Here is a 288,358-nt window from a genome sequence, read left to right as displayed (position 1 = left end):
GTCAATTCAAAAGATTCATATCAAGGTTCATTTTGTAGTTGAGAAAATAAACGTGTCAGCATTCAGTATTTAAGCTTTTATTTTATGAAGCCTGTTCCCTTAGTTCGAAACCGTTGGTTTCGTAAATAAATCAGGCAACTATTAAAATAATTAATACTAGTCCCCTTCTGGGACATAACAATATTTTATAATAATATATTAATATAATTGTAAATTGATCGATTAAACACTTATAAATAACTTTAAAACATCATTTCAATAGGAGCTTTTTTAATGGTTTTGAATGATATTTTTAAAAAACTTAAAATAAATATTTTTAAGGTTAAATAGATAATAATTTAATATCTAATATACTTTTCAAGTTATTTTAAGAGAAACGAGAAAATAGTTTTAAAACTAATTTGAGAAACTTATAAATATTAATTAAAGTTATTTTTTGAGGTTACGTTGCGCACCGGTTGAGGTTTTAATCGTTTTAATGATTTTAATTAACGTATTTACAGTCTTTTGACAGAAAAGTAAGATAAAAATGTATAAAAATGATACACAGAATCTTCTTTACTTACTAAATAAAACATTTATGAAAAATATTTGATTTTTTTAAGTGCACAAAATAGCCCCATGGAATCCTGGTTTTTCAGTTTTTTCCACTTTTCTCTTAAAATAATGAATAAAAAGTTAGCGCATTACGTATGTATCATCACAACACAATTGACAACAAATATCTAACTCAGTTTATGAGACACATTAAAACTCTAGAAGATCTGGTATAATTTTTCCGAACTTTCAAAATTTTTGACACAAATTTTCCGTTTTTAGGAATGTTTTTCTCTTAATTGACAAATAATTAAATAATAACATTTAGTGCTCTCTATTGTCATGTAATCAAACTTTTATTTTACAAAATAGCAGATTAAAATAATTCATTTTAATAATTTTATTCATTAAAAAACTCGCGTGCACAAAATAGCCCCAGATGACGGTATATTAAAAAAGTAAAATAAGAAAATTCACGCGAGCATTATCGCGCGTTATTTGTGCTATAGTTAATATAGTAATGTTACACTAAAAAAAATTATATTGTCAATTCTGACATACGAGTATGGTTAGGACGTATAGCTGAAACAGAAATACTGTATGTCTGTTCCATATCCACCAGGGTCAGTCCACTGACTTTCGTCTAGGGGTTGTGGTGGCTATATTTTGAAAAATCTGGTTTCAATATATTTAAAACTAGAAGACTTCCTGATTCCATTAACCATAATATTATTCCGAGAATTTTATTTTTAAAAATTTTATTATTAAACAAAAGTTGGACTCTCAGAGTGTTATTTTGTAACCTTAAATTTTGAACTTTTTTAAAATCGTTTATATTCAATAACTATTTTATGTCATATACATCAGAACTTACCAAAAGCATAAATCATTTGATGGTGAATCAGGAATCGAAGCAATTACTATGAAAATATATTATTTTTAATTAATAAAGCGAAATTGAAAATTTTTTTCACAAAAATATATTCTGATTTTCTAATGACTATAACTTTTTACTCAATGCTCCTAAAATTTCAATCTTCTCCGTATACCTTAACAGTAATATAATTTACTCAATATTAAAATTTGACGTAGGTGTTTTGCTTTGTTTTCAAAATATTAATTTTTTAAAATAATCCACTTAAAAAGGTTAATTTTTGGACTTGAAGTTAACCGACCAATTTCACATCAATATTCTTTTGTGAAAAAAATTTTCGATTTCGCTTTATTAATTAAAAATAATATACTTTTATAGTAATTGCTTCGATTCCTGATTCACCATCAAATGATTTATGCTTTTGGTTAGTTCTGATGTTATGACATAATATAGTTATTGAATAAAAACGATTTTAAAAAAGTGCGAAATTTAAGGTTACAATATAACACTCTGAGAGTCCAACTTTTGATTAATAATATTAATAATAAAATTTAAAAAAATAAAATTCTCGGGATAATATTATGGTTAATGGAATCAGGAAGTCTTCTAGTTTTACATATTTTGAAACCAGATTTTTTCAAAACATAGCCGCAACAACCCCCACAACGAAAGTGAGTGGAGTGACCCACCAATATAATATTTGAGAATTGGACATATTTATGGTAGTACCAAAAATATATTTTTTTCAGTGATAGTAATAGGTACAAAAACTACCCCTATAAATCCTAAAATTTTTTTAAATTGACTTAAGCGGAAGTAAGGTAATTTTTAAAATATTTTTTTATTTTTCAAATATTTTTTTATATTAATGTATGATATCTTAAAAATATTGTGTGAAAATTCCAAGTCGATTTGAACAAAACTAACGAAGATATGGGATTGTAAGTCTCCGCCTCTCGAGTCATAATCTGCGTGCAGTGAATTTTCAATTTAGTTTTTGTCGTGATTTTGCATTTATAATTGCCAAAATGACAACAATTACGCGAAAAGCCATTCGCTTTATGAAGCTGGAATCGATAATTCAGTGTAAGTACAAGAAAAGCATTTTTTTTTGTAGTGTAAAAATCATTGAAACTTTTAAAAGCGTTTTTCTCAAATTAAGGATTTTCAAAGTCGGTGTCCACTGTAGCTCCGAATATACTGCACCGATCTTTTTAAAATTTTGCACACTTTTTCTTCACATAAATGACGGGACAGCAACGTCGAGTTTTTAAAATTCTTTCTAAATTTTATCTTATCTTAAAATAGCGATTTTTACGAGTTTTTTTAATAAAAAAATCGATGTTTTGACTTTTGAGTGATTTAAAAATTCGAAAAATCAAAGAAAAACTAAAAACTTGACGTCATTGTCTGCTAAAACTTATTAGTTAATAAAATCATTATGATTTTTTGAGTATAGTTGATCCAGTGACGAGGTATGAGGGACACTGTGATGGAACTTCATTTCGAGACGTCAGCGAAGATTCGCTGTCAGCGGCTCGAGGCGCATGAAAAGTCTCCAATTTTTATTTTCCGAATCTTTATTTTATGGAAATTCTTTTTATCTAATAAGAATTAATTATAATTTCATTTAATCGAAAGAATAATTGTCAAAAACATTATTTTTTTGAATGACTAATCAACAGAATGTTTAATACTGCGAAAGAAAATTTTTTATAATCTTCAAATAACTGAATTATCATTTATAAAAATTATTATTTTTTATATTTCTTATTTACACTAATATTTTTATTTTCGAAATGTCAATTTTGATAAATATTATTTTATAGATTTGTTAATAATTATAATAATTATATTCCCGAATTATTATTCAATATAATTCAAATATTACTGAATTACCAATTCTTAAAAAATTTATTGTTCCTAATAATATTTTTTTATAATGTGTAAATGTTCTATATTTTAAAGTTTCTAAATTTTATTTTTTCGAAATATCATTTGTTATAAAACTTTTTTCTTATAAATGTTATTCAAAATAATTTTAACTTTTTCGAATTAACATTACTCATAATTTTCTTTACTTCTAATCATTCTTCTTTATAATTACTATATTTTCTAACATGTATTAATTTCTTCTAACTATAACTTTACCGAATTGTTACTTCTCATAATTATTATTATATCGAAATATTATTTTCCAATTTTTTGTAATATCTAATAATTTTTTATACAAATTTTTTTATTGTAATATAATAACCAGTTTTTATAATTTTATTTTATTCGAATAATTATTTCGTATAATTTTTTTCTTACCGAAATTATATTTTAAATAATTTTTTTGAATCGATTTTTTATTTTTCCTAATATTCATTTTTCCAAATGATTCTTTTTCATAAGTTTTATATTTCCCAATTTCGTATTTTGCATAACATACATTTTTTTAAGATTTAAATTCTCTAATTTATTATTTTCCTAACCTATAAGTGTCATAATAAGAATTGCACCGAATAGTTATTTCACCTACAGAATATCCGGTTTCGACGTTTCCCATCTCTGAAGAATATGGCGCCAAATTTGAAAAAGTTTATTTTTTTATTATATAACAATTATTAATTATTACAAATATTGTTTAAAACAATTTCCCTAATGATATTTAGCGTAGTTAATTGGTTTAAACAATGTTTGTAATAATTAATAATTTTTAAATAATAAAATAATAAATTTTTTTCAAATTTGGCGCCATATTCTTCAGAGATGGGAAACGTCGAAACCGGATATTCTGTAGGTGAAATAACTATTCGGTGTAATGGGGTTCACTATACGTAAAGCTAATCTCAGATGGCAGCACCATAACAAGATTTGTCTAGCGCTTAATTTTTGATTTCGCGAAAAGTCATATTTGTTTTACAAACAAATAAACGAAGTAAATAAATACTTTTTGTAGAATTGTGAAAAGTTAAAAATTGAATTACTTGAGCGAGGAATTTGTGTCACAGGAAAAAAGACGGTTTTGCAAGGCACAGTATCGTAAAAGTATAGATAAAAAAAATTGAGGTTATGTTGCCTGTCATTAAAAATATTGTAAACACATTTTAATTTTGAATCTCTTAACATCTTTAAATAGTTTTCCGTATTTTATTATAACCAATATTTCTGATCTAATGATTTTATTCTTCATTTACATGAACAAAAACCATTTATATTGTTTAATTAATATTATGCAACAAATCACATTTAAAATTTTGCGCCATAAAATCTTATAGTGGTGCTGCACCCTACTGGTCAAGTTTGGCTGTGTGGAACCCCATTCTTATTATGACATTTATAGGTTAGGAAAATAACAAATTAGAGAATATAAATCTTAGAAAAAATGTTTGTTATGTAAAATACGAATTAGGAAATATAAAAATTATGAAAAAGAATTATTTGGAAAAATGAATATTAGGAAAAATAAAAAATCGATTAAAAATAATTATTTAAAATATAATTTCGGTAAGAAAAAAATTATACAATAAAAAAATTTGTATAACAAGTTATTAGATATTACAAAAATTTTGAAAAATACTATTTCGATATAATAATAATTATGAGAAGTGACAATTCGGTAAAGTTATAGTTAGAAGAAATACAAGTTAGAAAATGTAGTAATTATAAAGAAGAATGATTAGGAGTAAAGAAAATTATGAGTAATGTTAATTTGAAAAAGTTAAAATTATTTTGAAAAACATTTATAAGAAAAAAGTTTTATAACAAATGATATTTCAATAAAACACATATTTAGAACATTTACACATATTAAGAAAATATTATTAGGAACAATAAATTTTTTAAGAATTGGTAATTCGGTAATATTTGAATTATATTGAATAATAATTCTGGAATATAATTATTATAATGATTAAAAAATCTATAAAATAATATTTATCAAAATTAACATTTTGAAAATAAAAATATTAGTGTAAATAAGTAATATAAAAAATAATAATTTTTAGAAATGATAATTCAGTTATTTGAAGATAATAAAAAATTTTGTTTCGCAGTATTAAACATTCTGTTAATTAGTCATTCAAAAAAATAATGTTTTTGACAATTATTCTTTCGATTAAAAGAAATTATAATTAATTCTTATTAGATAAAAATATTTTCGATAAAATAAAGATTCGGAAAATAAAATTTGGAGACTTTTCATGCGCCTTAGCGGCTCATATCTTGATAAAAATTAATGAAAATTTCACACAATATTTTTTAAATATCACTTTATAATGTAATAATTATAATTAAATAAATATATATATATATATATATATTAACTGTGTTGTCAAAAAAATTCTTTTGAGTTGCTGCTTACGAATTTGGTGATAGTTTTTCAAAAAACAAAATGGCGGATCCAAAATGGCGCACGACTTTTTTAAACATCGATCCAATTTCCGTGAGGGGGCGTCCATAAATTACGTGAGACATTTTTTTAGAAAATTTGACCTCCTCCCCTCCCCCCATCGTAAGATATTTTACATACATTAGCGCCATTTTTTCTATTGTTCGTAAGATCTATTAGACCCCCCCTCCCCCTAAATGTCTTACGTAATTTATGGACGTCCCCTGAGACTCATTACTTGAAGTATTTCGGGGTTGCTTATTATGAAATTGATGTTAGAATTTCAAAAAACAATATGTGACATAATGTATTTTTACATGTGAAATTGCATGAAATTGTATGACAGGGGGGAGGGGGGTATAAAGTCCTGAAAAATTGCGTGACATCATTTGTGAACGCTCCCTTACAGCAGTAATTGAAACATGCATATGTTTCAATTACTGCGACCAACGTAACCTCCAAATATTCGTTATTTTTGTCGCAGTATAACTGACATGTAACAATTGACACAAGCGCGTAGTAATAGATGCTTTTGTTATTTTAAGTTTTACGTCCGTCCATAAACTACGTTACCAATTTTCCAGTCATTTTACACTTGTCTGGATTACTTTTTTAAACTTTTATTTTCACCCCAAAGAATTAAAGAATCTAATAATTTATTAAATGAATAAGAAAGTGACCGTGTTAGTTGTATTAGACGAAAGTGACTAATTAAGATTTGGAAAATGGATTTGAGAAAGCAGAAAGGGTGAAAAGAACGATGCTGAGGGAAATGGGTGAAAAAGTGATGAGGTGAGGTGAGGTGTGGGTGGTAGCGATATTTCACGGGTTTCGCGTGCTGGCGAACTTTAATAATATTCGTTCCATCAGGTATGGCCGGCTTCATATTAAGTCGGTCCACGATGGTGGTTCGGGGGGTTACGGAGAAAGCGAGGGCATAGAATGAGACGTGTAATAAAGTGAGTTTTTAATTTCCACCGGTGGCGGGTAGTTGGCCCCCACGTCGAAGGGTGGGAGGGGAGGGTGCCTGCCCGTGGCCTGGGTTGGCTCGTGGCCTGTCGGCTAGTATTACTAGATAAATCACCTAACAGGCAATAACCCACCCGCGCCCAACCATCCAGAGCGTACCGCACTCTCTTCGCCCCGTCGTCACAGAGTCAAAAGAGGGAGTACTGAACACCGCGTTGAGCTTTCATAAACGTGACGTCCGATTCGCTCGGCTCGTTAATAACGTTAAAAGTATATATATATTCCTCCGCGTGGAAAACAGAATTCTTATGACTTTTTATTTCTATTGTGGCTTGGCTTGCTACTTTTGTATTTGTCATTTTTCACGCTCCTTTTCTCGTCTCCCTCATCGTTATTAAGGGTTTCTTGCGTTTAAACGAGTTTGTATATTGCATTAATGTATTCTTCGTTATTTACTGTTAAATTTCTTTTTTTTCCTATAAAGGTTATGTTAGGTTATTTTGGTTAAAAGAGCGTTCACAACTGATGTCACGCAATTTTTGGAGATTTTCGACCCCCCCCCTCCCCCCTGTCACGCAATTTCACATAAGAAAAATACATTGTGTCACGTTTAGTATTCCAAAGGGGTCGTTCAAAAAATACGTAACGCTATTTTTCGGAAATTTGGACCCCCCTCCCCCCATGTAACGCAATGTTGTATACATTAGCGCTATTTTTTCTGCTGACCGTAACAAATAGCTTGACCCCCCTCCCCCCTAAAGCGTTACGTATTTTTTGAACGGCCCCCAAAAGCGTGACATCATTTGTGAACGCTCCCAAAGGGGTTAGGTTAATATGTTTCAAGAAGACGTTATGGAAGGGGGATTAGAATCAATGAGAGAAGGACGCAAGAATAAGTTCTTTCTTCTCTTAAGGCGCTCGCACAGCTCTACTGCCTGCCTACAGGTCGTCATGGTAACACATAAGAGTAAGAGAGTCAGAAAATTCAAATCAAATGTTTTTTCTCCCTTAGTCTCATTGATAGAGGCCTTTACTCCCTTTACCGCAGGGTTGGGAACGTAAACTACCTAAGGTAATCTACGTAGTTGTTTACATGTAGATTACTTGGTAATTTACGTCAAGAGTTTTCTACGTAATTTACATTAATGTATTTTGTCACGTGATATAACCTGAAAAGCAAACTTTTCAAGAGGTTATGCTATGTTTTTTTAGTCGTTTAATGGCCACCATCTTGAAAATGTAAATTACATGGGTTTTTTACATTGTCTACGTAAATTACTTATTCTACGTAATCTACATCAGAAACCAAAATTGACGCGTCATTTTCCAACCCTGACCTTTACTCAGGCTGTTTTCGGCACTCGCCCCGAGTTAACTCCGGGTTAATGGTGATTAGTCAAACCAACAGAATGTTTTTGATGATTGGATAATATTTAACTCTGGGTTAACCCTGGGTGACTGCTGAAAACAGCCTTAGAGATGCCAACGACCGTTACCAGTAGCAATTGCGCTTGCGCCACTATAAGTCTTCAATTGGTAGGAAAAACCGCGCTTATTTAAATTCTTCTATATTTAAATGTAAAAGAATAACAGGGTTGTCAAAGAATATTCTGATTAGGAAAAAAACCATTAGGAAAACGGTATTTATAAGTTAGATATTATTGACTCTGCTGCTGTAGCATCGATAATATGTTTCTATAAGAGGTTGCGTCAAAAACTCTAAGAAATCTAAAAATCACTATGATTTCGTTGTCATTATCAAAACATTTCCTCAACATAACCTCACTTTTTTCTGATCAAATATCATCCCAGTGAACACAAATAACATGCATATAACAATTCTGTAACAATTCTATAAAAATGTCAGCTTATACGTGTAACCTGATCTTTCACAATTCTGTCAAGAAAAAGAAGAAACCATTAAGAAAGAAGAAGAAAAAGAAGCAAGAAGCACCATTCTCCTTGTAGGCCACACTAAAGTTTGTTTATTGAAAATTAATCTTTTAAGTCGAGACTCAAAAGATTCCCTATTTATGCGCACTTGTAACACACAAATAACTCTTGTGAGTGAAACACAGACGCACATAAAATCTTGGTACGTCTTAAGAGAAGGCAGGCACGTTTTTAAATAATTCATCAGACAGTCAAGGTCTATTAAGAGATCGACGAGGTTTTTCATATAAATTGGTGACGTACCACAACCGGTGCCCTACTCGTTTTATTAATGTCAATAAGGCAATTATTGCTTTGAATGATGCGGGCGCAGGCATCTCACTCATATTGGAGTCTGAACGAATTACTTATATTATACCAAAAGCCATAGTGATGTATAGAAGCACAAAAATTAAATCTAACAATAAGTGGACGGGATACAATTACTTCATATTATAAAATACACTGAAAAAAATATATTTTTGGTACGGCCATAAATGGTCAATTCTCACATATTATATTGGTGGATATGGAACAGCCATACAGTATTGCTGTTTCAGCCATACGCAGTGTAGAAAAGCCATACGTATGTGAGAGACAGTAATATATATGAGGCATTCTTTCTCAAGTGGGCCACCCCTTCTCTCCATTTCAAATTTAATCCAAAAATCTTTTATAATAGCTCAAATTAAAGGTAAATATGTCAGCTTTTCAATGCCGTTGGGCCCTTTTTGAAATATTAATTTCCTAATGAACTATATATAATTTAATGACAAAAACACTATGACCAATTCTTTTTCATATTAAAAAAAGAAGAAAAACCCAATTTTAAAAATGCTACAGGGCCTACAACATTAAATTATATGATAAATTAACAAAATTTCATATTATTTCCTAAAATTAAAGATGGCAAATCTAATATGGCGCCCAAAATTAGAAAAATTTATAATTTTTGTTCAAACTCACCATAAAGGGGTTTTTGGGATCGCTGATGACGAATTTGGTGTTAGTTTCTTAAAATTCAAAATGGCGAATCCAAAATGTCGGACTTAGAAATTAAAAATCAATCGAATTTGACTAAAATTTGTTATTTGAGGGTTTTTGGGATCGCTGATGAAGAATTTGGTGTTTATATTTCAAAATTCAAAATGGCGAATTCAAAATGGCGGACTTTAAAATTAATCGGATTTGCCTAAAATTTGTTATTTGGGGGTTTTTGGGATCGCTGTTGACGAATTTGGTGTTTGTGTTTCAAAATTCAAAATGGCGGACCTAAAAAATTAAAAATCAATCCGCTTTGCCTAAAACCTGTTTTTCGGGTGTTTTTGAGATCGCTGATAACGAATTTGATGTCTATGATTAGGAATTTGATGTCAGCTTTTGAGAATTAAATACAAATTGGACAAATTATCGTTATTTATTTATTTAAAAATCTAAGTTCTTTAGGGTTATTTGAGTATCGCTTTATTCATAATAATTTCTATACAAAACATAAAAATCAGCAGCAATCACATAGCTGGCAATTAATATTTCAGCGTTATTGCATTCAAAATATCGAATTTCTAATACTCAATATAGAATCGGCAATCCCAAAAATATCACAGTAATGAATTTTTAGCAAATCTGATTAATGTTTCATATTACGTTAACTATATTAGATCCATTATATTGAATTCTGAAAAGCTGCCATCAAATTCCTAACCATAGACATCAAATTCGTAATCAGCGATCTCAAAAACTCCCGAAAAACAAATTTTAGGCAAAACCGATTGCTTTTTAAATTTTTAAGTCCGCCATTTTGGATCTACCATTTTGAAGTTTGAGAATCTGACATCAAATTCGTAATCAGCGATCTCAAAAACCCCCAAATAACAAATTTTAGGCAAATCTGATTAATTTTTAATTTTTAAGTCCGCCATTTTGGATTCGCCATCTTGAATTTTGAAAAACTAACACCAAATTCGTCATCAGCGATCCCAAAAACCCCCAAATAACAAATTTGAGACAAATCCGATTAATTTTTAATTTCTAAGTCCGCCATTTTTGATTCGCCATTTTGAATTTTGAAAAACTAACACCAAATTCGTCATCAGCGATCCCAATAACCTTTTTATGGTGAGTTTGAACAAAAATTATACATTTTTTAAATTTTGGGCGCCATATTGGATTCGCCATCTTTAATTTTAGGAAATAATATGAAATTTTGTTAATTTATCATATAATTTAATGTTGTAGGCCCTGTAGCATTTTTAAAATTGGGTTTTTCTTCTTTTTTTAATATGAAAAAGAATTGTTCATAGTGTTTTTTGTCATTAAATTATATATAGTTTATTTGGAGATTAATATTTCAAAAAGGGCCCAACGGCATTGAAAAGCTGACATTTTTACCTTTAATTTGAGCTATTATAAAAGATTTTTGGATTAAATTTGAAATGGAGAGAAGGGGTGGCCCACTTGAGAAAGAATGCCTCATATGTATGTGAAGAACATCAATACTGTATTTGAAGAACAGAAATACAGTATTGCTGTTTCAGCTATACGTCCTTGCCACACTCGTATGACAAAATCGACAATATAATTTTTCTCAGTGTAGTTCGCTTTGTTTTTTGTAATTCATACTTTTTACTAGTCAATTCTTATCACTTAATTTTTGTATCTAAATTTACATTTTCCAATTTCTAATACTCTTTAATTCTCTAAAAAAATAATGCGAATTACTTAATAATAATAAGAATTAGAAACTCAAATCTGAGAGACGAGAAACGTATTAAAAATGTTGCAAAACAACGTTTTGCAATTTGATGTCGTTAGAAAAACTATGCTTCCACTACAGAAGTAGACTTTTAAAATTGAAAAAAAGCAAAAAGAAAATTGCCAAGTGGAATGAGAAATATAAGAAGACTAATATAACGTAACTGCGATCTACTATAGAATTTCGAACAATACACAAATAGAAAGATAAAGTATATTAAAAAGGGGCCAGGTATTTCGATTTAAAATTACATTTGTTGTGAGAGTATTTATAATTTATTACAGTGAATTGTGACAGATGAAATTATCATTTGAAAGAGAAAACTCATGAGAAACTCAAACCCTCCACTGGAATCGCGGATAAAAGGGATTGGGTGAAGGGGCAATAATATAGGAAAAAGGGGTTTCTCCAGTCTTCACTAAGCAATATCCATTCACTCCACATGCCTGTCTACTTCTTCATATTATCGATGTGTACAGGCGAGCTCTCAGAAATTTATTTATTACCGTTCCGGACTCACTATTATTGCATTTTTCAAAATTATTGTACGAACTCGCACAGATCCACGTTGACTGACGTCGACACTCCCCAAGTGGAATCTAATAAATCAAGTGAGACTCCATAATTAAAAACCAACGATATTTAATATATTTTCATTACTTGCGTCTAACTTCAATATTACACTAAATTTACCAAAGATCAATAACGATTATTAATATGAAAACGTTTTAAAAAAAAAATTGTTTTAATTCTTTGACGAACAATCCATTTGGATAATAACTTCATTTAGAATTCCATCAGATTCCATCAAATTTCTGACAAGTTTCCAATGGAATTCTGGAAATTGACTGTGTAATTTCATTTCTACTTTGACTTTTATTTTCATTTTCACTTTTGTGGAATTTTCACTTTCATTTTGGCAGATTTTTATTTTTACTTTCATTTTCACTTTCATTGAAACTTTCTTTGGAAAAGAGAAAGTACAATGATTTATCAAAGTGACCGTGTAAGTCAAAGTGAAAATAAAAATCCATCAAAGTGAATGTGATAAAAAGTCTGACAAATAAAAAACTATCACAATAAAAATGAAAGTAAAAATAAAAATCTATCAAAATCAAAGTAAAAATGAATGTAAAATTAAAAATTTATCAAATTGAAACTGAATGTTAAAATGAAAATGTATTGTGTGATTCTCTAATTTCACTTCACTTTCACTTAAACTTATCTACATTTTCACTTTATTTTTACATCTCTCCACTACATTTTTAATTTACTTTACTTTCACTTCACGATCACGATCTTTTTGATTTCACTTCATTTTCACTTCACTTCACTTTCACATTACGGAAATAATAACGTGAGAGTGAAGTGAATGTATAGTGAAATCAAAATGAAGTAGTAGTTAAATGAGAGTGATGTGAGAGTAAAGTGTAAAAAAAGAAGTGTTATTTCAACAAGAAATATGGTGTTAAAACTACGCGCAATAATTTTAACCCTCACCGTGTGATTTTAACACTATAGAGGGTTAAAATAACACTAGAGTGTGTTGAATTAACATTAGAGCGTGTTACAGTAATATATAATAGGTGCTCACTTTCACTTTACTTTCAATTTATATCCAAAATTCACTACCTTTTCACTTCACTATCACATTAATAATTACGTGAATGAGAAGTGAAAATAAAAGTGAAATGGAAGTGAGAGTGAGAGTAAAATGAGACAGAAGTGAAATTATTACAGAATCGCATTGATTCCAGTGTGACAATGACGAAAAGTTACGATAAAATTCCGACATAATTTTGTTACCAAAATTTTTTCAAAAATCTGCTAAGAATTCAATAGAATTAAGATTACTATCGAAATTTTGTCGTAAACCAGCCACGATGGGCTTGAACCAACTATAAATAAAAAGTCTTGCGAAATGAGATTTTTTTTGTGGATTCCAACACTGGAGACCTCCCTGAGTATTTTGCAACAAAAATTAAAATAATCCATCGGGCCGTTTTTGAAAAAAGTAATTTTTAGTATTACCATCATGAACTCTGTATACAAGCACTTTAAAAAAAGGTACAAAATCAAATTTAATTTTAATTTCATGAGTGTACAATAGTATTTTGGATCGCAGAATCTGAATTTGATGTTGGATTTAAGAATTTCAAAATGGCAGATCCAATATGGCAACCAAAAAGTTTAAAAATTGTTTAGATCTACTTGGGCCTCAATACTTGAGGGTTTTCGGGGTCACTTAATCTGAATTCAATGGTAGGTTTTGAAAATTAGAAATGGCGGATCCTATATGGCGACCAAAAAGTTTAAAAATTGTTTAGATCTATTTGAAACTCAATACTTGGGGGTTTTTGGGGTCGCTAAATCTGAATACAATGTCAGTTCTTAAAAATTAGAAATGGTGGATCCAATATGGTAAACAAAATTTTTAAAATGGTAGGTGGATTTAATGGTCTCCATTGTTGAAATATTTTTTAACCCTTGAGTGGGCAAGCTAAAAAAATTACGTAAGCGGGTAAGCACTACGCTTTAAAAAACGTAGATCTTTGCATATTTTGTTTCCTTTTTATTATATTATGAATTTTAATGCATTAAATTTAAAATATAAAAATGATGATTAAGATTTTAAATTTAAAAAACTGTTAGATTTGTGAAGTATCCTGGGAAATACACACACCGTAGTTCTGAGTGCAAGCCCGAGTCGAACTTTTAGACCTGCTTACCTCCTGGTAAGTATAATTTAACCCTAACCTGCACCTAACAAACCCTTGGTGTTTTTTTCCTCCTGCGTAAGTTCTATTTGACTCTGACAACTCCTTTTTAAGTCCTAATTGAACCTTAAACCCTGTATTGCTTCTACCACATTCTTACGCAATAGGAAATGTTACGCGCGGTACAAGATATTCAACTTATTATTGTTTTGCAAATTACAAAATTTTTTATTTTGAAAATTTCACGAAAGAATTCAATTATTTTCTAAAATTTTAATAAATCCTTCGAAAAAATTCAATTATTTTTATAAATAGTAAAATTCTTTGCAGGAATTTAATTATTTTCAAAACAATTTTAATTGAATTCCTTAGATGAATTCAAATATTTTAAAATATTTTCATAAATTGCAATTATTTTCTTAAACTTTAATAAATTCTTCGAAATAATTCAACTATTTTTATAAATACTAAAACTCTTTGCAAGAATTAAATAATTATTAACCCAATTAAAATAAAATATAACGAAAGAATTTAATTATTTTAAAAAATTCCCATAAAATTTAGTTTCAACAAGAATTTAAAATTTTTGAAAAACAATTTAATTATTCTCAAAATATTTAAAAAAAATTCTATATAAGAATTAAATTACTAGCTCAATACAATTTTTGAATATATTCGTCAAAAGAATTGAAATAATTCTATTATTTTCGAAAAGTAATTAAAATTCTTATGATGAATTCAATTATTTTGAATATACTTAATTTTAATAAAATTCTTTAAAGAAATTCAATTATTTTCGAAACAACTTTAATTGAATTTTTTTTTAAATATTTCTATAAAATTCTTCATAAACAATTTAATTATTTCTTAAAATTTTAATAAATTCTTCGCAAGAAATCACTTATTTTCAATACAATTTTAATAAAATTCTTCTTCATAAAATTCAATTGCTTTCGAAATTTTCAATTAAAATTATTAAAGAAACTCCATTAGTTTAAAAAAAAATTCAAAGAAATTTTTCAAAAAAATTTAATTAGGATTTTTAAAAATATTAATAAAATTCTTTGCGAGAATTTAGTTATTTTTCTAAATAAAGAAATTCTTTGAAGGAATATTCTATTATTATCAAATTTTTTATAAAATTCTTTGCAACAATTCGAAGATTTTCAATACATTAATTTTAAAATTGAAAATATTTGAAAAGAAAAATTAAAAAAAGATTAAGAAACCAAAATGTAAACGAATAGGTTACCGAAACATGTACTTTTTTATTATTAATTTATAAATATTATTTTTAACTGACATGTTTTGACATTTTTTTTAAATAATAAAAATATTAATTTATGAATGTTTAATGGTCATTATTATTAAACAATTTATTTATTTGCTGTAGTGTATTAGTGTCAATTAATGCTTTATTGAATCACTCAACAAGTCACTGAAAATAGAGCCTCTGTGTTCAGTTAGGTTCCGTAGCATAGTGGTTAGGGCGTTAGTTTCGTAGTCCGTAGTTCGTAGGTCGTAGGTTCAAGTCTCGCGTGCGTTAGATTTTATTTATTTCGTAGGTTTGCGTTTATTCCGATTTTTCTGTATTGTATAGGTATAAGTATGCAATTTAATGATTATATACACCGTTAAATAATTTAATTAACAAATATTTAGTTTAAAAAATTTTTTTTATATATAAATGGATATGTATTAATCCTCACATATATACTAACATTATTTATGAATTCGCTATTAGTCACAATTAAATTAAAAAAAATTAAAAATCATTAAATAATAATGCCATTTATTAATAATTAAAGTTATTATAAAAATTAGTTAAAAATGATCTCAAATATGCTATGAGCAGTTTTTCCAGGGTTTTGGGAGAGGAAAGAATTCTGTAAGTAAGGGTCAAGCAGTATTTAATAAGGTTCTAGGAACACCTGCTTTCCTCCTTTTACCATCTAAATTTGTCGCTAACCAGGGGTTTGCAGGAGGTAATCAGAGTTAACTTGCAATGCAAATAAACTCTGCTTTCATCCTATTACATCCTTACAAACCCTCAGTTTTAAGGAGGTAAGCAGGTCTAAAAGTTCGACTCGGGAGGCAGGATTAATTTGTGTAGGCACAAATTTCTTGAAAGAAAAACACTATTTTGTTATTTGTATATAGCACAATTAGTACAATTTTTATCCTTATGACATTGCGGGGTCCTCTGGACCCCGCTTGCCAGTTCGTGCCGGTAAAATGTTTTAACACCTATGTGACATTATTTACAGTTGGAATATGAAAACTGTAAAAATATTTAGATTATTCGGTTGTACTTTTAGTCTATTTAACAGATTTTCTAGGATGAACTCATTTTTTTATACGGATTCGGAGAAATTTGAAAAATAGATACTTACATTGTCTAAAGGACCCCGCTTTCCCGTCTAAGGATTAATCAAAGCAGTTTTAATTGATTAATTATTCCAGTGCTATAATGTGTAAATAAGTGTTAATTTTAATTGTAAGTGATGTCATTATTTCTATAATCTTATTTGTCTATTTCCATTTTAAAAAAAAGTAATTCTTTCAAATACGGAAATTCGGATTCAGATTCAGCGATACCAAAAGCTTCGAAGCAAATCTGAACAATTTTTAAACTTTTTGGTCGCCATATTGGATCCGCCATTTCTAATTTTCAAAACCTACCATTGAATTCAGATTTAGTGACCCCGAAAACCCTCAAGTATTGAGGCCCAAGTAGATCTAAACAATTTTTAAACTTTTTGGTAGCCATATTGGATCTGCCATTTTGAAATTCTTAAATCCAACATCAAATTCAGATTTTGCTATCCAAAATACTATTGTACACTCATGAAATTGAAATTAAATTTGATTTTGTACCTTTTTTTAAAGTGCTTGTATACAGAGTTCACGATGGAAATACTAAAAATTACTTTTTTCAAAAACGGCCCGATGGATTATTTTAATTTTTGTTGCAAAATACTCAGGGAGGTCTCCAGTGTTGGAATCCACAAAAAAGTACCATTTCGCAAGCCTTTTTATTTAAAGTTGGTTCAAGCCCACCGTGCAGCACTGAGAGACCTTTGGGACTGTAACGGAACAACGTATGTGACAGCGGCTCTACTACAGTTTTGGTGCGCTGCGGTACAATTTTAGGTGTGTGACTGTCCAAAATGTTGGTAAGCAGCAGTGTGTCTGCAAAATCTATTTAACATTCTAATCTGTTTGAGACTAGATTTATATTTCCCAGCGTAATTTTTTTCGGAAATCTGTCGGAAAGTCAATAGAATTGTAATTAATGTCGAAAATTTGTCGGACATCTTTCAAAATTCCAATAGATTTCAGATTCTGACTAAAATCAGAATAGAATCGAGTATTTAGGTATTCCATTACACAGCCACACAAAAAAAAAAAGTTCTGATCTGGGGGTCTCACTATGTAGACTTTATGTTTTTTGGGTCGCTGAATCCGAATCCGAGGTCCATTTAACCCCATCAGATCAGGATTTTGACATAACCTCAAAAACCAATATGGCGGACACATTTTTGAAAAGTTCATTGGATTCGCTTCAAATTCGTTACTCGGGGGTTTTTGGGGTCGCTGATTACGAATTTTAAGTCTGATTTCAAAAATTCAAAATGGCGGATCCAATATGGCGGACACGTTTTTGAAAAATTCATCGGATTCGCTTGAAATTCGTTACTCGGGGGTTTCTGGGGTCGCTGATTATGATTCTGATGTCGGTTTTTCAAAATTCAAAATGGCGGATCCAATATGGCTAACACATACATATTGGATCCGCCATTTTGAATTTTTGAAATCTGACTTCAAATTCGTAATCAGCGACCCCAAAAACCCCCGAGTAACGAATTTCAAGCGAATCCGATGAACTTTTCAAAAATGTGTCCGCCATATTGGTTTTTTGAGGTTATGTCAAAATCCTGATCTGATGGGGTTAAATGGACCTCGGATTCGGATTCAGCGACCCAAAAAACATAAAGTCTACATAGTGAGACCCCCAGATCAGAACTTTTTTTTTTGTGTGGCTGTGTTATCATTCCGTTAAAAATGAATGTTAGAATTTTGTTAGAAAACTATCAAAAATAAACTAAAATTTTAATCTGTTTCAGAATGAAACTGCAATCGAAACAAAATTAAATTCATGGTCGGAAATTTGTCAAAAATCTTATAAAATGCTGATCTTTTAGCATAAGATGTCAAAAATTTTTTTAGAATTAGATAAAATTCTAATGAATATCGTAATTTCGACTTGAATCATATTAAAATGGGATTTAATATTGTAGTTTTATCGGAAATTCGGTTAAATTCTAATAATTAACGAAAATCCATTGAAAATTAAATAAAATTCTAATCTGTGTCATAATTTTGACTATGTAACCGATTATATAGAAAAGCCTATTCTTGTCCGAACAAGAATATGCTTTTCCATTGGAATTCTGGAGAAAATTTAACTTGAAATCGATAAAGTGTTCGATGTGAGAATTTTATCAGAAGTCAAAATTTCCACACTAACATCGAAAAATAATTTTACTTTTATTTTATCAAAATTCTGTTAGAAATATCCTAAAATTGCAAAAGCAATTTTTTTGAATTCCGATGGAATTCTATCGGAATGCCCTCAGATTTCCAGTTGGTTTTCATTGAAATTCTATTTAAATTCTTTGACATTTATTTTTAACATTTATTCTTATTTAACCTTCTGGAAATCTAACGAAATTTTACAAAATTTGGATAAAAACTTAACGAAAAAACGGATAGAGTTCCGAAAGAAATTGTCATTCGAATTTCTACGGAATCTTCAAAGGAGACTTTCAATGGAATCTTTCCAGGTTTCCAAGTAACTATTTACATTATTTGTGTTCCTCACACATAGGTATTTAAATTATCTATAATGTTATAACTTATTACATAATGTTTCATTATTAATGAAATTAAAATTTTGTCGAGAAAAAAGAAGAAAAAATTTGTCGAAAACGTTTGTAAAATGAAAAGCTCTCTATTTCAAGAGTGATCCCCAGTTGCCTCTCCTTTTTAAAAAGGCAAAGTATAAGTAACTTGACGCGACGAAATGTGTGAATTCGTGCATGACCAGAGTAGATGGCAACTATGGCAACTCGAGCAAAGAAGACAGAATAGAAAGAGAGTTCGTAAAAAATTCACGGAGTGAATAAATCAAGGATCGTCGCACGAACCTACTCTCAGCTCTTAGTTTAAGTATTCGAAGTGGCCTTCCATTTCTTTGTGTGTGTAAGTGTATATGCATTTTATCTCCTAGAAAGCGTGATAATGCTATATACATACATACACACAAAATCTGTCAAACAATATATACCCTTAATGGTGTTTATACATACTGCATTAATGTGATATCCATTTAAAATCTCTCTATTGCAAATAAATAGTATTATCTTCTATTTACTTTTTACATTTTAAAAAGACCGCAGGTAGTGACCCTCATTTTCTTCCCTATATACTTCTATATTTCTTCTATAAAAATTCGGCTTTAGCTGCGGGAAAAAATATTCCAATACTGAAAATATTTCTTTCGCAACTATTTTAAAAATATTCGAATGGCAATTATTCTGTTGAGGGAAAAATATATTTGAAAATTTGTTAATCTACACTGAGAAAACGATTTATTTGATTCAAATAAAGTTTAAATCAAACTTAAAATATCTAATACAGTCAAACATATTTAAGTTTAAATGAAATATATTTTATATTCATTTAAAGAAATAATATACCTGGTGGATTCCACGTCAGTTCAACACACTTATTTTTATGACTTGTTGGGATTTGGCTGTACTTTTGTAAATTTATTACTTTTATAGTAATAAACAACTCCACCAAATATTTTTTCAAAATTTTAAAAATTACCAAAAATATGGCATTTTCAAAATTTTTGTATTTTTTTGAAAGTGCTATAACTTTGGTTCTAATTAACCGATTTTGGATTTTAAAAAAAGGATTTCTTTGGTTTTAAGTATATTTTAAGTTAAAATTAATATTAAAAAAAAAATCAAAAAAAATTTTTTTTTGAAATTTTGAAAAATTAAAAATCCGTTTTGAAAAAACATCATCTTTGATTTTTTTTAAAAATTTTACTAAATGTTAGAGCAAATGTGCTTTACATGTCCTGTAAGTTTCATCTTGGGATCTCAATGGGATTCGGAGTAAAAAAATAAAACGTAACCACAAATTACGAACATATGGGGCAAAATTCCTCAACTGCCCAGTTAAAAAAATTAACTTTTTCTAAACTTTGCTAAAATGTTACCCAAGTAGAAATGTAATACTGGCATAGTACTGATCTTGTACTGACTGCCAGTATTGCAGTACTGACTCCAGTACTAAGTCAGTACTGGGAAAACCCTGGCTGGTAACGCTGTCCAGTACTGATTTTTACCGGCGGTCAGTATAAGCTCCTTATTTAATTATTAAAGCATGGGGAGTAATTTATTGAATACTAATAATTATTATTAGTATTAATTATTATTAATTAATTATTAGAATTCCTTTTATTAAAATAAGTTTTAAAAAAATATTTTTCTTATTTCTTCATTATTTATTTAAATCTTATTTATTTAAATTAATGACTAAATTATTATTATTACTGGTTATTAATTATTTAAACTTATACTTTATGTAACACTGTTAAGAATTATACACAAAACACTTAAAACTAAGACGGAAAAATATCGCACGCACGGGGGACCGAACCCTAGACCTCGAGGACGCAAGTCGAATACACATACCGCATAGCCACGCAAGCTCGGGAGTTATCTCGCATAAACTTCCTTTTGAATTGTGGGACCGATATATACAGTGCTTTAATAATAAATCCACTGCATATTATATTTATTTCAAGAAAAATTATTATACATATATCTTTATATACATTTTATCAAGTCATTATGTAGTAATTAATAGATACATCATAATAATATGGTAAAAATTATTAATATAATTATTTATTTATTATTTATAATCTAATTATTTATTAAAATAATAATAAAAAAAAATTTATTTAAGAAAAATTTTTGTTAAATAAATAAATAAAAATATATATACAGCTTTAAAAAATAAAATTTTTTTTATTATTAATAATACGTAATAATTCTAAAAATAATTAATTAATAATAATTTATTATTATATTATTAAAATATATCTATTAGTTAATAATAAATTAATAAAATGTTTGATATTATTGTTGATGAATAATGTTTTTACAAATCTTTGCAAATATTTTAATTACATTATAACAAATTTTGATTGTTTTTTTAACTCCTTCGCAGTACTGATTTAGTGTTAAGCCAGTTTTCTGCCAGTACTGATTTTAGAACTTTTCTAACTCCGACATAGTACTGATTCGGTTTTGGAGTCAGTATACTCCCAGTACTGATCGGGTTCCGAAAGTCAGTACCGACGGTCAGTACTGAGTCAGTACCATGTCGGTGTTTAACTCCGTCCTAACTCCGGACATTTCTACTTGGGTACTATTATTAGTAGAAGTGTAAATATTAATTTTTTTTTGAATTTGATAAAATATTTTTTGAGTTATGGAGTTTCAAAATTTTGATATCTTTGAAAATATCTTTTTTTCGATTTAATATATTGATAAGTAAAATTAATGAAATTTAAAGTATGAATAGTGATTTTTAAAGGGGTTTTCACGGGCTATAAGCTGGTGATCTTTTTTCTATGAGCCATGTAAAAATCAGAGTGTGACCATGAGAATTTTTGAGGAAAATAATAATTTATCATTATTTTACATAGAAAATGATGATTTATAATTAATTTCTTCAAAAAGTTCCATGGTCCCACTCTGATTTTTACATGGCTCATATGAAAAAAGGTAAGCTTTCGATTGGGATAGGTTACAAAAAAATAAAAAACACCGATTTTGAGATACAGTAGAACTTGGTTAATACGATTCTGTAGGGACCGCACTAAGAATGCGTCTTATGCGGAAAAACGTATTAGGTGGGATATAAAATGTATGGCTTTAATTGCAGGGACCACCATAAATGAGCGTCTTAAGCGGGAAATCGTATTAAACGGGATCATATTAACCGGGTTCTACTGTATATTGAAATTAAGAATTTGACTTTGAATTTCAAGGTCAAATTGACAGAAAACAACTTTTTTTTCATCACCAGCTTATAGCCCGTGAAAACCCCTTTAAAAATCACTATTCATACTTTAAATTTGATTAATTTTACTTATCAATATATATTAAATCGAAAAAAAGATATTTTCAAAAAAATCAAAATTTTGAAACTCCATAACTCAAAAAATATTTTATCAAATTAAAAAAAAATTAATATTTACACTTCTACTAATAATAGTAACATTTTAGCAAAGTTTAGAGAAAATTGAATTTTTTACCTGGGCAGTTGAGGAATTTTGCCCCATATGTTCGTAATTTGTGGTTACGTTTTATTTTTTTATTCCGAATCCCTTTGAGAGCCCAAGATGAAACTTACAGGACATGTAAAGCACATTTGCCCTAACATTTGGTAAAATTTTTAAAAAAATCGAAGATGATGTTTTTTCAAAAACAAATTTTTAATTTTTCAAAATTTCAAAAAAAAAAATTTTTTGAATTTTTTTTTAATATTAATTTTAACTTAAAATATACTTAAAACCAAAGAAATCCTTTTTTTAAAATCCAAAATCGGTTAATTAGAACCAAAGTTATAGCACTTTCAAAAAAAAAATACAAAAATTTTGAAAATGCCATATTTTTGGTAATTTTCAAAATTTTGAAAAAATATTTAGTGGAGTTGTTTATCACTATAAAAGTAATAAATTTACAAAAGTACAGCCAAATCCCAACAAGTCATGAAAATAAGTGTGTTGAACTGACGTGGAATCTACCACCTATGTAATTCAAATATATAAGCTATGATTGGTTTTAAATTATTTATAATCAACTATTAATAATATTTTTGAATTAAAGCAGTTAGATATTTTCTATATATTTGGATTAAGCTTATAAACTGATTTTATTTAAACAAAATCACTTGAAATTATTTTTGTATTTGAATTAAGTATAATATTTTCTGAGTATATTCTAAATGTTATAATTGAGTGGTAGAGTTAAAAATAAATTTTTGTTTACATTATTCCTATTGTAGAACTACCGTAAGAGACCTAAATTTTGTGGTATGTTTCCTTCTTGACCTAAGTTTTGAGATTATGTTCGTCATTTGACAAGATTACTTCCACTGCAGACTTATCCTAAATAACCTTTAAATTTCAAGGTACGTTGTTCACTTGACTTTGTAATTTATATTTTTAAAGGCTGGATATTCTTAAAGGGATTTTATCCCTTTTGACCTTTATTTTGAGAATTGCGAAATTGTATTATATTGACAACATTAATTTCATTGTAGAATCACCTAAATTTTGTGGTTATGTTCCCCCTCTTGACTTATATTTTGGGGTTATGTTCACTTTTTGATAGGATATATTTATTCTAAAAGATCTAAATTTTGAGATGGTTATGATCTTATGTAATAAATTAAACTAAAATTATATTTTTAAAATTAAAATACCGTTTTTTCAGTGAAGCTCTATTTTTTGTAACTCTAAAAAAATTCTCCACAATATACGGTCCCGTGCAGAAATTTTGACCGGGGCCAGGTCGGGGCCAGATCGGGACAAACCGGGCCCCGATCTGGCAACCTGACCTGGGCCCGGCATGGTTGAAACACTAAAACCGACCGGGGCCATGGCACTTTGCCCGATCTGTCCGCCCTGTCGGGGCCATGGGATTTCCCCCGATCTTTTCGCTACCCAGGTAGAAATCCAATACTGACTGCATTTTATTATAATAAAGCTCGTTATTTGATTATTAAAGCATGGGGAGTATTTACTTCAATATTAATAATTATTAGAATTGCTTTTATTGAACTAAGTTTTTAAAAAAAATATTTTTCTTATTTTCTTTCATTAATTTAGACAGAATATCTTATTTAAATTAATGCCTAATTTATTATTATTATTGTTAATAATTATTTAAACCTATACTTTATGTAACATTATTAAGAATTATACACAAAACACTTAAAACTAAGACGGAAAAATATCGCACGCACGGGGGATCAAACCCTAGACCTCGAGGACGCAAGTCGAATACACATACCGCATAGCCACGCAAGCTTGGAAGCGACCACACGGAGAGAAAAATCAAGCGTTTGTAGTATGGACAGTTAAGCTTATTTCGTAAAAGAATGCACATGCGCAATATGCGTAAAACTTCTGCTGTATTTGTATAAATTTCTACGTTATCAGCATAAAAGTTCTACCTGTAACGCATGGGACGTCAGTATACTACGATTGCAAGAGATCCATGCTTTTTTAGTATATGTTTCATGCAACTGAGGTATAAAAACATGCCTCTTTAGCAGGACGTTCATACAAAATTAGCATAGGAAGTCTCCATACTACAAACGCTTGATTTTTCTCTCCGTGCACGCTTAAACTTCCTTTTGAATCATGGGACCGTTATATACAGTGTTATCATAATAAATTGACTGTATCATATTTATTTATAGAAAAATTATTAAAAATGTATGTTATATATATATAAATTAATATGTTTATCTATATTAATAAAATCAGACTTCTGTCTGTACAATGCTCCAAGCTTGAAAATTTTTATATATTTCTTCGTTTTGAGACATGAGAATTCGAAAAATGTAAAAAAAAAATTTCTGTCTGTCTGTCCTTCTGTCTGTCTGTCTGTCTGTCTGTCTGTATGCAAAACTTTGTTCGCGCATCACTTCAAAACGGTTTAACCGATTAAAGTGAAACTTGGCAGTCTATTAGGTATTAACGTAACTTAAAATCATAGCCTTATCCGATTAAAAAATATTAACTTAAACGAAAGTTACGACATTTGTTCAAAAAATTCGAAAAATCAAAAAAATGAAAAATTTTTATTTTTTATAAAATGGATGAAAAACTATCCTTAGCTAACTTTTTAGATAAATACAACCCTTTTCTATACTAAAATTTCAAAAAAAGACGTATTTTGAAATTTTTTTCGATTTTTCTGATCAAATTTTTTCTACAAAAATGATGATTTTTGATTTTTAAACAAGCTTTTTATGGAAAGTTATTAAACTTTTTTTATTTAAAGACCAGTATTTAAAGCAAGAAATTTGCCTCATTGGACCAAAAAAATTGTTTCGATATTCAGTTTTTAAAATCAAGAAAGTTATACAGAAGTTAACAAAAAAATGTTCATATAAATTAAATGTATCACTGCTACTCAAAGGGTTAAATATTAATTAATTCTTGCATTAAGTTGGTATTGATATTTTCTAATTAATTAATTAATTTGTTTTCTTGGTAATTTTAATTTCAATTTTATCATAAAAATAGAAAAAAATAGGAATTTTAAATATAAAATTTAAAAGTTTAAATATTTTTACCCATAAAAATTGAAAATATTAATATCTAATTTTTTTGATTTTACCTACTTATTACTTCTAAATAAGATGTTTTTTGTTTTTACAAATTATGATCCAAGATAATTTAGTAATACTGAAATAAAAATGTTTCATATTTTTTATCGAATTTAATTAACAAGAATTTTTTTTTAGTTTTACAAAGCTCCTGGAGAATAATCCCGAGTAGAAATTTTGACAGGGGCCTGGCCGGGTCCAGACCGGGGTGAAACAGGGAACCCGCCCAGCGCCATGACGAAAAGCCCGATTGGACGAGCTACCAAGCCGGGGCCCGGTCGGGTTCCCGGTTTCATGCGGGGTCAGGGCCCTGTTAGGGTAATTTCTGCACGGGATTTAAAAACTTGCCAAAAACAACCAATAGTGGTCACCTCCACGTGGTGCTTCTCGGAAAAAAGATAATAAATGGTTTTTTATAAGCTCCAAATGCGAAATTCTAAGACTGCAAAACGGGCCCGTCAGCACTGAAAAAATTACATTCTAATTTTAAGAAAAACTTCTTAAATATGCGCCAAGAATATTCCCCGCTTAAATTAAGTAGGAAATATTCTTACAATACTAATTTTCTTCTTATTGTAAGAATATTTCTCACATAATCTAAGTGGGGAATATAAGAATATTAAGATTTTAATATTAAGATTTTCTTAAAATTAAAATGTAATTTTTTCAGTGAATGTCTGCAGAAAACTGGCAAAAACTACTGGGCCTATACTGGCATTCAAAACGTCTCATTGCTGGTAACGGGACTTAGCACGGACCAATAGTGGCACATTATTATCAGACTATTAGGCTAAACTTTTCTATTTATGATGGCAAGTTGTAATTGAAAGTATTGGATAAAACTGAATTCTCGGATTTTTGGAAAATCCGTGACAAAAAAATAAAAATCACAACTTTCCTCGCCTCGAATCCTCTTGCAATTTTTTTAAATGGATTCTGATTATTAAGAGAAAAAAATGCTTGCGAGGCGAGGAAACAATAATTTAGTTGAATTTCCAGGAATTTCGGGAAATCCGTGATCCTTTTGTAATTTTTTTAAAAGGGTGTTAATATTAAAATAAGCAATTAGCTAAAGTAAAAATTTTCGTCGAATAAACGTTGGTATTTTCAGTTTCAGAATATTGGGACGTTGATCGGCTCAGTAATGGCACATTAATAGTAAAAATTTTGTATCTGCAATGATGGCAAAATATAATTGCCAATATTGGGACGTAGTTAATTAATAAAAAATGGAATAATTTATATTAGTTTTTGTATTTTGCCAATACTGGGAAAGTAATGGCAGTGAATATTGGGCCATTAACGTCTGCCGACGTCAAACCGTAATTAACACCACAAGAGTAGTCCCAATAATATCGACCAAGACTAGGTGACAACTTTGCCAGTACTGGGCCGTTATTAAGCCATGATAGTTTTCACATTTGGGCGATTTTAAAAATTGTAAACATTATCTTTTTTCTTTCCTTAAAATTTCGTTTTCTTCTTCATTAATTAATATTAATAATCATCAAGAAAATTAGTTTCAATGTAGTTGGTTAAATACCAATCAATACTCAATATAGAAAACTATAAAAATACTAAGAAACACGTCGAAGACGGGTATCGCAGCTATTAATATATAAGTAGGAATAACAATAACTAATAACCCGTCGAAGACGGGTATCGCAGCTAGTCATAATAATATGGTAAAAATTATTAATTTAATTATTTATTCTCTATTATTTATAATTTAACTATTTTTTAAAATAATAAAAAATTTTTTATTATTAATAATTCACAATAATACTAAAAATTATTAATTAATAATAATTTATTTTTTTGCCTTAAACATGGAATTTCAATTTAAGTGTGAAAAATAATTAAGAGTTTTTAAGAGTTATAAATGTCAAATATGTACATCTTGAACAAAAGCAGGATTTAATCCTTTGAGGACCAAATTTTTCTTAAAAAATCGCGTTTTTGACTTTTAAACAAGCTTTTCAGGGAATATTATTAAGATTCCTAATTTGAAAACCAGTATTTGCAATTGGAAATTTACTAGATTGGATAAAAAATATTGTTATGTATATTTTTTATTTGGTATTGACCAAATTTTCAAGAATTTGTTGTCTCCGATGTCTCTTAAGGGGTTACATGGGTTAAAGCGACCTGAAATTTCAGGTAGAAATTTGTCAAGTATTACTTGTTTCCTTTCAGTATTTGTAGAGTCGAGAGCGAGTTTTACTTGCCAAGATAATCTGGCCAGTCCTGAATAAGTGACTGGCTAGTTCCACTGGATAAAAACAATTCCCCTTTGTGAACAGTACTTTTGTCAAGTCACTGACCAGAAAATCTGATCATAATCGTGATAAGAATTTCTTTCCAGACACTGGCCAGTCACTGATTTAAAGAATTATTTAAGATTCCATCTAGAAAAACTGGTCCACCACTGATCAGAAAAACTTCCCGAATCATATTAAAAGAATTATTTTAGATTTTTCCAAATCTCTAGCCAGAAAATCTTGACACTATCAAAAAAAAGAAAACCATGATCGTTTCACTGTCACGTTACCAAAGTTTACATTTTTATAAATTTTGACAAGATAAGCCGTCAAGTCTCTGACAAGTGACTAAACAGTTTATCTGGTCATGATTTCTGATCATTACGTCTGACAAGTCACTGACTGGCCAGAAATTCTAGTCACAATCGGAATAGAACTTTAGTTCTTAAACTTGTAGTTATGGTAAGTTACTATCTAGTCACCGTGGCTGCGTGGTAACTCACATGCGTTGTGTCTCCAGGGTCTAGGGTTCGATCCCCCATGCGTGCCAATTTTTCATTCTTAGATTTAAGTGTTATTGGTAGAGTAATTGTTCATTAGTCTAAAATATTTGAATAAACACAAAAAAATAAATAAATATGTAATTATAAACAAAATAAAAAGAGCCAGGAAAAATTATATTTTATTCTAGATTTTGAGCAGAAAACTGTCCAGTTACTGGTCAGTTACTTGTCAGTCACTGGCCAGATAATCTAACCAGTGACTGCTAAAGCACCGCGTTACATTTCTAACCAATCACTTGCCAGATTTTCTGGTCAATCACTGGCCAGAATCTAGAAAAACTTCCCAGTGACTGGTCATTATAGAGTTGAAATTTCTACCTGGGAAACGTATGTTTTTTTAATAATTTTTTTTTATCAAATCTAAATAAATTATTTTATTTCAACACTTTGATATATTAAATTACACTACACTGAGAAAACTGGAGAGTCAAATTCAGAGGTTCAAAAAGTGTATGTTTCCTTTGCTTATGAAGAGAGTTAAATAGTCCTTCTAAAATAAATTTTGAATTGATAATGGAAATCTACTTGTATATATTCTCTCCCATTATATCTGAGGGTTAAAAGTTGCGCAGAAAATGTGTACGATCTGATGTGCGCGAAATTATTTTTCTGACATTTTATGTATTTAATTTAGGGGTTAGGTTGCCATATTTATTCATTTCGCGCCGGATAAGGAAGGGATTTTTCAAGATGGTTAATTTGTCCCTCTGTTATAAACTCAATTTCCCTCCAAGAGAAATGGCACGAATATCTGTCAATGGTGTATTTGAACATTTAGATTGTTATCCAATAGCTAACTCTCAAATATCAACGATTTGTCCCTCCAGATGTTTAGTCCAATACTCCAGTTTTCTCAGTGTATTAAATAAGAAAGATATAAAATTTTTGATATAAAATATTAAAAATCAGGCCCGTAGCAACAGTTCTTCTGGCCCCTTTCCAAAAAAATTGCTTTTGCAGTGGTCAAGATATCTTTTGACTGCTTCATTTAAAATCAAAATACAAAAAAAATTTTGTTAGTGGGTGAATATAATATACTATTTCCATTATATTTTTATATAATAATTCAACTAATTAATTAAAAATTATAAAATGTTATTACATAATTTTTTATTGTATTCCATTATAATATATGAGGCATTCCACGCCAAATCGGAAATTATTTTGCTTTTGCATCTCAAATTTTTTCTAAATATTTTTTTTCTTTTAGTACTCTTTGAAATGAGCTACCTTGATTTTTTTCAAATTTTTTTATAAAGCGGTTCAGGAGATAAAGATTTTTGAAAAATGACATTTTATACGTAAATTTTTTTTAAATGCTTATAACTCGGTCAAAAATTGATCAAATTGGACTTTTTATAATGAAAAGTTTTGTTTTCACCCGTAGTTTGTAATAAAAATATTTTTAAAAATTTTTTAAATAATTTACGATAAGATTTTAAAATTTTTAAAGTAAAATTTCATTTTTAACAATGTATCGATCAATTTTTTTCAAAATTTTTTGTAAGAAACTAGGTAGCACTAAATTAACAATTTTTAAGCCTTGTCCGATTGTGGGCAAACGATCGGATCTATTTATTTTGAAATTTTTATATACGCAGTGGTGGCCAAATGCCTAACTTGCCATTTGACAAAATTACACAAAATTACACAAATTACACAAATTTAGTGCTACACCGAAAAAAATTTCGATGGTATTATTAACTATGAACCTATAGGTTCATAGTTAATAATAAGGATTCCTAATCATTGTGGTTAGGATCTCTTGGTTGATTCAACAAATCCAAGCCTTGTAAAAACAACCCTGTAAATCCTGGCGTAAAATTGGCTAGGATATTTAGTAATTTTGTCTATTTCCATAATGCGCATGCGTCTGCTTCTGTTTTGATAGTATTTACCTGTAACGCTTTCGTGTGAATTATCGTGGTTTCGTAAAACGATTGTTTATTATATTTCGTGTCTACTTTTTGTACATAAAATGGGGTTTTCACATATATCAAAATTGCTGTTTTCTCGGAACCTTATTGGAAATATAGATAGTTCGTGTTTTAGAAATTAAACTATTTAATTATATTAGTCAATTCTTTCAGACTTTTTTGGTTAGGTTTCAATGTAAATCGTTGAAATTTTTACGCACGTGGTAACAAACTTTTTACTATTTTAATCGCGCAGTGTGTTTGAAAGTTTACCATTGGAATAATTTGTGTATTAAATTTTATTTTCATTTAATTGGCATAAATAATTAAAAATTAATAGTTTTTGACAAGTAGATAAAATTGTGTACTTGAAAAATATAAAACATCATCTGATTAACTATTGTATTTTGACTCGAAAATCTAGTGTCTATTAAAAATTGACAATACCAAGTCGTGTTTAGTGCAGTGGTTATCGTTCCGGGTTTCAAAGTGCGTATTCGTTAGGTTCAGGTGTTCGCGTCCCCCCTGCGTCAACTATTTATTTCACAGGTTGAAATTAATTCTAAGGTTTATAAATACAAAGTCAAATATAAATATGTTCAAATACAGTAATTAATTTTTTTTAATTTTAATTAGTTTTTCTCTTTTATTTGATAATAAGAATTTGATTAGCAATTTTAAATAATTATGATACACAGTGTAAATCTAATATTATTCTCCTAGTCAATTTGACTAATTTCTCTGGTCACTTTAACTATAATGCTTGAATTTTATTACTTTGACTAGGATTCTATAGTGGGTTCCTCTCGTAACTAGGAAAGCTAGTCAATTCCTGGTATACGTGTTCTAGGCATTTTTTTCGGTGTAGTTTCTTACAAAAAATTTTGAAAAAAAATGATCGATACATACATTGTTAAAAATGAAATTTTACTTTAAAAATTTTAAAATCTTATCGTAAATTATTTAAAAAATTTTTAAAAATATTTTTATTAAAAACTACGCGTGAAAACAAAACTTTTAATTATAAAAAAGTCCAATTTGATCAATTTTTGACCGAGTTATAAGCATTTAAAAAAAAATTTACGTATAAAATGTCATTTTTCAAAAATCTGTATCTCCTGAACTGCTTTATGAAAAAATTTGAAAAAAATCAAGGTAGCTCATTTCAAAGAGTACTAAAAGAAAAAAAATGTTTAGAAAAAATTTAAGATGCAAAAGCAGAATAATTTCCGATTTGGCGTGGAATGCTCCATATATTATAATGGATACATAAATTTTCCAAAAATATTTTTTATGGAATTTTTTTAGTGGTGAATAGAAATTTTATATTAATTGCATGAAATAAATGTGTTAAATACAGTAAATCTTAATATTAAACAAATTTTCAGTATTTTAAAAGAATTAATTTGTCTAGTTATTAGCCAGTTGGCTAGTGAAGTAACTAGACAATTTCAAGTGCGACTGGACAGTTCCTTTATAATAACTAGGACAAATTTCTAGGATTATACACACTTTTATGCATTATTGAGTAATATTTTAGGTTTTTATAAGATTCTTGGCATTTTCTAACCATTGTGGAACGTTTTGAACGCTAGCACTGACCGAATAACTTTTGCCTTTTTCGACAGACATTACTAGACCAATGTTGAGCCATTTTTACAGTCTGGAAATTTCGCACTTAGGATATAATAATTTGTGGAAGTGGTGATAAATAAATTAAAGCTTGGATTAAAAAATATGACAGATTGGCGTACATATATCCTTTTACATGAGGATGTAAATAGATTTGTTGGTGTGAGTATCAAGATAGATCTATATATGTCTCGCAAAATGTATGTAAGGGAAGAGAGTGTAGGTGAGAGTGGTGGGTCAGAGGTTAGGGAGTTAGAGGAGATGGCAGCTCATCTTGTAATGGACTCAGGAGACAGTCGAGTTGGCTAATGGACCCTGCTTTTCCCAGAAAGTCTCTTAGTATCTGTGCCACGCTAGTATCAATACCATCGGATTCCAGGCTCTATTCCGAAATCTATGAGTGGCTGCATGTAATGGATTTCAGCATTGAGAGATTGAAAATTCCTTTTATAAATCATCTTCTTTCTTATTATATATATATTAAAAAAGATTTTTCTCTAACTGAAGATGGTGCATTAACATAAAGTCTATGACAGTATTTCGCATATCGTATACATATCGTGTAGAAATATGATTTTGCAAGTTTTATTTTATATTTGTAATTTATCAAATTATTATATTTTATTATAAACTTTGGATATATGTATAGGGGAGAGTGGGGCAAACCGGACCTACTGACGGTTTTTGACTCTTGTGACTAAACGAATCAACCGATTTCATTTTTCGATGACTTGTTTGAAAGCTCATTTAATTGCGCAACTTTTTCCCAGAGACACCTATACTTTATCTTTTATTGTTTAGTTGCTGTGTTAACTTTAAAAAATTTTGCAAAAGGTCCGGTTTGCCCCACCCCCTGGGGTAAACCGGACCGTTTGGCTTTTTATTTATATAATATTACATTTACATAATCTACAATAATAAAAAACATAAAGAATCATGTAAACAATGGTTGTAGTAATGAAAATAATAATACGGGATTGGATTTTAATTAAATAAATATTTTTTTTAATAAAAAAATAAAAATGTTTGTCATTATCAGAGAAACAATATTAAAGGGTCAAATTCTCATTGGAAGACAATTATTTTTCATTGTAAGTAAATATTTTAATGAAAGAAACATTTAATTTAAAAATAATTTTTATGAAACTTTATGTCAATGGAAATATCCTATGGTCGGTTTGCCCCACCGAAAACGGTCCGGTTTGCCCCACAGGCCCATTTTGAGAATAAATGTTTGTCAAAAAGAAACGCTTTGTAAATTCATCAAAGTTTTTGGTTGTAAATATTCCTGAGGTGTGTACCTTCAAAACCTAAGACCTAATATTTGGAAATATTAGACGATTTCCTCAGAATTTCCTTAAGAAAAAATTCGTAAAAGTGTAGAAAAAAACTAAAAAAAAACTTTTGCTTACAGCGTTGCACAAACAAAAGTAAAAAATGTCAAATTGAAAAAATAAGGTATACTACACATGGTTGTTTTAAATTTGTAAACAAAACTTTTGACAATTTCGCCATTTTGGAAATATTGAGACCGGTGGGGTTTGCTCCACTCTCCCCTATTATAATTTTTTATATTTATATTTTACGTGTAGAAAAATCTATTACAGACTTATCGTGAATTTTATAAAATAATAACTTCATTGCATGGAATTGCCATTCAATGCAATTTTCATTTATTACAAATTTCAGTAATAAAATTCATATTTAATGGAATGTTTAATGGAATTTTTGGAATAAAATTTTATATTCGTGAGGATTATTATTTTATAAACTACTAATTTTTCAACTTTTTAAACCTTTCCCACCTTTTCGTTATCAATTTTACATTTTTTACATTCTCATCACAGGGAGCGTTCACAAATGATGTCACGTTTTTGGGGGGAGGGGGGGTCTCTACTAAACGTGACACAATGTATTTTTACATATGAAATTGCGTGACAGAGGGGTGGGGAGGTCTAAAATCTCGAAAAATTGCGTGACATAATTTGTGAACGCTCCCACATGAGAAAATATTAGTTTTGGTCAAATTTTGACTTTTTCAAATTTTATGAAATCTTTACGTTTTGAGGTGCTCTGAACCAGAAAAACATGGTCCGACATTTACATCCGTCTGTAGGTCTGTGTGTCCCTGTGTCTGTCTGTCTGTAGACGCAAAATGTTGTGCGCCTGATAACTTTTGAAAAACTTATCGGATCGTTTTTAAATTTAACACATAAAGTTGGTGTAAAAATGAAAACTAAGTTCGTTAGCCAGACATTTTCGTCAAAAACTACAGTAGTTTCAAAATTTTGAAAATTCAATTTTTTTAAATTTCAAAATTTTTATTTGCATATTATTGTAGCTTAGAAAAATACAAACAACTTTTCTCTAGAACATTTTTTGATAGAAACTTAAACTTTTTTTTCATTTTCAACTTTTTGACCTATCTCTCGGGAAATAATTCATTTTTTCCTATTAATTTAATGAAAAGATTTTTACGATTGTTTTTATTTTCTTATAGTTCAAATTTTTTTTTTTTGAGTTGCAGATGTAATTTTTTACTGTTCTTTGAGAAGTATTATAATTTTGATTGTTTTGTTAGTCACTTTTGTGTTGTTTTAAGTTACCTTCATTTAATTTTTTATAAGTTCCTTTGTAACTATATTTTAGTTATTTTAATTATATTGAGATATCATATTCTTCTGAAAAAGAAGTTTGATATTAACTGTTGGCATATATGTAAAATTTTGTATGTATTTTCTAGTTTCGTCGCTTTTGTTTCTGGAGGATCATTCGAATTACAAGTCTTTTATCGCGAAATACGTTTCATATCTACATCTTATTTTAAGTTTACAGTGTTCTAAAATTTAACAAGATGTGAATCCAGATGTTCATTGCATAAATATTTATTATTGACATTTGAATCTTTAAAACTCTCAAATAATAATTTTTGATGTTGTGCGTCGATGCCAACTTCAGGGACCTAAATTTTTTTAGCAAAGTTAAAAAATAATAATTCTTGGGCTTCATCAAGCTTAAAAGCAGAATTATAAATTATTTAACCCTTATTTTGTTAATACTTACATGTAATTTATAAATTTTTATGTTTATTAAATAATTTCTCTTTCAAATATTAATTACTTTCTTCTTTACAAATTTTTCTCAAGACATTAACGAGACCGAGACCGAGACAAGATTACAAATTTTTAAGTTTAACAATACCGAGACAAGACTTTTAAGAATATCGTCTTGTCTCGTCTTGTGCGCAGCCCTATCTGGAATTCTCATAGTTTTTGAAAAACGTAAAAATCAATTCTTCTTTAGGATCATCAAGAAAATTTGCTTCCTCCTGCGGAGTTCTCATGTTTTTTGACAAACGTAAAACTCAATTGGATTTATATAAAATTTGTTACTCGTAGGTTTTGGGACCTACATTGAGAAATGCTATTGAATCAATGATATATTTGTTTGTCGCAACAAACACCATATTCAATATAGTTCGAATACAAATATTATTGGTTTAATATCATGTGCTATTGATTATTGCACTATAGATTTAAATTCATCTTGCATTAGGGTAAATGCACCGTTTTTAGCCATGCCACCGGTTTTGGCCAACCACACACTTTTATTAATTTTAATAATATTCTGTTACCTTCAGTTTATATTTTTTTATAAAACTTTATTTTACAATTAATATTCTTGACAAATCTTTTGAATTTTTGTAATAATTGTACTTATTATTTATGAAAATAAAATAATTTGAAGGAGGTGTTGACAAACGGCCAGTTGCTAAAAGTAAACCGTAAGACAGTGCACAAAATATAATCACTAATATCGTTTTTAAAGGTAATAATAATAATATAAATTTATAGGTTAATTATAAGAGTCGTTTAAATTATTCAGTACATACGAAATAATTTGTTTAAACCTTTTTATTTAATAAAAAATAGGGTGACCAAAACAGGAACAGTTTTTTGTTCATTTATCTAGTTTTGGCCATACATGGCCAAAACTGGATATGACGTTAAACTAGTTTTGGCCACCCTCTTGAAAAAAGCTTATTGACATTTCTTGATTTATACTAAATTATTATTATTTATCAAATATAATACACATCACATTTATTTAATTATAAATAATAATAATAATTATTATAATTATAATAGTACTAAAATAAAATACAAATTTATATGTTTATATAAACATTATGTCAATAACCAAAAATATTATAAATGAATTAAAAGAAAAATTGTGTTTCAAAAGTAAAGAAGAGATAATAGATTAAAAGTATTACTTATTTACTGGATATTTATTTAAAAATTTACTGTAATATAAAATAATAATTAAAATATACTAAAGCTTACTACATTCTAGTAACCTGAAAAATGTGAGTACAAATAATTGTTTTTTAGAATCATTACAATAATATTCGTTTACAAAAAATATCATGTATCATAATATTATTAAGTTAAAATACTATTTTCTGTGAAATAATAGTTACTATTTGCTTTTATTTCATGCCTGCATGAGTTTTATATTAGTTTTTTAAACTGGCCAAAAATGGTGCCAAACGGTGGCCATAAATGGAGCAAAAGTGGCCAAAACTAGCAAAATTGACATTTTTATTTATTTATTAATTTATTATATTATTAATACTTTTTTAACCTTTAAAAACAAGAAATTCTGAAACTAAGAATGATAATTAATCTATTAACAAGTTTTGGTATCTCATTTTTTATAATAAACATAAGAAAAAATGACCTAAAAAGTCAGAAATTCCTTAAAGTGGCCAAAACTGGTGCATCTACCCTATATTATTACTGAAGTTGTAGTGTTAACAAAAAATGCTATAATATCAAGAAATGCATTCCCAGTGTGCAAAGTTACAGAATAATTCTATAACTATTCTAGAACAAAAAGAACAAGTTCTGTAACTGGTGAGGAACAGGCAGGTCAAAATGTCGTCCCTCTGGAGGCACAAAATAGGAACCAAAGTCTGTAACAATTCTAGAACAAAACTAGAACATTGTTTTAGAACAAATATATAACAATTCTATAACAAAAACGATTTATCATAAATAATACTCAAGCAGAAATTTAATAGTTGCATAGAACAAATAAATGTTTATGAGTATGAATAAAAATATGAATAATTAATAGAATATCTTTTTTTGCAAATAAGTTTTTAAAAAATATTTTTCTTATTTTCTTTAATAATAATTTAAACAGACTATCTTATTTATTTAAATTAATGACTAAATTATTATTATCATTGTTAATAATTATTTAAACTTATACTTTATGTAACAATATTCAGAATTATACACAGAACACTTAAGTTGAGTCTCCAATATGACAAGGTGCGCATCGATGTTCATAGCTATAGATATACCGAAAGTATGTTGTGGTATATCTATAGCTATGAACATCGATGCGCACCTTCTCTCACATTGGAGACTCAACTTTAAAACTAAGAATGAAAAATTTCGCACGTACGGGGGATTGAAACCTAGACCTAGAGGACACAAGTCGAATACGCATACCGCATAGCCACGCAAGCTTGGAAGTGATTTTACTTCAACTTCCTTTTGAATTGTGGGACCGTTATGTGCAGTGCTAAAATTATAAATTGAAATGTAACATACTTAATAAAAAAAAACTATATATGGGGCATTCCAGGCCAAATCGGAAATTATTTTGCTTTTGCATCTCAAATTTTTTTTAAACATTTTTTTTCTTTTAGTACTCTTTGAAATGAGCTACCTTGAATTTTTTCAAATTTTTTCATAAAGCGGTTCAGGAGACACAGATTTATAAAAAATGACGTTTTTTACGTAAATTTTTTTTTAAATGCTTATAACTCGGTCAAAAATTGATCAAATTGGACGTTTTTATAATGAAAAGTTTTGTTTTCACACGTAGTTTTAAATCAAAATATTTTTGAGATGCAAAAGCAAAATAATTTCCGATTTGGCCCGGAATGCCCCATATATATATATATATATATATATATATATATATATATATAAATTTTTTTATTACAAATAATAATATATAATTATGCTACAAATAATAACAAATTTTAATTAATTAGTTAATAATAATAATTTATTATTGTATTTTTATGATATACCTATTAATTAATAATTGATAATAAATTAATTAAATATTTGATGTTATTGTTGGTGAATAATGTTTTTAAAAACTTGAAAATTTATGCAAGCTGACAGTGAAAAATTATTTAATTTTTTACGAATCATCGATACGAGTCTTTCTAAGTATCTAAATTCAAAAGATTTTTTGTAATTCATGCAAAAACGCGGCTGCACTCTACACTTGTAAAATACTTTTATAAAATTTAATAATAACATCTTTCCGTGTAGTGAAAATAAACACGAAGTTATAGTGAAAGAACAGTTATATTACATTTTTGTAACAGTGTTCTAGAACACTGTAGGAACAATGTTACTTCAAAATTCTATAACTAATTTAGAACAAATGTTACATGTCTGTTATAGAACAGATACAGAACAACTGTTCCAGAACAAATTTAGAACAAAGCTCTAGAACTGTTCTATAATAAAATTGTAACACTTATTCTAGAACACTGTTCTTTTTTTGGTCTAAAACAGTTATAGTACGTGCACACTGGGTTTCGTACGTATAATTTAATCAATTCAATAGTGTACTAGGGATTTGATTTCTATTTTATTTTGAATCAATAGTATATGCTATTAAGTTTGCTATTTATTTATAACATGATGCTATAGTTTGAATGATCAAAAATGTTGCTTTTTTTAAAAAAATGTTGTAAGAAATACACACTTTTTCTGGTTTCACACACAACATAAACAATTTGAGATAGAAATTCTCAACTTGATCTAAACTCACAATTTATCGCAATATAAAGTTAACACTCTATTTAACATTACAAATACATACAACCCAAAAGTGTAGTCCTATAGCGTACCAACAATGGTCAGCAGCAGCCTATCGAAAGTCTGCTACTGATCCAAAGGTTTCTCAGTGTAGGTATAGCGAATATTCAGTGGCAAAAAAAATTTAATAGCCTAATTACAATATTTTATAAATCTTCTTTAATCTTTATTTTTATCATTGTTGAATAAAGCTATTTTTTTAAGATTATAGCATGATATTTATGTATGAAATGCAAATACTATGAAATAGTAGAAATATAGTTTCTTACTAAAAAATGCATTTTAACAAAACAATACCTAACATTTTTAACTTTTATAAGTATAACTACAATTTTAATGCACACATAGATACTATCAATCCTTATTAATAAAATCAGATGTCTGTCTGTACATTGCTTAAAACTTCAAAATGTTAACATGATTAGTTATTATGGACATCAGGGATTCCAAAAATATTCTTAAAAAATTTAATGTATGTACGTATGTATGTACGTATGTATGTACGTATGTATGTACGTATGTATGTACGTATGTATGTACGTATGTCTGTCACAAAAACTTTGTACCCCAATCACACAAAAACATGTAAATCGATTTAAGTCCAACTTGGTAGGTTATTAGGTATTGACCCAAGGAAGGTTTATAAATTTACAGATTTAAAAAATATTAATTAGAACGGGAGATATTCAATTTCTTCAAAAAATTCAAAAAATCGAAAATTTCAAAATTTTTAATTTTTTCATGGATTGCTTTTAAAGTTTCTATACTTGAGTATCACATGTTATTTAGTCACATTTTAGCATAATTTTGCAAAAAATAAAGTCCTATAACTAATATGTAAGTATACAAATGTTTTCAAAAAATCAAAAATTTCAAAATTTTACATTTTTCATGGATTGCTTTTAATCTTTCTATATTTGAGTATTACATGTTATTCAGTCACATTTTAGAATAATTTTGCAAAAAATACTATCCTATAACTAAGATGTAAATATAAAAATATTTTCAAAAACTTCAAAAAATGGAAAATTTCCAAATTTCACATTTTTAATGGATAGCTTTTAAACTTTCTAAAATTCAATATTATATGTTATTTAGTCAGATTTTAGCATAATTTTGCAAAAAATACTATCCTATAAGTAAATATAAAAATATTTTCAATATCAAAAAATCGATACTAATTACTATGAAGTTTAATTCAGTAGTATTTTTGGAGTCTCTGATTATTATTTTGACGTAAAAATAGTGTAATTGAGAATTATTTATCAAATTAATCTAATATTTTCAAGAATTTCAGAAATATTGAAAATGCAAATTTTTTATGATTAAAATGATATTGCAGGATGTCAAGAAATTGTAAGTCACTTCTGATACAATACAAGCATATTATATGCCACTAGGCAAAAACTTATATGTTAAAACGTTTTTTTTATTTTAACTCTAGATTTAACTTTTAGAGATGTTTTGAGCAATGTAAAGACAAAAGTTAACACGGTGTCTATTTTATTTAACAAAATTTCCTGCTTTGTCCTTTTTCACGGTTTATCTTTTTTTTGTTAAATTTAAATTTACTTGATTTTATCCATAAATAAATCTACAAATAGCTATAAAAATTTACTTATTTTTATGAAAATACTCTTTCTTAAGTTCATATAAAATATAGATTATATTACTAGCTGTCGTACCCGTCTACGACAGTTTTTTGTTTCTACTAATACATTTAACAGGGTAACTACCAAACGGGGAAAACTGGAAAAAGCTGGGAATTTTCCAATCAAATTAAGAAAAAGTTTCATTATATTAATTCGCTTTTAAAAAATTGCTTTTTACTTTAATTTTTATTGATGTATAATATTTATGAAAACAGACCCGGGTCAAAATTTAAGCCCTACTTTCAGTCTAAAATATAGGTCTTATGTTAGGTTTTAGCAGTCGTAACCTTTGCGATACAATTAGTTCCAATTAGACTCTACTATAACTCCAAAAACTGGGTGGGAAATTTGATAAATTTTTAATGCATTAATTAAAGTACTACAAATTGACAAATATTGTTCTCTGCATTTGAATTGGTTAAAATAACTAATTTGATAATAAAAAGTCAATCACTGATTCAAATAGTAATATTTTCCTACTGAAATAGCTATAATGGTACCTAACTAATTATTATTTTTTTCCGGTCAAATTAAATTCCTGAGCTATTTCCTTATTTTCCAAATTGGTAGACACACTGTTAAATGTATTGGTAGAAACTAAAACTCGTCGAAGACGGGTACGACAGCTAGTTTTATATATATTTAGCATTTGCTTTTGGACGTTTTTTTTAAATTTATTTGAACGTATTTGAATACGTAATTTATAATAACAAAAGCATATTCCATCGTCTAAAATATACATCTATACAAACTGTAAATACTGTTTTTTGACCTTTACAACATTTTATTTAAAATAATTGGAACACTATATTTCAAACTAATTAATATTTTTTTAATAAAATTATATCAACCCTGCTTCTCAACCATTTAAAATATTTCACTAGACAACATTGTGCTTCTAGTTGAAATTTATAAATTATTATATTTTAGTAATATATTTACTTAATTCAATACATAAATTATTGCTTCAAAAAAATGGAATATATAATCGCGTTGGTGTTATTAAATCAATAGTTTTTTTTTCATAGTAGTATCGTAGCCGTAAATCCGATCCCCTTTCCTCTAAATTGGTGACATATTTGTTGAACGAGCCCTAATCAGCAATGTCAAAAACCCTCGAAGTATACCATAATTTCGTCGATTTAAGTGGATTTTTCAGGGGCGCATGATTATTGCCCAAAATTCAAAACATCGAAATTGTTATTATCGAAACGTCAATTCATATAATTTTCATATTTCGAAATACCATTCAACATAATTGTCATTTTGTCGAATAATCATTTATTCTAATTTTTAAATAATCGAATTGTTTTTTAATATAATTTTCATTCTGTCGAAAAATCTTTTGACATATATTTTATTATTCCTAATGACTATTTGTCATAACTATTAATTCTCCGAATGACTACATAACCTAAAATTCATTCACACTAATCGCCATTTAATATAATTTGTATGTTTGAGAAACGTCAAGTCACATAATTTTCATATTTCGAAATACCATTCAACATAATTTTCATTTTGTCGAATAATCATTGATTTTAATTTTTAAATAATCGAATTGTTTTTTAATATAATTTTTATTCTGACTAATGTCTATTGGTTAGAAGTATTAAATGTTCGAATTATCAATTCATCGAATGCTCAAAACATAGAATTGTTAATTCGTCGAATGCTCAAATAGTCGAAACGCCATCTGTTCGAATTGTCAAGTAGTAGAATGGTAAAGTAGTCGAATGTTCAAATAGTCGAAGCGCCAACTGTTCGAATTGCCAAGTAGTAGAATGGTAAAGTACTCGAATGGATATGTGGGGATTGGCCAATAGATCTCGCATCTACGCCAATTTTCCATATAGATCTCTCACAAGTGCAATACGGGCTAGTCTTGTAGCATATATACAAGTTCCAAATTTGCTTCCCCGTCTAGGGCAGGTCTCCCACTACGTAGCCTTACTGATGAGTCCAAGTAGTGGGGACCGGGACGAAACGATATAAAGTGGTCTTCATACCACTCTATGGATGATATACTTTTAAATCTCCATAGACAAATAGTCGAAACGCCATCTGTTCGAATTTTCAAATAGTAGAATGGTAAAGTAGTCGAATGTTCAAAACGTCGAATCGTCAATTCGTCAAATGCTTAAAACATCGAATTGTCAGTTCGTCGAATGCTCAAAATGTCGAAATGTCAATTCGTCGAATCGTCAAAACGTCGAATTGCCAAAATTTCGAAAAATTTGTTTGATTTAATTAAACAAAAGAGAATTAATTGCCAAAATTTTGAAAAATTTGTTTGATTTAATTAAACATTAACTTAAAACAAACAAATGTTAACTTAAATCAAACAAATTTTTCGAAATTTTGTCAATTCGACGTTTTGACGATTCGACGAATTGACATTTCGACATTTTGAGCATTCGACGAACTGACAATTCGATGTTTTAAGCATTCGACGAATTGACGATTCGACGTTTTGAACATTCGACTACTTTACCATTCTACTATTTGACAATTCGAACAGATGGCGTTTCGACTATTTGTCTATGGAGATTTAAAAGTATATCATCCATAGAGTGGTATGAAGACCACTTTATATCGTTTCGTCCCGGTCCCCACTACTTGGACTCATCAGTAAGGCTACGTAGTGGGAGACCTGCCCTAGACGGGGAAGCAAATTTGGAACTTGTATATATGCTACAAGACTAGCCCGTATTGCACTTGTGAGAGATCTATATGGGAAATTGGCGTAGATGCGAGATCTATTGGCCAATCCCCACATATCCATTCGAGTACTTTACCATTCTACTACTTGGCAATTCGAACAGATGGCGCTTCGACTATTTGAACATTCGACTACTTTACCCTTAAACCCCGAGTAAGCATTTTAACCCCTTAACTGTTTGAGGAAAATACAACATGATTGTCCTAAAATGCCCAGCGGAATCTGATACTTTTTCAAATAGTATAATATATTTAAACTATAACTAATTATTCAATTATTGTAAAAATATCATTAATGACCCTTATAATGTCTTATAATATTGATATAAACAAAAATATCTATTAACTTATATACAAATTATATTTATTTTGAGTGAAAATGAACACGACCCACGGGTGGGTCGGAAACAGTTATGGACAAACTTTTTTACGACCCAACCGTGGGTCGGAAACAGGCAACGGGTTAAGCCAGATTCATTAACTTTACAAACTTTTTTTGGTCGCTATTTTACCACCGAATTAGCATTTTCTGACAGATTCGTAAACTTAAAAATTTTTTTTTCGATGCCATTGTAGCGATCACTCAGGAGGAAATTTTCAACTGGCGCGGATCCTAGCCCGTACTGACGCCGGTGTAACTGTACTGGGGGGTCGATTACGTAACTTTTTCCGATTCCACATTCCACATTCAGATTCCACATTCCGATTCCACTTCCAACATTCCGATTCCACATTCAGATTCCACTTTAAACATTCCGATTCCACATTTAATACTCCGATTCCACATTCAGATTCCACTTTCATCATTCCGATTCCACATTCAGATTCCGCTTTCAATATTCCGATTCCACGTTCAATATTCAGATTCCACATTCAGATTCCACTTTTCACATTTCGATTCCACATTCAGAATCCACTTTCAACATTCCGATTCCACATTCAGATTCCGATTCCACATTTAGATTCCACTTTCAAAATTCAGATTCCACATTCAGATTCCACTTTCCACATTCCGATTCCACATTCAGATTCCACTTTCAACATTCCGATTCCACATTCCGAATCCACTTTCATTATTCCGATTTCACATTCAGATTCTACTTTCATCATTCTAATTCCACATTCAGATTCCACTTTCCACATTCCGATTCCACATTCAGAATCCACTTTCCACATTCCGATTCCACATTCAGATTCCACTTTCCACATTCAGATTCCGATTCCACATTCCGATTCCACTTTTAATATTCCGATTCCACTTCCAACATTCAGATTCTACATTCAGATTCCACATTCAGATTCCGGTTCCACATTCAGATTCCACTTTAAACATTTAGATTCCGCATTAAAATTCCACTTCCAACATTCAGATTCCACTTTCAACAATCCGATTTAACTTTCCACATTCCGATTCCACATTTAGATTCCAATTTCAACATTTGACTTTCAATATTCAGATTCCACATTTAATATTTAGATTCTACATTCAGATTTCACATTCAGATTCCACTTTTAACATTCCGATTCCACATTCAATATTCAGATTTCACATTTCGATTCCACATTCAATATTCAGATTCAACATTCCGATTCCACATTCAATATTCTGATTCCACATTCAGATTTCACTTCCAATATTCCGATTACACATTCCACGTTTAGAGTCCACATTCCAATTTCACATTTCTCATTTCGATTCCACTTTCAATATTCCGATTCCATATTTAATATTACGAATTCACATTACACACTCTGTTCAACATTTTGATTATAAATTTCAAATTTCACTCCCATTTCCTCATTTACTTTGAAAACTTACTAATTATTTGTAAATGAATAATTTGCAACTAATTCTTTATACCATTTCGATACAATTTTTTATCTATGCTACATAAATTCGACATACTATTTTTCTTCATAATTTTTTTTTGTGAAAAATTACTTTTTAGTCAGTTTAAATCCGGTTCGCATATTTGTCTTCTAATTTTGTTTAAGAAAACTCCTTCCAACAATGATTCAGAAAAGCTCGTTTAAAATGATGAATTTTATGATAACCCATGCAGAACTACTTATCAAATTTAAAAAAAGTGATTATAAAATATGATGGTGTTAAGCATGTTTTTTTGTAGATTACTCGTTGAAAGATACACCTAACTTCAAAATTTAAACAAAATCGGTAAAAAGTCTTCTTTCTAGAGAAAGAATATTTTCTTGATTTTTTTAGGTTAATTGCAGTTATTTCATTAAAAATTAAAGTATTAAATTAATTTTTTATTTTTTTCTTAGATGTCTCGTGAACAATTTCTCATAGAATAAAACTTAGTTTTAATTCAATATTTTTGGAAGCCATAAAATTATGTAAATAAAAGATGTTTGATTCTTCTGTTTGGCCTAATGGCTTAATTTAATTTAATTTAATTTAATTAATTTGACCATTAGGCCAAACAGAAGAATCAAAACATCTTTTATTCAAAACTTAGTTTTGTTGATAATCGTCGTTAAAATTAAATAAATTCTCAAAAAATCTTGTTTTTTGCGATTTTTGGTTTATTCCTTAAAGTAAATGTAGAAATTCGCTTACTAATGTGAAGCGTTTTAAAGTACGTATTTCTTTTTTATCTTCAAAGCAAAAAGGAATTTATAACATTTACTTCAAATTATCAATAGTTACAGTATTAGTAAAATTGAAAAGCCAAAATTGTTTCGAAAAGAATAGGTGTCAAAGTCGATTGGATTTTTACAATAATTATAAGTTTCATGCTTGATGACAAAAATTTAGCAAAAGGAAAACTTAATGATGGAAATGATTATAAAAGAAGAAGATGGTGATAATCTAAAACTAGAAGAAGTAACTACAAATGATTTAAAATTAAATTCGAAAATTATTTTTCATTTATATCAATTTTCTTATTCTTACTACTTTTTTTTTATTATTTATTACCATTATCATTATTGCTACTATTATTTATTGTTATTTTCATTAAGTCATTATGTATTTTTATTATTTTTTATTTTTGCATTAATCATGTAAATGATTCTAACAAAAAATGGTGATATAACCAATTTTGGAATTGAAAGGAGTAATTGAAAATTATTTGAAAATATAGTTAAAAAAGATTTTGCTTTAATGTCTATTTTTTCTTATTATTTACACTACCGTCGGGAATTATCGGTACGGCTGCACGCGCACGGCCCAAAAACATACCAATCTTTAAATCACTATTTGTTTGTAAATACAAATGTCAGAAAATTAACAAATATACCATTCGAAAGATTATTAAATTCTACGATTATTGATACATAACTGAAAATTTTAATAATTTATACAAAGATTGCAGCAATCGACAAATTTGACAAAAAAAAATAAAATTTTTGTGGAAATTTTTTCAACCCCTTCATATGGAATCTGAATGTGGAATCAGAATGATGAAAGTAGAATCTGAATGTGGAATCGGAATGATGAAAGTGGTATCTGAATGTGGAATCGGAATATTGAATGTGGAATCGGAATGTGAAATCGGAATGTTTAAAGTGGAATCTGAATGTGGAATCTGAATTTTGAAAGTGGAATCTAAATGTGGAATCGGAATCTGAATGTGGAAACGGAATGTTGAAAGTGGAATCTGAATGTGGAAAGTGAAATCTGAATGTGGAATCGGAATATTGTACGTAGAATCGGAATATTGAAAGCGGAATCTAAATGTGGAATCGGAATGATGAATGCGGAATCTGAATGTGGAATCGGAATATTGAATGTGGAATCGGAATGTTTAAAGTGGAATCTGAATGTGGAATCGGAATGTTTAAAGTGGAATCTGAATGTGGAATCGGAATGTTGGAAGTGGAATCGGAATGTGGTATCTGAATGTGGAATGTAGAATCGGAAAAAGTTACGTAATCGACCCCCTGGCTGGGAACCGCCTGCCAACCGAATGAGAATGGACATTCTACCGATTAGTGACTAGACCAGGAGCTCGCTGGCAACCGGCTCGGAACTGGCATTCTACCGCCCGCTGACCCTCCGGGAGAAGCCGTTCCGTGTATAATTCAACCGGCTGGGACCTGGTACTCTACTGTTGATTCCACACTTACCCAGTCGCTCCGCTTTTCCGTGGCGCTTCGCGTGAGACAGAAAAAGATAGTCTCTGTCTTTTTCTATCTCACGCAAAGCGCCACGGAAAAGCGGAGCGCTGGGTAAGTGTCTTCACTTACCCAGCATGATTCTAATCAGCATTCCGACCGCGGATTTTTCATTTAATAGCCAGCTGAGCGCTGGCATTTTACCGACTGACAACCGGTTCGGATCCAAATGATAATTTCAACAAATATGAATAAAAAAAATAATAATTAATTGCAAAAGATAAATACTAATGACAATTCATTGACAGTTCACTTTACACATTTTTTAAATTTTTGTATACACTTAAACGCAATTTTTTATTACAAACACATTTGAAAGATCTTAACGCTTGGGGGTACGAACCCTACGCCTAACCGAATATTTACGCACCGAAATCACGCACGCTAACCACTATGCTACGTTCGCATGGGACTCTCAAATCTTATATACTCTCAAGTGTCACTAGCTCAAATAAAACTTGTAGAATTACTAAGCGGCAATCAACAATTTTCGAATACGAATTGATGTTACCGGACATTAAATATGTTATGAATATTTCAATCTTTTGTTTTAAAAAAATGTTACATTTTTATTATTCTGTTTTTTTATAATTAATTAGGTAAATAATTTTATTATGAATAATATATTGCGTACTATATTTGTAATGTTAGAAAAATATTGCTAATAGTTTTCAAATCCTAGAATTTATCTATAGTTAAATACAATTAAGTTCTTTACACTAACCTAAAGTAAATGATTGTTATTTAATTTAAATTAATTATTTAATTTGGTGTTAAGAAAGAAACAATAGAGGAAAAAAAATATTTTATGTTTATTATTTTATAATAGTATTATAATGCAATTGGTTATTGTAATAATTATTTAGTTATGACACATTTATTAAAAAGAAATTCATAATGTGATTTATAATGTGACAATAATAATTGACGAGATCCGCAGTCGGATCCGGCCCAGCACTGAGCCAGTACAGACTTAACATATCCGTCATTCTTCCGACGCCGCAGAAGAATAAGATCCGCCGGCGGAAGAAATCCAGTACCAAGCCAGTACTGACAATAGTGGGAAGACGGTTCCGACAGTCGGAGCATAATCTGAATACTCTCTAAATCTGAATTAGTAGTTTTCTACTAATGAAATAGTGCGGATTCGTTTACCAATTTAATTAGTAACTGTTTTTACTAATTTTTAGTAGTTTTTTACTAATTATTAGTAGAGAATTTACTAATTTTAAATAGTAAAAAATACGTTCTACTAATTGAATTAGTAATTTTCTACTAGCAATTAGTAAAAAACTACTAGAAGTTAGTAAAAAATGTTACTAATTCAAATTGGTAAACGAATCCGCATTAATTCAGATTTAGAGAGTACTGCGCCGGTTGCTTTTTCAGATCCGAATCGGTACAGACCGTCGGTACTTGCGGTCTGTACCGGCGCGGATCCCAGTCGGTTGTAAATTCCGACATTCGTCCGACTTTTCCGCCTGGGCATGGACATACTAGGACATGACATTTTTGTGCCATTGTAGAGGTCAGTGACAGTGAAGGGGTTAAATAACCGGAATATTTACTCTAGACAGTACAACAGGGGTAGTTTAGTACCCCAGACAATTAAATTAGAATTTAATTGTCAACATTCGTTGATTATTTAACATATTATATAAAGAAGTAAATGTATATATTGATCAAAGCCTGAGCGAATTGCGTACACTGTATATAAGGCTTATATTGAGATGTCGAAAATATATATTTAGGAAAATTTGATGGTAAAGTTGTCCGCTCGGACAATTCTCGATATTGATATCTGGAAGGTTTTCTCTGTCACAGGAAGTAGAAGGAAGAGCTTGGTCCTTCGTTTCGGGACTTTAGTCGAGTAGGGAGATAGAGTGTATTTTCATCTCTTTCTTTTCTCTTTATTCGCAGGATGCGAAACCCCCTTTTTCAGTTTCTACATTCCTTCTCTCGCTCGCTCGCACTCGTATGAACTGAACTTTCTCGAGATTTATTATGCATGGGGCTGATGTATCGGACATCAGACGTACGAGGTCGGTGGACTGGGATAGTACTGGACCGAAAGGGAGGATACTCTCGAGAGTGGACCGGGATAAGAGCAAGACGGAATAAGGGGCGAGCTAGACTGCTCTTTCTCTCTCTCTCTCTCTCTCTCTCTCTCTCTCTCTCTCTCTCTCTCTCTCTCTCTCTCTCCCTCTCCCTCTCCCTCTCCCTCTCCCTCTCCCTCTCTCTCTCTCTCTTACCTTCACTTACCAACCTACCACCGTTTTCCGTCTTTATTCCTTTTTATTTTCTATCCTTCTCCCCTTTTACGATTGTCTCTCTTTTTCTCTCTCGGCATCACGATCGACCATCGGACTTATTACTTTGCGAGCTACGTTACGATAGATTGACAGGAGCACCCTCAAGTCCCTTGACTTGACTTCCATGTTCACTTTATATTTTTATAATCACATTCGTTCGAAATAGACCATTTTTTTACCATTTATAATCGAATAAAAATTGTTATGTAATAAATGTCACTGGGATAATAGTTAAATTTTATTTCCGAATGTGTATATGGAGAAGGGTGATAATATTTTGGTAATAACAGAAAGAAAGGGTGGTAATAATATTTGTAAGGTACAGAGTAAAAAGGAATTGGATAGAGGGTAAAAATAATAAAGGATAAAAAACTTAGATAAAATAACTTCCCTCAAAATAATATTCGAAATTATTTCGGTATTAATTTTTCAATAATTTTTTGAAATATAAATTTGATTTGCAAGCGACACTTCATGGATGGAATATCACTATTCGAGTAAATTATTATACACTATTTAGTTATAATTTGTGATCAGGAACAAAAATTTAAAAATAAATTTAAAAAATAGATATTCATAGTATTATTTTTGCATCACGTAGTACATTGTGCAACTAGTACCTCAACGAAGCTTTCGTAAAGCCTGAACCCAGCGTCAGTTCTCATCTGGGATTGTATACTATAGTTGAGTATAGTATGCTTTACAGAAAACAGTACAGAAATCAACAACTTTTTGTTGCATTTACATTAAAGTATAAGTAGCACTTTTCTTGCACGTGTTACACAAAATAATTTTTGTTCCGAATACTCTTTTTCTTGTCCTGTAACATTAAAATAAAGATTTTATGTAATGATGCCAAAAATGATTCAAACAGAAAATCTCACTAAAAACGTTTACTTCATTCAAATTCAATCTGTAACGCTTTTTAGTACCTCACAATTTACTGTGTCCAGCAATAAAATACGTATGAGTGATAAGTTTATCAAATACATCTAATTAATTCTTTGTTTTATTGGATCCAACATTTAACATTTTTTAAATGTAATTTCAGATTTGTAATCAGGAAGCCAAAATTCACTTGAGTAGCAAATTTGAAGCAAATCCGTTTCAAACTTTTTTATCCTCTATATTACATCCGCCATTTTTAATTTAAAAATCTGACTTCAAATTCGTAATCAGCAACCCCAAAAACCTGCGACTAATAACTCTCATGCAAATCCGTTGATTTTTAATATTTTCGTCCGCCATATTAGATCCGACATTTTGAATTTTTAAAATCCCACTTCAAATTCATGTCTAGTCTCGTTATTGGACAGATCTAGTCCCCACCGCGCAATTCGAAGTACATATTCAGATTGGGAAAGACAGACCGACCGTATAGCTGCTGTTATTACACGCTGCGACTCAATTGCGCAATTATCTCAAAAACCTGACGCATAGTGAAAAAACGGACTTTTGTTGATTCGAGTTCAGCGTTCAAATTTACCTTTTAGAAACAGGTTTTCGTTGCTCGGGTCCAAAACCTTGTAAACCTGTGGCTACATTATTTAAAGTTTCCAAAGATAAAAGTGTATTGAAACTTGAAATAAAACATTAATAATTGAAAAACAAATTAAAGTTTAAATTAAAGTAAAAATTAATCTGCAAAATTTTCTTCAGTATGATCGAAATAGTAAATTTTATTTTTTATATGTTACAGATTTCAGTGACTCCATTAGAGAATTGTGAAAATAAATCGTCTGAAGGATAATTTTTGTGATGAAATATCAGGTATTTATTCCATATTTTTATTAAAATAAAATTTTATTTAGAACAAATATAATTTATTTGAGTTTAATAATTAAAAATATTATTTGTCTTAGAGCCGAAAAGAATTATTTATTTGTTTTAAATAAAATTTAGGTATATCAGAACTAAACAAAATTTATTTAAAACAAATAAAAAATTTGGCAGACTCTAACTGAATTAGGGGAGAATAAGTGCAGTTGTTACAATTTTGATAAAAACAGTTACTGTGATTAGAGTTTAACTCCAATTCGTTTGGTGAAACGATTAAATTAAAGGTATATTATCTAGTTTTAAAAGGCCATAATTGATTTAGCTCTATATCTATTATTTAATTAACTACAAGCATTTGAGTGACAGCGTGTAAATTGTAACAACTGCACAAAGTGAATGTCAGTTGTTACAATACCAAGAATCATCTATAACATTTCTAAATTGAAAACAAATAATTTCTTATAACAATTTTTATTAATTATTCATAATTTTTGACTCAACGTGACAGTTCCATAGAGATGGCAGCATTAATATTGTTTCGAAATGAAAGAAACTTAAAAAATGTTTTTTTTCATTAATTTTGAAGACGAATTTAGAAAAACCATGAGATTTTCATAAAAAATTAGTGTGATTACATTTTTGACAAATATTTTACATTTCAAACGAATCTGCTGAATTTAGGAAAAAATATCAGTTCTCATTATCACTTGTAACAACTGCACAACAGGTACATTTTTTACAATAAAACACTTTATTAAAAAAGTATACGGCTCATTTCATTTAAAAAGTAAAATATAGTCTGCAGGAATGTTAAAATGTGAATTTTCAATTTTGTATTTGTAATCAAGTTTTCTCCCAGGCGCGAAAGACCAATGCTGACGATAGATTAAAGGTTGATTGAGTCTTGAACGCTAAGTGTGGGTAACTCACAGTAGAAGCAGTCTTTACATCACTGTCAATCAATATTAGTTCAATATTGGTTCAACATTGGACCCAATGCTCGTCCCATGCTCGATTCAAGACTCGGTCAGTCTTTATGAGAAGAATCAATCTTTACTCAATATTCAGTTTATCTTTATTTATTACCGTGTTCACCTAATTAAATAATATTATAATAATTATAATTATAATAATTGTTTCAAATAATAATAATAATAATTAACATTAAGTTATCAATTGATAAATAAATATATTATTAATTGTAATATTCATATTTAAAGAAAGTTAAATGGAAAATTTTTTTTTATAAATGTTTTCAAAATTATTATAGATAATTAATAAATAATAATTAAAATGTGCAATAAATATTCCTGACACTGCATTATATTTAATCATTTTATTAATTATGTTAACTTTTAATATTAATTTAATTAATTATTATTTATTTATTTATTTATTATTATAATTTTAATAATTATTATTCAATTAATAAATATTATTATAATTAATAATAATTATAATATTTAACATTATAATTCATTATTATTCCAAATTATATTTATTTACATAATATATTATTAATATATCTAATAATAAATGTTAATAATTTTGTTACTGAATAATAAAAAATATCAATTATTTATCGATGTTTATTAAATTATCCATTAAATATTTTTAATTGTAAAATGTTTTAAAAGTTGAATTTTGTAATGATTACAATTTTATTATGAATTATTTAATATTCATTTTTAATAATTAAAATAATTCAGGATTAGTATGTGTAAAATTTTTAGTCATAGTTTTCACTTTGCCCTTATAAGTAACAAAGTATACGGCACTGGCATTAATATATTACATTAGCCCGAGGTCTCATCGAGACTCAGTGGCCGTGCGGATTAAGTGGTTGCGTCTAGGACTTCCGGAATGCGTTTGGGGCGGGGGGACGTGAGTTCGATCCCACATGCGAGCGGATTTTTTCATTATAAGCGTTTCATAAAATAATAAAATTACTATTTAATCTGTACCTATAATTAATAAGTATTGTGAATAAAAATTTGTGAACATGTTTGTAAATAATATTAAAAGTCTGTTAAAAATGAAGTTAAAAAATGTACAAATTATCACAAATTGTCTTTTTTTGCTAATATTATTTTTCAATATTATTATATTAAATGACATTTATTGTTAGTCATATAATATTTATATGAAAATAATATAATTATTATAATAATAACTTATTGTCATTAAATATGTAAATACATATATATTAATAACAATACTGTTTATTATTAATAATAATAATTAATATATTCACGTTATATTGAATGAACGCGTGAGAAGCGTGTAAATTTGGGAACAGTGGAAGCAGTCTTGTTCAGTCCTGCTTTCGGTTTCCGCAGCATTGATTGAAGATTGAACGCCAGTCTTCAACAAAGACTGAGCGTCAGGTTTACATCGATGTTACTATTCCGGACTCAAGTAGCCTTGCTTTCGCTGTCCCACCAATCTTCAACCAATACTGACCAAGTCTCAATCAAGCTTCGTAAAGCCTGAACTCACTGTCAGCTCGCGCCTGGGCTATATTATTTAATGTTCTAAAAAATCGAAAGGGATAGTGGTTATAACATTAGACGTAAATATTTTTTTTTAATAGCAGACAGTTTTTTGGCAGAATATGATTAGGGGAGACCGAGGTGAGTTGAAACGATTTTTACATTATCCAGTATAACTCAGCCAAAAATTGTCCTATTTTTATGAGTTTTGTATTTTTGGATAGGTAATTTTGTGTAGTATGTGAATCAAAAATAAAAAATTTAAAAAGTTGTAAGGGTTTACTAAAAGATTGCAAAATCTAAAACTGTTCCCGGTGTTACCACTCACCTAGTACCAAGGTGAGTTGTAACACATGTCGACATTAGTTGTAACAGTTGCAAATTTTGTGATTTTAATGAAAAAAAATCATTTTTAATGCTTAGTTTAGTTAGTAAAGTACATTTAATTAGTTAGTAAAGAAATCTTATTAATAGAAACGAATAAAACACTCGTTTTAATACCTTCATTTACTTTTGGAATTATGTTATCACATATTTTGTTTTCTTTAACACTAATTAGATATTTTGAATCAATCTTTGGTATTTAATTACAATCTATAATAACAATTTGAGCTTTATAAAAGCTAAAAATAATATTATATAATATATTTTATAGAAATTTAAGAATAATAAAATTTTGTCTGCGAATTTTTAAATAATTAAGGAGTAATTAGAGTAAGAAAATTTATGAGATCAATATAAATCAAATTAAACCAAAAACTAAATTAAAAATAAGTAACAAGGTCAATTATAACAAAAAAACCTAAAAGTAGAAATTATTTTTTACTTTTGTATATGAAAGAGCATCTCGAAAAATGTTTTGATTAATATTTTTTTCCTTTGGAAAATATGAAAGTGATTTACACGAAAATTTGTAAAATTTTAAATACTTTTAAAGCCATAATATAAAACAATATACTTAAGCAAAAATCCAAACAGTCTCTATTCGATCAAGCACAAATTTGCGTAAACCTAGGTGAGTTGAAACAGCCTGTTACAACTCGCCTAGGTTAAAAAAATTGCCTAGGAAAAATTGTGCATCGGTTCGAATAATTATTTTTTATCTTAAATTTTGAGACTGACACAAAAAACAAAACCATTTCATGAAACTAGGATATCCAACAGTTATTAAGGTAAATATTAGAATAACAAAAATCTAATATGTGTCGAATAATAAAGTATCAAAATTTCGGCCGAAAACTTACTTTTAGCAATTTTATTGCACACATATAACATACATCTCATAAACTTTTCTCAGGTGGTCAAGTAAATTTGCATCAAATAGTGAATCAAAAATGTAATAAATTCACGCTTTTCAAAATTTTTAAAAGGTCATAGCTTTTGAGAAATCGGCTTTGTTACAACTCACCTCTGTTACAACTCACCTCGGTCTCCCCTACCCAGGCGCGAGCTGACAGTGAGTTCAGGCTTTACGAAGCTTGATTGAGGGTTGGTCAGTATTGGTTGAAGATTGGTGGGACAGCGAAAGCAAGGCTGCTTGAGTCCGGAATAGTAACATCGATGTAAACCTGACGCTCAGTCTTTGTTGAAGACTGGCGTTCAATCTTCAATCAATGCTGCGGAAGCCGAAAGCAGGACTGAACAAGACTGCTTCCACTGTTCCAAAGAAGCGTGTACGCTTCTCACGCGTTCATTCAATATAACGTGAATATATTAATTATTATTATTAATAATAAACAGTATTGTTATTAATATATATGTATGTACATATTTAATGACAATAAGTTATTATTATAATAATTATATTATTTTCATATAAATATCATATTACTAACAACAAATGTCATTTAACATAATAATATTGAAAAATAATATTAGCAAAAAAAGACAATTTGTGATAATTTGTACATTTTTTAACTTCATTTTTAACAGACTTTTAATATTATTTACAAACATGTTCACAAATTTTTATTCACAATACTTATTAATTATAGGTACAGATTAAATAGTAATTTTATTATTTTATGAAACGCTTATAATGAAAAAATCCGCTCGCATGTGGGATCGAACTCACGTCCCCCCGCCCCAGACGCATTCCGGAAGTCCTTGACGCAACCACTTAAACCGCACGGCCACTGAGTCTCGATGAGAACTCGGACTATTGTATATTAATGCCAATGCCGTATATTTTGTTACTTATAAGGGCAAAGTGAAAACTATGACTAAAAATTTTACACATACTAATCCTGAATTATTTTAATTATTAAAAATGAATATTAAATAATTCATAATAAAATTGTAATCATTACAAAATTCAACTCTTAAAACATTTTACAATTAAAAATATTTAATGGATAATTTAATAAACATCGATAAATAATTGATATTTTTTATTATTCAATAACAAAATTATTAACATTTATTATTAGATATATTAATAATATATGATTTAAATAAATATAATTTGGAATAATAATGAATTATAATGTTGAATATTATAATTATTATTAATTATAATAATATTTATTAATTGAACAATAATTATTAATAATTATAATAATTAATTAATAAATAAATAATAATTAATTAAATTAATATTAAAAGTTAACATAATTAATAAAATTATTAAATATGATGCAGTGTCAGGAATATTTATTGCACATTTTAATTATTATTTATTAATTATCTATAGTAATTTTGAAAACATTTATAAAAAAAATTTTCCATTTAACTTTCTTTAAATATGAATATTACAAATAATAATATATTTATACTAAATAAATATAAATATTTGTTTATCAATTGATAACTTAATGTTAATTATTATTATTATTTGAAACAATTATTATAATATTATTTAATTAAGTGAACACGGTAATAAATAAAGATAAACTGAATATTGTGTAAAGATTGATTCAAGCTTGAATCAAGATTAGATGTTCGAACTTCACTCATAAAGATTGACCGAATCTTGAATCGAGCATGGGACGAGCATTGGGTCCAATGTTGAACCAATATTGAACTAATATTGATTGACAGTGATGTAAAGACTGCTTCTACTGTGAGTTACCCACACTGAGCGTTCAAGACTCAATCAACCTTTAATCTATCGTCAGCATTGGTCTTTCGCGCCTGGGTACTATTGTTTGGTTTTCGTTCAACTTTATTTTTTTAAATAAATTAACTTTTTTCTTTTTTTGTGTAAATGTTAAGATGCGTTTATATAAATAAATATTAATTTCATTGCGTGGACAACAAACTTTTTTTGTTTTTATACAAAAAATGAGAGAAGATTGGTTACGGTACTTCGGGACAGTAGGGGACATTTGAAAATGAAACAGTATATAAAAAAAGAACAAATATTATATTAAGAATATCTATACTATATTCATATAAGTAACTTCTTATCATATAAAACCAAGTTCCTGTTTTTTATACATTGAATTTAAAAACTCTTACCCACATAATAAGAATAAAGCTATTATACGGGACAGTAGGGGACATTTTGCTCTTTTCTTGATTCACAACATAAGTATGTTATTTAGAAAGCAATAGAAGCTGTCATATTTCTTAAAGAATTGAATCTTTTTGCTAATAATTGACTTATAAGAGATATAAAGTATTTACTTACCATTTTACTGACGGGACAGTAGTGGACAACTATGTTACAACCGTTAATCAATTATTTTTCTGCTCCACTATATAATTTGTAGGATAAAGATCAGAACCACGAAGTAGGATAAGGAGACCTCACGCGGTTTAAAAGTCAGCCCACGATTAGGGGGATACAGATCTAATGTATTCTTGGCGAAAGTCTCCTTTCTAACATTTGCGCCTCTTTCGTGAAAATAGAGAACTATTTTCCTACTGTTTTAGTGTTTTAAGGTGTGTCAACCGCTTGACATAACCTCATAACCTAATTTGTACAACTTAATCTTTCAGAATTGTTCTGACAGTTGGCAGTGCCTAAAGTCATTTAAGAAGAATTAATTCTTAAGAAGAATCTTTTAGAATTTGGTGAAATCATTTTAATTATAGCTTCATTTGCTGTTAAAAATTACTTTTTAGTTTGAGGTTATGTCAAGCGGTCGACACTCCTGATTGCATGTTAGTATTTGTGTAAAAAATATTATTTTATAGTTTTGTAGTAAATAAAAATGAATTTCATAAATACATGCATATCAGATTGCGTTAAATAGAAATTAAATAAGATGTTTAATAAATAATAATTGTTGTATTGCAGTCTGATTGTAATTAAACATAAATATTGTTTTATATACAGATAAGGGGGGGTTAGAGATACCTATGGCTTTAAATGAAAAGTCTCCTCCCTTACATCAGCGCTCCGTGGTGAAAATATAAACTATATAAAACAATAGTGAATGTTGTAGACCTTATTGTTAAAATTCAGATAATATTTTTGTGGCCTTTGGTCTATTAAATAAGAACGGTGTTTTTGTTCACAAAAGAATTTTCATATATTTAGAAAAAATTTGAATTCGTCTATGCATTTCGTCGTGATATTACGACTCTTCAAGACTGTAAAAAATACATATAACAGATGAGAAGATTTCGTCGAGAAAAGACAAAAAATAATAAAGTAGAAAAAACATACCAGCATGAGAATTTCGAAATAATTAATAATAATAATGGGATTTTTGATCAAACCATTATATACAATAAAAAACATAAAACATGAAAACAAAAATAAAAGATGACAAAAAAATTTCTTTGAGGTTAGAATTGATGTTTTTCGTTGAGATTTTTGTTATGTGTATATGCATGTCACTGAATGTAAAAAAACATAGAATAAACACTCAACATTAAAAAATAATAAACACAAACAACACATTATATAAAAAAAAATATACAATTAAATAAAAATAAAAATGTGTGGTGTAAAAAATGAACATGCTGTCATCTTATGGCACAGAATATTCTCCATAGAGGTAGGAGCGTGAGAACAAATTTTTGATGCGGCTATACACTGTGAGACAAGCTTAGTGTTTACGAAATACGGAGATTTAACATTTTTATAATGCGCTAGATACGAAGATTACAAAAAGCGCGAATATTCATTTTAAAATATAGGTATAATATACTAGAGTGCTAATTGAAACAATTTAAGGTACCTATAACATCATGGTAAATTATGGATAGTCCTTCGGTGTCAGTTCTAAAATTAATGGCATTTCCATTTTTTACAATGTGGTACATTTCAAGAATATTTCTTTTTTTAAAATAATTAGCACTGTCTAAGATTTTAATATTATTAGAATTAAAATCAAAACTATGTTTAAAATTATGTGCATGTCTGCATAATGCAGTTTTTGTGTGGTCTTTATTTTGAGAATAATTATGTTCATAGATTCTCTTCTTTAATTGTCTACTAGTTTGTCCAATGTATACACTGTCACAATTTCCATATGGAATCTTATATACCACATTTGTTCTTTCAAATTTGGGGATTCTGTCCTTGGATGATGGTAAAAGAGAATTTTGGAATTTTTTAGTTATAGAAAAAAAAATAATGAAATTAACTTCCTTGATTTAAAATTAATTTTTTCTCAAGGCTTTATCGAAACCGACTGGTGCCAGAAACCTTATGCTTCTGGTCGCCTTTTAAATTTTTTATCTAACCATCATATAAACCATAAGAGAGGTATCATATTCTCTCTTGTCGATAGAGACTTCACACTATCCGAGGAAAGGTTTCTTAATAAAAATATGGACATTGTCTTTCGATTGTTACAAGAAAACAATTTTCCATATGATTTCATAAAAGATAACATCGAAAAAAAAATAACCTACTTGACAAATAAGAATAACAATGATATAATTACCCAAGATTTTGACTTATCACGAACCCTAGTCTTACCTTATGTTTATTATATTTCACAAGCAATAACTACCTTGTGTAAAAAATTAAAAAAACATGATATTTTTTCTATAACTAAAAAATTCCAAAATTCTCTTTTACCATCATCACTGTCACAATTTCCATATGGAATCTTATATACCACATTTGTTCTTTCAAATTTGGGGATTCTGTCCTTGGATGATGGTAAAAGAGAATTTTGGAATTTTTTAGTTATAGAAAAAATATCATGTTTTTTTAATTTTTTACACAAGGTAGTTATTGCTTGTGAAATATAATAAACATAAGGTAAGACTAGGGTTCGTGATAAGTCAAAATCTTGGGTAATTATATCATTGTTATTCTTATTTGTCAAGTAGGTTATTTTTTTTTCGATGTTATCTTTTATGAAATCATATGGAAAATTGTTTTCTTGTAACAATCGAAAGACAATGTCCATATTTTTATTAAGAAACCTTTCCTCGGATAGTGTGAAGTCTCTATCGACAAGAGAGAATATGATACCTCTCTTATGGTTTATATGATGGTTAGATAAAAAATTTAAAAGGCGACCAGAAGCATAAGGTTTCTGGCACCAGTCGGTTTCGATAAAGCCTTGAGAAAAAATTAATTTTAAATCAAGGAAGTTAATTTCATTATTTTTTTTTCTATAACTAAAAAATTCCAAAATTCTCTTTTACCATCATCCAAGGACAGAATCCCCAAATTTGAAAGAACAAATGTGGTATATAAGATTCCATATGGAAATTGTGACAGTGTATACATTGGACAAACTAGTAGACAATTAAAGAAGAGAATCTATGAACATAATTATTCTCAAAATAAAGACCACACAAAAACTGCATTATGCAGACATGCACATAATTTTAAACATAGTTTTGATTTTAATTCTAATAATATTAAAATCTTAGACAGTGCTAATTATTTTAAAAAAAGAAATATTCTTGAAATGTACCACATTGTAAAAAATGGAAATGCCATTAATTTTAGAACTGACACCGAAGGACTATCCATAATTTACCATGATGTTATAGGTACCTTAAATTGTTTCAATTAGCACTCTAGTATATTATACCTATATTTTAAAATGAATATTCGCGCTTTTTGTAATCTTCGTATCTAGCGCATTATAAAAATGTTAAATCTCCGTATTTCGTAAACACTAAGCTTGTCTCACAGTGTATAGCCGCATCAAAAATTTGTTCTCACGCTCCTACCTCTATGGAGAATATTCTGTGCCATAAGATGACAGCATGTTCATTTTTTACACCACACATTTTTATTTTTATTTAATTGTATATTTTTTTTTATATAATGTGTTGTTTGTGTTTATTATTTTTTAATGTTGAGTGTTTATTCTATGTTTTTTTACATTCAGTGACATGCATATACACATAACAAAAATCTCAACGAAAAACATCAATTCTAACCTCAAAGAAATTTTTTTGTCATCTTTTATTTTTGTTTTCATGTTTTATGTTTTTTATTGTATATAATGGTTTGATCAAAAATCCCATTATTATTATTAATTATTTCGAAATTCTCATGCTGGTATGTTTTTTCTACTTTATTATTTTTTGTCTTTTCTCGACGAAATCTTCTCATCTGTTATATGTATTTTTTACAGTCTTGAAGAGTCGTAATATCACGACGAAATGCATAGACGAATTCAAATTTTTTCTAAATATATGAAAATTCTTTTGTGAACAAAAACACCGTTCTTATTTAATAGACCAAAGGCCACAAAAATATTATCTGAATTTTAACAATAAGGTCTACAACATTCACTATTGTTTTATATAGTTTATATTTTCACCACGGAGCGCTGATGTAAGGGAGGAGACTTTTCATTTAAAGCCATAGGTATCTCTAACCCCCCCTACAAAGGGCATACTTTTAGCGCTACGAACTATGGGCGTGAGGTCTCCTTATCCTCCTTCATGATCAGAACATTCTAATTGCTTTGATGTTTTGAGGTTATTCATTTATTACTGTAGCATCGATAAAACAGTGAGTGTATGCGCGTAACCTACTCGTAGTGAGCGTGTAAAAATGAATTCATTTTGGCAGAATATAAAATATGAAAATAAGTGACATGTTTTTAATCATTTCTTAAAATGATATTCTTGAATTTTATATGAAGTAATTAATGAATTTTAAAATGTAAGATTTAGAGATTATAAAGAAGTTTTGTTTAAATCTAATACAAAAGAATGTATATATTAATTATTAGAGGCAATGTAGTGCAAGTGCCTCGAGGACAGGGACAGTAGGGGACATTTAGTCTGCTTTTTAGTCTGTCATTTCGTTTTAAAGCACCTTAAAGTTTTTCTATAAGTTAATAAAAAATTAGAGTATGTTAGATATTAATCAAATAAACCAAACAATATTCATTTGCTACCTAAAAACTTTTTTTTTGACCAAGGGACATAGATTTTACATTTTAAATGAAATGAACCATACACTAAATGTGGACAACCAAGGCAGTTTTCTAAAGCTTAACTCTCATAGAAATGATATTAAAAAAATTTACTTTGTTATGTATAAAGGTCTATTAATTATTTAAAAAATATTTACTTTTGGCCTCTAAAAACCAATGTGCCTATTTTTTTACTTGTAAAGCTTGCATAAAATCTTTAAACGTGTTGCAGTAAGTTCGTACATAAAAACTAAACATTTTTCTCTTTGGAACCCCATCTCTATAACTAACTGTTTCTGAGATATTCCATTTGTAACAACTGCACAGCGTAACAACCGCATCTAGTCTCCACTAATATGTCTCTTTTTGAATGAAATTAGAGCCGAGTTCAGGTATTAAAGTAGAACCAAATGACTATTTCATACTCTAAATCTGCTGTAAATGACTTATTTTTAGTAAAAATTAACTAAAAAATTAGGTAAATTTGACTAATTGAATCCGTTTTTAGAGAGTAGGGTAAGTGCACTAGTTCCTGCGGGATTCGAGCCAAGATATTTTTTGCATAGAAAAAAAATATTTATAACAAACACTGAGAAAAATGGATATTAAGCTTTATTATCTAGATATTATATTAAGATTTTTAATATCTAGTTTTCTCAGTGAAGGAATTAAATTTAAAATTTATTAAACTAATTGTTTGTATTCTTAAGAATTTTTTACAAAAATTAATAGCCTAAAAAATTAAAGCATTTGATTAAATTTAAATAATTAAAAAGAATATCAAAAGCGTCTAATTCTGCGTGCTGTGATCGCCTGAGGCCTTTTCTTCATTACGACAACAAAATTAATATTTAGAAATATTTATCAACATATTAAACTGAAATATCATTATCTTCATGGTTTTTTTTATCAAAATATTTTGTATAATTTTAAATATTGAAAAATAATATCTGCGTTTATAATTGTGCGCAAAAATGAAATATTTGCCTAAAATGTATATGTAGTGGTTTCAACAACAAAATGTAAAAGTTTGGTCCCGATAAAATTTTCTGAAAATAAAAATGAAGCAGAATCGTTGTTATTGAATGAAAATGAAATCTATAGATAAAAAAAAGATGAACGGAAAAGAAATCTTTTGAAAAAGAAAATAAAAAAGAGTCGAAGGCCCGTTTAGTTTAATGCGCGTAATGATACTTCGTCGGTCTTTTCTTCGAGACACTCTACTTTCCAACAGGGCAGGAGTAGTATAAGTCGAGGACAAAGTAGACGGCGTACAGAAAACCTCCATTAAAGTCCCTAGAAGTGATTAGTACTCTACCTCTTCTCCTCCCTCCCCTCATTCCTTCGTCTCTCGCCTCACCCTTGAATTCAACCTATTTCCCTTATTCTTTCAGTATCTCCGTCTCTCTTCCTCACTCTCTTTCTCTCTTGTCTGGCTCATGCTCCGAGAGTGTTAAGCCACCAGCACCATCAACAATCCTCGGAATAGTGGAGGCATTAGAATCGACTCACCTCTTGCGACTCAATGCTTCATGACTAATTCATAAATTGTTCTCCCATTCGCTGCTCTCTCAAGCTTCTATGTCCTTATTTTCATTTAAAATACATCGTTATTACATTCTTCTATTGTTCTAATTAATATGAGAGTTTGCAATTCTCAAGAGCACTTTCTTTCATTTCGGAAAGCAAAGTGGTTTGGATTTTATCATTCTGATACTTTTAATTTAATTTTTTTTTCTCTCTTCAATTAATATTCTCTGTCACTTATCAATTCGAATTCTTTCCTTCTATCTCTTTAAATTAAAACAATGTTTTTTTTATTTTCTATTTTATTTCGAAAATTTTACTTTTTATTAATTAATTTGTTATTATTATTATTTAATATTATTATCATACTATTATTTTACTCAATAATTTTTTATTTACTATTTATTGAACTCTCTAATTTACTGCTTTATTCTAAATTTTAATTAGTTATTCATTTTATATTATTATTTATTATCTGTTTATTATTTATTTTATTATATCTTTAACTTCATGTAATCAAAATTTTAAGAAATTCTTCAAAAGGCTACACAGAAAAAACGATAATCTAATTTTAAGTAGTACTACTTAAATAGGAGCCAAGAATATTTCCCACTTAAATTATGTGGGAAATATCCTTATAATAAGAATAATATCAATCTTATTGTAAGTAATTTAAGTTATTTATACTTAATTAAAGTATGGAATATTCTTGAATCCTATTTAAGTAGAGCTTCTTAAAATTAGATTATCGTTTTTTCTGTGTAGAAATATAATAACTTTTTAGAATAAATTATCCGTCTTCTTTTAATTAAAAATTAAGAAATAAAGTGTAAAATGGATCATTGCGTTAGCTTTATAGCTAAAATCATCAATTTACATAAAATAATTTGCTATTATGGTTCAAGACCGACCTCCAGTACACCGAAAAAATAATATACTGAAACTTAGTATTTCCCACTAACATGAAGAATACATCCCCCTAAAATAGGTGCCAAGGATATATTCTACATGTTAGAGGAGATTCACCTAATGATCAAGAATATATTCTAATGGGAAGTGTATTATATTCTTCACCTACCGATGATAATATTTTGGCATGAAGAATAGAATATTCTAACTTGAAGAATAGAATATTCTAACTTGAAGAATAGAATATTCTAACTAGAGGAATAGAATATTGTATTGACAAAAAATTAAAATATTTTTATTTAATTAAAAAAGACACTTAAAATAATATTAAAAATTATTTATTCAAAATTAGAAAATCTTTTACAATAAATGTTTAAAGCTAATGTATTGGTTTCCATCACCCCCTGTGCGAAGGAAATAAGGGTGAAAAGACAAAACTTCATTATATGAAGATAAAAACCACGTTTGTGTCGGAGTGACATCGTAACAGTGTAAGTGATCATTGAAACCAACAGTATGTAATGCAGTTAAAATAAATTGTGTATTGCCATTTTCTTGAGGAGTTATAATAGTCTCTATAACGCCAAATAATGGCAAATCGTTTTCGTAGCGTATTGCTAAAATAAAACCTTGCTTATAACACGTGCCACGAATAAATATTTCTGATACAATTAATAAATCATCATGTTGAACAGGTAAAATATGCTGAAAATTTTCGTAGTTTTCTGCTTCGATTATAGTGTACTTTTCTGTTTTGCATTCAATATCATGAGGAAATCCAGTTTTAGAGAGAAATTTTGCACAAACATTTAACGCGTAGCGTTTCGCAATTGATAGAGGAAGATTTTTTCTACATGTCATTGATTTCGCGGTTTGTTTTATAACTGGACGATGTTTGCCTTCGAATCTGAAGCACCAAATATGTATTAAGGGGCCAACCAGTTGCATAAGACGAGGGTAATGCACCATGAAGTGGTGCTTTGGCTTTAGAGTATTTCCAAAAAATCCAGTGTATATCGCATGATGAACGTCAATTAAATTAGCTAGGTAGACGCTTGAATTATTTATAACAAAAGGAGCTAATACAAAATCTAGAATTTCAATTAAAACTTTATACAGTTTCCACCCTTCGTCGTTATCCGGAACTAAATCGCCGACCATTAATCCGAAATTTCTAACAAAAAACATCATTTCGGACGCAGACATTTTTAACTTTTCTCCTCTAATATGGTCTCTTGTGATCAAAGTTGGTTTATTTCCATAGTCAGGCCCATAATTAAAATTTTGAATACGTTCATTTAAAGTCTGAAGTGTGAAAAATTGGCGAAAAAAAATAAGATAGTCCAAAATTGCACATAGATCATAATGGCAAACGCCCTCAAATAAGTCATGCATAATGTCGACCATCAGATTTTTAACAATATGAAACGAAAATAAACTATTAAAAATACACCGAGACTTTATACCAGTAATAGAGAAATTATCAGTACGTAAATCTACTTCGTAATTTATTATATTTCTTAACATTTCGAGGTTCTCTTTTTTTTGTTGTCGCATTGTAGTTCGATGTTCTTTGCAAAAACGGCAGTAGTAATTGGCGTTGAACGATTCGACAAATCCATTAATGGATTGAAAGCCCTTATTATCTCCTAGTAATAAGCACAAAGCAAAGAATATTCGACGCTCGCCTTCTTCGGTTTGAATAAGAATACCTGTTTCTTCTAAATATTTTAAATCATTAAGAGAGGGTCTGAAAGCTTCTTCATTAAACAAAACGCGATCACTACTCAAAAATATTGACGATACAAAAATATTTTGCAGTTTCGAAAGTAAATGTTGCGGAATGCATGGGATTTCGTAATAAACAGCACCTATACTATGGTCCCCTGAATGTGATCCAGTTTGATTGTCGGGTTCCGCATCGTCAAAATATAAGAATAGAGGAAACACTGTCTTTCCTTGAAAATGGGTTTCTTCTATTTCTCTCCATAAAGGACTTTGAATAATGTTTGTGAATTTTCTTGAGTTTTTCAAACTGTCAATATAATTTAAAGTTTCATCAAGTACTCCGGGTAGTTCGAAAAATGACTTTAGCACACGTTGCATAGGAATATGCTGTCCGGTTAAATCAAATGGAGTTACAACAGCTTGTCCATTAATATTTTTAATTTTTTCTCCAGGTCCGATGATATAAGATACGGGACGAATGTAACAATCATGATCCTCAAGAGCATTCATTCTTAAGTATTCGGTTTCTAATTTAGAAAACGGATTTTGCAGAACTGAGAACATTTGATTTAACTCTCGAACATCTTCCTCTCTTTGATTAGTGTCGCGTAGCATATTATCAACTCTTGATTTAAGGTCCTCTAGAAAGCCACTCGAAGAATATTCTTTCATATAATCAATCACATCTTGAATTTGAGCTCTATTTAAAGTATTAGACGAATAAAGTTTTGCTGATAAGGCCAGAGATGAATTATACAAAGTATTTCTCAGAATCACAGATGTTGCAGGTGCCCGATCAATTTCATTATGCTCTTCATTATTACCTTCAACGGGCAATACAATTGCAATATCTCTTTCTGGATTGTTAAGATCGATTTGTTCAAAATCTTCCACTTCTCTTTCAGGATTGTTAAGATCGATTTGTTCAAAATTTTCTACCTCTTGATGTTGAATGGGAAAAGGATGATCCCGATTTAAATGTTTTCGGAAAGATTTCGCAGTGCCGTACTCTCTGTCACAGCCATTTTGACCACATTTAAAAACACTTAAAACATTAAAGCCATGTATAACTTTCAAGTGGTTACATAAACCATTAATAATAGGGATAATTAATCCACATTCACTGCACACGTACATTTTGGTGATTTATTTCTGTTGCTGTCCCAATCCTCTGAGTGAACTAATGACTGCACTCACTCTCTGTATTTTCTCATCTCCCTTTAAATAAATATCGAAGAAATAATTTTGGATAAAGTAAAAGACAGCTTTGCACGGTGTTAAATACGCAGCGTCGAGAGCGAAATGTGATTTAAAACAGACATCAAGAGCCTTAATCGGTGTCCTCAAAAGGTAACGTACACCATTTATCTGCACATAACTTGCAGAAATTTCCGATAAAGTTGGTCCAACTAATATGATGAATGGTTGAAGACTCAAATTGAGATTTTTTAGTTTCTTGGCATGTTGCTCCACGGATCTTTGCAAATCTCCAGGAATCTACAAATAAAAAGCATATTATATGAATGTAATTTTTTTTAACTTGTATAATAACTTGTTCAATAATTTGTGCAATCTCACCTTAACATGAAGAACAAAAGATATTCTTGCTTCTGCAAATGTTGTCACATCAGATGATTCTTTGCGGCGAATTCTTTTTGATAGTAAAGATGGTAACATGTGAATAATTATTGAATCACGTTTTCCTTTTCACAAAATTAAAATATATTATTATTTTTATATAAATAATTATTTTATTAACATATTTTTTAGCATATTCTTTGGGCAACATACCTTCTGGAGCGGCGTCATAATCCTTCAATAATTTCAAAGTGTGCAAATCTGTTTTAGCTACTTCTTTTTTAATCAGATTAACAATCAATATTTTTCTAGTTTCCCATCGGGCGAGCAAACCGTCTTCTTTTCCAGGGAACAATTCTTTAAAATCTTGATCCAGCTAAAAAAATTTATTAAAATTTAACCAAATTATTGTTAATCAATTTTAAGGTAATTTAATTTAAGTTTAAATATATCAATAGGAAAATTAAAATTCGAAGCACATTACATTGTCCAATATACTAAGAAGAATTTAAAAATAATATACAGGCTTCACACTGACCCTATAAATGTATTTTAGGGGAAATAGGGGACTGAAAATTTAAAAATAAGGGACTTTTAGGGGACCATAAAATTGGTTAAATTAAGATAAAAATATAATTTATTTATACAGGGTTGCTACTAAGATTTCACTTTATTTTTTCCTGACCCTAAAGAATATTTTGATTTACTCTAAAAATTATTAGATACTCAAAAAAAGTTCTATTAAAATTTACAAATTTCTTCAGACGTAAATTTATTTGAAAACATCAATAGTTTTATTTAAAATAAATATTTAATCTTTTTTTTTTCATTGGAATTAAGTTGTTCAAAAATTTCAAATTGAACAACTCACAAGAATATTATTATAAAACATAAAGATGACAGACTGACAAAATCATTATTTTATTATTTCAAGAATATTATTACCGTAATTTCTTCAAAATTATTTGTATGATTTCGATTCAATTAACATATTCTAGAATTTTTAACTAGAATTGTACAACTATTCCAAATAGATTAATTCTACAGAATTGTTAGTTAAAAGTACGAAAAAAAATAATTTAATTCTACGAGAAATCAATTATTTAAATACAAAAATAAATAATATTGAATGTTTTTTAAAATTTAATTTTTACAAAGAATTGTATTAACAACTTTTAAAAATAATTAAATTCCTGAGAAGAATTTAAGTAATAATTTTTGAAAACAATTGAATTCATGAGAAGAAATATACTTAAAATCTTGAAAGTATTTTTGCCAAAAATTTCTTTATTTTTGAAGAAAATTCAATTCGTATGAAGAAATTTATTTAATATCTTGAAAATAACTGAATTTTTGCTAAATATTTCTTTATTTTTCAAAAACTTGAATTCCTGTGAAGAAATTTATTTAAAATCTTGAAAATAACTGAATTTTTGCTAAATATTTCTTTATTTTTCAAAAACTTGAATTCCTGTGAAGAAATTTATTTAAAATCTTGAAAATAATTGACTTCTTAAGAAGAATTAAAAAAAAATTTCGACAATAATTTAATTCTTGAAAAGAATTTCGCTATCTATTTATAATGATAATTCAATTTCTGCAAAGAATTTTATTACTTTTCAAAGGAATTGAATTCTTGTGATGAATTTTTATATTTATCAAAATAATTGAATTTTGGAAAAGAATTTTATTAAAATTCCTTAATATAATTGTTTATGGGAAGAATTTATGCAATTTTGTTGTTTATCAAGCTAATTGAATTCTTTTGCAAAATTTCAAACACATTTTTGAAAATAATTGATTTTGTGTGACGAATTAAATGTTATTTATGAAAATATTTGAATTAAAAAAGGGGGACTTTTAGGGAAATAGGGGACAGACTGTGAAGCCTAATATAAAAAAATATTTTTTAAAAATTAAATTAATTAGTTAAAAAGAATTAAGAGTTTTAATAAAATCAATGAATTTTAAATGCATTTATTATTCTTACCAATGAAAATCCATTTGCAAGCCCTAGAATTGTCCATTCTTGAAAATAATCCTGGATATAGTTTTGTTCTTCTGCATTATCAACTACATTTTCTGTGGGTCTGCTACTTTTTAATCTTTTATTTCTGAAGGCATGTGTAATAGACCATTTTTTAAGCAATACGGGCCATGAATCGCAACTTTCGTGTTTTAGAAAAGAAATAGCTGCTTTAACAGCGTCGTCATTATTGTCACTGCTCCCTGAAAAATAAAACTTAATTTTAATTTACTAATTTAATTAACAATTTAATTTTTAATTATATGAACGTTTTAAAATAATTATTAAAAAAATGTTCTTATAGATTTACATTTTTAAAATACCTGTTAATTGAGAAGGTTCTGTGAATTTTAATTTTGTCGATTCTGTGCCTGATGTGGAAGGACAACCACTCCCCTGTTTTGCCAATTGATATTTGATGTTTTTAATCTTATTCGGCAATTTGCCGAAAGCATTCCGATGTGCAATATCTGGAGGATTATAATAAATTTCCTACAATAGAAACAGAAAAAAGGATGTATAATAAAGATTCTAGTATAAAGAATTATTTTTTAAGAATCATACTATAATAATTATTATAATTACCTCACTTTCGCATGGAAAAAGTTCACAAATTTTTGTTGCAGCAGTTTTGTACTCAGTGTGACCTGGCCTAAACACATAAAAAGTTAAAAGTATTTTGTTATTACAAAAATGTTGCCATATTTAACTTACGTAAAATTTTTCCTCAGAATAGCTTCAGCTACAGCATCACAAATGTGCGATCTATCCGATTCTATTAAGAAGCCATTATTTTCATAATTTTCTACAGCAATTTGTGATGTAATTGAGAATTCATTTAAATACTTATGTAAATCCTGTAAACGTTTTTAAATTATATTTTTCAATTTAAAGATTTATATTTAATGTATAAGTCAATTAAAAATTTTAATTACCAAATTCTTAAGAAACTCGGTTGCACTCCATGAAGCTAAATGTTTGTTCTGTTTATTTTCATCACATCCAGCCGAACGTTTTCTTTTCTTGCTTTGTGATTTATTCGTATTAGATTCTTTATTTATATTTGCAGAGTTCTACAATTTGAAAAATTAAATATTATAAAAAAGTGAAACAGTCAGGGTGGCCACCAGACCTTGAAACCTTGAAATGGACGTGAATTTTGTCAAACCTTGAAAAAACCGTGAATTGGACGTGAATTTTTTTAAAAACCTTGAATTTTAGTACTATATATTATTAAAACCGAAAAAAAAATTTTTTGACCATTTTCAAAATTTTATTTTTTGATCAGGGAATTCAGGGAAAAGTCAGGGAAAGTAAAATTGGTCAGGGAAGTCAGGGAAAAATCAGGGATTTTTATTTAAGTAACTGGAAAAAATTGAATTTTGGAGAAGTTGCAAATGATTGCAGAAATTCAATTATTTTCAAAAGTAATAAAATTCTACGCAGAAATTCAATTATGTTCAAAAATTTAAAAAAATTCTCATAAAAATTCAATTATCTTTAAAAATAATAAAATTCTTCTCCAAATTTCAATTATTTTCAAAAATTTTAATAAAATTCTTTGCAAAATTTCAATTTTTTTCAAAAAATTTTTCTCAATTCAATGATTTTCAATATCTACAGTTTTAATAAAATTTTTCAGAAGAATTCAATTATTAAAAAAAAAATTTTGATAAAATTCTAAACAAACTTCGCAATAATTCAATTCTTTTCATAAATAATAACATTTTTTACAAAAATTCAATTATTTTAATAAATAAAATTCATCATAGAATTTCAATTATTTTTAATACAATTTCAATTGAATTCCTCGAAAAATTTTATTATTCTTGAAAATTTTATTAAAATTTCTCGACAAAAATCAAATTTGTTGATAAAATTCTTTATGATAATTTAGTTTCGATAAACATTCATTTATTCAATAAATTATTTATTTTTATATTTAAATAATTGAATTCTTGTAGAATTTTCCAATAAAAATTAATTTTAAAATGAATATTAGTTAAAATTTTAGATAATAATTGAATATTAAAAGCATTATAGCATGAATTTTTAAAAATACATAATTGATAAAATACATAGAACATAATTGAATTCTTTCAAAGAATTTGCTTAAAATTGTATTAAAAATAATTGAAATCCTGTGAAGAATTTTATTAATTTATGAAAGTAATTGAATTCTTGCAATGAATTTTTTCAAATTTTTTTTTAAATAATTGAAATAATTTAAAGAATCTTATTATTTATGAAAATAATTGAATTCCTGCATCGAATTTTATTACATTTTTTTAAATAATTGAATTATTTTGAGAACTTTTATTAAAAAAGTAGATTGTGAAAATCTTTGAATTTCAACGAAGAATTTCATTATATTCGTGAAATGTAATTAAATTCTTACAAAAAAATTAAGAGAATAATTCCATTTTTCTAGGAATTCAATTTAAATTGTATTATAATTAATTGAAATCCTCAGAAAAATTTTATAATTTATGAAAATAATGGAATTCTTACAACGAATTTTATCAATTTTTTTTTAATAATTGAATTCATGTGGAAAATTTTATTACTTGTAAAAATAATTGAATTTATGCAACGAATTTTATTACATTTTATTTAAATAATTATATTCTTTTGAAAACTTGTATTAAAAATGTAAATTTTGAAAATTTTTGAATTTCAGCGAAGAATTCCATTATTATAATTTTTGTAAATAATTTAATTTTTTTTTTTTTGAAAAATTTTATGGAAATTAAAATTTTTATAAAACATGAATGATTTATAATAATATTGATTCTTATAAATTGTTTAATTTTAAAAATGTTTGAATTTGAATGTTTTGAAGAATTTTAATTCCTATGGAAAAATAATAATTAAATACTTATTTAAAAATTTAGTTATTGATGTTTGCGAATAATTTTACAATTTAAGAAATTCGTAAGTAAATGTAATAGAATGTTTTTAATAATTTTTAGAGGGAATCAGAATATTCTTTATGGTCAGGGAAAAAGTGAAAATTTTGTCTGGAAATCAGGGAAAAATAAAATTAAATATTTGTGGCAACCCTGAATTTTTTAAAATCTATACGATTGATTGTTCAGAATCGTAAGAAAAGCCTATAAAAAATTCGGCAATAAAAAATAATTAAAAATGTGGAAGTAGTTGAATTTTTTAAGTATTACTATAGTAAAATTTGAACCAACAAAAAAACCTTGAAAATTTCCTAGAAACCTTGAAAAAACCGGGAAATAGACGTGAATTTTATTCACGAGTTTTGGTGGCCACCCTGAACAAGGAATAATTACCGAAAATGATTCGCTTTAGACAATACCTCTTCATCACTGATTGTAATTTCTTGCGATTCCTTTGAAACTGCCAATTCTTCAGTCTCTTTAACATTCTTCGACGATGTCGGTTTATTAATTTTTTTTCCAATTTCCTCTTGATTGTCTGTCGTACTTGGCACTGTAATCAATGGATTTAAGTCTCTTAATTCGTCCTTCTCACTTTGAAACAATGATTTGTCGGTTGCGGAACTGAAATCTCCGTTTTCAACCTGTAAATTTAATCAAAATAATTTTGACACCATAAAATATACAAATAAATAAATATAGCATTAAAATACTTAAAAAACCAATCATATGTCGATTTGCAATAATAATTTAAATACCTCATGTTCTAATTTTAGACACTCTATTAAATCTAAACGAAGTCCAACTTCTGGAACGAATTCTTTAATCAAAGCCTCGTTCAAACCACGCAACCTCTTCATAGTGTTTATTTTTTGACCTAACACAAGCAAAAAGCGAAAAACAAATTCCCAAGAAAGTATGAAGAAAAATAGTAGCAAGAAATTTAACAGATAAAACGAAAATAAATTAAAATTACAATTAAATGTTATAATATTTAAATAAATAAAATTAAAATAAATAACAAATTGCAAATGCAAGAAGACTAGACATAATCAAATAAAAATTCTCTCAATTAAAAAGCGAAAAACAAATTCCCAAGAAAGTAATAAGGAAAATAATGGTAAGAATTGTTACATTTAAATATATAAATAAAATTAAAATACATAACAAATTGCAAGTGCAAGAAGACTAGACAAAATCAAATAAAAAATCTCACAATTAAAAAGCGAAAAACAAATTCCCAAGAAAGTAATAAGGAAAATAATGGTAAGAAATTTAACAGATAAAACGACAATAAATTAAAATTACAATTAAAGGTTGTAACATTTAAATAAATAAATAAAATTAAAATACATAACGAATTGCAAGTGCAAGAAGACTAGACAAAATCAAATAAAAAATCTCACAATTAAAAAGCAAAAAACAAATTTTCAAGAAAGTAGGTAATAAGAAAAATAGTAGTAAGAAAAACAGATAAAACGAAAAGAAATTAAAATTGCAATTAAATGTTATATCATCTAAATAAATAAATTAATTAATTTAAAAAGAAATAAATGAAATTAAAATAAATAATAAATTACAAATGCTAGAAGACTAGTTTGCTTGTGCAAATGTTTACTTTTCTAACCTCAAAATGAATGAAAGAGAAATTGAATGCATTGTACAAGTTAAATGAGTGATACAATAAAAATTTACTTACATTCAAAACGATCTTCTAATTCATAAAGCCCGTACAATCGAAGCCACATTTTCACTTCTTCCATATTAACTGTATTTTAATAAAACAAATTGAAAATAAACATTCACGTGCCCGCGCGAATCTCTGCACTTTATAATAAGTTTCTGCTATCGCCCGATTGCACATGCGCATAACGCCTCTCCATACAAGTATATATTCTAATTCCTAGAATATATTCTTCTTTTAAGAATATCAACTAATATTGAAACTATTTGATGGAAATATACTAAAAGTTTTAGAATATACACTAAAGAAAATAGTCTAGAATATTTTATACTTAGTTTCAGAATACTTTTTTTTCGGTGTACATATTTTTTAAATTTCCAAAAATTAAATTTGTTAATTAAAATTATTTAATATCTTTGCGTATATGAGTAGGTATTGAAATTGAAATTAATGTAATAAGAATAAATAACATTAATATTTGTTTATCGGTTAATATATTAATTTATTTATTCCATAAATAGAAAAATAAATATAATAATAAATAAAATTAAAATGAGTTAATATAATCTCTCTATAAAAAGATTTCGCAGCCAGATTCAGTGCACTGAAGTTGACCTTAAATGACCTCATACTCTCTGAATTTGGCCTCACATGACTTTGAGATCAAATTTTGAGGTTATGTACGACCTTTGTACTCTGAAGTTGGCCTCAAATGACCTCCTATGACTTTAAGATCAAATTTTGAGGTAATGTTTGCCTATTGTCCTCTGTAGTTGGCTTCTGACCTTTGCCCAATTTTGAGGGTTTTGCAAACTGATTTATAACTTTTGACCTAATTTTAAAGTTACTACCCAGCAAACACGTTATATAAGTATTCTATAACAGTGAGGTTACAGTGTTATAGAACATTTGTTCCTAACTAGTTATAGATCTGTGATAGAACCTGATTGTAACAGAGTTCTAGAACATAGTTACAAGTTAGTTACAGAATAGTTCTGTATTATGCTTATGTCACAGTTCTATCACAATGTGATGTAAGAGTTACATAACTTTAATGTCGCAAATTTTCTGTAACTGTTGTTCCAACCTTGTTCTATAACTGTGTATGAACATTGTTGTGTAATTGGTCTAAACATCTGTTGCAATGCAGTTCTGTAATATACAGTTTAACATTGTCTGAACAATGTTAAACTCTTCTAACAAATTTGGTGTAGTTCATATTATTTTTAATATAATATAATATAATTCGTAATAATTTATAAAAAATACCTATATGGGTGATTCTTCATTAAGTGGTCACTTTTGCTTCCCCTCTGTTTCCTATTTAATAACTTGAAAAATTGTTACCTAATCTACTTCAAACTTTTGCGCATAATTAATCTTCAATATGTTTTTTAGTAATATCATAATCGAAAATTTTTTTTTAATTAAAACAAAAGTTGTAATTCAATTGCAAATGTTCAAAAAATGCACATTTGTCGTTTCTCCACACATGAATCATGAAGTTTAATATGTTTTATTTTGCACAAACTTTATTTTAAACGTTTTTTTATTATTATTCTATTCGAAAGTTCATCTCAAAAACTAAGTTTTAGTGTGTCGTTTTCTAATTTCCATTAAAAAATCTGTGTAAAAATATTTTTTTAATATTTTCCCCAATCTTTTTTTATTTAGAACTGGAGTTTACAATTTCATTGATTTTCATTAATTTTATTCCCTTTTTTAGTGCGATTTTATTTGCCATTAATATTATTAAGTTAATAAGTTGTATTTATGTTAAATTTGCAAAAAGAAATATAATTTTTAGATTTAAAACTACAAAAGTTACTATTATTTTATAGCGTATTTTAATGGTATGTAACTCCATACCCGACAAAATTGCCGAATTCTAAATGTATAAAAAAAAATAAAAATAATAGTGATTTAGAGTAAGCAAATCTCTTTAATAATCTGCAAAAATTGTTTATTTTATGAATTTTTACGGTTTCAATGAATTTTTTTCTTTGATTTGTAAACTCCAGTTCCTGTAAACTCCAGTTCCTAATTTCGTTTCGCGTAATGGAAGTGTTTTGTTTTCTTGAATAAATATTATTATCCTCGATTAACCTGTATCAAAACAAGTAATTTCAATAACAGGTATGAGTAAAAATATTATTTATTTATTTATTAAAGCAGTTTAAAGTAATTATTTGCTTATTTACACTATTTATAATTATTCACAGTCGAAAATTAACTTTTTCAAATAAATTATTTAACCTTTAAATTATAAAATTTTTAAATTGTTTGTATATAAAACTAAAGAAAGAATTAAACTCAAATATCTATAAAATAATCATTTTCAAGCTTTATTAAAAAGATCTAAATAAAAAATTTCCAAAAAATTTAATTAAAAAAGAAAATTTTAACATATTCAAAAGTTACCACTTTGTGGAGAATCACTCATATAGTAATTATTGACAACAAATTGCTTTCTTATTTCTTTTATACTACTATCAGTAGCATTTTTTACTCTATCTTTAAATTTTCTTCAGTTTTATTATTCTTCTATTAGTGACTATTTAAACAATATTATTATGTATAAAAGTCTCATAAATGTTTTAAAGGTGCATGTAATGTAATCGAGAATGTAATTATTCGTTAATTGTTTGACATTATTATTATTCGTAATAGCAAATTTTTTTAATTAATTAATTTCACAAAGAATTTTGTAAAATCTATTTATATTTAAATGAAAAATTATAGAATATAAATTTGTTATAAAAAAGTAGAAATTTCATTAATTAAGCTTAAATTTATTGCTTTAATCTTTCATTTAAAAAGTAATTTTTAAGCCTTTCCTTATGCTTGTAACTTTGAAAATTTACATTTTTCAATTAACATTATTAAATATAATGTATATTATACATAACATAATTATACTATTGTTGCAAATACAGTATCCTTTTTCAAGTTACAAAGCACATTTTCATAGTTCCTTCGTTATATATGTAAATTCTAAACTTCCTTTCATGAGCCTCCGTGGCGCAGTTGGTAGAGCGTTTGATTTATAATCCACTCCTAGCTGCGTCTTGCGTTCGAGACCTCGTGGTTGTAAATATTTAAATAAATAGCAAAACAAATTTTCTTCGACATGTATAAATATTCCGGGTATGTATGACATGCGAGAACAGCGTGGAATATTTTTTTAATTTTAATTAAAATATTTTTTAATGACAGATATGAGTAACAGAAATTTGTAACTGTTCTAGAACTGTGACAAGTATCTTCGTCACCATGTTACAGATCTGTTACTTAACTGTGACAACCTTCTGACTACGACATTTTGCGTACCCAGTGAGTCCCCTGTGAGTCACCAGTTACATCACATGTTCTTCAATTATTTGTCACAGTTCTGTAACAGATCTGTAACAGTGTTTGCTGGGTAGCACTTCCGAAGGCCGCAAGCGACTGTCTACGGTGCTAGTTATGTCCATTGTCCAAGTCTATTATTTTCTTACTAATAATAATAATAATATTATTGATATATATTTTCAGGGATGGGTTCGAAAGTTTAGTTTCGTTTTAGTTTCGAAACGTGCAACAAAACTAAATGGTCGGTGTATTTAGTTTTGGTGCCAGATTCGAAACTAAAAGGTCGGTATATTTAGTTTTGATTCTGGATACAAAACTAAAAGGTCCGTGTATTTAGTTTTGGTGCCAGATACATACGAAACTAAAAGGTCGGTATATTTAGTTTCGTAGCGTCTAAACTATTTAATCAATCAATTTCGGGTTTGCGGCTAATTAAAGGCAACTAAATTCTACTGGGGTTATACCTTTAATATGATAAAATTGTTAACAATAGAGATTTTTACAAGAGGTCAAATATGGAAAAATAATGCAAAAACGCAATTTTTTTAAAAATGTGTCCGCCATTTTGTCATTTTGTTAACTTTTTAACTATTTTATAGGTATAACTTATTCTTTAGGATGTCATCTTTACAAAAAATTTTGAGTTTTTGTTAGACTCAAAATTGCGCAGTGTAGAATGCCCACCGTTTTCCCTATTTAAAAAAATATTATTTTCTAGATGCGCCATATTGGCCGCCATTTTGCATTTTTTTAAAAATGAAATATATGTTTTAAAAGTTCAAGAATGTATCTTTATTTAGCGAAAAAAACTACTTTGCTAAGTCATAGCCGTTCCTCGCAAAAAATTGTCAAAGTTTGTGTTTATTTTGGCCTCCGCAATGAGAATCTCCCCTTAAGCGACCCCAAAAACGTTAAAAAAAATTTCGTTCAATTTTTTTTCATTAATTTTGGCATTTTTATTTATATTATTTGTAGGTTCATGATTTTGTTGACTTTTCTCGCTTATAATTAAGCCGTCATATTGAATTTTCAAGATCGCCCAAAAAATTAATTCTAAAATTAATTAATAAAATAAATAAATAAATAAATAAATTAATAATCGTCTGAGTACTAAGCCAGTGGTGAACATCGGCACTACACTGGCATTTCCTATTGGGTTAATATCTTTTGCTACTCAATTTAATTTAATTTAAAAATTAAAAAGAGAAATAATGCATAAAAAATTAGAATTAATTATTTAATTAAGTAATTATTATTAACTAATTAATTGAAAAGAAAGGATTTTATAAAAGAAGTATTTCACTATTTTATTTATTTAAGAATTAATCACACATACATATTATAATGTTTACTATTTCTTTAGAGGAAAAATAATTTTTGTAAATTTTATTTTAATTCGTAATAAAATATAGTAATAAATAATTGATTTAAACGTTTTAGATTCCGGATGCCTTTGTGCAATTGAAGCTTGAGTAATTTTTTTTGTCGTCTAATCATTTATACATACAAGTTCGCGAGCAATGTCTGGGTTTAGCCTGATTCTATGTTTCCTTATTAATATAAGGACGATCGCGAGAAAAGACGTTCTACGGAAACTGATGTTGCCTGTATGCCAAGGAAGTCTCGGGCCATACGTACTAAATTCGGGTAAACCATTTGATGATTTCGCCTCCAGGAGAGAATTTCTACAGTTTCATCAGCTCAATCAGATGACAGATAGGGGAGAGTCTCTAGTTGTGAGACACCTCCAGTTGTGAGAGAGTCAATTTTTTTTAACATGCAATATTAAAAAGCCGATTGGTTTATATAAAAACATTTCTTTTTGTGTGTGATAATCGACTAAAAAGCGTTTTTTCAATAAATGCAAAGTACTTTTTTCCAAGTTAATTAATTGGAAAAGGTACCCTCTTAGCAAAAGGATATCCCAGGGATATCTTAGAGATATCTTGCGGGATATTGGGATATCATAGGGACATCCCTGGGATATTTGTGACATCTCAGAGATATCCCTGGGATATCCAAATTTCCATCCCATGGGAGACTCGCGCGGGATATCCAAATATTCTCCACACGGGATATGCCACGTGAGAAATATAGTAATATGTTGAGAAATAATTAGAGCTTTAAAGAGTTGAAAAACCATTATTAAATTATATCCAGAGTGAGAAAAAAATTATTTAAAAAATAAAAGATTATTTGACTAATATCAAAGTTATTTTTTGTGATTTAATAAACATTAGTTGTCAATTTATTTCGTCTATTACTGATAAATATTTATTGGTTAAAGATTTTTACAAGAAACTGAAAAAATGTGAAAGTTAAACATATTAAACAGCAACACTTATAATCACACAGTGCAAAACACACGCTTCTGATCTAATGACGCGACGCCATGGTCGCCATGACACTCAACAGCTGGGAAGGTCGACGCATGTGCGTGTAAGATTATATGAGTACATACTTATAAAATTTTATTTCTTCTTGTTTAAAGGGGAAAATATACTGGATTTTCAGTAATTAATCTAGTAATTTATGCAGTATTTGTTTAGAATGTAGTTAGAATAAATATTTGAATAATTTAATATATATCACCTTCCAAAAAAAGTAACTAAAAAATCGTACACTTTAAGCTGAATTGATAAATATATTTATTTTCCACTTTCGTTAATTTAATGCAACAAATATCTAAACAAACTTTTTCTAATTTAAATGCGTTAAATATAATTTTACAGGTCTTTGACACACACTCTTTGACACTTGGAATGATTGCATTTCGTTTCCTGCGCATGCGCTTACATATCCCACGCGGGATATCCCACACGGGATGTCCCACGAAAGAAAACTTTGCATATCCCGTGGATATCCCAGGGATCTCCAGTGGATGTCCTTGGGATATCCAAATTTCCGTCCCGTGAGATATCTCATGGGATCTCCCTGAGATATCCTAGGGATATCACGGGATGGAAATGGGATATTCGCGGGATTTCCCGTGCTGTGAGGGTAAATGTAATGCATTTTCTTTTAGTGTTTTCCTTATATTTTGTGATGCAATATTTCATTGTTCCAATTTACGGTTGAAAATAATTTAATTTTCCTTTTTCAAAATAACGCCAATTTCTGGGTGTGAGACACAGCATATCACCAGTTGTGAGACGGTGTCAACACCCACCTGGGCAGCATAAAAGAATACGACTTTGCAGGCATACTATTTAAATGTTGTTTTGATTTTTTTTCTAGTATTTTTGGGCATGTCAAGTGAAAAAAAGTCAATTGATTTAGAAGAAATCAATTTTAATGCTCTTGTTAAAGCTATTAAATTGTGTTTATTTGATAGTCATATTTTGGCGAATAAATATTATTATTTAGTATATAATAATATATATTATTAATATATTTAATTATTTATACTAAACATAACGTTTTATGTCAAACTTATTAAATTTTAGCAATTTTTAATGAGTGTCTCACAACTAGAGACATTTTTTTTTTTTGACAAAAGGGATGTGCTTGGAAAGTGTATCGTAAAATTTTTTGAGTTCATCGAAACACTACACTTTCTTTTAATAAAAGTTGCGTATTTCTGTTACCTTTCGAACGGTGTATTTTATTTACAATTTCGTTTACCCGTTTACAATTTACGGGCCAAAAATAAAACCCGTCTCACAACTGGCGACTCTCCCCTACTCATTAATTTCTTTTCTCCATTTTTCCAAATATTTATTTTTTTGATTTTTCCTTTTTTGCTCCTTAGCAGCATAATATTTTTTGTATAATTCAAATATATCAATTTCGTCATCACTATACTTAACACGTCATCTTTTCCTTTTTCACAACTCAATTTTGGTTGATTTGCGTTTTGATCATCTTCAATGTAATACTGTGTCTCGTAAATGTCTTCAAATTTCTTAATCGATTCTTTCTTCATACTTCTTCCCCACTCTGTTTTGTCAAAAACCTCAAGTTTGTGTCTAGGATCTAGGATTAAGACCCAATTACATTTTCGGTAATGATTGAGTAATTTGATTTGACAGGCGTGAAGCGCTTTTTTAATTCTTAGGTCATTCAGATTGAGAGCAATGGAATCTTTCATTTTCTTTTCTAAATCTTCAATAGAGCTATCGATTTTATCCAAAAGTAAATTGAATGCGACTATCACTAACGGGAGAGTCGTGTATTTTTCTCCTGAAAGAGTTTTCGAAACGTATTTAAAATGTTTTAAATGTTTATGAGCTGCAACCAGAAAAACCCAGTCATCTTCGCTCAAATGATAACCGTGTAGTTTTGAATCCGAATCACATAGTAAATTAATTGATTGTTTCATTTTCAGTGCTTTCAATATCATGTCATGAGTTGAATGCCATCTAGTTTTAACGTCATTATTAGGCGATATCATTTTCACGTCCGATGTGATGCAAAAACATTCCAATTTTTTTTTTAATTGGTCACTGTATTTTAATTTTGTTGGCATGCAGATTATTTAGAGCAGGATGTAGTCAATAATAATACCCAAATACGGATGAAATCGGTCGTTTATTAAGAGCTCGTAGACGATCGAGACGTTCACGGTCGAAGCGATATCGAGAAGAAGAAGGAGTGCGTGCGCACACGGCAGTGACGTAGAATCAACTACTGTTAGAGTCAAGCGAGATATTAAGCGCGAATATACAATATTCCAACACTCCTTCCCGAGATCAATTTTAGATCAATTTTTTATCAATTTTAGAAATTTCAAGCTAAAATAATTTATAAGGTTCTCAATTTATTTTAAATATAGTCGTTTCAAGTCCATCCTTTCTCAAGTTAAATATTCTGGACATTTCAGCACTGTCGAATTTGATATATGTATTTTCTGTAAATCTTAGGACACCTTTCGAACAACTCATCTACCAATCTACCAATCATTATGTCTGAGTTTCATTCAGTAACTAAAAATTATTCAAAATAATTAATTTCGTCATTTAAGGGGGGCGCCTACTTTATCGGGTCAAAAAAATCGATTTTTTAAAAGTTGTCTTAACTGAAAGTACAACTATAAGAGAATATGTTCTTAAAATATTACGTCAAAATACAAAGTATTTTTCGAGTTACAGCTTGTAGAACGCAATAAAGCGCGTGGCCTGGCGCTTGGCCTGGCGCGCGATTCCACTCGCGGTCTCGAATACTTTTCATAATTTGTCGCGCTTATCTACTATTACACCTACCATTAAAATTACCATTTATCAGTAAAATGTCTTCTTATCCAAGAGCTACACATAAAAAAATAGTCGTTCATCGAGGCCGCGAAACAGCATTTATATGTTTTTCAATCACAGAAAAAAGTGAGTGTTATTTTAACACTGAATTCGGTGTTAAAAGTGTCTGCATCAAACTTTAGCTCGGAAGTGTTATTTTAACACCGAAAATAAGGTAAATTTTCTATTATAGAAAATTTATCCTCACTAAAATTACCCTACCAAAATTTACCCGCATCAAAAACAACACTCGCTTTTCTCTGTGATCTTTAAACGCGTTTTTCTCAAAACACTGTTTTTGTAGTTTGCGTACACGATAGACAAAAATCTAATCAACCGATAAGGGTCTATTTGGGCTTGTTTTGAAGATAAAGAGTGTCTCTTCTGTATGAATTAAATTTGTTTTTGATAGAATTAAATTTAATGCTTTCTTTTAAAGAAAAAATGAGATTTTTTTTGGCAAAAATTACATTTTTTTTAAAGTCATGTAAAAATTTCAGTTTTTACTTTCTACTGAAATCTTTTAATTCATACAGAAGGCAATAATGTATATTTAAAGAAAAATTTTTTTTTGTTTTAGATAAGAATTGTGGACCCTAGGTTGTACGCAATGGGAAAATTTCAGCAGCGAGGCGTTATATATATGGCGTTTATTTTATTATTAAATTCTATTTTCATTTAATGAAAAAATTATATTTCAAAGGTTTAAATATATAAGAAAATATACACTAAATCTCGCATCGATTTATTTAAATGTGTTTGAGAAAAAAATTCCTGAAATGTACGCAGTTTTTTACCTTCTAAAGTAGGCGCCCCCCTTAAGTATATTTATCACCATCGTCACATATCGTATACTGTCGTGTATTTCAGTTGTTCATTTAAATTTTTCTTAGAAGAACTGTCGTTTAATCATTTGTTTATTCAAACTGTCTAGAAGAGAAACTGTCTTATATATTAGTTGGTTTTTTTTAAATTACCTAAGAGGAATCTGTCGTTATATATATAGTTAGTTACGCATTGAACTTTTATCACACAACTTTGTTGTTCGTTATTATATCAGCCAATTATTATGTAATTGAAAAACATTCGATATTTACACAATTGTACTTAACATATTATTTTATACATTCTTCATGAACATCCGTCATGTCATATGCCTTAATTTATTTCGCCAATAGTTTTGTACATATCGTTGCAGCTTTATTATCATATTTAACTAGTCGTTTGTAAATAAAACTTTGTCAAACTTTTTCGTCGGGGATTCGCTTATCGTCATAATTTTGTTAAAATATTGACTTTTATCAATAGTAATATTCAATCTCAAATTTCAATAAACAATGTAAATTTGATTATTAGTATTTCAGGAGCTAATGTCTTTAAACAGTCGCATTACAAGAATCACATCTGAAAAACATTATTTGCTATTAGCAAAAACTTATGTTCAAATTAGCAAACAGATCGTTTCGTCTACTTATGAAGTTAAAAAATAATTTTAATTTCAGTCAAACGTTAAATTATTCAGTTGATCAAGTTCCACTCGTTTCAAGTAAGATTATAATATAAATTTTATCTTAACTTATAGTTTTATCTACGTGATAGAAAAATAATCAATTGTTATTCTTTAAGAAATATCAAGAGCTTTTTTATAGAATTCGAAACTGTCATTTGTTTCCACGTTCCTTTTGTACTTGATTTGATAACTGTTCTAATACATTTGTTGATTTTATAAAATTTATTAGCTGATCAGAATTTCGTTCACATCTGCTTCTTGTATAACTTTCATGCTTTTTGTTGTCTCTAAGTCGTATTTTTATATCTAACAAACATTCAGGTTCACATGAGTTTAATTAAGATTGTTATGAGTTTTCGTTGTTAATACTGTTCGTATAAAAATTAATATTTAGATACTGTCGCATAAATTTATTTTAAATCGTATAAATTTTTATGTTTTAAATATTGGAATTATTGACCTTGATTTCAATTTAAGAGATCTTAAACGGTCGTATTTTCGATTAAAAAACTCATCTTAAATAAATATTTTGACTTTTTACTATTTTTAACTATCATTAGTTAATCTATTATAGAATATAATTTATACTTTGTCGTCAAATACAATTCGCTTTTGATTTTCACTTGGCTTTTAAGTTGATATCTATTTTCCTTTGTCGAACTATTCTTTATTTTTATTACCTCCGTAGACACAATCGTTATATATATATTTTTTTATTTTAATCCAAATTCCTTTCGTTAACAGTCGTCGAAGAAATTAGTTTTCTGGAATTTTCATTCTCCTTCGTATACAAAATGCTTTAGCCACAGTCGTCTCGTGTCGTAGCAAAAATCATTCGTTCGGTAACATATTTTCTTCTTTAAAGGGCCTTTTTGAAAAATTCTTTCTGTCTTCTTAAACACTTCGTTTCCAATCGTTAGAACACTTTTTATAGTCCTGAGCATACACTGTATCACAATGGCTTCCGCGCGACAAGTCCATGCACGCCGCGAGCACGCCGTACGCGACGAACCGACTTTTCGTTAATTTTACCGAAAACTACATCCAGCGCAGTTGAATCATGCCTGGGTCCATAACCTGTTGGCATGCAGATTATTTAGAGCAGGATGTAGTCAATAATAATACACAAATACGGATGAAATCGGTCGTTTATTAAGAGCTCGTAGACGATCGAGACGTTCACGGTCGAAGCGATATCGAGAAGTAGAAGGAGTGCGTGCGCACACGGCAGTGACGTAGAATCAACTACTGTTAGAGTCAAGCGAGATATTAAGCGCGAATATACAATATTCCAACAAACAATTTTCGTAATTTTTGAATGGGCAAATAATTTATAATCGTATCATCGTTTTCTTTTGAATCCTCTGGTTCCTCGTCATCGGGATTTTCATAATCAGAGTCAAGTTCAGTTTCGTTTTTTAGTTGCAATTCTTTTAAAAAATCTTGAAAAAAAAAATCTTGAAAATCTTGAACTAGATTTTTCACATGTGCAATACATTTGAAATGTTGATTTTTTACATCAAAGTCGATACCGTCTTCATCCATGAGTAATTTAAATTCTGCGATAAATTTGGTGTTGCTAGCAGCATTGTCCAAGGTTATTCCTTGAATTTTTGATTGAAGATTATATTCTTTCAAAAACTTTTGGAAAATTATTGCAATGTCCTATCCTGTGTGAGCACCATTTGAAGGAGAAAAGTCTAATGTCAAAGACTGTAAAACCCAATTACTATCGATGTAATGACTTAAGAAAATAATAAAGCAACTTCTATAATTTTTAATTTTTAACCAGCTATGAAGTTTAATTTTTATTTATTTATTTATTTATTATTATTTTTTAAATAAATTTTTAAAAATTTATAATTAATTTTTTATTTATTTATTAGCTTAACCTTTGAAGTTTAGTTTTTATTTATTAATTAGTAAATTAACTATTTACTAATAAGTAATATTCAAATATTGCCACGTGTTAATGAATCCAGGTTATTATTTGTATTTAATATATATTTAGTTAATAAATTTTTTTAGTTATTATATGTAATTATTATTTTCTAATTTATTATATATTTATTACTATTTTATATTTATTATTTTTTTAGTATTATTTAATTAATTATTCATTAGTACAAATCTTGTTATGGAAAATTAAATGTTTCAGATTTTAATTAACATTAAAACATTTTGTCTGAATTTTTTGTCAATATACAAAATCATTTATCGTAACGATATTATTTAAAATTATTTTACCCGTGACTCCATAAAAGCTGGAACCTGAGACCGAGGTACGACCGTCTAAGGTAAAGGATATTTTCGATTGATTCCTATGCAAATTGTCCATTACATCTTGTGCATTTCACTAAATCTCGCGGAAATCAATGATCTTAGAGCATTTTTTTGTGGAAGTTTTGCAGTTTTATTCAAATACGCAAAAAACTCTTGAGTCATTTCGTCATCGAAGAAGCTAATGGGAAGATGTTTTTTTGACACCAATTCTACCACCATTTGATTCAATATATTCTGATCAAATATCTATAAAAAAGGAATCTAATTATTTAACATTATTTATTTATATATTTATTTCCTAATTTTGTTGTAGAAAAACAGGTGGTTTTTGAGATGTTTTGATATGTTGACGACGCCAAAATTGTTTCACAATAAGATATTTCTCTTTAGCATATTATTTATGAGTTCAATAAAGAAATGTTCAGATTTAAAATTAAAATAATTAAAAAGCTTATTTTAGTCTATATAAAATAAGGTTAAATTATACGTATTTTGCCTTTTGTTTATCAATTAAATTAATTTATATTGTGTATGACACTTATTTATACAATTTATTATTTGTTTTTTTTATTTTAGGTTATATAATTTTTCATATTATCAAAACTAATTACTGGTTTTTTTTGCTGTTCAACATTATCACCGAATAGTTTTTGATATGTTTCTACATAAAATTTTTTTAAATGCCTTGTGCCGGTCGTATTTCCATCCGTCATTTTTATGATTATAGTGGGTTATTTTCCGTTGAGCATATTTTGCATTTAGCAAATTTCTCTTTACTTTCTGTGAAAGCGTATTCGAAAATTCCATTTAATGTTTCTTTTTTTAATTTCTTTTTACAAACATTTTCATTTAAAGCATCTTCTGCACTCTGAGACTCATCTCGGTGTATTCCACATCAGTTCAACACAAAAAATTTTATTAGGTTTTGGGATTCGGTTGAAATTGGGTAGATTATATCCTCTGGTGGTAATAAATCAAATCCCCAAGCGATTTTAAAAAATTTCAAAAATTGGCAGACATATTGGATTTTTAATTTTTTTGTACTTTTTTTTGAAAAATGTATATCTCTGCTTCTTCTTAACGGATTTAAGTTTATGACCTCTTAAATTGTTCGTATTGAAATATACTTTTATTTAAAAAATTAAAATTAAAAAAATTATTTAAATTTTTTGTTTAAAAAACTAATTTAATTTTTTGAAAAGCCATAGAAAAAATATGCTACCTTCAATTTTGATCATTTTTTTACCATTTGTAGCCATAAATCTGTTGAACTTGTCCTGAAATTTTCATCGTGGGACAGCCAGTAGTTTTTAAGAAAAAAAAATAAAACGTAAATCCTCGCATAGCGCTGTAGCGGTCAGTTTTAATGCCGCACGATTGTAAATGGAACTTTAATAAAAGTACGAGTTTATATTAACCCTAAAACTAAAATATGATTTTTTTATAGACTAACGAAAAACTGGGGTGGTTTGGTACCCCAGATTTGAAACAATTGTAAAAGGTTACCTTTTTTGTAATTTTTTTAATTTGTCAACAATGTGGCTAATTTGAAAAAATTAAACGGATTTTAAAATGTAAATAGAGACAATTTCATTTTGATTAAGGCAACTTGAAAATTTAAATATTATTTACAATATATACAAATGTTAAATGATTTTAAAATAGAATAAAAATCATTTATTACAAAGAAGGTTTCTATTTTTTACGGGGGAGTTTCCAAAGTCTTACAGTTTTTCTTTATTTACCTTTTAAAATCCGTTTAATTTTTTCAAATTAGCCACATTGTTGACAAATTAAAAAAATTACAAAAAAGGTAACCTTTTACAATTGTTTCAAATCTGGGGTACCAAACCACCCCAGTTTTTCGTTAGTCTATAAAAAAATCATATTTTAGTTCTAGGGTTAATATAAACTCGTACTTTTATTAAAGTTCCATTTACAATCGTGCGGCATTAAAACTGACCGCTACAGCGCTATGCGAGAATTTACGTTTTATTTTTTTTTCTTAAAAACTACTGGCTGTCCCACGATGAAAATTTCAGGACAAGTTCAACAGATTTATGGCTACAAATGGTAAAAAAATGATCAAAATTGAAGGTAGCATATTTTTTCTATGGCTTTTCAAAAAATTAAATTAGTTTTTTAAACAAAAAATTTAAATAATTTTTTTAATTTTAATTTTTTAAATAAAAGTATATTTCAATACGAACAATTTAAGAGGTCATAAACTTAAATCTGTTAAGAAGAAGCAGAGATATATATTTTTCAAAAAAAAGTACAAAAAAATTAAAAATCCAATATGTCCGCCAATTTTTGAAATTTATTAAAATCGCTTGGGGATTTTATTTATTACAACCAGAGGATATAATCTACCCAATTTCAACCGAATCCCAAAACCTAATAAAATTTGTTGTGTTGAACTGACGTGGAATAGGTACACCTCTCTAAAAAAATTTTTTATTGTATAAGCTACATAAATTGATAAAATAATTCCATTTTATAAAAATTTAACAATGAGAGTCGGCGTGGACATCCCATGATTTTACCATTAGTGGTCCATTATTGGGTGCCAATAATAATCCTAGAGAAAACCAATGGCTCCCAATATTGGGCCATTAATGCACCAATGGTAGACTAATGGCTATTTTCCATTGGGAATAAATAATATCGAAATTAGTTACCTATATAATAATAATAGAAATAGTAATAAAAAATTAAAATAAGTTAGATAAGCTATAGTATAAAATTTCTCACGATTGATTCGAAATATAAAGTGAAATGACAGATTAAAATATAAAAATGGTATTAAAAATTGCAATAAAGAAATAATATAAAAATGTCAATTAGAAATTTGAAATATAGACGCGATATAATAAAACCGTAGCTAATAAATATAGATTAAAATATCAATCATCCCGAGTGATGGTAAAAAAAACTTATAAAATATTAAAGAACAAGAATTTAGTACAATAATTCTTCTCTACTAAAGAATGATATAATTGAAATAAAAAAGTGTGTATAATTAATTAAGTGAATTTAAATCAAGTCATGTGTATGTGTGTGTCAATATGAACATTGTGTGACATTTGTGTCAAAGGGAAAAAAAGAAACAAGGATATTTTTATAATGAAATAAGTGAAGCATAACACGCCACCGCCATTTCCTCCCATTTAATCAGTGCCTTTCCGTAAATCACTTAGTAATTAAAAGAGGGCATCGATAAAGGTGGCTGTACGGCCTAATCCATTTCGCGGACCTCTCGTGTATATAGTCAAACGCAATGGGGTAGAAGGGTGAAAGAGCATGGAGGGGGTGAATGTAGAAAAAAGGTCGTAGCCTTTCTAATTTAATCTGGTGAATGATTCCGTGATTCTCGAACACGGCGGCGGACACAACCCTTTCATTACTTAGTTTCCACCCTACGGGTCACCCTCTGCAGCGCCAACAAACTAACCCCCCTACGCAACACTAAATCAGCGACCAGTGTAATTTTTGTAATGGGAGGTGTGGCCTTGCAGGGATAGTCGTACATTGGTGGGGTAACATTTTCAGTCAAGTGGGGATATTCACCCCTCTTTTGCACAAAGGTTGGGGAAGTTTGATGGTTTGGTAGAGGGAGACAGAGAGGGAGGAAAGGGGTTAAATCCACAACGTTAAGAGCGCTCGTCTGTAGCTATTTCAACTTCCGGAACAAGTCGATTTGGCTCATGACTCCACTTGCGCTTTCTTAATTTACTCTGTATTCTCTATTTTCTTCTATGAGCGGATTTAATTTATTTTTCGTGAGTCTTTCTTTTTCATGTTTTTTTTATTTTTAACTTTTATTATTATTCACTATATTATTTTACTCTCTTTTGACAGTTTATTAAATGTTTATTACTATGTTATGAGCGTGGAGATTTATTAATTACTAATATATAAAGTACTAATGTTAAGTCTTAATTACTAACAATAGTTATTATTAATAGAACTTAGGTATTCCGAAAATAGGGAAATTAATTCCGGAAATAGTAAAAATTTACAAAATTAATGAGTAGACAAAATAAAACAAAAAAAAAAGGAAATTATTGAATACAATTTTTTTAAGAATAAAAAAGACATATCACAACATAATATTTTACTTTAGGCATAACAAAGGCATATTATGGTCACTCTTCGCCACCTGTGCCGGTGCATGCCAAGTTCCTACATGTAGCTGGTCAATAAATTATTACGCTAGGTTAATGATGAGTTCTTTATTGATCTGTGACAATCGGTCACACATTATTGATATCCATTATTTTCCTAGGGTAATAATGGGTACTTTATTGACCGCTGGGCTATAAAAAGGAATATTTTATAATATTAAACAAAAAATCAAATAGAGTAACGTTTACTAATCATACTGAAATTTACTTTTGGAAAATAGTTAAATATTCCTTTAAAAAATAGTAAAATTCTCTTAAAAAATAGTAACATTTATTCTGTAATTATTAAAAATTATAAATAGCTTAAGAACTAAAAGAAAACTTTTTTCTCATCAATTTATTGCAAATTAAGACTTAATTTTGGGAATTTTTTGCTGAAATTCAATAACTTGTAATTTAACAATAAGTTGTAATTCGACCACTATAAATTTATTAGTAATATTTATCGATTGAAACTAATTTTTATATGTTTCTCGTATAAATAGAAGTTATAAATAATATTTAGCAGTCTGCACATGGTGATTAACAATTTGTTGTTATTAATTAATTCTTGTTTATTAATATTTAGTCATTTCTTGCTAATGTTTAGAAGCTTATTTCTATAATTAACCAATTTCTTTTACTAATATATAGTAGATTAACTTATATTTTATATTTACTAATATTCATTAGTATTTTGTTTAGTTTCATTAGTTTTTTATATTTGGTAAATTAAAACTAAATATTAGTCAAATAACTACACTCTAAATCTGAATCAGTGGAAATTACACTGAAAATCATAGTAAAACTTCAATTTTTACAAAAACGCTACGCTGACAGACAGCACTGGCATAACTCTGGGATGATAACGCTGTCTAACGCTGGCGAAGTACTGCCTGCCAGTGCTGCCAGACAGCGCTGGCGCAGCACTGGACCAGTGCTGGCTGAGAATATTGCCGCAATAAATGCCGTATTGTTATTAATTAGTCGTAAATTAATAATTATAAATAATTTAACAACAAAATGGTAAATAATATTAATAAATAGTTATTATTCATAATATATTTACTCTTCTTAAAGAAATTGTATTAAAGATGGAGACTAACAATGGATATATAGTAAATGAAGTAGAAAAAAATTGTTTATAACATTTAAAAATTAAATAATAAACAATTACAGTAAGTGTGCATTAGATTTTCATATTTTAGTACCTAACTAAATTTTTAATAATTAAATTACTTTACTTTACTTATTGCATTTAACATTTTACGTAATTCTTAAATTATGTGGTAATTTTTTAATAATTTTTTATTCATAGTAAAAAGTATAATAGTATTTTAATAGGAACCAAATTATTATTGAGATTAAAGTTTAAATTTTGTTTATAATTTTAATTTGCTTAAATAATTTATTATTTACAAAATTAGACAATTATGTTAAATTATTATTATTAAATTTAATAAAAATAAAAATGAACAACTGAAAAGTAAAATATTAATTTTTTTCAATAAATTTATATTTTTAAACATTCATAAACTTTTTTTATAATTTTTTTCAAGTTTATGTCAAAAAAGCAATGTTGGCAAAGAGCGTCGTGAACAATTTTTCTATACTCAGCCAGCACTTGCCGCCGTGGCTTGTCCAAGCTTTGGCGAAACAAAAATTCTGTACTGCGCCAGCACTAATTGTCGAGGCTCGGCTAGACTACGCCGAACAATCGTCTGAGTACTAAGCCAGTGGTGAACATCGACACTACACTGGCATTTCCCATTGGGTGTTATAGGTAATAATAAAAAATAAACATTATTAAATTAAGTTATACAAAATTTGCAACATTTTTATATAAATACAACAATTTAGAAACGTGAAAGAATTAAAAAAAATATTTGCCAACAAATGGGAAATTTATCTGAAGGAAAAAAGTTTAAAAAAACAAAATTTCGAAGCATTTCAATTGTGCATATATTAGGTATTTTTAAATGATGATAAAAACTATTATAAACGAAGCTCTCCTTATTATATTCCGTGCATAATCCTCTTTTTGAATTCTAAAGCTAATAAGCCTATTAAATGTAAATGTAAAGATCGACTTTCCAGATGCAGCAGCTGGACGTACTATTTATACAGATTAGCTATTTTTATATAACGCACAATATAATCGGTTTTTTATTCAACACATTTTCTTCTCGTGTGTTTTCCATCAAAAGCATTGACCCTCCAACTCTTCAACACAAACACACACGTGTTTATATTATATATGTCGCGCTTTAAATCGCGTAACTGCACCCTTGATCGAAAAGAAGGGGGGTATAAATTGCGCTGTATATATATAAAGTGGTGGGGGAATTATCTCCATATGGCGGGTGGTGGTAGAGGAGTTGAGTGAGTGGAGGGGATGTGAATACCCCTCGAGGGGTAGCGAAACCAGACGAAGTGGGGATGGCGTGTCGCTAAAGAGGGGATCGTGAGGGTTAGAATCTTTGGTGGGGTGAGTTTATCACTGTGGTGGCGTGCCGTCGTCGCACGCGACAGTATACTACCGACTGCCGCAGCGGCTGGTTCTCGAGAATACTCTCGTTCAAAGTATTCTTTCATTCCAAAAAAAACTCACAAAAATAAAAACGTTTTCGTGTAACATTCAAAGATTTTATTACAATTTTTCCACTAAGTCGTTGATAACAATTCTCTTTATCATCTTAAGAAGAATTCTATTGTTTTTAAGTTTCTTTCTTTTTGACGAAAAATAGAAATTTTACTCGTCCGCGTGGAATAACAACTTGTGTGTTTTGTTGCAAAAAAAGAAGTTATATTTCTTGTTGATTTGCTTGTGTTGTTGATTATTTTTGTTATTGTTATTGTTGTTATTTTGTATAGTGAAGTGGGATTTTTATTTTTCGATAGAGAACGCACAGAAATCAAAATTGCTCCGAACGTGAAGGCTGCACATGATTCGACAACGGATCCAGGTAATTGATACCACGTGGAAAAGTTAATGTTGATTTTTCTGTCGGACTTTTTTTTCTTTCTATTAAAACTTTTGTTCATTAGCCAGTGATAGTTAACAGTTAATTAGACAACTATGATATGCATATCATTAACAGTTCACTGTATAAAATGAACAAGTATATTATGAATTTGACATCAAATTGTTATTTGTGTTTTATTTATTATTATCATTTACCATCGAAGTTAATTTATTATTTTAATAATGAATAGTTACAATTTTTATTCCATTTTGAAAAGAATGCTTGTGAAATTAAGTGAAAACCAATTTTACTATAAGTATACTATTACTTATAATTATTAACTTTTTCTACTATATTAAATTACTAGTAAACATTAGTAGTAAATACCGAGGTAAATACTGAATATAATAGTAATAACTTAATATTAATAGTAATTATTGAATATTAGTAGTAAATTGAAAATATTAATAGTAAATCCTACTTAATATGAGTAATAAATACTAATAGTATTTAGTAATTTTTGACAAGATTTAGTACTTTGCTACCAACTGTTACTTATATACTATCATAATACAATACTAAATGATTGTAAAAGTTACTAAATCCTAAATTCGATTTGTAAATACAACTAAATAATAGCGCTAAACATTAGAAGTATTTATTAATTTTTACTATAATATTTTGTGACTAATTACTAACATTTATCACTTATAGATAATTCTAAGTAATTGATACTATAAGAAAATATATTTCACTAAATGAACTAATTGTAATTAAATTTTAATTCAATTGTTTTGTACAACCGATAACCGGTGTTTCGCAGTAGAAAAATTTTTCATAGCAAGACGTCATTATTAATTTTTAAAATTCATTTTGAAATATCTTCTTATTCTGTGACTAAAGTTCGTGGGAAAAAATTTTTTTTCACAAGAAACGAATATTTTTTTAAGTATTCTAAAAAAAGTGTAGTCCTTTTTTTCTTTTTCTTTCTCGAATGTTTAGTGGATTATTTGTCTCGTGTGTGTATATGTGTAGCGCTAATTACAAGTGACATTCAACACTTTTGTCCCTGTATGGTTTCCGTCATCGATACGGATTCCTTAAAAGGTTCCTCTCTCTCTCTCTTTCCTCTCCACTTCGCAGTGATGTGTTGTTGTATATACATATATATACATATAGTATATATACCTTCTCGTTAAGACATTTCTGCATTGCGTTACTATACACAGCAGACGAGAGGGTTCAGAACTTTGCAAATCTCATTTGACCTTAATCAGATATTGGAATTTCGTGCTTTGAAGTTAACTTGCAATTCAAATTTAACGATCATAATTAGCTCTCCGGAAAAGGAACATAGTCTCATTAAACTTTTACGCCCGAAGTCACGTTATTAATTAAAAATGCAATGTGTTGCTTTGGCAAAATTATTTATATATATATATATAAAGCTTAAATAGGATATATATATATAATATTGGAGGCAGGGCTAAATTTTATTACAAATAAATATATTTACAATATATTAAATAAGTACAAAAACGTATGAGCATTTAATCTCTTGTATATAAAGCAACTGCTGTCAAATAATAGTTTCCACTGAGCATTCAATTCAATTCACTTTACTTTTAATTAATTAAAATAAGTTAATATTTAATTAGTACAAGGAGAAATGTAATTGATTTTAATTATTACGGAAATTAATTAATTCAAATTAATTAATAATAGTTCGTTCTTTCTAATAAATGAAATAATTATAATGTATAATGGTTAATGAAAACATTTTAATTATGCACAAAAAAGAAATTTTATTAAAAATAAAAAAATATATCGAATAAATAGGGGAGACTGGGGCGAAAAATTAAATTTTGCATAAATGATTTTTTTTTGGCAATATAAGCCGCTTAGATGCAAATATTTGTATATCAATATTGTAGGGCAACTTGTCCTCTACAACTTTCAATAAAAAAGTTCCTGATATTTTAGCAAAAAATACATGTTTTCTCCTTTTTTGAAAATTTTGTTTTTTTTAACTTTTCGCCCCATGCTGGGGCGAAAAGTTAAATTCTATTTTTAGCATACTAAAACTATTTTCTGATAGGTGATAAATAGTAGATAAGTTAAAGTATACGTAAACAAGTAATTTAGTAAATAAAAGATATTTGTTTATTTGACAAAAGCTTTAGAATAGTTGTAAAGTTAAAAAATTGAAATTTCAAAAAAAAAAAAAAATTTTTTTGGTTTATTTCATTTGAACCGGCTTATTTTTTGACAGAGTACTTGCCAAATGTTAAATAAATAATGTTTAAACAAATAAACCCAAAAAAACGAAAAATAAAAAAAAATTTTTTAACAACATGTAAAAATACATTTAACTTTTCGCCCCAGGGTGCGTTTTTGGCTTTAACAACAAATATAAAAAATCTGACTAAAGATATTTAGAAAATACATGTAGGTATCTCTTCAGGGGACCCAAATAATGAAGTAAAAAAATCGCGGTGAGAAAAAATGCAAAAAATATACTTAAAAGTTGATATTTTCTTTTTCGAACAAATTTTCAAAAGTATAGATTGAAAAAAAACTTTTAATATTGACACCACAAAAATAAACAGAATTGCACACAACTCCGGACATTTATTTAGGGTGATAACACCCTTCTATAATTAAAATTGCAATGCTCTAACTATTTTCGTTCGAAAGATAATGAATTTTAACGGTTTTGGCAGTTTAACTTTTCGCCCCAGTCTCCCCTACACATTAATTTTTTTATAACTTAAATGTCAAAAAAGTAGGCACAACTTTACTCAGTTTAATTAAATTACATTATATTTAAAATTTACAATTGTATAAAATTTATTAAAAATTTCTTTACAAAATTCATTTTATACGAGAGCCTATGTTAAACAGTTAAAATCTTTCGAATGGAAATAGTTATAGAGCATTGCAGTTTTGACTATATAGAAGGGCCTTATAAGTTATAACTCTAAATAAATGTCCGAAGTTATGTGACATTCTGTTCATTTTTTTGATGTCCATAATATGAAGTGTGTTTTGAACCTACCTTAATTGTAAATGTTTACGTAAAAGAAAATTTCAACTTTTAAGTATATTTTTTGAATTTATTCTTATCACTATAAGTATTATAGCCTATACTTGGGTCCCCTGAAGATGTACCTATAAAGGTATTTGCTAAATACTTTTAGTCAGATTTTGTATATTTGTTGTTAAAGCCAAAAACGCACCCCGTTAAGTGTATTTTTCCCATGTTTTTTACATTTTTCGTGTGTTTCGGGTTTATATGTTAAAAAATTATTTATTTGACATAAGGCAAGTACGCGGCCAAAAAACGAAACCGCTCACGTGAAATAAACCCATAATTTTTTTTATTTTGAAATTTTAATTTATTAACTGTATATATAACTGTTCTAAAGCAATTGTTAAATAAACGCATATATTTTATTAACTAAATTTGAAAAAGGACAAAACATGTATTTTACGCAGAAATATCAGAAACTCTTTTATTGAAAGTTTGTTGAGGACAAGATGTCCCTGTCACAAATTATATTTGCATCTAAGCGGATTTATTGACTAAAAAAACATTTTTGCAAAATTTACCATTTAGTCCCAGTCTCCCCTATGTATTAAATCAATTAAAAAATTAAAATTAATTAAATTAATCTAGATTAGTTAAAAATAAGCATTTGATAGTAAAATCTTGTCTGACTTTTTGTTCTCTCAAAATTGGACAAAGAGAAATTAATATATTAGTCAAAAGAATAACTAATTTTGATTGGGGTACAAAAGTTCCAAAACGGAAGTTCCAATCGAAAAATTCCAAGAAAAAAGTTCCAAAATGAAAAGATCCAAAATTTATTTTTCCAAATTACAAAAGTTCCAAAGTCCAAAATGTCCAAAATATAAACCAAAGTGTGAAATTTCCAAAATAAAAAGTGTTGAATTGTTAAATAAGTGAAAAGTATTGGAGTTGTTTGAAAAAATAAGGCATCTCCAAGATTTCACATTTTTTCTATCTGAATGCTTGTAATACAGAAATCCTTCGATATGTAAATAATTTTTTTCCGACTTGTATTAATTCTACCATAATTAAAATTTACAATTAATATAATTTCACTGTTCACTATTTTATAGTTTAAATAAAATTTTAAATTAAAATAAAATTTTTAATTTGACTAATTTACAATTTAATCAATATAATTTCACTGTTCACTATTTTATAGTTTAAAAAAAATTTCTAATTTTACTAATTTACAATTTAATATAATTTCACTGTTTACTATTTTTAAATTTGAAAAAAAAATTTTAATTTCACAACTTAATTTTGGAATGAGCACACGTTGAATGAAATTTTTGATTTGAAATTTAAAAAATAAAAGAAAACAATGTTTGGAAAAAACGACTATTGGAAAAATAATACTTTGGTAAAAATGGCCTTTAGAAAAATAATACTTTGGAAAAAATATCATTTGGGAAAATAATAATTTGGATCCTTCGGAATTGGAACTTCTGTTTTGGAACTTTTGACTCCATACCTTATACACACAAAAAAAATATGGTAAATTTGACTACTTTTTTACTATTTCCTGTAGTTCCTATAGGCGCCCGTAACATTATTTAGTAAAATGAACTATGACAGAATAGTTAGTCTAACTGTAAAATGTAGTAATAAATACCATTTTTACAGTAAATTTAACTACTAAAACAGTTATCTTAACTATTTGTTGTTAGTCATACTAACTGCTTCATTTAGTTGCAGTAACTAAATTTTCATAGTTCCTATAGGCGCCCGTAACAAATTGTAGTTGTAACTGTAAAAAATAGTTAAATTAACTATTTAAAGTAGTAAAATGAAATTATTTATTTGTTTTTTATTATTATTGAGGTCCATTTTTTTATATTTTCTCTTACCTATTTTTGTTCATATATAATTTATATATTAAGGGGGGCGCCTACTTTAGAAGGTAAAAAACTGCGTACATTTCAGGAATTTTTTTCTCAAACACATTTAAATAAATCGATGCGAGATTTAGTGTATGTTTTCTTATATATTTAAACCTTTGAAATATAATTTTTTCATTAAATGAAAATAGAATTTAATAATAAAATAAACGCCATATATATAACGCCTCCCTGCTAAAATTTTCCCATTGCGTACAACCTAGGGCCCACAATTCTTATCTAAAACAAAAAAACAAAATTTTTTCTATAAATATACATTATTGCCTTCTGTATGAATTAAAAGATTTCAATAGAAAGTAAAAACTGAAATTTTTACATGACTTTTTAAAAAAAATTTAATTTTTGCCAAAAAAAATCTCATTTTTTCTTTAAAAGAAAGCATTAAATTTAACTCTATCAAAAACAAATTTAATTCATACAGAAGAGACACTCTTCATCTTCAAAACAAGCCCAAATAGACCCTTATCGGTTGATTAAATTTTTGTCTATCGTGTACGCAAACTACAAAAACAGTGTTTTGAGAAAAACGCGTTTAAAGATTGAAAAACATATATAAATGCTATTTCGCGGCCTCGATGAACGACTATTTTTTTATGTGTAGCTCTTGGATAAGAAGAGATTTTACTGATAAATGGTAATTTTAATGGTATAGGTGTAATAGTAGATAAGCGCGACAAATTATGAAAAGTATTAGAGACCGCGAGTGGAATCGCGCGCCAGGCCAAGCGCCAGTCCACGCGCTTTATTGCGTTCTACAAGCTGTAACTCGAAAAATACTTTGTATTTTGACGTAATATTTTAAGAGCATATTCTCTTATAGTTGTACTTTCAGTTAAGACAACTTTTAAAAAATCGATTTTTTTGACCCGATAAAGTAGGCGCCCCCCTTAAATTCTTATACACCTAACAGAGAAAAATCCCAAAACGCCGGGGATTGAACGCACGACCCTAACATTCGCAAACCGATAACCTAACCACCTAACCACGCTCGCACTCTACGATGACTGGCATTGTACTTGAGGACATTCTTCTTAGATTCAGTCATAATAACTACTCCGTTTAGTTGCAGTAATTAATTTTTTAAGCTCAAGGACTTAGTTGAAATGTAGCCAGCATATGATTTTAAATGACTTAACGATAGTGCAGTAGTTAAAAGTACTGTTGAAAATAGTTATTTTCAGAATTTCTGTAGTAAAATTATCCACTTTTTACTAGTTATAAAAAAATTAAACTTACTATTTTCATATAGTAAAAATAACATAAAAATTGTTAATTTTATGACTTTTGTAGTTATAAAAATAAATGTTTCTTACCACCATAGAGATAAATTATTAAAAGCTAGTAAGAATTGGTTCTTTTAACTACATTAAACACAAAAATAACAAATTCCAGCGGTTGTTTTTACTCTTTGGAACAGTAAATTTTAATTTATTTTGCAAATAGCAAGAAATGGATATTTCTACTACAGAAATTCCGAAAATAACTATTTTTAACAGTACTTTTAACTACTGCACTACACTGAGAAAAATGGATATTAAGCCTTATTATCTAGATATTAATGGTCAATATCTGTGACAGTGAACTATGTAAACTTCTTAGATGTTCAAATTTAATATCTAAGATATTGGAAAAAGACTTGTTCAAACATAACCTCACATTTTCAGATTATACTTTTTAACATCTGAGATATTAAACCATAACATCTGGATGATATGCATTAGCATCCCCAGGCGCGAAAGACCAGTGCTGACGATGGGTTGAAACTTGACTGAGTCTTGAACGCCCAGCGTGGGTAACCCAGAGTTGAAGCAGTCTTTATATCATTGTCACTCAATATTGGTTCAGCATGGGACACCAATGTTCGTCCCATGCTCGATTTAACACTCGGTCAATCTTCGTGAGTGGAGCTTCAACATCCAGTCTTTATTCAAGCTTGAATCAATCTTGATAGTTTATTTATTACCGTGTGCACTTAACAGTATTAGATATAAATATTTATAAATTATTTAATATTAAAATATTATTTCTGATAATTTTTAGTAATTTTTTATACTATTTAAAAATTATTATTATTAATTATTATTAAATAATATAATAAGTATTATTATTATTGTTATTAAGATATCAATTGGTAAATAAATATTAATATTTATTTAGTGTATAATATTTATATTAATTACATTAGATTCATATCAATAAAGTTAAATTATTATATATTATTTTTTTTCTTGCACAGAGTCAAATATTATTATTTCAAAGTTCAAGAGTTTCGTTTATCTGAAAAATTTTCAGTGAAAAAAATGCTCATTAGGTAGTAATAAATATTTATGCCTATAGTAGTTTTACACTAGGTTTAACTGTTTACTGAATATTATCAAAAATATATTTTTCGTCAAACGCGCGCGACTAAACACAAATAACCTTGAGACGTTGCGATTGTCGTGCTCCCACCATCCCATCTACTCAATGCTTTCCCCTCATGACGTCACAGGCGGGGAGTGTATTGAGTAGATGGGATGGTGGGAGCACGACAATCGCAACGTCACGCTGTAAAGTCTCAAGGTTATTTGTGTTTAGTCGCGCGCGTTTGACGAAAAATATATTTTTGATAATATTCAGTAAACAGTTAATCCTAGTGTAAAACTACTAGGCATAAATATTTACTACTACCTAATGAACATTTTTTTCACTGAAAATTTTACAGATAAACGAAACTCTTGAACTTTGAAAATAATAATTTGACACTGTGCGAGAAAAAAAATAATATATAATTTAACTTATAAAATTATCAGAAAAAATATTTTAATATTAAATAATTTATAAATATTTATATTTAATATTGTACAGTGCACATGGCGAGAAGCCTTCCAGCCTTCTGTGGCCGAGCGGTTTAAATGCGTGCGTTGAGAACTTCCGGTATGCGTTAGGGGGGCGGGGTGCGTGAGTTTCGATCCCACATGCGAGCGAATATTTTTCATTCTTTGTTATAAGCGTTTATATAAAAAAATAAAATTGTGTGTTGTGTCGTGAATAAAAAATGTGAACATGTTTATAAATAATGTTAAAAGTATGTTAAAAATCAAGAAAAAAATGTAACGATTAACAGAAAAATTGTCTTTTTTTACTAAAATTATTTTTTTAAAATTACTATTCAAATGATATTTATTGTTAGTAATATATTCTTATTTATATGAAAATAATATAATTATTACAAATAATAACTTATTGTCATTAAATGTATATATACACACATACATGAATTAAAATAATAACAATAATATTTATTATTATTATTAATAATTCATATATTCACATTATATTTCATTTATATATATTTCACATTTATATTTACATTATATTTACATTATATTTCAAAAATATAATTATTTACCGACAACCATATCGGAATAATTATCTTAAGAATAACACCTGACTCTAAACCAAAGAGTTCAATTGACGTCTAATAGATGTCACTAATTGCTGATATAGTCGAAATCTTCCTTAATTAAAATTCTCAATCAGCAAATAATTTCCTACATTAACTATACAGCTCTTCGACTAGTGTATGGGCTTGATCTGAGATTATAAGAAACGTGAACGTCCAGGCTGTGTTGGCATGGTGCATTGGTAGGCGTTAGTCCCGCGAAAGGCAGCTATTAACTGGGGTTCGAGTCCTCACAGATGCACAGTGCAGTCGTTCACGCAGCTTATTTTTTCAGATCAAAAATTAAATTCAAAAATATAATTATTTACCGACAACCATATCGGAATAATTATCTTAAGAATAACACCTGACTCTAAACCAAAGAGTTCAATTGACGTCTAATAGATGTCACTAATTGCTGATATAGTCGAAATCTTCCTTAATTAAAATTCTCAATCAGCAAATAATTTCCTACATTAACTATACAGCTCTTCGACTAGTGTATGGGCTTGATCTGAGATTATAAGAAACGTGAACGTCCAGGCTGTGTTGGCATGGTGCATTGGTAGGCGTTAGTCCCGCGAAAGGCAGCTATTAACTGGGGTTCGAGTCCTCACAGATGCACAGTGCAGTCGTTCACGCAGCTTATTTTTTCAGATCAAAAATTAAATTCAAAAATATAATTATTTACCGACAACCATATCGGAATAATTATCTTAAGAATAACACCTGACTCTAAACCAAAGAGTTCAATTGACGTCTAATAGATGTCACTAATTGCTGATATAGTCGAAATCTTCCTTAATTAAAATTCTCAATCAGCAAATAATTTCCTACATTAATTCATATATTCACATTATATTGAATAAACGTGAGAAACGAGTAAATTTGGGAACAGTGGAAGCAGTCTTGTTTCAGTCCTGCGTTAGGCGTCCGCAGCATTGATTGAGCATTGATGTCCAATGCTGAATCAAGGCTCGCTCTGCAGTCTGGAATCGGTGTTACATTAAAGCTTCGATCATTCCTGCTCTCGCTGATTCACTCATGCTCAATCAATGTTGACCAATGCTCGGCCAATCTTTATAAAGCCTGAACTCGGCGTCACTTCGCGCCTGGGTCTTTTCTTAATATCTAGTATATTAAGAGTTTTAATATCCAGTTTTCTCAGTGTATTGTTGAGTTATTCACAATCATAACGTGTAGTAGTAATTTTAACCACACAAAACCTACTATTCAATTTTAGTTCCACTAACTATGGAAGATTAGTTAAAATGCTGCTGAATATGGTAGTTTTAACTATATTTTTTTAACTGCACATATGTGGATGTTTTTACCACTCACGTTTTTTCTCTGTAGAAAAAAATGATCTTTTCAACTGCATAAATAGTAAAAATAACTATTTTCAACAATTGATTTTACTATATGAAAACAATAAATTTCTTTCTTTCTCTGCAACTAGTAAGAAATAATTGTTTTAACTACATAAATCATAAAAGTAACAACTTTCAGAGGTTGTATTTACTATATAAAAACAGTAAGTCTCATTTTGTTTGTAACTAATACAAAATAGTTATTTTGCTACCACAATAGTAAAATTAACTATTTTTAACAATAGTTTTTACTACTACACTATAGTTGAGCCATTTACAAGCATCTGTTAGTTATTTCAACTACGTAAAGTAGTTATTTTAACTACATAAAACCAACTACTTCATTTTGGTTCCACTAACTGAGGAAGTGTAGTTAAAATGCTGCTGAATATGGTAGTTTTAACTACTTTTTTCTAACTACACAAATGTGGTTGTTTTTACCATTCGCATTTTTTTCTGTGTAGACCAGTCCTGTATTTCTCCAGGAATTTATTTACAATGCTGATTTTGAAAGTCTCACAAAAATCGTTTCGTAATTAGTTCGGAACGATTCAGATATACTTACATTGAATTTCTAAAAATTTCTGGAACTTTGCACAAATCCTCAATTATGGAACAAATTCAGGAATTCTTACAGAATTTATTTTTTCCGTGTACAGAATAAATTATTGGTAAATAAAATTAAAGACTTTAGTTAAAGAATACCTAAGTCTTAAGTACAAAAATAGTTATTTGTGAAAATAACCATTAATATTTAGTAAAAATGGACTAATTATTACAAAAATTAATAATAATAAATCTGTAATTAAAAAAATAAGTAATGTAAGTACAAGAAAAATTATTAGCAAAAATAAAGACATAAATATACTTAAATCAAATGAAATATTAAAGCAAATATTCAAAAAAAATTAGAAATTTTTAGTAAAAAATAATTATTAATAAAAATTAGAGATGCATTACGAGCGAGACTCGTCTCGGCGAGAAGGAGAATCTCGCGAAAAAGACAATGCCCAATGGGAAATTTACAACTGGCGTAGTACTGCGCCAGCACTGGCAGCACTGGCGGCAAGGCTGAGAGCCAGCACTGGCATGGCACTGGGATGATAACGCTGTCTAACGCTGGCGAAGTACTGCCTGCCAGTGCTGCCAGACAGCGCTGGCGCAGCACTGGACCAGTGCTGGCTGAGAATATTGCCGCAATAAATGCCGTATTGTTATTAATTAGTCGTAAATTCATAATTATAAATAATTTAACAACAAAATGGTAAATAATATTAATAAATAGTTATTATTCATAAAATATTCCTCTTCTTAAAGAAATTGTATTTATTCGTATAATTTCGGGGAAATATTTTCAGGCAAAACCGTTCGGGCGAAAAAATTCGGGTAAATTTCCATTCAGGCGCATATCTATTCGGGCCAATAAATTCGGGTGGGTATTTTCGAATGGGCGTGTACCATAATAAATAATAAAATAAAAGTAGACTATAAAGAGACCAATTATTATTAGGGAAAAAATAACTATAAAAAATGGAGTTAATTTTGACTGATTTTAATAAAACAGTTCTACTAATTATTAGTGGATTTCAGATAAGCAATTAGTAAAACTTAAATTAGTAAAAATACTACAGATGTTTATTAATTTGAATAAGTGTCTGATTTTTTTGCTTTTGAATTAGTTAAGTTTAATAAAAATTAGTAGAAATTTCTATTTATTAGTAAAAATAAATTAGAAAACCAAATTTTACTAATAAATAGTAATTTGTACTAATTTATTATTTAATCAAACTAATTCTAAACAGAAGAGTGTCAACTTTTTCAAGTTTGACTCTCCTCATAATAAATTTGATTATTCTTTTTTCTCCATGAAAAGCAAAAAGTCAGTCACTATTTCAAATTAGTAAACATTTTTACTAATTCAAATTTAGAGCATAGGTAGGTACTAATTTAGATTTAGAAAGTACTTGACAGTTTTTCGACATAAAATTAGTATTTTTAAGCAATTTAAATTGATAGTGTAATATACAACCTAAGAAAAAATGAAATTAACATTCAATTGATAAATGGTCAAACTTACAGTGAAATTATTTTGAATGAAATACGCACAGGTATAAATTTTCTTTTTCAAAAGCAAAGAAAAAAAAAATGAAAATGAATGTGAATAGAGCTGGTCATTAATTGTTGGATATCGAGAATTTTCGCGTATTTTAACGATTTTACACAAACAGTTAGACTTGATTCTGGCAACTGATGATGAGTCGTTGAATTTGAACCCTTGAAATAATGAAGCTCTCTGGTGAATTGACGAATCCACTGCGTAGATGGATATATCCGAGCATTTGGATTTCGATAATTGGCACTAGTTTCAGCGCGCGCTGTGCTCGTTAGCCGCTGAGCTAAAGAGAATGGCTTAATTATTTCGTTTGAAGTTTGAGAAGGGTTAAGATAGCTATATAGATTCCTACCCCCCCTCTCTCTCTCTCTCTCTCTCTCTCTCTCTCTCTCTCTCTCTCTCTCTCTCTCTCTCTCTCTCTCTCTCTCTCTCTCTCTCTCTCTCTCTCTCTCTCTCTCGACTATATATACATATAACGCGTGTACACATAAATTTGAGGACGGGCAAACGTTTATTTTGCTCCGACAAATTGGTGCGGCTAATTAGTGCGCTAAAAGCGGAAATATGTCGTTAATACTATACTCAAGGGTCCCAATATATAATTGCTTCAAAAACCGACACTTCAAAATTTTCTCTTTTAAATCCAGACACAAAAGTCAGATTTTTCCTTTTTAATAAAAAAAGTCTATTTACTTTTTTAAAAAAAGGGGAACTTTTTTTATTTAATTTCTAGAAACGATATTTAATTAACTTTTCATGAAATTCTTTTTATAAAAGGAATGAGAAATCTTTTTTAAAATCTTTTTCTAAGAGAGAATAATACATATTTTCAGAGGAAAAAAAGATTTTCCATTCTCTCTAGGATTTGTAAAAAGTTACACTGAAAAATAAATTTATTTAATTTAAATATAACTGATTACTTGTCTCTATTATAAGAAATAACCCAATGGAAAATTTACAACTGGCGGAGTACTGCGCCAGCACTGTCAGTACTGGCAGCTACGCTGACAGACAGCACTGGCATAACGCTGGGATGATAACGCTGTGTAATTCTGGCGAAGTACCTCCTGCCAGTGCTGCCAGACAGCACTGGCGCTGCACTGGACCAGTGCTGGCTGAGAATATTGCCGCAATAAATGCCGTATTGTTATTAATTAGTATTAAATTAATAATTTTAAATAATTTAACAACAAAATGGTAAATAATATTAATAAATAGTTATTATTCATAAAATATTTCTCTTCTTAAAGAAATTGTATTAAAGATGGAGATTAACAATGTATTTAGTAAATGAAGTAGAAAAAAATTGTTTATATTTAAAAATTAAATAATAAGCAATTACAGTAAGTGTGTATTAGATTTTCATATTTTTGTACCTACCACCGACTGGAATCTAGAAATATCGCAAAACCTATGAAAGAAAACAAAATTGCTCACGAGGGGAATCGAACCTGCGACCTACGGACTTATAGACTAACGCTCTAACTACTATGCTAACGACGCGTGTGTGCAGTAAAGATTTAATTTCTCAGAATCATTCAGACTTATAATTATTTAATCAAAGATGAGAAAAAAATAGGGAAACGTTAGAAATAATAAATTGAAATAAATTAAACTAAATTTTTAATAATTCAATAAAATAACTTTACCTATTGCATTTAACATTATTATTATTATTTTTTTTTTGCTTAGGGAATTTTGGGAAATCTGCCTACAGATACCTTGGATTCCGCACTCCAAGGTTATGTGGGGTTGGTATGATAAAACAAAAGGAAATACAAAAAAAGAAAAATAAATATATAAAATAGTAAATTTAATAAACTGGCGACCTACTGACAGCCCGACCCACTAAAATCCGTAACCCTTCTTCTGGAGCCCTTTATCCTCCCTCGGAACTGTCGTAAGACTTTAGCCTTCGAGGGTGGCGCTCCAACTCTGTCGCTAATGCGAACTTCTTCTTCTCTATGCGGTTTTACTGCGTTCGTAGTTAAAAAAAATGATTAAAACTATTTCATATTCTAAGCGAAATTTACAGCACAACAATAATAAAAAAACAAATTTTTAAGAAGTGTAAAATGTCAAAAGATAAAATTGCAAACGGATATAAAAAAGAAAAGAAAAAAAAAGTAAACACGTATAATTTGAAGAAGATAAAACTGTACAAAAATGAATAAAAAACACAAGACAAATTAAAAAATGTATAAGGACAAATAAATCACAAAATAAATTAATAAAAAAGACAAACAAACAAATTAAAAGCTGTTTAAATTACGCTTTCTGGCGGCCGTCGAAATCCTTCCTCGACATAACCGAGATTATGAAGTTCTCGACTTGTCGCCAATTCTCTTCTGACTGGGTCATCAGCGATACCATGTTCTCCGGTGTAACTTGACTGTTTACACCTTCGAACATGGCCCGCCTCTCCAAGTCCCATTTTCTGCATGAGAAGAGGGTGTGCTCCGCGTTGTTCGCAGGGAACTGGCAATATGCACACACCTCGTCCTCGCGTAATTTAAAGCGACACAGGTACGAGTTAAAACACCCGTGACCTGTGAGCGCCTGAGTCAAATAATAGGAAACCTGACAGTGTTTCCTATTTATCCAGGTGGCGAGTGCCGGGATAAGGCGATAAGTCCATCGACCTTTCTCCTCACCATCCCATCTTTCTTGCCATCTTTCTATGAGCCTGTGCCTCGCTTCTTTGCGGATCAGGCCCTTGCTTGGTCTTATTTCCTCATCTAAGGAACTTCTTTCTTTAGAAAAGAGAAACATTTCTTCCCTTTCCCTCGCCAAAAGATCTGCTGGCGGGACACTTGCAAGGACCTGCACAGCACTCGTAGATACCGTCTTATATGCAGAGATGATACGTGTTGTTATCGATCTCTGCGCCGACAGTACCTTTTCACAGATGGTCACACATCTTTTACTCCTCAGGGATGGGGCCCACGCTGGTGCTGCATAGAGCATTTTAGCATGGGCGACACTCGCCACCAGTCTCCGTTTTTGTTCACGGGGTCCGCCTACGTTTGGCATTAACCGTGAAAGATTAGCTGCACACTCGATCGCCTTATTTGACGCCGTAGCCATGTGGTGGTGAAAGTTCAACCTTCCATCCAACTCCACACCAAGATATTTAATTTGCTTACTCCACTTGACCTCGAATCCGTCTATCACGATTCGTGGGAGCTCATAACCACGTCTGTCTGTGACCAGCAGTGCCTCGGTCTTTTCCAGGGCCATTTCAAGACCTCTGGTATCCAGCCAGCTTTTTGCTAGTCACAGACATTCGTTCACCAATGTCCCAAGAGCCTCCTCACTTTCGGCAGTGCACACGAACAACGCGTCGTCCGCAAAGCCGATGATCACCGCACCTTCGGGTAGATCCATTCGCAGAAAATCATCGTAAGATACATTCCATACAAATGGACCCACCCTCGAGCCTTAAGGAGCCCCACGCTGCATCTCTTCCTTAAGAGTGCAGGTGTCTCCCTCATATATAACCCACCTGTCGCTAAGATAATTATCCATTATCCGCAACAAGTAGGGCGGCATGTTTTTCTTTTCCATCGACTCGATGAGATCTTTCCATCTTGCGGAATTAAACGCGTTGCGTATGTCAATTGCTACCAACGTGCAGAAGCTCTTCTTTTTTCCGGGTCCCAACTTGTTTTTTCCTGCTTTGGCTATGTCCACAACTGCCTGGATGGCATCAACTGTGGACTTGCCTTTACGGAAACCAAATTGGTGATCGGATAGACTATTCTCTCCGGTCAAGTGGCTTTGCATTCTCTGCAGAACCATATCCTCTAGAAGTTTACCCATCGTATCCAACAGGCATATAGGCCTGTACGATGAAACCTTATCTAGAGGTTTTTCATCTTTTCTTAGGAGGACTAACCTCTGTCGCTTCCAGTCGCGGAAGAACTCTCTTCTCTCAAGGCAAAGATTGAAGCATCGAAGCAGAATCTGGGGTGAAGTGTCGATTACCAACTTTAGGATCTCGTTACTTATCCCATCGATTCCAGGCGCCTTGCCTGTTTTCAATCTTTTGCCTGCTTTTTGCAGTTCACTAAGTGTGAAGAGTTCTTCCTTTTCGACTTTGCAAAAACTCCAGTCCCTTCTAAGGTATGGCTCTGCAGGAGGAAACAAAGAATTTATTATCTTTCTGACCCAATCGGGATTGTCCAGGCCGGGGGTCTTTTTCCTCGTCGATAATTTCTTAGTAACGATTTTAAAAGCCAGACCCCATGGGTCCTTATCGACTTCCTCGATTAGGTCCTTCCAGCTACGGCGTCGCGACTTGCGGATCTCTTTCTTGAGGTTCTTTTTCGCCTCCTTGAAAGCCTCTTTCAGCAAGGGATCTCCCTTAGATCGGGTATATGTCCTTTTTGCTTTGAGACATTCCTTCCTCAAGGAGGCTAGCTCCTCTGACCATCAGTGCAAGGATTTTCTTACGGGAATGGCGCCTTTGCGTGGCATTGACGCATTGCAAGCGGTGACTATCATGTTTCTCACCGCTCGCACCTTCCCATCCAGACTGCTCGGCCTCTTCACCCAGCCCAAGTCCTCAATCAAAAGGGCTTCTCTTAGGGACCGGCCGAACTTTTCCTTGTCGAGTCTCTTCATATTCCACGAGGAGGTTTTGCGACTAGGAACTATTAGTATTAATTACTAGGAATTATTATTATTATTATTATTATTATTATTATTATTAAGGGAAGTGTTCCGGTTGTGGGCACCTTTTTGTTTTTGCCTCATAACATTTTTCCATGTGCATATTATACAAATATATGTGTACGAATTTAAAGCTAGAGGTCTAAGGTGACTGTCAGTGAAGAAATTAAATTGATTCCTTTAAATAAAAAAGTTTTATTAGAAATTTAGTGAAATGGGAATTTTTTGACAAAAAAAATTTTGTACCCGGTTGTGGGCACCCTTGAAAAATCAGCTAAAAATGGAAAAATATTAAAGGAAACCAAAACAAATAAAGAAGAAATGAAAGTTTCTTTATTTTAAGAGAATTTGCCGGGATAAAGAACAAAAATGATGACACGTTTTCACACTATGCTCATCGCTAACAAAAGCATAATGCTTGCATGTGAAGTAGCTAGTACGCATAACATAACGCACTTCGAATGCACTGAACGACTATATTCATCGCATTTAATGGAGTTTGCGGCTGTCACTTTCCTTGGCAGAAAGTTTAGATAGATGATACAGTAGTCCTCATCATTGTCAGATGGTAGAGCTTCCTTAACATAAAGGTGCCCACAACCGGGAATGAAAGTCATTTTTTAAAAAGACCAACACATTTTGTGATGCAGGATTTTGGTTAAACACGAAGGTAAATCACAAAACATAATGACAACACTGCAAAAAAAAATTAAACCCTTTTTTTCTGAACGAATCTACACCCATATGTTGCTCTTCGAAAACTATACAAAATTACGTTTTTATTTATTTAATGCAAATTTTCTTTATTATGCTCACAGCTATTACACAAATGCATATATTTGTTTCGTTATCAATACGAAAAGTCCGTATTGTCAACGAACACGACTTGCAATACTTAGTTCAGTAAAGTTTGCTTGCCGTCGAAGTTTACGTAGGGGTGCCCACAACCGGCGCACTTCCCCTATTATTATTAATATTATTATTAAATTTAATAAAAATAAAAAATGAATAACTGAAAAGTAAAATATTAATTTTTTTCAATAAATTTATATTTATAAATATTCATAAACTTTTTTTATCATTTCTTTCAAGTTTACGTAAAAAAATCAATGCTGGCAAATGGTATTTCCCATTGGGAAATATTTACTTGATTTGAATGAAATAAATATTTATACTTGCTCTCTGAATTTGAATTAGTAAAAAATATTTACTAAGAATTAGTGTGTGACTTTTTGCTTCTGAATTAGTAAACTTTACTAATAAATAATAATTTCTACTAATTTATTAGTAAAAATAGAAAGTGAATCGAATAAATATTTATTTCATAATAGGGTCAAACCATTATATATTTCGAATAAAGTCGTTGCGGCCCAATTTTTAAAAAAATTGATACTCTTACTATCGGTGTAAAATGTAAAGTCAGTTGGCTTTGATCACTTATATCTTCAGTAAAAAAAATCGCATAATAATGAAATAACTTGGAATCAGTAGCTGCAACATTTCTACGTTACTGTAGAAAATAAAATAAATTTTAAAAAATTATTTCAAGAGTTATTAATTTTTGAAACAGAAAAGTACATGTTATACTCTTTTGGCCGATACACGGCATCCTCATGAGAGATGCTATTGAATATTTGCCTTAATTCTTACGATTGTTACCTTGAATTGTAAAGAGTACCAAATTCTATCACCAGCTGCGCGGTTCTTCTGCGCGTCTTTCCTCATAGCATTAAGTATTCGCGCCACGTGTAGACGCTCAAAAAAATTCATTAACAAAAAGTTCGAGATATTTTAAGATAGACAATTAAAGTGAGTGTAGTTTTTTGTGTGTTCGAGCTGTGCAATCCAGGACAAACAACACAATGAGTGAAAATACTAACGAGAATAAGGAGGTTCGACAAAATGCTCAAAAAAGACCTTTGGAAGTCTACGAGGGCGGCTATTCGCTAGACGGGAACTCTTCTGACACAGACAGCGATAGTGAAATTCCGACAAAGAAGCAAAAGGATAATAGTGTAGTTATTCAAGAATTAAGTGAAAAAGTGGACTACTTAACAAATTTATTAAGTCAAGGAATTCCAATCCAAATAACCCCCGGGAAATCTACCGAAGGATTTTATACATCAGAGGGCATTTTGGACCTGGGACAGTTGAAAACGGATATCGATGAGAAAAAAGTGATTCGTCCATCTTGCAAGGAGAGATTAGACACCCTGAACAGCAAAGATTCAACACGCCCAAATGGAATCTAATGCCGAGAGTCTTAGCCAAGCTCAACAGGAGCAAAGGAAAGTTCATCGTCATTGCGTTAAAATGGGAACAGACCTACTGGATGACAGTTCTAATGAATCGAAGCAAAGAACCCCCGATTACAATCAAGAACCTCAGGAACGTTCTAGTCGATTTGTCAACAAACCTTCCTCCTCCACAGGTAGATCAACTGATCCTACAAGCGTGGATCATTGGGTGTGGGGAGAGAGAGTTAGAGACTGGTCTGAGCAGAAAAAAGACCTTGTCAAGGGGAGCTGGAGAAAATCTACCTTAAATACCTATAGAACTCCTCTCCAGAGGTGGATTAATTGGTGCCAGGAATCCAACGTCAACCCTAGGGACCCGGAAGCCCAGGAGGTGGCTAGATTTTTAGCAAATCTACACATAAAAGAAAACCTAGCATACAGCACCATCCTGGTACACAAATCAGCTATTGTGACGTTTTGTGCTGGTCGAGGAACTGAGAAGATATCATCAGACTTCTTGGTCCGCCAGGTTCTGAAATCGATATCGATAGCAAATCCGAGGGAGTCACATCAATATATTAATGACTTACTTCACAGGTTTTGAATACTACGAGATCTGATATTACTATCAGTTCTAATTAAAGTTAAACATTTTGTTCATAGATACAAAAATCTCAAGTATATTTAATTACATAGTAACTTTATATAAATCGAAGTAACCATCTACTTAACGATTTTTTCCATTAATTTATTTAGTAATTTCTAGATTTTATACACATTTACGCAGGTGTCAATTCTCACAAACAAACATAAAATTTTCAACAGATGTAAAGAAAATTATCAGAAAAATATGTCTCTTTATAAACGTTCAAAAATAATGGTAAAAATGTCTACTTTTTGGAGAAATTTTAATTTACCTCGAAACTGTGACGTGTTGGGGCAAAAGTTATTTATTTATTTACCCGAAGAAAATTTTGTGGTCCTGTGTTATTATAATAACTATTCGAGATTTTGAAATGAAATAGTAGTCATGTTATCTTTGTTGGAAAGAAAGGTACGAAGATGAGACAAAGCACACGTTACGGAGAATACGACACTTATTACGGTTTGTCAACGAAATTTTGGAAAAAAAGTTATTTCAAGAAGTTATTTGCAAAACTATTTTCAGTTTTTGCTTTAATGCACCATTAGTGGTAAGGTGCATACCATCATAAACCATTTCCCATAGGCGTCGACATTTCAAATGCGAGAAACTGTATTATTGTAGACATGAGCAGGTAAGTGATGACTTCAGGTCACTTCTACCCAAATAACCTACATACAATTTTGAATTTCTTAAGTCAGGAAAAATATTTTAGGTGTTTACACCTCTGTACATCCTTAGAAACCAGATCTTTAAAGTTATAAATCAGTTTCAACCACAGAAAAAAATAACCAAAAAAAAGGTAGTAGTGCTAAACTTGGAGTCTCGGACAAAAATAGCACCTGACTGCTAATGGTGCAATAAAGCAAAAAACTGAAAATACTTTTGCAAATAATTACTTAAAATAATTTCTTTCCCAAAATTTCTTTGGTGAATCATAAGCAGTGTCGTATTATCCGTAAAGTGTGCTTTGTCTCATCTTCGTTCCTTAATTTCCAACAAAGATAACACAACTACGGTTTCGTTTAATAATTTCAAAAAGTTATTATAATAACGGTTATTTGTTTAAATAACATTATTCAGAAAGATTTAAGGAACATAGAAAAAAATCAAGAACTTCATAGGACTCTTATTAAACGAGTTACATGTTCCCAAAGAAGGCCTTATTAAAAATAGTGTCAAAAAACATGTTCTTTTTCCTTTCAAAAATTAATAACTTTAAGAAAAATTTTTTTTTTAGTTTCTAATTTTCTACATTAACGTAGAAATAAATTACTTACTGATTTCATCCAGTTTCAATATTGTTCGATTTTTTTTTACTCAAGTTACAAGCCTTCAAAGTCAACTGACTATACTTTTTGAACCGATAGTAGAAATGAATCTGTATTATCTCTGGAGAACGAAATGAAGAGAATTATATTGAAATATTTATTACTTTTTTTAAGATATGAGTGTAAAGTGGAGAAGGTGAAAATATAAAAATATAATAGATAAAATATGTTCTTAAAGTAGATCCGACAAATAACATCCGACAAAATAATAATTTTGACGTTTTTATGAATTAATTACGAGAAGGTGGAATTATTAAGTTAAATAAAAACTCACCGAATATAGAGTATTATAGATGAACTTTTAATATTTTTATAAATATCAAAAATTGCCCATCACGTCAGGATTTTGAGAAAAGTGTGTTTTTGCAAGAAGTCTAATTAAAGCAATCCAAAAACACACATTTTTGGTATCTTCAACGCCATTTTTTGAAAAAAAATTTAATCTTTTTTTAACTTTATGGATATGGGTCTTGTAGTGAACATTATAAGCTTTAATTTAAGACCTTGTGGAAGTCTCTAACACGTCAGGTTAAAGAGAAAAAAAATGTTGAAAATCCTCAAAAATGCGTTTTTGGGGTCTTTACCCCCACTTTTCTCAAAATCCTGACGTTTAGCGTTCATTTCGTTCTCCAGAGATCATACATATTCATTTCTAAAAGTATCAATTTTTTAAAAAATTGGGCCGCAACGACTTTATTCGAAATATAACGGTTTGACCCAATAGACAATTAATTTTTTATTTGAATCAAATCCTGTCGAGTTCGTGGGTAGTGAAATCTTATGCTACAAAGTATAAGAATTATATTCATATATTTTACTAATCAAAATTAGGGTAATAAAAATTCCAAAAAAAATTACTAACAATTAATAAAATTTTACTATTTCTTAGTAGTATTTCACTATAAGAGAAAATTAGTTTTTTTCTAAATGAAAAAAAAAATATTTTGAATTTTGAAAACGAAATTTTTATTGCTTAATATTCTACTTTAAAAAAGAAATTAGTTATTACTTTTCAAACAGAGGAAAGTCGATTTTAGAGGAAATAAGGGATTTTATTTTTGTTCTAATTTAATTTAATTAGTTAAAGTTAGCTAATTATCTTAATATTTTTCTTCAAGAAAAAAAATTATTTATTTTTCAGAAAGAGAAAAGTCCACTTTAGAGGAATTAAAAATGAAATTAAAAAAAAATATACATTCATTTTGGAGGAAATGTAGAATGGTTTTTTTGTTTCAATTTAATATAAATTTTTTATTCCAAATAATTTTAATATGAAATTACAATAATGTTTTTATTCTCGAACGAATGACTTTGTTCAATTAAAAACTAAATATATATTTATTGATTAATTGAAAAATTTTCCGTTTGTCAATTATAACTATATACGTGTGTACGGTACATTATGCGGAGAATATAATTATCGTTTTGAGAAAGTTTTAATTGAAATTGTTTATTTATATATTGTTACGCGTGTGTAATACGTTTTCTCGACTCATTTTCGGGGGCATAATAGTTGCGAGGAATAAACGTCAATTCTATTTAGGTCTAAGCAGTCAGGCGGGAAATTAATCTTTTTCTTGATTACGGCTCCTTTTTTTATATATATATATATATATATATATATATATATATATATATATATATTATTGTGTCGGCATCACAGTTTCCTTATAAATTCCTACAAATCTCGTCGGACAAATGCGTGTAATATAAATTAAATCATTAAGTATTTTATATAATATAATATTTGTTCACTATATTATTATTAATATCATACAATAGTCTTAGTATGTTTATTATATTTGTTAATTGTTTCCTCATAGAGAAAATATTTATTTATTATTTTTTAAATTAATTTGTATTGAATGAAGAAATTGCAAATCTAGGGGATTCAAACCGTAGACTTAACAACCATGGCCATTTAGCATTTTAAAAAATTATTTTCATTATTTGTATTTTTATAATTTTTAGGGTTCCGTACCCGCCCAATGGGAAATTTACAACTGGCGGAGTACTGCGCCAGCACTGGCAGCTACGCTGACAGACAGCACTGGCATAACTCTGGGATGATAACGCTGTCTAATGCTGGCGAAGTACTGCCTGCCAGTGCTGCCAGACAGCGCTGGCGCAGCACTGGACCAGTGCTGGCTGAGAATATTGCCGCAATAAATGCCGTATTGTTATTAATTAGTCGTAAATTAATAATTATAAATAATTTAACAACAAAATGGTAAATAATATTAATAAATAGTTATTATTCATAAAATATTTCTCTTTTTAATTAAATTGTATTAACCCCTTGGCTGTCAACGAGATTTTCACTGTTTGGGCCAAAAGAGTGTTGAAAAAATTTTTAATGGATTTTTATGAAACATGGTACCCTAAGGTTTCTGGGGTCGCTGCTTACGAATCTGACATCAGTTTTTCGAAATTCAAAATGCCGGATCCAAGATGGCGGAAATTTTTTCAAAATTCGTCGAATTTGCTTGAAACATGTTACTCGGGGGTTTTAAGGGTCGCTGATTACGAATGTGAAATCAGTTTTTCAAAATTCAAAATATCTGGTTCAATATGGCGGAAATTTTTTTAAAAATTTATTGAATTTGTTTGAAACTGGTTAATATGACATTAGTATGATAATTTTGGTGAAATAAAATTTCGATAAATACTCTGAAAAAATAATGACAGATTCGTAATCAGCGACTGTAAAAACCTCCAAGTATTCAGTTTCAAGCCAATCTGATCAATTTTTTATTTCGTTGTCCGCCATATTGGATCTGACATTTTGAATTTTGGAAAACTAATGTTAGATTTGTAATCAGCGACCCTTAAAACCCCCGAGTAACAAGTTTTATCAATAAATTTCTAGGATTCATAAAAGGCTCTCTGCCGAGTAATTTGACCTATATAACTTTAAATTTTGACCACCCTAACCCTCTACAGCACTACCCCAAAGTTACCCTCTTTTTGGATATTTATAATTTAACGTGTTTTTGCATTATGATATCAATTTTTGAACGTTTTTTGTCGGATCTTGTGTTTAGTCAGTATTTAAAGTATTCTGAATTACTTTATAATTTATTGACAATTGTTTAAATAATATCAATTTGTTTAAACAAAAATTTTTTCAAAACTATTTTTCGATACATTGAAGCCCATGAGCTTATCGAGATTTATTTAAGATATTTAATTTATTTGTGTAGATTGATTCGGGAAAATTGTTAACTTCTTCAAATTTAATATTTAGTCACCGAATGATAAATTCACTTCCTTCAATTATTTTTTTGCACTTTGAGCAACAATTGAGGAGCTGGATCGAAGAACTGGCTCTTCGCTCGGACTGCACGCGCTAATACCAGTTGAGTAGGAGTGAGTGGCCCAGAGGCGCTCACTGCCACCCGACTGATATTAACGCTTGCGGTCTGAGCGAAGAGCCGGTTCTTCGATCCAGCTCCTCAATTGTGAACTCTAAGATAAATTAAGTTTTCTCCAAAACGTTTTTTAATGTTTTAAATAATTGTTATTTAATTTCCAATTCTCGTAAAATTACCCTAAATAATGGTTTTTTCTATTATTAATACGTTTAATATTTTAAAAAATAAATAAATAAATAAATACATAAAAAATTAAATAAATAGTATTTAAAAAATTTTATCAATTAATTAACAATTATTCAAATAATTTCAATTTGTTTAAACAATTATTTCAAAAGATAAATTATTCACAAATTATTTTCTTTTTAGATTTTCTAACACATCTAACACAAACCAAAAACGGAAATGACGATTAAAATAGCATTTTTGACTCGTCGCGAAAATTAAACTATTTGAGTATATAAACCGCACGGACGATGAAGAAGTTTTTACCCTTTCCTCCTTGTGATTCTGTGGTTGGTTTGTTTACACGATAGTATAAAACTCCTCGGAAAGTTTTTCACTTATGAGAAAAATGTATTTTTGGTATTTCGCTTCCCGATTATTAGGGTCATTAAATTTAAATAAATATATATTCCATCCTGAAAATTCAATACTCCTACTAATTGCAGAATAAAATGACAAATAAACATTACTTTACCTATATTGGAAATTCATCAGAAGAATGATGAATGAATCAAAAAAGAAAATAATTTGGCAATAATTTATCTTTTGAAATAATTGTTTAAACAAATTGAAACTATTTGAATAATTATTAATTAATTAATTAAATTTTTTAAATACTTTATATAGTTAAACGTATTAATGATAGAAAAAACCATTTTTTAGGGTAATTTTACAAGAATTGAAAATTAAATAACAATAAATTATTTAAAACATTAAAAAACGTTTTGGAGAAAACTTAATTTATCTTGGAGTTCACAATTTTTGCTCAAAATGCAAAAAATAGTTTTAAAAAAATTTTTTGTTTAAAAAAATTATTTAAACAAATTGAAATTATTTAAACAATTAGCATTAAACTATAAAGTAACTCAGAATACTAAATATACAAAAGATCCGACAAAAAACGTTCAAAAATTGATATCATACCGCAAAAACACGTTAAATTATAAATATCCAAAAAAAGGGTAACTTTGGGGTAGTGCTGTAGAGGGTTGGGGTGGTCAAAATTTAAAGTTATATAGGTCACATTACTCGGCAGAGAGCCCTCTATAAATCCTAGGAATTTACTGTTAACTTTTTTCAAATCCTCGTGACTGATTTTGATTTTTCGAAAATTGAAATTTTTCCCATGCATTTTACATGGGAAATTTGAAATGCTCGGTGGCACGTGTTAATATTAATATTTTTTTAAATAAAAAAATACGTATCAATTTTTTTGGCATTGGAACAAATTGCGGGGGTTTCTTGCTTTATTCCACGAAAAATTTTTATACAATGCATTTTTGGGCCACCCTATTGCAATATCACAATGGGAAATGCCAATGTAGTGCCGATGTTCACCACTGGCTTAGTACCCAGACGATTGTTCGGCGTAGTCTAGCCGAGCCTCGACAATTAGTGCTGGCCCAGTACAGAATTTTTGTTTCGCCAAAGCTTGGACAAGCCACGGCGGCAAGTGCTGGCTGAGTATAGAAAAATTGTTCACAACACTCTTTGCAAACATTGCTTTTTTGACATAAACTTGAAAAAAATTATAAAAAAAGTTTATGAATGTTTATAAATATAAATTTATTGAAAAAATTAATATTTTACTTTTCAATTGTTCATTTTTTATTTTTTAAAATTTAATAATAACAATTTAACATAATTGTCTAATTTTGTGAATAATAAAAATTATTTAAACAAATTAAAATTATAAACAAAATTTAAACTTTAATCTCAATAATAATTTGGTTCCTATTAAAATACTATTATACTTCTTACTATGAATAAAAAATTATTAAAAAATTACCACATAATTTAAGAATTACGTAAAATGTTAAATGCAATAAGTAAAGTAATTTAATTTAATTATTAAAAATTTAGTTTAATTTATTTTCTTTCAATTTATTATTTCTAACGTATCCCTATCTTTTTCTCATCTTTGACTCAATAATTGTATGTCTGAATGATACTGAGATGTTAATACTTTACTGTACACATGTGTCGTTAGCATAGTGGTTAGAGCGTTAGTCTGTTAGTCCGTAGGTCGTAGGTTCGATTCCCCTCGTCAGCAATTTTGTTTATTTTCATAGGTTTGCGATAATTCTAGATTCCAATCGTTAGGTACTAAAATATGAAAATCTAATGCACACTTACTGTAATTGTTTATTATTTAATTTTTAAATGTTATAAACAATTTTTTTCTACTTCATTTACTATATATCCATTGTTAGTCTCCATCTTTAATACAATTTCTTTAAGAAGAGAAATATTTTATGAATAATAACTATTTATTAATATTATTTACCATTTTGTTGTTAAATTATTTATAATTATGAATTTACGAATAATTAATAACAATACGGTATTTATTGCGGCAATATTCTCAGCCAGCACTGGTCCAGTGCTGCGCCAGCGCTGTCTGGCAGCACTGGCAGGCAGTACTTCGCCAGCGTTAGACAGCGTTATCATCCCAGAATTATGCCAGTGCTGTCTGTCAGCGTAGCTGCCAGTACTCCACCAGTTGTAAATTTCCCATTGGAATGTATGTATTTTTATTTGTAGATTTCAGGAAAAATATAGCGAAAATGTTTGAATTTGATCTTTATAATGTTCTTATAAAAAAAATTGAAATTTTTAAAAATTTAGTAAAAAAATGTGTACTTTTCACAGGCGGGTACAATTCGTGACAAGTGGACTGCAGTTTTACTTTCGTATATATTTTAATATTTAGACTACAGGAAAAATGTAATGAAAATGATTAGAGTTCAGTACGGGTACGGAACCCTTGGTTTTAGTACGAGTTTAACTCGCACTTGTTCGGGTTTTTTTCTTACTTATACTAATTGTGATCTTTTAATTTTGTTATTATTTATTGATTTACTATGTCAGTTATCTTAATGATTTTAAAAAACAATATTTTTTATCAACTGAAGATAAGAAAGCAAAATATTGTTAAAAAAACAAATCGTAAGAGTTTTGACCCTTAGAATAAAAAATAAAAATGTTGAAATAATATGATAAAAATAACTACAATAATTTTTAATGTATTGATCGTAAAAAGAGGATAGAAGGATAGAAAAAAGAGAGAAGTGTCGAATAAATGATTAATCTTGTAATAGAAATGCAATCGAAGTAAATGTGTTGTTTTCATCACGAGAATATGACGAACTAATGGAGTAAAATGCGTAGCCTCTCTCTCACTCTTTCCTCCTTTTGCTTTTATATATGGGCAATTCCACGTGAGATTTAAGTCGACCTCTTAAAATCGGCCAAAAATATTTTTTTTCTATTCTGTATCGAAAAAAAACAGATACGTATTTTTTTATTTATGTTTAATTGTCCAAATTTTCGAGTTATGAATTTTCGAAAATTTGGACTTTTAATTGTAGACCTATATTCAGTAGCTTATAAGTCCGAAAATATTGAGTTTAGGGAAAAGTTGTCAAAGAATGAAAGTTTTAGTTTTCTTTCGACTTTTAAGAAATGTAAACAAAAAATTTTTTTTTTAATTTTTTATTAAAAAATTTTTTTTTATAAACAAATTAATTTTTTTTAACTTTGGGCCGGATTTTTTTTTATTTTTTTGTACCTTATAATATAGAGAAGATTTTCCAAAAAGTCCTGAAATGGGCCTGATGTGTTAAATGAGTTTTAAAATATTTTCAAAAATCAATTGCAAGCATCACAGTGGGATTTTTTTACAATTAACTTTTTAAAACTGTTTACAGCGTAGACCCTTTTATTTAAAACAAAGAACACTCAAATATATTAAAAATTATACGCTGTAGACAGTTTTAGAAAGTTAATTGTAAAAAAATCCCACTGTGATGCTTGCAATTGATTTTTGAAAATATTTTAAAACTCATTTAACACATCAGGCCCATTTCAGGACTTTTTGGAAAATCTTCTCTATATTATAAGGTACAAAAAAATAAAAAAAAATAAAAAAAAATCCGGCCCAAAGTTAAAAAAAATTAATTTGTTTATAAAAAAAAATTTTGTTTAATAAAAAATTTAAAAAAAAATTTTTTGTTTACATTTCTTAAAATTCGAAAGAAAACTAAAACTTTCATTCTTTGACAACTTTTCCCTAAACTCAATATTTTCGGACTTATAAGCTACTGAATATAGGTCTACAATTAAAAGTCCAAATTTTCGAAAATTCATAACTCGAAAATTTGGACAATTAAACATAAATAAAAAAATACGTATCTGTTTTTTTTTCGATACAGAATAGAAAAAAAATATTTTTGGCCGATTTTAAGAGGTCGACTTAAATCTCACGTGGAATTGCCCATATATATATATATATATATATATATATATAGATTTTCAATCGGCTCGAAGATAATTTCACTTTGATAAGAAGCCACTTTACCCGATCGAAATATCAAATATAATCCTCTTAAGTTGAAACGCATCTAGATATCTCACGACTGACCATCGGCCCCGACCCTCAAGTTAACTCTCTTTCTTTCTCTCTCTCTTCGAAATGTTGCTTTTACGGCGATTGAAAGTTTCAAGTTCCTTGGGCAATCCGCCAGGTGGCACACCCTTACACCACACTACTTTTTTTCCTTCTTTTTTTTAAAAAGGACGTGAACATTTTTCTCACACAGCTTTTTCTTTAATTATAAAACTTTAATTGACATTCCGTCATTTTATCCAATCGTTGAACAATAATCTTTTCTATATAAAAGTTGGTAATTGAGTCGTCATTGGATTATAAATTGAGAAAAGTCATTTTCAACTTAAATGTTACTCTATGCGTATTGTTAATTAAATTCTAATTGCTCATTAATTTTGCAATTATTAAATAGATAGGAATTTTTATTTTTGTGATCTTCATCTTTATTTAATCAAATTAGCATTTACGTTTAAGGAAACAAAAACATAATGTATGTTCCATAAATTTGAATTACTTTAAAATACTAATTTAAAATTTATAATTTTCTTATTTTAGGGGAGACTGGGCGAAAAGTTAAACTGACAAAACCGTTAAAATTCATTATGTTTCGAACGAAAATAGTTAGAGTATTGCAATTTTAATTATAGAAGGGTGTTATCACCCTAAATAAATGTCCGGAGTTGTGTGCAATTCTGTTCATTTTTGTGGTGTCTATATTGAAAGTTTTTTTTAACCTACTTTTGAAAATTTTTTCGAAAAAGAAAATATCAACTTTTAAGTATATTTTTTGAATTTATTCTCATCGCGATTCTTTTAGATCCTTATTTGGGTCCCCTGAAGAGATACCTAAAGGTATTTGCCAAATATCTTTAGTCAGATTTTGTATATTTATTGTTACAGCCAAAAACGCACCCTGGGGCGAAAAGTTAAATAATGGGTGGGGCGAAAAGTTAAATGTATTTTTACATGTTGTTAAAAATTTTTTTTTTATTTTTCGTTTTTTTTGGGTTTATTTGTTTAAAAATGATTTATTTGACATTGGGCAAGTACTCTGTCAAAAAATAAACCGGTTAACGTGAAATAAACCAAAAAAAATTTTTTTTTTTTTTGAAATTTCAATTTTTTAACTTTACAACTATTCTAAAGCTTTTGTCAAATAAACAAAGATCTTTTATTTACTAAATTACTTGTTTACGTATACTTTAACTTATCTACTACTTATCACCTATCAGAAAATAGTTTTAGTTGGCTAAAAATAGAATTTAACTTTTCGCCCCAGGGTGGGGCGAAAAGTTAAAAAAAAACAAAATTTTCAAAAAAGGACAAAACATGTATTTTTTGCAAAAATATCAGGAACTTTTTTATTGAAAGTTGTAGAGGACAAGTTGCCCTACAATATTGATATACAAATATTTGCATCTAAGCGGCTTATATTGCCAAAAAAAAATCATTTATGCAAAATTTAACTTTTCGCCCCAGTCTCCCCTATATTTATTTTTATATTATATTTATAATTAATAAAATTTGAAATTAGAAAAAAACGTTTTATTTTTAAAAATTAAAAATTTATACGGACAAATTTTTGTATACTAAATTTGTTTCAATCCGATCAAAACTGTTCGAGCAAGACTGTCTACCTATTTGAAAACGTAATTTAGAAAAAACGCATTTAAACTTCTGTGATGTAAAAACATGAAAAATCAAACCACTGTTAACCTACGATGCCTGCACCATTTAAGTGACTTTCTACATTAATATTTCCTTCATTTCCATCCTTTCGAGCAATTTGAAGCTGTCTTCAGAATTTTTGAGTTACGATAAAAAAATAGCCGATAGCGCTAAAAAACACTCGAAGCGCTCTTGGACACCTTCTGTAGATTTCGATTTTTTTCACATAAAATTAACATCGAAATTACTTCCCATGATATAATTTCTATTCTACACATTATAAAGTATCGTTTAAGCAAAAAAAAAATCAATTTTTTTCGGGTCATAGGTGTCACTCCCCCTTAATAAATAAAAAAAGTCGACACTAAAACAAGTATTTTCAAATAATTATTTTTTTTACCTTCTATTTATTATGAGGGGAAAAAGTTTTCCGATTGTAAATAGGGTTTTTAAAAGGAATTTTCCAATCTTTACCGGGAAAATGGTTTAGGCATCTTGTGTAAAAGAGAGAAAGAGAGGTTTCTTTTCCAAGTTGAATCGGCCTTTTCGCCAAGTGCCGAGGTATTGGCGAGGTGGATATCTTTCGATTATCAAGACCATCTCCGTACCAACCGCCTTAGACGGCCAGGTCCCTATTGTCTTCTTAGCTCTTTCAATTAATGTTTTGATTGATTTTACTCCCGCCGTTTATCCCATTTCAGTTCGCGCTCCCTTTTCCCTCCAAACTTCCCCCTCTTATTCTCTCTCTCTCTTTCCTTCTCTCTCTCATCATCAGGAAACGAAGCACTTTCTCCAAATGGCAAAATGTTGCTTCCAACCTTTGTTTCTCTCAGTTGCTTTGTTTTAAACTACAAAGCTTATTGTCGAAGCATACAGAAATCCAGAATAGACATATATACACATGAAGAGAGAGAGAGAGAGAGAGAGAGAGAGAGAGAGAGAGAGAGAGAGAGAGAGAGAGGCATATTATTGTATATATAAAAGTAATCAGGAATCCTCGAATAGAATCCAAAAAGAATATAATTGTTATTGACAAAAAAGCATTTTAGGATTTTGTGCGAATTCTTCTATATAATAAAAACAATTCAAGAATTACTTTATTGTTTTTCTATAACATATTTGATTTATTATTATTATTATTTACAGTTTTTCTAAGGATATAAAATTGAAAAATGTTTTTTGCATTATTAACAATTAATTTAACGAAAAAATTACATACACTGAGAAAACTGGAGTGTCAAATTCGGAGGTTCAAAAAGTGTATGTTTCCTTTGCTTATGAAGAGAGTTAAATAGTCCTTCTAAAATAAATTTTGAATTGATAATGGAAATCTACTTGTATATTCTCTCCCATTATATCTGAGGGTTAAAAGTTGCGCAGAAAATGTGTACGATCTGATGCGCGCGAAATTATTTTTCTGACATTTTATGTATTTAATTTTGGGGGTTAGGTTGTCATATTTATTCATTTCGCGCCGGATAAGGAAGGGATTTCTCAAGATGGTTAATTTGTCCCTCTGTTAGAGAAATGGCACGAATATCTGTCAATGGTGTATTTGAACATTTAGATTGTTATCCAATAGCTAACTCTCAAATATCAACGATTTGTCCCTCCAGATGTTTAGTCCAATACTCCAGTTTTCTCAGTGTAACATAATGCATAATGATAATATAACATAATAATTACTCAATTACACAGAAAAAAATGCGAATGGTAAAAACAACCACATTTGTGTTGTTAGAAAAAAAGTAGTTAAAACTACCATATTCAGCAGCATTTTAACTACACTTCCTCAGTTAGTGGAACCAAAATGAAGTAGTTGGTTTTATGTAGTTAAAATAACTACTTTACGTAGTTGAAATAACTAACAGATGCTTGTAAATGGCTCAACTATAGTGTAGTAGTAAAAACTATTGTTAAAAATAGTTAATTTTACTATTGTGGTAGCAAAAATAACTATTTTGTATTAGTAGCAAACAAAATGAGACTTACTGTTTTTATATAGTAAATACAACCTCTGAAAGTTGTTACTTTTATGATTTATGAAGTTAAAACAACTATTTCTTACTAGTTGCAGAGAAAGAAAGAAATTTACTGTTTTCATATAGTAAAATCAATTGTTGAAAATAGTTAATTTTACTATTTATGCAGTTGAAAAGATCATTTTTTTCTACAGAGAAAAAACGTGAGTGGTAAAAACATTCACATATGTGCAGTTAAAAAAATATAGTTAAAACTACCATATTCAGCAGCATTTTAACTAAACTTCCATAGTTAGTGGAACTAAAATTGAATAGTAGGTTTTATGTAGTTAAAATTACTACTACACGTTATGATTGTGAATAACTCAACAATAGTGCAGTAGTAAAAATATCCATTTCTTGCTATTTGCAAAATAAATTAAAATTTACTGTTCCAAAGAGTAAAAACAACCGCTGGAATTTGTTATTTTTGTGTTTAATGTAGTTAAAAGAACCAATTCTTACTAGCTTTTAATAATTTATCTCTATGGTGGTAAGAAACATTTATTTTTATAACTACAAAAGTCATAAAAGTAACAATTTTTATGTTATTTTTACTATATGAAAATAGTAAGTTTAATTTTTTTATAACTAGTAAAAAGTGGATAATTTTACTACAGAAATTCTGAAAATAACTATTTTCAACAGTACTTTTAACTACTGCACTATCGTTGAGTCATTTAAAATCATATGCTGGCTACATTTCAACTAAGTCCTTGAGCTTAAAAAATTAGTTACTGCAACTAAACGGAGTAGTTATTATGACTGAATTTAAGAAGAATGTCCTCAAGTACAATGCCAGTCATCGTAGCGTGCGAGCGTGGTTAGGTGGTTAGGTTATCGGTTTGCGAATGTTAGGGTCGTGCGTTCAATCCCCGGCGTTTGGGGATTTTTCTCTGTTAGGTGTATAAGAATTAAATATATAAATTATATATGAACAAAAATAGGTAAGAGAAAATATACAAAAATGGACCTCAATAATAATAAAAAACAAATAAATAATTTCATTTTACTACTTTAAATAGTTAATTTAATTATTTTTTACAGTTACAACTACAATTTGTTACGGGCGCCTATAGGAACTATGAAAATTTAGTTACTGCAACTAAATGAAGCAGTAAGTATGACTAACAACAAATAGTTAAAATAACTGTTTTAGTAGTTAAATTTACTGTAAAAATGGTATTTATTACTACATTTTACAGTTAGACTAACTATTCTGTTATAGTTCATTTTACTAAATAATGTTACGGGCGCCTATAGGAACTACAGGAAATAGTAAAAAAGTAGTCAAATTTACCATATTTTTTTTTGTGTGTAAATTAAACCTGTAACTAATTAGTGTGTTTTGATAATTAATATAGAAAAAAATTATAAAATTAATGATATAATTAATAAATTGAATTGAAATAATAAAATAATGAATGGAATTAATAAGTTCAGTTAATATTTAAAAAAAATTGGACAAGTGCGAGTTGTACTCGCACTGCAATGGCGGGTTCCGTACACAAATATTAAAACAATACTTGCAACATTTATCGGTAATTGGTGGAATTAAAATAAACAATTATAAAAATATATTAAAATCATTTGATAAGAAGAAATAACTAAAAAAAATTAAAGTATTGTATATCTAATATTGTAAACAATAATAAGCAGAGGAACTATAATAAATTTTGAAAATTTTGTTCCTCTGCTTATTATTGTTTACAATATTAGATATACAATACTTTAATTTTTTTTAGTTATTTCTTCTTATCAAATGATTTTAATATATTTTTATAATTGTTTATTTTAATTCCACCAATTACCGATAAATGTTGCAAGTATTGTTTTAATATTTGTGTACGGAACCCGCCATTGCAGTGCGAGTACAACTCGCACTTGTCCAATTTTTTTTTATTTTTAGTTAAGAAATTAAAGTCAGAAAACAATCTCTCATTTATTCTCTTAAAATTTCACTTTCTTCCTTAAAATATTTAATGCCACGTGTTTAAACTAAAAAAAATTAAAAAAAATTTTTTTTTTTTGAAAAAAAAAATTAAAAACAAATTTTTTTTGATTTTTTTTCAAAAAGTTTCTTAAATAAATTTTTTGTCGTCAGACTGTAATAATACACTAGGATACCAATTTTCAGCTCATTAGGTCAAATAATGTAAAAGTTAGGAAAAAAAAATTTTTTTTTTAAAATTTTTTAGTTTTTCCTTGACAACGCTATGGCCATCATTACATATCAAGTTCTCTATATTTTTCCTGTAATATTCGAGTAAAAATACACCAGCATGCAAAATTTCAGCTCTCCATGTCGAATAGTTTAGAAGTTAAGGGTTGGGGAATGGTCACTTTTTATGCATTTTTGGCCAAAAATCTTGTTATTTCCTTGACAACGCTATGACCATCACGTCCAATCACATTCGCTATATTTTTCCTGTAATCTACGAGTGAAAATACATATCTGGACCAAATTTGAGCTCTTTAGGTCAAATAGTTTAGCCGCTAGGGGGGGAGACACGATTTGGCTACGGACAACAGAGTCTCACCAATAGGGTTCCGCCGATACACCGTAGGTGTACGGAACCCTAAAAAAAGAACGAAAGAATTACAGAACTAAATATAATACTTACAAAATGAAATTATTAAATTGAATGATCAATTAGTTGTTGAAAAAACAAATAATTAAAATACAATGTCAATTATTATTAAAAGTTTAATACAGTTAATTCAAAGCTCGATTAAAATTTATATAGGTATTTAATTAGAATCAATTATACTAAAATGTTATTAATAGTTAAATGCGTAATTTACAAAATTGAAATATACACAATACAAGAGTGACATATTTTAACAATTGAACTGCGCATATTTCTATTCCATGACAAATATTATATAAATCAAATTCGAAATAAAGAGAATAGGGCAACACAAGCACGAATCAGTATACAGCGACAAGATGTGAATACATAAAACTAATAGAACCAAAATCTATAGAAAAGATAAAAAAGTGAGAGAGATATTAAATAAAATAAAAGTGAGAAATAGTTATTTATGAAAAATTATCAATAAAATGGAGCATGGAAAGTTTGACAAGAAAATGAGGATATCCAGATTTTTCTTTACGGCCCGTCTACGAAAAGAATCGATGTGTGTAAGCTATATGTACGTGTACAATATATATACGTTCGCGAAAAGCAATATTCATAAATCACTGTTATACGCTTAGAATAAGCACCCCTTACCACCACCCCCAGTACAGTAGAGGGATGCAGCGGTCAACCAGTAGGAGGAGGGATGAAGGCCACGGAAACTGTAGCTCGAACAGAAAACGAGATTGTGTGTAAGAAGAAGGTGGTGTAGTGGGAGTCTCAGATTCTATTAAGATCTCAGTAAGTCTTGTTACACGAAGAGGCCATGCCGCAAATCTCGCAATAAAACAGCCACTGGTATAACGCCGATCCGAGTCAAACCCCCCTTCAACTCTTTGCCGCGTTTTCTATCCCACCCACACACTGCGAATACAGCACGTACAAGCATTAAAGGCAAGAGATCCTATGGCCCTGGATTTCTTTCAAGAGAATTCTAATGATACTAAGTAGTGACCAAAGTATAACCAAGTGTGACAATCAATCACAGGGACTTGAGAAAATGTGTCCATTTCAAAATTTAATTCAACAAATAAATATTAATAAATTAGGTTAGAATCTCACTTGTGGGTTTGATCTGATTTGTCACCTTTTTTCAAATTGTGAGTTACGAGATGGACATAACCTTCAATTTTAGACAATAAAAGATCGAAACGCGAAAATTTTTTAATGATCTGCAGCACACGTAACATAACTATTTAAATTAATAGCTTTTCAGGTAAAAAAAATTAAATTTTTTGGTTAAAAATAACACAGTGGAACAATTTTAGAAAATTTTTTTTGAGTTAAGACTTGACTATAATGGGATGAAAGTACTACTACCCCAGCAGAGTAAAACCCCTAAAGGGTTTTGAAAAATTAGTAGCCGTTTGATTTTTATTATATATTATAGGGTAATATGTGTAGATATGTGTACATGTATAAAAATAGAAATAATAATAATATATATATATATATATATATATATATTTATATACTTAATCAAAGTCGAAACTTGTAGCAATTTATACAATTTTTGTAATAAACGAACATCTTTAAAACCGTAAAAGGCCTCTAAATATTATTATCAATAATAAAATATGTTTATGTTTTTATTTTTTTATTCAAATTTTGGCCTGCAGGAATTCTGTGGGGTAATGAGAGAATTAGTGTCAGCCCAAAGAAATTTCGTTACCATGTTACGGCTTTCGTTATTTCTTTGAAAATTGTAAAAGATATCACCTTATACAAAAAAACTTTTAATTAAAAAATAATTTTTGGTGAAAAAAATGAAAAATTAAATTTTTTTCAAAATTTTTTTATTTAATTATAATTTATGAAACAATTTATTCTAAGTCTAAAATTTTGGCATCATTGTCAGTATTAACACTTTTTTTTATTAAAAAACAAAAAATATTCCTAAAAAATAGAAATTGTTTAAATTTTAAGTGAAAGCTCCCATACCCCACAAATTGGGTGATGGCAGAAAATGTATTTTTTTTTAAATTAACGTTCTCTTTTTAAGTTTCTAATTAAACATAATTATTAAAGATAAATAACGAAATGAGTAGAAAATGACGAAAACAATGTATTATTTAAGGTAAGTTGTTTTTTAAAATAATTTTTCTTAAGGGGCTCCAATTCCACAACGCTCCCCTATTCAATAAATTACTGAATTATCAAAACTTAAAATTACAATATTTATATATTTTTTTTATATTCAAACGGCCGCTAATTTTTCAAAATTCTTTAGAAATTTTACTTTGCTGGGTAGTATACTTTCATCCCATTATAGTAAAATCGTAATCCATTTTTTGGTGTTCCACTGTGTAATTAACGTGCTAATATAAAATTGAATTTTAATACTGCTAGTATAGTACCACGGTTGGGAATCCTGCTAATTTTAGTAACTATAAAATTAAAACAAAATAAATGATAAATTCCTTTCCTTTCATTAAAATTAAAACATTTTTAAACACCAACAATGAAAGTAAGTGATTTTAATACTAGAATTTATAAACTAAAAGAATTTTAGATGTCTGACTATAGTTAAATTTTACTACTGGTTTATAAATTAAACCAATTTTAAACGTTTAACTACAATTAGCTATTACTATATTAATATTACAATATTAAACGAATATCAAATGTCTTATACAGTACCTGACTCTGACTACTTATTAAACTAAAAGAATTTTAAATCGCTGAATATAGCTGACTGTTACTAGGGTAAACCAGACAGTAGTCGGCCACTTAAGAAAATCTTTTTAATGAATACTGTTTAATAATTATAATTAAAATTTCTTCCATGTGTAATTGTTCCTATAATGTTCCTACAAAACTAGTATACCAATCATGTTTACAAAAAAAAATTTCTTATTCGTTAAAAAAATTTACAAAAAAAGTAAGAATCCGACAGTACTCTCTAAATCTGAATATGTGAAATTTCACTTATTGTACGTTATAAGTCTTCTTGATCAATAAGTGCATATACACTTATACCCAGTAAAAAAAAGTATTCAGAATAGAGAAAAAGTATTGGTGGAGACGTTCGGTGAATGCGTTTTCGCGACAAAACCGTATTGGTGGGTTACGGTGAATACATTTTGCTTACCGTGAATACTTTTTTTTAAACTCTCGATTTAAAGATTCCTAAGCAAAGTTGAGAATATTTATAAAGAGCGTAAGTGACCTGAAGTATAAAAATGACGATTGCGAGAAGGAAATAAGAAATTTTGAGAAAAAACGAAAAATTAAATGTGACAAACCTGCAACGTATGATGATGAAAAGGAACATTGACGATACCGACAGAAACTTGAGAAATCCAAGTAAATGTATGTGAAACATTAAGTTCCGCCGGTAACGTCAAAGTTCCTTTTAATCATCATACGTTGTAGGCACAGAAAAGCATATGGTACTTGATCAACATTTGACAATCTGTTTGTCACATTTAATTTTTCGTTTTTTCTCAAAATTACTTATTTCCTTCTCGCAATAGTCATTTTTATACTTCAGGTCACTTACGCTCTTAATAAATATTCTCAACTTTGCTTAGGAATCTTTAAATCGAAAGTTTAAAAAAAAAAGTATTCACGGTAAGCAAAATGTATTCACCGTAACCCACCAATACGGTTTTGTCGCGAAAACGCATTCACCGAACGTCTCGACCAATACTTTTTCTCTATTCTGAATACTTTTTTTTTACTGGGTAAATAAGTGAATTTTTCACTTATTCTGAGTGAAATTTCACTTATTGTAAGTTTATAGGGTAACGGGTACAGTGACCGACACCCATTAAGTGAACGACACCCCCAATTAAAAATCATGTACAAATTGCAATAAATATAAAACAAAACATTATTAATGTATATTTGAAAAATGTTAATATTATAAAATGCAATTTTTGGAAGCTATTAAAATATCAGCAATATTAATTTCGTTTATATTTTGGATAAAATTTCAAGTTCTATGGAGATAACCTCAAAATTCACTTTTTGAGGTTATCTTCACAGAAAGTAAAATGCTGTTAAAAATAAAAATAAATTAAATATTGCTACTACTTTAATAGCTTCCATTTATTGTATTTTATAATATTAATATTTTTAAAATATTCATTAACAATGTTTTGTTTTATATTTATTGCGATTTCTAATTGGGGGTGTCGTTCACTGAATGGGTGTCGGTCACTGTACCCGTTACCCTATGCACTTATTGAACGAGAGAGCGACTTATAACTTACAAATATGTGAATTTTCACATATTCAGATTTAGAGAGTAGTCGGCCACCTGAAGCAATCTTTTCAATTAACACTGTTCTAAAAGTGCAATTCATATTTTTTTCGAATTATTTCATGTGATGTTGTTCCTTACGATTACACAAAACTATTAAACCAATCATGTTTATGAAAAAAAAATTCTGTTAGTTAAAAAAATTAGTAAATAAACAAGTAAGAATCCGACAGTAATCGGCCACCTAAACCGACAGTAATCAGCCACTTAAAAAAAGCTTTCAAAAATCGTAAAAAAATTTTTGTTTCAATTACAAAAGCTTAGATTTGTTTATGATAACCTTAGAAATGATTATCAACAAACAAAATATTTTTATCTCATACGGTTTTATAGCTACTCAAAATTAAAAAGTGGCCGACTACTGTCTGGTTTACCCTACTTATTCTTAAATAAAACTAATTTTAAGCGTCCGGCTTTAATTGACTTTTACTACTTTTAAATTTAAGTTTAAAGAATGTGAGGTATATGTAGTTATTGATCTTTACTGCTTCTGTTAAATTAAAAGATATAAACGCCTGACTATAACTTATGTTTACTACTCACGCCTGATTGTAATTGATTGTTTACTACTTATATAGTTAAATGAAATGAATTTCAACTGCCTGACTGTAACAGACTTGTACTACTTATTCTCAAGTGAAATTAATTTTAAACGTCTGACTACAATTTACTGTTACTACTTAAATTTAAATTTAATGAATGTGAGATTGTCTTACAGTTATCGTCCTCTACTACCATTTCTTAAAATAAAAAATATAAACTATTTTACTACTTCATTTTTAAATCTAAATACTTAGTAAACGCCTGATTATAATTGACTTTTACTATTTGATGATAAATGAACAGAATTAAAAATGTCTGACTGCTACAGACTTTTACTACTGATTTTAAGTTAAAAGAATTTTAAACGCCTGACTATAATATTGATTTCTACTACTTATTGGTAAATTAAAAGTATCTTGGATGACAGACTACAATTGCATTTTTCTACTTATTTCTAAAGTACATAAATTATAAATTGTCGATTATAGCTGACAAAATAAATTGATTTTAAAAGTAAGGATATTAGGGAATTTTGCTAATGATTTTTAAATTAAATTAATTTCAAAAGCTTGCCTATAACTAACTTTTTCTACTGATTTTTAAGTTAAAATCATTTTAAACGTCCGAAAGACTTTGTGTTTCAAAATTTAATATGAACATTTCAAACAGAGGAAAACGATGTTTTTATGTTTGTTTAATCGTATATGAACTTAATCGTACGAACTATTAATATGGGTTCATACTAAAGATTGGTACGGGCCATACTAATTTTTTGTATTATTTTGTCAAAAGCTGATACGTTCGTACGATTAAATAGCATAAAAACATAATTTTCTCCTGTTTGAAATTAACAATATTATTTTTGAAAAGAATTATATTAAATTTTGAAACAAAAAGGCTTTCAGTGTACTACTTTTAAGTAAATTAAAATTTATAATTAATTATAGTCAGACGTATGTCTGACTATTATAGTAAAAAATTACACAGGACCACAAAATATTTTTCGGGAAAATATACATTGATGGCACCATGTGTTCTATACGTATTTTGACGCGCTGAATCCAAATCTGGGTCTACTTTTGCCCTAACACGTCACAGTTTCGAGATAAATTAAAATTTCTTCAAAAAATAGATCAAAAATAAAAAAAAAATTTTCAAATTTCTATAGGGATACAAGTTTTACTCATAATTTTCTTCATATTTGTCAGAAATTGTATGTTTATTTGGAAAAATTAACCCTTCATTGTTCTCTAAATATGTATTTAATGTTACAAAAATAGTGCAAGTAAATAAGTAAAATATATTTAATATATTAATGACTTACTTCAGAGATTTTGAATACTACGAGATCTGATATTACTTTCAGTTCTATTTAAAGTTTAACATTTTGTTCATAAATACAAAAATCTTAAGTATATTTAATTACATAGTAACTTTATATAAATCGAAGTAACCATCTACTTAACGACTTTTTCCATTAATTTATTTAGTAATTTCTAGATTTTATACACATTTACACGTGTCAATTCTCATAACAAACATGAAATTTTTAACAGATGTAAAGAAAATTATCAGAAAAATGTGTCTTTTTGTCTCTTTATAAACGTTCGCAAATAATGGTAAAAATGTCTAGTTTTTGGAGAAATTTTAATTTATCTCGGAACTGTGACGTGTTGGGGCAAAAGTAGACCCAGATTTGGATTCAGGGCGTCAAAATACGTATAGAACACATGGTCCCGTCAATGTATATTTACCCGAAGAAAATTTTGTGGTCCTGTGTTATTATTATAGTAACTATTATCTAGTAAAAAATATAGAATTATTCTGTGTCTATGAAACTTTCAGTATTTATCAGTGAAAGTGAGTGATATTTCTCACAGAAAAATCAGTAAACTTTTAATCACATCCGTTGCACTAGAAAACGGTTAAATAGATTTTTGTTTAATAGTATAAATATTTATATTTAATAGTAAAATATTTATTTAAAAATTCTATTAGTTTTTATCTGAAATATATTAAAATTAAAAAAAATATTTCTCATCACTGCAAAAAGAAAAAAAAATTGGAATTGAAAAAGAAAGGATAAAGGAAAAAAGTTGAAAATTGCATTGAAGCGAATAATAATCGAAGTAAAGCACTAATCTATAAGTCAAATTGAGCACCACTGCTCTCGGGATATCACAGACACGTCTGATTTAATTTATGGTCTGGAGTATTTTCCAATTTTCAATGACCACCCGTTATTCCTGGGGAGTTGGAGTTTCGGCGCACGCGCTCACCGAGCGTGTAACGTGCGCTACTCCCACCACCGCAACCACCACCCCACGAGTTCTCGCGGTACGGCACTCTCCAGGATCTGCTGGCAGAACCAATTTTATATTTTATTCCCGTATTTAGATTTACCATTTCAGATATTGTAAGAACAAAAATAAGTTTAAATTGAATTTCGTTACACAGTAGTTTCCGAGACAAGATTTCTTCATCCCTTTTATTTTTTTTCTTTTTCACCCCTTCTGCAGTTGTTGGGAATTGAACGTATATTGTATATGTGTGTGTGTTTTTTGGCCTCACAGGGGCAAAAGTCCAGAGAGCTAATTTTTAACTGGCTGCCTTGGAGTTTGGTTCGCCTATCGTTAATTGGATCCCAGATGAAGGAGTCGCGCTCTCAGAATAAGAGGGTTGGCTCTCTCTCTCACTCTTTCCTGGCTACGGAAAGGCAATATCACATCGAGAAAATAGAAACTTGAACAGCTCTCGGTCCGTGTTTTTCTCTCCTGGGCTTAACAAGGAGGTCTGTCAAGATCGCCATAGTAAATCACTTGCTTCATGTTTTCCTGACGGCCACGAGGAAATAAATAATCTTTACACTATACCAAAAAATGAGCACAAAAATTGTACTTTTTTTAACTCAATTTACGTCATTTTTTGGAAACCTTATTGTTGAATTTTATTTGTTTATTTGTTTTTGATTCCCTAAATTTAAATTAGGTAAAAATAATTAATTTTGTGTAAAAACTAATTATCAGTACAATCTTGGCTAGATTTTTATATCTATTCTCGAATTTTTAATTTTTTACTTTTGACTAATTCATTAGTTGATCTAGTTGATTTTAGAAATAGACCGAGAGACGGCAAATCGAAGTTCCACTGTAATTAAATCATAATCAAATATGACTGCTTAATTTGTTGTTTTCTACTGATAATAATTAGTTAATTTTTTACTAATTGGAATAGAGTCGATTCCAATTAGTGAAAAAGGAATAAAAGATAAAGAGACGGTTAGCTAATTTATTCCTGAACTGCTTAAAAATTCTCTTTTATTTTTCCTCATTTTTTAAATGTTTATTTGCTTTAGTTTGAATTTTTTTTTATTACGCTGATATTATTATTATTTAATTATTTACATAAGAAAACTAAGTTAAGATATTTAGGTATTAATTAATTATTAAATATTTAGGTATTTTAGTGTTAAATTAAGTAAAAATATAATAAAATTAGAATAAGAAATTATTAAGAAAATATTAAATTTTTTATTTCTCCTGATTGTCTTCAGCAATGATTATTAATTGAAAAAGAAAATAGTGGCTTTTTGCGCGCAACATTAGACAAAAATAAATAATAATTTTAGCTGAAGTAACGAGCTGAGGGAGAAAGTAAGGAAGAGGGAGGGAGGATGAAAAAAAGAAGTGTATATGTATAGAGAATTTAAGAGGAATGGCGATGGAACCAAATTTTAATTCCACACCTAACAAGAGCAAAGAGAGAAGGGTGCTCATCTCGGCCCTTCAGGACCAAGGGATTTCCATCCTTCAGGATCATTATATCGCCAATTAGAAGATAGCAAACTCGCTGACGCCTAACAAGCTTCCTGGGGAGACACAAGCTTACTACATTCTACACGATGCGCGATGTTGGCATGCAACGTTCATACTGAAACTTTTACTCTTGTCTTTCAAGCCAATTATATTTACCCCCCATCCTACCCTCTTCCCTCCATCCCCGACAAATATTTATTTTCAATTTATGACTTTCCCCTTTATAATATACATACAAACATCAATTTTTATCGCCATTCTGCTCTCCACATTGAGTAAACAATGTAATAAACAATTGTTTAATTGATGTATTAAATAAGCTCATTATTTTTTGGAAAATTTTATACCAGAATTAAAATTTTTTTTCTTTATATAAATAAGGAGAATTATGATTTTTTTTCTTTATATAAATAAGTAAGGAAAATATTTTGCATAAAATTTTCTTTTAAATTTCAAAACTTGGCGCGACGAAAAAAAAAAAAGTGAATAAATAAAATGAATAATTTTTTTAAATTAATAAATGTTTTTTTGAAATATGCAATAATTAATTGTTATTAATTATTAATTAATACTTATTAAAAAACTAATATTGAGATTTTTAAAAAAATTGTGATTGAAAAAGAAAAACTATAACACATTTTTTTTCAAAGGGAACTAAAAAATAACCAAAAAATATGATGGACTTATAAAAATATTATAGAAATTCTTTCCTACTACTTATTTTATAAAACTCTTAAAATTCTCAGTTTAATGTTTAATTAAGAATTGTTATTGAAAAATAGAAATTATAAAAAAAATCTTTATTTCTACAAGTACTTGAGATTTTGTTTAAAAAATTGTAAAAAAAGAGAAATAGAAATTTTGCTAATTTTTTTATTTATTTCTAAAAATACTGCAATTTTTGTTAAAAAATCAAAAAAAAAATTGTGGAACTGAAAATTGTAAAAAAAATTCCATTAAAGTTTTATTGAAATTTTATGGAAATTTCATGGAAATATTATGGAATTTCTATACTGAAAATTCTTTTGAAGTCTATGGAAATTCCATTGTGAATTTAACGGAGAATTTTGTTGATGGAATTCAAATTTTAAACCAATTTACATTTTAATGGAACTTACTATACCCAAATTTCATGCAATTTTCAGGTGGTACTTTAAATGGAATATTTCAAATAGTATGTCCCACTTACCTGGGGTATGTCGGACTCGTACAAAATGCAAGGAAAAAAGAGAAACCTCACATACCTGCTTTTAACGGCAGTCACCCTACCGACTAAAACCTCTTCTTGTTTCCCCTGGGTTTCGAACCTTCTATCCACCTACGGAACTACCTAGTGGCTTCAGACTTCGTAGATGAATGGTTCCATGTAGTCGCTGGCGCAACTCTCCCGTGCCGCTCTTGTTCTGGCCTTATTTTCTCCTTGTCCTTGACAAAGTCTTCTTTGCTTCCTCGAGGGCAGTTCTAAAGACCTTGCAACTCCCTGATCCGGCTACATGTTGGATGTTCTCCTTTTCGCCGAACTTCGCCTTGCATAAGAAGCAGCATGGGCTCTTCTTACAGTCTGCTGCCTTATGGCCGGCTTCTCCGCACTTAAAGCACGCAGCCGACCTATCTACTGCATTGCAGTCTCGACCTATATGACCATAGTCAAGACACCTATGGCACCTTTTGACCATCACTCTACTTCTGATCCTGCAGGACACGAATCCAATCTTTACGTGACCATCTTCTCCAGCTTATCAGCATCATCCTGGCTGGTGACCACAACAGCGAGTTTCACTCCTCGCTTATTTGGCCCAAGGACCGTCACCTTTCTGCTTCCAGCTGGAACTGTGGAAACTTTCTCCAAGGCATCCTCAACATCTTCCTTCTCAGTAAGGGCATCCATGTCGCGGATTTCCAGCGTAGTTCGCCGATCCGCCATCTGCACCTTACCCAAATCGCCGATTACCTTTGTCACCTCCTCGGTGAACAGCTTCTTGTTTGAAGACCCTCCAATTTTAATGAGAAGGTCTCCCTTTTTAGTGGGTAAAGCTCCCACAACCCTTGTCTGGCTGGCCTCCAGGTCAGCCTCCCTTCGAACCTTCGCCAGCACTTCAGCGAAAGTTTTTCCTTCGGCCACTTTAACGATCACTGTGGCTCTTCCCTTCTTGACCTGGTCTGGCTTTGGAACCGTTTTGTTCCCCTTGCCTCCAGTCTTTTTTGGTTTCTCCTCCTTTTTCCTTTTTGGATCCTTCGCAGGCTCAGGATCACTTCTCTTTCGCTTCTGAGCATCCAAGACGACGTTTCTCAACACGATCGCGTTACAGCGATCTCGTCTAGCTCTGCGACCTTGTCTAGCTTCTTCAGACCAGGTCAAACCCTGGTAGAAACTCTCGTCCTTTTTCGCAGCTGCTGCGTGCTTCTCCTTTACGTCCCTTATGAGCGATGTTAAGCTTTTGAGTCCATCCTTGATTGTCCTATTGACATTCTTCTGGACTTCACAGGACTTCAGCATCTTGCTGACCTCCTCCTCCATTTCTAGAATGCTCGCTGCCTCTTCCTCCCGCAGCTTAACGCATTCATCTCGATCTTGGTTGCAGCTTGCAATGTCCTTTGCCGAGGCATTACTGAAGACAGAAATGCAGCTGGCTTGACTCGTCACGCTGCTCGTACTCCCTAGTCTCTCCGACCTGTCCACGATGATCTGTGGCACTACCAACGCGTTGTTGCCCTCCTGCATCCTTGGGCCACTGGCCACCGCCCTCACGCTCGAAAGCGCTTGACGATCGGAACCAGTGAGGGATTTAGTTGTATTATTATTATTATTATTATTATTATTATTATTATTATTATTATTATTATTATTATTATTATTATTATTTATAATATTAACATATTCGTCGTCGTTTTGTCGTCCGACGTTCGTGTACTTCCGTACTTCATCGTTCGGTCGTTCGACTTTTATCATTTATTCATAGTATCGTATATACATATATACATACACGCATGTGCAGTAGTGTTCTATCAGTATCACGCATGCACAGTAGTGTTCTATCACTATAACGCATGCGCAGTAGTGTTCTATCAGTATCAAGCATGCGCTGCAAAGGTTTTACATTACACTTTCTGTTCTTTGTTTTTTTTGTTTATAATATCTGTTTAAAATTTAAAATTTTTGTCCAATATATTGGATCCACCATTTTGAATTTTTTTTGACAAAAACCTTTGTATACTAAGTTTCATAAAAATTCATCTACCAGATTTAGCTGAACATTTTGGGCAATCATATGATTATTTTTCCAAACAGCGAAGGGGTTTATAAGATTGTTTCAAATTTTTTAAATTCTTTTAGTCTAAGTTTGCCAACCTGCATTTTCTAAGAAAAAAGTTTCGTATATTCGCATAATTCAAGTTATTTGAATCAAATAAATATATAGATAAAAAAAATTATTTGAATGAGATAATTTTTTTTAGTGTGCTAATACTTTTACGTATGCAAATGGAAGAACATTAATTTATTTATTATAAATTTGGTATAAGAGCTACATAAATAATTATTTGACGCAATTAAAGAGATATTGGTCTAAATTAAAATAATTAATTATGAAAAATAATTGCATATTTAATATAAATAAGGGAAATTCCACGTCAACACGGACAGAGCTCTAAACATAAATTGCTTTGATGGATTTAAACGTTCTAGGGCTTAAAAGATTTCTACATTCAAGTACTTTAAGATGGCGATGGGCGTTTTTTGCAAATTTTCATTTCCGATGCCAATAGAGCTGTCAAAAGTCAAAAGGTCCAAAAATCTCAAAATACTTTTATGAATTAAAAGCAAAAATTGGACAAGTGCGAGTTGTACTCGCACTGCAATGGCGTCTTCCGCACACAAATATTAAAACAATACTTGTAACATTGATCGGTAATTGGTAGAATTAAAATAAACAATTAAAAAAATGTATTAAAATCATTTGATAAAAAAATAACTAAAAAAAATTAAAGTATTGTATATCTAATATTGTAAACAATAATAAGCAGAGAAACAAAATTTTTAAAATTATAGATCCTCTGCTTATTATTGTTTACAATATTAGATATACAATACTTTAATTTTTTTAAGTTATTTTTTTTATCAAATGATTTTAATATATTTTTTTAATTATTTATTTTAATTCTACCAATCACCGATAAATGTTGCAAGTATTGTTTTAATATTTGTGTACGGAACCCGCCATTGCAGTGCGAGTACAACTCGCACTTGTCCAATTTTTTTCTATTTTTAGTTAAGAAATTAAAGTCAGAAAACAATCTCTCATTTATTCTCTTAAAATTTCACTCTTCCTTAAAATATTTAATGCCACGTGTTTAAACTAAAAAAAATTTAAAAAAATTTTTTTTTTTGAAAAAAAAAATTAAAAAAAATTTTTTTTGATTTTTTTTTAAAAAGTTTCTTAAATAATTTTTTTGTCGTCAGACTGTAATAATACACTAGGATACCAATTTTCAGCTCATTAGGTGAAATAATGTAAAAGTTAAGAAAAAAATTTTTTTTAAAAAATTTTTTAGTTTTTCCTTGACAACGCTATGGCCATCATTACATATTAAATTCTCTATATTTTTCCTGTAATAGTCGAGTAAAAATACACCAGAATGCAAAATTTTAGCTCTCCATGTCGAATAGTTTAGAAGTTAAGGGGGGGGGGGGAATGGTCACTTTTTATGCATTTTTGGCCAAAAATCTTGTTATTTCCTTGACAACGCTATGCCCATCACGTCCAATCACATTCGCTATATTTTTCCTGTAATCTACGTGTGAAAATACATAACTGTACCAAATTTGAGCTCTTTAGGTCAAATAGTTTAGCCGCTAGGGGGGGCACGATTTGGCTACGGACACAAGAGTCTCACCAACAGGGTTCCGCCGATACACCGTAGGTGTACGGAACCATAAAAACGGGGTAAATTATTTTGTAACTCATTCTTTAACAGTTTTTAGGGTCCCCAAATATAAATCTAAAGTTTTTTTTTAAATTCAAAATGGCGGATCCAATATGGCGGACAAAATTCAAATTTGAACAGATTCGATTAAAACTTGTTACTCGGGGGTATTTAGGGTCGCTGATTACGAATCTGACTTCAAATTCGTAATCAGATACGCTAAAAACCCCCGAGTAACACTTTTTAATTAAATATGATCAAATTTAAAAATTTTTTTCGCCATATTGGATCCGCTATTTTGAATTTTTAAAAAGTGACTTTACACTACCGGTCAAAATTGAAAGACCACCCATTTTCAGGCGAATGAAAATCGTTTTAAAACATAAAATTTATTGAAACTAAATTATTTTCTACTCATTTTTTTAAAGATGATAAAATTTTGAACAGAACAAGATATTTCAGAAGTCGTTTGGCCAATAATTCATTTAGATATTTTTAAAAAATCGCCATTTTCAATGTTTTACAAAAATTTGAATAACTTCTAAAATAATGAACGCTTTGTAATGATCTTAGGCTTATATTAAAGGTCATTTGCTACACTATAAGAATTACTTATAGGCATTAACGTGTAATTTCTTTCTTAAAAAATGCAGGCGGTCAAACTTAAATCAAAAAAATTTAAAACATTCTTATTTACAGAAAAATAATTTTTAAATTTAAAACGTATTTTTTTTATTAAATTTTCTTAAAAAATCTGCACCATATAATGTTTTATATATTTTCTAAAATAGTTTTTACTACAGAAAAATTGTTCCAAATTTTTTGAATTTTTTTGGTCCAAGTTTGACGTCCTGCATTTTTTAAGAAAGAAATTACACGTTAATGCCTATAAGTCATTCTTATAGTGTAGCAAATGACCTTTAAAATAAGCTTAAGATCATTAAAAAGCGTTCATTATTTTAAAAGTTATTCAAATTTTTGTAAGACATTGAAAATGACGATTTTTTAAAAATATCTAAATAAAATATTGGCCAAATGACTTCAAAAAGATCTTGTTCATTTCAAAATTTTATCATCTTTCAAAAAATAAAAAGCAAAATATTTTAGTTTTCATACATTTTATGTTTTTCAATGTTTTTCAATCACCTGAAAATGGATTGTCTCTTAATTTTGACCGGTAGTGTAGATTCGTATTCAGTGACCCTAAAAACCACCGAGTAACAAGTTTTAATCGAATCTGATAAAATTTAAATTTTGTCCGCCATATTGGATCCGACATTTTAGATTTTTAAAAAAAAACTTTAGATTTATATTCGGGAACCTTAAAAAATTGGACAAGTGCGAGTTGTACTCGCACTGCAATGGCGGGTTCCGCACACAAATATTAAAACAATACTTGTAACATTGATCGGTAATTGGTAGAATTAAAATAAACAATTATAAAAATATATTAAAATCATTTGATAAAAAAAAATAACTAAAAAAAGTTAAAGTATTGTATATCTAATATTGTAAACAATAATAAGCAGAGGAACTATAATAAATTTTGAAAATTTTGTTCCTCTGCTTATTATTGTTTACAATATTAGATATATACAATACTTTAATTTTCTTTAGTTATTTTTTTTATCAAATGATTTTAATATATTTTTATAATTGTTTATTTTAATTCTACCAATTACCGATCAATGTTACAAGTATTGTTTTAATATTTGTGTGCGGAAGACGCCATTGCAGTGCGAGTACAACTCGCACTTGTCCAATTTTTTTTTATTTTTAGTTAAGAAATTAAAGTCAGAAAACAACCTCTCATTTATTCTCTTAAAATTTCACTCTCTTCCTTAAAATATTTAATGCCACGTGTTTAAACTAAAAAAAATTTAAAAAAATTTTTTTTTTTGAAAAAAAAAATTAAAAAAAATTTTTTTTTGATTTTTTTTTAAAAAGTTTCTTAAATAAATTTTTTGTCGTCAGACTGTAATAAAACACTAGGATACCAATTTTCAGCTCATTAGGTCAAATAATGTAAAAGTTAGGAAAAAAAAATTTTTTTTTAAATTTTTTTAGTTTTTCCTTGACAACGCTATGGCCATCATTACATATCAAGTTCTCTATATTTTTCCTGTAATATTCGAGTAAAAATACACCAGCATGCAAAATTTCAGCTCTCCATGTCGAATAGTTTAGAAGTTAAGGGGGGGGGGGGGGGGGAATGGTCACTTTTTATGCATTTTTGGCCAAAAATCTTGTTATTTCCTTGACAACGCTATGACCATCATCTCCAAACACATTCTCTATATTTTTCCTGTAATCTACGTGTGAAAATACATATCTGTACCAAATTTGAGCTCTTTAGGTCAAATAGTTTAGCCGCTAGGGGGGGGGACACGATTTGGCTACGGACAACAGAGTCTCACCAATAGGGTTCCGCCGATACACCGTAGGTGTACGGAACCCTAAAAACTGTTAAAGAATGAGTTACAGAATAATTTATCTCGTTTTTTGCTTTTAACCCAAGACAAAATTTTCAGCCTACTTTTAACATGCTTTGAATCTACAATTCTTTACCCCTTAAAAATCTTATAATATTCATTTAAAACCGACTTATAATAGATATTTGCTCCTAACGAAGCTACAATCAGGCTAAATTTTGTCACTTTCGTCCAGTTTTTCCTATTTTCTGGTTGATTATAGTGTTGTAAGGTTTATTTTGCAGCCTCAAAAGTTTGATAGAAGGTTCGACAGTGCGATTTTCGGATTTCTTATAGTGTCAAGAATACTCTCCTAAAATATTATTGCAAAATTCGAAGTAAAACAAAAGTTATACATCCTTATTCTTCGCCATGTCAAAGATGTTTTTCTATGCGGATAAGCAATCGAATGATTTAAATGTTTTCTCATTTGCATTTTTTATAAAAGACAAACAAAAATGTATTTAGTGTTGCTGATCACAAATATATATCAAATTTTCAAAATTCAAAATGACGGATCCAATATGACGGAAAAAAAATTTTTTTAAAAATAATTTTTTTTTCTTCCACCATATTGCATCTGTCATTTTTAATTTTGAAAAAATGATGTCATATTCGTAATCAGCGACCCCAAAAACCCCCCGTAACGATTTTCAAGCTAATCCAATGATTTTGAAAAAATTGTCCGCCATATTGGATCCGCCATTTTGAATTTTAAAAATCTGATTCCATATTCGTAATAAGCGACCACAAAAACCCCAGAGAAACGATTTTCAAGCAAATCCGATGATATTTTTAAAAAAATTTCGAAACTTATGAACAAAAACTTTAAATGCGTTTTTCTCAAAATATCTTTTTTTTGATCTGGTAAAAGTGATATCTCGAGTTCTTCTGAAGCGATTTTAAAAAATCAAACGGCTTTTGATTCAGCGTCATCATGCCTATAAGTGGAACCTCAAAAACTGGAAAATTTCTAACTCCCTTTTTTTATAAGAGAAACTCTGAATAAAACCACCTTTTTTTGCATATTTCGGGGAAAAAGTACTCTAAAAAAAGAGGAGGGAAGAAAATTCCACTTTTTTGAGGTTCCACACCTAAAGAAATATCTAACGAAGAGAATGTCACTTCGTTTTAGGTTTTTTCTGTTTTAGAAAGTTTGAAATCGATCTTACCACCGAAAATGGGCATTTTCGAAAATGGCGTATATCGCCGCCATTTTGAAATAAAAATAAAAAAAAAATTTTTTTTTACAAATTCTTAAATAAATTATTTATTACATGTAAAAGAAATTTTTTAAATAAATGTCATAGTTATTTTAATAATATATACTAAAAAAGCCTTCTTTTTGCATGTTTTGAACTGGAATGTCCCCTTAAATAAAAGAAAATGACGTTTTTCAGATTTATGAATTTTTTATTTGTTACTTTTACAATTATAGTTTTTACATTTTAAATTAAACTTTAAACTTTACAACAAACATTATTATTAAGTTTCTCACTTAATTCGAATTTTTTTTATATTATTGTTCTTTTTTCTTTTTGTATTTTATATATATGGGTGATTAAATTTAAAATGTCATTTTCATGCCCTGCCCAAAAGTCTGGAATACTAGTTCATATATAAAAGTTTTTGAAGTCAATTAATTTTCTTAATTACTCCTTCTACTTAAATTAATAATTTTTAGTCGCTAGAAATTCTCTGAAAAAATTTGGCAGAAGAATTAGAAGCAAAATGTCAGTGGTGTCCCTTGTCCGCACTTAAGAAATCAGAACTTTACTTAATAATAAAAATTGTTGATTCTGACATTTTTAGTACCAGAAAAATTATTTTGTACAGCTAAGAGTCTATATTTTTATATAGTAATTGCGCTAGCAGAATAATTTTGATCCAGTGCTAGAAAAAAAATCAAAATCGGCTGTCCGTAAGTTTAATATTTTTAAGTAATTATCGCAAATTTTGAATATCATGCCTGATATTTAAATAACCTAGTGCAGATAATTGCCTTATTAAGCGTTAATAGTATTGGTGATATGTATAGCTTCTTAAAGAAAAAACATTACATTTTATCACATCTATAACTTGTACGGTTAGTGGCAGAAAGCAAGTATCAGTTTGTCGAGCACACCATGTCAGTGGTGTCCCCATCGAAAACTTGTTCATAATATTAATATTTTTTAAATATTATTGTATCTCGTTTTCAGGTATTACACGTATTTTAAAAACCGCACCGACTTTAACTTAAAAATAAAGTCTTTCTTTTTCGAAATTGAGAAATGAAGCAAAATGTCAGTGGCGTTCCTTGTCAGTGCGGTGTCCCCTCAAAATTCTGTTTCTTGCAGCTTATTATTTTATTTTTAATAAATTTGTGTTAAATTAACTCCTTATATGCAGTTAATGAAGATTTGATACTGGATTGCAATTTATAAACTGATTTTATTCTCACTATTCAAAAAAAATTATCAGTGAAATCTTTCAAAAATGGCAGTGGTGTCCCTCAATGTTCATATGTCTTTTTGGTCTTCAAAAGTATATTAATTTATGGCAGAACTCATTACAAATATTTTTTAAGTCATGTTGAAATATTCATTATTGTAATTTGAAATATTTTAACTTTTTAAAGTTGTAAGAATTTATTTGAGAAAAGAATAAACGAAAACAGAAAATTTCTTATCATTTCTGCCTATCGTTTTTCACCTGGTGAAAATTAAAATTTGCTTCCACCTGCTCGACCACTATTATTTTTATCCATCATATATTCTAGTCAACCAAAATAGAGTATCGTTAAGTTCAAAATCCAACATCGAAAAATCAAAGTTAGTAGGATCAAAAATGACATTTTAAATTTAATCACCCGTATATTTTGTTGGAATCTTTTTATTCATAATGTTGAATCAACATCATGAATAAAAAGATTCCAACAAAATATATATAAAATACATAATATTGATAATCGGCCTTAATGTTGATATAATCGGCTCTTGTCAGCTTTACATCGTCCATTTAACAATCTTCTTGTCCATTCTAAACAATAAATAAAATAGATTAATATTGCATAAAAATATTGCCAATATTTTTGCAAATGTTATATTCGACTTGAAGCAATAAAGCATGGCAACATTGTAGTGTCGATGCTTGGAAATATTCAGGTAATATTGTCATTTAATACAGCGGTAATTTTTATTGTGATGATCTGGAGACAACTTTGAAATAATTTATAATATTTGTTCTAAATACAAAATATTTAATACTATGCGAAAATGCTAGGTATAATATTGCCTCAGTAATATAACATTTGATTCAAATAATTTTTTTTAATAATTTTTTTTTTTATTTTTTTTTATTTTATTTTTTTTTTAGGTTTTTACGCCTAATACCCGTGATATTTGAAGTTATTTAATATTATTACACAAAATAAATATCACTTACCTCCAAACATTACAATCCTTGCTAATTAACCTTTTGATTTCTGTTCATTATAGTCCACCTACTCCTTGATAGATTTTATCTTACTTGTCACCCACAACACAAGCACAAAATTGTTTTTATATTTTTATTGCATAAATTTTGTTTAAATCAAATTTTATTCGACACTTTTAAAAGTGAGTGCAAACTTTGTCGTAGTTGACGAAAAACTAACTGCAATATGAGTTTTAGGCTATGTGATAGTTGTGTTTTTACTATAGTAAATTTTTGGGTGGGAAATTTGGAAATCCCAAAACTATATTTTGTGTATATTTATTCATATATACCTCTTCATATCCACTAAGCTAAACATCTTTAAACACTTACTTTAGGATTGCTAACAATTTTTGGTCCCATTTTTATGACTACCTACATTTTTATGGTCTGTTTTCGGTAACGAAAAAGAATATTTTTGGGACAAAGGAGATTCGAAAATCGATGTTTTAGGTTCAAACGAAGTTGGTGAGGAAGAAAGTAATGTATGTTAGGGTTAAAGAAAGGTTAGTAAGGTTGACTATTTGAGAATCATAAAATTAAGAAGTTCTTTTGAGGTTCATAAGGTTTCTTTTAGGGTTGGAAATATACAATCGAAGGTTGGTTAAACGTTAAAGTAATGCCATAAGGGTCAAACAATCGTGAAAAGGTTTGAATCAGTTTTAAACTAGGTTTTTATGGACCAATGTAAGTTGAAAATTTCATCTCGGGAATTCATAAAAGTATTTTGATATTTTTGGTCCATTTGACTTTTGACAGCTCTATTGGCATCGGCAATGAAAATTTGCAAAAAACGCCCATCGCCATCTCAAAGTAGGGGAGAGTCTCCAGTTGTGAGACGGGTTTTATTTTTGACCCGTAAATTGTAAACGGGTAAACGAAATTGTAAATAAAATACACCGTTCGAAAGGTAACAGAAATACGCAACTTTTATTTAAAGAAAGTGTAGTGTTTCGATAAACTTAAAAAATTTTACGATACATTTTCCAAGTACATCGCTTTTGTCAAAAAAAAAAATGTCTCCGATTGTGAGACACTCATTAAAAATTGCTAAAATTTAATAAGTTTGACATAAAAAGTTATGTTTAGTATAAATAATTAAATATATTAATAATATATATTATTATATACTAAGTAATAATATTTATTCGCCAAAATATGATTATCAAATAAACACAATTTAATAGCTTCAACAAGAGCATTAAAATTGATTTCTTCTGAATCAATTGACTTTTTTCCACTTGACATGCCCAAAAATACTAGAAAGAAAATCAAAACAACATTTAAATAGTATGCCTGCAAAGTCGTATTTTTTATGCTGCCCAGATGGGTGTTGACACCGTCTCACAACTGGTGATATGCTGTGTCTCACACCCAGAAATTGGCGCTATTTTTAAAAAGGAAAATTAAATTATTTTCAACCGTAGATTGGAACAATGCAATATTGCATCACAAAATATAAGGAAAACACTAAAAGAAAATGCATTACATTTACCTTTTCCAATTAATTAACTTGGAAAAAATTACTTTGCATTTATTGAAAAAACGCTTTTTAGTCGATTATCACATACAGTGTTGGTATTTAACAAAAACAGTTTATATATCCGCTTCGGCGTACACGAAAAAGTTGGCTCATATAAAAAGAAATGTTTTTATATAAACCAATCGGCTTTTTAATATTGCATGTTAAAAAAAATTGACTGTCTCACAACTGGAGGTGTTTTACAACTGGAAACTCTCCCCTACACAAATGTAGAAATCTTTTGAGCCCTAGAACGTTTAAATCTATCAAAGCAATTTTTGTTTAGAGCTCTGTCCGTGTTGACGTGCGGAATGTTCCATAAATATTTAGTTATTTTAAAAAAATTAGTTTATTGATGCAAATAAATATTTATTTGAATTAAAATCCATGCATTACTGAATCAAGTAATTTTCCTAATTGATTTAAAGCAATATTTATAAGATCCAATTATTCCATTCATTTGACTTAAATAATTCGAATTTGCTACAAATAACTACTTATTTCATACTACAAATTAAAATTTTTATATCAAGGGCAGTTCCATACGAAAAGTAAATGGTGGATCACCGATTTTTCTTAAAGTTTGTAATTTTGTAGTATTTGGGGTACTAAATAACTGTGACAAACAGTTTTGCAAAAAAAAAATTTTTTTGCAAGATATTTAGATTTGAAAAATTGGAAACTGAAAATAAATAAATAAATGTCAATTTCTTATAATATTAAAAAAAAGTTAAGAAAAATTAAATTTTCAATAATTTGTTTAAACAATAATTTTTTATTGTTAAAAAAATATGCTAAGGAGATCATGGAGTTTTCTAAAAAAATTATTTTCTCAAAATTTAAACCTTCTTTAATAAGTGGTTAAATTTTTAAAGAAGTGCTTTTTGATGCTTTTGAGAAAAAAGTTTTTGAAGTTTGCGCTACGAGTTTTTGTGCGTTGCGCTAACTAAGTAGCGCCTATATAAGTGTATTTTAAAAGATGATATGACCTTTACTGCTCGCCTCTAATACATTTATCAATTATATACGTATATATTATTATTATAAACAGTTTAACTATATATTTTTAACTTTTTTATAAACATTATTTTCCTTTTTTATTGTAAAAAATCTTTTCCTCCACACTTTATCCAGGCTTAGGGGTGAGTGGGGCAAGACGGGGTAGCGGGTAAGACGGGGTACTGGCCTTATTTAACAAACGAATTAACCAATCGCGATAATTTTTTACATAATACTGCATCGAGACGCTAGTTTCTTGTTTACAAAACCTAAAAGCCATGAGAACAAATCTTTTATCTGTTTTACTAAAAAAACTGTTTTCGACGATTTTCTTGTCATTTTTTCACTTTTTTTAGGAGGCGTTTATTATTTAATAATAACAGTTAATGAACTGTATAAATTTTTTTCTAACTGTCAAGGGTTACAGAAGAAGGGAAGCATATGTTTTTTTTCTTTGTTGAATCGTAAATTGTAGTAATTAATCGTTTTATTCAATTTCGTAGGTGCGGGCAAGATGGGGTAGGAGAGAGTGGGGCAAGACGGGGTACTCAAATTAAGCAAAAGAAAAGAGAAATAAGAGAAGTTAAGAAAACTACTCTTTAAAATCAAGACTGAATAAAATAAGAGTGACCAAAAAGAAAAAAGCTTGTCAGGTTAAATCATTAATTAGCGATGGTAAAGTGGAAAATACACCTTGTCTCTATTTTAATGGTTATTATTTAGACTCAAATGAAGGCTGGCCTGCTTTTTTTGTCTGCGTCAAACGTTATTGTGTCCAATTTATTTTCTACTAACTGAAAAAATGCTTTAAGGAAAAGATTTTTTACATTAACCCATTGATGCCTATAGGCAAAGGAATGCAGATTTATAATAAAAGTAACTATTGGAATCCTGACATGGGATCTAATAATAATTTTTGTCGTTAAATGTTAAAAAAATATTTTTTTAACAATTTTTTTTATAAACAAATGAAGAAAAATCGATTTTTATAAGAAACTTATAGCGCTATTTGATTTTACGCTAAAAACCACTACGAAAATACATATAATACATAATTTTTTAAAAAAGACCTATTGGTGTAAAAATGTTATAAACAATTAGCCTGCATTCATTCTGTATGAGGTATAAGGATCGTTTTTGAAGTTAAAGATTTTTTTAAAACAAAATTAGCTTAATCAGGAGAGTTTTTGACGTTAAAAATTTTTTAAACAAAATTTTTACTTTAAAAACTATTTATGTAAGTGGAAATAAGTAAGTAAAATGTCTTCCGAGCGAGCGAGCGAGGAATATGACGCTAGTTAATATTAATTTAATGACAATTACAAAAACCCCTAATTTTGTTACTTCGTTTATAAATATTTAATTGTTTCCACGTTCATTTGATATTAATTTTTGACAATATAAATATATTCTCGAAAAGGTGTGAATTGTGCATTTTCTTGAAGTGTCAATGACCTTTTAAAATCATGCATCTTTGTGTATGAGACTTAAAAGAGTCAAGGGTCAGGCTAATTAAAGAGATAGAGTAATTTTTGGCGTGTATTTCAGTAAATTTTGCAAATTCTTAACACGGTTGGGAGCCAGTGCACGATATATAGTCGCAGGTCTGGTCTCAATTAGTTGAACTTACTTCGCCAGGGTCCAATTAGAAGCAAAGCTAGAAGCTATGCACACCCTGTTTGCTTAAGTCTGTCGTGTTCCCGTGCCAAGCGCGTCGAATGGGGTTGGCGTCCTGCAGCTGCAGAGAACTTCGTGTACCCTCACGCTGAAGGTGTCTTTTTCCTCCGCTAATGACTAATTAGCAGCCTCTCAACTTCCTACTATAATGACGTGTACGGGCCCCGAGACGCTTGAAAATCATTATTTATACTCCCAAAAAAAATCGCAGCGAGAGAGAAAAAAATATTTGCAATCAAATTTACCAAAGAAAAGAGAAATTTCTGCTCCTTTCTTTTTTTGAAAAACAAAATTTATTGCGTTTTTTGTGAGAAAATTATTTTTTTTAATATTGCACCCTGATGTTGTACCCCTGTTTTATTTTTCAGTAAAACTGTCTACTTTTCCGCCTTTAACTCCCTGGAAAATAGAATTTTATTTAGAATTTTACTCCTTTTTATTTTACAACCAAAAGAGAGTAAAACTTTTGTTTGCTTTCACAGAAATACAAGGTGTTAAACCTAAGTAGCAAAAAACCTGTTTCTAAAGTAAATTTTAACGCTTACACGGAGAAAAATGGAAAAATGATTTATGCAGTCAGTGTTGTACTCCTTTATAGAATAATATGTGACAGGTACACACTATAGTATTAGAAGTTTCATAGCTGAACACTTTGGGACTCAACACAAGTTATCCCATTTATCAGCTTAAACAAGACTGTTTAGATAGTCTAAGAGGGAATAAGAGTATAAAAAATTGAAATGAGAAATTACTTTCTCATGTAATTGTTAAAAAAAACATGGCAGTGTACAAAACACAAGTCAATAATAGAAGCGAATATTGAACAACTAGTACTCAGTCCAGTTCTTTCGAAAAATGAACGCCGTTCACATAAAGTAGATACCTACTCGAAAACCACAAGTTATTTTCTCTCTCTCTCTCTCTCTCACACTAATGGTCGTTCACTTATCTTACCGTTTCACTTACTCTTACTACTCTCAACTATTATGCAGTGCAGTTAAGTTAATTAAATTATTAAATATTGCTGTGATAATAATTAATTATACATTTCATTCAAGGTCAATTCACTATTTTGTACACGAAAAAAAAAGAATAATCGAATTTATCATGAGGAGTGTCAAACTTGAAAAAGGTTAAGAAAAAATTAATATTTTTGCTTCTTCGTGAGGAAGCTTTGTAGTCGTTTAATTTACAAAATTTATATATATATATATATATTGTATTTAAATTCCCAGGCGGAAAAGTCGGGCGAATACCGGATCGTCCAACCGTCTAGCGCCCGCGCCGGTTGAATTGGAGAGTCAATGCCAGTGCAGGCAGTCTGTACCGATTCGGATGAGAATTTCTGCTGGCACGGTACAAAGTCGGATCCGACTTTCGGTACAGTCTTTCTACTGTCGGCTGTACAGGCGCGGTACAGGATTTGATCCGACCGCCGGATCAAAATTTATACCAACTAGCAACCGGCGTTGCACTGGCATTCGTCCGTCTAACGACCCGAGCAGTACAGGCATTCTACCGACTGAGAACTAAATAATTTATATTATTATTAATAAGATTTTAATTAATAATAATAAGCTAAGAATATGGTTATTGTTATCTATTCTTTCAAAACAATTTAATGCTTTCATAGGATAATTATTTTTTTAATCAACACACTATTTAGAATCTTCTGAAATAGATTTTTTACAAAGTGAAAATTTAGCTATATTTTTATTGTTTCCAATAAAAATTGATTAAATAAAATGGATAAGATAATAATTAAAGTAATAAAAATTTTAAATCCTTTACGTTGTAAAAACTTTTGTATAGGAGAATTTTTTGAAGTTTAAATACTAAAAAAGGAATTAATAATGCAAGAATATAAAATTTAATTGTAAAAATGAATGAATTTGAAAAATAGGTTATAATTATATTTTTTAATAATATTTATTATTTATTTATTAATTAATAATAATTAATAAATTAAAGATTTAATTTTTTTTGTTATATTCAAGTTTCTATAATAATTATTATAAATTAATTACATTTAACTGAATTTAAAAAAAATTATGTTCAATCAATGAAAACTTAAAAAGAATAGTATTAAATTGTTTTTTTAATATAAAATTTCAGGTTTATTACATTACAATTATATAGTCCTGTATCAATTAAAATTGCGTCCGGCTCGGTGCAGGTTTCAACCCGCCAAGCACCCGGCGTTGTACTGGCATTCGTCCGTCTAGCAACCAGCGCGGGCCAAATTATATTCTTTATTAAAAATTAAAATAAAAGAAATGTTTAATTAACTATGCAAGGTGAATGTTAATTAATATTTAATATTTCTTTTAAATTAATTACATTCATTTTTTTCTCTTTTTTAAAAACATTTATAAAGTATAAATGAAACGCAGTAAGTTACAAATGTTTATTTAGTTAATTTTGTATTGATTTCGAATAGTTATAAAGTGAAGTGTTCAACTAATTATTCCTAAATAATAAAATAAAGATAAATATTAAAAACATTGAAGATTAAATAAAAATATAATAAAACTTTAAATTTATTTGCATAATATAAATAAAATGCTAAAACATTGAAAAATATCTGAGTAAAAATTATTATTCACTTTATATATAAGTTTTTGTTTAGCGGTATTGTATATTGGCGTTGTTATGCTCACATCTGCAAGCGAGCGAATAGCGTAGTGGTTAGCGTATTAGACTTCGGTGCGTAGATTAGGATAGGCTTGGGCTTCGTATCCCACTGCGAGCGTTTAGAATTTTAATGTGTAAAAAAAATGTAAAATGTGAAAAAAATGCTTCAAATGGTCTATAAATAAATGTTAATTAACATGCACCATGCATAGTTAATTAAATATTTTTTTTTATTTTATTTTTCAATACAGAATATAATTTGGCCCGCGTCGCTTGCTAGGCGGACGAATGCCAGTAGAACGCCGGTAGGAAGTCATCTTTCGGAACAAAATTTGGCCCGTCCTGGTTGCCAGATGGACGAATGCCTGTACAACGCCGGTTGTTCGGCGGCATCAAATTTGTACCGAGCCAGGCGCGCAGCCACTACAACACATTGTCAGGTTCCAGTAGAATGTCTGCACCGCTCCGGTCGTCAGGCGGATCCATGCCAGTACAGTCTTACCGACGTCTGTACAGGCGCGGTACCCTGCCAGTGGGAAATTTCCGCCTGGGTTTATAAAATTAAAACCAATTATAGACAAAAAAATTGCACTTTTAAAAAAATTCATTTTTTCTTAAAAATCATGTTACTCTACAATAAAATGTTATTATTTATTGAAAAATAAATCAAAAATCTTATTCTTTGCATCAAGACGAATCGGTTCATGTATATAAAGTATATATTCTATTGAAAATTATAGAAAACAGCAAGTGATTGTTACAGAATTCAATGTTAATTTTTTCGACCACTTTTCTCTTAAAATATTAAATAAATTAAGCTAGTTTTTTGTGAATAACTCTAAAATATCATAAAGAAGGGCAGTGATGTGAAAAAATTTTAATATTTTTAAAATTATTTATTAAAAAATAACTTTAAAATTAACAGTTCTCAAAATCACTTTTAATCAATTTCTCGTCTTTTCCGATTTCAAAGTATTTTTTTATAATTTATTTTAGAATTATTAAAACTTTTGCACATCACTGCTCTTCTTTATTATATTTTAGAGTTATTCACAAAAAACTAGCTTGATTTATTTAATATTTTACGAGAAAAGTGGTCGAAAAAATTAACATTGATTTCTGTAACAGTCACATGCTGTTAATTACAATTAAAGTTGAAAAATTCACTTTTTTACTAAAAATTTTTTTCTTTATTTAGATTCATATTACTATATAAGAGAATTTTATTCTTTCTATTAAGACGAATGAACTTTATTTTATAAACTTTATTTTATAATTTTTTTTTATTGTATTCAAAATGATTTAAAAATGAAATATACTTATCGATAATGCTTCCTCCACGAAAAAGCAAATTTTTTTTGCTGATCGTAAAGAGGAAGCAAAATGTTCATGTAATGAACATCTGGATTTACAACTTGTTTATTTATTTATTATTAAATTCTAATAACCGTATCAAATTGAAACTAGTTGACAATATTATTTATTCAATATTATGAATATTGTTGACATCCATACTTACATTAATTACAAAGTAAAATCCACGCATGATCTAATTTATTTCATTGGTAAGGGATGTTTCTTAAATAGGAAATTTCCCCCATCGATTGCGAAGCCGAGAGGCTTAATGTAAAAGCGTGCGATTTATAATTATATGCGTATATTTAGTTGTATGGTTAGGTTGGTGTTCAATCCCGTATGATTGTAAGATTTTCCGATGCATTTAGTTGTTAATTGTAAGTATGAAGATGTGGGAAGAATAAAACTTGTGAATTAATGAATATGAATATATAAAGAGTGCATTTAACATATTTTTCTTTTTTTTAATGATTGGTTACTGTTTTTTTATATAAAATTGACGAAGTGAATACAAGGAAACACTCGTTTCGCGTCTCGTCGGCCATTTATTTTGACAGGTTCCGCGCCTGCGTTCCTTTATTGTAAAAATTTCGAAGTAGAGGACTGAGTCCAGTTTCTTTACTATGCACACTGCAGCGCGCCTTATAATCTTCGCCTGTGTTTCAATGCTCTTTACAGTGACATTTGTAACTAAGGCCCTCTATACACTATACGCAATACCCTAATATGCTTGATGGAAATGAATTAATGTACTTTTACTGGACCGAGTCCTGTTTTTTCAATATTGACTCCCAGTTTTTCAAACTCCATTTTTCTCCGTGTAATTCGAATGCACAATAGTCAAATTAAAAAAAGGCAAAATCTACTTTAAATGTATTCGGTGTTGCTGATATTTTTAAAAATACAATATGGCAAATCCAAGATGGCCGTTAAAAAAGATAAAAACGACTCGGATTTGCTTGAAACTAATTACTTGCGGCTTTCTGGGGACGCTGATTACGAATATGAAGTCAGATTTTTAAAATTCTAATTGGCGGTTTCAATACATGGCTGACGAAAAATTTCAAAATTAACCGGATTTGCTTGAAACTTGTTACTTGGAGATTTTTTAGTGTTTCTGGTTAGGAATATAAATTCTGATTTTAATATTTTTAAATTGACCGAAAAACCCCCGAGTAATATAAGTTTCAAGAAAATCTAAATGATTTTTTTTCATCCGCCATATTGGACACGCGATTTTGAATTTTTTAAAATGATCTTCACCTTTGTAATCAGTGACCTCGAAAATCTCCGAGTAACAAGTTTCAAGCAAATCCTAAAAATTTTTTTATTTATTTAATACTTCTCGAGCTGAATGTAACTTTTTTAAAATTTTTGGTTCTTTATTTTTCAAATTATAATTCCCCAAATTATGATTTGGTTGGTGTAACAAAATATTTGGTTGGGAAATAATTTTGTTTTAGTTAACTATAATTTTCTTGATGCAACCAAAATTTCTTGAGAAAATGATATTGTTGGCAGTATACAAAACCTTTTTATCAGTGCACTTTATATGGAATGTGATTGAATTAAAGAAAGTAGAAGAGAGCATAAAATTATTAAAAGTAATGAATGTCTACTACTTTAACAGTGAAGAGAGAAGAAGATGAAGGAAAGGGGGGAGTTTATTACTGGGCAGGGCAGTGAAAAAAAAGATTCCATAAAATCACAAACTGCAATGTAATTTGAATAAGAAACTGGAAGAAATTGGAGGCACGTCGAGTTTTTCCGCTTTTCTACAAGTTCCGTTTGTGGTCCCCCACCCTCTTTCTCTTTCTCTCTCTCGTAATATTATATCGGTGCCATTCTCTTATATAGGTTTGGATATAGTGACCCTTATTTGACCCCCCCTCTTCCTTTTCTTCTTTTACATTTATTTATTTTCTAAATGTCCTTCCCTGCTGGCTACTTTATATTTGACATTTTTATTAAACCGCCTCCTACCGCCCCCTTGTCCCTCTAACTTCAAGCTTGAAGAGTTTTTGTATTCTGTGTGTCCCTACGCGTGCCTCTTGGTCACCATCGTATCGCCATTGCGCGCTTCTGTTTGTGATGGACCTGAGACGAAAGCCATATTACCGTTAAAGTACTTTCGTATAATCTTTGAAGGGCGTCGCTCTTATATTGGTCACATAAAAAAACTATGTACATTGTCAATTCGACGATCAAATGAGACATATATTTTGTTTGACCCCTGTTTTATACAAACTTGCTTGTGGCTTTGTATTTTTGTCATGTATTATTTTTTTTATTTTTTATTACTTTTTTTTATTTCTCCAACACCTTGCGAGGAAAGGTTTCTTCGTAAGTTTCCTATAAATTCTATTTAACGTGTGATTATGTTTAATAAACTAACGAACGAATGCTCTGAATGGGGGAAAAGTGAGACACAAAATATATCTCGGTCAAACCCAGTAAAAAAAAAAGTATTCAGAATAGAGAAAAAGTATTGGTGGAGACGTTCGGTGAATGCGTTTTCGCGACAAAACCGTATTGGTGGGTCACGGTGAATACATTTCGCTTACCGTGAATACTTTTTTTAAAAACTTTCGATTTAAAGATTCCTAAGCAAAGTTGAGAATATTTATAAAGAGCGTAAGTGACCTGAAGTATAAAAATGACTATTGCGAGAAGGAAATAAGTAATTTTGAGAAAAAACGAAAAATTAAATGTGACAAACAGATTGTCAAATGTTGATCAAGTACCATATGCTTTTCTGTGCCTACAACGTATGATGATTAAAAGGAACTTTGACGTTACCGGCGGAACTTACTGTTTCACATACATTTACTTGGATTTCTCAAGTTTCTGTCGGTATCGTCAATGTTCCTTTTCATCATCATACGCTGTAGGTTTGTCACATTTAATTTTTCGTTTTTTCTCAAAATTTCTTATTTCCTTCTCGCAATCGTCATTTTTATACTTCTGTGACGTCAGAATTAATTTTCTTCCTCCTAAATTTTTTTTTTCTTATTATTTTAATTTCTCTTTCTCGTTTGATAAACTTGAAAAAAAGTTTAGAGAGTTTAAAATTTGTTTCTGAAAATAACAAATATTGATTTCTCTCGAAGAAAGAATTTTTGTCAAATATCATATTAAGATTTTCAAAGAGAAAAATCAATATTTGTTAGCAAATAGATTTAAAAATGCGTTACTTATTTGGAAACCATAGAGCGATCTCATAGTAGAAAAATCTGGACCCTTCAGTCTAAATTTGCGTGGACAGATCCCGGCGCAAGATAATGATCGGTTGACGGCAAAGCGGGAAAAACCCAAAATTCGCCTGTTTAATGACTTTCTCTTATTTTTGTAAAAATTATGTTAAAATTGAATTTTGTCTTTTTCTTGTTTTTGCAACAATTATTAATTTATTGCATGAGGAAAATATTAATTTTTAAACCAATTTTTTTATTATTATTTACTCTTTATGCGATTTCATTTATTTAATAGGATTTGAATTTTCTTTTAATTTATCTTTCTCTCTCTTACTCATAAGTACCAAACGATCAATTAAATTTATAAACATTTAAATAATTGAAATTTCTTTCTTTATTAACAATAAAGTTTAAAATTTGATTAAACAATCGTTATCTTTAATAAATATATTCAATAAAATATTAATTCTATTCATGATTTCTATTCGTGTGTAAAATAAATTCTAAAATAAATTAGAAATTACTAATTAGTAAAATTCAATTATTTAATTGTTTAAATAATATATTATTAAAAATTTAGAACTTTAATAATCCTTTGACTAATTTCAACATGGCAAAATAATAAAATTGTTTAAATTAATGATAAATGCTAATTTACTAAATTTTGTAAAAATAAAATGTTTAATACTAATACTCTACAAAATTAAGATTTAAACAATTTTAATTTAAAATGATGAAATTAAATTAGTTCTAATAATTCACAAAATTTCAAATTTAGTTACTAAAATTAGTAATATACAAATATTCGATCATTTTTAATAATAAATAATAATTGTAATCAAAATTGGAAATTACTCTATATTTTAAGGTTTATTGTAAACAACTTAAATTAACTAATTTCAGATTCTTTGTTAAAAATCGTACTAATTTTTATATAAGATTTTTATTCGATTTAATTGTAAAAATCTTTGATAATTTCTCAAAAAGGTTGAATTTTTAAAACTTTGAATTTTACGGAAAACCTAACAGTATCTCCATCTTTTGGAAAAACTCTCAAGTTTTATCCCACTCTAAAGATTTTCAAATTCAAACGCCCACATGAAAATTTGGCAACTTTCGGAGGGACGAAACTAAGGGTCCCAATCATAAGACCCTCGATAATGAGATTTTACGCCTTCTTCTTTTTCTATTCGACAAAACTGAATTTTGCCATGCCCATACTCCTCCACTAGAAAATTTTTTAGAGGGGACAAAAGTATAAAAATTGGAACTTTGGCAAAAATCTTCACTTCACTTCTCTACACTTCTTCATTTCTCTTCTTCTTCTTCATTTCTTTTTCAATACACACATTCACATTTCAACTTTGAATTTTTAAGTTTCAACTGTCCTAACTTCTTCAAATTACTACAAGTTTTAATAAGTTTTTCAAAGTTTTACAAATTTTAAAAAAAGTCAAACAAGTTTTTGACAAGTTTTAATAAGTTTTTCAAAGTTTTACAAATTTTAAAAAGTCAAACAAGTTTTTGACAAGTTTTAATAAGTTTTTCAAAGTTTTACAAATTTTAAAAAAGTCAAACAAGTTTTTGACAAGTTTTAATAAGTTTTTCAAAGTTTTACAAATTTTAAAAAGTCAAACAAGTTTTTGACAAGTTTTAATAAGCTTTTCAAAGTTTTACAAATTTTAAAAAGTCAAACAAGTTTTTGACATATTCAAACAAGTTTTAACAAGTTTTAAAATATCAAATCAGTTTTCGACAAGTTTTATTATTTTTAAACGAGTTCTACAATCACCGAAAACCTTAAGGAGAAATTATCAAGGATTTCGACGACAAATTTATTTTGCTGCCTATTCTGTTTGCCGAAAAATTTAAATTACAACAACAAAAGTAAGTTTAATGAATAAATGTTATAAAATTAATTAATTCGTTTACATTCATTCATTTTTTCTTTTTTTTACACAAGTTTACTTTCTTCTACTCTTTACATTTTTTTCGTCTGAAATAGAAACTTGTACAACCGAGTTTCATGATGACAATTTTGAATAGGGAAAACGCGCGGTATTGATATGTATAGTTGCTAACCTTATTTTATTAAGCGCGTAGGCTATACATTTTCAATTTTCTTCCGTTAGCTTCTTTTCTTCTTTCTTTTAAACTTCCTTTTTTTTTATACTCAAATTTAAGACAATTTAATTAATCAAGGTTTAGACTAAAAGTTTCCCGAACTATTGGACTTTAGAGTCTAGGTTCAAATATCTAGTTAATAATTATTATTAACTATTTTTTTTACTATGTTATATCTTCGGACGTAACATAGGAATATAATTTTTGGAGGCCCCGGAGGGATTATTTGGTGTTAACTTTTGAGAAATTAAGTTGTCTTCTTCATCTCATTTTAAATTGTATAAATTACATATAAACTTGTACTAATTTTAGTAAAACTACTAAATGAAAATAGAAAGATAAAAATGAAGAGAAATTTTACTATTGAAACTACTAAAACTAAAACTACTTTACTAAAATCTGAATATTGGGGTGAAATAAATCCTTTTGTGAAAACTTCAAAATTTACTAAACTACTCGAATAAAATTAAAAACAAACTACTAAATTACAAAAAAAAAAACTTTAAAACTACTCAAACTAAAACAATTTTTAAAGTTTGCTAAAATAAACTAAATTTTACCAAACTTAACTAAAAAACAAAATCAAAATTACTAAAACTAAACAATTTTTAAAGTTGGCTAAAATAAACTAAATTTTACCTAACTTAACTAAAAACTAAACAATTTTTAAAGTTGGCTAAAATAAACTAAATTTTACCTAACTTAACTAAAAACTAAACAATTTTTAAAGTTGGCTAAAATAAACTAAATTTTACCTAACTTAACTAAAAACAAAAAAAAAAAAATTTTCTAACAACTAAACAATTTTTAAAGTTGGCTAAAATAAACTAAATTTTACCTAACTTAACTAAAAACAAAAAAAAAAAAATTTTCTAAAAACTAAACAATTTTTAAAGTTGGCTAAAATAAACTAAATTTTACCTAACTTAACTAAAAACTAAACAATTTTTAAAGTTGGCTAAAATAAACTAAATTTTACCTAACTTAACTAAAAACTAAAAACTAAACAATTTTTAAAGTTGGCTAAAATAAACTAAATTTTACCTAACTTAACTAAAACTAAACAATTTTTAAAGTTGGCTAAAATAAACTAAATTTTACCTAACTTAACTAAAAACTAAACAATTTTTAAAGTTGGCTAAAATAAACTAAATTTTACCTAACTTAACTAAAAACAAAAAAAAAAAAATTTTAAAGTTGGCTAAAATAAACTAAATTTTACCTAACTTAACTAAAAACAAAAAAAAACAAATTTTCTAAAAACTAAACAATTTTTAAAGTTGGCTAAAATAAACTAAATTTTACCTAACTTAACTAAAAACAAAAAAAAAAAAATTTTTCTAAAAACTAAACAATTTTTAAAGTTGGCTAAAATAAACTAAATTTTACCTAACTTAACTAAAAACAAAAAAAAAAACAAATTTTCTAAAAACTAAACAATTTTTAAAGTTGGCTAAAATAAACTAAATTTTACCTAACTTAACTAAAAACTAAAAACTAAACAATTTTTAAAGTTGGCTAAAATAAACTAAATTTTACCTAACTTAACTAAAAACTAAACAATTTTTAAAGTTGGCTAAAATAAACTAAATTTTACCTAACTTAACTAAAACTAAACAATTTTTAAAGTTGGCTAAAATAAACTAAATTTTACCTAACTTAACTAAAAACTAAACAATTTTTAAAGTTGGCTAAAATAAAACTAAATTTTACCTAACTTAACTAAAAACAAAAAAAAAAATTTTCTAAAAACTAAACAATTTTTAAAGTTGGCTAAAATAAACTAAATTTTACCTAACTTAACTAAAAACAAAAAAAAACAAATTTTCTAAAAACCAAACAATTTTTAAAGTTGGCTAAAATAAACTAAATTTTACCTAACTTAACTAAAACTAAACAATTTTTAAAGTTGGCTAAAATAAACTAAATTTTACCTAACTTAACTAAAAACTAAACAATTTTTAAAGTTGGCTAAAATAAACTAAATTTTACCTAACTTAACTAAAAACAAAAACAAAAAATTTTAAAGTTGGCTAAAATAAACTAAATTTTACCTAACTTAACTAAAAACAAAAAAAAACAAATTTTCTAAAAACCAAACAATTTTTAAAGTTGGCTAAAATAAACTAAATTTTACCTAACTTAACTAAAAACTAAAAACTAAACAATTTTTAAAGTTGGCTAAAATAAACTAAATTTTACCTAACTTAACTAAAAACTAAAAACTAAACAATTTTTAAAGTTGGCTAAAATAAACTAAATTTTACCTAACTTAACTAAAAACTAAACAATTTTTAAAGTTGGCTAAAATAAACTAAATTTTACCTAACTTAACTAAAAACTAAACAATTTTTAAAGTTGGCTAAAATAAACTAAATTTTACCTAACTTAACTAAAAACTAAAAATTAAACAATTTTAAAGTTGGCTAAAATAAACTAAATTTTACCTCACTCAACTAAAAACCAAAAACAAAATTACTAAAAACTAAAAATTTTAAAGTTTGCTAAAATAAACTAAATTTTACCAAACTTAACTAAAAAACGAAACAATTTTTAAAGTTTACTAAAATAAACTAAATTTTACTAAACTAAACTAAACTAAAAAAAAAAAAAAAAAAAAAAAATTTTTACTAAAAAAACGAAACAATTTTTAAAGTTTACTAAAATAAACTTAATTTTTCTAAACTAAGCTAAAAAGAAAAAAAAACAATTTTACTAAAAAACGAAATTGAAAAATTAAATTTAACAAACTCTACTAAAACAAAAATGAAAAAAAGTACGTAATGCTATCGTAGTAAAACTAAACATAATATAAACTTTTTACAAAAAAAAAAATAAATTTTACAAAATGACTCAAAACAAAAAAAAAAAGTAAAAAAAAAAACCCTGTATATACTAGAAATTTTCAAAAAAAAGGGACTAAATATATACTCTAGAATATAAAGTCTAATCAAAATAAAAATATATTGTAACTAATAGCAATTAAATGCTTATTTAAAAACTAAAGATTTAAACAAACTACAAATTTTTTTTCTCCTATAAAGTTTACTAAACGCTGAAAATTAAACTATTTACATTTAATGAATGATGTACTAAAACTAATTTTCGTTGTCAGTAAAAATAAAATCCATTCCAAAATGTAAATAAAAAAAAGTATCTTTTTATAATTTATATGAAACTTCAGTACTGAATAAAAAATAAAAATTTCATAATTTTTAGAAAATTCATAAAATACTGATTTTAGAATCACAATACCAAGATGCAGTATTAAATTATAAATCAATCATATGTAGTAAAAAAAAAAATAAATAAAATAAAATTTTGTAATGTAAATGCAAACACAAGAAAATAAAGCTAATTTTCTTTTTTTAGAATGGGTAATATCAGTACTGATATCAAAATAACGATTCCGGAAAAATTCAAATGATTAATATGATTTTTCAAAGTAAAATAAACGCATATATTAAAAATATTGATACATTAACTATGCGATTTTTATATCATATTTTAATTATTTCTTTTACGAAATTTTAAATAAGCAATTACGATTCATTTATTTCAATTTAATAAAAAATTTTACAACTAATTATTTCCATATAATCCATTTCAACCTATTCATATAATTTTAATTTCTAGATAAAGATGATTCTTTTGTATTTCAAAGAAAAACAAATTTTTTTTTCCTCCTCTCTTGAAATAAAAGAAATTTAATACAAAATAGAAACAGTCAATTCGGAAATTGTATAAGATAATATAATTTTGTGTTTAATATAAAAGACAAATAATGCGTATTAAATGTGAATACATAATTTTATTAATATAAATATTTAAAATAATTAGTTATTATTTTGTTTCAAACACCGTGATAGCTTGGTGCATTTATGAAAAAGTCCTGCATATCCTAAAATATCAGCATTCATAAATTAAGGTTCATTTTCTTTTTATCGCGTAGCAATGCTTGTAATAAATAATTCTTCTGTTATTTTGATTATTTATTTGTATTTGTGTTCTCAAGTTTAATAAGGTATTTTTTTTCCTCTTGTAATAATTAATTGTAAGTAAATAGTTTGTGCAGGCAAGGTTGCATTTGTTAATAAATAAAGTTTCAATTACTTTCAGACACAACATAAAGTTTGTGCAGGCAAGGTTGTATTTGTTAATAAATAAAGTTTCAATTACTTTCAGACACAACATAAAGTTTGTGCAGGCAAGGTTGCATTTGTTAATAAATAAAGTTTCAATTACTTTCAGACACAACATAAAGTTTGTGCAGGCAAGGTTGCATTTATATACAAATAAAGTTTCAATTACTTTCAGACACAACGTAAATTACAAATTTAAAACAAAAATTATTTTATTCAAATTGAATATTTTGAAATGGAAAAATAAAAAAAACGAACAGTTCAAACTTTTGATAAATTCGTATTCAATAAATTGTAATAATATGAGGATATAATTGATTAATGAGCTAAATTAAAAAGAAATTAAATAAATGTTTCTTGTTTCATTTAAATTTATTTTATATACACGTTTTTTTATGAGATTCAGAGGATGTCTTTTTAATATGATTTTTATGTTACAGATCAATCTATGTATTCAAATTATTATATTAATCTACTATATATATAAATTTAAAAAAATGTAGGTCAAGGAAAACCTTTTAATATTGTATAAATTCACAAATATAAATAAAAATTTGTAAGGAACCAATGAAGAACAATCATCACAATCTTCAACAAGGAATACAAAAACTTACAACACAAATCATCATTTAACATTGGAGAATAAATTGTCTGAACCGCGTAAACGTCAAATGTTTAAAATAATTATTGTTAAAATTTTCTTCTTATTATAATGTCAAAATTAAAAAAAAAATCCACTTTTTTTTGCTATACAAACATTACATTTTTTAAATCATGTTATAAAAGTTTAGAATGCATATGTTCCAGATAAAATTTATTTTTATATTATCATTATTATTAACTTAAATTCATACTAACTAAGAATATCATCACTGTCTACAACACTAATTTTCCTTCGAATTTTTATAGAATATATACAAATTTAAAAGATATAATTTAATGTATACGTTCAATTTTATCGAATATCAAATCTATATGTTAACAATAATGATCATTTAATTGCGACTTGAAACAAATTATTACTGGAAGATAAATTATTTATATTTTCAAATACCAATCAACGATTTATTTATGTTCTTTATATATTTATATATATTTGTAAGGTCCAAGTTACAGTGCAGTAGTTGTAACAGAGGTGACTCAGATAGTCAAATGTGTATCTGTTGAAATAAAGGTTCAACATGGAGGAACGTGTTACATAGAAGTTGAAGTGAGCAGAAATAATGGATCTTACTACCTGATATCAAGGACACTCATCTGGAAGATCATGGGAATAGAAGTTAAGTGTAACTTATACCATCATACCACAAAATCATCGAAAAATACTACAAAATCCTAACTTCATTTGTGGAAATACAAACACCTGCTGTACTTGTACCAGCATCATCAAATACTTTGGAATATATTAACCGGTAATTTATATTCCAAAGAGAAGTTTAAATTTTTGCGGGAATAAATGAAGTTTCTCGTAAAACAACCGTCTATACTCAACGACTCGGCCAAATCAATGAGAGGACAACCAGTACTATCTTCAAGTGAAGGCGTTATAGGACCCTTTTCAACAAAGAAGTAGTCGAGAAATTGCAGAAAATTCCTGGGATGAGCTGTGGCATGCATTCCCTATTTGTGAGCACAGTCAATGCAGAAGTTGAACCAGTTTTTATCGTCTCTTAATATATTAAAATGATAGAAAACTCCACAATCTATAGATGTCCGATGAACAAATTAGGAGCCATCTGTAGTTCTACAACCCATCATTCAGTGCGACTGATGTCAACCACCAAATTTTAATCAAGAACGTCAACAACAATCGTATCAACAAGATCAAACTAAAACTACACTATACTCTATATTATCACACCTACTTCAGAGAAAACTACATCTATTGAAGTCAAATATTCCAAAGGATTCTTCAACCTTTTTTTATACGATACCATTTGTCTGCAAGTGTCAGTTCTCAAACAACGAAACCTAAACTGGGATACCTAATAATCAAAATATTAAAACATATGTACATTCTGTGGTCGCTTCTCCGATATCACTTTGTTACTATCTATAAGCAACCATTTAACTATGGGGGTGTGACGTCAGAATTAATTTTCTTCCTCCTAAATTTTTTTTTTCTTATTATTTTAATTTCTCTTTCTCGTTTGATAAACTTGAAAAAAAGTTTAGAGAGTTTAAAATTTGTTTCTGAAAATAACAAATATTGATTTCTCTCGAAGAAAGAATTTTTGTCAAATATCATATTAAGATTTTCAAAGAGAAAAATCAATATTTGTTAGCAAATAGATTTAAAAATGCGTTACTTATTTGGAAACCATAGAGCGATCTCATAGTAGAAAAATCTGGACCCTTCAGTCTAAATTTGCGTGGACAGATCCCGGCGCAAGATAATGATCGGTTGACGGCAAAGCGGGAAAAACCCAAAATTCGCCTGTTTAATGACTTTCTCTTATTTTTGTAAAAATTATGTTAAAATTGAATTTTGTCTTTTTCTTGTTTTTGCAACAATTATTAATTTATTGCATGAGGAAAATATTAATTTTTAAACCAATTTTTTTATTATTATTTACTCTTTATGCGATTTCATTTATTTAATAGGATTTGAATTTTCTTTTAATTTATCTTTCTCTCTCTTACTCATAAGTACCAAACGATCAATTAAATTTATAAACATTTAAATAATTGAAATTTCTTTCTTTATTAACAATAAAGTTTAAAATTTGATTAAACAATCGTTATCTTTAATAAATATATTCAATAAAATATTAATTCTATTCATGATTTCTATTCGTGTGTAAAATAAATTCTAAAATAAATTAGAAATTACTAATTAGTAAAATTCAATTATTTAATTGTTTAAATAATATATTATTAAAAATTTAGAACTTTAATAATCCTTTGACTAATTTCAACATGGCAAAATAATAAAATTGTTTAAATTAATGATAAATGCTAATTTACTAAATTTTGTAAAAATAAAATGTTTAATACTAATACTCTACAAAATTAAGATTTAAACAATTTTAATTTAAAATGATGAAATTAAATTAGTTCTAATAATTCACAAAATTTCAAATTTAGTTACTAAAATTAGTAATATACAAATATTCGATCATTTTTAATAATAAATAATAATTGTAATCAAAATTGGAAATTACTCTATATTTTAAGGTTTATTGTAAACAACTTAAATTAACTAATTTCAGATTCTTTGTTAAAAATCGTACTAATTTTTATATAAGATTTTTATTCGATTTAATTGTAAAAATCTTTGATAATTTCTCAAAAAGGTTGAATTTTTAAAACTTTGAATTTTACGGAAAACCTAACAGTATCTCCATCTTTTGGAAAAACTCTCAAGTTTTATCCCACTCTAAAGATTTTCAAATTCAAACGCCCACATGAAAATTTGGCAACTTTCGGAGGGACGAAACTAAGGGTCCCAATCATAAGACCCTCGATAATGAGATTTTACGCCTTCTTCTTTTTCTATTCGACAAAACTGAATTTTGCCATGCCCATACTCCTCCACTAGAAAATTTTTTAGAGGGGACAAAAGTATAAAAATTGGAACTTTGGCAAAAATCTTCACTTCACTTCTCTACACTTCTTCATTTCTCTTCTTCTTCTTCATTTCTTTTTCAATACACACATTCACATTTCAACTTTGAATTTTTAAGTTTCAACTGTCCTAACTTCTTCAAATTACTACAAGTTTTAATAAGTTTTTCAAAGTTTTACAAATTTTAAAAAAAGTCAAACAAGTTTTTGACAAGTTTTAATAAGTTTTTCAAAGTTTTACAAATTTTAAAAAGTCAAACAAGTTTTTGACAAGTTTTAATAAGCTTTTCAAAGTTTTACAAATTTTAAAAAGTCAAACAAGTTTTTGACATATTCAAACAAGTTTTAACAAGTTTTAAAATATCAAATCAGTTTTCGACAAGTTTTATTATTTTTAAACGAGTTCTACAATCACCGAAAACCTTAAGGAGAAATTATCAAGGATTTCGACGACAAATTTATTTTGCTGCCTATTCTGTTTGCCGAAAATTTAAATTACAACAACAAAAGTAAGTTTAATGAATAAATGTTATAAAATTAATTAATTCGTTTACATTCATTCATTTTTTCTTTTTTTTACACAAGTTTACTTTCTTCTACTCTTTACATTTTTTTCGTCTGAAATAGAAACTTGTACAACCGAGTTTCATGATGACAATTTTGAATAGGGAAAACGCGCGGTATTGATATGTATAGTTGCTAACCTTATTTTATTAAGCGCGTAGGCTATACATTTTCAATTTTCTTCCGTTAGCTTCTTTTCTTCTTTCTTTTAAACTTCCTTTTTTTTTATACTCAAATTTAAGACAATTTAATTAATCAAGGTTTAGACTAAAAGTTTCCCGAACTATTGGACTTTAGAGTCTAGGTTCAAATATCTAGTTAATAATTATTATTAACTATTTTTTTTACTATGTTATATCTTCGGACGTAACACTTCAGATCACTTACGCTCTTTATAAATATTCTCAACTTTGCTTAGGAATCTTTAAATCGAGAGTTTAAAAAAAAAGTATTCACGGTAAGCGAAATGTATTCACCGTGACCCACCAATACGGTTTTGTCGCGAAAACGCATTCACCGAACGTCTCCACCAATACTTTTTCTCTATTCTGAATACTTTTTTTTTTACTGGGAAGATGTAGAAAAACTTACGATGCATTTCGAGAGAAACTCGTCTCGGCGAGAACGAGAATCTCGCGAAGAATAAGACAATGAAAACGATTGAATGGTTATATAACATTCAATTGTTTTCATAGTCTTTTTCCCGAGAGTCTCGCTCGTAATGCATCTCTAGTGACGTTATGATTTACTTTTGCCTCATTAAATTTACTTATCCCCATTTTTTATATAAATTCCTTGCAGTTTAATACTTTTAAATTATAATTTAGTGAGATTTAAAATTGTCTAATTTTTATTTTAAGCCCAAAAATGAGTTGAATTTGAGAAAAAAATCGTTTGAGCTGTAAGTACTTTAAGATATTATTTTTACAGTGGAGCATCCCTGGTAGAAAAGAATAAGCTATGCTTGAAGTCTCCATTTTTCAGAAAGCTATCGAAATGTGGGTAATGAGCGAATTTAATACTTAAACCATAGGAACATTGTGAAGTGAACTCTGTTTTAACTCTGGGCAAAAATTCGAAAACAGTGGGAAAATAAAAATTGTTCATTTTCTTGGAATTTATTAGCTTTTAAATGAAAACTTTTCCTTTTAAGGGGGAAGACTGGGTCTTTTGCACGTATTTTGAAGAATTTTTTTTTGCATAGTGAAATTTATTTAAACATTTTAAAATTTTTACATATTATTACACATATATTAAACTAAATGAAAAAAATTTGTTTATATTTTGTACTTTTATATTTTGTTGTTAATAGCGAAGAAATGGCGACTTGAAAAAAAATCTCGAAAATCTGGTTGACATGATAATTGATGATATCTTCAGTCAGAACAGACGAAAACAAAAATTTTAAAAGGATTATTATTAAAATATAAGTAAGTGGTTACAGCCTGAACTAAAATCATAATTTTTAAATAATTTTTAACCTGCTTTTTAAACAATTTTAGTTACAAAAGAAGGGTTAAAAAAGTAAAAAGTCCGCCATTTTGTTATTTTTAAATGAAATTTTTTTATTTTAGTTCAGGCTGTAACCACTAACTTATATTTTAATAATCCGTTTGAATTTTTTGATTCCGTCTGTTCTGACTGAAAATATCATGTCAACCAGATTTTCGAGATTTTTTTTTTTCAAGTCGACATTTCTTCGCTATTAACAACAAAAAATATAGAAACAAATTTTTTTATTTAATTTAATATTATGTGTAATATTATGTGTAACTTTAATTTCTTAAATGTAGTGGAGAAATAAAAATTCTTCATTTTCTTGAAATTTATATAGGGGTTTTTGAAAAAATATATTTACTCTTTTTATAAACTGTAGACAAAAATTTGTAAACAATAAAAAATAATAGTATATTAAGCAACAAGGGTATAAAGGCAGCCATTTGTTTACGGTGATTTTTGTGACACGAGTGGAGGTCGAGGGCGCCCTCGACCTCCACTCGTGTCACAAAAATCATCGTAAACAAATTGGCTGCCTTTATTCCCGTGTTACTTACGATATTTTTTATCCCACATGCACAAAAATAAAGCTTTTAGATAGCTGACGACAGGGAGTAAAGTCATTCACTTGTTCGACTTATATGAAAATGGCGGCCGTTTTCTCCCATGGGCAAAAATAACGCATGGGATCAGCTGTTATGTTTGCCTCTTGGGAGAAAATGGACGCCATTTTCATATGGTCGAACAAATGAGTGACTTTACTCCCTGTCGTCAGCTATCTAAAAGCTTTATTTTTGTGCATGTGGGATAAAAATAAAAATCCTTCTTTTTCTTATGGAATTTATAGGGGTATACTAAAAAATATTTCATTTTTTAAACTTCGAGGTAAAGATATTGAAAACATAATGATAAAATAAAATTTCTTCACTTTTTTGAAATATATCGTTTTTTCAATAACAAGTTTTTATTTAAAAAAATAATAAATTTAAAGTAAATAATTAACCACAATTTTGAAATTTTGGCCAACTTCAACTGCCAAAGGTAAAAAATTATTTAAAAAATAAATTATTTATACAATTCACACGTTATTATTAGCGGGAACATCAGATATAACCTTTACCTATTATTATTAAACACAATCTCATAAATACATTTTCGAAAATATAATCTAACGCGCGCTGGGATCGACCCCTAACCTGACGCACCGAAGACTTATACACTGACCACTACGCTACGCTTACATGGGAATATATAACGTTAAATGTATATTAAAGCTGCAACAATAGGGCCATCCGTGGCCCAGAGTTCGGCCGACCAAGAAAGTTTAAGTCATTTAAACTGCGTTTCACAGAGTTTGGCCAACCGTCGGCCCAACCAAGGTCCAGAGTTTGTCCGACCAAGAAAAATCTTGTTAATTAAACTGCGTTTCTTGAGTTTTGTTAACCGTCGGTCCAACCGTGGCCCAGAGTTCGGCCAACGAAAAAAGTTTAAGTCAATTAAACTGCGTTTCATAAAGATTTGCCAACCGTCGGGCCAACCGAGGCCCAGAGTTTGGCCAACCGAAACTGAAAGTCTTTAAACTACCTTTCGATGAGTTGTGCCAACTTTTGTCGCCAAAGTTGGCCCGACGGTTGGTTAAACTCTGCATGTAATTGTTGGCTTGCAAAGTCGGGCCAACTGTGGGCACTACTCTCTAAATCTGAATAAGTGAAATTTCACTTATATTTTAAGTGAATATTCACTTATTCCATGTTTCAAAACTCTTCCACGTAGAATAAGTGAATATTCACACATGAAATAAGTGAATTATATTCACTTATGAATAAGTGAATTACATTCACTTATGAATAAGTGAATTACATTCACTTATGAATAAGTGAATATTCAATTATGAGATAAGTGAATACTCAGACATTAAGAAGTGAATGTAAATAAATAATCAGGATCAATATTATATAAAAAAAATATTTATTTACTATCAACTATTTAACACTCTCTTCTCTTCTCTTCTCATTATCAGTCTGGAACTTATAAACATATCAATTTTTCAACTTTTTTAAGCTAAATTCCCAAACGGTCACCCATCCTAATATTAACCGCAAGCAATGTCGCTTAACTTTTATGATCAACGAGAAACACTACAATGCCACTTAATAAGTTGCCTTATACTCATAGAAAATTATTGGGTGATACTTATAAAGAGTTAGTTTATTGTGTTCTACTTTAACGTTTTGTTTAAGATTTCTCTTATTATATATGTATATAAATACTTAGTAAATAAAAAGTTAGTTATTAGATTACTGTTAATATAATATTTAACTGAATATTTTTTAATAATTTTATTAAATTTTAAATGACAATTTTTATAATAATTAAATAAAATAAAAAATTTCTAATATATTAACTGAAATGATAAAAACATTGTTTTTAAACATTTAAAAGTAGGTATAAATAATAAATTGTAATATAATGCGCAGATGAATTTCTTTTTAACCACTTCACTGGCGGGGCGTTCCAAATGGCGTTCCACGCGCCGAGGCCCAGACTGGCAAAAACACCGAAATGGCGTTCCTAATAAAACTTTATTTTTAAAGAGTGTACACTACTTTTTACTACTACAAAGCAATATTTCTATAGTTTAGACATCAGGGAACAAGATTATCACAATGAAAATTTCAGTTTTTGAGATTTTCAATGTTTCTTCGAACGTTGAAATAGTCGATTTTTAACACTTTTTAACAAATGGCGTTCCACTTTTGTTATTATTAATAATTATTAAATTTTATTTATTAATTATTTATATTTATTTTTTACTTATTACATTATTATATTATAATGTTTTGTATGTAAATATATTTTTTAAATAAAAAATATTAGTTTTACTGTGTAAAAATTAAAAAAAAGTGGAACGCCATTTGGTGAAAAGTGGTAAAAATGGACTATTTCAACGTATGAAAACACATTGAAAATCCCAAAAACTGAAATTTTCATTGTGATAATCTTGTTCCCTGATGTCTAAACTATAGAAATATTGCTTTGTATAAGTTAAAAGTAGTGTACACTCTTTAAAAATAAAGTTTTATTAGGAACGCCATTTCGGTGTTTTTGCCAGTCTGGGCCTCGGCGCGTGGAACGCCATTTGGAACGCCCCGCCAGTGAAGTGGTTAACTAAATATTTCACTTATACATAAGTGCGGATTTCACTTATTGATAAGTGAAAACAAGTTCACACATAAAAAAGTGAATATTTCACTTATGTATAAGTAGATTCTACTTATTAATAAGTGAGAAAAAGGTTCACACATGAAAAAAGTGAAAATTTCACTTATTCAGATTTAGAGAGTAGTACTTGCCAAAGTTGGGCAAACTCTGCAACCAAAACTTCGCTTGCTAAAGTTAGGCCAACCTTCAGCCAACCTTCAAACTCTGGCGGCCAACCCAAATTCGCACCTGGGTAGTGAAAGTAACAGTGATAAAAAGTATTGAAAAAACAAGTGAGGCTACAATGAGAGAAACAATTAAATATCAAAATAGGTCAAAATAATGATTAGTTCAACTTGACTAGGTAAATAGTATAGTACGTATTTACAGTTTCGAACCTTTCTCTATAGCAACGAAGAGTAAATAAAGATAATTATCCCTACAATTTTTTTATCAGTTAAATTATTTATTTTACATTTTAGTCCACAAATTCACTGGAAAAGGAAGCTTTAAATTATTAACCTAATTAGACAGACTTTATATTATAATGAGATAATAATAATGAATTTTAACGAACAATAGATAATTAAAAACACCAAATTGGCTTAAACAAACTCTGAGAAATTTTCAATAATTCGCTTAATAAACATAATAATAATATTGACTGGAAAATTGTTCAATTACTATAGAATAATCCCTTTATTTGAGAAATAATAAATTGTTACATTAATAATGCACATTATTAGCGAGCAACATTGTGTCTGTATTTATATGTATTAAAAAAAAATTTTTAATTATAAATTATATTGAAATAATGAGGTTACATTATTTTTCTGATGTTTTTTTCTTTTTAGAAATATAAAACAAGTCAGAATTTAATGAAAGTAATGCTGTTAATTAAAGAGACCAGAGAGCCAATTATATCATGATAATGAGATGGCTTGCAAGTGTACAATTTTCTTTCTCGATTTGGCAAAATATAGCATATCATTCGGTATTCATTATCATAATGTAAGTTGACTCTTCTTTCGAGAGTTAATTACATATATATGAAACTTGAATATATCAGAATGAAAATAATAGCCAATACAGTTAATTATTATTGTTTCGTGGAAAATAACCTTTTCATACGTTTATAATCATATATAAATGTTGTGTACAGTTTGTATAAATATATGTATTTCCTGTTTTCTTTACATGTTAAATTACATTTCGGTTATTACATGCATTCATTATAACATAATACATTTATATTAATTAATTATTTTGGTAGTGACACAAAACAAGGGCATAATAAACAAATACATAATATTATACGTGTATGTTTATGTAATTTATTGTAATTAGTGTAATCACTTTTCAATATCGTACATTGATTCTAAACTAAGCAATAATGTAATGAATATACCTACTATTCAGAGTAGATTCTTAAAACTGGACTTGCAATTTTTTATAATGTACTCAATGGTGTTATCGATTGTTCGGCACTGCTGTCCGGTATCTCATTGACAGTTCCATACATCTCCCTGAGAAGTGGTCCTGTATTCAAAGTGCCTTTTTGTCGAACTAATCTCGGTGGTAACTCACCCCTTGTGCGTCTTTGCCGTCAAGCAAATCATGCTAAAAGTATTGATTTTTTCGATAATTTTAAGTCAAGATTTACTCATGACCTTCGAATTTATAATAACCAAAATAATTAATTTAATTAATTGCGAAGTTCACACAGCATTTAGCATTAAACATTTTTATATTTTTATATTATAAAGGGTGTAAATTGTAAACCCGTGTATTGAATAAATAAAATAATTTAATTAAAAAATCGTTAATATTGAAAATTCTTTGTGAAATAAAAATCTTTTATTGATTTTCAATTATCTAATTAAATTAATGTTTAATAGTTCAACTAGCAAAATTCGGTTCATTTTATTAATTAATTATTAAACAGAATAAATGGGGATGGTTCTAAAAATATTCTTCGAAAAATATTGTACCAATATTTATTTAGAAAATTGAAAAAATTTCACAATCTATGGTTAAACTGTTTAGAATCATGAAAAGTTATTATAAGTCAAAATAATGTTTTAAATGTTGTCAACATTTTTTTATTTTTTCAAAAATTAAAATATATAAATTAATTTAAATTGCAATAATTAATACACGGAGAGAGAATATATATTAGCATTTGTAAATGTATTTTAAAATTTGAGGAAGAAAGGCAACAAAGTAAAATTTTGATACAAAAAATAGTAAAATTTAAAAAAACTTATGTAAAATTTAGTAAAGTTATATTAAAATTTAATTAATGTTCTAAGTATTTAATATAATTATACTTTTCATATAATTTTTTTATAGTTTAGTATTTTTGATATCAAAATTTTGTTGTCACTTTTTTTCCTTAAATTCCTATTATTCTCTAAAAATATTAGGATTCAAATTCCATGGAAAAACCCTGGATAAAGATACCAACGTTTCTACCCAGGCACAACCATATAGCAAGAGGAGTAGGGGAGCTTTTAAATTTCACGCACTTAGAAGCCTTAAAATTCGCTGCAATGTCTAGAAAATCTTCTACAACCTTTGTTTATATCATTCCAAAACAAACGATCACATTCTAGACAAATTTTTAGTAAAGACAAGGGAAAATGTATTTTTTGAGTTTTCGTTGTAAAATGCAAAATATTTCTAAGCATCACCATAACTAGTTAAAATCGTATTATTTAGTTATGTTTTTTACTATATTATAGGTGAATATGTGTAGATGTGTATACATGTACAAAAATCAAGATAATAATAAAATTTGTTTATGTTTTTATTTTCTTATTCAAATTTTGGCCTGTAAGAATTCTGTGGGGTAATGGGAGAATAAGTGTCAGCCCAAAGAATTTTCGTTACTTTTACTTATTAAATAAATAAAGTGCAGTTGGCTCTCAGTTGAGTAACCAACTCACCAAAAATAATATTAGTTCTTTCTTACGGCGACAACAAAGGTTAAAAAAATTAATATGCATAATGATTTTGATTATTATTATTATTTTCTAATAATAATAGGCAAATAATAATAACAATAACGAGGAAAAATAGGAGCCGAAAATTCTAATATGATTCTAACGAATTCTAATGATTCTAACATCTCGAAAGAAGCATAAATGTATGTACACTGAGAAAACTGGAGTATTGGACTAAACATCTGGAGGGACAAATCGTTGATATTTGAGAGTTAGCTATTGGATAACAATCTAAATGGTCAAATACACCATTGACAGATATTCGTGCCATTTCTCTTGGAGGGAAAATGAGTTTATAACAGAGGGACAAATTAACCATCTTGAGAAATCCCTTCCTTATCCGGCGCGAAATGAATAAATAATATGTCAACCTAACCCCTAAATTAAATACATAAAATGTCAGAAAAATAATTTCGCGCGCATCAGATCGTACACATTTTCTGCGCAACTTTTAACCCTCATATATAATGGGAGAGAATATACAAGTAGATTTCCATTCAATTCATCAATTCAAAACTTATTTAAGAAGGACTATTTAACTCTCTTCATAAGCAAAGGAAACATACACTTTTTGAACCTCTGAATTTGACTCTCCAGTTTTCTCAGTTTAGCTAATTTCAAATGTAGAGTCAATGAAAGAATGTAAATTAATATTTAATTAAATTAAAATATTAAATTGATTAAAATTAATTGAAATTATTAATAATTAGTAATTATTTATTTAGGTACTATTTTATTAAATTTTATCCTCAATAAGTTAATTTATTATACATATTATCTACAGCGAATTATTAATTAACCAGTGCAGTGAATGAATAAATAATAACTTAAGTGTGTTAAAATAACTTTAACTTAATTAATTTTACAATTAATATTAGTGGTTTAAATTCTATATAAATTATTTCAATTTACACTACCGTCGGGAATTATCGGTACGGCTGCACACGCACGGCCCAAAAACATACCAATCTTTAAATCACGATTTTTTTGTAAATACAAATGTCAGAAAATTAACAAATATACCTTTCGAAAGATTATTAAATTCTACGATTAATGGTACATAACTGAAAATTTTAATAATTTATACAAAGATTGCAGCAATCGACAAATTTGACAAAAAAAATTTAAAAATACAATTTTTTTGGAAATTTTTTTAACCTCTGCACATTTTTTAAAAATTGTAGAAAAAATTTAAAACTTACATAAGTGTGATCATTTAAATTTCATCTTTAATTTAAGACCACAAGAGTTTAAAAATCTTTTTCGGTTCGTGAGATATCATTCTAAACGTCCGAGCATGTTTTTTGACAAATGCATTGAATTAGTCGATTTTGAACGGTTTTTGGCTGAAAATGCTCGTGCGTTTATAATGATATCTCGCTAACCGATTAAGATTTTAAAATTCTTTTGGTCTTAAATTAAAGATGAGACTTGAATGATCACACCTATATAAGTTTCAAATTTTGTCTGCAATTTTTAAAAAATGTGCAGGGGTTGAAAAAATTTCCAAAAAAATTGTATTTTTAAAATTTTTTTGTCAAATTTGTCAATTGTTGCAATCTTTGTATAAATTATTAAAAAAATTTTAAATTAATTAATTAATTTTTTAATTTTTAAAATTTTATTATTTATCAATAATAAAATTTTCAGTTATGTACCATTAATCGTAGAATTTAATAATCTTTCGAAAGGTATATTTGTTAATTTTCTGACATTTGTATTTACAAAAAAATCGTGATTTAAAGATTGGTATGTTTTTGGGCCGTGCGCGTGCAGCCGTACCGATAATTCCCGACGGTAGTGTAATTATAATCAAAAAGTTATTTATTCAGCTATTTCATTAATAATTTTCTAGGTATTATATATTACTTTTAATGTAAAATTCTTTAGTACACATTTATGTATGTAATAGAAAAAAATATGAGTAAAAGGAAAGAAATAAATGAGGAAAAATGAAGAAAAAAGGGGGAAAAATTAACACGATGTAAAAGTCTAAATACGTATTCAAACTGAAAAGCAGACAGGGTTTTTGATTAAGACTCATCGCCACGCGTGTGATCATGACCAGTCAACTGGTCAATGAGTTTCTCTTATCTTAAAGTCTTATCAAGAGATTAAGTGCGATTACAGTGCTTTATAATGAGCATACTCTAATTGCCTATTAACAATATCTCAGTAACGCGTTGTCATCATTTTTTCTACCCACCCGCTTCACTCCTCCTTTCTCCTTGATTACGTCTTGTGTTAAAATAACTCAATTGCAATTTAACCAGATGATCATTATTTTTTTTTGATATTTCATTTTTTTTCTTTATTTCACATTTTTTTAAATACCTAATTAAAAAAATAAGTAAATAATATTTAACATCACCTATTTTTTTACGAATAACAAAACTTAAGATTTACAATTTGCACTCTTTGGGAAATTTTGTTTTTGGAACAAACTCAAATATTAGTTGAATTAAGTAAATAAAAAGTTATTATACTGAGAAAACTGGAGAGTCAAATTCAGAGGTTCAAAAAGTGTATGTTTCCTTTGCTTATGAAGAGAGTTAAATAGTCCTTCTTAAATAAGTTTTGAATTGATAATGGAAATCTACTTGTATATTCTCTCCCATTATATCTGAGGGTTAAAAGTTGCGCAGAAAATGTGTACGATCTGATGCGCGCGAAATTATTTTTCTGACATTTTATGTATTTAATTTAGGGGTTAGGTTGACATATTTATTCATTTCGCGCCGGATAAGGAAGGGATTTCTCAAGATGGTTAATTTGTCCCTCTGTTATAAACTCATTTTCCCTCCAAGAGAAATGGCACGAATATCTGTCAATGGTGTATTTGAACATTTAGATTGTTATCCAATAGCTAACTCTCAAATATCAACGATTTGTCCCTCCAGATGTTTAGTCCAATACTCCAGTTTTCTCAATGTATGGAAGCAATTTGATTCTATTTAAATTAGTAATTTTTGAAAATATATTTATCATTTGAACTTTCGAAAATTATGAATCATAATTAAATCATAATTCATAATAAATAATTGAATCATAATTATAAAAATTAAATTTTTTGTAAACATAATTGTTTTCCTATGAGTGTGGATTAATTAGACTTTATCTAATTATTAAGAGTTTATCATGAAGAGTACACGAGAAACTGATATTAAATTATCTATATTTATATTTATGAATTATCGCAAACTACTATAAAATACTATTTCCTTTTCCATTTTTTTAAGAAAAATCTAATTACTCTATAATATTTTTTTATATTTATTTAACAAATTTACACTGTTTTGGAAATTAATTGATAAATAATAATAGTCATAATAATCAATTTTATTATTAATTACGCAATAGGGTTATTGAAATTTAAATATACATTTAAAAAAAATTTGATTTTAAATATTCGATTACTTGCCCATTATCAAATAACCATAAACTTGAATCAAATTATTTTTATAATTGAATCGAATAAATTTTATTTGTACTAGAGGTGTGAAAAATCTCGAATGTCCGACCCGGAGCCGGCTCGATGTATCGATTACTCGAAATTTTTGAGTACTCGGGTAAATTCGAGCACTCGAGTGAATTCGAGTACTCAAAATACTAGTGCTCGAAAAATTCGAGTACTCGAAATTATTCGAACTTTTTACATAGCTCGGCTCGGCTCAAAAAATGAAAAGCTCGATCGAGTTTCGAGCTTTTTGTACACCTCTAATTTGTACCAACAATTTCAGTATTTGAAATAAATACCATTTAGTTGGATGAAATAAAAATTATTTTATGTATCCAAATAAATATTTTTTTTATATTAAACAAGTTATTGTTTATTTCAATTAAATAAATTTTTTTCTCACAGTGTGATTTTGATCCCCTTAACTGTTTGAGGAAAATACATGATTGTCCCAAAATGCCCAGCGGAATCTGATACTTTTTCAAATAGTATAATATATTTAAATTATAACTAATTATTCAATTATTGTAAAAATATCATTAATGACCCATATAATGTCTTATAATATTAATATAAAGAAAAATATCTATCAATTTATATACAAATTATATTTATTTGGAGTGAAAATGAACACGACCCACGGCACGGGTGGGTCGGAAACAGTTATGGCTAAACTTTTTCACGACCCACCCGTGGGTCGGAAACAGGCAACGGGTTAAAATGTATATCTATTAATTTACATTTATAATAATAATAGTAATTATTATTATTATTATTATTATTATTATTATTATTTTTTTTGCTTAGGGAATTTTGGGAAATCTGCCTACAGATACCTTGGATTCCGCACTCCAAGGTTATGTGGGGTTGGTATAATAAAACAAAAGGAAATATAAAAAAAAGAAAAATAAATATATATTATACAGTCGAACCTGGATAAGTGGTCCCTCGATAAGTGGGAATCCTCTTTAAGTGGAACTTTCTTTGCGGTCCTTTACCCTCCCTCGGAACTGTCGTAAGACTTTAGCCTTCGAGGGTGGCGCTCCAACTCTGTCACTAATGCGACCCTTCTCTCTGCGGTTAACCTGCGTCCATAGTTAAAAAAAAATTTAAACCATTTCAAAGTATAAGCGGAATTTACAGCACAACAATAAAAAATCAAATTCTAAAAAGGGTAAAAAGTCAAAAGATAAAATTACAAACGGATATATAAAAAAAAGAAAAAATAAACGTGTATAAAATATTGAAAACATAAAACTGTACAAAGATGAATAAAAAACACAAACAATCAAAAAATGTACAAGGACAAATAAATCACAAAATAAATTAATAAAAAACAAACGTACAAAATTCAAAGCTGTTTAAATTACGCTTTTTGGCGGCCGTCGAGATCCTTCCTCGACATAACCAAGATTATGAAGTTCTCGACTTGCCGACAATTCTCTTCCGACTGGGTCATCAGCGATACCATGTTCTCCGGTGTAACTTGACTATTTACACCTTCGAACATGGCCCGCCTCTCCAAGTCCCATTTTCTGCATGAGAAGAGGGTGTGCTCCGCGTTATCCTCAGGGTACTGGCAATATGCACACACCTCGCTCTCGCGTAATTTAAAGCGACACAGGTACGAGCCAAAACACCCGTGACCTGTGAACGCCTGAGTCATATAATAGGAAACCTGACCGTGTTTCCTATCTATCCAGGTGGCGAGTGCCGGGATAAGGCGATAAGTCCATCGATCTTTTTCCTTACCATCCCATCTTTCTTGCCATCTTTCTATGAGCCTGTGCCTCGCTTCTTTGCGGATCAGGCCCTTGCTTGGTCTTATTTCCTCATCTAAGGAACTTCTTTCTTTAGAAAAGAGAAACATTTCTTCCCTTTCCCTCGCCAAAAGATCTGCTGGCGGGACACTTGCAAGGACCTGCACAGCACTCGTAGATACCGTCTTATATGCAGAGATGATACGTGTTGTTATCGATCTCTGCGCCGACAGTATCTTTTCACAGATGGTAACACATCTTTTATTCCTCAGGGATGGGTCCCACGCTGGTGCTGCATAGAGCATTTTAGCATGGGCGACACTCGCCACCAGTCTCCATTTTTGTTCACGGGGTCCGCCTACATTTGGCATTAACCGTGAAAGATTAGCCGCACACTCGATCGCCTTATTTGACGCCGTAGCCATGTGGTGGTGGAAGTTTAACCTTCCATCCAACTCCACACCAAGGTATTTAATTTGATTACTCCACTTGACCTCGAATCCGTCTATCACGATTCGTGGGAGCTCATAACCACGTCTGTCTGTGACCAGCAGTGCCTCGGTCTTTTCCAGGGCCATTTCAAGACCTCTGGTATCCAGCCAGCTTTTTGCTAGTCGCAGACATTTGTTCACCAATGTCCCAAGAGCCTCCTCACTTTTGGCAGTGCACACAAACAACGCGTCGTCCGCAAAGCCGATGATCACTGCACCTTCGGGTAGATCCATTCGCAGAAAATCATCGTAAGATACATTCCATACAAATGGACCCACCCTCGAGCCTTGAGGAGCCCCACGTTGCATCTCTTCCTGGAGAGTGCAGGTGTCTCCCACATATATAACCCACCTGTCGCTAAGATAATTATCCATTATCCGCAACAAGTAGGGCGGCATGTTTTTCTTTTCCATCGACTCGATGAGATCTTTCCATCTTGCGGAATTAAACGCGTTGCGTATGTCAATTGCTACCAACGCGCAGAAGCTCTTTTTTTCAGGTCCCAACTTGTTTTTTCCTGCTTTGGCTATGTCCACAACTGCCTGGATGGCATCAACTGTGGACTTGCCTTTACGGAAACCAAATTGGTGATCCGATAGACTATTCTCTCCGGTCAAGTGGCTTTGCATTCTCTGCAGAACCATATCCTCTAGAAGTTTACCCATCGTATCTAGCAGGCATATAGGGCTGTATGATGAGACTTTATCTAGAGGTTTTTCACCTTTCCTCAGGAGAACTAACCTCTGTCGCTTCCAGTCGCGGAAGAACTCTCCTCTCTCAAGGCAAAGATTGAAGCATCGAAGCAGAATCTGGGGTGAAGTGTCGATTACCAACTTTAGGATCTCGTTACTTATCCCATCGATTCCAGGCGCCTTGCCTGTTTTCAATCTTTTGCCTGCTTTTTGCAGTTCACTAAGTGTGAAGAGTTCTTCCTCTTCGACTTTGCAAAAACTCCAGTCCCTTCTAAGGTATGGCTCTGCAGGAGGAAACAAAGAACTTATTATCTTTCTGACCCAATCGGGATTGTCCAGCCCGGGGGTCTTTTGCCTCGTCACTAATTTCTTAGTCACGATTTTAAAAGCCAGACCCCATAGGTCCTTACCGACTTCCTCGATTAGGTCCTTCCAGCTACGGCGTCGCGACCTGCGGATCTCTTTCTTGAGGTCCTTTTTCGCCTCCTTGAAAGCCTCTTTCAGCAAAGGATCTCCCTTAGATCGGGTGTATGTCCTTCTTGCTTTGAGGCATTCATTTCTCAAGGAGGCCAGCTTCTCTGACCACCATTGCAAGGATTTTTTCCTTGGAAAGGCGCCTTTGCGACGTGGCATCGACGCATTGCAAGCGGTGACGATTATATCTCGCACCGCTCGCATCTCTCCATTTAGACTTTTCGGCCTCCTCACCCAACCAGAATCCTCAATTAAGATAGATTCTTCTAGAGACCGGCTGAACTTCTCCTTGTCGAGTTTCTTAATGTTCCATGAGGAGGTTTTGCGACTAGGAGCTTCCTGTCTTTTTCCTCCTCGTGTGTCTCCCATTGAGACTGAGAACTCAATGTAATCAATAATAATCGATCCGATTGCACCTCGTCTAAACGTCCATGTTTTTCCCCGGTTTACAACTAATAAATCGTTCTTGGAGATCATTTCTCCAATCAGAATTTCTCTCTTGTCGAGCCTCGTCTCACCCCACTCTGGCGACTTTGCATTAAAATCGCCAGTGATGATGACATCCAGCTTGGATTCTATGAGGCTCGATTCTAGGTCTTCTATATTGGCTTCGAAGGTGGTCAGCGGGTCGTTGAGTGAGAAGTAGCAGCTATACATACGTATATTAGCCACCTCTATCCACACAAACCCGCTGCTTGTCTCCAAGAACTTGTCAACCCGCAATTCTGGGTTGCACAGCTTGATGGCGGCTCTCTTCGCCTTATCCTGATACCAAGGTGCGAGGTCGCTTCCTTGATGCTGCTCACTGCAGAACAGGATATCGACCTCATTTTCCCTTGCTGTTTGCATTAGGAGCAACTGTGCATCCTTACTTGTATGCAGGTTGACCTGCAAAAATTTTAAGGATTTGCCCTTTTAATCTTTTGCAGTTCTTCTCTGTAAACCAGGCAGACTATCTTTCCGGAATCGTGATCCGTCTCTGGCTTCCCCAGGTCCAAGCACGTAAGGCACTTCGGCTTAACTTTACAGCTCTTCGCGAGGTGTCCCTCTCCGCCGCATCTCCGACAGTTTTTACTTCTGTCGGGGCCTTTGCAGGTTCGGGTTGAGTGTCCGTATGCTAGGCACTTTTGGCACCTAGCTACTTCAACATGCTCGCGAATTGGAGCATTTATCCAGCCGATTTTTATTTTACCAAGCTTTAGCAGAGTGTTACTTTCTGCCTCTGTCAGACGTACCAGAGCAACCTTAGTTCCTCTGTAGCGCGGCAAAAGTCGACACTCCATCTTCAGGTCGGGTTTACCCAGCTTTTCTCTTAGTGCTGCAGTTACCTCATCCTCTGAGGTGGCTTCGTCCAAATCCTTAATCTCTAGAGACCTTTTATTCACTAGAGGTGTGACCTCAGCTTTACCATGCAGGGCCGAAGACAGTGCATCTGCAAATTTTAAGGTCTCTCCGCCCTTTTTCACTATCACGAGAACCTCCTGTTTAAAAGTTCTCCTGATTTTCCGGATCACGGTACCCGTATCTTCTGGGTTTACCTTTGCTTTTATTAGCGGCAAGATACCCTCATAAAACTTTGGGTCGCTTGCCGTAATTTTAACAGCTTCCGTGCTCCTTAGCTTCAAAGGGGGCTTCGGAAGCTCTTTTTTCTCACCTGAGGGTTTCTCTTTTGGAGTCCGTTTCTTTTTGTTTTTAACAACTTTGATACCGTCTCCATTGTCCGCTCCGTCTCTCAAAACGGTCCCAGCATACGACTTGCCAGGACTGTTTGAGGGCGCCTCTTTTGTTCCAACTAGCGACTCAGAACCAAGCTGTGGAGCCTCCTTTCGCTTAATTCTCTTCCCGCCTTGGGTCGCCCGTCGCGGAATCGCATCTGGGCTTGCACCTTCCCTGGGGCGTTTATTAACGGCTTTTGCCTTATTAGGACATGTCGTTGCGCCGTTCAGAGGTGGGTAAAAATTTGCCAAGTGATACCGCCAAAAATTTTATAGTCTCCAATTTTTGTATAATTACTTTTAAATTGTAGTATTAGTGGACCTTTTTGAAATCTGTAAAAATGGATGACCTAGTATGACGGGTTGCCAAGTTACAGGGGCCCGAATTTATCAGATTTCATTGCGCACGGTGGATTTCAATTAATCATAACTTTCATTACAATTAGTCGATTTTAATTTTTGATGGGTGCTTTTTAAAGCATTTTTTACCAGATTTTTAAAAATGCTATTAGTTTTTTTTTAAATAAAAAATTTAAGTAATTTTTTTTGAATTTTAATAATATTTTATAATATTTATGTGCTTTTCTCCCCATGGGCCCATTTTGATTTTTTAAAAAATATAATATATCGAAAGCTTGATTCTTTCCCTACAAAAACATGTAAATCCGAAAATGGGATTGAAAGAATTAATATTTTTTTAGAAGGTTTTTCATACGCGTGAGTACGCTACTTAAGTAGCCGCAGTGTTATAAAGCGTTTAACAGTATTTATTTAAGTTACAAGTGCTAACTGAAAGTTAAATATTAATATTTTATGAAGTTATCATTCCCTATGGCTAATACAGATGACTAAAAATTTTCACTTCTTGATTAAGTTAAAAATAACATTGTTTTTAGATAGAAGTTTTTGACCGTTAATCCAGCTTTATTATATTTTCATGGCGTATGCGTATGTCGCTACTTCTTGATGTGTACGTTGAGTTAAAGTTGAAGTTTTGTATTAGTTGCTCGCTGTAGCTTGAGTTTATTTTCAGTGCTTTTAAACTGTAATTATCAAATTTCTTTGAAGAACTTCATATACATTCCTTAGTAGCTGGATACGTAACAATATTGTATAGAATAACAAGTTTTGATTTTTCTTTGTAGTACTGACATAATGAAACATAATGAACATAATGAAACGACAAAAAAGTCATAGTGATCGATGTTATAATCATTTTAAAAAGGATCATCACAGATCTTGTGGTGATATAAGAACGATGTCTAAGAATTTAAGAAAAAAATATATTAATGTTCCACTCGATGCAAAATTATGCTCATCATGCAGAAAGGAAATGTCACTACTTTCCTCTATGTCCCCTTTACAGGAGAGTGAAACAGTGTCAGTTAACAATGATTCTGAATTTTTCGTAAGTGAAAACGAAAGCGAAAATGCAGTCAATACTAAAACATCATCAAAAGTTGCTTCCGATATTGATGATTTTATAGAAGATGAGCCTTATCTTCTTTCTTCTTCAAAAAAATTAAAAATGCTTGTGATGACGAACTGCATAAAGCAGAGATTGAGGTTTTCGCTACGACCCCAAGATTTAGGGGCAAAGGGTTAAAAGTAATACTTTCTCTAAATGACTTGTACAGATTTTAAATTTTTCTTTAATTTGATCGAAAATCTCAATCGCTGCTTTATGCTGTTCGTCATCACTAGCATTTTTTAATTTTTTTGAAGAAGAAGAAAGATAAGTCTCATCTTCTATAAAATCATCAATATCGGAACCAACTTTTTATGATGTTTCAGTATTGACTGCATTTTCGCATTCGTTTTCACTTACGAAAAATGCAGAATCATTTTTAACTGACACTGTTTCACTCTTCTGTAAAGGGGACATAGAGGAAAGTAGTGACATTTCCTTTCTGCATAATAAGCATAATTTTGCATCGAGTGGAACATTAATATAATTTATTCTCAAATTTTTAGACATCGTTCTTATATCATCACAAGATCCGTGATGATCCTTTTCAAAACGATTATAACATTGATCACTATGACTTTTTCGTCGTTTCATTATGTCAGAACTACAAAGAAAAATTAAAACTTGTTATTCTATACAATATTGTTACGTATCCAGCTACTAAGAAATGTATATGAAGTACCTCAAAGAAATTTTATAATTACAGTTTAAAAGCACTGAAAATAAACTCAAGCTACAGCGAGCGACTAATACAAAACTTCAACTTTACCCCAACGTACACATCAAGAAGTAGCGACATACGCATAAGCCATGAAAATATAATAAACCTGGATTAACGGTCAAAAACTGCAATCTAAAAACAATGTTATTTTTAACTTAATCAAGAAGTGAAAATTTTTAGTCATCTGTATTAGCTATAGGGAATGATAACTTCATAAAAAATTAATATTTAACTTTCAGTTAGCGCTTGTAACTTTAATAAATACTGTTAAACGCTTTATAACACTGCGGCTACTTAAGTAGCGTACTCATGCGTATGAAAAACCTTCTAAAAAAATATTAATTCTTTCAATCCCATTTTCGGATTTACATGTTTTTGTAGGGAAAGAGTCAAGCTTTCGATATATTATATTTTTTAAAAAATCAAAATGGGCCCATGGGGAGAAAAACACAAAAATATTATAATATATTATTAAAATTCAAAGAAAATTACTTAAATTTTTTAGTTTTAAAAAAACTAATAGCATTTTTGAAAATCTGGTAAAAAATGCTTTAAAAAGCACCCATCAAAAATTAAAATCGACTAATTGTAATGAAAGTTATGATTAATTGAAATTCACCGCGCGCAATAAAAGCAGATAAATTCAGGCCCCTGTAACTTGGCAACCCGTCATACTAGGTCAGCAATTTTTACAGATTTAAAAAAGGTCAACTAATACTACAATTTAAAAGTAATTACACCAAAATTGGAGACTATAAAATTTTTGGCGGTATCACTTGGAAAATTTTTACCCAGATGCAGTAGTGCTCTCCGTCTGCTGTGGAGCTACCACAGTTGGGTGTTGCGGCTCTTGGTCTTTGAAAGGCTTGGGGATAAAACGTAAATTCTTACAGATTATGTCAAACGCACCTTCCAAAACCGTCACGCCATCCTGGATTTCACGACTGACGTTCTTTTGGCGCTTGAATCCTTGGCGCAAGCTTTTGAAAATTCTCGGAATAGCCAGGAACTGGTCTGAGACATTTGTCTCATAGATTATCGGCTGATCATTGTTTTGGCCCCCCCCCAAAATCCGTGGGGCCTGCGGCGGTGTTCGAAGAGACACCGTCGGGAGTATTGTCCCCTTTCGGGGTTCCTCCTTGGGGTAATTCATTGATATTATGATTCATAATCATATTTTTTTTTTGGTTTTAGAATCAGGGTACCACCCTGTTGGTTGTCCTTTAGTGAAAAGCCCCGCCACCACGGCAAGGTCTACCGAACATATCCAAGATGCCAGTCGTGTCTGACAGCGAACCCACTTCTCCCAACTCATCAAAGAAATCAATCATGTCTGGCAGCGGATCCACTTCTCCCAGCCCATCAAAGAAATCAATGATGTTCGGCAGTGGATCCACTTCTCCCAGTACATCAAAGAAATCAATGACGTTTGGCAGTGGATCCGCTTCTCCCAGCACGTCAAAGACATCGATGATGTTCGGTAGTGGACAACCCGGCGGGGATTATTATTATTATTATTATTAAGTTTTATTATATTTAATTTTTTTTCCAATAATAATATTTTACTAGAAAATATTTTGTGAATAAAATAATGTTGATAGAAAAATATGAATAAAATATTACATACAGGTTATTATTGATTCCATGGATATAAAATAAGTGTTTACCTTAAATCAACAAATTTTGGTTCTACTTGTGTTTTTATTTATTAATTAATATTATTTATTTAAATTGAAAGTAATGTAAAATAAATATTTACCTTGAACCAAATAAGTTTTATTTGATTCAAATAAACACTAATTGTACCTCATATTATTTGTCTTTATATTTAAAAAAAATTCTATTTTACTATAACTATTATGTAGAAATAAATATTTGATATCATATTTCTAATTAACCTAATTTACATCTTTTAAATTAATTTTTTTTACATATATAAAAATTTTTAAAAAGATAGTAAATTATTTTTTTTAATGAAAAAAACTAAATATATAGTCAAGAGGCAATTATATGAAAAGTAATTAAATAGTCAGTTATGTTCTGCATTAAATATTAGTAAATTTCAGTAATGCTTAAACACAGAGATAGAGGTTGTCTACGTGTATTTTAATTGAGATTGAAATAAAATAGTTTGTATATTGAGAAAATTTACCACAAATTCAATGTATCAATGGAAAGAAAAAGAAGAAAGTTTTTTATCATCATGTAAATAGAGGAAATCTAGTAGTTTTGAAAAACTCGCGAGTTTTTCTTTACTTGTATTTAATTTGCTTTCCAATTAACGAACTGTTTACGAATTCCATGCGAAAAAAATACCTGTCGCAAGTCACATAAGTACTGGGAATTCTATTTTCTTTCTTCCTTTTTTTTCGCCGAGAGCGCTCCTTTTTACGTGCATTATTAGCTCTATTCGTTCGAGCAATGTTTTTTCATGTCCTGTATACATATATATGAGTGTCTGAAAACATAGAGCGAAACACGGAAACTGCTATCAGCATGTAGTTGAATAAGGAGAAATTTAGGAGCAAGTGATGTGATGAAGTGAAACGGGAAAGAAAAAAGAAAAAATGTGAGAGAGTGGGGAAAATAGAGGGGAAGGAATACAGAGGAGAACAGGGATGTGAAAGGGTGGGGAGAAATAGTAGCAGTAGAGGGGGGCGTTTATAACTCGCGCGGGTCTCCCGACTCTGAGAAGGCCAATTAGCAGCATAAAGCTGCAGCTTGGCTCTTTGGGGGCCGAGGGGATGTTTGTATGCAATAATGGATTGTTACTCAAAGTATCCAGCTAATTAATTAAGCTCCCGTGCCTCAGCGCGGTCTACTTCCCTCCGCCGCCCCACTCTTACCAAATAATAGGGAGTTACCTATTCACCCCCCGGAAGCAACGTTGCCGTGAACGCAGTTAATCTCGTCCTCTCTTGTTTTCGTCGTTATCACTATTGTTCTTGTTGTTGCAGGGTCATAATCCAAAGACAATTTGGTCTCTTAAGATATGAAAAACGATTTATACAAGAACAAGAGGGACAGTTTATCGATCTATATTTAATGATCTTGTTGATTGGATGTTACTTTTTTCGTCTGTTATCCACTATTAAACTTCTATTCTCTTTTTTATTGAATTTCAATTCAATTTATAGCTTGGAAAAAAGTACTTTTTTTTATTGTTTATACTCCTGCCCTATTGGCCTTACACACTTCGACAAGAGTCCCCGAGAAATATTTTTTTTGGATTAAGCATAACCATTCTACATATGAAAATTCTATATATTAACCTAATTTTGCGTCTACAGCCGACTTTATTAGAAGTACTAGCATTCGCCTGAACCATCCGTCAATGGGTTTTCTCGCCAGAGAAGAGGGAAACTGTAGAAAACCTCTCTGAGTACAACCGGTTTTATCGACAGTCGAGTTCTAATGGTGTGTACCGGACAATAATCGACGGTGCACATCATTATATGTGACTGTCTACGAGAAAACAAGGCTTAGGTCCAAAAAATCAATTTTAATTTTTTTATGGTAATCGACAGATTTTATGTTGCTTTTTCAAATGCAAAAGTCAAAAGTTAAAAATATCAATTACTTTCGACAATATATCGTTTTAAAGATGGGTATGTTAAGCGTAGTTAACCTCAATCGTTGACTGTCCACGATAAAACACGGCTTAGGTCGAAAAAATCAATTTGAGTTTTTTATGGTAATCGACAGATTTTATGTTGCTTTTTCAAATGCAAAAGTCAGAAGTTAAAAATATCAATTACTTTCGACAATATATCGTTTTAAAGATGGGTATGTCAAGCGTAGTTAACTTCAATCGTAGTACTTCAATCGCTCGCCCTATGAAATTCACGTTTGGGAGCTAAGCCTTGTTTTCTCGTGGACAGTCACATATCTCGACGTCAAACCTCCCGCTCAGATTATCTCACGTGCCGGAAATATACCAAGCCAAATGGGCGCGAACCAAGGATACTTATACCCTTGGTCCTTAAACGACCGCCAAGCGAGGCATCTATCCGACTGAGCTAATCTGTCGGTGAAAAAAGTACTTAAATAGTGGGAAATAGTAAATTAGTACTAGAGCACAATTTTCATGATTTTAACTTAGCAGTAAATAATTCCAAGTTATAGTAATAATGTTTAATTAAGGGGACATTCCAGTTCAAAACAGGCAAAAAGAAGGCTTTTTTAGTGTATATTATTAAAATAACTATGACATTTATTTAAAAAATTTCTTTTACAGGTAATAAATAATTTATTTAAGAATTTGTATAAAAAAAAAATTTTTCATTTTTATTTATATTTGCTTGAAAATCGTTACTCGGGGGTTTTTGAGGTCGCTAATTACGAATATGGAATCAGATTTTTAAAATTCAAAATGGCGGATCCAATATAGCGGACATTTTTTTCAAAATCATTGGATTAGCTTGAAAATCGTTACGGGGGGGTTTTTGGGGTCGCTAATTACGAATATGACATCATTTTTTCAACATTAAAAATGGCAGATGCAATATGGTGGAAGAAAAAAAATTTTTTTTTTAAATTTTCTTTTCCGTCATATTGGATCCGTCATTTTGAATTTTAAAATTTGATATCTACACGGAAAAAAAAGTACGTGAAATTTTCATTGACTCGGTACTTGACTTTTAGATACGACACAAAATACTGAAAACAGTCTTGTACTTTTGCATGAGAGTTTCAAAAGCAGTCAATGAAAATTTCTAGTACCTTGCTTGAGAATTTCATTGACTTTCAAAGAAATTGTAAAATAAAAATAATAATTTCCACTTGTTCATACAGTTTTTCTGAAATTCACTCATTCATTCACATATTTGGATAATTAATCACACAAACAAAGAACAATTATTGTATCACTTTTCGACGTTCGTCAACACTTATGAACTAACCTATAACACACACATATATTCGCGTATAACTTAAATATAAACACACACTTAACACTTAAAAGTACGTATCGAATTGTTCTTATATACCACATGGTGAAATTTTTCACGACTTCTGAGACATGCTATTTCACTGAAAACTGAGACTTACATAACATTCTGTTTTGTGAGAAACACAAAATAAAAAATATTTTTTTGAAAGTCAATTCTTGAAGACAAATATATATTAACACTATTTGTTTTTCATAAAATAATAGTATATTCACATCTGAAATTAACACAAATGGAAACAGACGATCAGCTGGCATTTACCTTGGGTAAAAACGCGCAACGCACACTGCGCATGCTCTACAGAATTTTCAAGCGCAGTCAACTAATCTTTCACGTACTTTATAAAACTGAACAAATGACTTTTCGTTAAAATTTAAAAAACACTGTTGCCCATACTAGTACTAGAATAACTCTAGGACTTTTCTATATTTTCTAATAAAAAGTATATGATACAACCTTGTATTTTGTGTCCTATCCAAAAGTCAAGCACTTTCAAGGAAGGATTCACGTACTTTTTTTTCCGTGTAATTTGTGATCAGCAACACCAAATACATTTTTGTTTGTCTTTTATAAAAAATGCAAATGAGAAAACATTTAATTCATTCGATTGCTTATCCGCATACAAAAACATCTTTGACATGGCGAAGAATAAGGATGTATAACTTTTGTTTTACTTCGAATTTTGCAATAATATTTTAGGAGAGTATTCTTGACACTATAAGAAATCCGAAAATAAAAACAAAAATAAATCGATTTTTTTGACATTTTAAACTGGAATGTCCCCTTAATCTAATACTTTGCAGTTGGTAACTTATTATTAACTATTATTAACTTATTATTCCCTGATTTATTGACAAATTTTTTACTTTTAACCCGGCCCTAAAGAATATTCTGCTTCATTCACTCGATTAGATACTCAAAGAAATGTTCTATTAGATTTATTTACAAATTTCTTTAATTGTTCAATTATTCGAAAAATATTAATTTCAAATAAATTCAATTAGGTAAACTTTTCCACACAATTATAATTCTACAGAATTATAATTGCATTTATGCATTTAATTTTCAATTATAATCTACAATTTTAACTAAAACGCATTTTAAATTAATTTTTATTAAAAAATTCTACAAGAATTTAATTATTTAAATACGAAAATAAATAATTTAATAATCTCAGTAAAAAATTTATTATTTATGAAAATAACTGAATTATTGCGAAAAAATTGATAAAAATTTATATATAATTGAATTCCTGTGAAAATTTAATTATTTATGAAAATAATTAAATGTTTGCATAGAATTTTATTAAATTTTTTAAAAATAGTTGAATTCTTTTATAAATTTATATTAAAATAGTAGGTATTGGAAGTCATTGAGTAGAGGAAATTTTTTGAAAATAATTGAATTTTGGAGAAGAATTTTATTATTTATAAAGATAATTGAAATTTCGACGAGATTTTTTTTTATTTTTGAACATAATTGAATTTCTACTAATTGGTAGTATAATATTTAAATATTGTACTACACTGTAAAAACAGTGTCTCAAAGTAAGACGTTTCTGTCCCCATTTTTGAAACATTTGAGGTGTTTTACCTTAGTAATTTTGAGGTAAAACACCTCAAATGTTTCAAAAGTGGGGACAAAACGTCTTACATTGAGACACTTGTTTTTACAGTGTAAGCAATTAGTAAAATTTCACTATTTAGTAAAATTATTACTAAATCATTTGGTGGACGACTTTTCGTCATTTCATTAGTAACTTTCTACAAATTCAGATTTACCTATACCATATAACATTATTGTTCTAACAACTAACAGCCACTGCTAAATCTAGATACACTGTACTTCGTCAAATGACACGATTAGCTTTAGTCAGCTGTGGAGCTCAGGACCGTGCACAGTTCGTCAATAATTCATTAACTTTCTTTCATTTTTTCGTTAAAGTTCGTCATTTCTAATCGAAAGTGAATGAAAATTTTGAAATTTCGTGTACCATCCAAAAGTGATGTATTATAGTTTACGAGTGTTCCGTGAATTTTTTTGCCGTGTAGTATTAAAATAAAAAGAGTAATATTTTTTTGCTAAATAATGTCAAATTTAGTACATTGTTGTTATATGTTGTACTAAGTTAGTATATGCTAAATGGTGCTAAATAAGTGCTACTTGTTAAACAGTTTTAAATTAGTATTAAGTAATACTCTTTTGTCCTAAATAGTGTTAAATTAAATACACTACTGCTATGCTGTATTAAAGTTGTATGCTAAGTGGTACTAAATTAGTAATGCGAGAACACCATTAATAGTGCTAAAATATTGTACAATGTTGTATACATACACTGCAAAAAGAAGCATCTTAATAGTACATTGTGCAACAAGTACAGAAAGAAGCTGTTTTCCGATGAGTTTGAAGTTTGCTGTTTCAAACTCTTCGGAAATGGAAAATACATTGTAGTCACTTTTAAGATCCATCTTAGAAACCAATGCATTTTAAGATGTTTTTGATAACTTTTTTGAAACAACTTAGAAGTGACTACAATAGTATTTTAAAATAAGATGCCTTCTTTTTACAGTATAGTGTTAAATAATGACAAATTATAAATTCATCTGTGCAGTACTCACATTACGTTAATATTAAAATTGAATAATATTGTGTTAAATTAGTACAACTAATAACTAGAGCTAAATAGTGATAAATTCATTGAATTAGTATACTAGAATAAATTATTTCCAAATGATGCTAAATTAATACCTAAAGTATTACGAAATAATTCTTAATTTGTACAACTTTTAATTGAGTAATTTAGTGATCATTGTTAAACTTGTACCTCGACTTGAACTTATATTAAATGTTTTGGTATTAGTACTAAAACATAATTTAGCACTAACTTAATTAAATTTTTTTTTTTTTGCTTAGGGAATTTTGGGAAATCTGCCTACAGATACCTTGGATTCCGCACTTTAAGGTTATGTGGGGTTGGTAAAATGAAACAAAAGGAAATATTAAAAAAAAGATAAATAAATAAATGTTATAATAAATTTAATAAACTGGCGACCTACTACCAGCCCGACCCACTAAAACCCGTAACCCTTCTTCTGGAGCCCTTTACCCTCCCTCGGAACTGTCGTAAGACTTTAGCCTTCGAGGGTGGCGCTCCAACTCTGTCGCTAATGCAACTTTCTGCAACTTAATTAAAATTGTTTTTCTGCTTATAATTTCAGCAAATTTTGTTAAATTATTAGTATTTTTCGCTATTGGTGCTAAATAATAATTGGTGGTAAATTATAATTTAACATTAATACTAATTCATTTAATTTAAAACTGCTTAGTGCAAGTTCAATACTCCTTTACACTACTGTAAGAATTATACATTATGCAAATTAGCTTTATAATAATAAATCAAAAATAATATTAATATTTCTATAAAGAAAAATTCTGTTCTTTCAATATTTTTTATTCCGAGTGGACGATGAGTTTAATAAGCAATAATGTATTATAATTATTGTTCGCAACTATACATAGATAGACACACATATATACACTTTATACATCGTGCAGACAAAATTCTAAGTGTAAACACACTCTGTTAGAGATAACGCGCTCTGTAAACTAATTAAGCGTCAAGTTTTCCGTTTGATTTCAAGGCGAAATACCAAGAGATAGGCATACATTTAATTTCGTTTTCTCGAAAAGACTGGCGATAAAGTTTAAATTAAGCTCGTAGGATATCGGGGTAGTAATTTATTCGCCCACGACGATCCATTAATTTTAACATTCTGCTTCACTGCTGCTGCTATGCAACTTAATAATAAGAGTCTTATAAAGAAAAAAAGTTATGAAAAAAAATATTACTTATACCCATCATCATTATAAGGTTATAAGTACCCAATGGAAAATAGCCATTAGTCTACCATTGGTGCATTAATGGCCCAATATTGGAAGCCATTGGTTTTCTTTAGGTTTATTATTGGCACCCAATAATGGACCACTAATGGTAAAATCGTGGGATGTCTACGCCGATGCCAATAATTGGCAACCATTATTGGCACATTATTGGCTGCCATTAAAAAACCAATAATAAAAAAAAAAATTTTTTTATTAAATTTTATTAAATAATAAATTTATTTATTTAATAATTATTTTATTTATTATTATTATTATTATTATTATTATTATTAAAAATAATAATTTTTTTAATTAATTATTTTATAGAAATGGTTATTATTTTCTATCACATCGAAATGTGAATAACCCTTTCGTTAAGAGTCTAAAAATTATTTACCTCACATCCATCAGTGCAAAAATAGGAGAGGACGGGCAGAATAAAATTCCACAAATATTCGTGAGAATGCTGCCTCCTTATATACTTTTCAAGTTTCATGTTAGTTGCGAGAGAGTTTGAAACAACACCTCCTACGGAGCGTTGAGCGAACTACATACAATTACTTACCGACGCTGCAGAAATTATCATGTAGTAAGTATGTAGTTCGCTCAACGCCCCATAGGAGGTGTTGCTTAAAACTCTCTGGGAACTAACATGAAACTTGAAAAGAATATAAGGAGTTTGGTTTTAACCGTTCCCAAGTACAGTTCTCAAGCATCAATTTAAGTGAGGATTTACCTCACAATGTCTATAGTTCTCTAATTTTGACTTATTTCTATTTTTAAAGTGTCTAACTTCAAGTATTCGGAGGAAATGATTCTAAACTGACTTTTTTTTAACTTAAACTCATATTTGCAATAGTATAAATATTTAATTCACATCTTTACCTCTCAACACGTGTTTATCAGCCGCCATAGATTTATATAGTTTACCGAATTCCGTTTGACGCCATTTCTTTTTGTTCACATTAACCAATTTCATGGGCACTTTTGATTCTTAATTCTTATTCTTCTAAGTGTTTGTTCTGACAGTTGGCTAAGCCTCAAGTCATTTAAGAAGAAGAAGAAGAAAAGAATATAAGGAGGCAGCATTCTCACGAATATTTGTAGAATTTTATTCTGCCCGTCCTCTCCTATTTTTGCACTGATGGATGTGAGGTAAATAATTTTTAGACTCTGAACGAAAGGGTTATTCATATTTTGATGTGATAGAAAATAATAACCATTTCTATAAAATAATTAATTAAAAAAATTAATATTTTTAATAATAATAAATAATAATAATAATAAATAAAATAATTATTAAATAAATAAATTTATTATTCAATAAAATTTAATAAAAAAATTTTTTTTTTATTATTGGTTTTTTAATGGCAGCTAATAATGTGCCAATAATGGTTTGCCAATTATTGGCATCGGGGTGGACATCCCACGATTTTACCATTAGTGGTCCATTATTGGGTGCCAATAATGGGACAATAATGGAATGGTGGCTCCCATTATTGGGCCATTAATGCGCCATAGTGGTTTTTTTCCCATTGGGTATTCTCGTCAATAATTGCTTTATGAGGCTCACAAATATTGCCTGAATATAATACAATGTAAATAATTATATAATATAATAATATATTAAGTAATAAATAGTATAATAAAAAATGTAATATATTCGTCTAAGGACCATTTTTGTTCCATTTGGAAAGTCCCTCTATCGTTTGTGTCTTTCTTAAAACGTCTTTTGGACGATTCCATTTGATTTACTGGTTAAGTTTCTAATTATTATCGAAGCCGGAAACGGGCCGTCGAGATTTAACGTGAAATTACGAGATTCTTTCCTGTAACTGACATAGTCGATTAGTACGGTTTGCCATGTCCGGTCATTAATTAACTAAAAAGAAAAAAAAACTAATGGCAAATATGACGGAATCACAAAAAAGAAAGAAAAAAAATTAAAAGATTTTACTAATTACCTATCGTATCGTGTTTATTTTAATCTGAAAACTGATTCATTTGCAATGAAAAATAATGTAATAGGAAAAAAATAATTCAATTAGGTTCTTTGATTAATTAGTGTATTTTATTTCCTTTTTGTATTCGTGTGTTTGAAATTAAATTTATAAATTGATTCTTGATTTATTTAATGTACACGGAAATTAATTACTTTAATTAAATAATAATTAATTATTTAATTATAATAAAAAGCAGAATAATTAAATAATTAATTTTTAAACATAGTAGGTAATTAAGTAAATATTAATAATTAAATTAATTAAATTAAATGAATAATAATTGAATTAAATAGAAAAATAATAAATGAATTTAATAGTAAATACTAATAATTAAATAAATAAATGTGCGTGAATTAAATTTATTGATTAATTTTGTATTTATTATCAAATACCAGATAGAAATCAACTACTGCAATCATTAATTGGATTAAACAATTAATTTACTTAAAGTTAACTTAGTGTAATAAAATATTAGGATTTTTAATTTATGTAAAATACTTATTTATTTAACAATTACAAGGATAACAAATTTTTATTAAATAATTTAAAAAAAATAAATACAATGGTTTTTAGTTTAGAGTGCAGAATTTTCAGTGAATAGAAAAAATTTAATTAAAAGAAAAATTAATTCTTGAAATAAAGTTAATTTTTGTTGATTTCTTTTTCATTCATTGTTTTAGGGGACGAAATAGCTCAGATCACGATGACTATGGATGTGAGCAAGTCGGAGACTAACAAAAATGGTTCCACTCAGCACGAGTGCGCCGGCTGTGGAAAAACAATCACAGAAAGGTAGGCACTTTTTCCACTTTAATGAATAAAAGATTTACACAATTTTATTTTAAAATGTAATTTACTAAAAACAATTGCTACTTCTATATTTATCCAAAATATATATACAACGTGGATCAATATAATGGGTAAAACAAAAATGAAAAAAGTGGACGAATTCTAATGAAATAAATCAGTAATCGTTAAAAGGAATGAATAAATAAATTATGATAATCATAGATAATACAGGCCCGCATGGTTTTTTCGATTTTTATTTTCGGAGTAGTTTCCATAATGAATTTTCATCCAATGAAAATATTTGTATACAGTAAGAAAAGCTATCCGTCAGTCATAGGAAAGTATGGGAATCGCATAAGTCTGTCTCACTCCCACTCATGGGATATGACTGACGTGGTAGGTTTTCGTACTGTATATATATTTGTATATCCATATTTGAAAATATGTTCCAATGAACATATTTTCTACACAGGTATTAGAGTTAAGCTTACAAACTAATTTTAATTAAACAAATTTTTTTTTCCTGTTTAACCTAACGTGCTAGAGACTTACATTTCTTAAATTAACAAAATCGAGTAGAATAAAAAAACATAGAAAACTTTAAATGTTCTTTGAAAATTTATATTCAATTATAATTTCCTGAGACTATTTTTATAATTTTTATAATTTTCATTAATTTAATTTTTATTAACTAACAAAGTTTTTTCTAATTAAAAAGTTTGTTTTATTTATATACCTACACTGTAAAAAATAATTATTGTTTTAAGTTTGACTTCTACTGAAACATCTTACTTTATTCCAAATATTGACTAAATTTCTGATTAGAAAACTGATTTTGAGATCTAAAATTGCTTTATTTTTATTTTAAGTCCCAAAATGAGTTGAATTTAAGGCTATGTCCAAGTTGTGAAATGTAAACAAACCAAAAGGTCACTACATCAGCACTAAAAACGCAATTTTGTGACATCCAATTCTCCCACAAAAAATAACATTTTTACACTTTCTTTACGAAAATGGTAAATTAGAGTATCAAAGTTTCCAAAAAAATCATTTTTGACTATGAGCAATAAAAAGCAATTCGTAAAATAACTAGTTAAAATGACCTGTATACCAGCATTTTTGACGCGTCGCGAAAAATAAACTGTTTGAGTATATCAACCGCACTGACGATGAAGAAGTTCCATGTCAGCGATTGGACCTTCAACATGTGGAAGGGTAAATTTTTTCCTTTCCTCCTTAAAATTACAAGAGAAAGGGTAAAAACTTCTTCATCGTCCGTGCGGTTGATATAGTCAAACAGTTTATTTTTTCGCGAAGTGAACTCTGTTGCTCGCTGCGCGTGCGCAGACCGTACTAAGGTCGCAATGACATTGCCATGCAAAAAGGCACATTTTTTTTTTGACTGAAACTCAGTGGTTTTCTCATTTTTTCAGTTATTCAAAGTTTAGTAACCAAATTCGATACTTTAGTTCGCCATTTCCATAAAGAAAATGTGAATTTATATTTATTTACGCAAATGGGAACAGCGAAAAAATGCCCCATTATAGACCGAATAGTGAAGCATTTTTTCGCGGTTCCCATTTGCGTAAATAAATATAAATTCACATTTTCTTTATGGAAATGGCGAACTAAAGTATCGAATTTGGTAACTACACCTTGCATAGCTGAAAAAAATGAGAAAATAACTAAGTTTCAGTAGAAAACAAAATGTGCATTTTCGCATGGTGCTGTCAATGCATTCTTAGTTTTGGTTTTGAATGATACTCAGTGGTTTTCTCATTTTTTCAGTTATTCAAAGTTTAGTAACCAAATTCGATACTTTAGTTCGCCATTTCCATAAAGAAAATGTGAATTTATATTCATTTACGCAAATGCGAACAGCGAAAAAATGCCCCATTATAGACCGAATAGTGAAGCATTTTTTCGCGGTTCCCATTTGCGTAAATAAATATAAATTCACATTTTCTTTATGGAAATGGCGAACTAAAGTATCGAATTTGGTTACTAAACTTTGAATAACTGAAAAAATGAGAAAACCACTGAGTTTCAGTCAAAAAAAAAATGTGCCTTTTTGCATGGCAATGTCATTGCGACCTTGGTACGGTCTGCGCACGCGCAGCGAGCAACAGAGTTCACGTCGCGAAAAATTAAACTGTTTGACTATATCAACCGCACGGACGATGAAGAAGTTTTTACCCTTTCTCTTGTAATTTCAAGGAGGAAAGGGAAAAATTTCCCTTTCCACATGTTGAAGGTCCAATCGCTGACATGAGACTTCTTCATCGTCAGTGCGGTTGATATACTCAAACAGTTTATTTTTCGCGACGCGTCAAAAATGCCATTTTACAGCTCATTATAATTAGTTATTTTACTAATTGATTTTTATTGCTTATATTCAAAAATGATTTTTTTGGAAACTTTGATACTCTAATTTTCCATTTTCGTAAAGAAAGTGTAAAAATGTTATTTTTTGTGGGAGAATTGGCTGTCGCAAAATTGCGTTTTTAGTGCTGGTGTAGTAACCTTTTGGTTTGTTTACATTTCACAACTTGGACATAGCCTTAAGGAAAAACAGGTTTAAACTAAAAGTAGTTTAATAATTCGTTTTCACAGTGTATTCTTAAAACTAAATATAAATTTTTTAACTTCATTTACGCGGTTTTAGTGACTTATACTATAAATTTTTGTACATTACCGTGCAATAAACTAATTTTTAAAACAATTTAATTTGTGAGTCGAGACATTTTATTTCATCAAAATGTACTTCGGACCTTTTTAAAAACACTTTAATACAAATGTCTTAAACCGATTAACATTTATTTTTAAAAGCATAGTTGAGGAAGAAGTTTTCAAAACTTGAAAATTTCTTATTTTCTTATTTTGAGAAACTGAAACAAATGACTTTCCTAACATAACCACTACAGTTAATTTTAAAATAAAAATTTATAATAATTTATTTACATACAATGTTTTAAATGTTTTTATATAAATATTATCATAATTAAGTGATTTAAAGGTTTTGGTAATTTTTTCTTATAAAAAACAAAAAAATTATGTCATCTTGGTTATTTTAAAAAGTTTTTAAATTGAAAATTCGTTGTTAATAAATTTATTTCTTTAAATTGACAGTGACTGGTCGATTTTTGTAGTCTATACAATATTTTTATGTTTATATCCATTTTTTTTAATATTGGATTTATCAGCTTTTGAAAATTTGCTCCTCAATTTATGTTTTGCAACTAATTTAAAATTTAAAAATATTAAATAAAATGCAAAATATGTTATATCAGTTTCTGTACGAAATATCAAAAATCTATTTAAGAATTTTTTTTGCAAAGTAATGTAATTACACTTTAATATTATGTAAATACTTTTGATGATTTGGTTAGAAATACATATAAAATTTTACCATAAAATTGATCATTCTTCATTTTATCAGTATTTTGAAAGTTTACAACTTTCTTGGAGAAAAGCCAATCCATTCCAAATTCTTGGGATATGCAGATTGAAGCATTTTCTGCTTGCTGTTAAAATTTCTCGTTGGGTTTCGCACTACTTTTCGAAATAAATGTTTATTTTGAAAGTTAACGTCAAGTAATTTTGTCTAACTTGAAGTTAGTTTGCGACTTTTCATAGAAATCAAAGTCAAAATAATCAAAATATTTTAACCTTCTTTTTTGTTATCCGTAAATTGAAATTTCCATGGAATTGACACTCTACCGAATTTTTTTCAAATCTAATTTGAAACTTGTTTTTAATTTTTTTCATAAAATAAAAATTAAAAAAATGTTAAACAAATAAATATATTTTAAGTAAGACGACATGAGAACAAATCTTTTATCTGTTTTACTAAAAATACTGTTTTTGACGATTTTCTTGTCATTTTTTCACTTTTTTAGGAGGTGTTTATTACTTAATAATAACAGTTAATGAACTGTATAAATTTTTTTCTAACTGTCAAGGGTTACAGAAGAAGGGAAGCATATGTTTTTTTTTCTTTGTTGAATCGTAAATTGTAGTAATTAATCGTTTTATTCAATTTCGTAGGTGCGGGCAAGATGGGGTAGGGGAGAGTGGGGCAAGACGGGGTTCACAAATTAAGCAAAAAAAAAGAGAAATAAGAGAAGTTAAGAAAACTACTAAAATCAAGACTGAATAAAATAAGAGTGACCAAAAAGAAAAAAGCTTGTCAGGTTAAATCATCAATTAGCGATGGTAAAGTGGAAAATACACCTTGTCTCTATTGTAATGGTTATTATTTAGACTCAAATGAAGGCTTTTGTTTTTAAGAAACAGATGGCCTTTGTACGACTTTTTTACGAAAGACTGATTCCCAAAGATGATAATTAAAAATAATAATAAAGTATATATTCGATAATTTTCGTTTTTTTACGCTTTAAACCTTAAGTACCCCGTCTTGCCCCACTCTCCCCTATATTTGAAATTCATTTGTATACTTTTTTGAACTGACAAGAAAGTTGATTTATTTTGACTTTGATTTTTATCGAAAGTTGAAAACCAATTTTAAGTTAGCCAACATGTCGTTAACCTGCCAAATAAACATTTATTTTGCATGAATTTATTTCAAAAAGAAGTGCAAAACCCAACGAGAATAATATGTATCTGAATAATATCGCCATTGCATAAATATGCAAAAATATTCTCCCAAAGTTTTAAAGGTTTTTAAAAAGGTCAAAAGTACTTTATTAAAATGGTTTGACCCTGAATGTTTTTAAACTTAATATAAAATGATCATACTAGAAAAGTTAAAAAAACAGCCCAACGGGAAGTTGCCAATGTTAACGATTGGTTCAATAATGGGCCATGCTTGGTGCCCAATGGTTTTTTCTTGGCAAAACAATTGGCAACCATCATTGGACCACCAATGGTTTAAACTTGGGATGATCACGCTACTGCCAATGATCGGTAGCCAAGCATCGGGCCAATATTAGTTGCCAAGGAATTGCCAAGGAAACAAAATAGATTTTCAAAAGCTTGATTTTTTATTGGCAGCCAACAAAAAACCAAGGTTTTAAAAATTGGTTTTTTTTAATTATTAATTAAAATTTATTTTTAAAAAATATATTTTTCAAAAATTTATTTTTTAAAAATATATATTTTTTTAAATTAATAGAACATATTAATTTAATTTGTCACCTCTGGTGAAACAAAGATGAAAGACTGATAAATTCCCTCACTTTATATCTTACAGTGGAGGGATAACTGTGAATGTCTTTGCGAGAGAGGAGCAGGTACTTATATAGAGCCAGTGAAACAGGTCACAAGCGAGAAAAAATCACTAGCATGCACTCTGGCGGCGCTTGTCGGAACTGTTTTCTGGCGCGCATGCATATCCTGACGTTATCGACACAGCGCTTGGCAACCAACGTTGCGCCACTTCCGACAAGCGCCGCCAGAGTGCATGCTAGTGATTTCTTCTCGCTTGTGACCTGTTTCACTGGCTCTATATAAGTACCTGCTCCTCTCTCGCAAAGACATTCACAGTTATCCCTCCACTGTAAAATATAAAGTGAGGGAATTTATCAGTCTTTCATCTTTGTTTTACCAGAGGTGACAAATTAAATTAATATGTTCTATTAATTTAAAAAAATATATATTTTTGAAAAATATATTTTTTTAAAATTAATTTTTGAAAAATATATTTTTTGAAAATAAATTTTAATTAATAATTAAAAAAAATCAATTTTCAAAACCTTGGTTTTTTGTTGGCTGCCAATAAAAAATCAAGCTTTTAAAAATCGATTTTGTTTTCTTGGCAATTCCTTGGCAACTAATATTGGCCCGATGCTTGGCTACCGATCATTGGCAGTAGCGTGATCATCCCAAGTTTAAACCATTGGTGGTCCAATGATGGTTGCCATTAATGTTCCAATGATGGAACGGAGTTCGCCAAGCATGGCCCATTATTGAACCAATCGTTTACTTCCCATTGGGAGTTGATAATTTTATTTCAAAAGATAGACAGCGTCACAGTTTTTCTAAGGATATCAAATTAAGACTCAATCTGATATTGTTTTTCTGTCTCAATTTGACATTCTTAAAAAAAGTCAAAAAACGTCGCAAAAACAAGTCAAAATTAAAAGTTAAATTTCTCTGCTAAATTTGTTTAGTGAGGAATGCACTTTTAACGAAATTGATAAAAGAACCTACTTACTTTGACGTAGGTACTTGCTGAAAGCCCTGGACCGTTTTTGGCACGAGGACTGTTTAAAATGTGGTTGTTGCGATTGCCGATTGGGAGAGGTTGGCTCGACATTATACACGAAAGCCGATTTAATTCTTTGCAAAAGGGACTATCTGAGGTTATTTGGAAGTACGGGACATTGTTCGGCATGCAACAAACCAATACCAGCATTCGAAATGGTGATGCGAGCAAGAACGAATGTCTACCATTTGGAATGTTTCGCGTGTCAACAGTGTTATCAACGGTGAGTCTTGAGAAACTATTTTTATACGTCTCTATTTACATGTATAAATATATATTTAGGATTTAAGAATTGTTTATTATTATACGTTTTGTAGAAAAAATTTATATCTCCTCTGCTTCATGATCTTCCAGCACGTTTCTTTTCCAACTATATATACGTATACGATAAAGCATAAAAACGACCACAATAAAAGGAATTCTTGAACCAATATTAGTCGTTCATTTTTATAACCCCTCGATATTTTGGTCTAATCAAGGGAAGCTTCTGATAAAATTCCCTCTTGTGCAGTTTAGGTTTTCAGGTTAATTTGCAGGTGGCTTAGTAAGATAATGTACTTTATTAAATTAGAATTGTTAAATAAAGAAAAGAGAAATAATTTATATAATATGCTGGATGTAAAAAAATCATCAGAAACTGAAAATATTTTATAGGTATTCTCTATTCGATTTTGCATACTCAATACTATACTCTTTATCGTTAACATACGTAACGGACAGAATACTGCAATCAATGTTCAGTTAATGACAACAAACCTCGGATAATGACTTTTCGACTTTTGGTAAAAAATGCTATTTATTTTGATTTCCATAATATGAAAATAACTATAATCAAACCTTTTCCTATATAGTATCTAACATTTATTTACAAATCTTTCAGAGCATAAAACAAACTTTAGTCACAAAAAATAAAATTATCATTCATTAAAATGAATTTTTAAAAAATTAGTTTTTAATATATTTAAAAAAAATTTTATTTAAGTTGGACTTTTTTAAAATTATTTTTAATAAATTTTGGCAATAAAAAATTTGTCACAGGTCAGAAGAATCAGGGAATTTTAGAAGAATTATAGTAGAAATTTTTAGAAACTATTAAGTTTCAAAATTCTGAATAATTCATTTTTTCGAAAAATTTCAATGAGATTTTTTTCGAAATTATAGTTGAATTTTCGAATATTTAATTGAAAAATTTTCGAATAAACGAAATTTTGTAAAATTAAATTGTAAACAATTGAATTTTAGACGTATATTAAGTTTACCTTCTTTTTCTTAATTCTTATATATATTTTTTTAAATTATTAAAAATCATGGATTTGTATATAAAATTTTCAAATAAAAATTTTAGAAAATAATTAAATTTTGGAAAAGTTTCAGTATATTAATTTTTAGAAATAATTCAATTTCAGAAGGTTTCAACTTAATAATTTTTGAAAATTTGAATTGATGCAGAAGTTAAAATATTTAAGGGGAGGTTTCATCAATATTTTATGTTGGTGAAGTTTACAAAGTTTATAATCAACGATTTAGAAGAAAAAGTATTTTTATATTTATATTTTTATATAAAAAATGATTTGCATAATTTTTCGATTAGGGCAAATGTGGGTATTATCGAGGAATTTTGTATACGTCATACATCCAAGTGGTTTAAAAATTATAAATAAATGTATATGGCTTTGTTTTTTTTTAAATGAATATTTAAGCTTTCTTTTCTTTAAAAAAAAATTGCCAATGTTATAAAAAATAGTTTTAATCGTTAAATAAATGATTAAATAGAAGACTCCTTTGCTTGTAATTTCGCGGGACTTGTAATGGCTTGAGGGTATTTTCGCGTGTCAAATATCGCGGATGAGTGTATTATCGCGTGGTAAATATCGCGGATAATTTATTTATTGCTTTTTGGATTTTTGTAATAGTTACTTAATTAAAATGTAGTAAATGTAAAAAATTAAAAGGAATAATAATATAGTTTTTAAAAATATAAATATAAATATCGCAAGAACTTGAATTAAAGAAAATTTTAAGCATTATAATAAATGGACGAATTCAATAGTAAACTAGTATCACAAGAAGAAAGATACTTGGTTTTATTATAATAACTTAATTAGTCTCAGAATATAAAATAATACTCTGATAAAATATTCTAAAGCAATTATTATCAAATATTTCTAACGTATAGTCAATTCTCATTTGACACTTTTGCTCCTTTTTTATAGCTATTAAAATTTTTTTCCTTAAATATACAGATCTCACTTACTTTAATTTTTTTATCTTTTCCATTACTCTTTATTTTCTTGCTTGTATTTTGTAACTGTTATAAGATATACTAAAATTCTGAACGTTCAAATAAACGAAATTTTTATTGTGTCTAAATGTGTTTAACAGTTACTGTGCAAAGTGGAAAAACAATGTTAATTCAACATTTATTTAGTTGAAAATTAATTTTTTTTATACACATACAAAGTACTTTTATTAAAATATAAATTAAAACAAGCAAAAATAATATCGGCTATAATTTCAACGTTTTAAACTTTAGAGACACACTGCTAACCTTACTTTCAAGGGTTATGATAGGAGCCGCGAAAATACCCACATGTTAAAAAAAAGATGTCTCCATTATCGTGACTGTAAATATTTAATAAAAATCAATTTTTTTTATGAAGAATAACAATAAATTTACCAAAATATAAAAAAAGAATCATCTCTTAGAGTTTTATAGAACATAAAAACAATAATTTTTGACACCACTGTAGAGTTGAATCTCAAACCAAGGTGAGCCATTTTGAACTTTTTTCAGACAACAAATTTTAAAACATTTTTAATAAATTGATTAATAGAAAAACAATCAAAAATATGATGCATATTATAATGTCTTAGTTGTCAGGTTCAAGGAGTGATTTTTTAGTGTCAAAAATTTTTTATATTATTTGAAATATTCATTAAAATATAAAATACCGCGATAATACCCACACCCGCGATAATACCCACTTTTACCCTATTAATTTGAAAAAAAAAATTTGTAAATAAATAATTTTGTTATTTTTATCAGGAAAAATATTTTTTTTCGCTCAATTGTTGATCATAAACGTTGTGAACTTCACCGCAGAGATATTTTTAACTATATCAAGAAAATAATTTAAATATTCCATACAATAGTTTTTGAATTAATTAATTTTTTGAATTATGTACAGAAATTTTTTTAAATAAGTTTTTGTAACCAAAAAAAAATTGCCGAATGAAACAATGAATATTTATTATTTTTAAAACGTTTGAAAAAAAATTGTTTTTAAGTTGAAAATGCTAAAAAATATTATTGTTTGAATTTTTTATTTGAAAATTCTTTTTTTATCTAACTTATATCAGATCATAATTTTTTAAATAAAAGATAAGAAATATAAAAAATTTATGATAGGTAAAATTATAATTTCAAATAAGTTATTAATGTAAACAAATAAATCTTTAAATAAAAAATTAAAGAATAATGATACTTTTTAGAATTTTTAGCCTAAAAACAGATTTTTTTTCCGAAAAAATTTCAAACTACAAAATTACATATACCTTTAGATTTCAAAATTTATCAATAAAAATAAAAATTCAAAAGAAGTCAAAATTTTTTCCAACCTTTTATAATAATATATAATAATACTATAATTATTATATTTTAATAATATTAATATAATATTATTATTATAATAATAAAGCCATTGAGTTTCTCTCAAAATAACGATAAAAACACTTTTTTCATTAAAAGTAATAAAATTTGTGTATGCCCGTGTGGAAAAGTGGTGTTGGCCCACGCCGGGGGCCCGCATGGATCGCCCACATCCATGAGGGGCCCACGTATGTGATCCAGGCGAGGCCCCTCGTGGAGACGACATGCTGATCGATGAGGGCGCCCTCATGTGAGTTTTATATTTTTTTAAAAGTACCATTAAATATTTGTTAAAAACGTGTTTTTCATTGTTTAAAATCATTATAAACATTAATTTTTTTTGTAAAAAAATTTTTTGTTTGGACTTAGAAATTTTTGCTGGTAAATGATGTGGGCGATCCATGCGGGCCCCCTGTGTGGCCCTCATGGATTTGCCCACATGGATAAGCCCTCGTCGGCCCCTGCCGGGGGCCCTCACGTCGTGTGGGCTTGATGGGGGCTTTTTCCACACGGGTGTTTGAAATTAAAATAAAAAATTTTAATATCTGTGTACCTATTTAAATATTTATTTAATAAGATTATTAAAATTTTGAATAATTAAGTGTAGAAATTCTGAAAAAAATGCAGAACAATTATAATTTTTGTCAAATTCTATGGAAATTAATTTTTTGCTTTGGAGAATTTCCTTAAAATTTTTTAAAAACAATCCTATTTTTGAAGAAAAATGTGGAAAATGCTTTAAAAATAACTCAAAATTAAAAATGTAGGAAAAGATAAAACATTTAATAGGATTTGCTTGAAACTCCGAAAAATTTAAGATCACTGATTATGAATCCGAAGATCATTTAAAACATTCAAAAATTTATAAGCCGTTTTGTGTGAGCGAATTTACCCTTAAATGAGAAAAAAAATTAAGAACAATGTCCAAAGTTATTGGAATAAATATTTAATATTGTTTTATCAATAACCCAGTAAAAAAAATTCGATACACGGACCGCGGAGTTCGTATACGAGCTCGGTAGCTAGTATGAGAAATATGAGAAAACTCTCATACGAGCCTTTTCCGTAATGAGAAGTGTATAGATGCTTGTATACGAGGTGACTTTTAAAGCATTTTTCTTAATATAACACTATTTCAAAGTAAATGTAGATAATAGAAATTAATTTTCAAAGTAAAACAAAGCTAAATTTATAAGAGAAATGAAGTTTAAGAAAAAGGATAATTTTATTCAAAAAATTTATTCACACTGAAAACAGGTTAGAATTTGATAATTCCTTGTTACTCTAACTAACCGACATTAGATATTTCTCGTATACGGTAAGCAGATTTTGTATTAAATTTAATTATTTTATATAAGAACATTTATATAATAAATAAATAATAATATATTATTAATTAGTAATGAAAAAAACTTATTTATTCTACCGCCAATACAAAATCGTGCTTACCGCATCCGAGAAATATCTAATATCGGTAAGTTAGAGTAACAAGGAATTATCAAATTCTAACCTTTTTTCAGTGTGAATAAATTTTTTGAACAAAATTAACCTTTTTTCTTAAAACTTAATTTCCTTTATAAATTTAGCTTTGTTTTACTTTGAAAATTCATTTCTATTATCTACCCGTGTAGAAATTTCGCTGGGGCCCTGATCAGGGCCGGATAGGGCCGACCTATTAGGGAATGAAACGCCGCGCCCGATCAGGGCCAGATCGGGGCGACAAGAAAATGTGGATTTCCTGATCAGGGCCACATCGGGCGCGGCGTTTCATTCCCTAATAGGTCGGCCCTATCCGGCCCTGATCAGGGCCCCAGCGAAATTTCTACACGGGTAGATAATAGAAATGAATTTTCAAAGTAAAACAAAGCTAAATTTATAAAGGAAATTAAGTTTTAAGAAAAAAGGTTAATTTTGTTCAAAAAATTTATTCACACTGAAAAAAGGTTAGAATTTGATAATTCCTTGTTACTCTAACTTACCGATATTAGATATTTCTCGGATGCGGTAAGCACGATTTTGTATTGGCGGTAGAATAAATAAGTTTTTTTCATTACTAATTAATAATATATTATTATTTATTTATTATATAAATGTTCTTATATAAAATAATTAAATTTAATACAAAATCTGCTTACCGTATACGAGAAATATCTAATGTCGGTTAGTTAGAGTAACAAGGAATTATCAAATTCTAACCTGTTTTCAGTGTGAATAAATTTTTTGAATAAAATTATCCTTTTTCTTAAACTTCATTTCTCTTATAAATTTAGCTTTGTTTTACTTTGAAAATTAATTTCTATTATCTACATTTACTTTTAAATAGTGTTATATTAAGAAAAATGCTTTAAAAGTCACCTCGTATACAAGCATCTATACACTTCTCATTACGGAAAAGGCTCGTATGAGAGTTTTCTCATATTTCTCATACGAGCTACCGAGCTCATATACGAACTCCGCGGTCCGTGTATCGAATTTTTTTTACTGGGAAGTAATTAGATTCAATCATTCAATTAAACGTACTCATAACCATACAAAATAAGGTCAAGTTTGAGTTTTGTGCTTTAACCATTGATTTTCACAAAAAATTCGTATCGTGTCCGTGTCGTGCTTTGACACGACACAAGGTACGCTTAGTAATTCGTGTCGTGCTATGACACGACACAAAGTTCACTTGATAATTCGTGTCCTGACACGACACGAAGTTCGCTTAGTAATTCGTGTCATGCCTTCACGGAGAGAAAAAAAAGAGAGCCGTTTGATTTGGCAAGAGAGCGCTGTTTTCCCTTTATAAAGCGCAGCAGTAGCGCCGCAAACGTCGAACGGTTATACTTTTTGTGGAGTATCGGTTCTCTTCTCCACACAAATAGAGCCGCTTACTTTTCAAAAAGTGTACCCGCTTTCCCCAAAAAGGAGAACCGTTCTCCCCTCGAGAGTAAAGGCCAACGCAGAATAGATCTGTAACCGGAACCGCAATCGTAACCGTAAGCGTAAGAATGAGTTAGAGAAGGATAAACAATATACATATCCTTCTTTAACTCATTCTTACGGTTACGCTTACGATTGCGGTTCCGGTTACAGATCTATTCTGCGTTGGCCTTAAGCAGCGTGCTTAACCTCAAGTTGAACGGCTGTTTCGCATTTAACGCAACCGCTCTACCGACAGATAGAGCTGCTTACTTTTTTTTCTCTCCGTGTTGGCACGACATAAAGTTCACTTGGCAATTCGTGTCGTGTCAAGTCACGACACAAATAACGCTTGCAAGATTCTACACAGTGTTTCATGTGTGTTCTTAAAACTTGTTTTGGCACGACACGAATTACCAGGCGCACTTTATGTCGTGCCTTGACACGACACGAATTACCAATCGAACTTTGTGTCGTGTCAGGACACGACACGAATTACCAGGCCTACTTTGTGTCGTGTCAAGGCACGACACGGACACGACACGAATTTTCGCGTCCGTGTCAGTCCCTGGCTTTAACCGTTTATAAATTATTTAAATTTCAGTTATAAGAGTACTATTATTAAAAAAAACTTGAATTATAAATTAAAATATTTAATGAACTTAAAATATCCAAGCCCACGCATCTTTTTCGTAGACTTATTTCCTGAGCTACACTACAAATTTTAATTTTTTTTTAAATTGATTTTTCGCAGAATCTATTGTTAAAGCTAAATCAGTTTATCGCATTTCCTTTACTCGTATAGGTTCGTTCATCTCCGACTGCGTTCGGGTAAGCCTCACTTGTATGTGTGTGTGTATCTGAGGGAGCGTTTCCCTATTTCTTTTCTTTTTGTCAGTTCTTCGCTGTCTTTTGACCACAGATGTAATACTTTAAAATAAAACTAAATAATAGAGAATATTATTTATTTCTTAAATATTCCTTATTTAACCAACTGAAAGTGATTTTCAGTTCTTGCTTTATCATCTATTTATTGCTTTTAGTGTCGCGCTTTATGAAAATCATGTTGGGCATACAGGAAATGTAATGTACAGTTGAGTTCAGCTTAAAAATTTTGAAGTAAAGATCTATTACCTGTTTCTTCATACTAAACTCTCTAAATCTGAATAAGTGAAATTTCACTTATTTTAAGTGAATATTCACTTATTTTAAGTGAATATTCACTTATTCCATGTTTCAAAACTCTTCCACGTAGAATAAGTGAATATTCACACATGAAATAAGTGAATTATATTCACTTATGAATAAGTGAATTACATTCACTTATGAATAAGTGAATATTCAATTATGAGATAAGTGAATACTCAGACATTAAGAAGTGAATGTAAATAAATAATCAGGATCAATATTATATAAAAAAATATTTATTTACTATCAACTATTTAACACTCTCTTCTCTTCTCTTCTCATTATCAGTCTGGAACTTATAAACATATCAATTTTTCAACTTTTTTAAGCTAAATTCCCAAACGGTCACCCATCCTAATATTAACCGCAAGCAATGTCGCTTAACTTTTATGATCAACGAGAAACACTACAATGCCACTTAATAAGTTGCCTTATACTCATAGAAAATTATTGGGTGATACTTATAAAGAGTTAGTTTATTGTGTTCTACTTTAACGTTTTGTTTAAGATTTCTCTTATTATATATGTATATAAATACTTAGTAAATAAAAAGTTAGTTATTAGATTACTGTTAATATAATATTTAACTGAATATTTTTTAAAAAATTTATTAAATTTTAAATGACAATTTTTATAATTAAATAAAATAAAAAATTTCTAATATATTAACTAAAATGATAAAAACATTGTTTTTAAACATTTAAAAGTTAGTATAAATAATAAATTGTAATATAATGCGCAGATGAATTTCTTTTTAACTAAATATTTCACTTATACATAAGTGGGGATTTCACTTATTGATAAGTGAAGTCAAGTTCACACATAAAAAAGTGAATATTTCACTTATGTATAAGTAGATTCTACTTATTAATAAGTGAGAAAAAGGTTCACACATGAAAAAAGTGAAAATTTCACTTATTCAGATTTAGAGAGAAGATACTAAAGTTACTAGTGAATCTGTTACAAATTAATTTTAACCTAAAGTTTGACATTTATATTAACCAAAAAAATTGTAAATGTTAAATATTTCTGTCTAAAAAGTATGCTAATATAATTTTAAAAGATAGGTATTTCTTGATCGAATTAAACACACACACACGAAGAAAAAAGAATAATCAAATTTACTTTGAGGAGTGTCAAACTTGAAAAAGTTGACACTCTTCTCTTTAGAACTTAACCTGAGGATAGTGATGCACGTCGAACCGATAAATGCTCGACATCGTTCGAATGTTCTCGTTTGAAACGAACTTCAAGGAAACGATATTTTTTATTTTTCTTTGTTTTTGTTCGGCTCGTTTCGTTCGACAAAAATCGAATCATGATGACAGTAAATTATATAAGAAATGAAGGGTGGCATGACAAAAGGCGGAAAATGATAATTTCATGATTTCACAGGAAACGAAAATACATTTAAAAATTTCCCTGATCATTTCAGAAGAAATCTAATAATACTGTTTCGAAATATTATTGAGCTTTGCCAGTGGAAATACAATTTATGAAGATCAATCTACATATTAGTGAGAAAAATAAGTAAAAGTGGACCATTTTGGGGTTACGTCAAATGCGCATATTTTTTATAAAATTAATTGTTAAATAAATATACAGTTTAAAGAAAAACTGAGAAATTTTTTTTTTAATATTCAATTGACGATTTTATTGCAAAAAAGTCTGCTTTAAAAAAGTTGTTTGTTTTCAAGAAAATTGTTAATTAAATGTTTACTTTTGAAAGTAAACGGTACCAAAATTTTTAAATGCAAACTACAAACAGGAATATTTAAAAATTAACAGAAGAACAATATTTACATTGTTCAAAATTAGATAAAGAATGAAACTATTTTTAAATAGACATAAAATTTTTCAGTGAAATTTAATATATTTAATGATATCAAAAAGAAAGTAATATTTTTAACCATATTAACCTATTCACAATAATATTTTTGATTCTTATTTTTATTATAAACAAGTCTAAAAGCAATTTACAAAAAAATCTTTTTACAGAACTGTGTAAATATATTTACCTGATTTTTTTTATAAAAAATATCAATTTTGAAAAATTGTCACTTGACCCTTTTTGTCATGCCACCCTTCAAATAAGAAAACGTATCAGTATTAATATATGTACAACATATATATAGAAAATATAATTATTTTTTGTAAATAAAAATTAACTTAACTGTAGATATTTTCGAAAATTTGTGTAAAAAAAATTATAAATTTAAAGTTACACTGTAACTATTTATTGTATGAATTTATTTCATTTTGAAAATTATAACCAATAGATATTGAAAAATAATATTTTCTTTAGTACTAACTTCAATTTATTAAAAAATAACTTTGATCGACAATTCGTCGAGATTGTCAAATTTATAACGAGCCGAACGATATTATTAAATAAAAAGACGATCATTTTTCTCGTAATTGTAATTTCTCGATCGTCTCGTCCGACATGCATCACTACCTGAGGAGTGTTAAATTTACATTCCTCATAATAAGTTTAATTATCCTTAATTTTCCTTTTTTCTCCGTGCATCAGCGAAATTAGCCTGTTTTACGATAGAATTGAATTTATTGAAATAATAAGGGAAAAATTTTTTAAACTTTTCTGGAAATCACAGAAATGTCGGAGAAATACAAAATAGTAAATTTATAAACTTATAATACCATGCGAAATGCGCGTCTGTTTTATCAATCTCATTTTTTTTATGAATCGCGCGACTATGGATAGGTACATACGTGATGCTTCTATATACATCGATCTTGATTGAAAAGTCCAAGTCTAGTATCGTCGATCTTGTTGTGAAATACCGTATGATGCGCAATAGTCCATTGGCGTGCTGATGCAAGGACATCCCTCGGCAGCTCATTCCATTCTCTTGTGTATTTGTTTTAGAGAGAGAGAGCGGAAGTCGCTCGCGTGTATATAGGTGGAAAACTGGTCGCGAGACACAGTCCACTCGAGGGGTTGCTTAACAGGCCAGTTGGGAAATCACCCTCCTAACTCCCTTCTTCCTCTTGCACGGGAAACGTTCCTCACTTCATCCCTTCTATACATGTACATTTAAGTTTATATATATATGGGCATTGACCACCCACTTTTCTCACACAGATGGCCAGTTATGTAATTATCTAGATACTGCTGACATTTTTCTATCAAATTGGTCGCTTCGAGCGAGATTACTTGCTGTTGAAGGAAATGCCTTATATTCTCTTTCATCTCATCTTCCCCACAACTATTACCGCACTATTCCATTTTGCTTTTTTACTCTCCTTCTTCATTATTCTCCATGTCCTTGAATATATTTTTCATTTCAAGTGGGACATTCAAATAGGCTCTTTCTCCTAGAGGATAATATAAAATTGACCTTACACAAGACTATTCTTGCTAGTAATGTTGTAACCAAGATTGGCACGTTCACGGAAAAATTGTTGAATCTTTGATGGCAAAATTGTAATTTCCAGAAAAGGGATGTAACTTGGTTCAATATCTGGGAGTCGATTCTGTAACTTCACTTTCACTGTACTTTACTTTAACTCTACTTTCAATTCACTCTCACTTCACTTCCATTTCACTATCACTTAACATTCACTTCATTTTCACCTTACTCTCACTTCACCTTCACTGTCGCTTTATTTTCGTTGAATTTAACTTTATTCACATTCCAAGATTTTGTTAAAATTTTTAAGACAATTTTAATTCAATTAAAATAAAGTGATAGTGAAAGTGAAATAAAGTGAAGTAAACCCTTTTTGCCTTTGTTCACTTTACATTTTTGACCTAAATTTTGAAAAAAGCAAATAAATTCTAAACGATTTAATCAGAAATGCCGCAAACTTTTTTTCTATTTTAAAACAATTCAATGGATTCTTTATAATCTTTAAAACACCTCTTCATCCGCGTCTTTCCGGGTTGGATTTCACGCGGGTCGGTCACACTCATCGAATTGTGTTTGAAAAAATAAATAAAAAGGAAAAAACAGGGATAGAGAAATAGAAAAAGGAAGTGAGACAACGGTGGTTGAAAACGTAAAATGCCAAAAATACAAAGCCAGTAAAGTACAACAATGCTAGCTTATTGGCTGCTACAGGGATGAGAGAGAGAGGCGACGACACTGTGGAATGAAGGGTGGTCAGAATGAGTTAAAGGGGTTGGGGGAGATAGATAGAAGTGAACCAGAAGCAGGGTGTAGTTTGAAGCCAATAGTAATGGCTCGTCCAGGCGTGCAACAAACGTTGTACTGCTCCTCAAACAAAGCGAACAAAAGAGCATCAATTTTACGTTTTTATCGTCTAGTATTGTCTATCTTTGACAATACCGCATGTCTCTCTCGATCCTCTTTCCTTTCCCTTTTTTCCCTCTCTCCTCCCTTGTGTCTCGAACCAAAAAAAGCAACTCTTTTTCTGTAATTCGTTTCGTTTAGTTACACTGATCTACAAAATTTCTGATTTCCTGTTAGCCTTCTTATATTATATCCGTTCGTCGTTTTTTCTAAGCAAATGATTCGTGAATAATTGTGTTTTATAAGTGAGAAGAAATTATTCAATTAAAAAAAGTTTCATTATTATATTTTATTTCTGACTACCTTAATTAATCATTTTTTTAGTAATTAAATTAATTATTTGCGTTTTTAGTAAAAAATAAAAAAAAATAATTATAATTTTATAAATTAATTAATTAGAATGTTCTTAATGAAAAATAATTAAATTAATTATTAATTATTTAAGGGGACACCTAAGTCACCTAAAAACAATGCAAAAAGAGTCAACTTTCGGTACACTTTTCTCGAAAACTATTATTCCAATTGCGTTCGCCCTTTTTTCATTCGATTACAAATATAATCAATTATATGAATAAGAAGTTATACGACGTTATCTTCAATAGAAACTTTTTTATGGATATTTATACCAAAAGCAAAATAAAAATCCCATTTTCTCTGATTCATTGACTCATATCTCCGTTTGTACAACTCAAAATGATGTTAAACTTCTTATTCGTATTCTTGGAACCTTACTGAACAAAGTAAAAAAAAAAATTACAAATCGGTTTAGTAGATTCGGAGAAAAGTGTACCGAAAGTTTAAAAATTGGAAAAAAACAATTTTTACAGGAGACACGAAAAAAGAAAAAATACTAAAAACTCATGGTATTCAGAATCATGTAATCAGATTTTTTCAACTCTTCAGAAAAGGTTTTAAAAAGTCTTGTTCTATTCCTAATTGAGTCTAACTTTTAGAAAATCAAATAAAAAAAATCGATTTTTTGTCATTTTTCCACTTAGGTGTCCCCTTAATTGATTATTACTTTCTCAATGAAAAATGAATAGAAATATACATTTAATATTAAATTACATACATTTTTATTAAATTAAAGTACTTTAATTTAATAAAATTTTAATAAAATAATGTAGGTATTAATTTAAAATGAATTTTATGTTATAAGCTCCTTTAGTATTTCATAAAAAAATTATAATGTGGTCCCAAAATTTTCATCAAATTCTGATCGACAAATTTAAAAAAGTTATATTACTTAAAAATAATAAATAATTATTTATTTATTACTCAACCTTGTATCATTGATACCTATACTGTTATTTATTATTTTTTAATTGACATTTTATGAAAATTTTAGTACAAATCGTTACATTTTAATTCGTTTTATAGCAAACGATAATGCTTCTTCCTATTGTAAAACATTATGATTACTATTATTAGTATTGATGTGTATATTATTTTTTGTATTATTTTTATAATAACAACAACAATAATAATTATTATTATTACCTATTCTTATGAAATAAATGAATAAACCATTGATTAATTTTATTTCATTCAATTAGTCTGACATAAAGTAGACTGATACTATACTGACAATTAATGAGTTGGGTTCCCAGACATTTTTCCGAAAACAATTTTCCGAATTAAAATTTCCGAATATGTTTATTATCCGAAAAGCTTTTTTTCCGAAAGTCTTTTTCCGAATGGTTTTTTCCGAAGGACATTTTCCGAAAATGATTTTTTACGAATTCATTATTCCGAATAGTTATATTTTCCGAATGCATTGTTTTATACATAATATGAAAAACAGTTGACTGTAGTATATCTGACAACCTCAAAATTTAACGTTTCAAAATTTTTCGTGTCTATATCTTTTTCTTCTAAATTTTTAATTTATATTAAATTTCGTCATGAATTCGGTTCCAAAAATTGTGGGCAATCGACTAATTTTAGAAGGATATATTTATTATAAAAATAAAGTTAACAAAAATCGGTACTATTGGGAATGTCGTAAATTAAGATTAAATAAAGAATGTGAAGCGCGAGCTGTCACCATATATGATAGAGAAGATATAGTTGTTGTAAAAGGTCCTGAAAAGTCTCCTCATTCTCATCCACCGAATCGGGAAGAAGCAGATGCGGAAATTCTTAAACATTCGATCAAGAGACAATATTGTCATTTGATGTAAGATTTTTAATTAAAAATTTTTTTTAATTCGGAAAGAATAACATTCGGTAAAATAAATTCGGAAATTTGAAATCCGAACTCTGTCTTTCGGAAAACTGTCTATTCGGAAAATTGTATTCGGAGAAATGACCTGGAATCAATGAGTTGTATTTTTGACCGTATTGATATATAAATTTTGATGATGTAAAGGCCTAATTACGGTTTGTAGGTGTTAATTTCTTGTGAAAAGAACTTTTCTTTCTTTTTCTCTCAACTAGTTTCGAACCTTTATTAGTTCCTCATCAGGAGATTATTCGTAAAGTACATATCATCCAAATACAGATAGATAGACGTAGAGAGATCTTAGAGAGGATCAGTTTTTTATTTTTTATTTTATTTAAACAAAATCTAGAGAGAAGGAAAACTTCTTTTCACAAGAAATTAACACCTACAAACCGTAATTAGGCCTTTACATCATCAAAATTTATATACTGACAATATACAACTTGAAAAAATACATAATTTATAATTAATTGACAGAAAATTTCAAAATATTATTATTATAGATTTATTTCTTTTGATAAATCATCATCATTTTTAAAATTCATTTTTATAAAAAAGTGATATTTATAAAGCATTAAAAACAAATTGGCTGACTTTAGTTGGTTTACACTACTGATTTCTACAAACTACCATTTTTGTTTTCTGGTTGAACAAGTTAAAAAAGTTGTTACATATTTAGAAATTTTTTCTACTGTGTAACAAATTTTGATTCTCAGATTTGTGAAATTATTGAAGAACATTTAAATTACAAAAAAATAAATTTAAATCAAAGATAAATTCAATTAATTACATATATATATAAACATTTTTTACAACACAAATTATAGTAAAATTACATAAATAAAAATAAAAGAAATAATTTTAATAATCCCAATCTGCACATAAGCTTGCCACAAACCTGCATTAAGCTTGCTGTGCAAGGTGTGCAAGCTTACAGAGCAAGCTCGTGACAATTTTGTGGCAAGTAACAAAATGTCCTATTGCTGCAAGCTTGTACTGCAATCTTGCTACAAGATTATGATATAAGCTTGCTGCAAGCTTGTGAGGCAAGTTTTCGACAAGCTTATTTAGCAAACTTGCTACAAGTTTGTAGTGTAAGTTTGCAGTAAGCTTATTGCAAGCTTGCTGCACAAGTACATACAATTTAATTGAATCAATTTTAATTTTTTCTGGAGATTTTCTTATAAATTTCAAAATATACACTCAGCAACATATCCAGGTGGCAAAGAAATTTACTGCGCAGCCGTAAATGCCATAGAATTCAACTGCGCATCGTATCAAGTTTTTTAATTTATCCGGCAGCTTGCAGCAACTTTGTAGCAAGTTTATCCGGCAAACTTGTAGCAAGTTTGCCAAATAAGCTTGTCGAAAACTTGCCTCACAAGCTTGCAGCAAGCTTATATCATAATCTTGTAGCAAGATTGCAGTGTAAGCTTGCAGCAATAGGACATTTTGTTGCTTGCCACAAACTTGTCACGAGCTTGCTCTGTAAGCTTGCACACCTTGCACAGCAAGCTTAATGCAAGTTTGTGGTAAGCTTATGTGCTGATTGGGATATTTGATAATTTATTAATATTTATCTATAGTCAGAAGATTATATTCCTTATATAACAAATTAAATTTGGAGGCGCGTCTTAGTCACATACACACAAAACACACATACATAAATAGATAAATAAAATTATTACATAAAATAAATATTTCAATTAAATTTCACATAAAACAAAACGTATAAATACAAAAAATAAATATACAATTTCATAAATAATAACGGTACTCATCTCTCAAACCATTCAATGTGGAGTGACCAGAATAATCCAAATTCCAGAAATGTATCAAAGTTTCCCTCCTGCGATAAGAGTTCTGGATGACTCCCAGGCGGAAATTTCCAACCGGCGCGGATCCTAGCCCGTACTGACGGCGGTGTAACTGTACTGGCTGGGAACCGCCTGCCAACCGAATGTGAACGGGCATTCTACCGAATAGTGACTAGGCCAGGAACGCGCTGGCAACCGGCTCGGAACTGGCATTCTACCGCCCGCTGACCGGCCGGGAGAAGCCGTTCCGTGTATAATTCAACCGGCTGGGACCTGGCACTCTACCGACCGTGGATTTTTCATTTAATAGCCAGCCGAGCGCTGGCATTCTACTGACTGACAACCGGATCGGATCCAAATGATAATTTCAACAAATATCAATAAAAAAAATAATAATTAATTGCAAAAGATAAATACTGTTGACAATTCATTGACAGTTCACTTTACACATTTTTTTTTTATTTTTTTATACACTTAAACGCAATTTTTTATTATATACACATTTGAAAAATCCTAACGCTTGGAGGTACGAACCTACGCCTAACCGAATATTTACGCACCGAAATCTCGCACGCTAACCACTATGCTACGCTCGCATGGGAGTCTCAAATCTTAAATACTCTCAAGTGTCACAAGCTGAAATGAAACTTGTCGAATAACTACGCGTCAATGCTACAGCTATATTTTTATTATTATATAATATATCAAATAATTGTATCTCAACCGACAGATTAGCTCAGTCGGATAGATGCCTGGCGTTGGCGGTCGTTTAAGGACCAAGGGTATAAGTATCCTTTGTTCGCGCCCACTTGGCTTGGTATTTTTCCGGCACGTGAGACAATCTGAGCGGGAGGTTTGACGTCGAGGTATAATGATGTGCACCGTCGATTATTGTCCGGTACACACCATTAGAACTCGACTGTCGATAAACCGGTTGTACTCAGGGAGAGGTTTTCTACAGTTTCCCTCTTCTCTGGCGAGAAAACCCATTGACGGGTGGTCCAGGCGCAATGCGAGTACTCCTAATAAAAGTCGGCTGTAGACGCAAATTAGGTTAATATATAGAAAATTTATGTAGAATGGTTATGCTTAATCCAAAAAAGTATTTCTCGGGGACTCTTGTCGAAGTGCGTAAGGCCAATAGGGCAGGAGTATAAACAATAAAAAAAAAAAAAAATAATTGTATCTCAGTATAATAATATTGAACATAATAATATTAATAATTTTAATTAATATCACAATAATAATAAATTTATTATTATTGAGATATTATTAATTAACATGAATATTAATATTTATTAATATTAATAATTTATTATTAATTCTCAATAATATTAATTAATAATATCTCAATAATAATAAATTTATATTAATAGTATAAAGGGCTTAGGGGGTTAAGTGTGCAAAAACTGCCCCAGCATCTATTTTTCTCAAATTTGGCCCATATATTACTATCCATATGACTATAACTTTCTGCAATTTTGAACTCAAAATTCGCTTTTTTGGGGGAGTTATGGAGGGGGAAAGCAAAATCAAAAAACTTATTTTTCTCGAAAACTACTGAACCGATTTTAATGAAATTTTAAGAGGTTGTAAATATAGATAAGACGATTTTAGAAAAAAAAATCAAAATTTTTTTTCAAAAAACATTTTCAAACAAATTTTTTGAAATTTTTAAAATGTTTTATTAGGGTTATTTTTTGAAGTGACCACTTTCTCTTTTGTTGTAAAAAGTACCTTATAATGTCCCCTTTAACATATATTTTTTCCAAATTTTTTAAAAATATAGTTTTTGAGTAAAATGTCAAAAACCATGGTCATGCTATTTGTCACGTACGGTAATGCACATATATTCATATGGGCAATTTCACGTGTTAGGGTATAGCCAAATAAGTATGGAAAAAGTGACCCGAATATATTTTTCCCATTCTTTCCTACCCACTTAAAAATAACTTTTTTTTGAAATTTTTAACTTAAAATTTTGAGTTTTTTTGGAACTTATGTATGGAGGGGAAAAAATCGAAAAACGCATTTTTCTCAAAAACTACTGTATGTATTTTAATCAGCTTTGGATATGTTGAAAAGACAATTAAAGAGATTCCAAAATAAAATTTCAAATTTTTTTTCAAAAAATTCCAAAAATATTTTTTTTTTGAAAATTTTCAAAAAAAAAAATTTTTTTAGTTCTATTAAAGTGACAATTTTATGTATTTTCTCATTTCATTTTAAAATCAAATTTTAGGATTTTTGAAGTTTTTTTACCTTGTCGCACTCTAAAATCATCTAGGCCATTATTTTTTAAAAAGTAAGACTGTTAAAAAAGTTAAATAAAAAAGTGTGATGTACCGCTTCAACGATCCAAAAAGAAAAAAAATTTAAATGCCAAAATAAAAATTTTTGGATTTTTCTTTGGAAATATTTTTTTTTGACATCGATTTTAGACTTGTATTCAGAAAACCCCTAAGTATTAATTTGTAATTAAATAAATTAATAATTAGTTAACCATTCACATACAACATAAAAATGTACCGGGTAGGGTTTTTGAGTTATTTACCGTGACACACCCTGAAATCCTGTCGGGCAAAATTTTTTTATTAAGTAGACCACATAAGAGAATGAAATGAGAAAATACATAAAAATGTCACTTTAATAGAACTAAAAAATTTTTTTTTTTTTAAATTTTCAAAAAAAAAAGATTTTTGGAATTTTTTGAAAAAAAATTTGAAATTTTTTTGGATCTCTTTAATTGTCTTTTCAACATATCCAAAGCTGATTAAAATACATACAGTAGTTTTTGAGAAAAATGCGTTTTTCGATTTTTTCCCCTCCATACATAAGTTCCAAAAAACTCAAAATTTTAAGTTAAAAATTTCAAAAAAAAGTTATTTTTAAGTGGGTAGGAAAGAATGGGAAAAATATATTCGGGTCACTTTTTCCATACTTATTTGGCTATACCCTAACACGTGAAATTGCCCATATGAATATACACTCGAATCTTGTTATAACGAATCTCGTTACAACGTTCTCTCGTTACAACGAACATTAAAACTCTCGATACAACGACAAAAAAAACACGAACGAATTTAAGAATTTAATTTAACCAAAATTTTGGTTAACTTAAAAAAAACGACTAAGTTAATCAAACCTTAACTTTATTTAACCTAAAGAATCTAGTGATCTGATTATTATTGAAAATTTTTACTTTTTCTTTAAACTGATTCCATAATGCAGAAACTTTTAATATAAATAAACATACTTTACGAAATTTTTTACACGTATTTGACGTTTTGTTCTGTTAATCACAGATAAATTCATGTGTTTTAATAGAACGTGAAGTAGGATTCCTCCTTCCGTCGTAATATCGAGATTTTGAAGTCCCGAGATCGTCGTTATAACGAGAATCGAGTGTATGTGCATTACCGTACGTGACAAATAGCATGACCATGGTTTTTGACATTTTACTCAAAAACTATATTTTTAAAAAATTTGGAAAAAATATATCGACGCCTCCCGTTCATATAATGCTTATTGAAAAACAAATGCAAGATCATTCTTATTCAGTTTTTAGTGCAAGACAATTCTTATTCGATTTTCCGTGCAATAAAATGTTTATTTAAAATTCTATGCTAAAAAGTACAATCTGAAATTAGCTTACACTATGAGTTTTATAAAATTTTCAATCTCTTATTATATTAAGTTGAAGAACGACCGACCGACCGACCGACCGACCGACCGACCGACCCTAGCCGTATATATATATATATGTATATCTTTTAAAAATAATATTAACACAAATGTATACATATTCACAAATCACACATGCGCAGTAGTGTTCTGTCAATGTTACGCATGCGCAGTAGTGTTCTATCAATGTCAGGCATGCGCAGTAGTGTTCTGTTAATGTTACGCATGCGCAGTAGTGTTCTGTTAATGTTACGCATGCGCAGTAGTGTTCTGCCAATATTACGCATGCGCAGTAGTGTTCTGTCAATATTACGCATGCGCAGTAGTGTTCTGTCAATATTACGCTTGCGCAGTAGTGTTCTGTCAATATTACGCATGCGCAGTAGTGTTCTATCACTGTTACGCATGCGCAGTAGTGTTCTGCCAATGTTACGCATGCGCAGTAGTGTTCTGTCAATGTTACGCATGCGCAGTAGTGTTCTATCAATGTCAGGCATGCGCAGTAGTGTTCTGTTAATGTTACGCATGCGCAGTAGTGTTCTGTTAATGTTACGCATGCGCAGTAGTGTTCTGCCAATATTACGCATGCGCAGTAGTGTTCTGTCAATATTACGCATGCGCAGTAGTGTTCTGTCAATATTACGCTTGCGCAGTAGTGTTCTGTCAATATTACGCATGCGCAGTAGTGTTCTATCACTGTTACGCATGCGCAGTAGTGTTCTGCCAATGTTACGCATGCGCAGTAGTGTTCTATCACTGTTACGCATGCGCAGTAGTGTTCTGCCAATGTTACGCATGCGCAGTAGTGTTCTGTCAATATTACGCATGCGCAGTAGTGTTCTGTCAATGTTACGGATGCGCAGTAGTGTTCTATTAATATTACGCATGCGCAGTAGTGTTCTGCAAATGTTACGCATGCGCAGTAGTGTTCTGCAAATGTTACGCATGCGCAGTAGTGTTCTGTCAATGTTACGCATGTGCAGTAGTGGTCTGTCAATGTTATGCATGCGCAGTAGTGTTCTGTCAATGTTATGCATGCGCAGTAGTGTTCTATCAATGTCAGGCATGTGCAGTAGTGTTCTGTCAATGTTATGCATGCGCAGTAGTGTTCTATCAATGTCAGGCATGCGCAGTAGTGTTCTGTCAATGTTACGCATGCGCAGTAGTGTTCTGTCAATGTTACGGATGCGCAGTAGTGTTCTATTAATATTACGCATGCGCAGTAGTGTTCTGTCAATATTACGCATGCGCAGTAGTGTTCTATCACTGTTACGCATGCGCAGTAGTGTTCTGCCAATATTACGCATGCGCAGTAGTGTTCTGTCAATGTTATGCATGCGCAGTAGTGTTCTGCAAATGTTACGCATGCGCAGTAGTGTTCTGCAAATGTTACGCATGCGCAGTAGTGTTCTGTCAATGTTACGCATGTGCAGTAGTGGTCTGTCAATGTTATGCATGCGCAGTAGTGTTCTGTCAATGTTATGCATGCGCAGTAGTGTTCTATCAATGTCAGGCATGTGCAGTAGTGTTCTGTCAATGTTATGCATGCGCAGTAGTGTTCTATCAATGTCAGGCATGCGCAGTAGTGTTCTGTCAATGTTACGCATGCGCAGTAGTGTTCTGTCAATGTTACGCATGCGCAGTAATGTTCTATCAATGTCAGTAAGGGTAGAAAGTTAGTTAAGATCTTATTTCAAAGCTAATATTTTCTACTTTTATAATATCAAAATAATAAATTTGAAAAAAACATATTCTTCATTATTGTTTAAATGCAATTACCAATAAACAATTTTTTTTAAATGTATGATAATTTAAAAACATATTTTTTTCATGTTTGTACGTCATGTAAATCTCAGGGACCGATTCTAAAACGAAACTAAATTAAAAATTTACGTTTAATTTAGTTTCATGTCAACTAAAAATAAATTATAATTTTATTGAAGTCTCCTCATACTACTGTATATCTATTATTAAAGTTATAATTCTATTATTTCTTTAAATATTTTATTGTTAGCTGTGATTTTTTAATTAGAACTAGATAATTGAGTTTCTCAGTTTTTTTTATCTGTACTAAAATAAATTCAAGTGTTTAAAAATCTAATTTATTTTTTTTTAGTTTAGTTTGCAGTCGACATGAAACTAAATCTAATTTGTAAATTTAGTTTCAGGTCGACACGAAACTAAACCAACAAACTGAATTTAGTTTCGATTCAACACGAAACTAAACTCAGTTTGTTAATTGAATAGTTTTGTGCCAACTCAGAAACTAATTAGGAAAAAACACATTTATCCAGCATAATTTGTTAATAACAATTTTATAAACAAAATACGACCTGGAGAAGAAAATAACGCATACAAAACTTTCTTAATTTTCTACACTGAATCGATTTACGTTAAGAATTTTCGATAATTTTTACATTTTTATTAATTGGTTTAAACAATTATTGTTAAATAATTGTAAATTAACAAAAACAGGTACATTTTTTTCAATTTTTTACTCAAAATGCATTTGTTTATGCTTGGGATAAAACATCCTATACTCAGCATAATTTATTTATTTTTAATTTGTTTAAACAATTGGAAATTAAAAACAAAAAACAGGTCTATCTTTTTTTCAATTTTCTTATGAATCCAATTGTTACTTTTTAAATAAAACGTCTGGTTTCTTCATGGGACTTAATGGGTATTAAATTAAATTTTATATTTGTTACAATTCTATATTATAACTTTAGTTCTAAATTTTACTTGGTAAACTTTTATTTCACTAATTGTTTGGACATTTGCAAAAACTTTTACTTGGCGGATCTTTTTACATCAAAGATGTTTTTATTGGGATCAAAATACTTTTTGCATCATTAATAAAATTTTAGGGTATTTATGAAACTGTTTAGTACTTCAGGCTCTACGTTTGTCTAAATGTCAAAGAATCCAATTTTGTTTAGAAAAAATTCAAATATTTCAAAAAATACTTAATGTATTGGAATTTCCTGGAACATATATCGGGATTTTAACCCAATTTATTAAATTCTAGAGTATTCAACAGCATGTGATTGTTAGGCCCTCAATGGTAATTTTTCCAACCACTTTTCTCTTCAAATATTCATAAATTGAGCTGAAATTTTGTACATGGTCTAAAATACAATAAAGAAGGTCAGTGATGTGCAAAAGTATTACTATTTTTAAAATCAATTATTACAAATTACTTTAAAATTATCAGTTGTCACCTTGTCACGGTCACTTCTAATCAATTTCTCGCCTTTACCGATTTCAAAGTGTTTTATTATAATTTATTTTTTAAAATTAATTAATTTTATTTTATTAAAACTTTTGCACATTACTGCCCTTCTTTATTATATTTTTGACTTTCTTACAAAATTTTCAGCTCAATTTATTAAATATTTAAAGAGAAATGTGGTCAAAAAAATTACCATTGAATGTCTAACAGTCACATGCTGTTAGCAAATCCGTTATGGAGTTTAGTCTATACGTTTGTCTAACTGTCAAAAAATCCAATTATTTCAAAAAATATTTAATGTATTGAAATTTCCTGAAATATATTATCGAGATTTTAAACCAATTAATAATATTCCAAAATATTTACAAATCCGTTTAGAAGTTTAGTTTTCTTTGCTTCAGTTCTATAAAAGTATCCAAAATATTGAATAACCTTATCATAATTCTTTCTTTTATCATTCTTTATCCAACAAAAAAATTGAGCAAAATCAGTGAAGATTTACTCGAGTTATTCGATTTTATCGATAAACAGTTGATATTTACAAAAATAAATTTCTAATTCGTTAAAAAAATTTACAAAAAAAAGTAAGAATCCGACAGTAGTCGGCCACTTAAGGCAATCTTTTTAATTAACAATGTTTTAAAAGTGCCTTTTCATATTTTTTTCGAATTCTTTTATGTAATGTTGTTCCTTACGATCAAACAAAACTATTAAAACAATCATGTTTATAAAAAATAAATTTTTATTCGTTAACAAAATTAGTAAATAAACAAGTAAGAATCTGACAGTGATCGGCCACTTAAAAAAGCTTTCAAAAACCGTACAAAATTTTTTTTTCAATTACAAAAGCTTAGATTTGTTTATAATCACCTTAGAAATGATTATCAACAAACAAAATATTTTTATCTCATACGGTTTTATAGCTATTCAAAATTGAAAAGTGGCCGACTACTGTCTGGTTTACCCTATACACGGTTTTTAATTTTTACTTAGCGGCAATTCTCTACCACGAATCTTGATATAATTTTCTAAATAGTTTTTTATTAGGGGAGAGTCTCCAGTTGTGAGACAGTCAATTTTTTTAACATGCAATATTAAAAAGCCGATTGGTTTATATAAAAACATTTCTTTTTATATGAGCCAACTTTTTCGTGTACGCCGAAGCGGATATATAAACTGTTTTTGTTAAATACCAACACTGTGTGTGATAATCGACTAAAAAGCGTTTTTTCAATAAATGCAAAGCACTTTTTTTCCAAGTTAATTAATTAGAAAAGGTAAATGTAATGCATTTTCTTTTAGTGTTTTCCTTATATTTTGTGATGCAATATTGCATTGTTCCAATCTACGGTTGAAAATAATTTAATTTTCCTTTTTCAAAATAGCGCCAATTTCTGGGTGTGAGACACAGCATATCACCAGTTGTGAGACGGTGTCAACACCCATCTGGGCAGCATAAAAAATAAGAATTTGCAGGCATACTATTTAAATGTTGTTTTGATTCTTTTTTCTAGTATTTTTGGGCATGTCAAGTGGAAAAAAGTCAATTGATTCAAAAGAAATCAATTTTAATGCTCTTGTTGAAGCTATTTAATTGTGTTTATTTGATAGTCATATTTTGGCGAATAAATATTATTATTTAGTATATAATAATATATATTATTAATATATTTAATTATTTCTACTAAACATAACGTTTTATGTCAAACTTATTAAATTTTAGCAATTTTTAATGAGTGTCTCACAACTAGAGACATTTTTTTTTTTTGACAAAAGCGATGTGCTCGGAAAATGTATCGTAACATTTTTTGAGTTCATCGAAACACTACACTTTCTTTTAATAAAAGTTGCGTATTTCTGTTACCTTTCGAACGTTGTATTTTATTTACAATTTCGTTTACCCGTTTACAATTTACGGGTCAAAAATAAAACCCGTCTCACAACTGGAGACTCTCCCCTATTTTTAAAATTCTTTTACGTATGGAAATGGAAAAAAATTCATTTCTTTAACCCTTTAACGCCCAAATGTGCTGATTTTTAACTTCGGTTTCAAGCTTATAATATTAAAAGAAAAAAATTATTAAAAATTCTACAAGGACATGTCCATATGTTTTTGGGGTCGCTCTTTCGAATGGCATGGTCAAAATTTCCAAAAAGTGACGTTTAACCCTTATTATTTTCAAAAATACTCAAAAAATATAAAATTTTGGGAAGTATTTTTTTTTAATCCAATTTTAGTTGTGATACCGATACAATTTTCCAAAGTTCTTGAAATCGCTTGAAATCTGTTACTTGAGGATTTTCGAGGTCGCTGATTACGAATCTGAAGTCAGATTTTAAAAATTTCAAAATGGCGAATCCAATATGGCGGACAATAAAATTAAAAATGCATAGTATTCGCTTGAAATTTGATACTCGGGTGTTTTCGGGGTCGCTGATTACGAACCTGAAATTAGATTTAAAAAATTTAAAATAGCGGATCCAATATGGCAGACTAAAAAATTAAAAATGCATCGCCTTCGTTTAAAATTTGTAACTTGGGGGTTTTTGGGGTCGCTGATTACGAATCTGAAGTCAGATTTAAAAAATTCAAAATGTCGGATCCAATATGGCGGACGACAATATTAAAACTTCATGTATTGGCTTCAAATTTGTTACTCGGAGGTTTTCGGAGTCGCTGATTACGAATTTGAAGTCAGATTTAAAAAATTTAAATTGGCAGATTCAATATGGCGGACCACAAAATTAAAAATGCATCGTATTAACTGCTCATGCCCTGTTAAATATTCTAACATACGATAACGTCTTTGTAGCCAATAGGATAAAGTTTTAATTTTATCATCCAGCTATATTGAATCCGTCATTTTGAATTTTTAAAATCTGATTTCAGATTCGTAATCAGCGACCCCGAAAACCCCCAAGTAACAAATTTGAAGCGAATACTATGCATTTTTAATTTTATTGTCCGCCATATTGTATCCACCATTTTGAATTTTTTAAATCTGACTTCAGATTCGTAATCAGTCACTTTTTTTGACCATGCCATTCGAAAAAGCGACCCTAAAAACGTAGGGATATGTCCTTGTAGAATTTTAAATAATTTTGTTCTTTCAATATTATGAGCTTGAAACTGAAGTTAAAAATCAGCACATTTGAGCGTTAAAGGGTTAATACAAATTGAGATTTATTTGAATCTAACACTGCTCTGTTTTGATGCAAATAAATTGAGTATTTGGACTATATTTAAAGCAATTAAAAGTATATTAGTCTGAATTAACATATAAATTATGAAGAATAATTGCATATTTGATACAAATAAGTATTTAGTTATTTTAAAAACAATATTTTATTGATGCAAATAAATATTTATTTGAATTAAAAACCATGCATTATTGAATCAAGTAATTTTCCTATAACTGATTTAAAGTAATATTTATTAGATCCAATTATTTGACTTAAATAATTCGAATTTGCTACAAATAACTATATATTTGATACTATAAATTAAAATATTTATATCCAGTAAATATTTACTTAGCACAAATAAATAAAAACAAAGAAATAAGTAAAAACAAATAAGTTTAATTACAACCGAACGAGCGTTAGCGAGTGAGGTATATGTAGCTAGTTGAATATAATTTTTAATTACAATTGCTTAAACAATATTTCTTAATACGTAAGAGATAATCAAGTATTAAATTTTCTAATAACAATAGATACGCACTGAAATTCTCAGATATTTAATTGCAATTTAATATTAAAAAGATGATTTAGGGTTACATTTATTGTTCTGTCAGTGACAATTGTTTTGCACACAATTTTGAATAAGCATTTTATTGCACGGAAAATCGAATAAGAATTGTCTTGCACTAAAAACTGATTAAGAATGATCTTGCATTTGTTTTTCAATAAGCATTATATGAACGGGAGGCGTCGATATGTTAAAGGGGACATTATAAGGTACTTTTTACAACAAAAGAGAAAGTGGTCACTTCAAAAAATAACTCTAATAAAACATTTTGAAAATTTCAAAAAATTTGTTTGAAAATTTTTTTTGAAAAAAAATTTTTATTTTTTTTTCTAAAATCGTCTTATCTATATTTACAACCTCTTAAAATTTCATTAAAATCGGTTCAGTAGTTTTCGAGAAAAATAAGTTTTTTTGATTTTGCTTTCCCCCTCCATAACTCCCCCAAAAAAGCGAATTTTGAGTTCAAAATTGCAGAAAGTTATAGTCATATGGATAGTAATATATGGGCCAAATTTGAGAAAAATAGATGCGGGGGCAGTTTTTGCACACTTAATCCCCTAAGCCCTTTATTTATAATAATTATAAAGTATAGGGGAGAGTCTCCAGTTGTGAGACACCTCCAGTTGTGAGACAGTCAATTTTTTTTAACATGCAATATTAAAAAGCCGATTGGTTTATAAAAAAAACATTTCTTTTTATATGAGCCAACTTTTTCGAGTACGCCGAAGCGGATATATAAACTGTTTTTGTTAAATACCAACACTGTGTGTGATAATCGACTAAAAAGCGTTTTTTCAATAAATGCAAAGTACTTTTTTTCCAAGTTAATTAATTGGAAAAGGTAAATGTAATGCATTTTCTTTTAGTGTTTTCCTTATATTTTGTGATGCAATATTGCATTGTTCCAATCTACGGTTGAAAATAATTTAATTTTCCTTTTTCAAAATAGCGCCAATTTCTGGGTGTGAGACACAGCATATCACCAGTTGTGAGACGGTGTCAACACCCATCTGGGCAGCATAAAAAATACGACTTGACAGGCATACTATTTAAATGTTGTTTTGATTTTTTTTTCTAGTATTTTTGGGCATGTCAAGTGGAAAAAAGTCAATTGATTCAGAAGAAATCAATTTTAATCCTCTTGTTGAAGCTATTAAATTGTGTTTATTTGATAGTCATATTTTAGTGAATAAATATTATTATTTAGTATATAATAATATATTATTAATATATTTAATTATTTTTACTAAACATAACGTTTTATGTCAAACTTATTAAATTTTAGCAATTTTTAATGAGTGTCTCACAACTGGAGACATTTTTTTTTTTTTAAAAAAGCGATGTGCTCGGAAAATGTATCGTAAAATTTTTTGAGTTCATCGAAACACTATACTTTCTTTTAATAAAAGTTGCGTATTTCTGTTACCTTTCGAACGGTGTATTTTATTTACAATTTCGTTTGCCCGTTTACAATTTACGGGTCAAAAATAAAACCCGTCTCACAACTGGAGACTCTCCCCTACCAGTTTGGTTTTATTTTACTGTAAAAACAAAGTTTAAATTTTCTTGAAAAATCTACACTACATTGTACTTTATATATTTCCTAGAATAGTTTTTAGTACAAAAAAATTATTTCAAATTTCTTTGTCTAACTTTAATGACCTGCATTTTCTAAGAAAAAAATTACTCGTAATGCCTTTAAATAATTCTCATACTGTAGAAAATGGCCTTTAAAATAAGCCAAAGATTATTAAAAGGCGATTATTATTTTAAAAGTTATGAAAATTTTGGTAAAACTTTGAGAATGGCTATTTCTTAAAAATATCTAGACAAAATTCTGACCAAATAACTCCTGTAACGTCTTATTCTTTTTAAAAAATCATGGAGAAAATTAATCTAATTATTCACTTCCAAATCGTATGTAAATTTAAAGTACTTCAAAATTTTAAAGAAAATTGTGTGAATGTTTACATGTCCCATTATTAATAAAAAATGTTTAGCGTGGAACTTTTCTGAAAATGTAAATTACTTTTTCATGTAAATCTATTATAGGCGAAAATTTAGTGTGAAATTATCCGTCAACAATTGTGCCAACAAGTAAAATGATAACTGTTCGCCGACGATAGTTGGGGTCAGATCAACTTATCCAAAAGTCGGTCCATTTTTAATATAATATTAATTTTGCTATTTATTGCATGTTTAAAAATAAATTCAAGAATGTCAATTAAAATTAAAAAATATCTAGAGTATACATTCCCTTAAATATTCTTTCACTGGTGCCACTACCCTAATTGTTGTTATAAATTACGTACACAGAACTTGATTCTAGTATTTTACAAATTTTGTAGCTTCTTCAGCAAACCAGGTTTTTGTGAAGAAAGTTACTAATTAAAAATAATTTCACATTTTTAATCATCAAGACCAAAAATTTACATTTAAGTCCACTTAATCTCGCAATCATCAGCAAACAAAAATATGTGATGCGAATGTAATCCTTAAAGTAGTAATAAATTTAAGAAAAAAAAGGTTTTATAAAACATATAATAGGAAACAGGAACAAGAATGCAAGTAATGCACAACGGTTGCGGATGACTATTGTCAATATTTATTGTTTATTTCAATGTTAGTACCTAATACTAGAATCAGTTGAAGCGGTCACTTCATGTATTTTTCAATAATTAATTATATTTAGAGTAGGGAGCTCCTAGATGATACTGACTGTCTAACATTTCTGCAAATATTTAATTTCCGTGTTCTCTAGGAGTGGGGCATTGATTGATTTGGGTTTGATTGTCGATTTAGGAAAATTCAATTTTATTCGAGTTTTGCCTTTTGTCGACAGCATTATTTAATTTTAAAGTGTTTTTATATATAATTTATTGAAATTGAAGTTTATAATTTTTGTTTATTTTCTTCTATTTAAAGTGTGGCCGTTATAATAGTCCCGAATTTTAATAATTGTCATCCACTATATCTATCTTGGATTTTGCAATAGCCCAGGCGGAAAAGTCGGACGAATGTCGGAATTTACAACCGGCTGGGATCCGCGCCCGTACAGACCGCAAGTACCGACGGTCTGTACCGATTCGGATCTGAAAAAGCAACCGGCGCGGTACAGATTATGCTCCGACTGTCGGATCCGTCTTCCCACTATTGTCAGTACTGGCTCGGTACTGGATTTCTTCCGCCGACGGATCTTATTCTTCTGCGGCGTCGGAAGAATGACGGATATGTTAAGTCTGTACTGGCTCGGTGCTGGGGCGGATCCGACTGCGGATGTCGTCATTTATTGTCACATTATAAATCACATTATAAATTTATTTTCAATAAATGTGGGGCGCATGATTATTCCTCAAATTTCACTTTCAAATTTCAATTTCAATTAGGCGAAATGATGTTTCGATGATAAGAATCTCGATGTTTTGAACATTAGGAAATTGAAATTTGAGGAATAATAATGCGCCCCAATAAATGTGTCATAACTAAATAATTATTACAATAATTAATTGCATTATTTTAGAAAATAATGATTAATTAATAAATGAATTTAATCAAAATATTAAGTAATTATTTATTGAGACTTTTTTCAAAATTATAAACAATTAAAAAAATTTGTTGTGCACTTAGGGGAGAGTCTCCAGTTGTGAGACGGGTTTTATTTTTGACCCGTAAATTGTAAACGGGCAAACGAAATTGTAAATAAAATACACCGTTCGAAAGGTAACAGAAATACGCAACTTTTATTAAAAGAAAGTATAGTGTTTCGATGAACTCAAAAAATTTTACGATACATTTTCCGAGCACATGGGCAGCTCCATACGAAAAGCAAATGGTGGATCACCGATTTTTCTTAAAGTTTGTAATTTTGTAGTACTTGGGGTACTAAATAACTGTACCAAACAATTTTGCAAAAAAAAAATTTTTTTGCAAGATATTTAGATTTGAAAAATCGGAAACTGAAAAAAATGACTTTTTTTGAGAATTTTTATTTCGAAAACTATTGATTCTACAAGAAAAAGTCATTTATTCAAAATTGTAGAGAAAATGCCAATTTTTTATAATATTAAAAAAAAGTAAAGAAAAATTAATTTTTCAATAATTTGTTTAAACAATAATTTTTTATTGTTAAAAAAAAGAGCAAAGGACATCATGGAATATTCTAGAAAAATTATTTTCTCAAAATTTGAACCTTCCTTAATAAGTGGTTAAATTTTTAAAGAAGTGATTTTTGGTGTTTTTGAGAAAAAAATTTTTAAAGTTTGCACTACGAGTTTTTGTGCGTTGCGCTAACTAAGCAGCGCCTATATCAGTGTATTTTAAAAGATAATATGATCTTTACTGCTCGCCCCTAATACATTTATTAATTATATACGTATATATTTTATTATAAACAGTTTAACAATATACTTTTACTTTACTTTTTTTTTTACTTTTTTACTTTTTTATAAACATTATTTTCCTTTTTTTAACCCATTAACCCGGTGAGTATGTGGCGGGAAACTGTTACACCGACTATGTGGTGGGCATGACATGCCCAAAATGTAAAATTGCTTATAAATGTTACATATAGCTATATTAAGTTAATTTCTGGTATTTTATTATAAAAAGGCATGTAATAAAATATATTTCCTTAATTATTTATTTATTTATAAAGATAAAATCAACTCTTTGTCATAAGATTTATCATATGATTAAATAAAACAATGAAAACTTAAAACTTTTATAAAATCAAATTTGCACTTTTATAAAGGCAGGACTTTAAATATTAGTGAATGAGGAGCATAATACTGCTTTTTAGAATATATCTCAATTCAGTTGTCATTAATTTAGTAGAAATTAGGAAAAAAAAATTCGCCAAAAATATGCAAAATTGACGTTTACGTCCAAGTAATTTAAAATATAATTTACATAACACTATCACCATACCATCATCTTCTCTTATGAACCCATAACTTTAGCTACTCGAAGTTTCAAAACGTTACAGTGGAAATTTTAGGATTTAAAAGGATTTAAGTAAATGTGGGGCATGACATGCCCAACCACATACTCGCCGGGTTAATGCCCATGGGCACAGGAACGCAGGTATAAAAAGTAACTATTGAGATCCTGGCATAGGGTCTAATGATAATTTTTGACTTTAAAAATTAAAAAAAAAAAAATTTTTTATACAATTGGTATAAACAAATGAAGAAAAATTGATTTTCATAAAAAACTGATAGCGCCATTCGATTCGACGCAAAAAACTACTACGAGAACGTATATTACATAATTTAAAAAAAAAGACATATTGTTGTAAAAATGTTATTAACGAGGTTCCAGGGATCACGAAATAAGACCAAAGATTCACGGTTTTAAGTAAAGTCACAGATTTATTAATAATGAGCGAAAAAGATTAATTAGATACAAAAATGTACTATTGTCTCAAGCGTCTCTATGAGAACTGAACGAATAAAAAGAAAGACGCCGTAACAGGCGATTAAACAAAAATATAGCGGAAGCAGATGGCACCACCAGATATAAAATAAAACAAGTAATAAAAAGGGAGGCTCAATTTGAATATTTCTAACAAATGTTATAAACAATTAGCCTGCATTTATACTGTACGAGATAGAAGGATTGTTTTTGAAGTTAATAATTTTTTTAAACAAAATTAGTTTAATTAGGAGAGTTTTTGAAGTCAAAAATTTTTTAAACAAAATTTTTACCTGAAAAACGATCCTTCTATCTCATACAGTATAAATGCAAGCTAATTGTTTATAACATTTTTGCAACAATATCTCTTTTTTTTAAAATTATGTAATATACGTTCTCCTAGCAGTTTTTGCGTCGAATCGAATGGCGCTATCAGTTTTTTATGAAAATCAATTTTTCTTCATTTGTTTATAACAAATTGTTAAAAAAAATTTTTTTTTTTAATTTTTAACGTTAAAAATTATTATTAGACCCTATGCCAGGATCTCAATAGTTACTTTTTATACCTGCGTTCCTGTGCCCATGGGCATTAATGGGTTAAAAAAAGGAAAATAATGTTTATAAAAAAGTTAAAAATATATTGTTAAACTGTTTATAATAATAATATATATACTTATATAATTAATAAATGTATTAGGGGCGAGCAGTAAAGATCATATTATCTTTTAAAATACACTGATATAGGCGCTGCTTAGTTAGCGCAACGCACAAAAACTCGTAGTGCAAACTTCAAAAATTTTTTTCTCAAAAACACCAAAAATCACTTCTTTAAAAATTTAACCACTTATTAAGGAAGGTTCAAATTTTGAGAAAATAATTTTTCTAGAATATTCCATGATGTCCTTTGCTCTTTTTTTTAACAATAAAAAATTATTGTTTAAACAAATTATTGAAAAATTAATTTTTCTTAACTTTTTTTTTAATATTATAAAAAATTGGCATTTTCTCTACAATTTTGAATAAATGACTTTTTCTTGTAGAATCAATAGTTTTCGAAATAAAAATTCTCAAAAAAAGTCATTTTTTTCAGTTTCCGATTTTTCAAATCTAAATATCTTGCAAAAAAAATTTTTTTTTGCAAAACTGTTTGGCACAGTTATTTAGTACCCCAAGTACTACAAAATTACAAACTTTAAGAAAAATCGGTGATCCACCATTTGCTTTTCGTATGGAGCTGCCCACATCGCTTTTTTAAAAAAAAAAAAATGTCTCCAGTTGTGATACACTCATTAAAAATTGCTAAAATTTAATAAGTTTGACATAAAACGTTATGTTTAGTAAAAATAATTAAATATATTAATAATATATATTATTATATACTAAATAATAATATTTATTCACTAAAATATGACTATCAAATAAACACAATTTAATAGCTTCAACAAGAGGATTAAAATTGATTTCTTCTGAATCAATTGACTTTTTTCCACTTGACATGCCCAAAAATACTAGAAAAAAAAATCAAAACAACATTTAAATAGTATGCCTGTAAAGTCGTATTTTTTATGCTGCCCAGATGGGTGTTGACACCGTCTCACAACTGGTGATATGCTGTGTCTCACACCCAGAAATTGGCGCTATTTTGAAAAAGGAAAATTAAATTATTTTCAACCGTAGATTGGAACAATGCAATATTGCATCACAAAATATAAGGAAAACACTAAAAGAAAATGCATTACATTTACCTTTTCCAATTAATTAACTTGGAAAAAAAGTACTTTGCATTTATTGAAAAAACGCTTTTTAGTCGATTATCACACACAGTGTTGGTATTTAACAAAAACAGTTTATATATCCGCTTCGGCGTACTCGAAAAAGTTGGCTCATATAAAAAGAAATGTTTTTTTTATAAACCAATCGGCTTTTTAATATTGCATGTTAAAAAAAATTGACTGTCTCACAACTGGAGGTGTCTCACAACTGGAGACTCTCCCCTACTGTTTAAAAAATTAATTAAAATAATTGTTAAATCAAAACGTAGTTTGGAAAAAAGAATCAAAGAACATAAAAACAAAAAAAAACGGACAAGTGCGAGTAGAACTCGTACTAAAACCGAGGGTTCCGTACCCTAGTTTAAAACTTCTAATTTTTTGCTGAAAAAATATAAAGATCAACTCCAATATTTTTCGCTGTATTTTTTCTGTAATCCACAGGTGAAAATAAATACATAACCAATTTTCATCTCTTCAGATAAAAAACTGTAGGCGCTAGGGTTAAAAAACACGCTTTTTTGACGAAATTTTTAAAAACTTTGAGTTTTTCGCTAAAAAAAATATGAAGATCAAATCCAGTCATGTTCGCTATATTTTTCCTGAAATCTACACACGAAAATATATAAAATAAGCAAAACTGCAGTCTAATAGGCCACTCTCTAAATCTGAATATGTGAAAATTCACATATTTGTACGTTATAAGTCGTCTTCTCGATCAATAAGTGCATATACACTTATAATAAGTGAAATTTCACTCAGAATAAGTGAAAAATTCACTTATTTATAAGTGTATATGCACTTATTGATCGAGAGGACGACTTATAACGTACAATAAGTGAAATTTCACATATTCAGATTTAGAGAGCATGAATTGTGAAAACCAAGGGAAGGTACACACTTTTCTTTCTAAAACGAAAATTGTTTTTAGTTTTTGCAAAAAAAAAATATGAAGATGAACTGCAATAATTTTTTTGTATGTTTGTTGAAATCTGCACGAAAAAATAAATAAAAATGTAAAACGCCAGTTCACTAGGTTAAAAATTGTGAGAACACCAGCAGAAGGGTTAAAGAATTTTCGAACTTGCAAAAATAGATTTTAGTTTTTCGATGAAAACACCATGAAGATCAATTCTAATCACTTCCGCTATATTTTTCCTGTAATCTACGCGAAAAAATACATAAGTATGCCAATTTACAGCTCTCTAGGTAAAAAACTGTGGGCGCCAGGGGGGGTACATGCATTTTTTTCTAAATTTTCAAAATTTTCGAGTTTTTCGCTGAAAAAACTATGAAGATCAATACCAAATATGTTCGCTATATTTTTCCTGCAATCCATTTTTGAAAATACATATGCATACCAATTTTCATCTTTCTAGGTAAGAAACTGTGAGCGCTAGGGGGGGTACATGCTTTTTTTGCGAAAAACGGCCAAAATCACGTTCGCTATATTTTTCGTGTAATCTACACGGAAAATCTTTGTTCAAGAAAGATTACAAAATTTCTTCAGGAAATGAAGATATGGAAAAAATTCTATGACTGTTTATAAATGTTTTGTATAATAAATGAAACTTTTCTCTATTTTTACGAAACTGTAAATAAATCCTTTTTAATATTTTAGGAAAAGGTATAAATGAAATTTCAGAAATAATTTCGGAGAATGTTTGAAATAATTCTATATTTCTTTCAAAAGATTTAATAGTTCTTTATAATTCTTTTGAAAGTATTTAAATTTTATGTCATGTAAGATTTTTATTTCTGCGTTTCTGAAAATTACAAAACTGGAATAGAATCGTTTGATGTTCAGTAAGCACTACGCAAGTACATCTCTGTGAGAGGTGATTAAGACCCTAGCCTAAACTGACATAACCGGCAAACGATAATGCTTGGTTAACGGATTATTTGAAAGTGCTAATAATGAATTGATTAAATTCATAGTATAATTCGTAAAAGTCATAATAATAGTTTTTTGAAAAATTAAATTTGAACATAAATATGTTCAGAATATTACACGGAGAAAAAGGAATAGTTGACACATCCAGATACATGGATATCACAGCCATATTATATTGAAAAATACGGGATATCCATAGTTAAGGTTGCTGCATCCATATTCTATGGCTGGCTGTATATTGTTGGAGCAGCAAAAGATCTATGGTTGGGTGAACCATAGTAATGGAAATGGGAAACAAAAAATTGGAATCACTCAATTAATTAAATTCAATGTCACTTGAGATATTTTATACACATTTTTGTTAATTAATACACACCACTTATTGAATAACCGCATATTAACGAAATAAATTATCAACCGATGGGGGAGACACGAACCCTAGACCTAACGCATACTTAACACTAACGCTATCCACTACACTATACACACAACTACAATATTTGTAGTATATGTGTATTACTCTACACATATTTCATGAAAATGAATTTACATAAACACAAATAGAGAATAACGATAATAAATAATAAACAATTATAACACTATTTATACACAATAAACTCACAACGAGATTATATAGACGCGACAGGAGACCGACAAGCGACGGACAAATTGAGACGACCATTTTTAAATGGATGCCATGATAATGAATTGAGCGCAACATGTATCGAAATTTTGAACTAACTATGGATCTCCCAACCAAAGTTTATATGGATGAGGCAGCCATATATGAAAATCCATAGCATGAATTGTAAGCCCAACCATGCCTATGGATGTCACATCCATATTTGATTCAACAATATAATATGGCTCTCTCATCCATTGAATATGGAATGTGCTTCTATTCTGATAGTTGTCTCTTCCATTGAATTAGATAACACAACAATATTCTGCTCAACAATATTTTTATGGATATCTCTTCCAGACCTTTTCATTCCGTGTATTTTTTTATTGTTTCACTAGAGATCATGGAGCCGTTCCGAAATGAGGTAAAAAGGGTTAATTAGTTTATACTGTCAAGTTATTAGACCTATAAAATTTATGTATTAAAATTAATGGTTCTTTTTTTTAAATTATTAAGTGTATATGTATACTATTTAAGAAAATAAAATTGTTTGTCACAAATTGTCCCACTTGAATTCGTAATTTATAATAGTAAATTATTATATTGGTTAGCATTGATTTAAGGAGTGGTTTTGCATATGGGCAATTCCACGTGAGATTTAAGTCGACCTCTTAAAATCGGCCAAAAATATTTTTTTTCTATTCTGTATCGAAAAAAAACAGATACGTATCTTTTTATTTTTTTTTAATTGTCAAAATTTTCGAGTTATGAATTTTCGAAAATTTGGATAATTGTAGACCTATATTCAGTAGCTTATAAGTCCGAAAATATTGAGTTTAGGAAAAAGTTGTCAAAGAATGAAAGTTTTAGTTTTCTTTCGACTTTTAAGAATTGTAAACAAAAAATTTTTTTTTTAATTTTTTATTGAAAATTTTTTTTTTTTTTTTATAAACAAATTAATTTTTTTTAACTTTGGGCCGGATTTTTTTTTATTTTTTTGTACCTTATAATATAGAGAAGATTTTCCAAAAAGTCCCGAAATGGGCCTGATGTGTTAAATGAGTTTTAAAATATTTTCAAAAATCAATTGCAAGCATCACAGTGGGATTTTTTTACAATTAACTTTCTAAAACTGTCTACAGCGTATAATTTTTTATATATTTGAGTGTTCTTTGTTTTAAATAAAAGGGTCTACGCTGTAAACAGTTTTAAAAAGTTAAATGTAAAAAAATCCCACTGTGATGCTTGCAAGTGATTTTTGAAAATATTTTAAAACTCATTTAACACATCAGGCCCATTTCGGGACTTTTTGGAAAATCTTCTCTATATTATAAGGTACAAGAAAATAAAAAAAAATAAAAAAAAAATCCAGCCCAAAGTTAAAAAAAATTAATTTGTTTATAAAAAAAAAATTTTTTTTATAAAAATTTTTTTGTTTACATTTCTTAAAAGTCGAAAGAAAACTAAAGCTTTCATTTTTTGACAACTTTTTCATAAACTCAATATTTTCGGACTTATAAGCTACTGAATATAGGTCTACAATTAAAAGTCCAAATTTTCGAAAATTCATAACTCGAAAATTTTAACAATTAAACATAAATAAAAAAATACGTATCTGTTTTTTTCGATACAGAATAGAAAAAAAATATTTTTGGCCGATTTTAAGAGGTCGACTTAAATCTCACGTGGAATTGCTTATATATATTCTTTAAATATTGTAATAAATAAATTTAAATGATAATAAAACATTACAATTTATATAAAAATATTAAAATGTATAAGTAAAATAATTACTAGCTTTTTAATTTCGTCAAAATATAGAATCTTTTCAGTCAAAAAAATTAACCTTTACTTAATTATTCCATATTACATTTATTTTAATTTAAATTAATTAAAAAAAGTTAATTTTATTAAAACCTTATTTCTTCTCACAAGTGGCTAAGAAAACGCAGGTTTCCTGAAGAAATTTTGTAATCTTTCTTGAACAAAGATTTTCCGTGTACGCGTGAAAATACATACGTGTACCAATTTTTAGCTCTCTAGATGAAAAACTGTGAGCGCTAGGGGGGGGGGGTACATAGTCATTTTCCGTAACCGTTTTAATAGGGTTCCTACCAGGTACGGAATCCTAAAAATTAAATAAGCTATAATAAAACACATAATTTAACCGACAGATTAGTTCAGTCGGATAAGTGCCTCGCTCGGCGGACGCTTAGGACCAAGGGTACTTGGTTCGCGCCCATTAGCCTGGGATTTTTCCGGCACGTGAGATAATCTGAGCGGGAGATTTGAACGTCGAGGACTTGGTTGTGTAATATTCGAGACTTCGAATTTATACATCCAAGACTCGGCGTCGATAAATCGGCTGTACTCAGTTAAGGTTTTCCGTAGTTTCCCTTGAATATAGCTAGAGAGGGCCATGTGAATACGAGTACTTCTAATAAAAGCCGGCTACGGACCGCAAATAGGGGGTATTTGGGAATCTTGGGAAAATTGGAGAATATTTAGGGGTTGTCATATATGTAGAAACCCAAATGGGGTATACATGAAGAACAATAAAAAAATAAAACACATAATTTATTGTTCTAACATTTAAAAATACTTTAAAAACATTAAATTAAAGTATTTTAAGTAACCTAAATGTATATAAAAACGAATGAAATTAGAATACCCCCATTAGAAAAGTAAAAAAAATATCTTCCATTTCAAAAAACGTATTTGAACTAAGCAAATAAAAACCTTTATTTTACACCAACTTTAAGTGTGTTAAATTTAAAAACGATCCGATAAATTTTTCAAAAGTTATCATGGGAGCAACATTTTGTTTCTACAGACAGACACCATCGCCAAACCATGTTTTTTGGGTTCAGGGGACCCCAAAACGTGAAGATTTCATAAAATTAGAAAAATTCAATTTTCGAATAAAACTAATACCTTCTCATGTGATAAGAATGTAATAAAAAAAAGTAATAAAAATGATAGTTATTATTTACTTTAATAATAATATGTTTATTGTTATTGTTATGATTAAAAATTAAATTTTTAGAGTGGTATAGATCAAATATTATTATTGCGACGCCGTGGCAGTGATAAGGTTTTGACAATATTGAGAGACGGGGTATGCAATTTATTAGAAATTTGTTTGTCGAGGGGGAAATTCTAATAACGGCATTCACCCTCCTTTTGAAGTAATAAGATTTTCGTTTTGTGGAACCGTTACTTTTTGCGCATGTTGTTCGCATGTTTGTGTATGCGTATAAAATATATATAGAGAGAAATCTAAGAAAAGAAAGAAAGTTATGAAGTCTCGATTTTTACGCGCGGAGATTCAACATTTTTGATGCGTGTGAGTATTGACTCTCCATAGACGAAGAGAAGACGAAGAAACAGTTTTGAAAGTGAGGGTGAGAGGAGAAATTCCCGATGCTGCTTACGAGCATGATATGTGTCACGTATAAAATTGTTATGTATATTACCAGAGGGGCAGGTTCACTGCGGATATATACATATACATTCCGTTTCAGCAATTTTTCAACCACAGAAATTTCCAATATATTTTTTGACATTCTTCAATTTTTAAAAAATCTCAAAAGACGATAGAAATTGTTTTTTCATCTTTTCTTTTCTTTTTTTACAGTTAATACACTTCAAAGGAGAATTTTTTGCTTTTTATGTATTTCAATATTGAAAACGTTTGAATTTTTTTTAAAGTTAGTTGTATAGAATTTTAATTGTATTTTAATTGTATTGAATTTTAAATTGGGGTATAACATATCTTATTTAAATATACTTCTAATTCATAGTCTACCGATAAAGAAAATTGGAGAAATGTGTTTAAAATTTGGTGAAAAATAGGAGAAAAGTCCCAAGTAGAAATGTCCGGAGTTAGGACGGAGTTAAACACCGACATGGTACTGACTCAGTACTGACCGTCGGTACTGACTTTCGGAACCCGATCAGTACTGGGAGTATACTGACTCCAAAACCGAATCAGTACTATGTCGGAGTTAGAAAAGTTCTAAAATCAGTACTGGCAGAAAACTGGCTTAACACTAAATCAGTACTGCGAAGGAGTTAAAAAAACAATCAAAATTTGTTATAATGTAATTAAACATTAAACATCGTTTGATTTATTAACAATTAAAATATTTGCAAAGATTTGTAAAAACATTATTCATCAACAATAATATCAAACATTTTATTAATTTATTATTAACTAATAGATATATTTTAATAATATAATAATAAATTATTATTTATTAATTATTTTTAGAATTATTACGTATTATTAATAATAAAAAAATTTTATTTTTTAAAGCTGTATATATATTTTTATTTATTTATTTAACAAAAATTTTTCTTAAATAAATTTTTTTTTATTATTATTTTAATAAATAATTAGATTATAAATAATAAATAAATAATTATATTAATAATTTTTACCATATTATTATGATGTATCTATTAATTACTACATAATGACTTGATAAAATGTATATAAAGATATATGTATAATAATTTTTCTTGAAATAAATATAATATGCAGTGGATTTATTATTAAAGCACTGTATATATCGGTCCCACAATTCAAAGGAAGTTTATGCGAGATAACTCCCGAGCTTGCGTGGCTATGCGGTATGTGTATTCGACTTGCGTCCTCGAGGTCTAGGGTTCGGTCCCCCGTGCGTGCGATATTTTTCCGTCTTAGTTTTAAGTGTTTTGTGTATAATTCTTAACAGTGTTACATAAAGTATAAGTTTAGATAATTAATAACCAGTAATAATAATAATTTAGTCATTAATTTAAATAAATAAGATTTAAATAAATAATGAAAAAATAAGAAAAATATTTTTTTAAAACTTATTTTAATAAAAGGAATTCTAATAATTAATTAATAATAATTAATACTAATAATAATTATTAGTATTCAATAAATTACTCCCCATGCTTTAATAATTAAATAAGGAGCTTATACTGACTGCCGGTAAAAATCAGTACTGGACAGCGTTACCAGCCAGGGTTTTCCCAGTACTGACTTAGTACTGGAGTCAGTACTGCAATACTGGCAGTCAGTACAAGATCAGTACTATGCCAGTATTACATTTCTACTTGGGGTAGGGGAGCGTGGGGTAATGGAGCTTGCGGGTAATGGTAGCTTTTAAATTTCACGTACCTAGAAACCTTAAAATTCGCTGCAATGTCTAGAAAATCATCTACAACCTTTCTTTATATCATTCCAAAACGAACGATCACATTCTTGACAGATTTTTAGTATTTTTTGAGTTTTCGTTACCATGTTACGGCTTTCATTATTTCTTTGAGGATTGTAAAAGGTATCACCTTATCAAAAAACTTTTAATTAAAAAATAATTTTTGGTGGAAAAAATGTAAAATTTAAATTTTTTTCAAAAATTTTTCATTCAATTCCCAGGAGGAAAAGTCGGACGAATGTCGGAGTTTACAACCGCCTGGGATCCGCGCCCGTGCGGACCGCCAGTACCGATGTTTTGTACCGATTCGGATCCCAAAATTCAACCAGCGCGGAACAGATTAGGCTCAGAATTTTGGATCCGCCTTTCTACTTTCGTCAGTACTGGCGTGGTACTGGATTTGTTCCGCCTGCGGATTTCATTCTTCTACGGGCGTCGGAAGAATGACGGATGTTAGGTCTGTACTGGCTCGATGCTGGGCGGATCTGACTGCGGATCTCGTCATTTATTGTTATAGTTCACATTATCAGTATAATCATAAATTTATTTTATTATATATATATCATAGCTAATTAATTATTACAATAACTAATTGCATTTATAATAATATTATTATTATTATTATTATTATTATTTAATAAATAAATAAATTAATTGTATTGATGCAAAGGAAGAATATAAGAAACTTAATTTTTTCATTATATTTTTAAAAATCCAACTTTATTAATGTGCAATTAAATAAATAATTTTTAATAAATAATATACTTGAAAGAAAATGTGTTCAATATATAATAATACCTACAATAAATAACACATTAAATAAATATATAAAAAACAGATTATTAATTCATTTATTTATTGTTAATTAATTAATAATCTCTTTTTAATTTAAACAATATATTAAGTAATTATTTATTGACACTTTTCTGCAAATTGAATAATTAAAAAAATGTGTTGTGCATTCAAATTTCATTCAATTATTAATAATTACGTAATAAAATATTAAAAAATATAATAATAAAATAACAATTTTAACAAGTTCCTTTTTAAACGAAATATTAAAATATTCATAAATACCGGTATAACATCAGTCCGTATTTGAAAATTGTTTATTGCCGCGTAGTAATTTTACAATTTTCATTTTAGCTAGTGAGACTTGAAAGCATTTAAGATTTGAGAGTTCCATGCGAGCGTAGCATAGTGGTTAGCGTGCGTGATTTCGGTGCGTAAATATTCGGTTAGGCGTAGGTTCGTACCTCCAAGCGTTAGGATTTTTCAAATGTGTATATAATAAAAAATTGCGTTTAAGTGTATAAAAAAATAAAAAAAAATGTGTAAAGTGAACTGTCAATGAATTGTCATCAGTATTTATATTTTGCAATTAATTATTATTTTTTTTATTGATATTTGTTGAAATTATCATTTTGATCCGAGCCGGTTGTCAGGCGGTAGAATGCCAGCATTGCCAGCGCACATCTGGCTAGGAAATGAAAGATCCGCAGTCGGTACAGTGCCGGGTCCCAGCCGGTTGAATTATACCAGTTCTCGGGCGGTAGGCAGGCGGTTCCCAGCCAGTACCACTACTCCGGCGTCGGTACAGGCGAGGATCCGCGCCGGTTGGAAATTTCCCACTGGGTTATAATTTAGGAAAAAATTTATTGTAAGTCTAAAGTTTTGGCTTTATTGTAAGTATTAACACTTTTTTCTATTAAAAAACAAAAAGTATTCCTGAAAAATAGAAATTTTTTAAATTTTAAGTTAAAGCTCCCAATACCCCACAAATTGGGTGATGGCAGAAAATGAATTTTTTTTTTAAATTTACTTTCTTTTTTTAAGTTTCTAATTAAACATAATTAAAGATAAATAACGAAATGAGTAGAAAATGACGAAAAAAATGTATTATTATAAAGATAAGTTGGTTTTTTTTAATAATTTTCCTTAAGGGGCTCTAAATAAAAACTCTCTAAATTAAAATTAGTAAAAATGTTTACTATTTTCAATTAGTGACCGACTTTTTGCTTATAAAATTTTCTTAAATATTTATTAAATTTGTATACACTTTGTATTTAAATTATTAACTTTTAGAAATACATAAATGTAAAAGTTTAAAGTTTTCATGTACAATAAAAAAAAATTGGGGTAAAATAACGCAGGACCACAACATTTTTTTAGAAGTATTGACAGGACCATGATTTTTATACGTTTTTTGTGTCGATGAATTCGAATTCGAACTCAGTTATCCGCCAACACGTCAAGTTTCTTCACAAATGAATAAAATTCGCTAAAAACTGACTGTGAACAAGATATAAATAAAAATAAGCAGAAGAATCTATTAAAAAACAACTTTAACACACTGAAAAAATATTATATAATGTTAAGCAATAAAAAAAAACTCGTAAATATTCAAAATTTAAGATGGCGGATCCAGTATGGCGGCAATTTTTTGTAAATTTATTCAATTTGACTGAAACTTGTTACTCGGGGGTTTTTGGGGTCGCTGAATACGAATTTCACCTTAGTTTTCAAAAATTCAAATCTGATAAATTTTTAAAAAAATCGTTAGCCATATTGAATCCGCCATTTTAAATTTTTTAGAACTAAGGTGAAATTCGTATTCAGCGACCCCAAAAATCCCTGAGTAACAAGTTTGAAGTAAATCTGATAAATTTTTAAAAAATTCGACAGCCATATTGAATCCGCCATTTTGAAGAAATTTGAAGTGATTGCGGAAAACTGAGTCCGGTCAATACTTCCTTTAAAAAAAATTTTGTGATGGTCATGTGTAATGGGAAATTTTGTTTAAAAATTTAAATATTTTCAAGAAAATATAAAAATTAAAATTTACTCATATTAAGAGGTAAACTTTTATATAGGTTTAATATTTTAAATTAAAAACACAATTCAAAATTGTATTTTAATTAACGTCAGTAAAGTTTACAACGTTTATAATCAAGGGGTCAAAAACGCGAAGCATGTAACGTAACAGTCTTTTTGTTTTGTCCATAACTTTTAAATAACAAGGAACTAATAAATTTTAATGTATGCATCTTAAAATATATTTTTTTTAACAATATTGAATAAGAATATAAAAATTTTTGTATTTATTAATTAAAAGTTATGAACGTTTTAAAAAGACTGTTACGTTACAAAAGTTTCGTTTTTCGCGATTTTGACCAACGATTGAAAGAAAAAAAATATTTTTCACGAGGAAATCTGAAATTTTTTGTTTACAAATTTTTCTTTTTTAAATTATTCATCAAAAAAAGGATTTAAAACATATTAAAACAAAAATTTATTAAAATATTACCAGAAAAAAGTATTTTTTCTTATATATTATAAACATTGTGAAGTTGATTAACATTTAAATTATAAACTTCTTCAGAGATGGGGATAGAATAAATTATTTATTTACTTCTTTTTTTACTCTTTTTAGACTGCGAATGTGTATACCGTAACTGGGGTAAAATGTGAAATTTAGTCAATTAAATTTATGTGCTCATCATAAATAATGAACTTATCATGTAAATATTAATTAATCTAAATTCCAATCAGAAACATTAATTATCGCAAATGCGAAAATTCTTTTCAAGTCAAATATACACAGGGGAAATTAAATACGAGGGAAGAATTAAGTATTAAGAGAGTAATGAAATAAAATGATAAAGTTAAACATGTATTATATGTAAGTTTTATAGAAATGAGCGAATAATTTATTACAAGGAGAAGATAAGAAAGTCGAAAGGATAGCTTCGAATGTTAAGATAAATAGAAAGATGTTTAACTTTAATCTGAAAAAGCCGTAGAAGAAACCACGACGTTTCCTTTCAGATCACACAGGGTTACTCTTTAATTGGATGCCCGTTAAATTAGACCGGACGTCTTTTTAGGAGAGTGCCCGCGAAGAGCTAATTGGATCGGTAAATCATCCCGTAACAAGAGGGGGGGTTCTGCAACCAGACACTGCCACTGGCAAACCCTTTATTCCATGTTATTACAGTCTAAAGTTACCCCCGTGTAATTGTTGCTGTTTAATTGCAAGTCCTAAGTCGTCTGCTCGCGTTACCAAGGGCCTTCGTGCGCAATTTCTACCCAACTTGCACCTTCCACACTCCCTTACAAAATAATCTTTACCGAACTCTCAACTTTGCCAGATTCGCTAAATTGGAAAAAAAACATACATTAATGGCGAAAAAAATATTCTCCATTTAAAATTTCACTTTTTTCTTTTATAACTTGGATAGTTAAGCAATTGATGCAAGTTAATTAAACTAAATTTATTTTATTTCTATTACTAAATGTTTACCCCAAGAATCTCATAAAAATTCTAATTAACTTTACCCTACTGTTTGATTAATTTCAAAGTTAAAGATATTTTATCAAAAAATTTATCAATTTAATGGAAGGATTCGGCAATATTTTTAAATATTAATATAAAAAAATGAAAATGAAAATGGAAGTATGGGTAGAAGAAGGCAAACTATGGGTAAAGGACGAAGAAATATGGCACTAAGTTTGACAAAATATGGCAAAGTATTGGTAATGAACGAATCCCATTGTTAAAGAATAGTGATAACAAAGATTTTTCATTACATTAACTGAAATAAACCCAAAACGTTTCAATTTTTTGTTTTTGAACCATCATGGGCAAAGTAAGACAAAGCATGGGGAGAAGAAATAAAGGTTTTCTTATATTTTTAAAGTTTATTGTCAAAATTTTGAACTGTGGGAAAAATATGGCAAACCATGGGAAGAAAAATAACTACTTATTAAAATATTTTCTTATCCCATTGTTCGCTGCATTTTGCCGATGTCTTGAAAATATTAAAAAAAAAATGTTTTTTTTCTTCCCATGGTTCGCCATACTTTGACCTCTATTCAAAATTTTATTTATTTATTTAAATTTTCAAAGTTCCTAGGGCTAGTTAGCCCTCCAAGGAACAGTATATAATATAAAGATTTAAATGATATAGTACATCGGAAAAAAAGATAATAGTAAAAGTAAAATACTGAGTATTAAAGATTAAAATAAATTGAGATCTTATTATATAATATGCTTTTAGCTTTGAGCAATTCTTTGGTTGTAGTTAATAATTGCAACTGAATATAATACAAATATAATTCTATATAAAATATATTTAAAGAATAACAAAATAACTGTAAAAGAAAAAAAAATAATAAATTTACCAGTAAGTTATTTCAAATATGTTATTGTAAAGAAGAATTCAAAAAAAAGTTTCTTAAATGAAAATTGATGTGATATATCTATAATCGAAGTTGGTAGTTTATTCCATAACCTCGCACCTCTAATCATAAAAGAACTTTGCATTTTGCAAGTACGATGAGTAAGTATCTTAATAACTGATTTTCTTTCTCGGAGCCTGTTAAGATTCTGTTCATCCGAATCCCTAAACTCAAACAAATCATAAAGATGAGGGGGGATTTTGTTATTAAATATTGAATAGAGCAAATTTCCTATAAAAATTGTCTTCTACCCGTGCAGAAATTAAAATGTGGGCCTGATAGGGTACTGGACAGTTTTCCCGATCTCTGGTGTGGCTCTGGGTAGAGAAACTGACCAGTGCCCGATTAGTGTGTGACGCTGTTCCCGACCAATGCCCTACTTAGGAAAAAACTGGTCAGGGCCTCGTCAGTTTTACTTAAAATTGCCCTATTTTGTTAGGTTAATTTTATTCAAAAGAAATTACAATAAAATTACTGTAATTAAAAATATTATTATATTAGAAACATAATGAACATATTCATTATATTATATAACATATTTATACATAACATAATGAGGTATTATAGTCATTTTGACTAATTTAAAAGAGAAAATGATAAAAATAATATAATTTCAAGAATAGAAAAACTTAAAAATTTTTTAAAAATATAATTTTTGGTTTTATGATTAATTCATTTTTCTTTTAAAGGTTGTCGCTCCTTTCTGCCTCCTTAACTTTATAATATTAATAAAGGTTATAATTTTTGTTTTCAAATGTATAAGTAATAATTAATATTTATTTAATAAATATTTTATTCAAATTTATTAATTATGTTTAAAAAATAGTTATTAAATATTGAAGGTGTTAAATTTAACAATCTCTCCGAATCATTTTCTCACTTTAAGCTAATATAATATAAAATAATAATTATTATTAAAATAATATAATACCTATATATATACAAACCAAATGATAAATTCATCCTATAAATTAATAATTATTTAAATTCATTAAGTATAATTTGTTAATAATTGTTTATTAATTATTATTTTTTAAATTCATAATTTTTATTTTAAATAAATGTATAATAATTAATTATTTAATAACTATTATTATTCGTTATTTATAATTTAGTTGTTATTATTAATAAATAAACTTTATTATAATATCGTATTTAAAGGAAAAAAAATTATATGTATTTTTGTTTTTTAAATATATTACCATAATTATTTTATAAAGTGTTTTAAAAGAACACGCTTTTTTAACTTAAATAACTCTATTAAAAAAAATAATTTTAAAAAATTAAATTTATTTACATGCTTTTAAAACGAGGAAAACTGTCGAGGCCCTGATCAGAGCCATATTTAATATCTAGTGAACACCCCACTTAGGGTTTTGGCCAGAATTTCTGATCAAACCCATAAGATAAAAAAATTCTTAAAAATGTAGTATAATTACTCCGTTTAATTAATTTCTTCAATTGTTTATAATTTTATTATGGGGACTAATTTAAAAAACCTAATTCATTTACACTTTATTCAAACGAGGAAAACTGTCGAGGCCCTGATCAGAGCCCTATTTAATATCTAGTGAACACCTCACTTGGGGTTTTGGCCAGAAATTCTGGTCAAACCCACATCACAAAATAAAAAAATTATTAAAACGATAGTATAATTACTCTGTTTAATTGTATTCTTCAATTGTTAATTATTTTTTATTAAAAGTAATTTTAGTGATGTAATTTTTTACTCTTTATTTAAACAAGGAAAACTGTCGAGGCCCTGATCAGTACCCTATCTAAAATCTAATGAACACCCTACCTGGGGTTCTGGCTAAGAATTCTAGTCATACCCCTAAAATAAAAAAATTATTAAATAACTAAAATAATGATTGCCTTTCATTGATAATAGCTTCTACAACAAAAAGGAATTCTAAAAACTTTATTAAAAAAAAAAAAATTAATAGGGAAAACTGTCCAGGCCCCGACCAGAACCCTGTTTTAAATAGGGCAAAGTGGGGCATTTTCTGCACGGGTAGTTGCAACGTTTAATAATGCCGATTTCACTCTTTATTGTGTAATATGTTCCAATTTAGGAAGATTGTAAATAAAGCGAATACATGCGTTTAATGCTCTTTCTAACTTATTATTCAACTCATCATTGATGTCATCATAAACGGGACAACAGTAATAGAAAAAAGGAAGTATGAGAGATTTAACTAATAACAAACGTGTAGATGTTGGTAGAGAATCCTTGTTTCGATTTAACTGTTGAAGAACCATAAACGTTTTTCTTGAAATTCCAGAAACATGCTCTCTCCAAGACAGGGTTCGATTCAATGTTATACCGAGATCATTAACCAATTCCTTGTATTCTATTGGAACTCCCCTAACCAAAAGCTGTGGAAAAGTTAGTAGTGAATTAGTAGAAAGTTTATTGGTTGAGGAAATTACCATATAGCTTGAGTCTTATTCGAATTAAGAACAAGTCCATTGTCACCCGCCCACTTGACAACATAATCAATATCTATTTGAATCATTCGAATTAAATCCGTAAGCGATAACAGTGGACCTGAAAGATAAAACTTAAAATCGTCTGCATATTTATGGTATTTATAGTATTTAAGCTGATCCCCAAGATCTGATATAAATAAGTTAAAAATCAAGGATGAGAGTGACAATAAACTTTAAAAATATTAACCCTAGAAGGAGTAGCTGGGGTGTCTGGACACTCCAAGCAAAATTCAAGGTATTCCCCTAGCTTAACCAATAATTTTTTTACGCTCAAAACCCGTTGATAATTTAGTTTGAACCTCTATCTTTTTATTGACACCTGTAGTGCTGCCAAAAGTTTTGCTCTAGAAAGAGCTATATCTCCTGTTAAAATACGTCTGGTGTGTCTGGACACCCCAGTTACTCCCTAACGTTAGAAAAATTATAAAGATAAGTAAAATCAAATTTTTTAAAAAAATCGTTTTCAATCAGTTAAAATCATCTGATAAAGTATAAATTGATAGGTTATGCATGAAAAAGTTGTACATATGTATTTTATAAAAAAGAAACATTTTTATACAAAAATTTTATTTTTATGAAAAATAGACAATCTGTATTTGTAACAACTTATGACATTTGAGTTAAGATTTATTAAAAATTTCTGTGCTCTCTCTACAGGCAGAGATTAAATTCTAATACAAACAAAATGTGGTAAACGACAGTCAAATTTAAATTATAAATTCTACATTGTTAATTATATTTTAACATATATTAGAGGTATTTAAAATTGTTAATTAAAACTTTGATTAAATATATTAATTTACAGAATCACTTCATAAGTTATAAATTTTAATGTTAATATATTCAGATATATTAGGTTTGTAAAATTTTAAATTTATAACACCATTTTTAGTAAATATTAATTGTTAAAGTCCATCTTATAGTTCATTTTTATGATTTTCACTATTTGCCAATTGTCTTAAATTTCTTTCACTTCAGATGTTCAAATAATTATGTTTTTTTATGTAATTCAAAAACTAATTATTTTTTCTAAAAGTGTATCTATTTAACTTTAAAAAACTAAAATAGTTTTTAAATTAGTCAAGTTTTTAAGAAACTACAGCATTTTTTGTAAAAAAAGTCAATTTTGCAATTTTTTGGTGTTTTTTTTTGGGTTTTTACGGTTTTTTTCAAAATTTTTTTAATTTATTAAAATATTAATAATATTATTGTATTCCTTACTAAGAACCAATCAAATTCACTATACACCATTTTTTTACGTCAAATAGAAACCTTATAAAACAAGTTTAAAGCGTGGGGTGTCGGGACACCCCAGTTACTCCTTAGAGGGTGAGTAAATTCACATACTCCTTATAGGGTTAAAAACAGCCTTTTTTATTTTCCCCATGCTTTTCCATACTTTGCCCATGGTTCAAAAATAAAAAAAATGGAAAGGTTTTACGTTTATTTTAGTTGATTTAATGAAAAATCAATGCTTATTGTCGCTATTCTTTAACAATGGCGCGTTCCATGCACAGGGCAAATCTCAGATTTTCTTTACAATTTGCCATTTTGTTGTCTTAAGGGACATACATAAGTTGTGAAAATAGTTTTGCAAAATTTATATTATTTTGCAAGATATTGTTATTTAAACTTTTAAGTCACTTTTTTTCAACAATTTTTCTTTCGAAATCTATTATAGGTACAAAAAAATGTTCAATATGAAAGTTGTAGGGAATCTATTAAATATTAATAATATTTTATTGGAAAATAAATAATTAATTAAAAAATTTTTTTTTGTCAAACTTTGTGCGATATTTTGACATCCTTTACCCATATTTCCATTTCCACGCGGGTAGAAACTTATTTCAAAGAATCCACTATGGAAATAATAAAATAAAATTGATAAACAATTTTTTTGACTCCAACACGGAGAAAAATGGAGTTTGAAAAACTGGGAGTCAATATTGAAAAAACAGGACTCAGTCCAGTAAAAGTACATTAATTCATTTCCATCAAGCATCTTAGGGTATTGCGTATAGTGTATAGAGGGCCTTAGTTCCAAATGTCACTGTAAAGAGCTTTGAAACACAGGCGAAGATTATAAGGCGCGCTGCAGTGTGCATAGTAGAGAAACTGGACTCAGTCATCTACTTCGAAATTTTCACAATAAAGGAACGCAGGCGCGGAACCTGTCAAAATAAATGGCCGACGAGACGCGAAACGAGTGTTTCCTTTTATTCACTTCGTCAATTTTATATAAAAAAACAGTAACCAATCATTAAAAAAAAGAAAAATATGTTAAATGCACTCTTTATATATTCATATTCATTAATTCACAAGTTTTATTCTTCCCACATCTTCATACTTACAATTAACAACTAAATGCATCGGAAAATCTTACAATCATACGGGATTGAACACCTACCTAACCATACAACTAAATATACGCATAATTATTAATCGCACGCTTTTACATTAAGCCTCTCGGCTACGCAATCGATGGGGGAAATTTCCTATTTAAGCAACATCCCTTACCAATGAAATAAATTAGATGATGCGTGGATTTTACTTTGTAATTAATGTAAGTATGGATGTCAACAATATTCATAATATTGAATAAATATAATATTGTCAACTAGTTTAAATTTGATACGCGGTTATTAGAATTTAATAATAAATAAATAAAAAACATTAATTTTTTCCTAACCTTTTTCAAGTTTGACACTCCTCATGGTAAATTTGATTATTCTTTTTTTCCGTGTACAAAATAGTAAATTGACGTTGAATGAAATGTATAATTAATTATTCTCACAGCAATATTTAATAATTTAATGAACTTAACTGCACTGCATAGTAGTTGAGAGTAGTAATAGTAAGTGAAACGGTAAGATAAGTGAACGACCATTAGTGTGAGAGAGAGAGAATAACTTGTGGTTTTTGAGTAGGTATCTACTTTATGTGCACGGCATTCATTTTTCGAAAGAACTGGACTGAGTACTATTTGTTCAATATTCGCTTCTATTATTGACTTGTGTTTTGTACACTGCCGCGTTCTTTTAACAATTACATGAGAAAGTAATTTCTCATTCCAATTTTTTATACTCTTATTCCCTCTTAGACTATATAAACAGTCTTGTTTAAGCTGATGAATGGGATAACTTGTTTGAGTCCCAAACTGTTCAGCTATGAAACTTCTAATACTATAGTGTGTACCTGTCACATATTATTCTATAAAGGAGTACTACACTGACTGCATAAATCATTTTTCCATTTTTCTTCGTGAAAAAAATGTTTTTTCGAAAGAAAATATTTTTTAAAAACTGCATTCTTAATTATTTGAAAAATGCGTTTTTACATGTCAGTAAAATTAAAATAGTTAAAATTTTGTTATCGTTTTGAAGAGATCCAGAAAACAGTAAAAAACAATTAACTATTAATAGCGGTCAACGTATATACATTGACATTTGCAATTTAAATTTATTTATTTATAAACCAAAAAGAGTGGCGACATGCTTCGTATGTGTGTCTGTTTTTGTATCTGTCGTTGTTTTCAATTCGTTGCTTCATTTGTTCAGGGACCTTCGTTAAAGATTCAAGCAAGTTATCTGTGCACGTCCAGATTGAAAATTTTCCATGCAATGAAAAGGACTCTCTCGCGAATTCGCCATTGCGAAAAACATACTTTTAATATTTCAGACGCACTTTTTATATATACATATATACATATATCTTCTAGTCGCATGTAAATTTGTTCTTTTCTACTTACCAACCCAAAAAAGAGCAAAAAAAACAAACAAACATTGAAATTCTTAAAATTTTATCTTTTTTAAAAATTTCAACTTTTTTGTAGCTGTTTTTGTTTCTCAAGTAAAATTGCAAGTGGATCCAAAGAATTTAAAAAAAAAGTTGACCGACAATTTTTTAATGTTAAACCAATCAAAAGTAATCTTTGTCGTCATTTAAATGTCAGTCAAATTAAAAAATTAGATAGAAGAAAACGTTGTTAAGAAAGTAAAAAATAAATAAATAAAATAGAAATAATTGAAACATACAAATTGCAAAATTGTCGTCAGAAGGCATAAATTGAATGCTAACATGTTATTATCTGTGTGCACATGTATGCATACAGCAATGTGATATGCATATGGGCGCGAAAGTTGCGATTTTCGAAATCACCTGCTGAACACGCTAAAGTGGAAAATCACGTTGGATTTTCGAATCAGTCGACTAGGTATCTCGGGCCGACAGAGTTCGTACATGTATAACCTTAACTAATAATACGTATATTCATATACATGTTTTTGGATGAGTCAGTCGACACTGTCAAGGCAATAATGGGAATGCAACCCGGAACGAGGCGTACGCGCGCATTGCGATAATTCTATTTGCCGACTGATTATGAATATCTACCTCGAGCCAGACCAGTCCAGTGCGCTTTCGCATTTCCGGCTAGGATTCACAACTGATACCACCACGAACAGAAGCTGGGTGATAATTATTCAGCCACTCTTGGCACTCCTATTTGTTCCGATTATCGCTATCTTCCTTCTATTATGCTTACTCTTCATTACGCATTATTGCGACACGGAAATAATAATTAGTTACAGATTTACTTAAATTCTCCTTTATCATTTATTACATTACTCATTTCGTAATGTATCACACAATTCATATTTATCATTTAACAATATTATATAATAATAATTGTAGTTTAATTATATTACCTACCTATGTGGAAGGATGTTCGGAAATGACTTACGGAAGTCATTTAGGGAAATCCTTCCACATGGGTATTTAATATTAATTGCTATAGTTAACAATTGGTATTATTAATATTAGCTATCATGAACAATATTGTTTAATAATAATTATCATTAATAATATAAATTGTGGTCAGGCATCGAGTAAATACTGTTGTTTCATAATTTTCATCAAGTGAAAAAAGTTCAAGTTAAAGAAATTAAGTAAAATAATGGTTTTACTTGTAAAAATCACGTGGAAATAAATGTACGGAGAAAAATATGAAGTAACGTTTACTACTTTTACTAGCAAACTTTGCGCGCATATCATATTTCTTATTTCACAATGAAAAACTTATTATGATATGTGTATTATCCCATTAAAGATATGTTATTCACGTATCCGATATATTTTATTATGGAAAAATATATCACATTAAATAACATGACTTTAATTCTGATGTGAACATGAATCAGAATTCAGAAAGTAAATGTTTTAATTTTAGCCTGATGCCTAGTAATAATTTTTTATGATAATTTTTTGAAAAATTAGGATAAAAAAGAAAGTTTAATATTTTTAATATTAATTTTTTGCTTCCTCATAAAGGAAGCTTTGTATTAGCAAAATTTTGGATTGTCATTTTTTGACATATTTATAAATTTTTTTTTATTATGTCTAATACTTTAGTACTTTATATATGCACATATATATATATGTGTGTACTAACATTACATTTGCCTCAATATCTCAGAACGAGAAAGAGCTAAAGGCCTCAATTTTTTTTAAATTGTAGGTCTCCCTGGGGGACATAAAATGAGAGTATTTTTAGCCCGATTCATGAAGTATAACTATTTTTTTTTGCATTTTTCATTTTGTAAAAAAACGTTTTTTGGACATAACTTAAAAAAATGTTAGGACACTTATAAATCTTTTTCTTTAGTTTTTTAGAGTTTTTTCAGACGCATCTTTTGAGCCCTAAATGAACATTTTTCGTTCATATTAACCGGAAATATTAAACTTTAAAAAATCAAAAATTTTAGAAAACAAGACTTTTTTGAAAATTTTGTTGAAAAATGTAGAAGTTTCGTTTTGTATTTAGTTTTGTAGAGTTTTTTCAGACGCATCTTTTGAGCCCTAATTGAACATTTTTCGTCCATATTAACCGGACTCGGAGAAAAATGGAAAAATGATTTATGCAGTCAGTGTAGTACTCCTTTATAGAATAATATGTGACAGGTACACACTATAGTATTAGAAGTTTCATAGCTGAACAGTTTGGGACTCAACACAAGTTATCCCATTCATCAGCTTAAACAAGACTGTTTATATAGTCTAAGAGGGAATAAGAGTATAAAAAATTGGAATGAGAAATTACTTTCTCATGTAATTGTTAAAAGAACGCGGCAGTGTACAAAACACAAGTCAATAATAGAAGCGAATATTGAACAAATAGTACTCAGTCCAGTTCTTTCGAAAAATGAACGCCGTGCACATAAAGTAGATACCTACTCGAAAACCATAAGTTATTCTCTCTCTCTCTCTCACACTAATGGTCGTTCACTTATCTTACCGTTTCACTTACTATTACTGCTCTCAACTATTAGGGGCCGTACACATAATACGTCACGCGATTTTTGACCATTTTTAACCCCTCCCTCCCTCTATGTCACACTTCGTCACAAACCTTGAACCCCCTCCCTCCCCCTACAACGTCACGTCACACACGTAAATTTCACTATAAATTTTATACATTGGACATTATATATTATATCCTACTCTCTAAATTATTGAATCAGTTAAAAATAACTGATTTAGAAGCAAAAAGTCAGTCACTAATTCAAATAGTAATATTTTTTTTCTGACAATTTGTTAAAAATAACTGATGCTTCAATACATTTTTTTTATTGATTCAATTAGTCACGTTTAATTACATAGCACCGAAACTTTCCAAAAAATTTATTAAAGATTTACTCGTAAGCTTTGAAATATTTAAATGCAAAGTTTAGTGAAAATTGTATAAAGGTTTAAATATTCCACTTCAATAAATGTTTAGCGCGAAACTTTCTTAAAAATTTAACTTAAATTTTCAGGAAAATTTTCACGAAAGTATAGTCGAAAATGTAATTCAAATGTTCAGGAAAGCTTCAAGCTACATTTTTAAGAAAATTTGATGATAAACATTTATTGGAGTGAGAAATTTAAATCTTTACACAATCTTAACTATACTTTGCAAGTAAATGTTTCTAAGTATGCAAGCAAATCTTTAATATACATATTTAAAAAAGTTTCGGTGTTTTGTGGATAATTTTTCAGTTATTTTTAACTGATTCAGAAGCAAAAAGTCAGTCACTGCTGATTGTCAGTTAATACCATGAATTTTAACTGATTCAATTTAAGAGAATATATTATTTATCATATTATAAATAATATACCTATAGATGTTAAACAGGTTCATAATTGATATTAAATAGTTTAAAGCATTTTTAACATATTTTATTTAGAAAAAGTGACATTGTCACATATAATTTCTTATAATCTTTGAATTTAAAAGATTGTGACGTAACACATGAGTTCACCCCCCCTCCCCCATGTCACACTAAGTCACAATTCTCAGACCCCCTCCCTCCCCCTAGCTGCGTGACGTATTATGTGTACGGACCCTTATGCAGTGCAGTTAAGTTCATTAAATTATTAAATATTGCTGTGAGAATAATTAATTATACATTTCATTCAACGTCAATTTACTATTTTGTACACAGAAAAAAAGAATAATCAAATTTACCATGAGGAGTGTCAAACTTGAAAAAGGTTAGGAAAAAATTAATGTTTTTTATTTATTTATTATTAAATTCTAATAACCGCGTATCAAATTTAAACTAGTTGACAATATTATATTTATTCAATATTATGAATATTGTTGACATCCATACTTACATTAATTACAAAGTAAAATCCACGCATCATCTAATTTATTTCATTGGTAAGGGATGTTTCTTAAATAGGAAATTTCCCCCATCGATTGCGTAGCCGAGAGGCTTAATGTAAAAGCGTGCGATTTATAATTATGCGTATATTTAGTTGTATGGTTAGGTAGGTGTTCAATCCCGTATGATTGTAAGATTTTCCGATGCATTTAGTTGTTAATTGTAAGTATGAAGATGTGGGAAGAATAAAACTTGTGAATTAATGAATATGAATATATAAAGAGTGCATTTAACATATATTTTTTTTTTTAATGATTGGTTACTGTTTTTTTATATAAAATTGACGAAGTGAATAAAAGGAAACACTCGTTTCGCGTCTCGTCGGCCATTTATTTTGACAGGTTCCGCGCCTGCGTTACCTTATTGTGAAAATTTCGAAGTAGGGGACTGAGTCCAGTTTCTCTACTATGCACACTGCAGCGCGCCTTATAATCTTCGCCTGTGTTTCAATGCTCTTTACAGTGACATTTGAAACTAAGACCCTCTATCCACTATACGCAACACCCTAAGATGCTTGATGGAAATGAATTAATGTACTTTTAGTGGACTGAGTCCAGTTTTTTCAATATTGACTCCCAGTTTTTCAAACTCTATTTTTCTCAGTGGAGATATTAAACTTTTAAAAATCTAAAATTTTGAAAAATAAGACTTTTATAAAATTTTTTTTAAATTATGTAAAAGTAACTTCAAAAAATTATTACCAACTTGAAGAGCATTAAAAAACGCTTCGATTGACCTATTTTTTAACCTGATTCGGGCAGAAATTATAAAATTATTTGTATTGGAAAATTCAAAAATTGTGGAAAATATCATTTTTTTAACATTCTTGTTTATTAACTTATGTGTAATTATTAAACTATTATTACCATCTTATAGAATATATAAAAACATTTTTTGGACCAAGATTTAATGATCTTTAACCCTTTTATAAAAAGTAATTCTTATATTTCAATTATTATTATTTCTATGAGGAAGCAAAGTGTTCATGAAATGAACACCAAAATTATAAAAATGTACAACTTGGCAGCTGTTTTTCCAAATTGATTATTAATATTTAAAGAATACAGAAAAATACAATACAAAAATTTTAAGTAATAAACTGTTGAAGTTTATAACTGAAAAAAATTCTGGTTGACGCACGATAACTCAAAATCTACTCAACCGATTTACTTTAAATTTTGCAGAAATGTTCTTTGTATATATATCTCTTTGTGATCGGAACCTTGGATTTTAAAAAATAAATTTTTTTAATTTTCAAAAATTCAAAAATGTTAAAAAAACACAACTTTTTTCTATAAATCGTCGCCATTTTGCTAAAAAAAAATTTTTCTCTTTTCCAATGTACCGATCATAGCGAAGCCTGTAATAATCAAGAATTTCTTTGGGTTTTTTGTTTTAGAGCATTACAAAACTCTCCACACTGTCAACCAGTTTGCACTTTCTTTTTTTCAGTCCCCACTTTACCAGTTTATAGCTTTAAAAAAATTTTAATTTTTTTTCCTAATTGTTTTCTGTATTTTTAAACATTAATAAACAATTTGCAACGAAAGTAAATACTAAAAGTGTTAAACTTTCTTTTTTATCCTACTCGGAAAAACAGACCAGAATACTACCTTAAGAGGTATATTATTTTGGTTGCATTGTATAAACAAATTTCTACTTAATAAAATTTCAAAATTTTTGAGAATAAAAATAAAAGAATTTTCATTTTTAAATAATTTTGAATTTTTCAATACCACAAATATTTAATTTTGTTTTTCTCTGATTTCTAGAAAGAATTTTGATTTTTTTCCTGATCATAAAGAATATTCTGATTCACTCTAAAAATTATTAGATAGGTACATACAAAAAAATTTCTATACTTTTATTTACGAATTTTCTTAATTGAAAAATTATTCAAAAATAAAATAATAACATAAAACTAGTATTTCTAGCAATATTGGGATCTAATAAAAGTAAATGTAGGATTCCAACTCTAAAAGAAACATATTTAACTTAGAAAAACACACATTTTTAAAAAAATTGTCAATGCTGGTGTTACTGTCACTTTGTGTGAGTTACTGTCAATCAATGCCCCAATTACTGCAAATGACGTAATTACTATAAGTATTTTGTCTGAAAACTGCTATTCTATTACAATTAAATTCAATTATTATAAATAAAAAGAACTTAGGAGTTTTAACACATTTTATTAAAAAACTGTTATTAATTAAATTAAATTATTATATATTATAACAAGAAAGAAAGGGTAAGAAATAAGAACACATTTTTTAGAAAACGCTCAAAGATTTTTTGTTTCTTTTTTTTTATTTATCAACTTTTTTTTAAAAAGAAATTCTTCTTTTGCTTTCTTCTTTTTTCCAAATCTTTCATTTTTGTTTTTTTTCATTAATTTCTCAGATTCTCTTTGAAATTTTAATTTTTCCGATTTGCCTGACATAACCTCTTCTAGAGCTAATTTTACACTATCTTTAGAATATTGCATTCTACTTCTCTTTGGTTTTTTTTTCTCCACCTTCTTTGGAACATTTTTTTTATTTCGGTTACTCATTGCACTTATTTAACTATTGTTTAAAACCTAAAAGCTAAAACTAAACTACTTAATTTTTTATGTTTTATAATAGATATTTTGAAAAATTATTTATTTTTAAATCGAAGAATACTATTGCAATAAATATTTTTTCTTGAAAGACGAAAATATATATACTTTTCTACAAACGCGTACATGGCATGTCCACAAATCTCTGAAGTAAAATTAGCCACTTTTGTCACTTGCATATTTGAAATTAATATAAAAATTATAAAAATATTTTTTATATGGTTATTTTCATTGTAATTATTTAAATAACATTATAAATAAAATTAATTCTTTCATTACAAAAATTATATTTATACTAAATATTTTAAATCATCATTTTCATTCAAACTGACAGTAATTGGGGCATTTGCAGTAATTGGCACACTTACCCTATTTTCCATTTAAAATTCCAGTCGACTAGAGGCACGTGTTAATATTGTTCAATTTGCTTAAAACATTCAGGAAAATTTTTTTTTTTATATCTTGATTAATTTTTTGGGGTGAGACCGAAGATTTGGAAACATCGCCGAAATAAGAAACACCCTTAAGTGTATGACTAAAACGGATCTTCACTACTTACATGGAAAAATAGAAGATAACAAAAAATAAAATTCTCCATCTGACAAAAAATCAGTTTATACAACTAAAAATAATAATGAATTTGTCTTATACTAAAGTCATCTGTTTCCTATTGAAAATAATAAAATTGGAATTTTTATAATTTATACCTGACTAAATCTGTAAACTGATTACTTTCAGTAGTAAAAATCAGTTTACAGTCGGCCATAATAATCTCTTCATTTTAGTTAGTTATAGCTTTTATCTTTAGTTAAATTATTAATTAAATTTACGACTACTTTGTTACTATTAACTATTTTTTATAAATATAGAATAAGTTATTGACTTTTTAATTTAAATTGGTTTAAATAATAATAAGTGTAAATTTTTTTTGTTTCAGGTTTTGTGTTGGTGATAAGTTTTACTTGTGTGAAAATAAAATTCTCTGTGAGTACGATTATGGAGAGAGATTGGTGTTTGCCAATATGGCATTGCATCCACCTTCATCTTTAGAACATATCAAGAGACAACTGCCCCCCATGCCAACGGGTCCTGGACAAAATTTTCATCACGGCCACAATCCACATCAGCATCAGAATCAACAGACCCAAGTTCTTAGCCAACAAATGGGACAACATAATCATTTGTCTAACGTAAGTAACACAATATGTCATTAATATCAGTTCTTTTATTCACTTTTAACAATTTCACTTAAAATAAATATGGGGTTAACTTTTATATTCAACTTCTTCTTCAATTATATATTAACCTTTAATTTTGACTAGAATGAAGTTTAGTTAAACTTTTTATTTTACTGCACGGAGAGAAAAAACAAGGCTTTTCCCCATGAAAAAATATGCATTTAACGCGTGAAAATTATCACAGTAAAAATTCAGGACGCTCACGGGTTTTCCCTGTGAGATTCTTGCAACGAGCTAAGGCCAATAGGGGCTAAGGCATGGCCTAACCGCTAAACGCAAAAAATTCATCGGGAAATCCGGTGAAACTCCTACCTGAAAAAGGCATGAATTGAAGTCACAGGGAAAAGCCTTGTTTTTTTCTCTCCGTGTGGCTTTGCAAAAAATTTTACTCTTTGTGTACATTTTTTGGTGTATATAAATAAAAACGGTGTATAATTTTTTTTGTTCTTCATTTGCATTTGAGAAAAGGAGTACTTTTCTTGTTAGATAAGTGTCTGGAAAGTAGAACTTTTCTCAATTCCTCTGAAGAGAGTGGCGAAAGTAAATCATGACCTCATATTTTTTCTTGTTCTTTGACCGAGATATATATAGAGAAATTAGGCAAGTAGCTTAATGCCTAGAAATTAAGCTAAATTTTGGCAAATAGAAGAATGGACATGTGGAAGATGTGTATTCTTCTATTTGCCTAGAGTCAATCAGTAATTAAGCTTATTTTCTCGTTATTAAGCTACTTGCCTAAATGGCCTCCGGCAAATAGAAAATTTGACGTGTATTATGTACCAGAGTGTAAGCATCGATTTATAAACAAGTTTTGTAAACATTATTTATTTATTGTCAACTTTATATTTATTGGCAATTTGAATTTTGTATCATTTATTTTGAATTGCATAATATTGAAAATGAAAATTAGTTTCTTGCTATCTGCTTTGAGTAACAGTTAATTTAATAAGTGCTCTGGATAATGGAGAATAATATTGTAAATAAAATTGAATTTGAAAGTAAATTAGAAGAATGTTTTTAAAAAACAAGTAATCGTTGCATGTGGAATAAAAAACAACTCGAAAATGTAACAACAATATTAAAAGATGTAAAGTTATGTCATGACTTCTTCTTTCTCCTCCTAACTTGCCAACTCTACCAACCATATTTTTTGAATTTCATCCACATCATTTCCTATCGCATGTACTCTCTTAATGTAAACTTTTACTCCTATCCTTGCAGTCAATTTTTTCACCTCTTTTCTTACCTCATTCAATCCTACATTCATATCTCTAATCACTATATTCATCTTTCTTTTTTCCTTTTCCATACATTCCACTGTTTTTTATAAATCACTAACTTTTCGATCAAAACCTTCATTTTCACTGCCCTCCCTGATTATTTTTACCATTTTTTCCACATTTCCTGCATCCTTTCTACACTGAAAGAAACTTTGTTACAATATATGATAAAGCTGACAGGAAATTTTAGTATTTTATTTTTCAAACGTAGGACATTCAGGGTTGATATCAAAGATTGATATAATTTTACGAATAGCTTTTAAAGTGAGTATATTCAAGAAATTAAAAGTATTATTTCTTATTCTGAATTTAGAATTTTTGAATATTAATAAAAGTATACGAAAAAAAAGTAGCAACCATGTGAGTAAACAGACGCGCCCATTCGTTATTTACAAAATGTATACGAAAATTCAGAACGATTTTTTCATAATTTGATAAAACTATTAACAAAAAATCAGAACTATAGTATATGGTCGTGACAGCAGACGACCAAATTCTTCGCCAAAGTTTACTCCCTTTTTTACTCAATGATAGACAACAATGGATTTTCTAAATTTTCTTCTTAACACACACACACACACACACACTACCACATATAATGCATTGAGAATTCACATCGGCAAACACACACTAACGACGAAACGCATACATAAACGCAGTGTATAAGACTTCGCATACACTCAGAAAAAGAGTTGGCTGCCATAGCCAATTAAATAGTTGCTATAGCGCGATCCAATTAATTAGATGGGGCAACTATTTCTTGGTTGATACATCCAACTTTTTAGCTGCATTACCTTAACTGCATTACATACATAGCTGGGGTACCTTTTCGCATGGAAACAGTATCCAATAGTTGGATGTGCTAACCAATTGATTGGATCGCGCTATAGCAACTATTTAATTGGTTATGACAGCCAACTCTTTTTCTGAGTGTACAAATACATAATTTATGATATTGTGGAAATATGTGAGCTGTCTTATATACTAAACAGACAGATTTTTCTGCGCTTGTGAGATAGGTGAAAATATATTTAAAAATCCCAATGGGAAATTGACAATGCTCACCAAAGGCTAAATAATGGACCAATATTGGCTGCCAACAGTTTTTTCTTGGTCAAACATTGGCAACTAATATTGGGCTATTATTGCTAGAGTCTTGGGATGATCACGACTTTGCCAAGCATTGGCAGCCAATATTGGATCACTATTGGCTGCCAAGGCAAATGCCGGACTTTCCAAGCCTTGGATATTCATTGGCAACAAAGATTGGACCAATATTAATGACCAATTATTTACCAATGCTTTAAAATTAAATTAATGCTTGGTTATTTCTTGGTTACCAATACTGAACCAACGTTTGAAATCAATATTTTACTAATACTAACACATAGTAAACATTTTTCAAAAAAAAAAAAATTGAATTACTAATCTAGAGAAGGAAAAATAATTAATTTAATTAGAACACTCTGTTAAAAACAGAATGTGATAAAAATCAGACAAACACAAAATTTGTCTAAGTTTTAGAATGCGAGCGTCTCTTCTTATATAGAACTGGTGAAACAACTTGTTAAGGAGAGGAAGAAACTTTGGCGCACCCTGGTGTTCGATTTTGAAATGTCCCGCGCTGCTTCAAAGTAAATGCTCGAAATTACTTTGGATAAGTGCCACCAGAGTGCGCCAAAGTTTCTTCCTCTCCTTAGCAAGTTGTTTCACCAGTTCTATATAAGAAGAGACGCTTGCATTCTCAAACTTAGACAAATTTTGTCTTTGTCTGATTTTTATCACATTCTGTTTTTAACAGGGTGTTCTAATTAAATTAATTATTTTTTTTCTTTAGATTAGTAATTTAATTTTTTTTAAATTTTTGCTATATGTTGGTATTTGTAAAACATTGATTTCAAACGTTGGTTCAGTATTGGTAACCAAAAAATAACGAAGCGTTAATTTAATTTTAAAGCATTAATTATTTGCGGTCATTAATATTGGTCAAATCTTTGTTGCCAATGAATATCCAATACTTGGAAAGTCCGGCATTTGCCTTGGCAAAGTCGTGATCATCCCAAGACTCTGGCAATAGTGGCCCAATATTGGTTGCTATTATTGCACCATCATTGGTACTGCTGGCTCCCAATATAGGACCATTATTGCGCCAATGGTTAATTTCCCATTGGGATGTTTAAAACCAAAAATAAAAATTATAATTAATTAATAAAATATCAAACATTGTATTATGTTTTAAAAAACAATTTTTATTTAACACCTTCAAAATAAAACTGATAAATATAGTTAAGGTCGTACAGACGTAATGGATCGTAGTAAAGCGTCGTGGCGGATTTGTTACTGCTTGTTTAGAGTCAGTTAATTCAGGCAAGACTCATTCGTTCAACTTCGGCAAGTTTTGACAATTCTCGTCAATTTTTTCTTTTAATTTTTCGTGCATTTTCATATCAACTTTATCAAAATTTGAAACTATTACGGACTTAAACAGAATTCTAACTACGGAGTTTGAAATATTTGGTTATAATACTTCTTAAAGGACGTATCAGAATTTGACATTTCGAGTTTTAATACAAAAATTTCTAATTTTGTGAAGATTATACTAAATTATCTTTTCAAATATATTATATTTACTTATTTTACTTCTAAGCCTTCTTAAAAGTAGCAAGGAAAATCCTTACTATACCAAAATGTCCAACACTGGTAACTAAATATACTAAATAGTGACCCTAAAATATTAAATATTGTAACAAAGTTTCTTTCAGTGTAGTCCCTCACTCGGCCATTTCTGCATTCATTATATCTCCTTCTCTTCGTCATCTATACGCACAGGTAATTTCTCAAATGCGCCACTGGACAAATGCGCCACCGGTCAAATGCGCCACATTTGTCATATTTGAGGAAAGTGAAAAGTTTGTTCGAGAGATGGAGCTAGGTGTTCTTGGTGTAGAAATTTGTCAAGTGAATTCAATTTATTGTCAATTTCGCTCCGTATAGTGAAAATAAATTTAAGTGAATGGTTAATTAAATGGAAATTAATTAATTGTTCTATATCAATTGCGGATAACATTTTTTAAGTAAGTTGCTGTTTTTATTTTACATTAATAATAATAATAATAATAATAATAAATATTATTATTATTGTTTAAAGAAATGTGGAAATTTTTCTTAATAACTAATTTATGAAACATTTTATTTTTAAATCGTTTTTATTTATATTTTCTCATGGAATAATTTAATAATTGCTTTAATTTAATAATAAGATTTCTTGATATTTTCAAAAGATCTTTATTTTTATAGAATTATGTATTTTAATTAAATAACGAGATTAAGAATTCTTTGTTGTATTATAGTAAATTTTACTTACCTAATTATAAATTAATTGCCTTTATTTTAAATTTAGAAAGTACTTAAGTTTTCTTGAAGACTAATAAAATATAATTTATTAACAATTGTAATATTGAATATAATTTTCTAATATGAATTTCATATATAATTAATTTTTTAAATTATATAACGTAAAAGTTTTTCTGAATTCACGTTCATACTTTTAGAAATGATAAGACTTCTTACAAAGTTTCAAATATTACGGAAGTTTAGAAAAATTATTCCAATTTTTATTTTATAATTAATGGTATTTTTTTTATATTAAAAACAGTAATATTTTAAAAAGTAATATTTTTTTGGAAACGTTTAATATATAAAAAAAGCAGGCTTCGCACTGACGTACTAAAATCTATACTATTTACTCCTTTTTTTGTCAAATTTCTGACACTTAAAGCTACTTTTTTACAAATTACATTAGTTTCAATCCTCTAATGATTGAAAAAAAAATTATTCTCAATCAATTTTTTGTGATTCGAAAATGAAAATTTATAATTGTTATTGAAAATTCTTTTAAACAATTGTAAATTGAAGAATGTTCGCAATATTTTTAAAAGATTAAATTACCATGTATTGATGCGCAAAACTCCAAGGATTAATTTTAAAAAAGACAAATTAGTAATCTCCAATAATATAGAAATTGTGTAGAATTTTCTGCCAAAATGCAGCCGAAAATCGACTTTTAATCTTAAAAATCCGCTTGAAAGCGTGAAGTTTCTAACAAAACAAGAGAAGATCTTATTTATATATTCATTTGCAATTTTATTTTTCCTGGAACTCGAGTCGATTTTCGTCTGCATTTTGGCATTGAAATAATTTTTTTGCCAATAAATTTATATTCTTAATTTTATTACAATTTTTATACTCACTTTTTAATTTTTCTATAGTTATTAATATAATCTTTCTACAATTTTTCTATAATTTTTCTATAGAATAATGCAATTTGTAATTGTTTTTGTTTATTATTTTTGAGAGATAGGATAGATATTAATTTCGCAATAATAGAGGGGTAAATAATATTCAATACCATTGTCAAATAACACAGGCACACAAAAAAATAAAAAAGTCAAAACCCAGAGGTTACACCCCCCTATCCCCATGCTTTTAGGGTCGCTGAAACCGACCCAGGCGCGAAAGACCAGTGCTGACGATGGGTTGAAACTTGACTGAGTCTTGAACGCCCAGCGTGGGTAACCCAGAGTTGAAGCAGTCTTTATATCATTGTCACTCAATATTGGTTCAGCATGGGACACCAATGTTCGTCCCATGCTCGATTTAACACTCGGTCAAACTTCGTGAGTGAAGCTTCAACATCCAGTCTTTATTCAAGCTTGAATCAATCTTGATAGTTTATTTATTACCGTGTGCACTTAACAGTATTAGATATAAATATTTATAAATTATTTAATATTAAAATATTATTTCTGATAATTTTTAGTAATTTTTTATACTATTTAAAAATTATTATTATTAATTATTATTAAATAATATAATAAGTATTATTATTATTGTTATTAAGATATCAATTGGTAAATAAATGGGTCAGAATTTCTCAAACGGATCACTTTAAAAAAAATAATTTTGTTTTTTATCGAAAATAATTTTTTTTTACTCCTCGTAGAGTAAAAAATAGACCCTGAAAATTTTAGAACAAAAAAAAATTTTTTGTGAATGTTATTAACAATTTAGTTTTTTTGTAGTCTTAAATTAAAAAATTTTTTTCTCGTAAACTATTTGACCGATTTAAAAATTACGATATGGGTTTTCTTCGTCATGAAACAGAGTATTTAAAAATAATTTTGGATTTTAAAAAACTTCATTTTTAATAGTTTTTTATATTAATTGTTTATAAAATGTTAATAACAAATTGTGTTCTGCGTCTCAAAAAAAAAAAAAAAAAATTGCCTAGTATTGCCCACATTCCCCTGAAAACAAAACCGTTTTGAAAAAAATGTACGTTAATTACGAAAAAAGTTATTAAAAAATAACTGTGGCGGTGCACAGCGATTCATGACTCGCAAACATGGCTCTCATGGCACCTGTGAGGCATTATTCCTGAACTGCCCCAAAAATAAAAAAAAGTTCTTGGATTTCCTTTATACTTTGGAAATATGTTACCCTAGTAGGTACAAGTTACTACACCAATTTACAGGTCCAACCCCCCACCCCAATCAAAAGGGTGGGGGGTTGAAATTTCAGCTTAAACTCGAACATGCATTCTTTAAACATTTGTAGTTACTACTTAAATTATTCAATTAAAAAAGTAAGTAGTGTTTTAGAAAGGTTTTTTTGTGTACTTTTAAAATATTTTATTTATATAATAAAAAAAAAATTTTTTTTGCAAAATTTTTTTAAATAAATAGTTTTTTGCAATTTTGCACTCCAGCGCGATGAACAGTGGGATTTTTTTTCAACTTACTATTGAAAATTGTCTAGAAACTACAAATTTTATCGGATGTTCATGTTCTTGATTTAAAATTACTAAGAAATCCATCAAAGTCGATTTTTGAATTTTTAATTGTTTATTTTTTTCTTGTTACTCAAAAATTTATCAAATTACAATATTTTTAGAAAAAATCATGTTAATTTTTTTATTTTTCCATTACACATGATCGAAATCAATTTAAATTAGTCGAGTATGACCACCGGACAATTAATAAAGCATAATACAATTTATTTAAATTGTTGCAAACAATGTTAATTAACAAATAGATTACTTCGGACCTTCTTCATAAAAAAATTGGTTTTTTTGCAGACAAGTTTAAATTTATGTCTAATTTAGTAAAAAACTAATTTACAGTTAAAAATTATCATTAATATTAACAATTATATAAACAATAATCAACTTCCTTTTGTATTTGTAAACATTTTCGTCATTTTTTAAACTTTAAATATTTATATCATATGTACATTCTTTCAAAAACTTAAAAAATTTATTTGCTTAAATAATTACATTTGTTATAAACAAATTTTTCATTTTTAAACAAATAAGTAGCTTTTTTCATCAAACAAAATTTTTTCATTTTTTTATATTTACTATCATAAAAAAGAACTCCTTAATGAAATAGGAATACTATAAATTATTCATTTAATTCTAACGAACATTATAAGTTAACAAATATTTAACTTTGTTCTTTTTTCACAGAAAAAATATATTTATTTATATGCATTTAGATGTAAACTGTTTTAACTGAATAATGGTTTACTTCATTAAAAATATATATATTTCTTAACTTATAATGTTCGTTAGAATTAAATGAATAATTTATAGTATTCCCATTTCATTAAGGAGTTCTTTTTTATGATAGTAAATATAAAAAAAGGAAAAAATTTTGTTTGATGAAAAAAGCTACTTATTTGTTTAAAAATGAAAAATTTGTTTATAACAAATGTAATTATTTAAGCAAATAAATTTTTTAAGTTTTTGAAAGAATGTACATATGATATAAATATTTAAAGTTTAAAAAATGACGAAAATGTTTACAAATACAAAAGGAAGTTGATTATTGTTTATATAATTGTTAATATTAATGATAATTTTTAACTGTAAATTAGTTTTTTACTAAATTAGACATAAATTTAAACTTGTCTGCAAAAAAACCAATTTTTTTTATGAAGAAGGTCCGAAGTAATCTATTTGTTAATTAACATTGTTTGCAACAATTTAAATAAATTGTATTATGCTTTATTAATTGTCCGGTGGTCATACTCGACTAATTTAAATTGATTTCGATCATGTGTAATGGAAAAATAAAAAAATTAACATGATTTTTTCTAAAAATATTGTAATTTGATAAATTTTTGAGTAACAAGAAAAAAATAAACAATTAAAAATTCAAAAATCGACTTTGATGGATTTCTTAGTAATTTTAAATCAAGAACATGAACATCCGATAAAATTTGTAGTTTCTAGACAATTTTCAATAGTAAGTTGAAAAAAAATCCCACTGTTCATCGCGCTGGAGTGCAAAATTGCAAAAAACTATTTATTTAAAAAAATTTTTGCAAAAAAAATTTTTTTTTTATTATATAAATAAAATATTTTAAAAGTACACAAAAAAACCTTTCTAAAACACTACTTACTTTTTTTAATTGAATAATTTAAGTAGTAACTACAAATGTTTAAAGAATGCATGTTCGAGTTTAAGCTGAAATTTCAACCCCCCACCCTTTTGATTGGGGTGGGGGGTTGGACCTGTAAATTGGTGTAGTAACTTGTACCTACTAGGGTAACATATTTCCAAAGTATAAAGGAAATCCAAGAACTTTTTTTTATTTTTGGGGCAGTTCAGGAATAATGCCTCACAGGTGCCATGAGAGCCATGTTTGCGAGTCATGAATCGCTGTGCACCGCCACAGTTATTTTTTAATAACTTTTTTCGTAATTAACGTACATTTTTTTTCAAAACGGTTTTGTTTTCAGGGGAATGTGGGCAATACTAGGCAATTTTTTTTTTTTTTTTTTGAGACGCAGAACACAATTTGTTATTAACATTTTATAAACAATTAATATAAAAAACTATTAAAAATGAAGTTTTTTAAAATCCAAAATTATTTTTAAATACTCTGTTTCATGACGAAGAAAACCCATATCGTAATTTTTAAATCGGTCAAATAGTTTACGAGAAAAAAATTTTTTAATTTAAGACTACAAAAAAACTAAATTGTTAATAACATTCACAAAAAATTTTTTTTTGTTCTAAAATTTTCAGGGTCTATTTTTTACTCTACGAGGAGTAAAAAAAAATTATTTTCGATAAAAAACAAAATTATTTTTTTTAAAGTGATCCGTTTGAGAAATTCTGACCCAAATATTAATATTTATTTAGTGTATAATATTTATATTAATTACATTAGATTCATATCAATAAAGTTAAATTATTATATATTATTTTTTTGCTTGCACAGAGTCAAATATTATTATTTCAAAGTTCAAGAGTTTCGTTTATCTGAAAAATTTTCAGTGAAAAAAATGCTCATTAGGTAGTAATAAATATTTATGCCTATAGTAGTTTTACACTAGGTTTAACTGTTTACTGAATATTATCAAAAATATATTTTTCGTCAAACGCGCGCGACTAAACACAAATAACCTTGAGACGTTGCGATTGTCGTGCTCCCACCATCCCATCTACTCAATGCTTTCCCCTCATGACGTCACAGGCGGGGAGTGTATTGAGTAGATGGGATGGTGGGAGCACGACAATCGCAACGTCACGCTGTAAAGTCTCAAGGTTATTTGTGTTTAGTCGCGCGCGTTTGACGAAAAATATATTTTTGATAATATTCAGTAAACAGTTAATCCTAGTGTAAAACTACTAGGCATAAATATTTACTACTACCTAATGAACATTTTTTTCACTGAAAATTTTACAGATAAACGAAACTCTTGAACTTTGAAAATAATAATTTGACACTGTGCGAGAAAAAAAATAATATATAATTTAACTTATAAAATTATCAGAAAAAATATTTTAATATTAAATAATTTATAAATATTTATATTTAATATTGTACAGTGCACATGGCGAGAAGCCTTCCAGCCTTCTGTGGCCGAGCGGTTTAAATGCGTGCGTTGAGAACTTCCGGTATGCGTTAGGGGGGCGGGGTGCGTGAGTTTCGATCCCACATGCGAGCGAATATTTTTCATTCTTTGTTATAAGCGTTTATATAAAAAAATAAAATTGTGTGTTGTGTCGTGAATAAAAAATGTGAACATGTTTATAAATAATGTTAAAAGTATGTTAAAAATCAAGAAAAAAATGTAACGATTAACAGAAAAATTGTCTTTTTTTACTAAAATTATTTTTTTAAAATTACTATTCAAATGATATTTATTGTTAGTAATATATTCTTATTTATATGAAAATAATATAATTATTACAAATAATAACTTATTGTCATTAAATGTATATATACACACATACATGAATTGAAATAATAACAATAATATTTATTATTATTATTAATAATTCATATATTCACATTATATTGAATAAACGTGAGAAACGAGTAAATTTGGGAACAGTGGAAGCAGTCTTGTTTCAGTCCTGCGTTAGGCGTCCGCAGCATTGATTGAGCATTGATGTCCAATGCTGAATCAAGGCTCGCTCTGCAGTCTGGAATCGGTGTTACATTAAAGCTTCGATCATTCCTGCTCTCGCTGATTCACTCATGCTCAATCAATGTTGACCAATGCTCGGCCAATCTTTATAAAGCCTGAACTCGGCGTCACTTCGCGCCTGGGGAATATGACCATAAAAAATTTTTTTCGTCGGCCATTTTCCCGCTACCACCCCCTTACACCTGCTCCCTGGGGTTGGAATTTCAGTTTTAAAAAAGTGGAGTAGGGTGTCTATTCCTATGTTTTTTGGGTCGCTAACACCAAAAAAGACTACCAAAAACAAATTCTTCCCTCCCTTAACCCCCTACAACCCCCTTAACAACCCCAGGGTGAGGGGTCGAAATTCGAATTTTCGCGAAAAGCCGATTGCGCTGTCTAAACCTACGTTTTTTGGGTCGCTGAAACCAAAAAAGACTATACCAAAATCAAATCCTTACCACCCTCAACCCCCTACAACCCCCTTCAATAATTTTTGATAATTAATATTTAATTTTCAATTTCCCAAAAATCGGTCCGTTTTATTTAAAAAAAATTATTGCAGGGGATAGTAGTAGGGGGTTGAGGGTGTAAAGAATTTGATTTTGGTAGTCTTTTTTGGTTTCAGCAACCCAAAAAACATAGGAATTGACACCCTTCTCCACTTTTTTAAAACTGAAATTCCAACCCCAGGGAGCAGGTGTAAGGGGGTGGTAGCGGGAAAATGGCCGACGAAAAAAATTTTTCATGGTCATATTCGGTTTCAGCGACCCTAAAAACATGGGGATAGGGGGGTGTAACCTCTGGGTTTTGACTTTTTTATTTTTTTGTGTGCCTGTGTTATTTGACAATGGTATTGAATATTATTTACCCCTCTATTATTGCGAAATTAATATCTATCCTATCTCTCAAAAATAATAAACAAAAACAATTACAAATTGCATTATTCTATAGAAAAATTATAGAAAAATTGTAGAAAGATTATATTAATAACTATAGAAAAATTAAAAAGTGAGTATAAAAATTGTAATAAAATTAAGAATATAAATTTATTGGCAAAAAAATTATTTTAATGCCAAAATGCAGACGAAAATCGACTCGAGTTCCAGGAAAAATAAAATTGCAAATGAATATATAAATAAGATCTTCTCTTGTTTTGTTAAAAACTTCACGCTTTCAAGCGGATTTTTAAGATTAAAAGTCGATTTTCGGCTGCATTTTGGCAGAAAATTCTACACAATTTCTATAATATTGGAGATTACTGATTTGTCTTTTTTAAAATTAATCCTTGGAGTTTTGCGCATCAATACATGGTAATTTAATCTTTTAAAAATATTGCGAACATTCTTCAATTTACAATTGTTTAAAAGAATTTTCAATAACAATTATAAATTTTCATTTTCGAATCACAAAAAATTGATTGAGAATAATTTTTTTTTCAATCATTAGAGGATTGAAACTAATGTAATTTGTAAAAAAGTAGCTTTAAGTGTCAGAAATTTGACAAAAAAAGGAGTAAATAGTATAGATTTTAGTACGTCAGTGCGAAGCCTGCTTTTTTTATATATTAAACGTTTCCAAAAAAATATTACTTTTTAAAATATTACTGTTTTTAATATAAAAAAATACCATTAATTATAAAATAAAAATTGGAATAATTTTTCTAAACTTCCGTAATATTTGAAACTTTGTAAGAAGTCTTATCATTTCTAAAAGTATGAACGTGAATTCAGAAAAACTTTTACGTTATATAATTTAAAAAATTAATTATATATGAAATTCATATTAGAAAATTATATTCAATATTACAATTGTTAATAAATTATATTTTATTAGTCTTCAAGAAAACTTAAGTACTTTCTAAATTTAAAATAAAGGCAATTAATTTATAATTAGGTAAGTAAAATTTACTATAATACAACAAAGAATTCTTAATCTCGTTATTTAATTAAAATACATAATTCTATAAAAATAAAGATCTTTTGAAAATATCAAGAAATCTTATTATTAAATTAAAGCAATTATTAAATTATTCCATGAGAAAATATAAATAAAAACGATTTAAAAATAAAATGTTTCATAAATTAGTTATTAAGAAAAATTTCCACATTTCTTTAAACAATAATAATAATATTTATTATTATTATTATTATTATTATTAATGTAAAATAAAAACAGCAACTTACTTAAAAAATGTTATCCGCAATTGATATAGAACAATTAATTAATTTCCATTTAATTAACCATTCACTTAAATTTATTTTCACTATACGGAGCGAAATTGACAATAAATTGAATTCACTTGACAAATTTCTACACCAAGAACACCTAGCTCCATCTCTCGAACAAACTTTTCACTTTCCTCAAATATGACAAATGTGGGGCTTTTGTCCAGTGGCGCAATTGATCCGTGGCGCATTTGACCGGTGGAGCATTTGTCCAGTGGCGCATTTGAGAAATTACCACACATTTTCCAAAACATTTAAAGGCCTTTCTCCAATAGGTTTTAAAAACTCTGCGTCTGCGTCGGTTGCTATAGCAACATATGCTAAAATCAACGCAACGCAGTCATTCGCACACTTTTTAAAACCTATTGGAGAAAGGCCTTAAGGCCTTTCTCCAATAGGATCCCAAAACTCTGCGTTTGTCTGCGAATGACTGCGTTGCGTTGATTTTAGCATATGTTGCCATAGCATCCGACGCAACGACGAGTTTTGGGAACCTATTGAAGAAAGGCCTTTACCTCCCTCAGTGAGACACCGCACTTATTATCATAACTTATACCATACGCGCGCACTACTCAACGGTACCGGAAACGGAAGCCTATTAATTCTAGAAATAGTTAATTATTTTTCCAGCAGGTAGTTTTAATAAAACTTCCTGACTTTCCCTGATTTCCCTTACTTGTGCACGCAAAAAAAAGGTTGGATAATACATCCAATTTTTATTGGATAGAAGGAAATTAGCTGTTATATCTATGTAAAATCATATATGAACAAACGGCGTTGGTTCTAGTGACAATTTTAAATTTATACACCGAAAAAAATCTCGATGGTATTATTAACTATGACTCTATAGTTAATCTTAATCTAGTAAAAGTAATAAGGATTCCTAATCATTATGGTTAGGATCGCTAGGTTGATTCAACAAATTCATGCCTGGCAAAAACAACCCTGCAAATCCTAGTCAAATTGACTAGGATTTTAGTAATTTTGCCTATTTCCATAATGCGCACGCGTCTGCTTCTGTTCTGACAGTGTTTACCTCTATATCTTTCGCGTCATTTATCGTGATTTCGTAAAACGATTTTTTACCATTACTCGCGTCTATTTTTTGTACATAAAATGGAGTTCTTATATACATCAAAATTGCTGGTTTCTCGGAACCTCTGGAAATATAGATAGTCCATGTTTTAGAAAGTAAACTATTTAATTATATTAGTCAATTCGGTCAATTCTTTCAGACTTTTTTGGTTAGGTTTCAATATAAATCGTCGAAATTTTTACGCACGTGGTGACAACATTTTTACTATTTTAATCGCGCAGTGTGTTTGAAAATTTACCTTTGCAATAATTTGTGTATTTAAATTTATTTTCATTTGAATGTCATAAATAATTAAAAATAAATAGTTTTTGACAAGTGTATAAAATTGTGTACTCGAAATGTATAAAACATCTTCTGATTAAGGCTATGTCCAAGTTGTGAAATGTAAACAAACTAAAAGGTTACTACACCAGCACTAAAAACGCAATTTTGCGACAGCCAATTCTCCCACAAAAAATAACATTTTTACACTTTCTTTACGAAAATGGAAAATTAGAGTATCAAAGTTTCCAAAAAAATCATTTTTGAATATAAGCAATAAAAAGCAATTAGTAAAATAACTAATTATAATGAGCTGTAAAATAATATTCTCCTAGTCAATTTGACTATTTTTTCCTGATTACATCGACTAATTTTCCTGGTCACTTTAACTATGCTTGAATCTTATTACTTTGACCAGGATTCTATAGTTGGTTCCTCTCGTAACTAGGAATTGACTACAATTGAAGGGCTACATAAAATAAGGGGACGAACGCGAGGCTTGGAAGGGATACTACTAGTCGGGTAGCAGTGACAAGCCTTGAGCCGCTCGCTGATACCTGACTGACATTATCCCTTTCAACCACGCGTTCGTCCCCTTATTTTATGTATCCCTTCAATTCCTGGTATACGGGTCCTAGGCATTTTTTTCGGTGTACTTATGATTAGTCATTATATCTATTTAGTTGGATACGGTTTCCAACGAGTTGGATGTGGCAGCCAACTGAAATTTGTAAGTCCTGATTCCTATGATGCGCATGCGCTGTCAAGAAGTTGCGACTCGATTCCGACAATTTCGTGCGTGAACGTGAACTGTCAAGACAAAAATACTATAATGGACGAAAACACGATAAATTTTTTGAAAATAATCGCGCCAACAAACTGTGAACATTTAATAACATTGTTAATCGAAAGTGATTAAGTGAAAGTGAAAGTGTCAAGTAATAAAGTAGCAAAATTGAAATCAAAGTTTGTGAAATTCTGTCTTTGCTTTTACAGAGAATCTTATAGATTATGAAACACTATTATCTCTTAAAGAGAATATGATTTTGATAAATTGATTTATTTGTGATGAGGAACAACCGCTCCACGATGAGGAATACCTAACGCGGAAAATTTTTTTAGGTTATGTTTGTTAATTTTAAAGAAAAAAATCATAAAGAGAATTAATTTTCAGTGATAACTAATGATATTTAAATCTTAATTATATCTAAAACATTCAGTAAGAATTAAATTAGTAAAATTAAATAAACAAATAATTTTATTAATATTCATGTGTAAATTTAATTAAATATGTAAAATATAAATGGTTATTTCACTATTAGAAAATAATTGCATTATCCAACTTAAAAGTAGTGATAACGAAAAAATAGACAGTTCACAAAACAAATTGGCTCCCCTATCCAACAGAATTGGATAGTACATCCAACATCTAAGAATCCAATTAAATTGGTTGTCCTGTCCAACTAAATAGATCGCGCTCCAGACACTATCTAAAATAGCTGGGGTATCCAACACATAGTATAGACTGTATCCAACTATTTTTCTGCGTGTGGCAAGTGAATTAATTAATGCACCGAAAAATACTTAAAGGGGGATCCCTTATGAGAAGTGTGCAAATTATGTCAAAATTCAACATTTTTTTTCTCGATTATTTTATTATAAAATTTAAAAAGCCTTTTTGCTTGATGAGAAATATAATTTGAAGTATTAAAAACAATAAAAAATTTTTAATTGTTACATTATGTTAGGCTGTAGAGGGCGTCAAAAACGATGCTTTTATTTTGAGGCGTTCTGCGCTTGCAGGTCTAGGGCCGTCCCCTGTGGTCTAAAACAAAAGACCAAAAGAACTCTTACAGTTGAGGTACTAATCTAGTAGTTAAACCTCAAAAATTACCAAAAAAAATTTTTTAATACTTTTTTTTAATAAAAAATGTCGGAACAAAAAAAGAAAATTTCAATTTTTTTGTTAAAAGTGGTACCATTTTTTTAAATTTTAATTTTTTAAGGTAATTTTAGGTATAACCACTAGATTAGTACCTCAACTGTAAAAGTTTTTTTGGTTTTTTGTTTTAGACCACAGGGGACGGCCCTAGACCTGCAACCGCAGAACGCCTCAAAATAAAAGCATCGTTTTTGACGCCCTCTACAGCCTAACATAATGTAACAATTTAAAATTTTTTTATTGTTTTTAATACTTCAAATTATACTTTTCATCAAGCAAAAAGGTTTTTAAATTTTATAATAAAATAAGCGAGAAAAAAAATGTTGAATTTTGACATAATTTGCACACTTCTTATGAGGGAGATCCCCCTTAACCAAAAACAGTTATAAATTTCATGTTATGATTAAAATTTTTAGTTGTTTCAATTAAAACTTTCGTCATTCTAGAGAAGCTTTTTTCGGGGTGAAATATTGAATAATTAATTCAATTATTTTTCAAAAAACTTTAAATTTCATAAAATTTATTTAATTAATAGATGTTTTAGAGTGTTTTAATAATAATAATAATAATAATATAATAATGTATAATATATAAATATATTATAAATATAATCAAAAATAATAAAATAGTAATAATAGAAGTAATAATATTCACAATTCATTTTATTTATTTATTGACAATCATAAAAACTAGACAAGACCTTTTGTATAATTAGTACTTCTAAATCCTAAATAATGACAATAATAATGAGAATCCCGTGTGGAAAAAGCCCAAGTTCGCCCGAATAGAAGTCGGTTTCTGGTCAGGGGCTAGATGGACTAATTTTTCACGTAAAAGGAATATCATATCTGGTAGGGGACAAGTCGGGTTCAGTTTTTTGAAAGCCTTACTAGGAAATACTTGAATTCTGGACAGTTTAATTTCAACTTAAAAAATTTAAAGTTATTATCTTGACATAAAAGTAATATTTCTTAATCCAGAATTTCTTTTTTTATATTAATAAAGTTTTTACCTGCCACTGAATCTGCATCTTTAGTTGAAAACTGGAATTTTTTTATTTTGACTTCAAAATAACAAACAAATATTTTCAGTTATCAAATTTGACACAATAACATACAATAAATATATAAAAATAGAAAACATTTAAATATAGAAAATATAAAAAAAATTGAAAATTACATTTAAATTAAATTATAATTATATTTCAATTATTTAAATGTAGATCATATAAAATTTTTGAACTTTTCAAAATTTAATTATTTTCTGTCAAACTACACTGCTGATTAACAATAAAATATAGAAAATTAATACTGTTTGTGTTTATAAACGTGTATTTTATATTAAAAGAAAAAGTAATATGTGTAAAAGTTTAGCAAAGTAAAATTCAATTATGCAAAAGGTTTAACAGAATAATTGTTTAGGTTACAAAAACTTAAACAAAGTTTATGTGTAAATTATATTTTTACCTCGATAAATTATCTTGTTTGAAAATTCTTCAGAATATATTCTTTTTTTACAGTTGAAATTATTCTTCTATTTCTGCTTCGAATTCTAATCTTATTGGTTATAAAAAAAAGATAAAGTTTTTTAACCCTAAAAAATGACAGTTATAAAAAAGATGAATAATTTCACATTATTATTTTAACCTTTTAATTTTCAGGAAACCAAAGACATAAAAACAAAAAATTTTCCAAACATTTCCTGTGCATTGAATAGCTTACTTTTTCTTTTAAAAATAAAATTGAAATTTGAGCAAGTCTTCTTTGAAGAGGTTGCTTTTTTAAAACCTAGTGCGAGCAGTTATTGTTCCAGGATGTCAATTTGACATTTCAATTTGTTTTTGCATATAAAACACAAGTTTAATTACGAATTAGTTAAAAAAAATAATTTTCAAAAAACCATTATAATATTAGTCAGGCCCTAGTAGAGTGTTCTTAGATTTCGCCCAAATAGCCACCGAATAAAATGGTGTATCAATTCTGGCTGGGATCCAGCCAGAAGCCCGATAAGTGCCCAGGTTACGTCTATGATCCCTTCCCATAACACGACTAGCGCCCAACTTTAAGTCGGGCTCCCCGGCCATGGCACGGCTAGAGCCCAGATTCAATTTCCACACGGGATAAGAACATAAGGAAATTTCAAACGATTTTAAAATTAAATATAAATGCGAATAAAATTGAAATTTTTTTTACTATTCTGAATGTGCAAAAATGATTGATATAAAATTGAAGAAATATTCAAATAAAAATGTTGTTTTAAAAGGAGGATTGTTTCTTTCGTTTTACAGGGTCAAATGTCAGGTGGAACGCCTACGGTGAATGGCACAGCAATTGGAGTGGGCCCCAGGGGGCCAGGTGACATGAATAATAATGGACTCTCAGGCCCAGGAATGGGGACAGTAAAACCACCCCCAATGTCGATGTCGGCACCGACGAGCTGAGACGAGGCGCAGCCTCCCTTAAAAAAGCTGCGATGCCTCGACGGATACTAAGAAAAAAGTGGTTTCTCGTCCTTCATTCAAGAATTAAATTTAAATTCTTGATGAACTGCAAAACAAAATCGTGATCATCCTCCAAATTTTTTCCAAAACTTTTTTCAATTTCACAGAAATAAATTGGAGTGCTTTTTTTTAAAAAAACCTTAGAATTCGTTACAATGATCGATTATAATAATCTTCACTTTGAATCGAATACCAAAAAAGAAAAAAGAATCGTAATTTTCTTCGATCCAAAAAGAAAACAACGTAAAATATCGATAATTTTTAACGAATTCAAAAATCAGAAAATCGAACGGTGTGATAAAAAATAAAATCGCATTAAAAAAAAACTTGTTATTCAAGTTGAGTATATAACTGTGATTGGACTTGTGTTAAAACGGACATAACGATATAATCCGATGCAGCTGGAATATAATTCAAATATAAGGAACGTTATTTGATTTTAAAAAGTCGTGTAAGATATTTCTATAGTGATAATAAAAAAGGTGTAAATGTTGGACAATCGGAGTGCGAGAATTTGTAAATACACGATGTATTAGATTGTTGTATGCGTGAGGAAGATAGAGTGAAAATGATCGAGTATGCGAAATATGAGTTTTTGCTCTTGAATTTTTAATTGTTTGTTGTTTTTTTCATCGTTACCTCAAGAATCGCGCGAAAATTTCTAAAATGTGCCATTTATTATGTAGAAAAGTTTATAATATTTTTAATTCTCACTAGACAAATTTTTCCTCAAAAAATTTTCTATCATGTTTCCTTCTATTCCATGTGGAATAATTTACGGAAGTGATGTTTTAATATTTTCTGAATAATTTTTACATGGATTTACAAAAAAACTTTTTTATCTCATTTCTCTTTTCATTAAAAAAATGTTTATTCCATTTTTTTCTACTTTTTAATTTTTTTGAGGAAAATTATGATAATTTTTATCTCTTTTTATGTTTATGTGTTATGAAGGTGAAATTGAATTGATTCAATTTTAAAAATATTTGAGACTTTTATTTGAAAATTATTGTTTAGTTAGTGAAAAAAATCTGAGTTATAATGTTTAGAAATACAGAATGAAATGAAATTTTTTTTCTTCTTTTTTTCTTGTTTAGTAAGCAGAAAAAAAGCGCGAACTGAGTTCCATACAGCTAACACCAAAGATTATAGATTATTTACCCCTCGAATGTTTTTCGTTTGTAACCTCGTGTAATTTTAGAATTCCCACGACAAAATATATTTATACTTCATAAAAAAAATAAATGAATCAATGTGATTTTAAATGTGTATATTAATAATTATTCAATTCTTTCATTTTTCAGCGAAAAAAATATATTAATTTGAAATTGCTTTTAAATTGGAAATTTTTTTTTACGAATGTTACTAACTTTTAAGAATTTATAAATTTACGATTTGCAATCTATAAAAAATATTGTTTACTTTTTTATTCACGAGGGGTTTTAGTCAGATTTTTTATTGTTGCGAAAGCCAAAAAGAAAGCTAACGATACCAAAAGAATGTTAAAGCTTTTAAAATGTAACAATAAAAACAATTTTTAATGTGGAAACCTTTGACACGCATGAGAAAAACAAATCTTTTATTCACAACAGAAAAATGTCTCGTCGACTACATAATTTCCTAAAAAAAGAATAAAAATCGTATATTTTAGGATTAAAAAAATTCAATAAAACATTTTTACATTACATTTAAAGTTTTAAATAGCATTCAAGTTTATTTGTTCTAAATGATTATATTTTATTTGCTCTAATCTTTCTATTGAAACATATTTAAATTTAAAA

At 29.0% G+C, this 288,358-nt stretch overlaps 3 protein-coding genes across 5 annotated transcripts; 1 reads left to right on the top strand and 2 right to left on the bottom strand.

Annotated features, from left to right (window-relative positions):
- The first annotated feature begins 51,463 nt into the window (after positions 1-51,463).
- Positions 51,464-287,443, top strand: LOC122510796 (LIM domain only protein 3-like). Of its 2 annotated transcripts, none has more exons than XM_043625698.1 (5): positions 51,464-51,539; positions 200,542-200,653; positions 206,836-207,099; positions 267,489-267,741; positions 286,365-287,443. In XM_043625698.1, the coding sequence occupies exons 2-5, from the start codon at positions 200,565-200,567 to the stop codon at positions 286,515-286,517; spliced, it is 759 nt and encodes a 252-aa protein (XP_043481633.1). In that variant the 5' UTR covers positions 51,464-51,539; positions 200,542-200,564; the 3' UTR covers positions 286,518-287,443. The 2 variants fall into 2 exon arrangements, with proteins under 2 accessions (XP_043481633.1, XP_043481630.1); XM_043625695.1 differs by lacking the exon at positions 51,464-51,539 and adding an exon at positions 93,772-94,205.
- LOC122510809 lies at positions 65,134-67,638 on the bottom strand. The gene has a single exon (XM_043625713.1). It carries the CDS (start codon positions 67,636-67,638, stop codon positions 65,134-65,136), a length of 2,505 nt encoding a protein of 834 aa, XP_043481648.1.
- LOC122510795 lies at positions 67,648-75,010 on the bottom strand. Of its 2 annotated transcripts, XM_043625693.1 has the most exons (11): positions 74,714-75,010; positions 73,773-73,891; positions 73,434-73,658; positions 71,041-71,178; positions 70,820-70,962; positions 70,691-70,757; positions 70,429-70,597; positions 70,070-70,308; positions 68,293-68,455; positions 68,080-68,204; positions 67,648-67,998 (listed from the first exon to the last, which is right to left on the bottom strand). In XM_043625693.1, exons 1-11 carry the CDS (start codon positions 74,775-74,777, stop codon positions 67,648-67,650), a joined length of 1,803 nt encoding a protein of 600 aa, XP_043481628.1. In that variant the 5' UTR covers positions 74,778-75,010. The 2 variants fall into 2 exon arrangements, with proteins under 2 accessions (XP_043481628.1, XP_043481629.1); XM_043625694.1 differs by lacking the exon at positions 73,773-73,891 and having other exon boundaries at positions 73,434-73,567.
- Positions 287,444-288,358: the final 915 nt, after the last annotated feature.

The sequence above is a fragment of the Leptopilina heterotoma genome, unplaced genomic scaffold (genome assembly GCF_015476425.1).
Source record: "Leptopilina heterotoma isolate Lh14 unplaced genomic scaffold, ASM1547642v1 Lhet_74, whole genome shotgun sequence".
NCBI classification, from domain to species: domain Eukaryota; kingdom Metazoa; phylum Arthropoda; class Insecta; order Hymenoptera; family Figitidae; genus Leptopilina; species Leptopilina heterotoma.
Note: the sequence above shows the minus strand (reverse complement) of the source record. Positions and strands in the feature narration are given on the sequence as shown.

What these genes read in the sequence shown, in the direction of transcription:
- LOC122510796 (XM_043625698.1), top strand. Translation starts at nt 200,565, where the DNA reads ATGACTATGGATGTGAGCAAGTCGGAGACTAACAAAAATGGTTCCACT. An exon ending in GGAAAAACAATCACAGAAAG is followed by an intron (nt 200,654 to 206,835) that starts GTAGGCACTTTT and finishes ACTTTGACGTAG; the next exon opens with GTACTTGCTGAAAGCCCTGG. An exon ending in AACATAATCATTTGTCTAAC is followed by an intron (nt 267,742 to 286,364) that starts GTAAGTAACACA and finishes TTCGTTTTACAG; the next exon opens with GGTCAAATGTCAGGTGGAAC.
- LOC122510795 (XM_043625693.1), bottom strand. Translation starts at nt 74,777, where the DNA reads ATGGAAGAAGTGAAAATGTGGCTTCGATTGTACGGGCTTTATGAATTA. An exon ending in ATTAGAAGATCGTTTTGAAT is followed by an intron (nt 73,892 to 74,713) that starts GTAAGTAAATTT and finishes TGCTTGTGTTAG; the next exon opens with GTCAAAAAATAAACACTATG. An exon ending in CTTTTGTTCTTCATGTTAAG is followed by an intron (nt 67,999 to 68,079) that starts GTGAGATTGCAC and finishes TTTTATTTGTAG; the next exon opens with ATTCCTGGAGATTTGCAAAG.
- LOC122510809 (XM_043625713.1), bottom strand. Translation starts at nt 67,638, where the DNA reads ATGTACGTGTGCAGTGAATGTGGATTAATTATCCCTATTATTAATGGT.